The 288,358-nt window shown below is 41.7% G+C and overlaps 1 protein-coding gene across 8 annotated transcripts; it reads left to right on the top strand.

The window, feature by feature from the left end:
* The first annotated feature begins 57,923 nt into the window (after positions 1 to 57,923).
* Positions 57,924 to 268,342, top strand: ELFN2 (extracellular leucine rich repeat and fibronectin type III domain containing 2). Of its 8 annotated transcripts, none has more exons than XR_016281518.1 (5): positions 57,924 to 58,098; positions 122,208 to 122,387; positions 198,223 to 198,308; positions 200,394 to 200,471; positions 211,284 to 211,497. XR_016281518.1 is itself a non-coding variant. In XM_089528110.1 (5 exons), the coding sequence occupies exon 5, from the start codon at positions 262,838 to 262,840 to the stop codon at positions 265,250 to 265,252; it is 2,415 nt and encodes an 804-aa protein (XP_089384236.1). In that variant the 5' UTR covers positions 57,924 to 58,098; positions 122,208 to 122,387; positions 198,223 to 198,308; positions 200,394 to 200,471; positions 262,253 to 262,837; the 3' UTR covers positions 265,253 to 268,342. The 8 variants fall into 8 exon arrangements, 5 of the variants coding, with proteins under 5 accessions (XP_089384236.1, XP_089384239.1, XP_089384240.1 ...); XM_089528110.1 differs by lacking the exon at positions 211,284 to 211,497 and adding an exon at positions 262,253 to 268,342; XR_016281517.1 differs by lacking the exon at positions 211,284 to 211,497 and having other exon boundaries at positions 200,394 to 200,828.
* The last annotated feature ends 20,016 nt before the right edge of the window (positions 268,343 to 288,358 follow it).

The following is a 288,358-nucleotide window of genomic DNA, read 5'->3' as shown; positions in this document are numbered from 1 at the left end:
AACTGTGGGTTTTTAAAATCCATGTTAAGGTGGTATACCCTGAATTTGGTGTGGACAGGGCTGTACATCTGTGGCTTTATCGTGACAGAATTGAGGTGGGGTATGGGTTCTTTCTCTTGTGTAGATAAGCCCTTGGAGAGAGCTACAGCTGTGTCCTCAGCTGCAGTGCCTCATAACCCTTCTGTTTGGGTACTGACTGGCTTAAGAGGTGGTTTTTTTTGGAGGGGTGGCATTAGCAGAAGTAGCCTGTGATGGAGCCCCATTGTCATATCTGTCTAACAATGTAGGATCTTTTTACAAACCAGTACTGGAAAGCATGTATTAAGATCCACAAGCAAAAGAAGAAGAAGCAAATCTTCACGTGCTTATTGTTGGTTGTGTTTTATTCCTTTAAAAATTTGTATGATCATGTTTTGATACACAATAAAAAAGTAACAATTCAGTTATATGGAAAGATATTTTTAGCCAACTCCAGAAATTTCGACTGTTCAAAGAATGAATATATAGCCTCTGAAGAAGGCCATTCAGTATTATAAAAAGCCAAAATGCATCAGGCTCATTACAAAACAAGATAGTCATAAAACTTTTTAAAGGAATAAAATGTCATCATCAGTAAGCACAGGAAGACTTGCTTCCTCCTTTGCCTATGAATATAGGATCTTGGCCTATATTTATTATTTGTCATGCTGTGTGCATATGTGCACCAACATGTTGCACTTAGTAATTGGGCTTTTATTTTTTCAGCTCTTCCTGAATTCAGTGCAGTCAGCCCTTCATATCCATGGGTTCTTTATCCACAGATTTAACCATCCACATCTTGAAAATATTTTTTAAAAAAGATATAAACCCCCAAATGCAAACTTTGATTTTGCTATTTTATATAGGGGACACAATTTCACTATGCTGCCATATATAATGGGATTTGAGCAGCCATGAATTTTGGTATCCATGGAGGGTCCTGGAACCAAATCTCAGCAGATACCAAAGGCCCACTGTACATATATTTCAGGGTTTTGCTCTTTAAACTAGTTGTTGTTGTTGTTGTTGTTATTATTATTATTAACCTTTATTTATAAAGCACTGTAAATTTACACAGCACTGTACATACAATCTTTTTAATTAGGCGGTTCCCTGCCTTCAGGCTTACAATCTAAAGAGACACGACATAAAAGGAGAAGGGAAAGGTGGTGGGGCTAGTAGGCTAATACATATAAAGTACATAGCAATACAGGAAATGGTTCGATAAAACAGTTGTGTGTATGTTTCATCATCAGTAACTTTTGCCTAATTGGTTGTCTGGCTGCAGTGTTTTACCATATTCTGATGTTGCTTGGCTACACATACTTTGATTTTCGTCTTTGAAATGTTGGAGGATGAAACATCACGAGAATAGCAAGTTTGAAAAGTATTGCCACCATTTCACAGACTGAAAGACTGACAGCTCTCCCTCAGCACCAATGTTATACAATGCCCTTGGGAAGCGGAAGTCATTATCTGGCCTCAGTAAGCGACAACTGAAAAATTAGATCAAAAAAACTTACTGAACACGCCTCTCAGCTTCAACACTAATTAGGTTCTTTACTCTCCCAGCTGTTCTAGTAAGACTATTTCTCAGAACACTGTTATAAATAGAATAATAATTAGAATCCTTCTGCTCACAAATCTAAATTGGTTGACAGGCAACATATATCCATTTGTCTGTAGACTCAAATTCTGTTTGTTTATTTTTTTAAAATTCAAAATGTTTGCAGACTGCTTGTTCCAAACACTTTTGATGTGCTCGGGTGGTTTGTTGTTTTTCCCTCTTCTCTTCTTCTCTCTCTGTTTTTGAAGCATTTCTGAAATGATCTTCGTGGTTTTATTGATAAGTTGCTTATACTCTCTCTGCTGTGTGTTGTGCATTTTGAATTGCTACTTTTTAGTGTTTTCCTTTGTTTCTACTCTTTATTGTTCTTATCTGCTGTTTGCCGCTTTGAGCATTGTGGCAAGGCGGGATAAAAATGTTTGAAACAAACAATACCTTTAAAGCAATGAACCTCAAAAACAAGGATTTAGGAACCATTTAGAAGCAAAACAATAATTAAAAACTATTCAGAATAATAAATAATAGCAATGAAAAGTAAATTAAGCTCCAAAAAAGGATAACAGCTACAAAACAGATCAAAGCATTGGAACAGCCACAGATAAAGGGAAAAAAAGTATACCCTTGCTAGGATGGAGATTTTCTACAGCCATTGTTTATAGGTCTTGGTTTCCAGACTTTTTACCATTTTGGTTTCCCTTCTCTAGACATATCCTCACTTGTCAATATCCTTTTTGTCAGTCATAAAAGGAAGACCATCAAGGCCACATAATTATTTCCAACTATGTCACTGTGTGAAGCAAATCCTTAGCACTTACAAGAGTTGGTCATATGCTTCTCATGAGATGTACACACATATGCGGGTGGGTTTGGGATGAGGAGAAACACAATCTAAGGTCAGGGTCAACAGTGCAACTCTGCTTCTTCTTCTACTGTGTGAAGCCCTTTCACATGTGAAGGGGGCATTGGAACACCCTGTTGCTACTATAGATGACTTCTGATATGCAAACAGGTGATGACTAATTAAAATGTTGTGATCCTGAGCAGTTTTGTGCAATTGTTTTGAATTTTGCTGAACATTTTAGTGGAAGCATCATATTCCCATTGTCCTGCTCTGGCTGGTTTCTGGGTTTATGCCAACATATCCCATGAAATAGCTTCCAGATGTGTTGCATCAGGACACCCTCACCTTGTGCCAATATAATCAGCAGAATGACTGGAACTGTAGCCGAACACAATTGGAAGGCACTTGTCTTTGAGGCCCTGCTTTATGCCCTTTTGGAGCAAAGGAAATGGTAAAGGCAGCGCCATAGATGGAAAGGAGTCAAAATAGTGTGGGTTGCTTTGTTGAGTCTAGGCAGCAATAATTGCTTAAAGGGAAAGCATGTGCAAAAAATTACATGCATGCTGATTGTATCTCTCTCTCTTCAAGGATTCCCTTTTGCCTTTGCTCTGTGGATATGTTGGCTGATTTCTGTGCCACTGATTAGCTCATCTGCGTAGGTGATCAAGCAGCAGGCTGAAAAACATGGGTGAAGAGATACTCAGATGGATGCTTTTGAAAAGATGCTGCAGATAAGTGATACCTATATTCTTCTCCATGGGTGATGAGATAGGATAGGAAACATGATCAAAGGATCTGAACATCAAGGCAGAGACAGTAGAGGGCAGTCCTACATCACCACTCACCCCCAGGTCCCCTTGCAAGCCCTGAATACCTTCTATCTTGTTTGAAACTTGGTGTGTTTCATTTGCACTATTGGGGTTGATGGTTAGAAGTTATGTTATCTGACATAAATATACCTATTCGTTAAGATCTAAATGTATCCTAGTTTCAGGGTAAGTGCCTACGTTTTAATGAAGTGTTACAGTCTTGCCCAAGCTAGCTTCTCCTGAATGTGTTGGACTCTAACTCCCATCATGAAAATACAGTTCAGCCAATGACTAAGTTGGCTAGGAATGGTGGGAGCTGTAGTCTATCACACCTGGAGGGAATGAATTCAAGTCAAGTTTCCTTTTTTATTTTAAAAATTTATATAAATTACACTGCAATCATGCATAGATTCATGGAATGATTATGACAGACAGATAGATAGTGTGACAGAGCAATGATGGATGGATAGATAGATAGATAGATAGATTATCAAAGACACTGGGGCCTAATTGGGAGCAATGGGAGCATTGAAATGTTTAAAGGTATTTCCAGGTACTTGAGAAATTTGGAACTTGTATAATCAAAAATATCTTGGTATGTTTAGAGACAAATATGAAAATTGAATTTTGTACTTTATTCCTGACAGCCAAACCCTCCCAAAGCAACCGAGAGAGGCAAAAATCTAAAGAAATGTCCTGCTCCAACCACTGTAAGACTGGCCTATTTAAAATATATGTTATTTTTTTATTTACTTATTGGATTTATACCACACCTTTCTCTTGGGGTGGATTCCAAGGAGGCTTTCCATCACTTCTGCAAAACAGCACTTGTTTTATTTTATTTTAAGTATATAAAATTATGTGTTAGTCTGATCCGTGATGACTTTAAGTGTGTGTGTGTGTGTGTGTGTGTGTGTGTGTGAGAGAGAGAGAGAGAGAGAGAGAGAGAGAGAGAGAGAGAGAGAGAGAGCGCATGTGTGTCTTCAACTTTCCTGTCAATTTGTAGCAATCTCCTGAATTTCATAAGGTTTTTTTGGGCAAGGAATACTCAAAGATGGTTAAGTATGATTAAGGGCCAAATCACATTGCGGAAATAATCCAATTTGAGATTGCTTTAACTGTCCTGGCTCGATGTTGGGAAGTTCTGGGAACTGTAGTTTTCTGAGACATTTAGCCTTCTCTGCCAGAGAGCTCTGTTGCCACAGTAGACCGCAGTTCCAAGGGTTCCCAAGCACTGAACCAGGGCAGTTGAAGCGGTTTCAGGCTGGATTGTTTCTGCAGTGTATTTTGGCCCTAGATTCAAATTTAATTCAAAATGTATATTTTTTGTGTTAACTGAAGTTTAATGAAGCCAGCATGTTAAGTTTTTCATTTCACACTGATTGTAAGCCTGAGGGCAGGGAAATGTCTAATTTAAAAAAAAATGTAAGCTGCTCTGATGGCCTTTTGGCTGAAGAGCGGGGTATAAATACTATAAATATAATAAATAATACAAATTTCCATTGCTATATGTATATTTATATCTGAATGAGTTTGTGTCTGCCTGTGTATATGTGTTGTCTTTGTGTGTTGATAATAATGTTATTTGTTAATTTACAAGTCACGTTTTACTAATGCATTTCTACTAATTTTACTTAAAGCCTTTAAAAATGCCCACACCCACAGGGTGCTTTTAAAAATGTTTTAGGAGTAATGAGTAAATGGCATTCATTTCTGCCCCTGCAATGTACCTGTTAATGTTAATGTTAAAATATGGGAAGGGGTGCTGTTATTCCCCTCATAACACATCGAAACTTACATGTTACCAGTAAAGTCATTGCCTGCGTGGTAATATTACTATGGACCTTATCGCACAGGGAAAATCTGGGGTTTAAACAGCGATTATCATGTGCAAAACATGATATTGCAATTTAGATTTTCACATGACATCGTTATTAAACAAGGCAATAAACAGCAACAAATCATTTTTGGGACTTCCTTGTGAATTATTTGTTGCTGTTTATTGCCTATTTATTTCCTGTTTAATAGCGACGTTGTGTGAAAATCTCAATTGCAATAACATGTTTTGCATGGGATAATTGCTGTTTAAACTCCCAATTTTGCCCAATTTACCCAGTGTGATAAGGTGTTACATTGGCATGAATTCAATTGCTAATCCCAGTTTGAGTCAACTACTAGAATCAACTGCTGAATACTGAATCAACACTTAGATAAATGGCTTTATTTTAGTTGGGACCATCTATTACATTTAGGCCATTCCTTCCTAGGTCTGGTTCAAAATCTCTTCTTTCTGAATATCCCAACTCAGTAGCACTAAAGACTAAGTTCTGATGCATCTTATTTTTGAATTTTATATTTGGAGACCTTGTAGAAATGGTGATGGGATGAGAAACTCCGGTATGATGGAGTGACAATAAGTGGGAAAGAATTGTGAGACATCTGTAAGCGAAGTTGGGTAGATGCTCAGCTATGCTCAGTTTGTCAGATTTCTTGTAAATATTCACCAGCACTTCACTGGCAGAAAAAGTCAAGCTGTGGCTGTCCCATATTTCTACACACACACACACACACACACACACACACACACGTTCATACTCAGAAATATATTACATATGCTTTCATGACAAAGACAGCAAATATGAATCTTGGGAACACAATAGACAGCCTTTCCCTTCTCAGTTACAAGATTAAATCTGACACAAGATTGGGGAATTGAATAGTTCAGGCGGATTATGGAATGTGATGCAGCATTTCCCTTCATTACCAGGTCACTGTACTAAAGCTTCATTTTTTCCTTCTGGAAACCATATTTGGGATTTTAACTCTAGATTAGTTTACATGGGTCAAATGCTTGTTGACTAATTGTAACCACCCTTTGTACATTTGTCTATAGTTAACTAGTGGTAAAAAGATAGTTCCCCTCTTTAAATAGAAGGTTCCCGGCACCCCCTGAGTATCTGATTCATTTTAGCGACAATACTTTAGCAACAATGCCAAATCCTAGAGCAGGGGTAGGCAATCTTTTTGAGCCGGGGGCCGGGTTGCTGTCCCTCAGACAACTGGGGGGCCGAAGCCAAAAAATAAATAATTAAATAATTTTTTTAAAAAATAAATATATACATAAACCAGGACAAATGTAGGACAAATTTTTCAAATGGAAGACACGTTTAAAAAAAAAAAAAATGGAGGACACGCAAAAAAAATTGCTAGTTTTTTAAAAAATGTTAATATAAATGCATGTTTCTGAGGCTTCTATAGACAATTGCCCCCCAAAGGCCCCGGCTGCAATTGGCGGCAGGACCGGGCTGGGGCCGGTCCCAAGGTCTCGCCGGGCCGCATCCGGCCCGCGGGCCGCAGGTTGCCTACCCCTGTCCTAGAGACTATATTTCAGAGAAAGGACTGGCAAAACCATAACTGAGTTTTGCTTGCCTGTGAAATTCATGGGGTCACCATAAATCAATGGGAGACTTGAAGGTGCATGCGCACACACACAATACAGAAAGATGGCATGTTTAATTCTTCATATCTATATTGTACTATTCCCATCTTTCACTTAGCTACAGGGCCAACCCATCATGAAGCAGTTGCCTCTGGTGGCATTTGGTGAAAGATGGCACAGGTGTGTTGGAGGGGAGTTGTGGGCTAAGTGGCCCCAATTTACTCTGCTGCCTTCAGCTTGTCCTGCTAAGGACTTCTGTTTCACTACAAACACTGAAGAAAAATTCAGTAGTGAGTCCCATTGGCTTTTGTATATGGAATGGGTATGTGGAAGCAGCAAGATGTTCTGGTATAACCCTACCGAGCTACTCACTGAACTTTATCGCACTGTGTTCCTTCCACGCGTTCTGAGAACGGAACGGAAGGAGTAGGGATGAGTGCGGAACGAGTGGGGGATGGATTTTACCACACGCATCCATCCCTCATTCGTTCTGTTCCCCCTCTCTTCCGTTCTTAATCCGTTCCAGAGGGGGAAATTTTTGAGAACTGTTCTGAACAGTTCTCAAAAAGCGTCCCCTCTGGAACGGAATGGGCAGGGAAGAGAGTGGGAACGGAATGAGTGAGGGATGGGTGTGTGCGGTAAAATCCGTCCCCCACTCATTTCCGTTTCCTGCCGGGCCGGGCCGAGAACCCGGTGCGATAAACTTCTTTCTATTCTTCACATGCTAATTTGAGAGTGCCTCTATGCTGTAGAAATGATGCAGTTTGACACCACTTTAACTGTTATGGCTTCATCCTACAGAATCATGGGATTTGTAGTTTTGTGAGGCACTAGCACTCTTTGGCAGAGAAGGCTAAAGACCTACAGCACTTAACGTGTCAAAGTGCATTACTTTTGGAGTGTAGTTGCACACATGACAGTTCCTTCCCCCACTGTTGTCTATAAACTGTCTACCATGCTTATTCTTATGCCTGCTGTAGCCATCAAAAATGCCTCTTCTCCCAGAATTCTACTTTAAATCCACTTCTTTTGCAGGAAAAAATAGTGGTAACTTTTCATTTTGTTTATACTTTTGCTAACCTTTCCAGTACCTTGACCCCACCACTTTTTTTCCCCAAATCTTGTGCTCAGTCTTCATCTTATCCTTCTCCATCTGACATAGACTGCAAATCTCTCTTGGCAGGAAATGTGTTATGTTTTATATGACATCTAGCACATGTTTGACTGTGAATAAATCTTGAACAGTAATAGCAAGTGATATTTACGATTACTATTTCTGTGTATAAGCAGTTATCTTTTGCTTTCTGGTGACAAGATTCTAAAACATCTTAAATCAGCCTTCCTCAACTTGGTGGCCTCTAGTTGTATTGGGCTGCAAATCCCACTATCCCCAGACAGCTAGGGATTATAGGAGTTGTAATGTGGAAGGTAACAAGTTCAGGAATGTATTTATTTATTGCATTTGTATCCCACCTTTCTCCCAAAATGGGATGCATTGCTGATTTACAGTAAGCAGTTTTGGAGTGTATCCATAGAAAGCAGCAGAAAACTACTTATACATTGGGCCCTTGATATCTGCTGGGGTTTGGTTCAAACACCCCCTGTGGATACCAAAATACATGGATGTTCAGGTCCCATTATATACAAAGGTATAGTAAAATGGTGTCTCTCATATAAAATGGTAAAATCAAGGTTTACTTTTTGTGTGTGTGTGTGTGTGTGTGTGTGTGTGTGTGTATATATATATAATTTTCAAGCTGTGGATAGTTAGCCTACTAGCCCCACCACCTTTCCCTTCTCCTTTTATGTCATGTCTTTTTAGATTGTAAGCCTGAGGGCAGGGAACCGTCTAATTAAAAGATTGTATGTACAGCGCTGTGTACATTTGAGAGGGACATTTACAGTGCTTTATAAATAAAGGTTAATAATAATAATAATAATAGTTGAATGCATGGATACAGAATCTGTGGATATGGAGGGGCGTCTGTACACAACAATAATAAATTGTTTGAGTGATCTGATTCTTAATGCACAAAGAATAATTTAAAATCCAACAGTGTCTTGAACTGCAACAAGTGAGAGTTTTCATTTGTTGCATTGTCGTTATGAGCCTTGGGAACTGAAATTCTGTGATTTGTGATGGCCCACCTTTTTTTAGCCCAAGTATAACATTAGGTTTGGCAAATTTTGGAACACAAACCTGTGTGTGTGTGTTTGTGTGGAATTTTAAGCATCTGTACCTGTTCTCTCCACTCAATGAAGCAGTGAAAGCCACTGGCTTCCATGTCAGCTAGATGGTTAATCAGCTCTGGGTTTTCACCTGAATTTTAAAGAAGCCATGCAAGGTACTGAAACATCTTTCCAAAATAAGTTCAGCATTTGAAATAGCTCCTCTGAAGTTGAGACTAGAATACAAAGTGAATTCACTGCCCCACTTTTATGGGAATCTCCACACACACATCCGTTGGTGTGTGATTCAGCTCTAATGTAAACAGCTTTGATCAAACATGGCTAGTTTTTCTGTTAACTCAGAGTACCTAAGCCAATGTTAGCTATACCAACACAGGCCCATTTTGACATCAGAACAGATAAGCCAGTGGCACCAAGGGAGGTTATTCATATGAAAGATGTTGGAGAAGACAAAAAGCAAAAAAAGAAAAAAAGAAAAAAAGAAAAAAAAGGCTGTTTGGGGGGTAGACTAAAAAGAGGAAAGTTCAACAACCAATCTCATTCAATCTAGTATTGTATCAATAAAAATATGGAGTAACATACTGGCTAGAATCCTATTGGTGACATACACAGGCATTAATTGTACTATGCATGGGGAATGATGTTTTGAGACTATGCAAAATGGAGATATCCATCTGGTGATGGTAAGAGTGAGGTTCCACACACTTGTGGAATGAGAATAGCAGGTGATTATGCATTATTTACCTCTGTACATTGAGCACTGTGCAATGAGGTGGCAGCTGTGTGCATTCACTGCTTCTCCTATGTTGTACAGTTGGTGATATTCAGTATAGGGATTGCATTGTGCTTGCATAGTATACTGTAATTCCACTGATGAATATTTACACTATGCTAAAATGATGAAGGATTTCAGCTCTGGTGAGTTTGTTTTTGTAGGTGTATGCATATCATGGGGTTGGTGAACTTTAAAACTTCTGAGCTAAAGACTCAAGTTCACTAATGTTTGTGTGATAACTCCTGGAGGTACTCAGCAGACACAAAAAAAAATATAGAAAGAAAGAAATCTGGGTTATGGGAAATCAAGCAGTTCAGCTCTGCCAACATATTTTTCTCTTGTTTTAATCTACATAGTGTTCAATTTCTTTGTTAACCACCTAGGGAATGTCATGTGAAGTGTATAAATATGGCTGATAAACAAAGTAGAAACCAGGTAGGAAATGCAAACAACTCCCTTTGGTTAGGTTGTGTGTAGTGCAATGCCACCTGCTGTACAGCAGGCTGGATCATACACTATCCCTGGGTGACCCATGCTGGTTCAAATGATTCTCTTATGACAGTCAGTTTATTGGGATGTATGGGAGGGACAACTATAATACCAGCTCCCAGCTGAGCAGAAATATGACGTGTGGCATTCAGACCAATTGCTTGCAGTGCTGCCTGTTGCCCAAGAGGAGAATATGAATTTGTGACTACGGAGCCATGACTGATGGCATGAAACCATTACTGAAACACATAAGCTGTTGTGAAAAATAAAACACCCAGGGAACCAGAAAAGGCCTCCATCTAGCTGTCAACCATCCACCTGCTCTAAGACAGGATATCTCTCACCAAAAACCCTCCAGGAAGCTGTCTATGTTTTTCTTCTTCTTGAGAATATCTCAGGGAGGAGGTTCCAGCACCCTCTTACTGGGTTGCTCATCTCACCAAACCAGAAATGCTATTGTAATTAGGAAAAGTTTCGCCATGTTTTTCAACTATGTCTGCAGTTCTTTAAGTTGAGGTTATAGATTCTTGGCCTAGTCTTGGTGGGCAGGGGAAATAATCGTCCCCAGTATTCTTTTAAATTCAATTTTTTCTTCACCCTCCACCTCCCTTGGTCTTCTTTTCTCTGGAGTAGTGATTCCCAAAGTAGGTGGTACTAGAACGTTCTAGCTGAGAATTTTAATTAGCTCTCTCTAAACTGCAGATGTCAGGATATTGCCATAACAAAGTGGAACCATACCACTACAAATATGCAATATGAAAGTTCAGTCCTGTCATACAGGGGAAGAAAAAGAGTTGTTTTCTGTTGCTTTGGATGGCAGGACTAGATCTAATTGGTTTAAGTTTCACGATGATAGATTCTGGTTGAATAGTACAGGAAACATCTTGACAGTATGAGGTGTTCCATCAAAAATTCTCCCCTGACCTGAGAGGGGCAAGGTAGTGGTGAAAATGCCTCCCCACAACTGCAGAGGACATTTGGGGGTAAACATTGCTTATCCTCCTCATTTTAGGATGTCTTGGGGACTCTGGGCTACTCAAAAACAGCTCTGGAGGGACTGCATGTGACTCATGGGCCTCACTTACCATCCTTGATCTAAAACACTTTCTAGTAGTCTACATCTCTAACAGGAACAGGTAAAGAGACTCTCAAATACTTTGGACCACGACAAGGATAGCTCATACTACTATCAGGGTTGGGAAAATCCACTGAACTCCATTTACTGTGGGGTATCTTTGCAGTAGAATTCAGCAGATATAGGGGAGCCCATGGGGAAGGGCTTTGACGAACGATGACCCTGCTTAACCAAGAGGCCCCAGGTTTTTGCTCCCATAAACCCTGGCTCCACTACACCACTGATAGCAAAATGACACTTTTTTTTTCATCTTCCCAAGCTATTTCTGACTGTTTTGGTGAAAAAGTAGAGAACTCCCCCTCCAAAAAAAGGAAAAGAAAAAGAGAAAAGTAAGAGAACAAGCTCTCATATATAGGCCCTTGACTCCCAAAGGCCTAGCCCATGACATGATCCTTTGCTTATGGATCATGCCACTGAGACCAGAAAGAAAGTGGTTCCATTGGGAGTGACAGCACAACGAAGCAACACTGGTTTAAGCTTGGAGTCAAATGTACGCATTTGAATCTCTGGGTACATTCACCTGGGGAAAAAAGGATGGGAGATGATGGGTACAATAGCAATGCAGGATGATAGTTGAACAGAGTAGTGTTGCAAAAACCAGTGGTCTCACCTTGCAAGAGTCACCCCGGAGGGCTCTTTCCCAGTCAGAAATGAAGCAAACTGAATGAGTGGGAGACTCTATAAAGTAGTCCCAATCCAATTCCCAGCTCCTTTGTGGTGCTCTTGCCCAACCCCCAAAGTTGGTTGTTTGGTCTTGGGTAAAGGGAAGTAAACATTTCACCAATATCTGTATTTTGTGATTGCTTGCAAAAGATTCATTTTTTCATGTAGAGTACTTTTGAGTCATGTAAAAGGACATCTGTGCCACTCCAGATCATGGTATCAATATGGTACAGTCCAAATGCAAACCTCTTCTGAATACAGCTTGCCAAGAAAATCTTAGGATAGGGTTGCCATAACTTTCAGTAAGTCTGCTACCTTGAAATCAAATAACAACAAATAACAAGATCATGGTGTTTTGAGGGAATCTCTCTGGCTTTGCTTCTCGAACGAAGATTCAGGAAGGACTCATCCCGCACTTTGTACAGCGCATTGGTGACTAAAAAGGCCAATCTGGGACAAACAAGTCCGGTTGCAGAAAGCACAGCGGAAAGTCTCCTTGGGTGATGTTTCTGGGTTGTGGTTCTTTCTGCGTTGTCGTTTCTCTTCGAGACTCGTTCGCCGTGAGCTTTCAAAAAAGGCTGTAGCATCGTGGATAGTGCGTCTCCATGCCTCCTGATGTTAGGCCAGGGCAGACCATTGTTGGTGATCAATTTGGCCAAGCCTGAGATGTTGTTTCAGGGAGTCCTTGTATCTCTTCTTTGCGGCACCCCTCTTACGCTGACCCATGGCGAGTTCTCCGTAGAATACTATTTTTGGGAGGCGATAGTCCTTCATCCTAGAAATGTGTCCTGCCCAGCGCAGCTGCGTCCTCAATAGCATGGCCTCAATGCTGGTGATCCCTGCTTGCTCAAGGACAGCAACATTCGTCACATAGTCAGTCCAGTGTATATTTAGAATTGTGCGTAAACAGCGCTGATGAAAGCGTTCAAGGAGTTGTAGGTGCTGGCGATAGGTGACCCATGTTTCAGACCCATAGAGGAGAATAGACAGTACAATGGTTCTATACACACTGATTTTTGTGCTTTGCCTCAAGTGTTTGTTACTCCAGACTCTTTTGTGAAGCCTCCCGAATGCACTATATGCCCTTGCCAGTCTGTGATCGATCTCTTTATCAATCTTGCTGTCTGAGGAGATGATGCTTCCCAGGTAGGTGAATTGCTGGACGGACTTAAGCACAGATGTGCCCACAGTAATGTGGGGATGGTAGTGTTCTTCCTGAGGTGCCGGCTGGTAGAGAACTTCCGTTTTCTTCAGACTGACTTCCAGTCCAAAGTGCTCTGCAGCTGTTGCAAAACAAGATGTTAGGCGCTGCAGAGCTGCTTCCATATGGGCAACAAGGGCAGCATCGTCAGCAAAAAGCAGCTCACCGACTAGATAGTTTAGAGTCTTAGTGTGGGCCCTCAGGTGGCTTAAGTTAAACAGGCTACCATCAGTACGGTAGTGTATATAAATGCCGTTTTCTTCTTTGAGATCTGCCGTAGCCCTTTGGAGCATCATGCTGAAGAAGACTGTAAATAGAGTTGGAGCGAGAACACAACCTTCTTTCACACCATTAGTTATTAGAAAAGGTGGTGGAGGGGGGGTCACTGGAGCCAGGATTCAGATGCAGGAACAGGCAGGGGATGATGGGATGGGTGGCAGGGGGGTCACTGGAGCCAGGATTCGGATGCAGGAGCAGGCAGGGGATGATGGGATGGGTGGCAGGGGGGTCACTAGGGCCAGGATTCGGATGCAGGATCAGGCAGGGGATGATGGGATGGGTCACAGGGGGTCACTGGGGCCAGTATTTGGTTTCAGGGGCAGGCAGGAGATGATGGGATAGGTCGCAGGGAGTCACTGGAGCCAGCGATCGGACTGAAGGATCAGTCAGGGGATGATGGGATGGGTAGCAGGGTGGCAGAGAGGATGAGATGGCATGAAGGAGGAAGAGGGGGATGAAGGAGCTCGATGCAGGGGGCCAAGGGGGGCCACATTGGGGTGATCCTCCACACCAGACCAATTCGAAGTGAAATAGAAGTGAGCTTGAAAGCGAATTCTGTGAATTCACTTTTTTCCTGATTTTACCAAAATGAAGGGTCACTTTGGAATCACTGCAGAAGCGCTATGGAAGGAGCACCCATAGAAAGGAATCTCATTTGATAACACATTCACATTACGACGTGAATTCGCATTGTGGACCTGCAGTCACCCCGGATCTGAGCTCAAAAAATCCCCAAAAACTTCAGTGTGATAAACACCTTAGAATACGCCAGGCGGTATGGTCACTGACAAAGCCGTCTTGGAATTATAATCTGAATAGTAAATTTCCCAAGCCCTTCTACAGATCCATATTACCCCATATAGTCATTTCAGTTGTCAGAGTGGGTATGACAGGCAAAATAACAACATTATGCATTATGTTTTCTCAAAGCAATTTACCCCAATTATTTTATTTAAAAAAAAAGTTGCTTTTGGACTCTGCCGCCTCCAGCAGCTTATTTTCTTGAACACACTTTTTGGAAATTGAAGACAGAACTGATTGAAGATGTTTTTTTAGAGGTTTAATTTTTGCCTTCTACAGAAAACATGGACAAATGTCATCCATAATAAATGCCCTACTTATAATGGACAGGGCACCCGGACTATGAATGATCCATAAAGATTATGAACGTGTGGCTACGCTACATGCATTTCAGATAAGCTGCAAAGTTTTGGATGCCCTCTAGTGGTATCACTAATTGGTATAATTAGTATAGAAAATTGCTTCTGGGATGACACTACCCAGCATCCATAGCAACAAATTGGGTAGACAGTTTAGAGAAAATAAAGAAACAATCTCTGTGTTATGCTGCCTCCCTAATAAATAGCTATTAGTCTTCTCTATAGCTTGTTGCATACCAAACATTAACACTATAGAGTGGGTCCTTGTTATCCGATGGGGTTTGTTTACAGCTCTCCCCCCCCCCCCCCCCGGATACCCAAATCTGTGAATGCTTAAGTCCCATTATATAGAATGGCATGGTAAAATGGCATCCCTTATATAAAATGGCAAAATCTTGATTTGCCTTTTGGAATGGTGTGTGTGTACGCGCACGCACACAATATTTTCAAGCTGTGGATTGTGGATGGTGAATCCGTGGATATGGAGGACCAACTGTATAAAGAAAAGCAACACTTCCACCACTGTTACTGCTATTCATATACATACAACTCTGTGGTGATTGGTGGCTCCCAAATCAGCAGGGCAAGGAAAGCTAAGTATTCACTAACCTCAAAGGAGTAACTGGAGTGGGTTTCCTGACATAGAAGGCACCCACTGCCACTGTATAGGCCTTAATTAGGGACTGGGAATCATGCAGATTTCCATCTGCTGGATAGCAAAGCCCAGTACTCCTCACCACTGGCAATGCTGAAGAGGGTTGATGGGAGTTGCAGCCCAACAACATCTGGAAGACCGCATGACTCCTACCTCTAGTCTAAATCCAACTGCTGTTGCCAATAGAGTGGACCCATAAACCTCACATAGGTGTGGTTTTACCATTCAATAGTTGATTCAGTGTGTCTGGCTGGGACTAGCAACTGCATATCGATCTATATCTTGAGGAATCATAATCATCATGCAGGTTACTTGTATACATTGATTGTTCTTTTTTTCTTGTTCAAAGAGTTTCAAATGTGTTACTTTCATAATTGTTACAACAGCTCTTTGAAATGCCCCGGTAGTTTCATCTTCATAATCCTGAGGGGGAACTAAGCCTGAAAAATAGGGCTTACCTGTGACTACCTGGGCAGTTTATTGGCAGGAGTAAGATTTGAATCAGGTACTACTGGGTTCATTTCTCACATTCTTAGCCATGATTATATACATCAGTTTAATGTACACATCTACAACAGAGGTGGTCAAAGTCTGGAACTAGGGCCTCATATACAGGAATGTTGTTGGGGTGTGTGGGGTGTGCGGACTGCACTGGGTGCTATATGCAGTGGGACTGGAACAGCTGCTGGGCAAGTGAAAAACAGCAGTGCCTCCCTTTCTAGTTAGCCCAACAGCTGTGGCAGAACCTGAACTAGATCTCTCACAGATATACTAGATTACTGCACAACACTCTTATAGCACTGCTATTCCACTTTAACTGCTCTGGAATCTGGGTCTGGAGGCCACAGCAGTCCCCAAGCAGCAGCTTCTAGCTCAAAACTACCCCCTTTAAAAGCTAAAAGTGGACACCTGAGGTTTGGGCTGGAGGGGTTATTTTTTACTCTGTATGGCCCCCAGAGATTCCAGGGGCAGAAAATTGGCTCCCAGGCTCCACTGATGTTGTCCACTCTCATTTCCAATAAGGTCTGAATCCAGATTTAGTCTTGTTTAGAGTAGGCACATTGCAGTGAATGCAAAAAGCTCATCCTTATTAACTTTGATCCACAGCTAGGAAAGTTACCTTTAAATGTTATTAGTTATGGTTATAGTTTCAAGCACAGGTGGCTCGTGGGTTGGGTAAATCTCCTAGGAGTTGCATACAGATTGGACATGAACAGCTCATGGGTCTTGGACACAACAAGAAGTTAGCTACCACTGTAGCTGGAAGTTTTAAAAAGGGTCTCTTTATTTTCTCCCTTTTAAAAGTGCTACATGCCAATGACATGTGGTACAAAACATAATCATTAAATGGTATAGGAGGAATACCACATGGTTCAAGTGCTGGCCCATGCAGTATCTTGTGCTGTTGCCTCATGCTTGATAGTAGGGTTTCTGATACTGTTTCCCACTTTTCCCCTGCAGGAGCGAGCTTTGTAAAAACCCATGTTAAATTGTTAAAGAAAATATTTTATTTCATTGTACTGCTTTGTATCATCAAAAATGTTGAGGAGGATGGTCCAGAGTCTCCAGAATGACAGATGTTTTTAGGGCTGTAGAAGTAACCATTTAAAACTAATTATTTTACTTTGTTGTGTTTTATTTATATCCTGCCTTTCTTCCTGCACAGAATTCAAGATGGTTCACAACCACTTAAATCATTCATATATGTATCCATTTTCTTGGATGATGATGATGCTATATCCTTTGCAATGGCTTTTGCAAGCAGTAAACTGGTACTACTACTGCTGCCTTATGTACTGTTGTAAGTGTTAAGGTGACAAGAAGATGGATGGGAATAAAGTGTTTTGTATCACAGTCCAGCAGTTTATAGCATTCAAACAAACAAACAAAAAGCTGTTGTATCTATTGTAGTTCTGATAAATAAGAAACAGATACTTTAAAAATATGTTAACTATAACAACAGCAAACAACCTTGAGCAGCATTGCTACTGTAATGGTAACTAATTGCTTTAAAAAGTAACTCCGGAAGATCTGATTCTGTCTACAGAAGCTGACACAGTTGGCATCATACTTCTGCTTTAAAGCTGGATGGCCTCCTTCACCATTCCTGAGGGCAAGAGGTTAGTTCAGGCATGGAGGACAGGTTGCCTGGAACATTCAGCTCTTTCCTCCAAAAGAGGAATGTGCGGAAAATTGCAGCTGCCTCTTCTACACCACACAGCACAGTATCTAGTGATGCCACTGGTTTCCAGCCTCCTCTTTCTGAGCTGAGTGGAAAAAACTAGCAGTGGCTTGGAAGCTCCAGGGTGTCATAAAACAAAACCAAAATTCCAAATTCGTAACAATTTGACTTCCAGCCAGACTTTGGGTACAAAACTATTTTGGTCATTCTGGTGGATATTCATGGCTTGGGAGAAATAAGGGAGTTCATTTTGGTTGACTCTTCCTGCAGCTTCAGTACTATAGCTCATGGCACCCTTCTGGATATTCTAAAGGTATAGGAAATCTGAGGCATTGCTTTGCTCTTGTTCTGCTCTTACATCACAGCCAGATTCCAGAAGGTGGTGCTGGGGGATTACTGTTTCACTCCTTGGCAAAATGTGTTGTGAAGTCTCACGGGGCTCCATTTTATCCTCTACAGTCTACAATATTTAATGTTTCTATGAAATCCCTGGAAAACATTGTCCAGTCCAGTGTTGAGAGGTTAATTGTCACTATGGATGGGAAAATTGGTCAGTTTTACTTTCCTCCAACATTCTCGAGCGGAACTGCAATTTCTTTCTTTCTTTCTTTCTTTTTTTTATTTAAAATTAAAATATGTATAGTCTGCCCTACATCCAATAATATCAGAGCGGCATACAATAAAATCAACTCAAACAGTTTAAATATTAAAACAGTAAAATATGATTTACAATCTAAAAATATGTGAAACTATATAACCATTTTAAACACTTTAAAACAGTTAAAACCATGGGCATATACACACTGGATAAAGCCATTGGACTTCAAAGACTATGATAAAAAGCATGTTTTAACTTGGCACCAAAGTGAATCAAAAGCTGGCATCAGTTGGGCCTCTGAAGGGAGGGTGCTCTGTAACTGGACTGCCACAACAGAGAAATCCCATTCCATCCTGCAAATGAAGGATTTTGTGAATTTTGATAAATTTTGTCCAAAACAAACTAAACATTCTCTCTCATGTGCATTGGCCAAATAAATTCAGATATTCCTGCACTGCAGAAAACCATGTTGTGTCTGCTTGATGTACAGGCACTAAAGTAGCATAATACACTTATAGTGGAGCTGCCCCTGAAGGCATCTTTGAAACTTCAGCTGGTTGAGAAATAAGGGGGCCTATTTCATTTTTCTGGGGCTACATATAGAAGAAACATCGTATGCCAATTCTGTAAGGTCTTGATCGATTTCCTGCATATTTCCAGGCCAAAATCAGTATGCTAGTTTGGCTTTTAAAGATTTTGGGGCCACAGGTACATGAGGTATGCTTTCAGACATTTTTTTTTAATGTTGTTTGTGCCTTCAAGTCTTTCTGACTTATAACCCTGTCCTGAACATGAGTAAGCAGATGCCCAAGGAAGCAGATAGTTGGTGTGCATGACTTGTTGGGTAGTCAGTGCGGTTCAGGTCAGCCATGGATTATTTGAGGAAAATGAAGGGAGAAGCATGAGGATGGTCATCAGTTGGTCCAGAAGTCACTACAGTGGATCAGAAGTTCAGATACAGGAACTTGCAAGGATTAAAGAGAGCAGTCCAAAACACCAGGGTCATGAAAATAGGAATGAGAGAGAGTACTACCAGTCAACCAGATAGACCGTTGTTAGCACTAAGGCTGAGAAAGAACTCCCATGTTTATGGCCAACTCCTTCAAGGCCAATGGTGTCTAATTAGTGCCTAACCAAGTCAGTGCCTATTACTTAACAGGCACTGAGATCAGTGTTTTTTTCTCTGTCGCTCAACAAAGGATAGGGACATGTCGTCTTCAGCGTCCAGCCTCGGCCAACTCCTGCTGGGAAGCAGGGTCCTCTACTGCTCCAGCCCCATCTCCTCACACTCAGAGACAGCTCCACTATCAGGAGCTGTCTCCTCCTCCTCTGAGTTGTCCAACGGATGAGTTATGACAAACCCCAAGGTGAACCTATCATGGGATTTTCCTGGCAAAATCTCTTCAGAGGAGGTTTGCCATTGCATTCTTTTGAGGCTGAGAGAGTGTGCTTTGCCCAAGGTCACACTGTGAATTTCCAAGGCCAAGCAGGGATTCAAACCCTGATCTTTACAACTGTAGTCCAACACTCAGACCACTACACTATACTGGCTTCTTTTCCCATTTTAGCCCTCCAAACTGAGTCATAGTACTGAAGTCCTGTTACAGACCTTAGACCTATTATAGACACTACGGCTGAGGATGGAAGGATGGTTATTTATCATGCATCAAGTGAGTTCAATGGTGGGATTCTGTGGGATTCTCTTCTGAGGGAAATATGAAGATACCTATGGTTCTTTTATAAGAATAATGTAAGCATAATTATAGCACTTTGACACTGCTTTAACTGCCATGGCTCCATCTGATGGAATCTTAGGGTATGTATTTCGTTGTGGTATTTAGCAATCCCTGATACAGAGCTCTTAATGTCTCACCAAACTACAATTCCCAAGATTCTATAGGATGCAGCCACACAGTTAAAGTGATATAATTGTGTAGTGTAACAGACAGCATAGTAAAGGATTGTAGAGGCCCAATTTCCTGGAATCAAATCCTAGCAGATAACAAGGTCCCACTGTAATTTGCTGGTGTTTTGCGATGCCCCAAATCTGCTGCCTGAGGCAGCTGCCTCATGGTGCCTAATTATAGGGCTATTGATGCCTACAAATACATGTTCCCCCACCCCAGTTGTACCTTGTAAGGAGATATGCTTTCTCCATATCATATTGTTCCATCCACACTGTACAGATACCCATTATAAAATATTTCCCCAGTTAGAACACTGAAAGATAGAACAGATTTCACTCTTGATGTAAAGCTTCTCTCAGAACATGTAGGGCACTTAACGTCTGGATAAATCTTTGAAAGTACCAGCAATTTTTTTTCTTCTGCTTGAAATCATAATATCAATATTTCTAGTTTTGTATAATATTAATATGTTGTTGGGCTTTTTCCTGTCCCCTAATGATTAATGGTTAGGATGACTATTCAAGACAAAAATAAATACTTTTTTTGTTTTCCTTCCTCTCCTAGGATGGCCTTTAGAATCCAGCCCTCCAGATGAGTACTTGAAAACCAATTCAGGAAAGACTGAAAGGTAACAACAGGCAAGATAGATGGTATTTAAATTTATGGTGGGGTTTTTTCCCCACTTTTGCAGTTTGGCTAATTTATAATCTATAAAAGTCTCTGCATAATTGTGTCTTGATTAAAATGGTATAATTAGGCGCTCTGGATCTCTCTCCCCTTTCCCCAAGATTATTTCTGTCTAATTGCTTTAATCTGTGTTTTCACGTACCCACTAGAAAATCAAAGCATGCTCCCGAGAGGATGGGAGTGTGAGTGAATATAGCTGACGACTCATTAAGTGCAGAGGAGAGAGAAAACTGCACCTAAATCACAAATAAGATAACGAGAGGGGAATAAATATAATGAAAAATAAATTTAAGAGCCCCCATCACAACATAGATTTTAATATTAGGGACACACTGAAAATCAAACAGTCCCTTGTTAAATCTGGTTTTATGTTCAGTAGATGCAGACACATTGGCTTTACTCCCAGAGATGTTGTTGCCCTGAAAGGACAGGTAAAGATTTCAGGGGAAGAGCTCTTTCACAGAAAAAGCTGCACATCAAAGACTTTGCTTACTTCCTTTGCTAAGCAGGCAACGACGAGGAAGAGAGAGTCGTTCTTTTACTTGCAGTTGCCAGATTATGGTTTGCAGAGCTAAATGCAGGAGGGTGAAATGCAGCAGTGTTCTGCCCAATATCAGGCTTATTTTGGGTAGGTGGTCCTCTTTCTCTTCTTCCTCCCCCCCCCCCACCTTTTGCAAGCTTTAATTTAGCCTGGTTTTCTTCTAGCATGTCAGTGTTGTCATCCCCCAGGTCCTTACTTCTGCTTTTCACTCTCATTCTTCTTTTTCTCTTTTCCTATCAAGCCTGATATTCAGAAACAGTGCATGAAGTTGCCAATCTGTATCTGGGCTCAGAATAAAGGGGAGTTCATGTGACTGAACACTTCTCCAAACAAACAAATAGCAATGGATCCTTTTACCTCTGAAAATGGCACGCTATGGAGAAGGGTGGCCATTATTGCTAAAAAAAAAAAAAAAAAAGGAGGAATGCATCACAAGGGGAAAAGATAGCAGAGACTTGCATTACAATTGTGTGTAATTATTTATATGTATAAATGCAGATGTTGATATAATCTCTATAAATTAAATAGAAAGCCAGTATATTTCACTAAAATAAGGAGGTCTGTGACCTGGTAACCTGTGCCAGCTTAGTCTGTTGTTCAGTCTTCAAGCATACCCTCCCATATTTCACAGATGAAAACTAGGACATATGTGGCCAAGAGTGTGGTCAATATGATAAAAGTTATTAATGAGAACAGACAAGCTAGGAGAGGCTGTGGCAGTTTGCTTTTGCCTTATTCTACTGGGGAAAAGGCAAGATTCTCTCCCTTGCTCCCTGCTGAGTTAACTGAGTGCAAACAGCTTTAGCACTTTCAATTCAGTTTGTAGCAAATGGTGTAATTGGAGGACAAAGAGGGAAACTGGGAAGAGGAGACAGAAACTGGGACATTTTACAAGCAGCTGAACAAGTGGAACAACAGAGCATTAATAAGGTCTGTTACTGCCAAATCAGACTACTTGGAAAATATGTTCAATGTCTCTGTAGGCTCTCTTTTCTGGTGGCTCTTTATCTATTAAATCAAACTGAGATGAAATTTCCCATCAAACATAGAATCAATCAAAAATTGCCCTTTAACAATCTTTCTGATATATGATTATGTTTTCTAAGGCAGGACACATGGGCCTGAATCCTGCTGGTAGTCTCAATTAGAGTAGGCCCATTGAATTAATGTATTTTACCTATGTATTCAACAATTGAGCCAATAGGTCTACTTTTGTTGGGACCACCAATAGGATTCAGACTCTATAGAGCAAAAAATTTAGGCTAGAACTTTCTTGACTTCTGGCTTCCATTTTGTAGGAAACTGTTTTGCATGGAGGAATACCATTCATATCACGCTCTCCTGAAAAGAAGAGAACTTCTGAGACTGTCCACTTTGTTCTGTCAGTGCTGGGGAAAATTACCTTTTGACTACAACTCCCAGAATCTCCTTCCTAGGCCCAGCTACCAGAGCTAGTGGCCTTGCTGGCATGGCAGTTTCAGGAACAGCAGTCCAAAAAAAAAGACAACATTCACAAGTTTTTCTCTGTGCTCAGCTACTCTCTGAAGTGGTATAGATCTGAAACAGTTTTGTCATCTCATCTGCTGTTTGTGAGAATCAGGGTTGTGCCAGATGGCTTAAGAGAAATAGGCAAATAGGTATTCTAGATTAAGTGTAACAGGTACCTGTGTTTAAACTAGGCCACATTGACTGGGGGGTGGCACATGACACCTTCTGTTCATGGGCTGGTCCCCCAAGGCCCAAGATGTGATTTTGCCATGGAAGCTCAAGGCATTTTGTTGCCTGAGGCAGAACAACAAAATGCAACCCTGACCACACTCTAACCCCATTCAAGATACACAAGATCCAATGCAGTCAAATTATTTTAGCAGAAGATCCCACCAGAGCAACTCCCCATCTCTGGCAGTAAAATAATAATATAGTAACATAGAAAATAACCAACATTTTACTTTTCTTTCATGACTTGCAAAATCTTCTGCCTGAGTAATGGCCTCACCCTGCCTCTTAGTAGGTCTGGCCCTGAATCTTACAGGATATGCTCTTGTGGAAGCCCCACTGGGTGTCCTTGAGATAAATTATTAAACTGGGAAAAGTACCCCCTGGTGGTTCTGTATATGCAATCATGAATGCAGATTAGACTCCCTTCTTCACTCATAAGTATCACACATCCAAATGGGTTAGACAGGGAACGGAGGAGCAGATCATTCCTTCCATTTGCAAAGTTCAGGCTGTGATTAATGTTGCTTGTGCAGCCAAAACACTGCCACCCAATCAGGAGAGGGAAGTCACATTTCTAAATCCTAAACTTTGCCAAAGAATGAAAAAATATTTTGGGGAAAAAAAACCTAAAAGGGTGTGTGTGCAAAATGTCCCAGTGGAGACTGACAATGGTCTGGAGTCCAGAGGCAAGGTCACACTACAGAATTATAGTGCTATTATTCCACTTTAATACCATGGCTCCATTGTATGGAATCCTGGGGTTGGCAGTTTAGGGAGCAGCATTTAGAATTCTAACCAGAGCCCTCCAGTACCTCACCAAACTACAAACCCCAGGATTCTATAGGATGGAACTATGGCTGTTAAAGTTGAACAATAACACTATAATTGTGTAGTGTGAATGGGCTAACTGACTGGTAGATCCCTTAACATGAAATGCTAACTGACGGTAGGGTGGGTGGATAACAGCAGAACACCTGAAAAGGAGAAATGAAATGGAGTAACAAGAATCTTGGGTCCTGTTCTTCTTGATGGGAAGACTGAACAATGCATGGACAAAACACCAGTTCTGGTGAGAACAGACTGGATGATGTGCAGCCTGTTCAGCATCAGAACTGGGGTATACCACACTTAAACATTAGTAAAATACCTCTCTGCTCTGGACCTTCCCAGATGATCTGGAGCCCTCCATTCTGATGCTGGGTGGCTGTTTAAAATGCATTCCACTGAGCCATCTCATGCTGCCACCGCTGCCACTGGTTGCTTGCTTTAAAGCCAGGACAAGGTGATTCATGTGATCATCATTGGACACTCTGACCTCAGAGTGAAGCGACCAAAGGCTGAGGTGGCTGCACAGGGCAGCTCAGTGGGGCGCACATGTGAACAGCCAGTGAGTGCTGGAACAGAGGGCCTTTGTAACGGGACAGTCAGGATACTCTGGGCTGCCCCAAAATACCCTCACCAGTGGAAACAGAACCTTGTACAGCTGCACTCCATTCTGCAACAATTCCCTATAGTTCTCACTTGTCCCTTGGTTATTATCTAATCACTATGATTTATTTCTTTTTATAGGTTCCACGTTGGGAGAAAGGCAAGGAATCAACTGAATGAGCAAATAAAATATCCTGCCTTTCTCTCAACATGCAACTCAAGGCAGCTTACAATAAATTAAAACAAAGTACTGCTGATTTTGTACTCTGTGTAGAGAGATTGTATAGTGTGGACCTGTGTTTAAAGAGTCAGTGATCTGGGGAGTGGTTGAAATGCTCAGTGGATATGAGGGATGCAGTTCTATGTTCACTGAGCAGTGAAGCCTGGAATGGGAGTCGTAGGTTTTTCAAGATGTTGAATTGAGAGTACTAGCAGACATTGTGAGTAGTGCTGGAAGTTATAGTTCAACAACACCCAGAGTGCTACATGATACCCCCCTCCATTTACCCATCTCCAAGCTTAACCTATCTCACAAGCTTCCTGTGAAGTTACATGAGATCGTCCCACATAAACCATGCTGGGCAGCTTTGAGAAAACATGGGACACAACTATAGTGATAAGCAAAGGTTCTTGGTTATATGGGCCAAATTTATTGGTGGACCTTACTTGCAGAAAGGAAGAACTAGGGGGAAAATTCTCTTCCCCATTGAAGGCCCTCCAGATTGGGTATGGAGAATGTGAAATCCTCTGGAGTTGGTTTGTGGATAGTGTGGAACACAGTAGATGAGCAGGGAGGGGAAGGGGGAAATCCACTCAACAGAATAGTGGATAAAGGGGCTTGATAGACTGGCAATTAAGGCTGGCCTGGGGGCAGAGTCAGGGCATGGTGTCCACATGACACACACCCTGACTCCGCTCCCAGTGGCATGATGCCACACCCCGCTTCACTCGACGCACAACATCATGGTGCTCCTCTGGTGCTGCGTCTACAGGGAAAATGGTGTGCTGGTGGCTATGGCACCCTTTCCACGGTGCAAAAAGGAGCTACTTTTGGTGACTCCTTTTTGAGCCGCAGAAAGCAGAGATCGGGGCCATGGCATGTAGTTGTCGCAGCCCCGATCCAGTGCTAAGAGGTGGTCTTAGAGGTGGTCTGTCAAGCCCCTTAGTCTTATATCTGACATCTTGGCTCATATGCAGGATTGTCAAATCTCAGGGTATAGACCCTTTTTTCCAGTCCTCAGGGCAAAGAGGAGGAATCCCAGTGTGAAAGTGCCAACTTGAAAACTGCAAAATGTAGGTGTAGCCAGTGCTATGCTCAGGGGTCAGGTTTTGGTGCTGAAATCTCAGTATCTGGTACCTAGTCTTGACCTACTCATATGCATTTCTGTGATGGTACAGAAGCCTTAGCACAAGGACTGCCCCACCTCTTTTTGACATGAGGAAATATCTATCTGATGAATCACAGCTTGACAATTTTGGAACATCATGCTGTTAGGTAGTGTACAAACTGACAGTTGTTATCCGGGGGTTATGTTAGACAAAAACAGTGACTACCTTGTGTATAGACTAGGCTACCACAGAAATGCACATTTGAATAATCCTGAGGGACATGTACCGAAAAGGAGGGCAAGAAAAGGATGTTGACGAGATGAAATGTGTCCAGAGGAGTGCAACCAAAATGGTGAAAGGTCTGGAACCCATGCCCTATGAGAAGTGGCTTAGGGAGCTGGGTACGTTGAGCCTGGAGAAGAGAAGGTGAAGTGGTGACATGATAGCCATGTTTAAATATTTGAAGGGATGCCATACTGAAGATGGAACATTTTGTTTTCTGCAACTTCAGAGAATAGTACATGAAACAATGGATTCAAACTACAGGAAAAGAGATTTCACCTCAACATTAGGAAGAACTTCCTGACAGTAAGAGCTGTGCAAGAGTGGAGTATTTTGCCTCAGAGTGTGGTAGAGTCTCCTTCTTTGGAGGTTTTTAAACAGGTGCTGGATGGCCATCTGTCAGGGGTGCTTTGATTGTTTATTCCTACGTCACAGAGGGTTGAATTTGATGGCCCTTGAGGTCTCTTCCAGCTCTATGATTCTCTGGGCAACAGAGCTAGTATACCACAACAGAGGAGGCAACCCTTTCCAATGGAGTTGGTATGCATCTTAAAATATCAGTCATTGGGTTAATTGGCTTAACTAGAGCTCTAACATCAGTGGGATTCATATAGGGTAACCCTCTTTGTAGAGAGTGAAGTAGATGCAGACATATGCTTATAATTCTCTCTCTCTCTCTTTCTTTTAGTATAGCAACAAAAGATCTCTACAGTTTTCAACAGGAGTCCTCTTATTATCCTATAAATCTAAATACATGGATGGTGATGGTTATTATTTGCTGCAGGGATATTACTATCTCTCTGGTGTGAGACAACCATTAGAAGGGCATCTACTTCTTAGAATTATTGTTATTATGTTTATTATATATGGTTAGTACATCCCATGTGGTAAGCATCTTTCAGACAGAGCGAGTAAAAAAAAACAACCAAAAAAGCAAAACAAAAATCAAAGCCTCCATCTGTTTCTAGTGTTTGTTCCCTCCAGTCCTCACTTACAAAAAAATGTATATAGCTGAGATTTGTAAGTACCATACAATTTTTCTTTGGGTTCTCCATTTCTTCTAATCAAACATATCTTATTTAATGCCTTCGCTTTCTTTCACTGAGCACAGACCACTCAATAGCTTCCAAAGAGTGCCAGAGAAATAAATTAAAGCTTGCTCTTGCTGCTTTTGAAATCAATAAGAATTTTGCTTTTGACTTCTGTGAATTGAAATTTTAACCCCATGTGTGGAAGAAAGATGACACTCATTCTGGCTTCCCCTCTTTTTCCAGGCTGCCCACCCTGCCTTCCCAGTTAATGTTGGCTCAGGCAACCTCTGCAGGATTATCCCATGTTGGCCTGCCATGACTCATTGTGGCCTCATCTATTATTCCCTGTGAAATTTCACCTCAAGGGATCTTTTCCTGAGGATTCTCCTTCTCTGATATGCCTCTATAAATGGTGACTGGCAAAGGTAAAGAGAAGCTCTGTAGGAAGCATTTCCATGAAGAATAGCAATAATACCTTAACACTTACATAAATCATTACAAACATTAGCTAATTAAGCCTTGCAACCACCCTCTGAGGTAAGTATTATTATTCACATAATTTGACAGATGAGGATGTGAAGAAGATGTGAAGCATCCTGCCCAGGGCTTTAGAGTGAGCCATGTTCCAAATTGGGAAACGGTGTGTGTGTGTGTGTGGGGGGGGGGGGGGGAGAGGATAAAACTGTAATGTCAGCTTTTGCTAGTACGATGAGTTCCTGAGGTATTTGGCTTGATCCAGAGCTCATTTTAACCTAGGACTCATTCCACAAATATCAGCATCAATGGAGACAGGGGAGGACCAAGACAATTTGCTTCCTCAAATGAAGGGGAAAAGCTTCGGTCTCCTCTGTTCTGTATCAAGAAGTCAACCAGGCTAAAAGTTGAATCTGATTTCAGCATTAATGTTGGGACTTTGTCCTCCAGCATAGTTGATGGCAATAGGTTTAGAAGTTGGAAAAACTCCTTTTTTGGATTACAGCTCCCAGAATCTCGCGGGTAGCATGACTATGCTGGCTGGCACACTAAGGCCAAGTTCCAGTGGTGAATTCCGTATTTGGTGCCAGTTTCTTTCCCTCCTCCTCTTTCTGCTGCTGAAGTTCTCCTCAGCACCCTGCTCCACTGGGGCCGTGTTCCCAGTGGCTTATAACACGGATCAGGACGCGAATCATGGGTGAATCATTTCCGTTTGAGCAGACATTCGATCCCCATTGCTCCGATATCATTCCCATTGGAATTCGAATCTGACTCGATTTATCCTGAAAAACCCGAATCAGTGGTTGATAAATCGGTTTAAAAAAAACAGCGGCTTTTCAGTGGGTTTTCCTGTGCCTCCCGAGTCTGATTCACGGCATACGAATGGGAATGAAAGGGTGTCTGATTTGGGAACTTGGAGATGGGAGGAGCAGTGCTCAAGGGGCTGGCCTGGGGGTGTCATCCGCTTGTTCTCTTTCCTGCATTACTGGCGCCATTTTCTTCCGTTCGCATAGCCTTTCCCCCAGTGGATTGGGAAGCAGGGTAAGGCGATTGCACTATATTGACCTCCAAACACAGTAAACACATTACGCCTCCTGCAACCTCCACCCTGCTCCACATTCATAGACCGATGTATGAGGAGACCTATTGAACACAATTTTTAACCATTATTTTTCTTTCTTCTTTTTTTCTTTTTTTGCCTCTGCCTGAGCACCGGAGCAGCAGATCGGTTTTGCATTACATGCCTGCTTGATCGCCCCCCAGACAGCCCAGGGAGCAATGGGGGAGGCAAAGGGATTGGGGTGGAATAGAGGCTCCTTCTCTCTTTCCCAGAGGGAGTCTGGGGAGACACAGAAGAGCCTGGATGAAAAGGGATTTGGGGCAAATAGAGGCGCCTCTTCTCTCTTTCCCTGAGGGAGTCTGGGGAGACACAGAAGAGCCTGGACACAAAGGGATTTGGGGCAAATAGAGGCTCCTCTTCTCTCTTTCCCAGAGGGAGTCTGGGGAGACACAGAAGAGCCTGGACGCAAAGGGGTTTAGGGCGAATAGAGGCTCCTTCTCTCTTTCCCAGGCGGACTATTCTTCCTTTCCCGGAGGGGAAAAGTGTCTAAGCGACTGATTGGCTGTGACGTCAAGCGTTTAGGCACTTGATTGACAGCTGCTTTAAAAAAAAAAAGAGGTTCCAGAAGGGCAATGGGAATGGGGAGCAAAACAACCCACTTCAAATTACCACAGGGATAATACCAATGGGAACGAAAACAGGGGTAAAAAACCCCGGGTCTGTTTGCACCCATTTTTAATGAGAACGATGGGTCAGATTCAAGTCAGAATCAGAGTCAGAATTGCAGCGAAATAAGCCACTTTTTTTGCCCAGTGGGAATGGGGTCTTCCAGCCCTCTGGAATATTTTTGAGTGGCTGTTGGGATTGGGGTGGTGATGGGCAGAATTGCTAATCTAGGTGAAACCACTGAAATCACGGGGAAGTACATCATTGGGTCCAGCCCTAAAAAGTAACTTTTCAAAGAGTCAGTTGGCTTTGGGGGTACAGGCAATACATATGACAACTCTGGCTTCTAAGCTTTCATGACTTGAACATTTCTTCCCTGAGGCAGCTGACTCACTCTGCCTAATATTAGGGCCAGCCCTATGGTACCAGAGGTAATTCTGGAGGAAAAAAAATGCCTCTGAGCATTAACAGTGTGCATTTACTGCACCAGTGAATCACCTATGATTAGCCCGCTTACACACTGTAACTACGAGCTTCCTAGGATTGTTGGCCTTTCTTTGCTCACTCTAGTGAGGAAAGAGAGAGTGACAATCTTCAGAAACTTCTTCAGATGATGAATGAACAATGGTACAAGCAGGGCACTTTTCAGACCTTATAATGAATGTGTGTGGGTTGAAGGAGACATCTGACACTAGCCCCCAGATGTGTTTGTTGAAAGCTGAAAGGATCTCTGAAAAGCCCTTATCTGCTATGACAGCTATGTTGCTTGTTATTAGAACTTAGTGGGCCTTCTTTACTTCTCACATTCCCAGTTTCAAGCACCATCAGTGATATAATGAACAGGTTTTTGTTCTGTTATTCCATTTGTTGTCTTTATTAAAAGCCTATTTTTTGTTACTTGTCAATTTAGATTTCATTTGTTACTCAGTGGTGTTTTCATTTTCCTCTCTTTTCTTTTGTTGTTATTGCTGCTGGTGGTGAGCGAGATGAATTGTCTGGTCTCTTTGTAGTAGCAACTATTTTATTTTTCCAGAATGACCCAGGGCCCTTTCACCCTACACATTTATAGCATTATACCACTTTAATTGCCACAGTTCCACCCTATGGAATTCTGGGATTTGTAGGTTATGGAGGGGCATTTAGAATTCTCATCCAGAGAGCTATTGTGCCTCCCCAAACCACAAACCCCAGCATTCCTCATTAATTCTTTCTGCCTTCTTGAATATATTCTGATGTTGCTTGGCCACATGTGTCCCAGATTTTTTCTGTGAAATGTTGCATATTATTGCCAGACTTGTTTATATACTATTTTCATATGAAATCTGTACAGTTTCACATGGCTATGTGGCAATGTTCTAGAATAGTTTATTCCTGACATTTCACCAGCATCTGTGGCTGGCATCTTCAGAAAATGGAAGAGAGCTGGGTATACACACACACACTGTGTTACCCTGTGTAGGGAAGAGTGATTTCTATGTTAATCTGTGTATTGTTGTCAGCAACAGAACAATACACAGATTTACATGAAAATCACTTCTCCCTACCCAGGATCACATTGGCGGGGTACAGAATGCCCCTTTAGGGTGGCCTGCACCTGCCCCTTTCCCCGACAGATCAGGGCCTCAGCTGCCACAGCAGCAGCCCCAGAGGCCCCGATCCACTGCTTTTCCTGACCTCGGGGAAGCGGCAAAATGCCGCTTCCCCGCAGCCTGGAAAGGGGTGTCCTTGGGGCTTCATGCCCCAAGGACACCCCGACAATGGCAGGGAAAGGGCCCTTTTCTTTTTGTATTGCTGGCGCAGCCAAAGAAGCTCTGAAACGGAGCTCCTTCTGGTGCCACTGAAAGGGTGCCACAAGCATCCTGCAGCAGTGCCAGGACGTCACGTCCATGCCATGCTGTTTGGCTGTGGTGCGGCCATGACGACGTAATGGCGGTGCCCATGTAGAAAGGGTGCCACCATTAAAACGTACTAGGCTTGCGGGTGTCTGGAAAGGACGCCCTGAGGCAACCCTAGTATGTATCCAGGCCAGTGCTTTGCGCCTGTCTGGATACCACCATAGTGTGTGTGTGTGTGTGTGTATACTGTATATAGCCAACTCTTTTCCATGCCAGCATTCTTTGATGATGCCAGCAAAACATCAGGAATCAACTCTTCCAGAACATGGACACATAGCCTGGAAAACCCACAAAAAACTATGGATGCCAGCCATGAAAGCTTTTGACTTCACATCCTTTTCAATCTTTGTTCTTCCTAGAACGTGGAAGTAACAGGTAGAGAAAGAAACATAATAAGTGGGAGCAGTATTATTTCTGGGGTTTGTGGGTAGATGTACCGGGAAACGTTTTCTAGTTTATACTTTCAAGTTACTTTTAAAGGGCATTTTTTGGAATCATTACAAGCACTTTGAGTGGAATATTTTATCCTATCTTCATATCAATTCTAAGATTTTTTTTCTCCAAAAAATGATAGTGAAAAAGTAATGAAAAGCAATGCATCAAAGAATGAGTCACTTTTTACCACTGTAATAATGATAGTGTAATGAGTAACACAACTAAATTACTTTGAGAGTAATGTTTCAAACTCAGATTCTTCTGTTTTCTTCTTTTAATTTCTCCTTTGTGCCAGTCTCCTTTAATCCCATAACAACACCTTTCACTCAGAGTTCCATATATGTTGAATATCTTTTGGATGCTTATCCTTTCTAAAGCTTTCAAATCCCAGCCAATAAAATATATGTGAATTTATCTAGAAACATATAATCATCCAGTATCCAACAAATATTGTCATCCTCTCAGAGGTTTGATTCCAAAAAGTATTGCAAACAAAATTCTTTCCTACAGAAGAAAGGGAGTGAAGTTTAAAGAGTGCATCCATGCAAAAGAGATATTATATAAATGCAGCCTATCAAATCTCAGGTGGTCAGCCTCCTACGTTGACTTTTTGGATTCAAAAGTTCTTTTGATCTTGGGAAATCAATGAAAGATGAGCATTGGTGTAGATGTATAGGCAGAATGTGGGCGGAAGAAATATCCAGAAAGAAATTATTTTCCAGATTTTTGATCCAGCAAGAGAAAGCAAATTCTATCACATCCCCTACACAGAATGACTAAATCACCTGTTCTGATATTTAACATTAAGAATTACCCTTCTCTCCAGATAAACATTGTTAGAGAAATTAAAAACACAAACATAAACTGATAGCATGAAAAAGAGATGTTTCCATTCTTTATATCTTGAAGATAAAGAGGTCAGTGTGAAGCTTTCCTTCATTAACTGAAACATCTATAATTGTAGCTTTACATAGTTTTTTTAGTTTGTATTTTTCTGTCTCTGTTTTAAAGGACTGGATAATCCATTGTGTTCCAGTCATCATGTGTCAGTGATTTGGATTTGCTGGATTTGAAGGCAAACAACAATAATAACAACAATAGTGGGAATTGCTGCAGGTGCTGCTTGTTACCTGGTGGTGTAGTTAATTCCCTTAACTACACAACTTTTAAAGACACAGGAGGCTTCTCCAGTTTTCAATCTGGCAACTCTACCACTCAACTCCCCCCTTGTGTAAAATCATGGCTAGCCACTGCATTATACCAATTATGCTGTTCACCCCACTGTGGCCTTATCAGTAGCCATACACAAGATGTACAGAGCTTTTCTAGGCTGTTGAGCTTGTGGAAAATCATTGCCAGCTACTGGCAAGTTTTTCAGGGAGAGGAGGTGGAGATCATATGCTGTTACTATCAGGAGTCATTCAACAAGAAGCTTCTTGAGTCTGTTCACCGATGTGCTTCAAAGAGCATGATAAGTCGAACTGCCAATGAGTTTCTCCTCAGTACCTACCTGTCATAACACCACTAGAGGAATTCTCATTGGAAGAATACCCAGAGGTCAGAGTTCTCAGAGCCTCCAAAATGCAGATACCCCTGAGGACCTACCAGAGTGCAGGGTCCAGGAAGAGATAGGACCCTTGATGGTGGTGACAGTAGCTGAAGATTCACCCTATAGAAAAGTCAGAAGCAAAGCTGACCCCAAATATCAGAAAGTGCCAATGCTTTCAGCACTAGATTAGAATGTCTCTGTCAACAAGGAATGCCAGGCTGCAGCAGGCAACATACTGAGAGTGAGGACAGCATGTGGAGAAGCCTTCAGATAAATAACCTCTGATTAGAAATGGCTGTGTTTTGGGTGGGGAGTGAGCAGGGATTAGAAAAAGAGCAGCTGGTGACAGCAGACTTTGTTGGAAACAACAAGTCCAAAGCTTGGTGTCAGACTGCTCCTGACATTCCTGAAGCACTTTGGGCTCTGCTGGCATCTGACCTTGGCTTGTTTTCTTACTCTGTCTTTGGCTTTTCCTCCTTTCATTTGAGAAATGGCTGGGTAGGAATTTATTGTCTCAGTTGTGCTTCTTAGACTTTGCTTTTGGGCATCTCTTATCTGTTTGATCATTAGCTTGCATGTGTGACCTACTTCATCTCTGTTGTCTGGGGTCTGCTTAACTGCTTGTGAACATTCCAGGTGCCCTCTTTCCAGACCCCTTTAGACCTGTTGCCACTGACACAGGCACTTGCTGCCTGGAAACAAGAAACTTCACCTCACTCCAATCTTTTTGACATCCTGACCAGGACTGTAAAGAAAATTAACACATCTTCTTGTTGAAAAAAAGTTCCAACTGTGATTTTTCAGCTGTGAGCATTTTGTTCTTCAGCACAAGAGATAACACCAATCACCCAGATCAGTTTTTCCATATCAAAAAAGGGCTTTTTTGCATCACAATAATAAAAATCATTTTAAAATACACAAAAACTCTTGTCATCTCAACCAGTAGGGAAATGACTGTTGAACTTTTTTCTTCTTGCATTCTTGTTTGCCTTGAGATTCCTGCATAAAAGAATAAAATATATAAAGATTTATATCCTTAGTCTTGACTCTCCTGAAATGCAACACACATGCAAACACTTTCATGTTGAGCCTTGACCACTTGGGATTGGGGATGAGATGGGCACCCAGGCCACCTGACATAATAAAATCAGTTTCTCCTTCTTCAGTGCTGCATACCCTGAGATGTGTCTTTCCACTTTGGGTAATACAAATCCTCAGAAGAAATGAGGTGGCATTAATAGTGAAGAGATATATAGCCAAAGCAGTCAAAGGCTATAATGCAAAGTCTGACCAAAAAATATCAATAAGACTTCAGGGTAAGCCCATCAATATAAGCATATACTAACTTGATGTTTCAACTTGATGTTTCAAGTACAGAGGCAGAAGTATAAACTGAAAGATTCTATGCAGGAATCCAGGAGGAAATTAATGTGATATATGTCATTCTCTGTCAATGTCTTTCAGTACTCTGCATTGGGCAAACAGACTAGTCTCTGCACCAGATCCCCAGATAGTAGACATAAATCATATCGTAGGAATAGCAATACACAAAAACCTGTTGCAGAACACTTTAGTCATCCTGGACATTTCATCTCTGACCTCAGGACAGTGGTCCTTGAACAAAAAACTGCAAAGGAAGATTGGAAAGAGAAACAGCTGGATTAGAATATTTTCACAAACGTCAACATATTATAACACACTAGATGCATTTAGCCAATTTAACATATCTCCTTTCTGGCTCCCAGTCTGCACACACTACATTCCCAAACTCTCTCCACCATTCATATGGTCATCCACCCATCCTGGCCTTAGTCAGTATCTTTACTCTTGCCTTTGTCTCTCAATGCCTGTAGTTAAAACTGAATGTCACCTTATCACCATACCGACAAAATTTTGCCTTTCCATGGGTATTCATGTAGTCTATGTAGTCTATAAAGCTCCTTCCTGGGGATCAGTTCACTCCATGTATCTGAGAAAGTAGACTGAGGGGCTGTGCAGACCACCCCTGAAGGGGCGGCCAGCAGCTGCCTCCGTCTTCGCCAGATCGAGGCCATGGCAGCTGCATGTCACAGCCCCAATTTGACCTTTCTGTGGCGCAAAAAGGAGCTGCAAAAGTGGCTCCTTTTTGCACCCTGGAAAGGGTGATGTAGCTGCTGGCATTGAAGTTTTATGGTGCTCCTTTGGCGCTGCATCATCTAGATGCAGTGCCAGAGAAGGGCCATGATGCTGTGCGCTGTGTGCTGTGGTGTGTGCATCATGCCGGCATGGGGGCGGACTCAAGGTGTGCGTCGTGTAGACACCACACCCTGACTCTGCCTCCAGGGCAGCCAAAGATGCTGCTCTGCACAGCCCCTGAGTCTATGAAAGCTTATGCTACAACTTCTTTTGCACAGTTAGTTTCAAAGGTGCTACAAGATCCTTTTGCAATATAATTCTAGTTAAAAGAAAGACTAGGCAAGACCAACACCAGTCCATCTATTCTGTGTCATGTTTCGAATCCATGCTACATTCTTGGAATTAAAAATCTAGCAAACATTACTTTTCTTGAAGTATGGAACTGTGATTGGCTACTGTAATATGAAAACTCCTGTGCAACATACAACTGTTGTACCGAGATAATCTAAGCTGTATACTTTGGCTTGAGGAAATTTCACTAATATTAAGCCCATACTGAGCCAGTTTATAGTGTTTGCTTTTTTATACATAATATATGTACATGGTATACATAATATATTGTATATGTTTCTAATTTTGCTCCTACATTTCTGTTTTCTTAATAAAGTACTGTATATAATTTGTATAAAATATTCCTAATAGCTTGGGGAAGAGATTTTAAATATTCCTGCTAGTCTTCTACTTCTTGATGGGATTTATAACATTTAAAGTAGGGCTGGGTAGCTGTAGCCCTCCAAATATTACTAGACAGCATCATCAGTCAAAGCCAGTGTAGCTAATGGTGAGAGATCATGAGAGTCTAACAACATCTAAAATGCCAACATTTAAAGATGACTCCAAGGGTGCATTGGCACTGTAGAAATAATGCAGCTTGACACTATTTTAACTGCCATGTCTCCATCCTACAGAACCTCAGGATTCATAGTTTTGTGAGGCCCTAGCACTGTTTGGCAGAGAAGATTAAAGACCTCGTAAAACTACAAATCACAGGATTCCATAGGATGGAGCTACAGTACTTAAAGTGGTGTTAAACTGCATTATTTGTACAGTGTTGTTGCACCCTGGAGGAAGATGAATTCTTTCTGAGCTCTAGAAAAGTTAGGAAAATACAAAGTTGACTTTTGTTAGGTTAAGCAGTCTACATAGTCTAGTATGGTTTACTCTGACTGGCAGTAGCTCTTTAAAGTCTATGGCAGAAGGTGTTTCCACTGCCTGATATAAGGGAACTCCTTGAAATGAACTTCCAACCAGAGTAGGAAAAAGTTACTTTTTTTGGACAACCCCCAGAATTATACAGCCAGCATGCTGGCTGGGGATTCTGGGAATTATAGACTCAAAGGTGACTTTCTCAAACTTTGCTCAGGACCTTCCACATTCAAGACTTTGAATCTACCAGATTAATGGGTACCCTCTATACATGGGTAACCTAAAGCACTTTATTATCAGAGGATGAACGGTAAATGACACCCTCTTCCCTCTGAGCTAAAGGGGAAAGTATTCAAAGTCAGCCAAATTATAAATAAAAATCCTACAAGCACTACCATTCTGGACATCAGTAGTCAATTAAATAGCTAACAGTTTACTGCCTTCACACCTAAGTTCTGCTGCCTGAGGCAACTGCCTGAATCTCTTATGGTAGGGCCAGCCCAATTCCACTTCATCTTGGAGATCCCCTGCAGGCTTAAAGCTAGAGGCTGAGGACAGTGACTTCTAACATCTTTTTTTTTATCGATTGCAAGGATAAAACCTTGTATGCAATGTCTATTGCAGATTAATTGCAGAGAGTGCAATCTTGGCCATTAGAATCTCTCAGCTGGAGTGTCTTGTGTCCTGTTCACAGCTAAAGGAAAACCTGGAGGGTTTAAGAGATGGTGGAGGTGGCTGCACTGCTGTTTTAAAATGAAGACATTTGATGCAGTTTGAAATGAAGCAGATTTTAAACCAGTTCCACTTTTTAGACTACAGACTGTGTCTGCATAGCTCAAATTACTATAACCTGCAGCATCTGCACCAATCATGGTTTGGTTTCTCTCATCTTATTTGCATGTTCAAATCCTGTTGGTTGGAAGAGTCCCTCTTGATGGCAACAAGATAATATACCATTAAGTGTGTGCTTCAGGCTTGCATCTCACCTTGCAGAGTTCCTAACTGTATGCAATCCACGTTTGCAGTTCAGTTGTGGTAGACGTGAAGATATATGCATAGGTTGCTCATGATTTTCTACACAGGAATACTTTCATGCACAAAATATTTTTGGGGTGGTGGTGAACTAATCTGTGGACAGCAGTCTCATTGTAATTAATCAGCAACAGTTCTTGGAATGGGCAGTATTAATTATGCAATTGTCAGGGCCCTAAATACCCTGAAGGCACCAGATCCTGTCTGATCCAGGAAGCTAAGCAGGGTTGATATTTGGTTAGTACTTGGAGGGGAGGCTGCCAAGGAAAACCTGGCACTGTAGGTTATATTTCAGAGGAAGGAACACATAGAATCACAGAATCACAGAGTTGGAAGAGACCTCAAAGGTCATCCAGTCCAAACCCCCTGCTATGCAGGAATACATAATCAAAGCAGCCCTGACAGGTGGCCATCCAGCCTCTGTTTAAAAACCTTCAAAGAAGAAAATTCTTCCAATCTCAGAGGCAGTGTATTCTACTGTCAAACAGCTCTTACTGTCAGGAAGTTCTGATGAGGTGGAATCTCTCTTCCTGTAGTTTGCATATATTGTTCTGTGTCCTAGTCTCTGGAGCAGCAAAAAACAACCTTGCTCCATCCTCAATGTGACACCATTTCAAATACATACACAGGGCTATCACATCACCTCTTAATCATTTCTTTTCCACACTAAAAATACCTAAGTTATTCCCCAGGGCAAACCATCCTTGAGTATTCCTTTCCTAAAACATCCCTATGGAATTCATAGGGCTGCCATATGTTGTCAGGTGGCTTGAAGGCAGGCACAAGCACACATACAGTTAGTACTTTCTGTGTTTAATGTCCCTGTGACCTCATTGTCACCATCTCACCTGCCAGCTGCTTGTGCTTTGTGTATATATCTCCAGTTCTGACTGAATCAGATCTTGGAAAAGTCATATTTTAGGAGGCACTGCAGCTCTCAGAATGCTCCTGTCAGCATGAGCTGTGGACATACTGGCTTGCAATCCTTGCAGTTGCCCTAGAAAGTAACTTCCAGTTCATGCATCTGATGAAATTGGATGTAGTTCAGAAAAACTCAAGCTAAATGTATTAGGGTGCTATCCTAACTCAAAGATGTTGTAGGTGGTCAGGAATAGAAAGCTCTTATGCTTACTGCAGTGGCCTTAGTCAGTGAAATGGCCTTATGCCAATATAACCCTCTTCTGTTGGCTGACCTCAGAGATCAGTTAGCAGGGGGCTCTCCTGGTACAATTACTCGGTTGACTAAGATTTGGTGGAGAAGAATCAGAAGAGGATGGAAGAGGGAAAGGGTAAGAGGAAAATGAGTTATACCAGATCCAAATCTCTTCCACCCAGAGACACAGCTACTATGCAAGCACAAAAATAGGTCAGGGTAGTCTGAAGTACTTCCCAATAACCCTAGCCTGGGTGAGGTTCTGATTCAGCACAATTTCAGACAACCTATGCATTTATTTATTTATTGAATTTATATCCTGACTTTCTCCCAAAATCAGATTCAAGGCAGCTATCATCAGCTCAGCTGGCTCTCAGACATTTGGTGAGTTAGGAATGCAGTTTTAGGGGTCCTCAGCAAGAAGACCCTAAGAAATTCATGGGCTCACAATAAATCTATAGGTGATTTGAAGGCATGCATGTGTACACATGCACACAGAGCAGGGCAAATGTGTTGGGAGTTTGCTGGAAGTTACAATATTTGTTGCTGTGGCTGAAGTTTGTTTTTTTTAAATCCATACAATATTTCTGTTGTCCTAAACTATTTTGAATTCTCAGCATCAGTTGAAACATTTTATTCCCACTCTGAAGTGGATTTGTTTTTAATTCTGAGACAAATCAGAAAAAACAACAACAAAGTCCTTCCCTGTTCTTCTCTTCCTTTCTCTTTAATGTTTTATTTTGCAGTAAGATGGCACTTTTTGCACTCTAAAACTATAACACAAAGCACATACTCTCTAACATTTCACAGATGAAAACTGGGATATTTATTAACAGTGTTGCCAACAAGCCTCGAAGATAATTCCCCAAACGTTTGGCCAAAACTCACCAAATCCCCCCCACATCTCACCAAATACTTATTTCAACTCTCAAAATTACCATTAAAACCAATCACCAAAATCACACCAAAGGCTCTGAAAAGTACCCATTTTGGTGTGAAAGTCACCAGATTGGCAACACATTAACAAGAAAGAGCACACAAGGGAGCAGCTGGGAAGGGCAAGTCTCCACCCCTCCTACTTTTGCACTTTGGACTCGGTTTGCAGCAACTGCAGTAAGCTGAGGACAAAGGAGGAAAGTGGCAGGAGGAGAGAAAAACTGGGACATTTAAAAGCAGCTGAAAAAGTGGGATAGATAATTAATAGGGACTGTCCCTGCCAAATCAGGACAGTTGGAGGGTATGTAAGCATTCCCCCCCCCCTTTTTTTTTTTGGAAAAAATTAGACTAAGGTAAATGTACAGCGCTGTGTATAATTACAGCGCTTTAGAAATAAAGTTTCATAATAATAATAACAATAATAATAATAATAATAATGTGCCCTTCAAAATATAGGAACACATCAGCAAATCACACTTCAGTGTTGTTTTTTTAAAAAAACACCACACTGGACGACACTAGTACAGATTGTGGAAATCACTACAAACAACACCACAAAAAGAATAGAACAAATGGATGCTGAGGTGACAACAACTGGCAAAACCTAAGTAGCTGCATCACAAGAACTTGCCTGTCTTTAGGCTAATTTGGAGCAGCACTTAGGGCCCTTTCATACTATACAGTCATAGCACTATGATTCTACTTCAACTGACAGAGGAATATCCTATGGGGTTCCTGAGGTATGTAGGTTGTTGAAGCACTAGAATTCTGAGGGGCCATTCCCACTTACCATTTAAATCAATTGGTGATTCGCTTTCACTTCAAATCATTGAATCGATTCACTAGAGGCATCATCCCCACTATGAAAATGAATCTTTTCATTAGCCCCATGTAATCGCTTCTTTTTCGGCATAGTTGTCATCACCATTAGTTGCACCGCTTCAAAATGCATGCCAATCATCTTTGTGTCATCTGTGATGTAAGTGACAGCCCAGGCAGCCCAGCTTGGGAACTTTTGGGGTGTTTCTTTTTGGGGGGGGTCAAGATTTCTCAGAGGAGGTTTGCCCTTCTCTTCCTCTGAGGCTGAGAGAGTTTGACCTGCCCAAGCTTATCCAATGGGTTTCCGTGGCCCAGCTGGGGATTTGGACCCTGGCCTCCCAGAGCACCCTGGACTGGTTCCCCTCAGGCTGCCCAAGCCTTACCCCCATCCCCTCAGGCATCCCCTGGCCTCCGCCTCCCTTTTCCCCAGCTGAATTGGAGGGTACCACTTTCATAGTGGGGATGATGCCTCTAGTGAATCAATTCAACGATTCGAAGTGAATGCAAATCACCAACTGATTTAAATGGTAAGTGGGAATGGCCCCTTTGAAACTACTCTCTGAAAAAAGCTTTTTTTTTTTTTGCATTTGCCTTGCTTTGTTGTGATTGCAGTCTATCACACCAGGATCAGAACCGGTTTCAAATGGGAACAAGGGTCATATAATTCGATTAGCAATTTGCTGTATTTCATAGTGAGAATGAGCCCTGACTCAATTGCTGAATGAGAAGTCAACACTTTAGTAAATCCAACTGATTCTGCTGTAGCTGGAAGTAAAAAACAAAACAGCCTTTGTTTTCTTTTTTTTTGGGGGGGGGGGGTTGCTGTAAAAGTAGACATAGCTCCTCCTTTGGATACAGAAACAAGTGAAATTGTAGAGGGCTTCCTTTCCTTTGGATTACAGTCTGATTTATTAGTGTAGCAACGGTGGCTAAATATAACTGTTTTATAGGATGCTTGTCATCTTCTCAACATATCTTGGATTCCTGGTTAATGATGGAAGATAGCCAAAGACTATCTGTGCATGGCAGTGATTGCTGAATAAGGTACAAGAGTAGCATCAATTAGAAGTTTCCTTATCTCTCTTTCCTTGCAAAAAGAAACATGGATCCAGGTTATGAGAGTGGGAACACATGTCAATAAACATCTTTATGCCAACTTCCTTATTTTCTTTTTCTGCTTTTCTATTTATTTGCCTATGAGGGAGGTTTATGGAGAATAATGAAATAAAGGCCAAAGCCCAAAGAAAGCTGATTCATCCCCAACTCAGGGCCAGCGGCCGGCTCCAAGTGGAGCTGTAAAATCAATCTGTCACTGCTCACCGCATTATAGATCAGTGGAGAGATTCTGACTGCAGTGAGAGAGGCTGCATCTTGCTGCCATATGGGTCTCTCCTTTTTTGCCAGATCTGGACTGGAAAGAAAGAAATGTGATGATGGTGATGATCAGAGTGGATTGATTTAAATCAAAGGAGTCCAAATAACTAAGAGGAGAGGCAGGTTTAAATCAAGTTTCTAACCATTTTATTGGTATGTTTCCAGAGCAATCATGCATATATACTGATTACAGTGACAAACTAAGTGGGGCATTTATATAGTACTGAGAAACATAGTTCAGAAGGTCTGGTCATGCTTTTTGCACTAGTGATAACCTGCTTAGGAGTACAATTTTGAAATTAAAGATTGCTCTTTGATTCTTCTACACATATGTAAGGACAGTAAGCAAGACCACTAACTTGAGGACTAAGAGCCTCAACAGCCTGGGGTTGGGGGGGCAGGGTGTCCATACAGCGTACGCCCCAATGCTGCCCTGATGCTGCCATCATGCTGTGTGCCCAACCACATGGTGGATGGCAGCACGGTTCTCCTCTGGCACTGTGTCCAGATGATGCAGCAACAAAGGAGTGCTGAAAAGCTATGGCGCTGGTGGCTATGCACCCTTTCTGCAGCGCAAAAAGGAGCTGCTTTTTGGGGTTCCTTTTTCCACGATGGAAAGGCCAGATCGGGGGCGTGGCACATAGTTGCCACGATCCTGATCCGGCAAAGAAAGAGGCAGTTGCAGGCCACCCGTTTAGGGGTGGCCTGTTTAGCCCCTAAGTGCCTAGAATTTTCCAGAAAAAGTGTCAGGGTTTAGCTTTAATTGTAGACTCAGCTATGTTTGTATTCTTAAACTTTAAGCAAGGAAGAATGATAAACTGTTGAGGTCTTGTGTGGTTATAAACAGCTTCTAAGGGATATGCCAGTCACAGTCCTTCACTTGTGCCCTCCTTGAAACATGAGACATTTGGGGTGGGTGGGTGGATTTTCCCAAGAAAAACAAGAGAGGGGGATTAGAGCTACACATCCCTCTGCCTTCAGCTCCATCTTCCTGTTTTCCCACCTTTTAGGTCATGGTGGAAGCAGTCTATGGTCTAAAACACACTGCAGAAATAATCTATTCGCTTTAACTGCTTTCTATTCGCTTTAACTGCCCTGGTATTGATTCCTGAATCAGAGGGGATTGAAATAATTGGCCCTTGCAACCCCTTCCAGTTCTTAAGATTCTATGATTCTATTCTATTCCACTATCATTGTAAACCAGGACATTTTAAGGGCACTTGGTGGAATTCCCTCTCCTATCTTAGGTATATTTTAAAAATAAGGTTTAATTTTTTTAACCATTTAAAAAAGCTGTCTCTCTTTTAAAATTTTAAAAATCCACCTTAATAGTGATGATGGGTAGAAGCTTGACACAAAATGGATGTAGGATGACCTTGTGTTGAATAAGTGGATATAAGTGGATAAAATGATAATGAAATAATAGTTTCTTATTTAGACGAGACCCCTCTTCTTTCCTGGACTTGCCAGTGAAGGCCTGCATAGCCAAACACTAAACTAATAATGTATCTGGGTCACACATTTGAGACCTAAAATGTGCCAGGACAAATATATATTAAGGCAAAAATGCAGTTGATAAAGTTAGCTTGGTGATGGATACTGGCAACTTCTCCCCATCCCTCCAAGGCCCAGGAAGAAGAGGAACAGGATGTTTAGAGCTTGCGCAAGGGTGAAAACCGCTGGGATCAACCCTGCTATTGTGAAGCTGGTGCAATGTTTAGTGATGCTGAGAGAGTTTGAAAATAATACCTTCATAATTCATATTTTCACTGTGGATGATATCTCTTTGAAATTACCCTGACATTCTCATGTGAGGGACTGAATCAGAAATAAGAACAAGTCAGGTTTTGTGCAGATGTCCTAGTTCCATACCTGACATATTCATTGGACCAGACCAGTGCTGGTATGTGCTCAGAACTTGAATGCTTTAAACCATGCCCTATGAGGAATGACTTAGGGAGCTGGGGATATTTAGCCTGGAGAAAAGAAGATTAAGAGGTGATATGATAACCCTGTTTAAATATTTGAAGGGATGTCATACTGAAGAGGGAGCAAGCTTGTTTTCTGCTGGTCCAGAGAACAGGACCCAGAACAATGGATGCAAGCTACAGGAAAAGAGATTCCACCTCAACATTAGGAGGAACTTCCTGACAGTAAGGGCTGTTCAACAGTGGAACAAACTCCCTCGGAGTGTAGTGGAGTCTGCTTCCTTGGAGGTCTTTAAGCAGAGGCTGGATGGCCATCTATTGGGGATGCTTTGATTTGGATTTCCTGCATGGCAGGGGGTTGGACTGGATGGCCCTTGTGGTCTCTTCCAACTCTATGATTCTATGAAAGGGTGGGCAGAAGACAGGTCAGCTTTGAGCAGTTGATCTCTGGGTGACTGACAATTGATCACCAAGGACTTCTGACTCCCACGGATTTAACAATAGTGAATATAAAAGGCTTCTCCCTTTCCTAAACTGGACTACTAAATCAAGAAAGCTTTTTTTGGGCGGGGGGTGGGGTAGGGTAGGGTAGATTTTTATGTTAAAGGATTTGTATATAATTGCCTCTCCTGATACTGAAAAGAAATTTCTGGGGCCTGGACTGAGTAGATCATATGCAGAAAGGCATCATGTTCACTCAGCTCTATGGCTACCCTCCTAAATGTCTTTTTTGGACCTGGGTAAAATTGTACTTACGAATGGAAAGTTTGCCTGCTCCTGATTTGGACTTCTTACTTATTATCAATTCCAGCTGTTTGGAAGTTTAGTTTATGTGTGTATACATAAAATGGTGCTGAATTCATATTCATTTGCATGTTTGAGCTGGCTTTAATAGCCTCATCACAGTCTAAAATTACGTTTGGCAATCAGACATAGCAAATCCATACAGACCATGCTGAATCAATATCATATATACTGCTTAGAGATCTGGTGTGAGGTTCTTTTCATTGCATGATTTATTTATGTGTTTATTTATTTAAGGTTTTCTTATACTACTCAGCTGACAAATGCTCTCAGCATGATTTATAAATATAAAAACACAAAACAGTCAATAAAAGGTGATTAGGCAGGTACATTTAGTACTCAAGGAGCCCTACTTTATTTTGCTTTATGTTAATATAGTGAACTAGAATTGGCTTTATGGATCTTGACCACTCAAACTACATAATTTACATTTTTCTACCCAAACTGCACATTTTTATCCATTTTCAACAGTGGCATTTAAGCCAGTGCTTGCATTTTATAGAGGGAAACAAAATAACAGCTAGTCATATATTATACATGGGCCTGATACCCTTTTCTACTTGTTGAGAAGGCTCAAACACTTAGGAAATTATTGCATGAGCTCCATTCTCACAGCAATTGCATCAGTTAAAAAGAAAAAGAAAACATACTAGTTACAGAGCAGCCATTATTGCACATTTTTGCAATTACATGACTGAGACTGCTGCCGCATTTGCACTATCTTCCTGACTCCCCCTTAAGCCCACCTCCCTGCCCTTACCCAGCATGCCTTTTTGTTATTTTATTTTATTTTAATTTATTTTTTTCACACAATTCTGGAGTTCTGCTACAGTGATTCGTGTTTTTAAAAAATGAACGAAAAATAGATTTTTTTAAAAAAGGAATCAGGTTGCTTGGGAGTATTAAGGGAGAGGGGGACAAGGGGAGAAGAGGAGACACAGGCACCATGTGAATGACAGTATTGCAACTGCCCTGGCAGTGATGTTTCACACCTGGGTACTTGAACTATGAGTTCATTGATGGAATTTCTCTATCAATGAAAAGGGACATCCTAACTTCACTTCGGGAACACAGCAACTATGGGTGGGAGGTGTCATCATGTTATAAGTATTGCCAAAGCTGCTTTCTTCCAGGCCTAATCATTGTTTAAAAGCCACGTGTAGAAATCTCCTTTTGCTTCTTCTGAAATCACTCTTGATTCAGATTTGGAAGACATGAATTCATGCTGTACCATAGCCATACAAGGTCTTAGCCATGTAAACAGCAAAGTGTTAGCCACAAAGTAATGAGCTGAACTGTGATGAAGATGAACAAATTAAGAACAGTGAAACTGTGTACAAGTAGAATTCAAAGACATAGTCGTGTTAGCCTGGAATATCAGTATACAACGGGATCTTATAGCACTTTTGACACTAACTGAGAGAAAGAAGGCATCACACTACATTCAATAACTCCCACTACCTTTTATATGGTTATCTACTCATCTTGGGTTTTGGCAACACCTTTCCTCTTGCCTTCACCCCCTGTCGGGACCCAGTGGCCCCTGCCAATGGTCATCATTAAAACTGAACTTGTCACCTTATCACCACATCCATATGTTTTGCTTTTCTATTGGCATTCACTCACAGAGCCTGCTCATAAAGGTCTCTTCCTAGGCATTATATTCCATCCATCTGAGGCAGTAGACTAAGATTTATGAAAACTTATGCTACTAACATCTTTCTTTCTTTCAGTTAGTTTCAAACGTGATACAAGATCCCTTTGTGTACAAGGAAATGATGTTTCAGAAAAGAAATGCTTCTTGATTCTAGAATTCCCTCCCAAGAAGTCCCACTGACTATAATAGAACTTCTTTGCATTGTATGGAGCCTTGGGTCCCATTTTGTGAGAAACACATGAAATAACAAAGGGGCTGTACAAACAGGCTGTAAGGGGCGGTTGTATGCCGCCCCTCGAAGTGCTGGGTTGGGGACATGGCAAGCGCACACCACATCCCCAACCCAGTACAAAAAGGAGCTGCAAAATGCGGCTCCTGTCTGCGCTAATACAGGGGTGCCATAAGCACTGCGGCACAGCCTCATGATGCCCCTTGTGTGCAGTGCTATTTGGGCGCTGCACATGAGTGACATCATCATGGCGCCCCCGTGTGGTTGGGCATGTGCCAAGATGGCACTCGGGTGCTGGCACAAGGCTTCAAGTGTGTAAACGCTCAGCCTTTGCTGAACCCTAGTTCGGGTCCAGGCCGGCACAAAGTGCAGGTCTGTATACCCTCTAAGATTCTTGGAGATATGTAGCCTGATTGTATATTCGGACTCAGTCCTCACAAAAGTCAATTTAACCTTCAGATAATCTTTTGCTTTCATCCATACAGTATTCAAATCTTTTAATTTCAAGGACATCTCGGGTCCTTTCCATCCCAAATGTAGAGATGCTTGGTAAATTCTTCAAAACCAAAATTCTTCTCTGCTTGCACTTCCAAATTCAGCTGGTATAGGTATACTCATATGGAGAAGACCAAGTTGCATCTGGTTTCTATATCATTCAAAGATGAGTCTCATTATAAAAAAAGAGGTGGCAATCTTAATTCAGTACCATGAACTTGATTGGATAATTCAGCCTTTAAGTGCTTTATCTTTGTGTTAAACACTCAAAGGTTGGCATCCTGTTGGTGTAATATGCAGTTGTAAGTTAACCTTATGCCTGCGTATGTCTATTTTTGATTCCTGCAGAGGCTGGTCTTCCCTCCCTCTACAAAGCTACCCCCATACCTGCACCACTGAAGGCCCCTCTTCATGGCTGTTCCATGCCTGGTATTGCTGATGCATCTGTCTTTGTCCTTGTAGCCAGATGTAAAATGCTCTTAGTGGCCTCAGCTACTGAGATCTTTGGTGAACTCTGGTAGACTTCAGCAGAAAATGTATTTGCAGCATACACTAAGATAAATTCATTTCATATGATTTATTTACAGCTATATTACATATACTGTATTTTATTATGTTCTCAGCCATGTTTTTCTGATGAACCTATCTTCATTAAAATGCCATGTTGGCTTGCAATATACTTACTTATAGGACTCTGAGCAAAACAAATGCTTAAAATTCTACTTTGTTGACAACAAACCCTTGACTGAATCTACGTTCAAATTATTACTTTCATTTGTAGTTTTCCCATTTGCTCTCTCATCTTTCATGCCTCTTCCTAAACCCAAATCACACACTCTCCCACTTCCCCTGGGTGCCACACATCTTCTTCAGCCACCCGATCCTCCTTTCCTTTCCACGCCTCCATCAGAAAAAAAAAAAACCAAAACCACCAGATCATTAGCAACAATAATCGCAACTAACAAACCCTTTGCAGCAGCCTGGACAGTAATGAATCTGTTCAGCTTGCCTGCTGGGATGACACAAGGAACAATTTTATGGCTCAAAATAGAAGGATTGTTGCAATTCCACCCAGATGTAAGGTTGAAATGTAGGACATATCTGGGAAAAGGCAGATCCCTGGACACCCTGGTCCAGCAGCTCTGACTGGCTGGAGCCAGGGAGATTTGCCCCTTCTCTTCACTGGACTAACTAAATACTGGAGCATAATGTGGGCATTGTTGGAAGGGGATGTCTCATTCCCCATTAGTAACCAGACACATGGCACATACAGTATATGTTCAAGAAGGACTGCCACTGTAGTGTCTGTATTACTGGCAAGTAATGCGATAGATGGTAGAGTCAGCTTAGGCAAAGCCAAGGGGTCACATGAAAGGGTATCAACCACATCTAGTTTGCTTGCTAACCTCCTGCCTCACAAGTAGACCTTGTGCTCCTGTGCTGTCAGGGATGATGGGAGTTGTAGCTCTTCACCTCTGGCTCGAACTCACCACCTTGTTACGCACCGACGCTGACTAGTTTTGGCCAGTGGTTAAAGCTTTGCTCTAAAGCTGCAGAATTACAGAGAATAGGTTGAAGACCCTGACAAACTCTCCAAGCCTTCGCACTCTTGCTTCCACAGAAGTCTTCACACTTCTTCAGGATTCAGCTGGCTCTTGTATCTTCACCCAAGACACCAGACAACTCAGTAGTCTTATATAAAAGATCTACTTTATTCTACTATATACAGCTCCAAAACTATCCAATACTACCCACTACTACCCACACAATACATTGGGATTCATAGCCATTATTATAGTCATTGGAAAACACCACCCACTCTTGTCAGTTTCCACCCAGTGGGCATGTACAACCATTTTCATTGGTTCTCTTGGTTTATCCCATAATTAATGATTTCATCATTTCACCTTGTCCACTTTAACAATTCTCAGGTGTGTTCAATTATTCACTTTGCATTTCTGTCCTTGGCATTTAGGACTTGCTAATCACATTACCTTTTACACCTGTGTGGCTTCTAATTGCTTTTTGCTGAGTCATCCTGACTCTCACATACATGTTTTATTTCTTTCACTGTATATCCCATGTTGCATTTTCCTTAACAGTTTGGATAGGGATTTGATGTTAAATGGGCATAGAAAGGTGAAGGTCTGGGAACTGGGGGGGGGGGGGGGGGAGAATGGACCTTATAGACTCAACTATATAGATTGAACTGTATAAGTTGAGGGCAGGTTTATGGATTTTGCTATGACCCATTGGATAAGTTGAAGATAAAACTTAGGGGCATGTAACAAAGGATGTAAAGGATGAAGCAAAGGAAAGTAATGCCAAAGAGGTTATACAATTCTGACAGGCATAACTATTTCTTCTCACCCTAAAGGCTGCATAGATGAGAGAGTAGAGGGAGTTAGTGCTTCTTTTAGGTGCTCTTCAGACAGACTAAGCTCTTGCCTTTCATCTCTCTATTCTGAGAATGGGATCATCCCTTTTATTTTTGATAAGAGTTAAAGTACAGTACTTTCATTGACCTGCAGATAAGTTGACTAAGGTTTTTTTGGGTCATTTTTTGGACTAAAATTTCTAGACTTATACACGAGTATATACTGTGAGCCTTTTCTTAGGAAAAATGGGAAAACAGATTTTGAATATTTTAAGAATGATGAACAAAATGTTTAAGCAAGGTTTTCACATATTTACTCTCTCAAACCTGTTTTTGAAAACCATTTTAACAGGAAGACATTTTATGTAAGGCAATGTACAATATCCAGTCATTGCAGTTCCTGATCTTGATATCGTTTTCTCAGTTCATTTTATGGGAATGGATGTCTTATGTCTTCTTGACACTATGGATGACTAAAGACAAAATAATTGTTGATGGTTTCTTGTCCCTAATAAAATGGCAGAGCTTCCCTTACTAGACCTTGTAGCTCTATTTCTAAATAAATAAATAAAATAAAAAAGGAACACAGTTTGTAACTATTGTCTAATGGAACTGTATTGTTTAATAAACCAAATGTGATAATTTTATGCCAAATGTAAATTGTATAATTGTATTATATCATATTGATACAATATTATATCGACATAATATTGATAAAGTAACACAGCGATTTTCAATCCATAAAGGATGGCAACAGAACTTTTTTTTATTTTTAAAAAACAGATCCTTTTTTTCAGCCACTGCCTGAACACTAACATATTCCTCCTCCCTCATTAATTAAGTCTCTACCTTACAACAGTAAAATTACAGTAATATCAAAAATCCACAAAATAGTGATAATTTTATTCAATCAGCCAAGATGCACAGAACACATGATGCAAGCTTTCGCGGCTGCAGTGGCTTCTTCATCAGGTAAAGGTGTTAAAAGTCATGCAGGAGAAAAAATAAATAAAAAGTATGACGATATTAGTCACAGGCACAGGGCAGTGCTTTTTGACCAAATTCATCATTTTGACATTTTTGTATCTTAATGAAAAAGCATGGAGGCTTCTCTTGAAAGATTTGGTGTTCTCTAACTAATAAAGGGGATTTTGACCTGACATAGAATGGAGACATCTTGGATGTCAGATGACTTACCTATTTGTATTGCTAATGGAATTCAAATTTTATCTCCTGGACTCTGGAATGCTTTGTCTCCCAGTGCCACATGGCCAGAAGGAGGAAGCGCTGGCCTCCATAGATAGCACTCCACAGCATCTCAGCTCAGATCAACACCAACAATATCTTGACAAAATGCAGGGCTGCGACTAACATCATCATAATTTTTAATCCACACCCCCCCCCCCCCCCCCGCTGTATGATTTTTAACACTTTTGCCTGATGAAGAAGCCAATGGATCTTCAAAAGTTTGCAACATGTATTTGGTGCATTTTGGTTGGCCAATAGAGGTGTTTTGTGGATTTTGGATGTTATTGTACTTTGCTATATGGCAGTGCAGCAATCCCTGAATCTATTTTATAACAGTAAAAATGTTACTGGAGTCAAAAAACATCCCTTATTATGTAACCATCATGATATAATGTAACTAAACCTTCATTATTTGCAAAAGGAATTAATTGTAAGTAGCTCAAAATAAGCCTCTTTGATATGCACATATTTTACAAGAGCTGTACATAGAATGTATATATGCTACACACACACACACACACACACACACACAATGTGTGTATGCTTGTCTGCGTCTGTAGGAGGTATAAACAAGTTTGAGGGGGAATACGTATTATCCATGGTCGTTTGGAGGAATTTTTCTGCTGCAGGAGACTACACACAAATATACGCCTACATTGTGTGAATACCTTTTCTGGTAAATCTGGTGACTGAGTGACAGTGAGGCATAAACATCAGGTCCACTAAAGTGGGTAGATGTTGTTGCATGTCTTCAAGTCATTTCTGACTTATGATGACCCTAAGAAAACCCTATTACAGGATTTTCTTGGCAAGATGTCTACAGAGAGGGGTTGCCATAGCCTTCTCTGAGGCTGAGACAGTATGACTTGCCCAAGGTCAAGTTTCCATGACCAAGTGGAGATTTGAACCCTGGCCTCCAGAACCCTCATCTAACACTCAAACCATTACTCTATGTTGGTTCTCTGGGTAAATTTAGCTTATGAAAAACTTGTATATTGTGTCTGTTCTTGTTTCTACATAATTAGGCCTGCTATCCACAAGTGAGTAGATGTCTTGAAACTTTCTGTTCTTTTCCTTGCTCGCTTCACCTCTTCCAGCCCTCAGTTAATTGCCCTGCTTGCTATAATCAGTTTCACAGTGATCCTCTTGTAGTTTGTTTTTAAAAAATTAAGGAAAAATATTTCATGCCACTAGACAGCAACACTGGACTTATTGTACACTACTGGAATCTCAGCAAATTGAACATGACTGGGATATGTTCAGCCTTGTCATCTGCAATACTGATACATTAAGGATTGCCAGAATAATTTTAAAAATAGAGATTTATAAATTCAGGGGGGAAAAACATACAGAGACAAGGGAGATGAAATAAATTCTTGGTTAAAAAGATAATGAATTCCTGAGTCTGATATTGTTGCTTTGGGCATTCCAGCCAATGGCACTGATAGCTACACTTAAATCCTGGATTACTGAATTTTTCTGTATAAAATGGGGGAACGGTAGGGAATGAAGGAATCCAACTGGTTTACATTGGAATAATAGTAATAATAATAATAATAATAATAATAATAGGATTTATTTATATGCTGCCCAATCACTGGGAATCCGGGTGGCTTACAACAGAGGGGGTTCCCTGTCCTCAGGGTTACAATCTAAAAGACACGACACAAAAGGAGAAGGGAATGGTGGTGGTGGGGGGGAGGGGATCAGGTCTAGCATTCTTCTCTCCCTCTGAGACCTGGACCAAGGCAGATGGACTGGAGGGAGGGCTCTTTTTCTTAATCAAGGCCGGGCCTGATGGCGTTGGGCCTGTCCTTTCACTCCCTCTAAGGCCAGAAGATGACAGTTGGAAGAGGGAAGGACAGGCTCATCCTCTTCAGGCCCGATGGCATTGGGCCTGTCCTTTCACTCCCTCTAAGGCCAGAAGATGACAGTTGGAAGAGGGAAGGGCGGGCTCATCCTCTTCAGGCCCGATGGCATTGGGCCTGTCCTTTCACTCCCTCTAAGGCCAGAAGATGACAGTTGGAAGAGGGAAGGGCAGGCTCATCCTCTTCAGGCCCGATGGCGTTGGGCCTGTCCTTTCACTCCCTCTAAGGCCAGAAGATGACAGTTGGAAGAGGGAAGGGCGGGCTCATCCTCTTCAGGCCTGATGGCATTGGGCCTGTCCTTTCGCTCGAATGAATTTTCTTGGCTATCAGTCCACTTTTTCAGGTGCACTGAATTGTTCTGCATGAGTCAGGAATGCATTCTCTATCATAGAAGAGGAAAAAGAGGCTGAGGAAGCACCCCCCAAAAAAAAAACAATGGATGTATCAACCATTTCTATGACTTTATACATTGGTTAAAAGCACTGAATGATAGGAGCAAGCTAATTTCTCAGAAAACAAATAGGTAGATAAAGCCAGAACATTTTACCCCCATCTCTGTTCAACAAGAGTAGAGTGGCCTTCTTTAATCTGGTATCTTCCAGAAGTGCTGGGCCACAGCCCACATTATACACAGCCAATGTGACAATGCATTATGCTGGATGGGAGTGATGGGAACTGTAATCAGAAACATCTAGATAACACTAGTTGGGCAAGGCTGTGATTTAAAAACTAAATACATCTGGGGACTTGGGGATTACGTTTCAGTTAGGGGACAGCAACTTCAATTTCTACTAATTATTTGCATGTAGCAGTTGCAAGGTAGGCAAAAAATTCAATTAGTGCAACTTTTTTCCATTACTGAACTTTCTGCCACACAAGAAGTAGCACCTGTTGTGTTTTTGCCTGTTAGATAAGTATTAATGACACAGAACATCCATCAGCAAAACGCACATGAAATATTAGTTGCTTCATATATGATGGTGATAATAATAATAATGATAATAACAATAATTATTTATTTATATTTCCCCACCTCTCCCAGGGGATTGAGATGGGATTAAACAAGATAAAATACAATAGAACAAGGATAAAATACAATAAAACAATAATAGCTAAATAAATCCCCTAACCCTCCCCATCTTAAATTAATAACAGTTGAAATCCTAATCTATTATGACCAGTGGGGTGGACCATTTAAATCGAATGGGGGATCCATCATAGGAATCAAGTTAGAAAGGCCCACCAGAAGAGATCCATTTTTACTGCCTTCTTAAAGACATCTAAGGTAGTAATAAGATGGATCTCTTCTGGAAGGTCGTTCCATGGTTTTGGGGAGGCAGCTCAGAAAGACTTCTGGGAGGTTGTTACCAATCTGATCTTTTGTGATTGCAACAGATTTGTCCCAGAAGTTCTGACAGTGCGAGGTGGATTATGTAGGGAGAGGTGTTCCCACAAGTATCCTGGGCCCAAGCCAGGTAGGGCTTTAAAGCTAGTAACATCTTCTACTGTGCCCAGAAGCTAATTGGCAGCCAGTGAAGATCTTTTAGAACAGGTGTAATATGGTCAAACCTCGATTTGCCGGCGACCAAGATGGATAGCCATCAGTGTGAATTTGAGGATAATTCTCCTGGTTAACTGGTGTAGTTGGTTTAAAGAGATACCTGCCCAGCCACTTTTGATTATGAGTATATTATGAATGTTTATTGCAAGTGTATAGCTCAGTATATTTTGGTGCTATGAATAGTTTGTTCTTGTAGGTGAGTAGTTTAAGACTCTAATTATGATAGCTAGAACACAACAGATTTTTCTTAGTAGCTGTTTGCATGTGTATAGAGCCAACCCTGTCATTAGGCAAAACAAAGAAATGGCTTTGTGTGTCTGATGCTTTTGAAGTACTAGGAGTTGCAGCAAAACAGGGTTCCTACTCTGACCATTTCTCTCCATTGGAGGGCATATCTGGATGCATCACAGCCTGTTCTGTTCACCAGGTGTGGTGAAGAAAGCTGATCCATTTTTAGTATTCAAGTAGTGGCCCACTCATCTTCTATATGTGGACTATGGCAATATTTTGTCCTTTGTCTCAGGCAGCAAAAGTACTGTATCTTGGGATAGCTCTGCATGCATGTATTTTTAAATATGTTTTAATACATTTTAAAATAATTTTTAAATATACAATATCCACAGGAGGGCGACCAAAATGGTGAAGAGTTTGGAAACCATGCCTCTTGAGGAGGGACTTGTGGAGCTGAGTGTGTTTAGCCTGGAGAAGAGATGGTTAAGATGTGATATGAATGCACTGTTTAAATACCTGAAGGGGTGTCATACTGAAGAGGGAGCAAGCTTGTTTTCTGCTGCCCCGGAGATTAGGACATGGAACAATGGATCCAAGCTACAGGAAAAGAGATTCCACCTAAACATTAGGAAGAACTTCCTGGCGGTAAGAGCTGTTTGACAGTGGAACACACTCTCTCAGTGTGTTGTGGAGCCTCCTCCTTTGGAGGTTTTTGAACAGAGGCTGGATGACCACTTGTCAGGGGCATTTTGATTCTGTGTTCCTGTATGGCAGAGGGTTGGACTGGATGGCCTTTGTAGTCTCTTCTAACCTTGTGATTCTATCATGTTTTGAAACATTCAGTTTCACATACCCACACCCACACATATTCAAAATTGAAGGCAAATCTTGTCATGAAAACCCCATGCCTTAAGGTCGCCATAAGTCGGAAACAATTGGAAGGCACACAACAGCAACAAAAAACACAGTCCTTTTCTAATGAGTACTTTTTTCTCATGATATGGCCAAAATATGACACTTTAGTTTAATTATTTTCACTTCAAGGAGAGTTTGGGCCTGATCAGTGTCCATGATGCATGGTTAATTCTCCAGCTGCTGTTGGCATTTGGGCCTCTGGTTCTTTCCCTCAGTTGCCCATGACCACTGCCTCAGGCAGCTGTGGCAAGTGCAGCTGTAGTTCCCTTTTGCCAGCTGCTGGGATGGGGAAAGTGTATGAGGGATATGGGCTCTTTGTCGTGTGTCAATCTATGGCTTCCCAGAGGACTTTTTCATTTGCTTCACTCAGACTGTGGAATGACCTGCCGGAGGAGATGTGACAGCTGAAAATGCTGACTGCTTTTAAAACAACATTAAAGAAATACCTCTTTGGTCAGCTTAACCTGTCAATTTTAAATCATGACTTTTTAAAGGTTATATTTTAAAGAATGTATTAGATGAATGTATTTTAATAGTTTTATAATATTGTATTTTAAGTGTGTGTGTGTTTAAATCGTGTTTTGTATTTTGCTTTTAAATTTATATTTTGTGTTTTGTATTTTTGTATTTTAAAGGACATGGTGGCTCAGCAGTTAAGAACCTGACTCTGACAGTTGCAAGATCGGCAGGTTGGCAGTTCAAGATCCAAGTGCCTCGTGACAAAGTGAGCTCCCATCACTAGTTCCAACTTCTGCCAACCTGGAAGTTTGAAAGCATGTAAAAGTGCAAACAGATAAATAGGTACCACTTCAGTGGGAAGATAACAGCGCTCCATGCATTCATGCTGGCCACATGACCACAGAGTCGTCTTTGACAATGCTGGCTCTTCAGCTTAGGAACAGAGATGAGTACCACCCATTACAGTCAGACACTAATTGACAATCTTGAGGAAAGGTGAGAAAGAAATAAGATAATTTATTATTATTATTATTATTATTATTATTGTGTGTACAGTGGCAGCACTGGGGGTGTGCAGTGTGTGGACTGCCCCAGGTGACACCCTAAAAGGGAGCGACACCTCTGCTCCTCAAGCATCTGCCTTTGGGCAGAAACAGGTGGCAGCATTGGCCTGATCCCCATTAAAATGTGGAAGAGACAGGGTGAGTGGGGCAAAGCTCAGTAGGAGGAGAAATGTGAAGCCCCAGTGTTTTTTAATTTTTTTTAATTATGAAAAAGTAATTTTTAATGTTGATGTTTTAAAATATTTATTACTAGTACTACTACTACTACTGTTACTGTGTTTCCCTGAAAACAAGACACTGACTCCTCAAGAAGACACACTATGGCTTATTTTCAGAGGATGTGTTATTTTTATTAAGTACGGTACAACAATCTATATTTATTCAAACATAGTTGTCTTCTTTTGAAACATTGCCATAACTCTCCAAACCCAGAATTCCGTCCTGAATTTCTTGCGACTCCATTTCCTTTGGAGCCACTGGCCCCAATCTTTCTGCTCCCTTCCATTCCGCGCAGGGCCTATCTCTATGCCTTATTTTCAGGGTATGGCTTATATTGTGCAAACACTTAGAAATCCTGTTATGGCTTATTTTACTAGTATGTCTACAGGGTGCTAGTATTATTAGTGTGGCATGTGTGTATGTGGTTGTTTTCCCAGTGGGAACAGCTGAGCTGAAGGGGGAAACTCCACGCCAAGCACACTTGCCCAGCCCCTGTTCTTTCAGGTGAGGGGAGGGTCCCTTGCCCCAGCACCAGCAGCTGTTGCTTAGGTCCAGCGCGCATGCGGAGTGGGGTGTGTGGGAAAGAAAGTCGTGCCCTGCAGCTGCTGGCGATGGTCCCCTTTACGCACGCGCCCTGGCTTCCTGCACCCTGCGCTCTCGCGCGCAACAGCTGGTTACTGTCACGCGCCTGCAAGGAAGGGCAGAGGCGCCTGCAAGCTGCACCCGCGGGGAACAGACGCCTCTGCCGTTCCTTGCAGGCGCGTGACAGCAACCAGCTGTTGCGCGCGAGAACGCGCAGGGGTGCAGGGATGCTAGCAAGGGAGCAGCGGTTGACTCCCCTTGTGTTCTTCCCCTTGGGTCTGGCCAAACTAGGGTTCTCCTTCCCAAACCCCAAGGCACACTCCCCAGAAACAAAGCGTGAGGAATAAATAGAGGCTGGCCTTCCTTGGCCTTTGCCTGGTAGGGCAGGGCTAACTAGCCCAAGTCCAGCTGCTGTGGTTTTGGCCTTCCCCGGCTGGCTGGCTGGCTGGCTGGAGCCTTGGCTCTCCACACATAAACACACACAACAGACACACTCTTCAGCTTTGTGTGATTTTTTTGCTCCCCCTCTGGTCTTTGCGTCTTGGGCAGCCCTCTCTCTCTGTCTGTGTGTGTGTGTGAGGAGTGTTTACACGAAGGCTGCTGAGGGCGTTTGGCAGTGGGCTGTGTGTGTGTGTGTGTGTAGGACTTGTCCACAAGAACACTTCTGAGGGCGTTTTGGGGTGGGCAGTGTTTCTGTGTGTGTGCCTCTCTGTGTGTAGAAAGTGTGCGTTTGGTGTGTGAATATGTGTGTGTGTAAGACATATCCACACGAAGACTGCTGAGGGCATTTGGGGCGGGCAGTGTGTGGTGTGTCTGTGTATGTAGAAAGTGTTTATGTGTAAGGCTCGTCCACAAGAAGACTGCTGAGGGCATTTGGGGGAAACAATGTTTCTCTCCCTCTCTCTGTAGAAAGTGTGTGTGTGTGTGTGTGTGTAAGATTTGTCCAGGCTCCTGGGGGCCTTTGGGAATGGGCAGCGTGCGTTTGTGTGGGTCGCGATTGGGGTACCCTTTCTGAAGGTAGACGGGCGCAAGGAAAAGCCAGAGAAGCAGCCAGGGGCGCGCGTGCCCCCCCCCACACACACATCCCTCCAGGCACGCGCGCGCGCGCAGCCTCCTCTTCCTCCTCCCTCCCTCCCTGTTCTCTCCCTCTTCGCTCTCTCCTCAGAGCCAGCCCTCCTGTCACCAATTGCTAGGAATTTGAATGAAGAGTGGTCCAGCGCTGCTGCTGCTGCCTCCGCCGTCATCACCTCGTCCTCCTCCTGCAGGATCCCTCGTTGGGATGCAAAACCTGAACTTGGAGAAGCATCTCAGGCAAAGAAGCAGGTATGTCTTTCTCCCCCCCGCCTCCTCCTTAATGCTTTCAACCCTTTTGTGGTTCATCTTCATCCCTCCTAGCAGCCTGCACGATGGTGCTGCTGCTGCTGGGTGTCGATTCCATTACAGATCTGTCGAGCTCGTCCCTTTCTCTGGCGCGTTGCCTTGTCTAGAGGGGCAGAGGAATCAGCTCTCTTCCCTTCTCTTCTCCCTCCACCTTCCTCACTGCCCCTTTCTCCCCCCCCCCGCCCATCCTTGGTCGCTGCTGCTTTGATGCCGCCGAGGCTCAAGCCAGGGAAAGGTAAATGAGGTGTGTATGTTATGTGAGAGAGAAAAGGTAGAGGAGCCTTCAGGAAGGCGATACAGGTGAGGTGAACGCATGTCAAGGAGGAATGGCTTTGCTTCAATCTGTTCAGGCTTGTCCCTGGTTTTTCGCCCAGTTCTTAAGCCTGGTGTGTGTGTGTGTGTGTGTGTGTGCAGCTGTGTTTGACTGGATTTCTTTTTTCAGGCTTTGCGCGAATATTAGCAGAGAGAGGGAAGGAGGGAGGGCTCAGTGCTCCCCCTCTCCATTTGCAGCCATGGTAGTGATGGTGGAGCATGGTGGTGGCAACAGGAGGGGAGAATTCCAGCCCTGCATCCTCCTCCTTCCTCTGCCTCTGTGTCATCACAGCAAACTTTGGCAGGGGCTCTTTGCAGAGAGATTGTGTGTGTGTGTGTGTGTGAGAGAGAGAGAGAGATGGACAGTGTCTGTGCGTGGGCTTTGTGCTTTGGGTGATGGGGAGAAGTCCTGGAGGCTGTCGCTGGATCCTTTTTGGCTGCATGCAGAGAGATGTTTCTTCCTCCCTGCATGAGAACATGTGGATATAGGATATTAAGGCTGATACAACTGTGTATGATTGATAAGATTTGGCCCTTTGTACCCAAGGAGATGTGCCATAGGTACTGCCTGGCATGCCTCTGCAAGTTGTGAGTGGGCTGCCCATGCATACGTTTTAGAGTTTTATCTGGAGGGGGGTTGTTTCTGTGGAAACAGGTGGGTATATATATTTTCTAATATGGCAGCTCCCTGCTTTGGGGCACAAAGCTCAGAGAGGGGAGCCTTAAAAAATTGGATCGAGGGAAGAAGGCAAACCATTGCATCACACCCTCGCCTCAGAGTATGTAGAGAGCAAAGCTGCTGCTCGGTAATATTATAGAGCCTTGGTCTAGCCAGAGAGTGGCATAAATCTTAACACTGTTGCAGCCTGATGTGCTCAGGAGCTGCTGGGCACACATTCCTAGGTGTCTGGCCACACATGTGTGCTTGCATCCATGTATGGACGCAAATGTGCCGATGCAGGCGTAGTATCAACAGTTCTTCAAATGGGCTGTGGATGCAAGTGAGCGGTATGCCTCACGGATCCCAGTAGATTTGGATGGTACCTGTTATGTACAGGAACACAGGTTTTATGCTCCATGAAATCTGTTAATAAACCCACGTCCAACCTTTGTAGACAAATAATAATAATAATGCAATTTCTCCACCTAATGGGTTTTAAATTAGGCAGATAGGCTTTGAGCAGAAGGATCATAGTGCAGGATATAAAGGGGATTTATGTGTATAACACTGCCCCCTCCACCACAGCATAATTATGTAGATCAGAGAGGATGGGTTCAGGAGTTGGTAAGCAATGGGGTATGTTAGCCAAAGAATTTGGTATGATGTGTGCTTAGAAAACAGCAGGAGGAGATGGGAACTGGGGTACCCTGGATATTATTCTCCCATTACAGCACCATATTGTGGCATTTGTAGTGGTGAGTGAACAGCCTCCTCCTGGTGGCTCCAGGAAAAGTGCACGTTGATGAGGTTGCTAACATTTTTCAAGCAAAGCCTATTATTTGAACAACTCCTCCCTGCTTCTCTCCATGCTTTCTCCCCATCACAGTTCACCTAGTGGGAAGGCCAGGTGATGAAACTGCAGGTGGTAGAGGCTGTGATGGTGATATGATAGAAACCAGAGGAAGGAGGGAAGGGGAGAGAAGATCATGGCCATCCTTCCTTACTTTGGCTTGTTCTATGTGCATCCTTAGCATCAGAGACATGGACACTCTCATTTTTTAGAAGAGCAGAAGTGAGAGCATAAATGGAAAGGATCCACTAATAGCACAGATATTTAGGAAACAATCCCATAGACTCTATGGGTGCTTTCTTGTTTTAACTACTTTTCCTGAGAGTAGTTACTTGAATCTAGGTGACATAAATATTCTGAAATTTGAAATCTATTAACATTTTCATAGTAGTGCACCAGAAAGATTAATGGCTTTGTCACAACGAACACCTCAGGTTTAGTAAATATAGACATGTAAATACTGATAATCCTGGGTATATTTTAAAAATCTAAATCTCTAAACTCAGCAATTTACTGCCGAATACAGTCATCTAATTGTGAATACTGGTGATAACTATCTGAAAAGTGGGGACATGGATGGATTTATTTTGAGGCATTCGTAAAATTGGTATGCACATGTGAATGTTTATATTGGCCAAAATTTGGACATTTATTAAAAGTTTCCTCCATTAATCTCAATTCTAAACATGTTTCTTTTGGAAGTAAGTCTTCCTGATCCTTCCAGCCCTTGGGATATGCTTTCACATAAGCATCCATAATATTTTAGCTTTAATGGAAATTTCCTGGGGGTGGGAGGGGGAAGCAAGAGAGTACAGTCCTATGCATGTTTGCTTAGATGTATCTTTCACGGAAATGGGTACAGCCCTGGAGTCTAATAGGGCCACTAGAAGCAATTGGATAAGACTGTCTTTAGTGACTAGAATCAAAGATGTCAGGAGCAAGCAATAGATATGAGTCTAAAACAAAGAGATCACCAGATGTTTGTTGGATCACAGCCCCTAGAATCCCTCACATTGTCAAAATTGGCTGTTGCTTCAGGTTACCAAAGTCTCACAACATCTGAAGAGCTAAGATCGGGAGCCACTGGATTAGAAGAAGTTGATCCAAGCATCTGTTCTGTTATGGGCTGTTCAGAAAACTCTAAGCACATCTTCTTTCTGTTTCTGATCCCCTACTGGAAAATGGGAACCAATAACGATTGTTATTACAGTATTGATTAAATGAGAAGAAGAACACTTATAATATGGGTGGATGAATAATGAAAGCAGATGAAGCTTAGTAGCAGCAACCATAATAACAGCATGAAAGAGTTGCCGTACTACTGTCACTGAGTCCGATATTCAGCCAGACATGTTAGTACAAGAACGGTGAGTACCTGGCCCTTTGGGCATTGCTGGACTGCAAATTCATGATTGGGGGTTGTAGTTCAAGGACAGCTGGGCAGTCTACATTTTTCCATTTCTACTTCAGTATATTATGAATTCATGCTTAAACATGAAAGGCTTATATGTCCACCAAAACAGAAGTTATGGTAGCCTTTTTGGGGAGAAAGAACTTGCAACTTGTAGATACCTCATAACATGAAGGCAGAAAACACATCTTGCCATTTTTTCCTGACTTGATTTGAAATTTCTATTGAAGCAGAGCTTGTGGGATCTACAACAGCATCTCCCAGACATCATGGCCCAAGTTGTATGTACTTGTAGGTGGTCTTAAAGCTGTAGACCAAATAAGGAATGTTTCCACTATTTGGAAATGCCCATTGGAATCATGGGCAGCATACCCGAGGATGCTTGTGAGGAAAGTTCTTTAACTTGATGCATAGATCATAGCTCAGTGATAGAGTCTATACTTTGTATAGTCATAGTTTCACTCCCTGGTATCTCCAGTTAAAAAGATCAGCTAGCAGGTGGTGGTAAAGACCCTTGACTGAGATATGGGAAAGATTAGTCAGTGCTGAAGCCTTTTCTCTTCCTTGCCTCAGTAGGTGACAGAAATATCAGTAGTAAACCAGAGTTGTGTGTCTCTAGTACAGTGGGCCCTTGGTACCAGGACCACTTCAAAATCCACGGATGCTGAAGTCCTATTATATACAATGACATAGTAAAATACAGTATAAAATGGCAAAATCAAGGTTTGCTTTTTGGAATGTATATTTCTGGGGATATTTTCAAGCTGTGGGTGGTTAAATCCATGGATAAAAAATCTGTGGATATGGAAGGCCAACCAAACAGTCTTCTCCATCCTTGTCCCTGCCCCCAATGTCAAAGACCAGAACTGACATTACCCCAGCTCATTAGCTTTGTGGGCTGGGGCTGACAGAAGTTCTAGTTCAAAATATGTGGAGACTATCAGTTTAGCAAAGGCTCTTCTGTGGATTTTTTTTTTTTTACAGAAAATGCACATATCTTCCCAGCTGATAAGAATTTTGATATCTCTAAAGATACATATATTGAGAAATAAGGTGCAAAAAAGGCCAATGCAATTTTAGGCTGCATCAATAAAAGTATAGTGCCTAGATCAAGAGAAGTAATAGTGCCACTGTATTCTGCTCTGGTCAGGCCCCACCTGGAATATTGTGTCCAGTTCTGGGCACCACAATTCAAAAAGGACATTGAGAAACTGGAGCGTGTCCAGAGGAGGGCAACTAAAATGGTGAAAGGTCTGGAAACCTTGCCCTATGAGGAACGACTCAGGGAGCTGGGGATGTTTAGCCTGGAGAAGAGAAGGTTAAGAGGTGATATGATAGCCCTGTTTAAATATTTGAAAGGATGTCATATTGAGGAGGGAGCAAGCTTGTTTTCTGCTGCTCCAGAGAACAGGACCCGGAACAATGGATGCAAGCTACAGGAAAAGAGATTCCACCTCAACATTAGGAAGAACTTCCTGACAGTAAGGGCTGTTCAACAGTGGAACACACTCCCTCGGAGTGTAGTGGAGTCTCCTTCCTTGGAGGTCTTTAAGCAGAGGCTGGATGGCCATCTGTTGGGGATGCTTTGATTTGGATTTCCTGCATGGCAGGGGGTTGGACTGGATGGCCCTTGTGGTCTCTTCCAACTCTATGATTCTATGATTCTATGATTTGCATTGTAGAAATAATGCAGTTTGACACTACTTTAAGTGCTGTAGTTCCATTCTGTAGAATCCTGGGATTTGTAGTTTTACAAGGTCTTTAGGTCTTCTTTGCAAAGAGTGCAAATGCCAGGATTCTGTAGGATGGAGCCATGACAGTTAAAGTGGTGTCAAACAACATTATTTATACCATGTAGATGCAACCTTAGTTAGCTATAAGGATAACTATATATATAAAATATGGTAAAGTATGTAGTTCATTATGATTGTCTCCTGGTTTACTTCTGGGAACAGGGAATCATTTTATCATTACAGCATGTTCATTATGTAGGTTAGCTGAAAGACAGAGACTTGCCCAAGGCCACCCAGAAAGCTTCTCAGCAAAGCAAAGATTTGAATTCAATTCCAATTTGGGGGTTTCATTTGCCTCTTATTTGTCTTTAAGACTTAAAAGCCCTGAAGGATTGTATTTGCTGGTGGTATTCAAGTTTTCTCCCTCAAGCCATGGCAGTTAAAGTGGAATTATTGCATATGAATGGTATAATGTGAAAGGATTCTTAAATCAAATAATATTCTTGCATTTGGAGGGCAGGTGTGACACCAGAACAATCCTTTAGCACATTGCTGGGCCCACAGTTTCTAGGAGGGTCCACCACTCACATCTGCCAAGGCCCCAATATGTCTGGCTCTGAGAGCCACCATTTTAAATACTCACAATGACCCTTAAAATTAGCAACATTCTGGGGCTGTGTGTTAAATTAAAATAGCTGCCTCCAGTGAAGTGGGCTCTAGGAGGAAGTTGTTAAACTTCACATTCCAGGACATTGTGTAAAATGGCTACTGTAAGTAAAGGTCTGGGAGCCACTCTTTTGATTTCTCATAATTCTCAGAATAATGTTAAATGGGCACATTGTAGGAAATTAAAATGGTGCCATCATCAGACTCTGCTGCTGTCACCCTGCAAACTTGCCAAGGGCCAACAGAGAGAGTTTTGTGAAGGTCACCTCAAACCTGAAGCCAGGCAATGGTCAGACCTGTTTTGGGGCCTCATTCCTGTCTCCATGTTGTTGAGAGGACAAGCAAGAACATCTTCCTCAACCTGATGTCTTTCTTGTCTGTTGGATTATACCTCCATCATCCCCAAATCACCATGGGCCCCTGGTAACTGGGGACATGGGGAGTTGTAGTCTGACACATCTGGAATGTTCCAAGATATGAAAAGGTCCACCTATACACACATAATATTCTATTATGGCTAAATTCTTTGGCTGAGGATCAAGAATGCCTTTCAGGAACGTTTATCCCCAATAACAGATCTGTTGTTATTGTTGAAGATTCCCTGATAAATGTTCCACAGAGAGAGAGAAAGAGAGAGAGAGGGAGGGAAGGAGAATTCGAATGAAAAACAATATTTTTATGGTTCTCTACCTCCAGTGGAAAGAAGTCTTGAGACATGCGAATATTGCCAGAGAGTAGATAGAAATTATATGCTTAGGGCTGCCATATCCCGCCTGGGGGCGGGACTTTCCTGGTTTGGGGCGGGTCTGCACGGTCCCGTCCCGGTTTGGCGCCGCCCCTGGGATTCCCCCCCCAGAGAGGCCCTGGAGGCGGCTCCGCGATTGCGGAGTCCTCCAAGGCCTCACCGGGGCCTGGGAGATGCTCCCTCCCAGGCCCCAGCGAGGCCCTGGGGGTGGCTCCACGATCGTGGAGTCCTCCAAGGCCTCGCCGGGGCCTGGGAGGAGGAGGAGGCCACTTGCCACCGCAGCGATGGCCGCGATGACGGGCGGCCCCCGCGCCCCTTCCTGGCCTGAGAGGAGGCCGAGGCTTCCTCCCAAGCCGGGAAGGAGGACAAGGTTTAAAAATATAGGACTTTTTTTTTAATTTCCTGGCCAGGAATTTTTTTTAAAAAAGGTCCTACATTTTTAAACCTTGTCCTACATTTCCCCCGGTTTGGAGGTCCTCAGGGATGGCAACCCTATATATGCTATATATCAAGTGGAGGTATCTGACTATAAGCTAAAAGACTATCTTTTTTGACTCACAGCATCCAGTGAAGTAGCTGTTTTAGATTCTGTTGCAGTGAAAACAACACACACCACACAGCCATGTTTACCAGCATCCATCCATCCTTCAGGGTGAGCACAAACAGTTATGCCTGCTGGAATTTTCTTTGGCACCATTTTCCTTTGCCTTGCTCTTTACATTCTTTGTTACATCTCCTTAGGTTTTACCCTTGACCTATCTACAGGTCATATCAAAATCAATCATTTTGGCTCCAAAACCTGCCCTTGGCTTATACCTGGGGTCAAATTACAGTTGGCCCTCCATTTTTGTGGAGGATCTGTTCCGGGCCCCCCATGAAAACAGAGCCTCGCACATATTCAAGCCCCATAGGCTTGAATAGGGCACATTCCTGTGCTCGTGCGCAGGGGCGCACCCCATTAAAAATAGTGGACGTCAGCCCTCTGTGGATTCTCAAGGTCATGGATCCGAGATCCGTGAGTTAGGAGGGGTGACTGTATAGTTGAATATCTATAACACACTAGCTTTTGAAAGTTATCATTAGGCAAAGGTGGTAGGGAAAAAATCATGCAGGGGAAACAAAACTGATGTTGTTGAAGTCATGCATCTGCATCTATTGATTTTGGTTGTTACAATAAGAATAGGTTCATGCAGGCAGAAAGTTCAATTCCCCTAGCACACCACCAAAAGGTGGAGGAAGAACAGGAACAACACATGAATTGTTGTTAGGAATCAAGCATTATTATACTAAGGATTGGAATGTTTTGTTCTGCAATCATTAGGTTTAAACACAAAAATTAATAAGCAACTTATTTGAATATATTTATATTTATATTTATATATATACGAGGACATTGGTGGGGAATCCCAGTTATAGAACACCCTCCCCTTGGAGGCCTGATTGGCACCAATGTTGCTGCTGCCTAGATGACAAGTAAAAACATAGTTGTTCTTGAAAACTTTTGGGGCCTAACTGGTTTTACAAAATCCCTCCCATTATCATGGTTTTAAACTCTTTTAACTTGTATTTTAATTTAATTGTTTAAAGCTTTTTTAGCCTTTAAAATATTTTAATTATTTATACTGCTTTAAATCTGTTAGATTTTTTTTAATGTGACAAGTTCTTTGGATAAAGGGTGGGATATAAATATTTTGATCAACAAGCAATAAAATACATTTTTAAAAAATCTGTGAACTCAATCTAAGTTCAGTAAGTGGTATTTAAATAAGCTTGACTTGACTTGGTGTGCTTCTGTAGAGAAGACATTGAATTTATATCTGGCCCCCACCCCAAAAAAACAAAGTTCAGACTTCTCCCCTTAGCATGGGCCAACTTTTAGATGCCCTTCTCCTCTGTCAATCAAACTGGAATGCAAGCAATCTACCATGCATGGTAATTGTGAAGCTAAGCAAGGTAAAGATCATGTAGCAGTTGGTACATTAAAATTCCTCCACAAATGAATAATGATTCTAATGGGTAGGAGGTTAAGCTTTAAGAAATACTTCTGTCCTTATTTTCTCAGTGGAGAACTAAACTGGTGAGAATGTTTTCACAAAAACTTTCCCTCCCTTTTCTAAAGAATGCAAGGTTGATAAATTAGTGTTCACAAAGATGGTTGACAATTTTCTTTCAGCCTGTTTCTACAGCCATCTCATCCCCATTGTAATTGCAGAGCTTGTGAAAGATTATTTTTCAACTACACCTTCCAGAAATCTCAACTTTCATGGGATAAATTCATTACTTGGCAAATTCATGCCTCGTGAACATCCTGGTTGTGGAATTGTGGGGGCTGTAGTATAAAATAATAATAATAATAATAATAATAATAATAATAATAATCCTTTACTTATAAAGTGTTGTAAATTTACACAGTGCTTTATAAATAATAATAATAATAATAATAATAATAATATTTTTATCCCACCTCTTCCAAGGATCAAGGCAGTGTACAATAGTTGACATACTACATAATAAAATGCATCCCATTACCCTCCTGTGAAATTTTGCAATTGCATTAGCCTGCATTATGGTCACTGATTTAGGATTCACCAGTGAGTACACTATTTGGTCGATCAACCAAATTCTCCACAACCAATGCTCGCCATTGTGTGCCATCACTCAAATCTTTGCTGAGTTCAGTGTGTACAATACATTGGTAGACTAAACCTTTGCCTCACCATAGGCTTTGTGATGCTTAGCTGTTTCCCCCACTCTTTCTCCTTCTACCCTACCAAAGGCAGAGCTGGTTGTGTGAAAAGGTCATAATTTGGCTGTCAACAGCATAACATAAATAATGAATTTGCCAGCATGAACATCTGAGATGAAGGATGGCCTTAGAGTTAATATAGGCTGCCTCCCTTGTTACAGTCAAATGAGGGGTTGTCCCATTCAGGGTTCTGTTAACAACAGAGAACAGAAGGAGTGCAGAAGGATCCTTCTTTTAATGGCCCTGTGGCACACTAAAATGCAGAGGGGCCCTTGAGGACAGGTTACTGATGGGATAAGAAACTTTCAAATCTGGAGAGCGGATAAATTTTCTGACATCTTCAGCTATAGATTAACTGCTAACTGTTAAACAAGCAAACTACCAGTGATGAAGAGAGACAGATGACAGGCTATCTCTTTTATTGTAGAACAGTTTTAGGGATTAGGAGAGAGCTGTGTTCATTTTAGGACACAAAGGTTGCAGATCCGTAATTAAATTCCTTAGTGCTTCTTCCTTCATTTCACCAGCTCTCACCAAAGATTCTCCCATAACCTTCTAACAACAGCCACTAAAGGGACCTTCAGGAAAATCACAGAAATCAAACCCACCCTGCTCTTCCTTCTAGCTCCAGAGGAGTGGATTATTAAAAACATACACACAGATTACACTGCCTGCATCATCTCCCCACATACCTACTTCTCTATCAAGCACAAAAGTGACCCAAGGTATCCTGATGCTCAAAGCAGGAAGCAAAGCATTTCCCTAATAACTACTTGCCCATGTTGTGGCAGAATTGCAACTAGCCAACTGCCATACAGGAAAAATACCCTCCTAGTATAGGAAGAAGAGTCAGTAGTGGTAATGTCTCTGCACCCTCCCATGTTCTTATAAAAAATGGAGGAGAGAGCCAACACTTGGCGCTGTTATTGTGAGTACAGTAGTAGAAGCACCCACACATAATGCTGGGTGGGGAGAGGAAAGAAGAGGCAGCTGTATGTCCTCTGCAGAAGAGCAAAAATCTTTTAGGGCTTCCCTCCCATAGTGCCTTGGCTATGAGAACTCCTTGGAACTAGACACCCAAGATACAGCTCTAGGTGGAGCTGGTCTCTGGAGAGGGACATGCAGCATGCTACTGCCTCCTCCTCAGCCTGCTTCCAATGCACCCACTACTATCCTCAGAATCATCATCACCACCACCACCATCATCATCTCCTCCTCCATCATTTCCTCCTCTATGTGCAGGGAGGGTGTAGGTGAGGAAGTGGTTGATGGTGACAGCCAGCCAGCCAGCCAGCCAGCCAGCCAGCCAGCCAGCCAGCCAGCCAGCCATCATGGGCATGTAGGGATTCTGTTGCTGCCACAGCAGCTACCACTGTGCATAGCTTCTTTTCTTCATGAATGAGTCAGCTCTTGAAAACAGCCTGCAGTGGCATCTTTGTGAAATGCGTTAATCTGTTTCAGATTGCCCAGAAATCTATCAGGAGATCACTAGAACCTGATCTGCCTTCTGCACATATCTGCAGTAGAGTGCATCTGCTTTGCATATTGGAAGAAGGAAGCATGAAAGTTAGACCTTGATGGCTAGTTTGAGAGAGAGAGAGAGAGAGAGAATATTGCTATGAAGTCCCACCAAAATGTTGTGGGGGCATTGGGAATGTGTTTCACAGTGAAGAATGTAAGAGCACCTCTTTGCTGAGCCTCCTGGCAATTAGAATCATAGAATCATAGAGTTGGAAGGAAGAGATCACAAGGGCCAGCCAGTCCAACCCCCTGCTATGCAGGAAATCTAAATCAAAGCATCCCCGACAGATGGCCTTCCAGCCTCTGTTTGAAGACCCCTAAGGAAGGAGACTCCACCTCACTCTGAGGGAGTTTGTTCCACTGTTGAACAGCTTTTACTGTCAGGAATTCCTCCTAATGTTGAGGTGGAATCTCTTTTCCTGCAGTTTGCATCCACTGTTCCACGTTCTAGTCTCTGGAGCAGCAGAAAACAAGCTTGCTCCCTCCTCCATATGACATCCCTTCAAATATTTAAACAGGGTTATCATATCATTATTATGTGTTTCTGTTCTGACAAGCTTTCGAGAGAACTTGGAGGCCAGTGTGCAACTTTATTGCTGCTGCCCTGCATTGCTATCGGGAGTTGTTTTGTATGACTGTGGTGGCTATATTTGGTTTTGTTTGTTTGTCCTGAAAACTGCTCTGTATTCTTTAAAAATATAAAATATTTAAATGAATACATTGGATTGGAGACTCAGGAGGCTTGTTATGGATTCCTAGTTCTTTTGCATGCATTCTTTGTGCTTCCAGAGTATAACCAGCTATTTACTGTCAGTGTACCCACCACGTCTGTCTGTAAAATTGGGAATAATCATTCTTCTCCATCACAGGCATCTTTCCCCATGCAAAGATGCCTTAATGTTTTCACTGTGCAGCACGTACTATGCAGATGAGGGCTACCTTGAGCACTGAAGTAGCACATACAGATAAGTGAATTTTCCGTTGCTGATGTCAGCACTCTGTGGCATTTTCATGTTTCTGGATATCATGAGTCACATATGGCTAGGATTGCTGAGCTGCTTGTCTTATAATGACTCAGACCATTAGTTCATCAATTACTCTAATATCTCCTCTGATTGACAACAGCTTTTCAAGTTTCAAGCCAAGTTCTTACCTTGGAGATACCAGATATTAAATTCAAGAATGTGCACAGTGCTTCTTTACCATTCAGGTGTGAATCCTTTCATAATAATTTGACAGTATGTTTTTTAAAGGAAAAATACTAGACAAGGTGTAAGATCACTAACCTCTGGGATAGAGCTTGGAAAGTTGCTTTACAGTTTTCATGTAACGTTACAGCAGTGTTTCCCTCAAAGAGTTGAGGAAGCCTGAGAATCTTCCGAAAGCAAAGCAAGACCATTTGGTTTGTGAGAAAATCAGCTCAGGTGGTAGGGTAACATTATATTTCTTGTGCTTTCTTTCATTCTGTTTTGCCAGGGTTTTTTGAGGTTTTTCCTTTCTTTCCCAGTCCCAAGCCATGGGGCTGGAACATGTGTATTTCTAAATATATAAGGAACCAAGACTCACCTAGACATCTGGTCACCAGGCAGGTGGCTAATTGCACCCATAGTCTCCAGTGAGAGATGTCAGATCTCCAAAATCAGATGTTGCCTCTCATTTGCAATTGCACTGTAGGTGGGTTGTAAGTTGTGTTTTTCAGGGCACACAGGAAAACATGGGCAAAGGAGATGGCATGAATAAATAGACTTCTGACTGAAAAAGAAAATGGAATGGCAGTGAAAGAAGTAAGAAATTCATTGATTTCAGAACAAAACCACTAATGACCAAACCAGCTCCGATAGTAAGATGACTTAATTTTATAATGCATTCTGTACAGACTGTTACACTTTCTGTGGTGGCTGGTGGGGAGGTGAATCTGGTTTGGATTGTAGTCTAAACTTTATATGAACTATCCAAGGTATGGGGAAGGGATTTAGCACCTTGGATAGCAACTACATAGTTTGAATTAAAACATAGAGTGGATTCACTGGCGCACTAATGTGGAACTAACAGTCACTACTGATTTTTTTCTGATTTTTTTTTCTGATTATCTGTATATTGGGGGAACACCCAGGGAAAAAGAATGAGGATTTTTCAGCATGGGTATAATAAGGGTTTATTTTTTTCCTGACACACATGGACAGTTATAGGGCTACAAGTAAAGTAAAGATGGGCTGGTAAGGTAAAGGTATTCTGTTGCTGGAGAAGACTTCCAGAGATACCATGGACTGCTTAAAATACAAATGAATGGGTCTAAGAGTAAACTACTCTTGGACTCTCACTAGAACCCAAGATAACTAAGTTGAGGCTGTTGTACTTTGAAGATATAATAAAATGATATGACTCACTGGACAAAAACTGATGATGTTTAGTAAAGAGGAAAGCAATAGGAAAAGAGGGAGGCCACATTACAGATTTATAGACTTAATCAGGAAAGCTGTGAGCCTGAATTTGCAAGACCTGAGCAGGGTATTTATTGACCAGGAATCTTGGAAGTCTCTCATTCACCAGGTTGCCATAAGCTGAAGTTGATTTGACAGCAAATAACAAGAATTAGATTCAGGAGCTAAAGCCTGGAAAATGTACTTTTGGAGGGGCTAAACTTTCCAAAAGACTCAAATTCTGGGTGTTGTAGATAAGAACTAGCATTTCTCTGTCTGATGGTCAGTATGTTATCTTTTTGCCTTTCCTTAGATAAATTACATCATGCTTGTTATTTCATTGGGGCAATCAAGTGTCACAACTGTTTCAGCAATGTAAAGGAAAAAGGTAAAGGTATTCCCCATTGACAAGATTGTCAAGTCATGTCCGACTGTAGGGGGTGGTGCTAATCTCCGTTAACTAAGCCAAAGAGCCAGCGTTATCAGAGACTACTCTGTGATCATGTGGCCAGCATGATGGTACAGAAAACTGTTTACCTTCCCACCGGAGTGGTACCTATCTACTTGCATTTAGATGCTTTCAGAGTGCTAGGTTGGCAGAAGCTGGGACTAGTGATGGGAGCTCACCCCATCATGTGACACCTGGGCCTTCCACTGCCAACTTGCCGATCTTGCAAACAACAGAGTCAGTGTCTTAGCCACTTGAGCCACTGCATCACATTCAGCAATGTGCTCCTCTATTAATGGTGGCTCCTACTATATAGCAGTGGTGAACATCTGTGACCTTTTCATGTTTATTTTTATTATACAGTTTTTCTCAGACCTAGCAAAAATAGCCAATGGTTAGGGATTATGACAGCTGCATTCCCCAAAAATTTGGAGGGCCACACTTGCTCACTCATGTTATACAATGTCATCCCTTCACATCATGCTTTACAAAGTAAAATTTGGGGAACTGCTGGGAAGACTGACCATGTCTTCAAGCAGGTTGAGGTGTCTGCTTCAGGCAGCAGATTTTGAATGCCATGAGAGGATGGCAAATTAAGACCCGTTAACTGAGCAATTGTTGTATTTTATACTTCCAGAGATAGGGAAAGGTGCTTATGTGATTTTTTGCCTCATGTACCAAACTAATTTGGCTGGCTTTGAGTATTATGCAAAGTATTACCTTGACTTGGGTGAGTGAGTGGGGGCTGCCATTTATTGCTCTTGCTTTAGGCAGCAAAATGTCTTGAGTCAGACGTGTTGTTAGGAAATTCTTTAATGAAAGAAGCTGCAGAAAAAGTTATGTCATACAGACACATGAAAAAGTAAAAGGAAAGAAAGAAGAAAGAAAGAAAGAAAGAAAGAGAGCTCAACATTGAGTGGATTTTGTGCCATTTTTAATGAGTAAAGAAAATGGAAAAATACATGAAAAAGGTGGTTGACAGCTGGTGGGTTGCATGGAATGTTGTATTACAAAATTCATTGGGGTATATTCACACTGTACAGTTAATGACAGTTTCATGTCAATTTAATTGCCATAGCTCCATCTTGTGGAATCTTAGGATTTGTGGTTTGGTGAGGTAGTGCATTCTCTTGAAATAAAGTGTAGAATGCTTCAGCAGAGAATTCTAAGTATCTCATGAAACTACACATCCCAGGATTTCATACTACTTGGGCACGTCAGTTAAAATGGTATCATAATGATGTGACTGTGTGATGTGGAAACATTGCTTGTATTTAAAGTCTTGTGCTCACCACTTTTTTTAAAATAAAAAATAGAACTTGCCCTTGGCATTCATAATACATATCATGTAAACATAGTATCACTGGCCAGGGCCAGCCTATCCATTGGGAAAATGGTCCATTTGTTCTCATTATTAGAATTGTTTTAAGAATATTTTTCCATAGAAAACTTGTAGCTAAAATGACATAGAGCAGTATAAAAAAATATTAATATAGTTGGGGGAAACATAGTAAAGCACTACAGAGATAAATGATAAAGCTACACAGTGGAGGCAATAAATCAACATTCAGATCAACTAACCATTGTGAAATTTTACATGCACACGAACACAAACAAAATATGGATATATTGGTCCTGTAAGCATTGTCAGTGCTGTGAAATGTCCTAGACATTTTCCCAGTTCTATGAAATGGTAGGCTCAGATCTGTCAAAAGGATCATTCTGGGATTTTTATGAGGCAGGACAATAAGTGTGCAGGGTGGGAGGTAGGTCTAGAAAGTCCAAAGGATATTTTTTCAAAGCTCTACTTCATTTTATCCAGCTTCTTTCTGGCTTGAGAAGGGGAAGTGTTAGGGAATGTGGGTGACAAACCACAGACAGTCAAGGGGTGCCCTCTGGTTGGGCTATGATAAAGCTTTGCAAGAGAACTGAATGTGGTATGATACAATGCATCAGCATAATTTCCAGTGTTAAAAAAGAAGATACCCCCCATCAAGTTCTGTTCCCCAGAGTCAAATGCATGTAATGAGGTATCTCTATATGACAATATCCATAGATATTCTGTCAGGTGCCTGGAGGTAATGATTCCTCTCTATACTGCTCTAGTGAGACCAGGCTTAGAAATCGCCTTTGATTCTGAGTGTCCTGGTAGTACAGAGATGTTGACAAATTGGAGGGAATTCAGGAAAGAGTAACAGGAATGATTAAGGGGCTGGAGAGATTGATTTATGAGGGAAGATTAAAAGGACTAAATATGTATAGCTTGTTTAAACAATGACACGACAGACAACAGCCTACAAGTATTTGGAAGCTGTAAACAGCAAGGAGGGGGAGATGAGCAAGTGTTATTTCTAGGGTTGCTTGATGGCCTATATTTCTGAAGAATAAGTCTATACCAAGATTTCAGCTGGCATTTCATGGGGGGCCTTTCCAAACTCCATGGGATCCCAAGGCTGTGGAATGTGTGGGATGGTGATGAAACAAGTGTTGGGTTTATGTGGAAGGAGAACCATGTGTGACCTAAGGAAGTCTTTCAGTTGTACAAATATTGAACCAGAATCACAATCCCTTTAGTGGTCATGCTTTCTGGCGATTTTGGGAATTGTAGTCCCATTGTTAAGTTTTCTGGGCTCAGTAATTCTCTAAACTGGAGAGAGCCCTGGTGGCGCAGTGGTTAAATGCCTGTACTGCAGCCATTTACTCAAAACCACAAGGTTGCGAGTTTAAGACCAGCAAAAGGGCCCAAGCTCGACTCAGGCTTGCATCCTTCCGAGGTCACTAAAATGAGTACCCAGACTGTTGGGGGCAAATTAGCTTACTTGCTGTTCACCGCTATGATCTTTGGAATAGCGGTATATAAATAAAACAAATTATTATTAATTATTAAACATTTTTACATTTGCATAGCAAATTTTCGTGCCTCTGGGTCTGTGTTTCCAGTGCTTTCAACTGAACATTCACACAAATTAAAGTGGTCATGTGTCCTGTTTTTCAGAGGCCAGTCCTCTCTTGGAAGGTATCCAAGTGTAGTACTGTATTAGAACCATATTAAAAGGGGACAACAGACAGTGGCCTCTCTATGTCTCTCTCTTTTGGAAAAGGGGATTGTACTCCTCCTCCTCCTCCTCCTCCTCTTTTTTCAGTGTGTGTGTGTCCACCCCAAGACAGACAGATGAAAGAAAAATCTAAAAAAGTACACAGTGACCTACATCTTCTGTATGTACAGGGGTAGGTCAATCTTGACTGAATGTTCTGTTTGGACTGAAAAGATGAGATCTATATTGGAGGACTCTTTCTGAGTTTCACTCTGGTAGCTGGCGGTGGTGGAAATTATAGTATAACTCTGTTGGAATCACTGTTTGGGTAACACTGTTATACCTAACATATCTGTCATAAGTAAGGTGTCTGGTAAGAGCTGTTAGACTCAAGTTACTGAGAGCAGCAAGCTCTGGTAGAATCTTCATAAGTTGGGTTGCAATTCCCCTAATGAAATCCACAGTCCCAGATTTAGCTCAGTCAACTCTAGTTCTAAAATGGGGATTTTGTGGGGTCATCATGAAAGGTAAGATGGGAAGTCTCATTCTGCATCCCCTCCCCCCAATAATCTAAGTACTGCTCTGAACTCCAAAAACAAATGAATTCATTTATCCAGGGCAGCAATTTTAACCTTTTCTTTACCACAGACCATCTTTAAATATTTTCTGTTGCTGTGGACCACCAAGACTTAATTTAAGATTTAAAACTCTAAAGTGCATCAAATATTTATTTAAAGTTGCACATCAAGGGTCTTCAGATTTGGAGAGAAGGGAGAAATAAATAAATACACACACTCCTATTATACTATTTTTTTGGTGTGATTCAATACAAATTTGAAATAATAATAATAATAATAATAATAATAATAATAATAATAGCTGAACACTGAGCCATGACCTAATATTACTTGTTAATTTTAATGAATGAATGAGTGAATGAAAAGGCTGGTGCTGCATTTCACTTACAAATCTTGTTATATTGAGCTTAATAGCTGAAACTTGTATTCTGAGTTCTCATCACATATTTCAAATGGTTTTTATGGTTATTTTTAAGACAAATGAATGATTTTTCACACAAGTATGTCATTATAGAAGGCATCAATACTTTCATAGCCCTCTTCAGTAGTTTCAGAAAATCTGCTTGTAAGTGAGCCCAGAACGGTTTGAGATATTGTAATGAAACTTTGTACAAAAATGCCTATCACCAGCAAAAGACTCTTGCTCATTGAGATCAATGTATGATCATCCATCTGTCCATCTTTCCATCTGCCTACCCCAATCCTTCCTTCTCTAACTGTAAAAACACATAACATTTCTTCAAGCTTTTGAGGAACCCCTGTGAGGACACCCCAGGAGTCCGTGGACCACAGGTGAAGAACTGCTGATCTAAAGCTTGGTTATGTACCATGTAACCCTGGCATATGTGAAAGGGCAAGACCTCTTGAGAAGGATTACAGTATTCACAGCCCCAGAGCTTGGAATAGTTGGTTTTGGTCTATAATTCCAAGAATAGCCTAAACAATGGAGTTATAATGCAAAAAGTAACTTTTTCAAATTCTGGAAAGACCTACAGTTCTGTGAATAGTTAAGTCATTAGTCACTGACATTTCAAGTGTATAGAGAGCTGGAGAGTAGGTATGAATATGTGAGTATTGCAAATCTCTTAAGGCTTTGTAATATATTGGCAATGTTCCTACTCACACTGGAAGGGAAGGAAAATGATAAATTCCCTAGCAGTGCTGCGTGTCCCTTCTGTCTGTGAAATAGATGTTGATATCTTGCAGTCTGAGAAGTCCTTTCCTTTTTTCTTTATCTTTTCAAAAATAAAGAGTATAGTTCTAGCCACTAGGGTTACAACAGAAAAAAAATGTTAGTTAAAAATGTGGAGGATTGATTGACTTATGTTAGATTGGATTATGTTTTAGGACTTTTTCACACTGGGACCTATGTGCTGCCATCCTGAAAATGGTTAAAGGGCTGGCATCCCAGAAAAGCAAGCCAATGTGCTAATGGTTATCACACACAGAACACAGCAAGGGGTTAAAAGCACATTAAAGTGGATCCAATGTGAATTTGGGTATCAAGCAGAAGAGGACAAATCCCTGTTGCTAGCTTGGAAAATGTATTTTATGGGCATGCTCCAAATTGTCATTTCCACAAGTACATACACCCACATGCTCTGGAGAGGGAGGGGAAACAGAGAGGAAAATCCTCTTTGCCCCAGAAGAGGAAGGCAGGCTGAGGCTTCTATTTGCAAACTCCTGTAAAACTATAAACACACACACACACGCACACACACACACACACACTAGAGAAAGAAAGAGGAGGGGGCTACTCCATAAACCTGCCGAATTCTAGGGATGGCTGATACTCCCAGATGGCTTCCTTTTCCAGGATATGTCCTCCATTTCTCTCTCCTGTCCAGCAGGAATGCCATATTGTCCTCTCTCTGCCTTCTCCCACCAGCTGATCCCTTAATTAGAGGCTGCAAGAGGAGGAGGAGAACAGCCGGGCGATGAAAGTGTGTGTGTATCCCTTTACAAATAAGGCTTTCTCCCTCTCCCTGTCACAGCAAGGGACCCTGGGAAATCTGGGAACAGGAGGCATCTGGAGCTTGGTTTTCAGACGGCTGCCATTATGGGAAGGGAGTGAATTCTCAAGCAAAATGGAAATGCAAATATGGTAGTTTTGCAAAATTGCTTATTTCCCGATTCACTCCACTTTCTGTCTGGAGTCTGTCCTGTTTGCGTGCAGCGTCATGTGAAGAGCAACTGCAAACATATCCCTAATGCCCTGGATGACCCTGCATTGGCACCAGTATGACCTTCCAATTTTTCCCATGTGAAATAATCCTTAGTGTGTTTGGAACTACATGAGCTGAAGGATTGGGACCGTCAAGTACTGATACCTTGGTAGGTTTTGATAATGACAAGAGATTAGCCCTGACATGCTAATAGTCTTGATATCAAGACTGTAAATTCAGGAAGCCAGGGTTAGAGTAAGAATAGCTTTGCCATAGGCAATCTTATACTGGAACAGCAGGTTGAATGGTTAGCAATATGGAATTAATAGGAATAAACTCTTAGACCCTGGATGCTACCATATTTTTCTGTTTTGGTGTGTGTGTGTGTGTGTGTGTGAGAGAGAGAGAGAGAGAGAGAGAGAGCACCATGCTAATCTGTTGTAGCAAAAATATCGAGTCTTGTGGCAACATAAAAGATTAAAATGAGGAACTTCATAAAGAAATTCATCCAAATGTCCAATAAAACTAGCCAAGTTTTAAGGTGATGTAAGAGTTATTGCTGCTTTGCTATCCTCCACTCCTACCCTCATTCTGGAAACTGTTACAATGGAGGATACCAAGTTTAGCCATATAGAGTGAAAATCCATTAACTTCCTGAAGAAACTCAGTGCTGAATAAAACTTATGAGGCCTAAACCCAATTGCTAGTGCCAGGTAGAACAGACCTGTCAAATTATAGGCTGAATAGTAAATAGAAAGTCAGTTGATTCATTGGATCTTCTCTTGTTGGGGCTAGTAATTTGATTTCTACATTAGTCTGTAAGGTGCCATAAGCTTGGTTTTCGGATTATATAGGGAATGCTGAAACAAAGGTCTGGGCAGAGTTTGGAAAAGTTTATGATCTTCTGCTTTTTGTAAGCCATCTTAAGTTCCAATCCAGGAGAAAGGAGGGATATAAATAAAGTGGGTGGTGGTGATAATGATGTTAATTTTCTGGACTATTACAGTCTGCCAAAAGTGGCCATGCAAGTTTGGGATTTTTAGTGTTGTAATCAGAAAAGTTAATGTTTCCCAAGTTCTGGGTCTGAGGGGAGTGTTTGCTCTATGGTGGTGTGGTAGCAGAGGATGCTTTAGATGAAAAAGAAGGGTGGAAGTGTTCATTGTAGGGCAGCTCGGTTGGTGAGGACTTCCTCTTATGATACTTCCAGTCTTCATATTGCCACCACTGCTTTATCTATCTGAGCTTACTTGCTAATTAGCTTACTTGCTGTTTACCGCTATGATCTTTGGAATAGCGGTATATAAATAAAACAAATTATTATTATTATTATTATTATTATTATTATTACATCACCATTCATTCATTCATTTTAATTGTTGGTCACTCTTTCTGACACAAGGTAGTTAAAACAATGTAAATAGAGGTAGCAATCCCAATTCAGAACTAACATGGTGGAATAGACAAGGATTCAACTCCAGTGTGGATGAATCTGTCAGTGAGACTTTCTCCCACATTCTCTCTTTCCATCCCATCTTGAATTATTTCCTTCCTGAATGCATTTCATGGCATCTAGAAGGATTATGGAACCTCCAGATGTTTTGGACAACAGTCTGTTACCAGTGACTAACTTGGCTGCTGTTTCTTGTAGTTGAAGTTCAGAACATCTGGGGATACAGAGGTTCCTCACTCTGGCATACAGTTTCTCTGTTACAGAGTTCACTCCAGTCATGTTAAATTTTGAGTCAATAGTGATTCCCTGTTGCTCTTCTCAGTTTCTAGTGCCTTGCATCGGGATAAGAGAGAGATGTGTGTTGACAGGTCTTGTATTTTTAGTGTCCAGATATATCCCAGTTCAGCTGAACTGCAGCGAACCATGCTTTTGTGTGTGAAAGAAGCAAACAATCCTGCACCAAAATATGTGGGAAGATTGTCACTGTACTCATCATTAGTCTACAAACATATATATGAGATCATACAGGCTCCTGGGTAGACTGACAACTTTACTTGCTATAGCAAGCAGGGCTCACCTATCTCTGCCACCTCCTCAGCAGGAGCACAACTGTATCTTTGATGGGATTTTTCTCATTCCCTGCTTCTCCTCTGATATGTTTCCAGTTTTATGTCAACATGACTCTGAAAAGCCAATATGTTTCTGCTACTTCAGCTTGGCTCTCTTTTTTCATGTTAAATTTTACACCCAGAGTTGTGAGATCAAATGTTTGAAGATAGTGTTAAACTGACCTTTGTCTACTGTGGTGCTGCAATATATAGAGAGATGGGGGTGGGGTGGGGGGAGAGGGAGAGTTTCTGGATGGGGGGATTTAGGAAGTATTGTATTTTTGATGAAATAAAAAACTAGGCAACAGAACTCTGATTTTCTTATCTTCGAATCTCCCTTCCCCCCAAAACAGGCCTTGGTTTGGGGGGATTTTAGAAAGAGGGAGAGGCTCTGTCTTAAATTCTCACTAAGCAGATTATTACTTATTGTATCACAGCAGAAAGTTCATCAGTTCTGGACAGGCATCCATCAGTCCTGTGCCAATAAAATGCAAGGGCTGTAAAATATCTAAATTACTCAGTGTTCCATGTTACAAATCCCATGAGTTAAAGCCCAGCTGTCATGTTTTTCCTGATTGTGATACTTACATAAATGTAAGCTTAAGTGAGAATAGTGTCAGTGTTTTGAGTGATTCTATGTAAGAAGGTGCAGCATAGATGCATATCTCATCCACCTGGTGGCAAGAAAGAAGAACAGAGAGAGCCTTCGTGGTGGCAGTTCCCAGGCTTTGGAACTCTTTCTCTTGGGAGGTCAGGAGGGTTACCTCCTCACAGTACTTCAGCCAGAAAGTAAAATCTTTTAGGAAATGACCACAATGATTTTAAACCATGTGTTATTTTGCTTGTTTTATTTTTTCTTTAAATGTATATGTTTCAAAAGTTTTAACAATGATTTGTTTTAATTTTGTGAGCCACCTTACGTATTAGTATTAGGGACGAGGTGGGATATAGTTGAATAAATAGCAGCTACAGCAACAACAACAACAGTGTCACAGAGTACTGAAGATCTGAAGACTGCTGTCGCAGCCCATGTGAAGTTTATATCAAAGACAAGTGTTACAGAAAATCCAATAGCGGAGAGGGATGTGATGGCAGGGGAAGTCTTTCTGGTTTGGGAAAAACATGTCTGCCTTTGAAACTCCTGAGATGCAGGACGCTAATACAGAACTACATGGGTATTAGCTCAGTGCAGAAAAGGGTGAAGCAGGGCTTGCTTGAAATGGCAAAAGTAATGTGAAGCTTTGTTATCAGTGAGTGTGAAAGCCATAGCTGTTGCCTGGGATTCTCCAGGCTTGCAGAGGGGGTTAGACACACATTTCCTATTGAAATGAATAGTTAGCTAGTCAGTTTTGAAAGCTGCAAGCAAGAGCTTAGAAAAGATTCGAGGCCTCAGTTTGGTTGCATGTGACATTACCTCAGCACATCTTCTCAATTTTCCGGCTTCCATTTTTCATTTGGCATCCAAGACATAAACTTCTTCCTTTCCTCCATGGCTTCTCTTGGCCCTCTCTTTTATGCTTGTGTCTTCTCAAGAGCATTGCTTTCTCAATTGTTGTTATTCTTTCTCTGTAGTTTCATGATTTCCTGCTTGACTGTACCAGTCCTTCTGGCCAGATACGCATCTATAAACACTTGCATTCTTCTACTCCAGCCCTTCCAGGATCTACTTATGTGAAGGGTTTCTTTTAAAATTCTTAATACTATTTCTGCAATTAACACTATAGCTAGGCCAAGATGAAAGTATGCACACAAGAGTTCACTTGGTACCTGTAGACGTAGAGTAGTAATCGAATACTTCAAGTACTTACTTTGAGAACAAGATCCTGAAGAGGTTGTCACGAGAAGCTTAGAGACAGGGCTCCTAGTACTACTTATCATTGTCCATCTGTTGTAATTTAAAACCAGAATTGCAATAGGTGGCTGTCCATAAATCAGAGGTAGTGCTTTTGCAGAGGTGGTGAGACAATGCTTCCAATCTCAGTAGAATTGTGAACGAAAAGGTTTTTCTTAAAGAACTGTAAATGATCTATCCAAGGTGCTGAACCTAGTTCAACGATAGGGCTTAGCACCAGGCTAAAACGCAGAGGGGATTCACTACCTGTTGACATCAAAGCCATCAGTTGAGTTGCCTTTGGAGTGTTTCTATGTATCTCACTATGTTCTGTACATCTGGCAAGTGTAGAATAGATAGTAGGCAAGCAATACTGTGTCTTCTCATTTTCTCTTTCTTCATTGGTCACCACAGACATACACATCTCCTGACATTTTTAGCAGTTGCTTCTCTAGGCTATTTTAGTACTGTGTTTATATATGCACAGTTGTAGTTTTTGAAGCAGTACAGTTGCACAAATGTAAAGAAAGCTTTTTGTTTAAGAGTACTTGCACTACAAAGGAAATAGGGCTGTGGCAGGACTTAATACTGAGTAAAGGGGGTTACAAATTGGGATGTAAATCCCATCTATTTTATTTGAGAATGCCTCATGTCTAGTCTAGTCAAGTCAATTTCTCAAAGAGACCTAATTAACCTGATCTAGTTAGTTTAATAACCCATTCCAGTCAGTTTCAAACTCAGCTAGAAATCTTCCTGGCTTGATTTTCCCTGATTCCTAATTGCCTCTGAAAATAGAAAGGTACAGCAAGTGCTGGAGAAATGGGGAGGGGAAATTTCTTACATGTCACTCACTTTTTCCAGGCTAGCTCTTTCCACTGTGCCCCAGTCTATTGTTTTCCTGACCATGCCTGTAAAAAGAGTTTATATAGCTGTTCTTCTCTTTCCTTCATTAATGCATTTTCTAGGATAACAACAACAACAATAACAACACTGCAGTTCAGTGGAAATATGAGAGGATTATCTCTGGATGGTGGAGTCATCTGAAGCATATACAAATGAGGCATGGCAATTGACTTTAAAAAAAACATATCTGGAAGCACCCTTGGTATCTGTGAAAGAAAACCTCTGGGTAGTGTTTGAAGATTTTTCTTAAAAGCTGGTGGATGGTGGGGCAGACTTGGACACATTTTGTCATCATGCCTACTAGGACCATTCTTCTCTCTGGCTGCTGGCTGCCATCTTGAATCCGTTTAATGTTATTTACTATTGGGTGTGTTCGTCAATGGAAAAGGGTTTATTACTATCCTTTAAAAACATTTTTTAAATCTGTGTGTAATTTCTATGCCTTGTAACTCCCCCCGCCCCCGGCAATATTCAAATGTCCTCTGTTTACCTCTCCTGGTAAATTCTTATGAGCACAGGACTTTTAACAGAGGGATGTCCTGGGCTACATTTATACCCCAACTAAGCAAACTGCATTGCTTATTATCAGATCATGATAGGCCTCTACAAAAACAAATTAAAATGAGAGACTAAAATAAATACTGTTCTTGAAATGGGATCAGACTTCTTAAAATTGACATACTCTATTGTTTCAGTATGTCTTAATCTGGCACTGAGAGGTACTTAGAAAGTGTTAAACAAAGCAGGCCACAAAAATCAGGTTCACGTGTGTCTTCCAATTTCACCAGAAGGGTCCAATATTTTATTTATTTATTTATTTATTTATTTATTTATTTATTTATTTATTTAATTTATATCCCACTTTTCTCCCATAAGAAACATAAAGCAGCTCAGACCCTGCATTATAACAATACAGCTAAAACATTCTGAAATACAAAACCCAACAAAAACCCATTAAATTCAAATCATTTAAAAACATTAGTTTAAAATAATTATAAGCACATGAAAACCTCCCATTGCATTACCTCAGTCAGTATTTATACATGCTTAAGTTAACAGTTATGACTAGCTAGGGCTCAGAATGGATTGCAGTCCAACTATGGATTTTGATCTAGTCCTCAGATAACCATTTCTTAGAGGTTTTCATTTGTATATTCTTGTGAATTCCTCACTTCCCAAGTGGAGAGAATTAACAATGGCAAAGGTATCTGGTCTGACTTCTTTGGGATGAAAAGTGATGTATAGACTTACAGTATTTTTTCTGCTATATTTACAGATATAGAAGTAGAGTATTGGGACAGGATACCACCATAACCTCTCTAAGGAAGATTGACAGTGTTATTATATGAGAACCTTATGTACTTTCAGCCAGTTTACAGATTGCTTGCTGTCTGCTTGACTTTTCCTAGGCCTGGCCCTACCATTACATAGAGAGCCCATTGTTCAGGCAACAGATATCAAGGGACAGCTGTTGGAAGGCAGAAATTTGTGTGCCACTTGGCCTATCAACAAAATTTACTTAGAGGAATCCTGTAAGACTTTTCCACTCTTAGGCAAGTTATACTGTATATATAGTGAATTTGGAGTGCCATGTTGTCTTTTTGCTTGAGGCAGAAAATGTCTTGGGTTTGTCTGACATTTGCAAACTGTAAATCTATTGTGTTTTTCTCTTATTCATTTTCTTTACTTCCATCCACTCCTCAGCTGGAGGGGCATTTCGCCCCAGAAACTGCAGTATTTATGCTCTTCAAAAGCATATAAGGGTTACCATTTATCTCCTCTTGCTCCTATTGAGGAAACCTCCCAACCAGCCGCCCTGAGTTATTAACTAGCAATCTAAGGAATGAGTGGTCAATTGGCAGAAGAGAAATATAAAGGCATAACCAGGGTCTGTCTTGGATAAGCATTAGTCCCATCTGAAGAATCTTGATACTGGAAGGCTTCAACATTGTTTGGGGAATTCCTTTTCATTATGAGAGATTTGTACTGTCTTTTTTTTTTTTTTTTGGTCACATGAATAGAAATTACTATTTTTTTCCTTTAGTTTCACATTTTATGACGGTTCTTCTAACATCTGTCTCCCATTACTTTTACATAAGTGATGGGAAAACACATTTTCTTGTATGAGTAATAAATATGGTATTGATTCTTAGACCAGACATTATTGTTTATTAAGGCTACTTAGTGGGTAGTTGTGACAGGGATTTTTCTGTAGCAGCACCTCAGTCATTGAAATTCTCCCTTTCAAAGGAGGTTAGGCTAGTTCAGTCCCTATTGAGCTTTCTGCAGCAGCCAAAACTATAGTGTTTCGCATACTCTTCAGTATTTAAAGCTGATTATAAAGCTGTATTTTTAAAATTGTTTTTGAACTTTTTTCAAAGAATTTTATTTTTAAAATTTGGTTCTTAAAATTGTTGTTATAAACAATTTAAAATTGCATTGGCTGCCAATATATTTCCATTATGATTTCAAGATGCTGGCAATAACATTTAAAGCCCTAAATGACTTGAGACCTTAATACTTGAGGGAGCACCTCTCTGTGTACATATATGGCTGCCCAAGATCTATTGGAGGGGCCCTCCTTTACATCCCATCAATAGCGGAAATATATTGTGGGAGGACATGGGAGAGGACCTTTCTGTGGTGGCACATTTGGTGTGGAATTCCCTCTCTCTGGAGTCTTGATTAGTGCCAACATTAGAATAATTTTGGTGCCAAGTAAAACCTGGCTTCTTATTAAAGCCTTTGAGCCAAACTGATTTTATTCAAGTTGCCCCTGGCGGGCTACAGACTGCCCGTTACAGCCCCTGGCGGGTTACAGACCGCTTCAAGCCCCAAGGACACCCGATGGCGGCAGGGAGGAGGAGAAAGGGGCCACTTGGCCCCTTTCTCCTTTGCACCGCTGGGCGCAGCCGTGTGAAGGCTGCACCCAGCGGCGCAAACCAGGAAGGAGCTCCGAAACAGAGCTCCTTCCTGCTCCGCGCTAAGGGCGCATTAAGCGCCCTGGCGCGGAGTGACGATGTCATGTCTGCGCTGCCCCGTATAGAGGTGGCGCGGTCGTGACATCGTCATGGCGGCGGCCGCGTGGAACGGCCGCCGCCATTGTGCACGCGGAGCACGCACTAGGGTTAGGGGTGTGTGGAAGCACCGCCTCTTCCTAACCCTAGTACGCGCTCTGCGTGTACTATATGGCCTGTCTGTAACGGGCCCCTGTTTTATGGTTATACAAATCATGTTTGTTTAAAATTTTCTGGGTTTAAGTTGAAAACTATTTAAGATATTCTTAATCTTTTAAACTTTTGTAATTATTTTTTTAAAAGTAGATTTTATTGTAAGCTGCCTTGGGATGTTTGGATAAAGGGATGGATATAAATATTTTAATAAATAAGTAAATTACTTTTAACGATTTAGCACACTGCACACTTCCAGTGATGATTTTCACCATCATCTAAGCTTATTGTCTCAAAAGCAAAGCCTGATGTATTCTAGAATGTAAGAAGGAAAAATGAAGTACAAAAACCTGGGTCTTTACTCTAGACCATTGTCCTTTTGGCCTCACAACTGCCAAGTCACCCAAATGATGTCTGTGGTATTTGATTTTTCAGAATGATCTGTTATAGTTGTTGCTTCATTTGTACTGGTTGGTTCTAAAGAGTGGAGGAACTGAGTAGGGGAGCTGTGTCTTCCTTTTTTTATGGTCTGTCTCTTAGTTTGTTGGAGTGGATTTCTCTGGTCTCTGAAGTCTATTTGACTTTTACTTGATGTCAGATATAATGATTAGATACCATTCATTTCTGGGAGAGGTCCTTTTCTTGGTTCTGACACACTCAGAGGAGCATTTGGTACATAAGTTCCAACATGTGACAAATGAAAACTGAGACCTTTCCTTTCCTCTCCGTTCTCACTCAGTGGTGTCACTTGAGTTGGCATCACCTGGTATTGTAACTCATGCTGTCACACCCCCCATTGACCTCCTCCCATATCCCACTATACAGAATCTTTAGTAATATTTTTGTACTAATGTTACTCATAAGTGGTAATTCCCATATATCATGAAATGTAATGGCAATAGTTGTGACATAAACAATTAGCAAAATTAAAATTATTTTTCCTGGAAGGAGATTAACCATCCATTATGAAGCCAAGCCCTCCCTCCAGTCCATCTGCCTTGGTCCAAGCCTTGGAGGTAGAGAGGAACTGCTGGACCTCATCCCCTTTCCCTCCACCACTCCCTTCTCCTTTAGTGTCATGTCTTTTTAGACTGTAAGCCCAAGGGCAGGGAACCATCTAATTAAAAATATTGTATGTACAGCGCTGTGTAAATTTACAGCGCTTCATAAATAAAGGTTAATAATAATAATAATAATAATAATAATAATAATAATATCATACACACAGCCTAAATGTATTTATATGTACATAGTTTAATGTGGTTAAAATGAAAATTGGGTAAGATGTGATGTTTTTTAAAGATAATTTAAAGATATAAATATATTCTTTTCTTTTTTTTTTAAATTGGAGCCTCTCCTTTCTTGTCCCATTGAGCCTCACCCCACTCACGGCATTTTAAAGGGATGAAGGTGAATATAACAGTTCATTTCTGCCAAAAGGCAAATGTTTAGGGAGCAGTGGTGTCACCCTCCTCCCACCCTTAGGATGTCTCCTGGTGTGGCCCAGAACCCCTTGAGATGCCTCTGTCTTACACAACCCTAGTCCAACTCTCAAACTACTGCACTGCATTCGCTGTCAAGGTATTGACTTCTACTCCCAAAATGGATTTAGCACACTGAACAACTGCTTAAAACTTATTATTATTATTAAGCATTATTTATAGAGCACTGTAAATTTACACAGCGCTGTACATACAATCAATAAAAAATAAAATAAAATAAACCTGCCTAAGGTGTACATTCTACTAAAATAATTTAACAAAATGCATATTAATACATATTAACATTAAACAATAAAATATAGCAAGCAACAAATAAAAATAAACCTACGATAACAAGTGGTGTCTGGGAACACTTCCCTGAACAGTATTGTCTTTAACTCAGCTTTAAAGCTGGTAAAGAGGTGATGAACCATGCTCAGGAGAGATGGAGGTTCCAGGAATGAGGAGTGGCCAGTGAAAAGGTGCAGATTTGGGCTAGAGAACTTCAGACTAAAACCCAGAAAAGGTACACCATCTCTCTAATTATCCTTAAGCTCCTTAGGGCATCATCAGGTGTGGTCTGCACCCCCCCTCCAGTGACACACTTGCTCCCACTGAATTAATTGAGTGAAAAATACTTTTGCACTTTGAATCCATTTTGTAGCAATTGAAGCATGCTGATGACAAAGGTGGAAAGTAGGAGGATGGGAGAGAAACTGGGACATTTTAAAAGCATCTTAAAAAGTGGGATGAAATATACCAATAAAGAATATTTTTTTTTAAAAAGTGGGATGAGAGAAGATTACTCAGGACTGTCCTTGCCAAACTGGGACAGTTGGAGGTTGTCTTTGTTAGGGACATGTGAGAGGATTTGCTCCATATGGTTCCAGGATCTGGACATTTATGCCAAGGAAAGGGAATCTGTCCTCCTCCCTCTTATCTTTCCCTTGGCAGGGAAAGACCTTTTTATTTAGGCCGTCCTTTGCCCTGTAGGCTGGTTTGCAGTTGGGAGGATGGGGGGAGGGGGGTCTGACTGGTTGGGAATTATCTGTGTTTTGTCTGCTGTGTTTTAAATTTGTTTTCGGGATAATTTCTTTTAGATCGTTTTTAATTCCATTTCTTTTGGTAGAAAGGTGGGTGTAAATGGGGGAGGGGATACATATACATGCATACACACATATACGGTGCACACACATGTACCATACACACATACGTACTAAAGGGGAACAACATGCTTATCACCTCTCTCCTGACACTCACATGTGGCCTTAGTGCCAGCTGGCCTTTGTGTCTGTTTGGCTTGCCTTTACCCGTATTATGGACAAGCAATGAGGATGGGCTCTCCTTGTAATTTTTGAAATCACAGACCTTTATCTTGAGCTGCACAAGGTCACGAAAGGTACCTTAAGGCACCAGCAGCTTGTTCTTCTTTGCCTTGAAATGACTTAAAAATGGCTCAACAGGATTAGTTAAAAGGGGGATGGAGAAAGAGAGGCAGATTGGAAAAATGGATTTGTTGGGGCTCTAGGAGTCATTCTCAGCATGGCTGCTTACGATCGCCCTCCCAAGAATCATGGACAGCTGGACATTCCTTGATGGACAGGCTAGATAACTAAAAAACAGTAGTAGACAGAAAAGCTGTAGTTAAAATAGGAAAGGTACTGCATTTAAGTTGTAAATTAAGTGAGGAATGATGTAGCGGGGCAATTAACTTAAGAGGTCTCTGTAACTCCCATGGTGATTTTCAAATATTGCCTAGCTTATTGCCTCTAAAGCAGGAATAGGAAATGTGTAGCCCTCCAACAAATGAGACTGTTGTTATTGTGTGCCTTCAAGTCATTTCTGACTTACAACAGCTCTAAAGAGAGGTTTATTAAGAGGTTTTGTAGGCAAGATTTGTTTGAGGTTTTTTTTTGTCTTTGCCACCTTCTGAGGCTGAGTGACTGACTTGCCTAAGATCACTTATTACATGGCTGCAGTCAGGCTTTGAACTTTGGTCTCCAGAGTCATAGTCCAACACTCAAACCACTACACCATGCTGGCTGTTATTGACTATAACACCCATTATCTTTAGTCTTGATCATCTACAATGAGGATTGATGGGTATTACTATTCAGCAACATCCAGAGGGCTAAATATTTCCTATTCATGCTCTGCATGTGCTAAAAGGGATGTTGAGATTTGTTTGGGTGTAAGAAATGATCATTCATGCATCTTCAGAATCTGACGTGTTAAAGAGATATATTATTACAGGATAGTCCCATCATTCAAGATCTTCTTTTTCTACTTTAATGGCTTTCCAGTCCAAGTCCAATTAAAAGAGAAAGGACTGTAAGGGAATGGGCCAGGGGATTTGAAGTTGCCCACAAGCAGTTACCACCCAGACTGTAGACTGAACAGGCACACAGTCTTCCCCAAGCTCCATTGCATTGCTGTTTAAATGGTAGGATTCAAAGACATAGCTGTGTTAGTCTGAAAAATCAGTATGCAAAGAGATCTTTGGGACTACGGACCTTATCACAGTAATAAAAATAAATAAATAATTTTTTTTATTTGTATCCCGCTTTTCTGTAACTAGACAATCAAAGCGGCTCACAACATATTAAAATCCACATTTACAACATTGTGTCCCAAATTCCCCCCTTAAAACGGATTAAACATGTTACAATTAAAATATCTATTAAAACAGAATAAAAAAAGAATGAATCCTGGTCAGAAATGGGATTTTAGAAGTAAAAAACCAAAACCCTGAAAATGCGGGATGATTTTCAGATGCGTTTCTCCCAAACAGAAATAACGCGAAAATAAAGCGAATGGAAAGGGGACAAAACCAACACTTTTTACTTTTGGGAACATCCTGAAAGTAAAAAGGTGTCACTTTTGTCCACTTTCTGTTCGCTTTATTTTTGCATTATTTCTATTTGGGAGAAATGTCGTCTGAAAAAACTCCCGCAGTTGCGGGTTTTTTCTACTTTTAAATTCCGTTCCTGATCAGGATTCATCTAGTGTGATAAGGTCCTAAGTGAAAAAAAGAAGTTGATAGCATGAGCCTTTGTAAACTTGGGTCTACAGTACAACCTCACATCTGAGTACGGTAAATCAGCTCTAGTCTACAAAAGCTTCTTTCTTTCAGTTAGTCTCAAATGTGTTACAAAATCCCTTTGCATACTATTTAAGTGGTAGTAATGGTTTCTAAAAATAGAGATATACATATAAATCAGCATGTGCAAATTTTATACAAATCTGGACCATTGTCTGTTCCTTTTACATGTGTCCACTCTAATGGGGAAGGGAGGAACAGTAGGTAGAAACAGAAGGTTCTTCACCCTCAGAAGAACATCTGATAAATAATAATAAATAATAAAACTTTTATTTCTACCTCGCTTTTTGTAAAAGCAATCAAAGCGGCTCACAATATTAAAATAATACAATATATATACAAAATATCCCCCCCCTTAAAGAATTAAACAGTTTAAGGTTAAAATTACATGAACAATTAAAACAATAATGGTAGGCAGAGTCACCAGATATATGTGGGGGTCACTACATAGCCGAGTAATTTATTTTCGGAAGGCCTGCTGGAAGAGATCTGTCTTAACAGCTTTCTTAAAGCTATCTAGATTGGTGATTTGATGGATCTCATCTGGCAGGCCATTCCACAGGCTGGGAGCGGTTGCGGAAAAAGCCCTCTGGGAGGTTCTGGTCTTTATAGGCTGCAGTAAGTTCCTCCCAGAGGACCTGAGAGCATGGGGTGGATTATATGGAAGTAGGCGATCCTTTAAATAAGTTGGGCCCAAGCCATGTAGGGCTTTAAAGGTGATGACCAACACCTGATATGGCACATGGGAGAGGGCTGTCTTGGTGGCTGCTTTCTTCTTAGAGAAAAAGAATTATTATTATTATTATTATTATTATTATTATTATTATGTTGATATTTGAGAAAAACCACCTGAGAACTGAGAAGGAAAGTTAGAGTTTCATTAGCCTCTCTCCTCAGACGTAAGACATTTTAAAAGTCATGTTTCCACATACTACCTGTTTACATGTGCAACTTGGTATTCTAACAGTACTTTGGAGGAACTAGGAGGCTGGGTTTGGTCTGGTCTGGTTATCAGCAGCTTCTGATAAAAGTCTTCTTTTTTAAATCAATCTTTTTTTGTTTTTTTATGGATCATTTTTAAAAATGTTTAAATGGGGTGGGTTGTCTTTTAAAATACCACTCTCCATATTCTCCCATAAAATCTGCTAGAAAAGAATTACACATTATGGCTTGCATTTTCCCTCTGGATTCTACTTCTGTTCACTTCTATTTTTAGTTTAGAGTTTTTGATTAGCATGTCCTTTAGTATGCTGTACATCTATTGGTACTGGATGCCCACTTCAATGGCTCTTCTCCCTCCTGGGTAAATGTTTCTGTATCCCCTCCCCCCAAAATACATCTTTTGTTGGGAAGCAGTGATGAAGAGAACGGAGGTGTCAAGGAAAATAACAGTTTTGTCAACCCACAAGTCAGGAATCTGATTGGGGTTTTTTGTTTGGGTTGGTGGGCAATAAGGATTGTATACTCTTGAGTTTTCTCTTGATGTTAACTCATTGTAAAACAAGCAGGTTGCACTGTGGACCTTAACTCTAGTTCCTTGAAGCCAAATGATTTTTTTTTTTTTTTTTTGGTGTATGCTCATATGAAAAAGCTTCAGTTCAGGTTGCTGATCTCCTTACTGCTGATTGAGCAGCCCTGGGCATTCTGAGGATAGGAGAAGAGGCTGGGTGGGGAGATTATTGCTCTTGCAGACAGAATGATTATAGTGTAGTTGGGGTGGAATTTGTCAGACTCAATATAATGCTTTGGTCATCACAGATGAGCCAAGCAGCATCATACTAATTCCTGCTTGGTCCTGTGTGTCTTGGCACTTTAATAAGCAAGCTTCTTCATGTGTTCCTGTGAGTGACAAAACTGTGCTGGCACATGCCAAGGTGTGAGGCAACACTCCAGAGGTGCCAGAGACACACTTTCATTTCCATATGCTGCACAGATAATGCAGCATTTGGGGTTTTTCCCCTCTGGTGTGTGTTCATTTCCATTTATTAGGAGCAAAGGTCTGTGGCATAGATCAAAATGCCGAGATCACTGCTCTGGAAACAGGTACAAAATGTGCAGGCATCACATGTGATGCTGTGATGCTGTACTGATGCTCTTGTTTCCATCCTTCTCCACCAGACCTTTGGCCGTTTCAGCATAGATATGGATGGACATAAAGATCCAGCAGGCTGATAAGAAAGGTAATCGGGCAGTTCAGCTCATTTCACTTGTCACTGTGAGGATCAAAACAGATGAGATTAGAAAAATCTATGATCTGCTTTCCTGATTTCACCAGGGCTTGGAAGAGATCCTTTTGGGCTACAAATCTCAAAGTCAGCATGGCCATTTGCCATGCTGCCTGAAGCATCCAGGGAGTTATAGTACAAGAGGTTTTCTCTTTCAAGCTCTGAATTTTCTTTTACTTTGAAGTGTGTGTTGCATATGTGTGTTTTATTTCCCTTGTTTAAACCAACACTCCATCTTCATTCTCCTTGGAATAAACAAAATATTCTGGGATAACATCTTTCTCTTCATTTGGTTGCTTTAGCAAAATGGAGAGAAAGAACTCTTGCCACTGTGATATGGAATGGCAGGGCTGGCCCTACCATTTGGCAGAGTGGTAAATGCTGTAGATGTCAGCTTGACTGGCTGTTCACAATGCCCTGTTCACACACAGCTTCCTTTTTTTCTACCCTCCACCCCCCATTCCACTAAGACAGACTGTTGTGCATCTCCCAAGCTAGTCTATTGCATCAAAGGGTGGGAGGGTTTTGTCTTGTTGTCTGTATTGTAGCAAGATTGAACAGCCAGTCAAGCTGACCTCTGTACATGGGTGGAATGGGGCACTAGATGCAATTCTATTTTTTGTGTCAATGAAAAAAAATGAATGAACAAACAAACGAACCAACCAACCAACCAACCAACCAACCAACCAACCAACCAACCAACCAACCAACATATACTGGACTGGAGCAACAACAATGGGAGTCATAGTCATGGAACTGCATCTTATCTGTTGTATGCAGCAGATACTAATGACTCTAATATCAATGGGGTAGTAAAGCAGCTCCATACTTTAGTCCAGACTTCAAGATCCTAGTCCTAGTCATGGAACTGCATCTTGTCCTCATGCATCTAGAGTACCAAGTTGCTAGCCATGCACAAAATAGGGGCCTTTCTTCCCATCTCTCTTCTTGGGCACCACACCTTCTACAGCAGTGGTTACTAAACTTTGGTCCTTCAGGTGTTTTCGACTTCAACTTCCAGAAGCTCCTGTCAGCAATTCTGGGAACTGAAATCCCAAACATCCAGAGAACCAATGTTCACTGTTCGAGAGCATCTTTCTGTGTTTGAGAGGTGAACCCTTTTCCCTCTTCTTAGCTTAAGTAATGGTGTCTGCCTCATCACCTGGATAACTGTCATAATAAAGCTTCGACCTTCATAAGCCAGGGCAAGACATTTTGTTTCCCTAAGGCCATGTTTTGTTACAGAATCCTCAGACTAATAATATAAGTGTGTTGCAAAATGAAGCTGTGAATAATTTCCCCAAATTTCAGCCACCTGCCACTTACAACGTTTGTTTTGTTTTTCACAAATAAACAAATGAAACCAGCTGGGACAAATAAATGTCCCAACAAATATTTCACTATTTGGTGTTGTTGTTGTTGTTGTTGTTGCTGCTGCTGCTGTTCCAAAAAATGGTGGGACAAAAAAGTGTTGCATGCCATGATGAACCTTGATGCAGTAAATGCCATCCTTTGATCATTAATAGGTTGACCCCAGTAAGTGTAGACAATATGCTGACCCTAACCCTAGTCCTCAATAGATTTGTCAGAACATATCACACAACTAACTTAGTGTAAGTGTGTTTTCTTTTTTAATCCTAATTAATTGGCTTACTAAAGCAGGAGAAAAAGGTATTGTGACCCAACCAGTTTCTTAATAGCCAGGATGTGTACTTGCTAAAGGTCATTGCTGGAGAGCTGCTTGGCCCAATACATGAGGTGGGGTAGACGGCAAATGGCAGGACCATGGTCAAGATACAGATCTAGAACCAGACTTGAGGTTGCTGTTGTCACTGAGTCCTCTAGTCAGTGAGCTTTCCATGGTGGCAGGCATCTCCTCTTTCTTCTGCTTATTTCTGCCCAGATGTAGAAGTCAGTGGATTTACTGGCTAAGGAAAAGGTGGATGAAAGTAGTGATACACCACTGAATACTGTGTGACTGTTACTGTTGTTGCTACAAAGCTGCAGTGTGAATAGGGCATTGTGAACAGTTACAGTGGTGAACCACTAGTTTTCTTTCAGGTACTGAAAGCCTACAAAAGCTATGGATAGAGTTAATATGCTGGGAAGAGAAGCCCACACTTCTTCATATACGTTTCATTATATATTGCAGTCTTCTCCAATCTGGTGCCCTCCAGATATGCTGGATCACAACTCCCATAATTCCCTAACCAGTATGGCCAGTTTGCAGCCCATCATATCTAGAAGGTAGTTGGGAGGGATGACCAGTTGTTTATCAAGGGAAAGCATCGTGTTTATGAAAGAGTTCCTTCATGAACTCATTGCCTGAGTTAAAATCTAAAGGTTCGTAGTAGGAAGCAGCTCCATCTAAAGAGGAAAGAGGGTGAGGAAATAGAACACCACAGAAAGCATCATGGAGTATTTGTTCCAGATTCCACATCCCTATGAGAGATGCCCTTGATTATTAGTAATGTTATCTGAAATTCCCAAAGGCATGAAGATGTTTCATTTATGATGGTGAAGTCTGATTGGTTGAGGTGGTGTGATTATTTGCAATGCTCAATTACTCAGGGAACAAAGAAGTCGTAGTTGGAGGAGTCTAGCACATGTATCCAAATCAGTCAGGCTGATGTCTGGAAAGAGGCTAGGATGTACAAAAGCTGAAGGGAAAGGAACACAAAGACAACAAGCCTGAAAGAAGTGTCCAGTGTGGGCCGTGTCCTCAAAAGAGAGACTGGAAGGAAGGACAAATGGAGAATGAGGCTTGAGGTAACACAAGCTTAGGCTTGTGAAACTTGCCTGAAATGGGAGAGGTGAACATTAAAAGCCTGCTATGTTTGCTTCAGCTTAGATTAAAATCTGTGATGGAGTAATTCAGACACTGTGACATAGTGGTTTGACTGTTGGACTACAACTCTGGAGACTAGAGTTTGATTCCCAGCTTGGGTGACCCTCAGTCTCAGGGGAAGGCAGTTGCAAACCTTGTCTGAAGAAATCTTGCCAAGAAAAACCCATGATAGGTTTTCTATAGAAAAGACATGAAGGCACACAACAACAAAACCCCATTTTTCACCTCTTTGGTGTCCCCAGGAAATCTGAAGCAGTGAAATGAAAACTTTTACTAAACAGAGACAGTTGTACAAGATGGCCTGATTCTTAATGTGTTTTCAAGACCTTTTTGCAAAAGGAGATTCCATAATTTAAAAGATCTGTATCCTAAATACCCTAAAGGCACCAGATTTTGTCTGATCTTGGTAGCTAAGCAGGGGCAGCCCTGATTAGTAGTTGAATAACATATGCTATAGGCTACAGTTCAGAGGAAGGAACTGGTAAAACCACCTCTGAGAATTCCTTGCTCAAGAAAACCCACATGAAATTCATGGGGTTGCCATAAGTTGACAGGTGATTCGAAGGCACATACATACCTTTATAAAGTAGACCCATGACAGAAAATCTTAGTCCATTGCTTCCATGTAAACACTGTCCTTTTGACCTCAGCCCCAGCTTTCTCAGTGATGTTTCTCTGTTGTGTTGTAAGATAATTCCTTTGAAGTGCTATGCCTGGAAAAAACTGAGGTCTTGAGAGTAAAAGTCCACCCATTGGTTACCACTGGGGAAACAGGTTCTTTGATAAGCAACAACATACAGCTTTTGAAAACAGGAATGTGTTTTAGGGAAGGCAAATGTCTGACAGATAAGGTACAAATATATCATGAGCCTTGGGAAGGGCTCAGAAAATAAATTATTCCTGTTTGTTTTTGAAGATTTGGATTATTTCTGATTCTATCTGAGGTGACTGGGGGTAAACTGTCCAATCCCTGCTAATCAAAGAGGACTAACCATGGTAGGGAGAAGCCAAAAGGCCAATGTGTCTCAGTGGATGAGTTGTCCAAATCAACTCGTGACAGTGCTGTCCCTAACATTAGTGAACATTCATCCTCAGGCAGCAGGTGCTGAGTGCATTAGCAGCTCTTCCTACCTGTTCCTCATGGACTCATTGCTATTCTGTCCTATCATATCCTATCCTACCTCTGTTGTATCCTCCTCATCTATTCCCTTCTTTTTGAGGACTGAACTGGGTATACCACATAGGTGGATCACCCTAACTTAATTCACTGTCTTACATAGGTTGAAAAATGCTATTATGTTTCAACTGCTAGTCCAGTTAGCTTCTATATGTGGCAGATGGATGAAGGATGCCATCTTGCCTTCGTCCATAGGCAATAAAATGTCCTTGGTTGTTAATCTAATTAGAACAATAAATAAATAAAATCGGGATTTCTGAGTATAGAGCATTCTCTACCAACCTGATGCCATTCAGATATGTTGGACAACAAGTTCCATCATTTTCAGCATGAGGGATGTAGTCCATTTCACCTGGAAAACATCAGGTTGGGGATGGCTTCTGTAGAGTTTAGCTCTTGAGAAAGTGATTTGAAAAGTTACAGCTTCTACTATCCCTATAACATTGTGAGCCAGCTACTCTAGGGGAGAAATAGAGGCTAAAAATCTGTGGGGTGTTTTTCTGGCTCCTTGGAAGTGTAACTCCCCCCTTCCCCAGAATTTACCTGCCAGAATAGCCACTGGTCATGTTGGCTTAGAGATTCTGGGTGTTGCAACCTCCAAAAATAACCTTTTCATGGTTTGTGTGTGTGCTAGTGTATGGGTAGGCATGCACACTAAATTTGATGTACTTTTTGAGTAGTTGTTGTTGTGTGCTTTCAAGTCATTTCTGACTTATGGCAACCCTAAAACTCTATCATGGGGTTTGCTGGGGCTGGGTGTGTGACTTGCTTAAGGTCACCCAGCTGGTTTGTAAGGCTGAGTGGGGAACTGAACCTGATCTCCAGAGTCATAGTCCAACACTCAAAACGCTATACCACACTGGCTTGAATTACCTAACCAATACTATGGTTGCAGCCTTGTGGGATGCTTTTAATGCACAAATTCACAAAAAATTGTGAATCCTGGGAGTTTAAAGGGATGAAGAAAGCTCTTGAAGTGCTTCTGTCTTTAATGAAATCAAAGCAAATGCTGATACCCGTGGATGTACCGCCCTCCCCCGGGTGGGCGTGACTCCACAAGGATCCATGATTCCGTCTTAAACAAACGCACGTGCATGTGAGAATGCTTTAACAAGTTTACTTTAAGCCAAACTTAAGTGCAACTAAATAAATAATTCTTCCCTCAGACAAAAGTGAAACAAATCTTCTAATTAACACTTACTGCCTCCCTCCTTGCACAGGTTAATGGCTGCTTGGAAACACTTCTCCGCCATCTCCAAATAGGCTTTCTCCAAAATAGTTGGTCCTGGTCCGTGTTCCCACTTCTGTTCTCTTACATACCACCCAGTTCCTTCCAAGATACCTCCAGTAGAAGAGTCCTGGTCTGCTTGGGTCTCTGCAGGCCAATAGCCCTTTCCAGTGAGGGTCCCTCAACAGCACCTCAGTATATGGTCCCACTCGGGGTCTTCCACACCCTCTCTGTAAGGCAACCGGCCACACCGCCCTTCCTGGACTCCTTGTTATCCTAGCTCCCCTTCCACGTCCGCCTCTCTTCACTCCTTCTTCTGCATCTCTTCCTTGCATCCACCTGTCCTTCCACTTTTATACCTTCCCCTTCTGGCTGGCCTTCTTCAACCCTCCGTTCTTCCAACTGGCCTTCCACTGCTTCCCAGGATGTTGCCTCGCCCTCCGGATGCAGCAGCTCACCACTTCCCTTGGCGTCATCCTCCTGTGACATCCAACCAACCTGAAGTCCATCCTCCACCCAGTCACAATACCTCAACATGTCAAACTCATTGTCATTTTTTTCTGGGGCCTGCAAGATATAAGAAAGTGGTGTGATAGAGGGAGGGAGCCAAGAAGCCTTCGCCTTTTAACCTGCTTGTTGCACAAGAAAACTAGATTTGCAGAAGGGGGTCCAGGAGATGTTTAGGACTCCCCTGGTAGCAATGTGTATTTTTCTGAGACAGTTGCATTCTGCATGTTAACAACAGTGTGTGAAGTTTGTTATGTATTTTGGACAGAGTCTGGAGAAGTTTATTTTATTTTGGATTACAAGTCTCAGAATAAAGGCCACTTCTCCACTTTTGCAGATTTCTTTCCCTCTTGTAAAGGTGGTGCAGGGATAATCCTGATAACTGATGTGTGTGTGCATTTGTGTGTTCATGTTAATATAATTTACATATAATTTCAAAAGTGGTACTGCTGGCATTTGGGCAAGCTCAGCACCAAGTTGCCTGATGCTTTAAGTGCTCCTGCGTGAGAATGTGAGAAAGAGCTAGTGGAGTGCTTACTTTTCAATATTTTACAGATGAAAACCAGGAAATATTTGTCCAAGCAACATGAGAATGTGGTCAAGATGGCAAAAGTTATTAATGAGGAAGAACAGCTAGGAAAGGCTGCAGAAGTTTGCTTTTGCCTAAGTCCAAAAGGCAAGATTCTGTTTCTCTTCTCTTCTCTCCTTCAAATTCAGTTTGTAGCAAGTGATGTGGGGGGAGGGATATTTAAAAAGTGGAACATTTTAAAAGCAGCTGAAAAAGTGGAATGGCAGAGGATTAATTTGGACTGTCCCTGCGGAGGTCCACAGTTGGAAGATATGGGGCTGAAATGGTTAGGGTGCTAGACAGGGAATTGAGGTATCCAGGTTCAGCTCTACATTGAACCTTGCAACTCAGTGGTTGTTCTTGGGATTTTCATTCCTCTCAGAGTGACTAACTTCACAGGGATTTTATGAGAAGAAAGTGAGGAGGAAGGGAGCCATGAGCCTTATACCCACCTTGAGATCCTTTGAGGGAGAACGGGAGATACATGTCACTAATAAGTAATCTTTTCCTCCTTCCTCTCCAGAATTATTTTCTGTGTGCTCATAATTTTTTTTCTTATTTATTTATTTATTGTGTGGGGTAGCAAACATGCCAAAAATCTTTGATTGAGAATGTTCTATGCAGTCCTACCGCTGTGGGTGATGCTAGGCACTATAACAACAAAGCAGTTGCCCATATCATTTAGTAATTTAGCCACATAGCTGCTTGCACTTTCTTTGCCCAAAGTACCCCCTCTTCTCAGTTTGTGCTGCCCTTTGAAACTTCTCTCTCTCTGAAGGGGATTTGCATGTGTGATGCAGGAAGGGCACAGCTTGATTATTTTTAACATTGTGCATTATTATCTCCTTTATTAAGGCAACCTCTGACACACATGCTAATTAAGATTCAAGGATGTTAATTTAATCGGGAATTCAGGCCGAGACCACACAGAATCAGCTGAATTAAGTTAACCTCGTGGACTATTTAATGTGTCTCCTAGAGGGACACTTTGGAGTAATGAGAATCCATCTTGAATGGCAATCAGGGACTTGCTCTTGTTTAAGAAGAGGCCTGAAATAGCCATGCAGGTCATTAGAAATAAACAGGCAGAGAAGTGTGGATAGAAACAGTGGATGGAAGGGTTACAAAAGGCTCAAAGCATGAATGGGAGAGCTGGGTTGGGGATCGGATTAATTAAAGAAGAGAGGGCTCTTGGTGAGAGGTGAAATGTGTTCAAAAGCTCTTTCAGGCTCATGCTTTTGAACACAATGCAGTTTTCTCTGGAAGAGAAGATAAAGAAGGCAGGTTGTATCATATGTGATCTGAAATGCATTCAGAAGTAGCATATGGAAGTGTTACTATTTCTTTGTGGCCCCAGTGACTCATACATGACCACCCATTGGATCACAGATGACTCCCTGAAGAACTACAGTTACAGGTAAGTGACCTGTTCTTTTGTGGATTACAGCTCCTCAAACTGGAATTGATTTGGGGAGTTGCAGTCCAAACAGTAACATTTTAAAGCTATGGTCAAAGGCATAATAAAACACTACTAAATTGGAACATAGGCTTGGTTGCCAAACTCTTCAACTCCCACCCACTCCAAGATATACTTGTTCCCCTTTACTTAGATATTCTGTCTCATACGTGGTGACTACATATTTCAAGATTAGTCTGGATTCCCATATTAGACACATTTTTATATTCATCTTATATGCACCCTAAATCAGTGAGTGGATTCAGTTTCCAGGTATTACAGAGCTACCTGGATTTGGTTGGGTTTCCTTTAGGATGAGGTCTTTGGAGGCTTATGGTGTGATAGTTGTAATAATTTACAGGTAGAGCATAGATAAATGCTCCACAGCTTAAACCCCCTTAGTCAAGTTCTGCTCCTGATATCTAAGGGAGCTGGCAGCACCTTCAGATCCTTTCTGAGGGGGATTCAGCTGTCTTTGGAGTTTATCATGCCACCTCCATTCTGGGTGTGATTACATTAACGAAGGGAAATGCATACATACCAGTTTGGTAGCACTCCCTACCGCACTTTTCTCCATTAGCATGACCAGACCCCTCATGCTCTCTTCTACACTCATCCTTAATCCTGCCTCCCTGTCCTATGCCTTACTCTGCATGTCTTGCATTGTTTGTGCAATTCCGGAGTTAGGCAAATGTAGTTAAAAAGGAAAAAGAAGAAGACAGGGGGAAAAAAAAACCACACCAAAAATGGCAGTTCAGGAATAGTGAAAGGAAGCGGGGGGGGGGGGGGGGGGGGAGACAAGGGGATACTAACACCATGGGATTGTGTGATTCCAGAAATGCTGCTGGAGTAACTTACTGCACTCGAGAACTATCACTATACCAATGCTATTGGGATCTTATTGATGACTTTTTCCATCAGTGGTAGGGTGCAGGCTAACTACGTTTCAATTAAGAAACAATGAGAGGGAAATGGCAGTGTGTGATAGTTGTGGCCAAAAGAGCTATTATCCAACTTGTATAGCTGTGTAAAAGCTGAGTGTGATAAAGTCCCTACTCAATTTCTGTCTCATCTCCAAATCACTTGAACTCAGAGCTTGAAAAATTTACTGCTTGTTTATTTATTTAAAGCAGTCATCTATCAACTCTCAGCACACAGAGCTTCTGAACTGTGGTACAGCAGATAAAAACATCTAAGACGTTAAACACAAAAATGAAAACATTTAAAAACAGACTAAAACAATTCTTTGAAAACTACAACAGCTCCTTTTTCAGACTGCATCTCTCTCAGAATTTGGGTTGTAGTTTAAAATGAGTTAACTTTTTAATGCTCTGCTTCAGTTTGCATCTTGCCTTTCCATGGTCACTGGGTTATCACATTCCTAAGAGGAGGGACAGAAAGAGGGGCAAGTTTTCAAAAATATGTGCTATGATTATTTTATTTTATATGTTCTATTTGTGCACCACTTGATATTGTGTAATCTCCAAGCAGTGCACATTAAAAATATGTATATGATATGATTTAAGAACAGTATCAAAAGATTAAAAGACTTAATAATAACACATAATTAATACAGGCTAGTCAACATAGAGAAAGAGAGCAGTAGGACTAATTAACCAGTCAGGAAATGTCTATGGAAACAGATAGCACTTTCAGCAGTAGTCTGAAGCTGAAGACCATTTTTGCTTTTCAATGCATTCCCTTTCCAGAGTTTCTGCTTCTTACATTTCAAAATATGGGTGCCATCTCTGAAAAGATCATCCCATCTTTCCAGAAGACTCACTAGCTGCCATTAAAGACAGTTGTTGATTAGTTCCCTCCCTCCCTTCCTTCCTTCCTTCCTAAAAAAAAATAATTGTATTAACTCTTCCTTCTTCCCACTCGCAGATTCTCCTCCTCTATTACCACTGGAAAATAAAAATTTCTATTACTGAACACAATATTAAATACCATTAAAACAAAATGTAGAGACAATAAACAGAACTGTTCAGCCAGCTAACAGTGCATACAATCTAAAATGCCTAGACAAATCAAGAACATTTTGATCTGATCCCCCCTGAATATTATGGCCTAAATCCAGTTACTGCACCCAACTAGAGTAGATTAAAATGAATCAGTAGAATTTACATAAATCTTAATTTGCCACTCAGCACTGCATGTTCCTCAATGTATCTTTTTAAACTGGAACTAGCTATTAGATTTAGGTTAATGTTTGCATTGATTTTACCTCCCACTCTGGAGAAGGCATTCTAGATGTGAAGCCTCACCCCAAATAGATCTTTGCTCTATGTGGAAGCACAGTGGACCTCTTTTTTTTGATGGAAGATGGATAACGGTGAGTTTGAGAATTTGAGTCAAGGGTGGGGATTCCCTCTATATTGCAGCTCCCAGCAGCCTTAGCCAGTGTAGCCAATTGTGAAGGATGCTGAGGATTACAATCTAATAACACATGGAGGGCCATGCAATTCCCACTCCTGATCTAAGTGCCCAGGCAGGTTGGTAAAATTGTTCTGCGGCTATGACTGTTTTGGCAGTCTTTTCTGGATTTATGGAAATACAGGATTGGAAAAGACCCTGCTAACTACTTTAGACTAACTTTTATCTAGTAACAATTCTGTGAGCTTTTTTTGGCTCACAGATCCATATATTTTGCTGGAGTTATATTTCAAATATTTGTATGCTGGTGTGTTTTTTTAAATCAAAAATGGTACACAAAATAGAATAACATCAAATTGTTAAAACGATAAAACCAGAAAACATGGTATCTGTAAACCAGGAGTGTGAATATATTGATAATTTGCAAGCCTGCTTCAATCCCATTATTGGAAAAAAATAACTGATGATGATGATGATGATGATGATGATGATGATGATGATGTTTAAAATGTTGAACTATCGTTTCCAGCATTCCTGACCATTGGCTAAGCTGGCTAGGGCTGATGAGACTTCCACTCCAACAACTGCTGAAGGGCTATATACTGTAGTTCCCAGTCTTGCGGTAAAGAAACAATTGTTTAACATTAAAACTTTGTGAATACGTTAATAATAAACAACATTTAAACAGTTCTGAGTAGTTCAAGCAAATACCACCTCCAGCACTAACAGCTGTTTTTCTTTAGGGCTGTTGCAGTAATATTCATACAAAATCAAATTTCCTACAAATGAATTGTAGGCAAATTCATACAAAATCAGAATTGATTTGATTTCAATCATTGTGAAATCTGATCCAGATATGAATGAGGTTATATTTATATGTTTAAATGTGGCTTTTTTGCTGCAGTTTTTCAATGTAGTCTTCTATATTTGCCCCATCAAAACTCTGATAAAGTTCTGTATTATACAACATTGGCTTGCCCAAAGCCTCTAAATAAGGTGTAGGTGTGGATTTGAATGTAATATTTATTCATAAATTAACAATATTTATATACTGCCCAAGAACTGACATCCCCTTATTTGGTAACATATATAACTTAATCATCCTAAGGTGAGACTGGCGACTACTCATCAAAGGGCCTTTTCAGCAGTAGTGCCTTCTCTCTGGAATGCTCTACCAGAAAAGATTCGCCTTAGTGGAACAGTGGAAGCCTTTAAAAAGGCATTAAAAACCTACCTCTTCCTACAAGCTTACCTTCCCAACTCCTTGTAATAAGCCTTCCCCTATTCACTATGATGTATATACACCGTTGATTTTAATATTTTTGAATTGTATGTTTCTAGATAATAATATTGGATTGTAAACCGTATTAATGTGTGTTAATTAGTTGTAATGTGCTATCTTTACCTTTTATTGTATTCGTTTTACCGATTGTACACCGCTTTGATCTATAGGAAAAGTGGTCTATAAATAAACAATTTATTATTATTATATTATTATATAAAACCATAAAAAATGGGAACAAGTAAAATATTAGAATGTCAAGAAAAATAGTAGAAGTTGCAGTAAATAAAACCACAAGGAGCAAAATATTAACGTGGGGAGAGAGAGAGAGAGAGAGGTTTAAGATTAAAACACCTTGGAAAATAAAAAAGGCCTTCCCTTGTCACGGAAGGATATCACATCCAAACACACAGGTTTCCCATATTCAGACCCACAGTGCTACTTCCTGCAACACCATAGCTTTTTATAATCAATTGCATTACTGGCTTTTTAATGCCTTAATATTTTAGTTTTGAATTTGACTGTATTCTAATTTTTGCATTGGCATTTGTCTTGTTTTTATATGACGTAATCTGCTGTGAAAGTATTTATTGTGGACACCTAGTTCGTGTTCACGTTGGAGCATAGAAAATTTACTTGTTTGGACTACAGCTTTCAGAATCCATGGGCACTGATTGTGGCTGAGGTATTTGTGAGATGCCCAACCCAGAGGGAATCAGAAGCAATGAGAGTCTGTTGTTTATAAATGGATATCCTTGTTTGGCCACCTTTTCATCACAGTTTCAGTTTGAGAGGGTTGTAGTTTAAACAGCCCTAAAGGAAAACAGCTGGTAGTGCTGGAGGTCAGCCTTGAGAAAATCAATTGAACCATGTGTTTAAATATTAACCTAAAGAGGTTGCTTTTTTTGAGGCTGGCCTGTCAAATGTGTAAAATGTTCATAGTGCTATCGTGCTGAAAGTGTGAAAGAAGCATTTTGAAAGGGATCAAAAGAAATTTAAGCCAGATGAAATGGATTCTGCAGGCAGACACTTTGAAAAATAGCAGAAATGGGAATATAGGGGCTCCTTTATTTGATACTCTGGTTTGGTTAGGACAGAACACCAAACCAAATATTTATGCTATGGGAATACTTACAAGTTCTCTGTTGTATTAAACAGTCCACTTCAGTTAGCTTTGCTACTGCAAACCACTGTTTAGTATTACATCTGAACCAGCAAACTATAGTTTGGACTTGCACTCTAAACCAGGATTTCAAAGCATGGTTAGAATTTGGTTTATCATCCCCATTTAGACAAAAGAAAAACATAATATCCTAGTTAAGATTTAATGATAAACATGTGGTTAGCATGAAAGAAAAAAAAGCCAGAGAAACGTATGAAGATTAGAAGAACAAGGAGTGCACAAACCTAGTTTCTATTCATAGTCATTCACATGCATTTAATATTCATGCATTTATACTACACTGACAAGGGTATCATAGGGTATCATACACAGTCCCACAATATGGAGGTTTTGCGAGGGGGGCATGGGCCACCACAAATGTGGCTTCTGGGGTCTACACGCAACCCACAGGATGTATGCTATCCACCCCTGTGTTACAAAGAGGAGAAGAGATGTCAAGTTCCTTACAATGGGGTCTAGGTAAAGACTGTGAAAAGCAGGGAAAATCCAGAACTCTGGTTTGTACACCTAATGTTCTCAGTGAACAAAATTTCCACAAATAACAGAATAAATCATCGTTGAATAAAATCTGTATAATCCCATTAAGAGTTTGAGGTCAGAGGAGGATTCCTAAACCTTCCAGCATCTGTATGTCTACAGAAGAAGCCTTATTCTGAGCCTCTTGTACAATCTGTTCTGCCACTTTAAGCAGTGGCTTTAAACTCAGGGGAAAAAAACAAACTCTTGGATTGCGTCAGTGCTGGAATTGGCAAGATCACAGGCTTGCTTAATTCCTTTCCCCCCTTCTCAGTCCCCCCTTCATTTCACAGAGATGGGGAGGGGAAGGCTGGCTGCGCACAGAAAGATTTGTCCTTCTGACATCCTACTGTTGACCTTCTTCAAAGGCGGTGCTGGTTAAGGCCATCGTCCACTTGGAAAGGTTAATTAAATGCAGTCCAAATTTAACACTGGCAATGGAGCACCACTGTAGCTGAGTTAAAAATAATAATTAAGAACAAGGAAACAGGCAACTAGACTTCCCCATTAACTGGCTTATGTGGCCTCTGGGGCTGAATTCTTCACAGGGAAGCATGCAGGCATAGCTGCTGTCTACAGGGATAACATGTAAGATGGGCAAAGGGAAGCAATTTCAGGAGAGTCACTAATGTTGATGGTGCCTCTATCCCTGCCTGCAGACTTTGACTATCCTATAGCTGAACTATATGCCGTTTTACAGTGGAATGGAGGTATTAATGCCATACTGTCTAACCAGCTGACTTCTTATTAGCAGAAAGTATGAAAGGAAGATCAAAACTTGTTACACAGTTTGGTTGTTGCTCGCCATGAACACAGCTCCCAGCTAGTCAGAATTTTATGGGCTTATGCCAGAATGGTATCCTCTCAGTACATCTGGGGGAGAAGCATGTGCAACTTGGCATTTTTGCTATTTGTGTACATGCATGCTTTTTAAAGTTTCTTTTTTTGGACTCCAAGGGGAATGAAGTTCATGTGCAACATGCTACCTATGTGGCTATCATCGTTTTATAACAAGGATGGGAATCATGTTGACCTCCAGAGCTTATTGGACTGCATGTCATAACATGCATAGGCAATGGCGTGGGATATTGGGAGCTGCAGTCCCAGAACATCTGGAGAACTACATGAGTAGCACCTCTGCTTTTCAAAAAGCAGCCTGGTCCTTCTAATGTGTCATATAGAAAACCAAGCTGGTAAGAACCACAACCTCAAGACTTTATCTTGATCTCTCAGCTGAACCAATGCCAGTTCCTTCTTGGAACAAGAAAACATTAAAGTAGAAGTTATGGTGGTCACATATCATATTTGTAGGCAGTCCTACTTTTCAAACAGTCCTCTGTTGGAAGCTGCCCCTTCTTATTGGAAGCACTGCCCATTCCATGTCTAGTTTAATGGTTAAGGAACTCTAATGAGGGAGAGTTTGGGACTCATCCACCAACAATTAAGACCTGGGATAGGTGTCTGAGTAGATGCATAGGATACCTGGTCATAGATCCCCCCATCGGGGTGAAATATATTGCATTTCTATTTCAGATGTAGCAATTACTTCTAAATAGGTGCTTATACATGTAGACTAGCAAACTAGCCTTCCCCAATGTGGTAACCTCCATTTGTGTTGGACTACAAGTCCCATCATCCCAGACAGGATGGAGTCCAATACATCTGGGGGTTATCAGCTAGCACACACATTTCATTCCAATATGTCTCCTTTTGGGGTGTAGAGTTGGACTTAATGCATACATGTGTTCCATGTACAGACATACCCGAATTAACAAAGTCACTGACAAAGAACCCCACTTTTTACAAAGTCTTTTTATGTCTGTCCAGCCCTCTTTTCTTCTTCATTCTCTGTCTAACTGGAGTTTTTAAAGCAGCATTAGCATTGGGAGGATGGTGAAGGAAGGCTAGAGAAACATAGAATTTTTGTACTAGATTGTATCAGCATGTCTGCAGTAAACAATGTAATAAATCTGAGAGGGGAAAGAACAGGATTCTACTGTAGTCAATCCTACTATAGCTGTGTATCCCTGCCTATAGAGGCAAGGTAAATAGCAACTGTGTCTAGAATCCCTTACTGAGCATGTTTGAACAGAAAAAGGGGAAAGCAGATAATCCTGTCTCACTAGCTAACCTCAGCAAGTTAAAAAAAAGCATAGATCTGTAAGTTTAGCCACCAAATAGTAATAATAATAATAATAATAATAATAATATTATTAAAAATTGGAGCTGGTGAAAGGAAAAATCATCCCTGGAAGAAACCTTCAAAATTGTCTCCAGAAGGTTCAAAATGTTTTCATCTTCTTATTGTCTACAATTAACTGTTTCATTTCACACGTGCACATTGGTAATTTTGAATTTTTTTTTTTTGGTGAAATAAATTGAACTGCTCTTCTTTTTTGTGGTGCAGGAACCAGTCTGTATACAGTGCGCCCATGTCATATGTGGGGCGCATTATACGCTGCTTTCAGCATACACTGAAAGCAGTGCTGCTTCTTCTGGTGCTGTGTGCTGGAAGAAAGAATGGTGTGTGTGCCAGTGGTGTGTGCCGCCGCATGCCGCCATGATTACAAGCCCAATTACTTGCAATGGGGCTTGAGCATACACATTTTTTGTTTTATGCGGGGGGGGGGGGGGTCCGGAACGGATTCCCACGCGTAAAACAAGGGTGCACTGTACTTTCCATGTTATTTTTGTCTTTATTATCAAATTTTCTGTTAAAGAAGTAATGCCCAGGAACACTAGTTCATTAACTGAGGTATAACCATATTAGGTTCTTCTCTTACATAACATCTTTCTAAAAAAAAAGGAGGGGTGAGGAAGAAACTTTCATGCCCCCACTACATCTTGCATACTTTTTTTTCTCATAAAAGGTGCCATCACCTCTATTAGGTTATCACTGAAAGCTTTACCAAACCTATTGTGTGAATTCAACCATTGCCTGTTCTGCACTGACACCCAGAGCATGTGTGTCAATAAAAATGATCTCATTTAAAAATAATATACTCTGTTTTTTCAAATATATTTCAAACATTTTAGATTTTTTAATGGAGTGCTTAATTAATTTCAGGATGATAGTGGTTGCTCTTAGCAATCAAACACATTTAGTAAAGTTTCTGACAGGTAGGTTCAGAGTAATGGTGGAATGAAAGTTAGCGCATAAACAGCAAGTTTTCATATGTATGTCCTAGGCTGCATCCACACAGCAGAAATAACCCAGTTTGATGCCACTTTAACTGCCATGACTCAGTGCTGTGGAATTCTGAGAATTGTAGTTTGTTTTGGCACCAGAACTCTCTGACACAGAAGACTAATTGTATCACAAAACTAAAAGTCCCAGAATTCTATAGCACTGAGCCTTGGCAGTTAAAGTGGTGTGAAAGTGTGGATACAGCTCCAGATCTCTTCCAAAGCAAAAACAGACACTGATTTGCTGAGAACCAGGAAATAGTGATGGCCTCTGGAGGTTAAAGGGTATGATCAAAGCAAATATGCTTATGGTTATTAAAGACACTGGATGTCTCTTTTCTCACTGCATAGCAAAACACAGAAAGAAAGAAAAACACCTTTTGGACTAAAACTCACAGAATTCCCCAGCCATGATCATGGGAGTTTTAATCCCGGAAAGAAACTGTTCCATGTTCTGTACATCACAGAGTTAGGATAGACAGATCATGAACTACGGATAGATCTCTGGGTGATTTACAACTGATGGGCAATACCTCCTGACTCTCTCCCAGTTGTTCAACAACAGGAATAATGTAATGAATCCCATCTCACACCCAGCAAATAAAGAAATATTGAGACAGCCAGGAATGAATTGTTCTGTGGAATGAATGTGAGCTCAGTTCTGGTGTTCAAAAAAAGGAGTAAATTTGCTGCAAAATTTGGTCCAGATATAATGAGTGCAAGTGATCCCCTGGAATTTATCCAATTAGTGCAAAAGGCAGCTATTCTGCATATAACAAATAAATTGCTGTATGAGGTTATTTCAAAATCCTCAGTTCTTAATTTAGATTCTTTTAGGGACAGATGGAACATTAAACTGAAAATCAAACTAAAACCTCTACATTGGAAAGTTGCTTTGCAGTCACATTATCTGCACTGGATAGCTAACTGAAGCTTATAGAACCCAAAGTTTGCTTTAGGGTATATTGGACACCACTTTATTTTTAATTATTGAGGTTCACCCTGCATGCTTAGAGCTGGACATGTGAGCTATTGGAAGCCAATCATGTATATCTTTTATGGTTATTTCAAGCTGTTACCTCTTTTTGAATAAATGTCAAAACAAGAATTAATGTATTTAACAAATTATTGTCAAATGGAAGTTGCACATGTTTTATTGGGTCATATATCTAAATGAGAGAGCCAACGTGGTGTAGTGGTTTCAAGACAGGACTATGACTTTGGGAGATCAAGGTTCAAATCCCAGCTCAGCAATGGAAACCCACTGAGTGACCTTGGCACATCACACTCACTAAGCTTCAGAGTATGGCAAAGGCAAACTCTCTCTGAATAAAATTGCCAAGAAAACCTCATGATAGGCTCCTTAGGGTCACCAGAAGCTGGAAACAACTTGAAGGCACACAACAACAACAGTACCTAATTGGGTCACATACCTAAGTTGTACATATTTTATTGGGTCAAATACCTAGGGTTTGGACAGGGAAATGGCTTGCCAGACCCCTACTGATGGCTAAATGTACAATTTTATAACACTGGAAACCTCAGATTACCCTGAATATTAATATCTGGATTCAAGGTCTTTTAAGACTGGCCTTCCAAGAAAGACTAATTTATGAGAGATCAAGTTGCAAACTCAATGTGGAATGCATGTTGATGTTGTAACATACTACAATATACTTTCTAACTATTTCTCTCCCCCCCCCCCCCCCCACACACACTTTTTGAAAACAAATGTTTGGAGCAAATACAATTATATTAAATCATAGGGCCCATCCACACTGTACAATTATAGCACTGCCATGGTTCCATTCTATGGAATCCTGGATTTGTAGTTTGGTGAGATTATAAAACTCTCTGACTGAGAATTCTGAATGCCCCTCCTTAAGCTGAACCATCCACAAAAAAGGATACACAAAAGACTGCAGCAATTATAGAAACACAGCATTAATTTCCCACTCAAGCAAAATTACGCTTAAAATTCTTCAGCCCAGACTCCAGTCATATATGGAGAGAGAACTGCCAGATGTCCAAGTGGGGTTCAGGAAAGTCAGAGGCACCGGGGACCACATAGCAAACATATGATGGCTAACGGAGTGCACCAAGGAATTCCAAAAGAAAATCAGCATGTGCTTTATAGACTATAGCAAAGCCTTTAACTGGATGGATCATGAAAAACTATGGAATGCTCTTAAAGATATGGGACTACCAATACATCTGATAGTTCTGATGGGAAATCTGTACTTAGGACATTAGGACAAGAGGCTGCTGTTACAACAGAATATGGAGAAACAGAATGGTTCAATTGGCAAGGCTGCATTTCATCACTCTACTTATTCAACTTGTATGCAGAAAATATCATAAGAGCAAGTGTGGACTCAGAAGGAGGAGTAAAGATAGGAGGAAGGAACATCAACATTTTAAGATCTGTGGATAACTCTATACTACAAATAGAAAGCATCATGGACTTGGAACTATTACTAAGAAAGGTCAAGGAAGAAAGTATAAAGGCAAGCTTGTTGCTGAACATAAAAAGAAAACAAATAATGACCATGGAGGATCTACGTAACTTCAATCTAGACAATGAGGAAATTGAAATAGTTAAAGGTTTCCTATGCCTTGGATCAAACAATGATCAGAATGGAGACTGCAGTCAAGAAATAAGGAAACTAGATATGGGAAGGGCAGTAATGAAAGAACTAAACACAATCCTAAAGAGTAAAGATATACAACTGAGCACTGAAGTTAGAGCTGTCGAATTCTTTTTATTCCTCATCACCATGTACGGATATGAAAGCTGGACAGTGAAGAAAGTGGATAAGAGAAAAATAAACTGTTTTGAGATGTGGTGCTGAGGAAGAGTGTTGAAGGTTAGTGTGGACAGCCAAAAAGGCACAAATGGGTCCTTGAGGAGATAAAGACAGAAATTTCCCCAGAAGCCAAGATGATTAAATTAAGCCTGTAGCGTTTTGGCCACATCATGAGAAGGCATGAATTGTTGGAAATGACAATAATGCTAGGAAAGGTAGAAGGTAGTAGAAAGACAGAAAGGGCACACACCAGATGGATAGACTCAATTAGGGACATTGCGGGCCTGAATCTATAAGATCTAAGCAGAACAGTGGAGGATAGCAGGGTCACCATGAGTTGAGGTCAACTCAAGGGCAACTAACAACAACAGTCTTTGAAAACTCAGAAAGTTAATTTGCAAAAGGCAGTAATGAAGTCAGGTAATTTTAAAGAATCTGGACCTGGTGGTATTTTGGCTTAATTCTATAATAAAATAGAATTTTTGCCTCCAGCCCCAAGCTAAAACTAAATCAAAAGGTGACATTATTTCTTGTTGTGCTGGACACATCCCCTTAGGGCCTCCGAGGAAAAATCCCTCCATCCCTTCTGTAGTTGCCCATTTCTGCTTTAATTGGTAGATCCAACATTTGACATCCCTTCCACTCACTGGCTGTGCTGACTGGGGTCTTCTGGGAGTTGTAGTACAAAAGGTAAGTTTTCCGGGCCCTGAAGAAATATTTAGATTTGGCTAGAATAAAAAGTATCCAGAGTAAATGGTTAGCTTATGTTGCACATGTGGGAGCAGGGATGATTTTCTCTACTGACCGACTGTTGTTTTGGCCACAGCAGGACAACCTGCTGGAGATGTTTAGGAGATTCCACCTAAACACAAGCAAGAATTTCCTGATGGTAAGAGCTGTTCGACAGTGGAACACCCCCCCTCAGAGAATGATGGAGTCTCCTTCTTTGGAGGTTTTTTAAACAGAGGCTTGGTGGCCATTTGTTAGGGGTACTTTGATTCTGTGTTTCTGCATGACAGGGGGTTGGACTGGATGGCCCTTGAGGTTTCTTCTAACTCTATGATTCTCTATTCATGATGTCAGTGGCCTAATCAGGAACTTAACAATTACGTATTCATTGAATCCATCTGTTTACACATTCTAAATGTATCACAAAAGAGACCTTCAAGCAGATGGATTATTAAGAAAAAGAAATTAAGGTCTAGATACATCTTCAGAGGGTGCATCTACACAGTAGAAATAATGCACTTTGACATCACTGCTGTGGCTCCATCTTGGGATTTGTAGTTTTACATAGTCTTTAGCCTTCTCTGCCAAAGTGTACTGATGCCTCACAAAACTACAATTCACAAGATACTGTAGAATGGAGCCATGGCAGTTAAAGCGGTGTCTAACTGCATTATTTCTATAGGTTAGATGTACCGAAAGACAAAGATCAGGTATGTTCTTATTCAAGCTACCAAAGCTCCAAATTACCAGATGCTCTAGGGGGCACTCTTGAGCTATGCCAGCATACAGGGGTGGTTATTATTTCAGTTTTATTAGGCATATTTTCCAAAAACAAATTGTCTTACAATATTAAATATATAGATGTTACAAATGAGAATAAAAACAATGTGTCTATACTGGGAAAACCCTGCTCTCTTTAGGAAGAGCAAGATAAATGGACAATCAATTGGCATAATGGCCATCCTTTTTTAAATCAGCCAGTTGTATCCCATGTGAAACCTGACGTTGAAAGGAAAGTAACACTTGGATGAGGCTGTCCTCTTTATGAAGAATGTTCTGTAGCTGAGGAGTCAAAACTGAAGAGTTCTTTTCCATGCCATTGCCATTGACCCAATGCTTTGGTCATAGATATTGCACCAAGAGGAATAAGGCAAGTGTTATTGCTGAAGATGGCCACTGCCTTTAATTTTACAGAAGATGATGACACAGATGTAAGGATAAAACATAAGGAAGCATTCACTAGACAAAATCCTGCTTGACAATTTGTTTGTTTATATTTCCTCAGTAAATCAAATGGAAAATCTGCACTGGCATGATTAGAACTAAAAATAGTTCTCTTCTGCATTTTGTCTTGCATTAACAACATTTACAAGCAAATTGATTTCAGGCTTAAAAGATGCTGGCACTGGTTTTAACCCCCACCCCCTAGTGAGAGAGGTACAGAAAAGGCTCTGCGGAAGAAATGGGGGATTTAAACTGAGGATGGATGTAAAAGAGGTGAGCAGCGTGGAGCAGTGTGGGAGACTCTACACAGGCAAAAGAGATTGGCTAAAAAACCCGGAAGTCGAGGAGGCATAGTAAAATGCTCAACTATTTCTGGCACCTGTACTCTTGACAGCAACTGAACATATAGATGTTTAAGCACCTAGAGGCTTTGTTGGCATTGTGTGCTGGGGGAGGCTGTTTAGGGTGGGTGGGTGGAGTGATAGCCCTAGAGTTGGGGTGCTTCCATGAAGTGTTAGGAGAACTATGCTGGAAGGTAAACAGGAGGTGCACCAGAAAGAAACTCCTTGTGAAGTTTCTCATTAGGCGTTACATCTACTGACATGGCTTTACCACGATGCTGCACATTCCCTTATGCCAGTCCCAGCACTTAGAGATGTTACTCCCAGAAACTTTCTATGTGTTATTCCTGTATGCCATACTGGCAGAGGGAATTTGGAGAGTAAACAAGCAACTGTCTGCTGGATTAACAACATTTGGAATGGGGCCCTTTTTGTGCCAGAGATGAGCAGAGTATGGCCCTCCAGAGGTAGTTGGTATGTAGCTCCCATGAGCCCTAGCCAGCATAGCCAAGGGTGACGAATGCAGGGTGTTGACAGTACAACTTTGGGGGGGGGGTGCTTTTTGTCCACCCCTGCTTTATGCTGTGAACAGTTTGTAATTTGTTGAGAGAGCTTGACAATGCAAAGTCAGCTCTGTGAATGAGTGAAGCTCCATGAAACCCTAAGGTAGCTGGAAAAGTCCATCCATTACCATTAGCAGAAGACTAGTTGGCTCATTTCAGTGCCTTTCATAGTAGTTTGGTACACAGCGATCAGCAACAAGCACTGCAGAGAGAGAGAAATATTAGCAAAGGATCAAATGCTAATTTAGAATCAAACTAAATTATGATCAGGATAATATTGAAAGCAATAGAGGAGTCAAGGATAACCATTGGTAACTTTGTAGTTATTGATAGCAAGATAACTACTGTTGCATGGAAAAGGCTGAAGTCTTGAGTTAATGTACAGTTATAGAACAGGAGTGAGGAACATTTGGTCAACTGGATAGCAGAGCAGAGCAGTGGAGCATAGGGAGTCTTGGGGATTTCTCATCTACAGGATTGCCATGGGTCAAGATCAACTTGAGGGTGGATAAGAACAACAAAGGGTAAATTTATGAAGGAACATAAGTGAAATTACAGCAGATCAGGAGGAGTCTGATCCTTCCTTCCATCCCTAACTTGAAAGTGTTAACCAAAGAAGAAATTAAAGCCATTACAATAGGAAACTGTTACAGCATGACAAAGCATCCTTTCTTGTTTTCCTAACAAATATTACATATTTTGTGGATACAATTAACAATAGTCCTTTCATTGTTTGTTCATGAAAATGGGAAGGATGTTTGCTTCCTGTTTTGCAGGCAGCTTGTTTTTCTTGATTTGTTTATTTTTTGATGGTAGTAGGGAGGGTTTAGCTCAAGGAAGATGCTTCGTGAGCTTGTTATTCTGCTGAGCTGTTGCAACAGCCATGTAATTAACACATATTATGTAATCAAGCTACTTTTCATACCTTTTCTCTCATTTATTTGCATCTGGGGCACATCTATAAACACCTGTATATTATTGTTTCCAATTTATGAAAGGCATGTATTGTTAAATGCCTCTTGGGATTCCCCGTGTTGATATATGAGCTATTGTCAGAGTCCTTTGAAACGTTACACCGTTTCCCCTGCTTGATAGGAAACTGTTCGTAAGAACTTAAGAAGAGCCCTGTTGGGTCAGACTGAGGGCCTATCTAGGCCAACACATTTTTCATAGCAGCCAATCAATAGCCCATGGGAAACCTGCAGCTGGACCTTCTGCCTCACACTCACCAGTACCTGATACACTAGCCAAAATGGTATAAAGCCATCCAAACTATAGTTAGCTAGTTATGGCCTTGATGTCTGTGAATTATCTGACTTCATTTGAAAGCAGTCCAATTTGGCAGCTATCACTATGTCTTGTAGCAATGAATTGCAAAGTTTATCTGTTATGAATTTCCCACCATTCACTTCTATGAATGATCTCAGGCTCTAATATTATGAGAGAAGGAACCACTCCCAGGTATATTTCTAACATGCAGCACTCCAGATGTTGCTGGGTGGCAAATCTCATCAGCCCTTGCCAACTTAGACCACAGTGAAGGATGACAGGAGCAATAGTCCAACAACATCTAAGGAACTGCTCTTGACTCAAAACAGTAATTTTACATTTTTCTGCAGTACCTCTACCCACCTGTGTTGTGAATTGCCTACTTGTGATTTGTATGTGTGTATGTGTTTTCAGGTCGCCTGTCAACTTATGGTGATCCCATGAATGTCATAGGGTTTTCTTAGGCAAGGGAAACTCAGAGGTGGTTTTGTCAGTTCCTTCCTCTGAAATATAGCCTACATGGTAAAACACATGCCTTTAAGGTATTTAGGCACCTGTGATTTAGGCAGTGATAAATAAGGCTTCTCCTACTGCACCTCTGTCCATAATAGTCTCAGGTGCCTCTGTCCAGGTCCAGTAACAGATAGAGAAAAGATGTGTGTGGATGGATGCATATTTCAGTTCCTTTGCTAGCCTCAGGTTTCATTCCAAGATCAGTGTGGCCTCCACTTGAGAACGGGCTTCTGTTCCATATTGCAGGAAGTGCTAAGTACAGAGCTCTATTAAAGTGCCCTCTGCCTGACACAGCACTCTCAACCAGAGTAGCTGTCAGTGTCAACAATGTCAGGGTTCAGTGACAAGCCAATGAACGTGGCTGTGTGTGTTGGCTACATTTTGGGTGGGTCTGTGTACCATTCTGGATCTCTGATGCATTCCTTTTTATTTTCCTCCTTCCCCCTCCAGTCTGCATTATTTAAGGAGCATAATGCAAAAGAAATGTTATGGAAGAACATATGGAAGAACATGAAGAAGAGGAGCTAATGTAGGTGAAGCAGGGTTTGGGAATGAGGGGAGGCTACCGGTTTAAAAGACTTCATTTCTCATCCAGAAAAGTACAACTGGTAATTCCTCTTGAAGTTAATGCAGTGGCACTGGGGGAGAATCTTGCAAGCTTAATTAAAGGGAAAGGGAGTTGATCTGGATGTTGGTACCGCTGGAAATTTGGGAGGTTTCTTTACCTGCGCTCGCCATGTTTCTCCTTTTGATCAGGTGAAGACACAGCTTCCCAGAAGCAAAGGATAGAAGCCACATAAATTTGCATAGTGTTGCATGTGCTGGTTTATGGTGTTTGGATGCAAGTTTAGAAATGGTTACAGTCATTTAAATTAAGGCTGGGCAACTTCAGTAATTCAGTTTTGAGAGCCTGGGTTTAGTGTGGACTGCACCCCTGCTGAAAATGTTTTTTCGGTTCCTCCCTCCAACTCAAAATAGACATTAAAAAGGGCCCTGGAAAAGGCAGCTGTTCATTGAAGCAAAGTCCTGCATCTTACTTTAAAGGAGAACTGCCATTCTTGGAAGCTTATAGTGATTCTCTTTAGATTTTATCCATTTCCTCCCTTGGCAGCAGTATTTAGTGTCCCCTGAATGTGAAAGTCTGTGACCGGCTGAGTTTGCTGTCTAGCTTTTAATTATTGGTGGGTGACTTCAAGGCCTCTGCTGCTCTACATTCTTAATATACTTATTTATCATTAAACTGAGAACCAGCATGGTATTGTGGTTTGAGCATTTGACTTGGAGACTCAGGTTCAAATCCCTACTCGAAACAGCCCTTCAATCTGAAAATGATGCTTACAGGAAGATTCTAAAGTCCCTATCTGGATATACTTTTCTTAGAAAACCAAAAAGGCATAGATATTATGTGTAAGCTTTTAATATAATACATTCCTTCCTCAGATGATACATTTATTAAAAAAAATCATGCATGGGAAAGGAACAAGGAAATGATGATGCCACAGTAATGTTGTCTGCATAGTTTTGGAGATAGTATGGAGGAATAATATAAAAATTATCAAATTGGGCTCATCATGCCACAACTTCAATGACCCTGAGCTCACTGGGAAAAATGAAGGCAATAGAAGAAGAGAAATAACACGTGATCCTCCATTTGAGAATTTTTGTGTCCACCATGGAACTATAATTTCAGGGTCATGGGATTGAATGCCACAGGCTGGTTCACACACATACATTGCTTCGTTTCTGTATGTGCAATTATAGTAACCATCATGATTGGCCACTAAATGTGTGTGAACTGGCTTAATCAAAAAGCATTGTGTTTGGGATGGTTTGAAATTCTGCCAGTCTCTGAGTTGTGGGGGAGTGTCCTATAGTCTTCACATGAATTCATGTGTATACCAACCTCAAATGTGTGTCCTGGATTCAGGTGAAAGTAGCCATCAACATCCCACAAGCTCAGTACCTCAACTGGAGAGGTTTGCATGTACATGCTGAATGCACTATTTTCTTTCCCAAAATCTGAAACTAGGAAACCTGCACATGCCTATGTTTTCTAACTATGGTCCTTGCCTGCTGGTTGAATTCAAGTGTGTCTTCAAGAACAGTGATGGCTAGATGTTTTTTTTTAAAGCATGTACGTGATACTACAAATCTCTTGAAGCAATCCAAGATTCCACACTAAATTGCATTTATGGACAGTTTTAGATGGTAAATCCTCCAGTGTATAAGATAACTAGACAGAAAAACAGCCTTGTGCAGGAGCTGAATTTTGTTATTTGTATATAAATGTTTTCTTAAGCAAACAGGTAAGATGTAAATGATAGGTATGCATTCACAGCAAAAAAGTGCAGTCCAGTTAATGTCCCCAGGCAGATGGGCACCTAAGGGCACATAGCATTTACTGCAGGAAGCATGAACCTAAATCCTATTGGTTTGTCCCACTTAGAGTAGACCCTTTGAATTAGTGTTCATTTACCAGACTAACAACTGGCTTTAGGCCATTGCAGCAAACATAGCTTCTGTGGGAAATAGCAGCCTATCTTTCCGTAATCTTACACAGAGTAGGTGCCTCTGCCTTATATGTCTGCCCCACACCTTTTTGGTGTGCTGATGTTGTTGCTGTGTGCCTTCAGGTTCCTAGCTGGTGATCCCAAGGCAACCCTATCATAGGGGTTTCTTTGCAAGATTTATTTGAGGGGAGGGATTGTCTTTGCATTCTCTGAGGTGGAGAGAGTGTGACTTGCCCATGGCCACCCAGTGGGTTTTCATAGCTGAGTGGAGATTCAAACTCTGGTCTCTTGGAATCGTACTCAAAAACATTATACCACACTGGCTCCAGTACAGTGATATGAAGGCTTAATTTTGACGAGATCTGTTAAAGTAGTTTCAAGTAAGAGCCTGAACAGACAGGCCTAAATAAAGCTGCTTCAGGTCAGTTTGGAGGTATGCAGTTTAATTGATGCATTTGTCCTAAGAGGCTGGAAGCCACACCAAAGCCAGGCTCCAATCCTAAGGACTAGAACACAGCTTTGGTGCAGCTTCCAGACTCTTAGGATGCACGCATCATTTAAACAGCATACCTTCAAAGTGACCCAAAGCTGCTTTATTTTGGCCTGTCTGTTCGGGCCCTAAGATTAGCAGTATGAACCAATGTGGTGTAGTGGTTTGAGCATTGGACAACAAATCTGGAGGTCAAAGGTTCAATTCTCTGCTCAGTCATAGAAACACTCTTTCAGCCCCAGAAAACCCAGTGATATGTTTGCCCTAGGGCCATCATAAGTTGGAAATAATTTATATAGGCACACAACAACAACAACCATAAAATACACAGCTGTATACTAACATCTTACTGTTTCTAATGCAAAACCTAAGTGGTATTTGAGTTTAAGAGTTGTTTGGTAATACTGATGTCATGAGTAAATAAGTAATTTAGCCTCCTCTTTTCTACCATGTCTTTCAGAGTGTCTTCAATGCACAAAAAATACAACATAGAAAAAAAAAACCCACCCATCTCTCATCTTCCCATATTGTTAAAGAAGCCTTCTGTAATGCTACCCGTGACATTAATCAAATTTAGCCTCTGTCTCCCTCTGCCACCCATCACATCCCTAGGTCTTCCATCCCTCCTTTGACCTGGACACATCTGCTTGTTCTTCTTTCAAGCTGTCTGCTTACCATTTGAGTTTATACCTTACTTTGCTGTATTTAGGATTTGCAATCATGTCCCCTGATGTGCCACTATCACCCAATTTCACAGCACTCTGGGCTGGTGGGACCTCAAAGAATTGCATGCAAATTAGGACTCTCTTTTGCCAAAAGAAAAGGAAAACAAGAAGGAGAAGAGGAGGATTTACATCTGTGGAGGATGTTGCTTCTTTGGACCAGCAGAACCTAAAGTTTATTGGATATTGTGAATAGGAAGTGATGGGTAGGAAAGGGAGAGACAAAGATGAAGAACTGATTTATAGGTCACTGACCAATACAAGGGGTAGGCAAAGTGTGCTCCCTGAAACCCTGAATTCTGAAAAATATTGCATAGCAATTTGTGCCCTCAGAGACTTCTGGGAGGCCCAACTTTCTATTTGAATGTAACCCATTTGAATGTAACCTGGGGGCACAGGTTGCCATTTGAATGTAACCCACTCTAGCTATTTTGAAATAGCATTTTTTATAAACTGGATATGATTGTCTATGGCCAATCAAAAGGAACAAATGGTAAAGATTAATTGGGTATCATACTTTCTTGTGAGGTGAGACATTGTGGGAAAGTAGAGCAGTTTCTAAGCAATTTGAAGGCAACCACAATTCAATACAGGATCTAGGAGGATGTGTGGGTGGGTATTTTTATGCCAGTGTGTTCAGTATTTGCTGATGCATATCTCTGTATATTAGAGACTATTTTGTTCTGGTTGTACTTGTGATATTCTGAAACTTGTCATAATGCTATCTTAGCCTATGAATTTTATTAGTACATGTTATTAGTATATTTGCAACACACACACACATACATGCACACACACATTTTCCATGTGCACCCTTCCTATTTTCTTATGGAGTTCAAAGCAATAGTCTAAACTTTGCAACAGCCCTACAGGGTAGGTCATATGAAGGGTTTGCAACTTTTCCAAGATAAACTAGTGTATTTTGTGTGAGCTGAGTTGGGATTTGGAGCTACATTTTCCCCTTTTGTGCTCTTTCGGACACTGCACCCACTGACTATTACCCCAGTCTTGGCTTTATAACACATAATATATATAGTGTGTCTGTATTGTGTACATATCAATTTACACAAATATATGTTCCTATCACATAAATGTTTTGGAGTTACATCTGTGAAGTTTTATTTTTGCATGAAATGCAACCAGCATAAAGCTTTCCATGTCTTGTGCAGGACTGTATAGCCTGCACTGAATGAAAAAAATGTATTTTTAAGTGGGGTGCTTGATATGAGGTCTGTAATAGGTGTGAGTCTTTTGATGTGTTTATGTGAAATTTGTAGTGTCGATGTATAGGAAGGAGACAGGAAGTATTTTGCGCACATGTGCATGTGTGTGTATGTATGTCAGAGGGAAAACCTTAAATTTTGCCTCATATATAGTATGAAAAGAAATTAGGCACTTACATTTCTTTATTCATCTTGGGTCTTGCCATCATTTTAAAGTGTATGTTACCAGCACAAACAGAACTTTTCCCCATACTATGTCTCCACCCTTGACCTAGGAAGAGGCAGATGCTACATTCACCATGATGTAGTTGCAAGCCCACTTCAAAGGGCCTTTGTCCCTCTCCCCGTTCTGATTAGGAGCTTGGGAGCAATTGCAGGCTGGCTCTTTTCTATGCCACATATTTACTCTGGGCATCTGTGGTCATGTTGGCAGCATTCCTGTTGTAACTCCTGCCAGCATTATTCCAGTTGTCAGAAGAAACTTTTTACTATGGGAAAGAGTTGTAGAATAATGTTACCAAATAGTATAGGAAGTAAGTGCTGGGCCACATGTTTCATGCCAATGTTAACACAGGTCCTAGGATGATCTTTATATTGATACAAGTGGGATGTACACTCTCTAGTTTCAACACAAATGGTGTCTTATTGTGAGACAGCTCACAATATACTCATAACAATTGCCCTTATGGTTGTCTGCCTCTGTGCTGTTTTGTGATGCTTCTTGCAGTTTGCATGTGGGCCTAATAATCTGGCCTCAATCCAACCAGTGTCTCCAAAGTGTTGCCTCTGAAGCCTGTGAAGTGGCTGGGAACAATTTTGCCAAAGCTTGGGCAGGAATGTGTTTAAAAATGAGAGTAGGTATCCACACAGTGAGTGTCCCACTCAAATGTGGATACCTGGGCACATTTTGAGGACTCCATTTGTACTGCACCTTATGCCAGGTGTTGAGCTGTCAGATGATACCAACTTCACTCTGGCTCATGCACCGGCTTCTGTAGGCCTGTCTGTCTCCTTTCCTCTTTACATTCACTTGTCTCTTTCCATGATTACTGATGTGCCCTGCTGAGTTACACCCCACATTGACTGTGGACTAAGCAGCTGTGCACCCTCCCTCTCTCATTTTCTCATTCTCTCACATACATACACTCAAATGTGTTCACTATTCATTTATGGCATATCCTGTTGCCATTGGAAACCTAAGAAAGAAGTGAATATACCCTCCAACTCTCTTGCTTTTTCTTTCCCCTCCCTTCCCCCACCCCCATTCCCTTGCAGACGAAGAGCTTAGCAATGAATCCATTGAAGCTCCAATCCATCAAAGAGCCCAATCGACAAGGCACAGACCGTTCCTAAATGTGATTAAATATCTCTTTCTTCCAAAGCTCAGAGGATACACGGATTTACCTATCCTGGCTTCTTCACAATTTGTGTTCAAACCACAGCCATCTGGAGGAGGTAAGAGAACCTTTTTGCCTAGTGACATGCTCCCTGTCCCTTCTCCTTTCTCCCACATTTGTTCTGTATGCAGAGGTGCATATAAGGCAAGGGAGGGGGACTGTGCTCACTGCACTCTCTCTGCTGAACTCATGCTTTTGCATGCTACAAATTGCCCAACCTCCCTTGGCAGCTCAGCATGCAGCTGCTCTTTGGAAATCAGTATGTGGGAGGGAGTCTGGTGCAGTTTTGCTGTGTGCAACCTAGAGCTTTTTTCTCTTTCCTTGTTTTCTCTTTGTCTCACCATCTATCTCTTTCTTGCCTTCCGTCTCATTCCTCCACTCCTCACCCCTGCAGTGCATGCCTCTTTCCTTCTCCCTTTATGAAACAAGCATTGATTGTCTGAGTTTGATAAGTGAAGAGATGGCAATGTAAATGCCCACCTTCCACACTTGGCTAATACTGTGCATACCTGCTTGCACTGGAGTGCCTTCATGGGATGCAGCAGGCCACAGATGTTACACTTCAGACAGCACTTGTTTTGCAGGCCTTGATGATGGAAGAGATGCCATTCATGGCACCTGCCAGTGTTGTTTGTCATGAGCTAAACTTGTGCTTGGGAATCTCTGATGGAGATTTTTTTTTTAAAAAATGTCCTTTCTGCCCACCATGAACTTGAGCTGGACATGTAGGTCTTTGCTGTTCAATCACATTGTGCAGTTTAGCATGTTTTAAAAATTGTGTGTTCAGAGTTGTTTGTCCTACAGCTTGACTGGAGAATGCAAACCCTGATTGTAGGATATGCTTTACCTCTCAAATTAATAATGGGAGTGGGTATTGCTAAGGTAGGAGAAGGGAAGCCCTCACCCTCCAGATGTTTTGGAATTTATCTCTTAGAAGTTGTTTCCAACATGACCAATGGTAAAAGATTATAGAAGCAGTAGTCCAAAGTATCTGGAGGAGCACAGTTTCCCACCCTTGTGCTGGGGGCATGCTTGGACATAGATAAATGACACAAGATCAAGGAAAGAGTGGTAAGCTGAATGAAGCAGCTTCCAAAATGCTGAAGAACTGTTGAAACAAAATCACTCTACTGTTGGTGCAACTATATGTGTATCTTTCATTGTGAAAGTTGATTTGTATGCAGTTTACATAAATAAAATTCTAAGGTACAATGCCATTGATAGCATGCAAACTCCTGAAACTGAAATGTATTCATAAAGTGTTAAAACACAAAAAGCTCTTCTAAATGTCAAAATAGGTATGGTATATTTATTTAAAGCTTTAACGCATTAATGAAAGCAACAATAATACATAAGTGAAACTAAAGCAAGAAAAACATGATTAGCAAAAGCCAAACACATCAGTTACTGACTCCCAGTAATATCCCATTTTGTTGAGCTTTTTTTTGAGATGCTGCTATTAGATAACTAACATTCTCTGTTCCAATGCTACAGAAACAGTGAATACATATACGCCATACAGGGGTTCAAACAATTGATGCCTAACCCTTCTTTTTAAAATGGATGCACTTTTACTGAACCATTTTGTTGAGTGCTTCCACATATAATAATGATTTTTAAAATTTTATTTCTTATCAAAAAAGGCAGAAAACAATAACAAATACAAACAAAAACAAGCTAAAATACAGATCCTTAAAAACCAACTTCAAAGATTCAAGGTCACATGGGATATAAAAGGGCAACATTACATAAAAACAGGGGTGGAGTCAGAACACAGAGATACTGTACCTTCTTTGCACCAGTTCAATCATCGAAAGGGAATCATATTACAAAGAAAGACCCACTTCTGCTCCAGTGTTGTTGAGATAAGATATAAGTGGGGAACATCGTTCTTCAAAAGGCAGAGGAAGATTCCACCCCCTCAACCTTCTAGATTGATCAGTGAGCTTTTCCATAAACCAAAAATTCCAAAATCAAGACCATCAATCAGTCATATTGACCTTTCCAGTTTTCCAAGCCCTGGCAATTTCAATCCTGGCCAGTGCCAACGAAAATGCAATAATATCTTTATTGTGTAAAGTCTTGTTTTCATTAATAAACAATGAAAGCAATAAAAGTTCTGTATAAGGGACAATTTTTTGATCAGTGATTTCTGAAACTAAGGCGCTTTCCAGACCGCCAAAAAGGGTGGTCTGTAAAGCGCCCTCATTTGCTGCACGGAAGAGCCTCAGCGGCCAAACCACATGACTCCTCCAAACAACAAAAAGAAGCCACAAAAAGGGGCTTCTTTTTGCGGTGTGGTAATGACGCCACAAGGTGCCAATGGCGTACTTGCGGCATCATTACCGTGCCATGACATGCGGATGCTAAGCGTCCGCTACGTCAAGATGGCGGTGCCCATGTAGAATGGGCACCGCCATTTTGTACGTGCTTGGCACATACTAGGGTTGGGGGCGTCCAGAAAGGACACCCTCTTCTAACCCTAATACATGCCGTGCACTTACTTTTGGCCCGTGCGGAACGGGCCATAGTTAACTACTGAATGGCAATGTGCAAATACACTTGGACAATTATACCACATGTACAAGAAGGTATGTCTATTACTACACTTTCTCCAACAGCACGAGGTGAGGTTCTTAGTAATGAGTGCAAGTTGTAGTGGTGTGAGGTACCATCTATGCACAACTTTAAGAGTGGTTTTTTTCAGGGCTATAGAATTAGATTTATATGGGGGAGTGTTCCAGATTTTAAGCCACTCTGAATATGTTATTTGATTGTTTAAATCCATCTCCCATCCCACTTTATGAATCAGCCCACAACCGAACGTCTCGTGAAGCATCCACGTATATATTTTTGCCACTCTGCCTTTAATGCAAGTATCTTCACTTATAGACATGCATTCAAACAGAGTAAATGAGCGAGGGAGTTCTTTCCTCCTAATGAGCTGAACTAAAAAGGATGCAATTTGATTCAGTTGCATCCAAGAGGGCTCAAAGGGGGAAAGGGCCTTAATCAGACACTCTCTGGACCTGGGTCTACCATGTACAAATAGGTCTCTCACCATACTCCCCCCTCCCCCCCCCCCCCACTGTACCATGGATGGAAACAAGTCAACCTATCAGGCTCCACAAACAGGGGATGAGAAATGAATGCTTGTATTGGTGAAGGGCTTGGAGCTAGAATGTGCCTCCACTTTTTCCAGGCCATGAGAGTATGATACAAATACGGATTATTAATTCTATGAATTACCTCCATCAATGAGGGTGGAAAAAATGCACTGACCTCTGCAAGGGAGGCCAGATCTAGCTCCAGGGCAGCTCAGGAAGGTCTGTCTCTTTGGTGGATAAATTGTCCCTGTTCTTTCCATGTTATTTCTACTTCTGGTACCAAAGTTTCTATTAAGGGCATAAAGACCAGGAACACATCTACTTTGTTATCTGAGGTATATCTGTATTCTCTGATAGATGACAGCAAACATCACAATTGTTCCCTGGGTTTGTTCATACTAGGTTTTCTGGACTGTGTGGGTTGCCTTTCTGATGGTTATCTGTTCTTAATCAGTATCTCTGGCTGAGAAACAATTGGACTCATAATCTCAACTAGAGTCCTGTTTGGAGAGAGTTTCAGCCCACATCAACCAGGTTTCAGCCACTTCATGCAGGTCAGTCTTTGGTGAGACACTGTTTTTGCTCCACAATGAATTTAATCTGGAGTGTGTTTTGGCATATTGATTGCAAACACTTGAAAAAACTTCCACTTGAGATCATGCTCCAAAACCCAGACCAGGCACCCACACGCTGCAGAACAGAATGACAGAGGGAAGAGAGGAGAGGTATCAAGCATCCTTACAGCAGAGGGGAGCAGGATCCAAAGGAACAGGAGGATTGTCAGTACCAAACTGATTGACAGTAGCAAACCTGTAAAAGAGGCATTTAAACCTTTCAGAATGGGAATGAACACATTGTTATTTTTGTGTGCCTTCAAGTTGTTCCCGACTTGTGGGGACCCCAAGGCAAACCTTTCATGGTTTTCTTGGCATATTTTGTCAGAGGTGTTTTGCCATAGCCTTACCTTGTGGTTGAGAGAGTGTGACTTGCCCAGTGGGTTTCATGGCCAAGTGGGGATTCAAACCCTGGTCTCCAGAGTCATCATCCAATACTATGCTACACCAGCTCTCCCAAAAGCTGAAAAGCCACCCAGTGGTGATGATGTCAATGATTATGACATTGAGATGGAGGCATGACTCCCCTCACCAATGAAGCACATGATTTAGAAATTATGCCCCTCTATTTGTTGTCCCATCCCCCAACCCCACGCCTGCCTTCTTACTCCTGGAGTCTTGCTCATGACAGCAGGCATAGCAGGGGAGGCAAGATAGGGAAGGAAAACTGAGAGGTCATAACTGCTACATCAAGAAACTGAGCATCAGTCTGAGTTGCAGTCTGACAGTCTTGAGTGGGATTCTTCCAATGGGTGGGATGGGGGAGAGGGAACAGGACCTAAAGGGAGTTACGTGGACTTTCCTAACATTCCCATGGAGGGGTTGTTTCTGAAGAAGCCTCTCATTCAGGTTAATTAGTGGGCCAGGCCAGCTTTACCTTCAGCAGTAAAGCTGTGTAGTATGCCTTAGAAGTCTGTTTTATGTGCAGTTCTCTGTTGCCTGCCTGCCTGCCTGCAAGGTGGAGGTTCACACCTCTGAGCTTTTTATTTTGCAGTTCCTCCCTACTTCTTTGCACATTTAGGTGAATATGCAGGAGTAGACACCTTTAACTGTAGTTATGCAAAAGGTTTAATCTCCCTGCCTCTGAAGCTCTACATTCACTTTTTCACCAGAGCCAGTGCTGCGGTTGCAGGGCATTGTCTGGCAGATAATGTTGGCTCAGTAATGGTTCTTTGCTGAAGGGACTTTTCCTCGAATTAGGAGTTGTACAGCTTGGCACAGGTTGCTGCTCTTTCATACTTCAAAAACATAGTTTGCCTCCCTGTTGCTAGTAAATGAGCCTTGAGTCACCACACACTCAGCTTCTTCTGTTTATAACTCTGTTCCTCTTACCCAGTTCTATCTTTCACTTCACTTCTTAGTCATAGGCACACATCCACAGACACATCCTAGGCCTGCAATTCTCATTTTTCAATGTTTATATAATGCAGAGGAGGAAATGTTAGATAGGTTTCCTTCCTGTTATATCTAGAAGACTTTCCCCCCTCCATTGCTATACTCCCAACATATTAAAATGCTCTTTAAAAACTCCAGCCTAAAACAAATTTTAAAAGCAGTACAAATAATTCTGCTAAACTTTATTACCTTCCTGGAAGGTAATAAATTTTAGCAGAATTGTTTGCACTGCTTTTAAAATTTGTTTTAGGCTGGAGTTTTTAAAGAGCATTTTAATGTGTTTTAAAATGTTTTACATCGGTTTTTATTTGTTCATCACCTGGGGAGCATTTGGGGGCTGGTAGGTGATACAGAAAAACTTTAAATAAATTAATAAATATATATATATATAAACAGACAAACAAATCAGTACTATAGCAGCCCTTACCATTGCTTTGCTGTCTTGAATGAGTCTTTACTGAGTGATTGCATTTGAGGTTCTTTTGTTCTTTTTATTCTTTTTTTTAAAGGTGGACCTTCTGCATTCTGCTTCTGCAGCACATTTGTCTTCCGGATCTGGCCTATTATGGTTCAGGCTTGAAAATAATTCATTAGATATTAACTCGTTTATCTCTAATTCATTAAAAAAATTCAGTTCCTTTAGAATTAAAACTCAACAACTAACAAATATTGGGGTTTTTTGAGTAACAGCGGTTGTGTTAATTTAATGACTTAACACGTAGTATTTTTGAATCAATGAGATTCAAATGTGGAATAAAGTAACACGGGGAGTTTTTCTTTAGTTCTAGAACCAAGTCATCTGGTTCCCATGTTGATGACAATGGAACACTCCATCTCACTCACAGACCCTAGAAATATTTGCTTTTTGGGCTGTAACTCCAGTCAGCATAACCACTGTCTATGTTGACTGGATGATTCAGGGAGCTGTAGTCTAGAAAGGATTTTGATCTCTTCTTGTGTTCATGGGGTAAGCATTAGGAAAGGAGTGAGGCATAGCTTTTGTATAGTTGAATGCAGAAAGCCTGTGAAAGCAGGATGGTCAATTATGTGAACACATGACTCGGGAGATTACAGATTTTGGGTATTGCTTGGAAAATTGCATTTAAAAAGTAATTAGTTTCATCAGAATGGCTGATGAGAACTGTAGTCCAGCAACATTTGGAGAGCCACATGTTTTTTACACCCCTTTAAGAATCATCCGGTCATTTATTAATAAATTGATAACCTTCATTTGCCGCTTCAGGAGATTGCGTGTCAAAACCTACAATTAAAGATTGTTTTTCTGTATTTTTGAACAATGTATATGTGTGGGTTGGGAGGATTGAACAACATATGTCTTAATTTATAATATATTGTACTGAGGATGTGATTTTTGCAGGGAGAAAGGGCTGTTCATCTAGCAGGAAAGAATGAGAAGAAAAGGAAAGAAGTCAAAGATACAGTGGGCCCTTCCCTTATGTGGGGGATCAATTTCAGATGCCCCTGCATAAGTCTGTGTATCCTTGCATCCCATTGCAAACAATGGGGTGTGTGCTCATGGCGCAGCATAGTGTGTGCCATTTTATTCATTGCCATGTGGTTTCAGGTTACGCTTGAAGCCATGTATGGTGCGCTGGTGTATGGCAAGCTGTACACTGTACACTTTAGCTCTGGATCCTCATTTGTGAACATTTATTATTTATCATTTATTGCTATCTTGAAGACATAACTTTCTGTTTCATTAAAAACTATCAACTGAACAATGCAGTTTTTGTCCTAACTTCTGAATACTTCTGGATGCTTCCAGTAATACTTCTTTGTCTTTTAACAATATTCTAAAAATGTAGAGATAATACAAACCTAAAAATATAAGCATACTGTTAGAATGTCTTCCGTAGGTAAGAAAGTGATTTATTCTATCTAGTAAAGGACTTTGATTAGTTGTAAATCTATACATGTAAATTGTGAGGGTGAATACTGAAGAAAAAAGTCAAGAAGGAGATAACCACAGCAACAATAGAGGAGCAGATGAACAGTGATGATTTAAATGGAGAGTTGCTAGCTGGTGATTTAAATCAAGATTTCAATTACAGTCATACTTGCAAGTCTGTTACTATTGTGACTAAGTGTTTCAGCTAAAGCAGAGCTTTAATACCCTTAGAGTTCTTAAAATGGCAGAATGGATTGAAAAATTCTGAGGAATCATGATCTCTGGAAATTTCCATGAACAGCAGCAATGAAGATTTTTCTAGAGAGTGTGTGTGGGGGCGGGAAGAGAGGCTTAAAAAAAAAAGAGTAAAAAGATTACTGGTACCAATATCTATGGCCTGAAATATCATTGATATAAAACCTGCAATGTAAATTTTGGGTATACTGTCATTAGGTCATCAAAAATGTTGTGTTCTATCAACTGAGAAGACTAACCTAGACCAGGGTTTTGTTTCCACAATGGCCAGTCGAGCAGGATATGAGCATGTAATAGAACCTTCCCACTTGTGTTCTTCAGCATTTGGAACTGAGAGACACTTTCCCTCTGACAGGTGAGGATACTGACTAGGTAGTACTTAGCCTTGAGAGCCAGCAAGGTGTAGTATTTTGATTTCCACAAATCCACAAAAAACTATGGATGCCAGCCATGAAAGCCTTCGACTTTACATTGGAAATCTCTAAGGGGAGAAATTGTTCCAAGACACTCGGAGACTGGAAAAACTCCGGACCAGGAAAGCACATCTACTCTGCTCACTAACTTTCCTGCTACACTGCAGAGACACAGACACCATACCACAATTTCTCACAGCAAAAAGGACCTTCAAATCACCACAGGCCAACCGCTTCTACAACAGGATGGAACAGGCTCTGTTACACACCACCCACAAAGAACTGGACAACATAGAATCCTCTTTTGCATTAGCCTCCCAGCCTGAGGCCAGCCATCAGCACAGAACAATACACACGCAAATCACTCCTGCATTCCCAGGTTCACACAGTATATATACACCCAACATTTTCCAGGCAAAGCATTCTCTGAAGATGCCAGCCACAGATGCTGGCAAAACATCAGGAAGAAACTTTTCTGGAACATGGCCACATGGCCCGAAAACCCCACAAAAAAGATGGTATCTTATTCCATCCAATCTTATGAAAATCTATAAATTAACAGAGAAGAAATGTTGGCGCTGTAATAAAGATTCATTATTCCATATGCGGTGGACCTGCAACAAGATAAGAATTTTTTGGACAAAAATATACCGCAGTAGTCAAGGAATATTCAAAAGACAATACACAATGTCACCAGAACTCTACTTATTGAACATAACATCGTTTCTTAAAAAAGAAGATGAAAGAGAGTACCGGGGGGGGGGGGGGGGTTATACCTTGTAACAGCAGCAAGAATAGTAGTAGCAAAGAACTGGATAAAGGAGGAACGGCCAACTACTGAAGAATGGGCATTAAAACTACAGGAATTAAGAGAAATGGATAGATTAATGTGTATGATTAATAATAAATTGAATGATAAAATAACAGAGGATTGGTCCCCAGTATTGCAATACTGGGACGACACATGGGGAATTGAGAAAAACTTAATGATTTAGATCCTGAAAAGGAATAAAATGTAAGAAATGTAAGGCAATGGATCTGTAAAAGAAAAAGTAAGACTTTACAGTTAGAAGGGCATAAGGGGACAAATAGCTAAGAAAGAATTTAATTATGTTAGAGTTATAATATGATTTCAAATTATCTATAAGAATGATTAAGTAAACAATAGAAGTTACAAATAATGAGGAAAGAATGAGAAACATTGATCTAAATTCAATAGGAAAGTAAATATAACAGAAGTAGTTTGTTTGAAATGATATAGAACAGATATTTTACTCTGTAAAAATAGATGTTTTGCATAAAGTGGGATCAAGCAAATTAACGGGAAAACTAGATTTATTCAGAAAATTTGTATGGTATATTATACACGATAGGAAGTCAACTAATCTGATGTATCAAGCAAAGTGATTGTTTTTCAACATTAATGTATTGTTTTAATGTAAATAATTTTTTTGAAAAAAAAAGAAAGAAAAGAAAATAGCTGTGTAGAATGGAAACTCCTTACAACCCAAGTCAGTATATGTTAATTTTGAAATTAGGCCTCCTACGCTCAGTGGATCTCACTCTTGTATAACCTCATAGGACTGTCCTCTAAATCTTGACAAAACCTTTGTCCATTCCTCCTTGATCTGGAGATGAAATTTGTAATGGCTTTGGTTGTTCACTTTTTGATTATAGGTTGTTTGATCATTCAAACTGCGATCTTGTCTTTATGACTAGGAATACAAAAGGAGCAGCTGCTCTTACTGGTGAACATGAGCAACTGTGAGGTTTATGGGGAGGGGAGGGGAAGAGAATATGGGAGGATGATACTAACCAAGACTATAGCAAACCCAAACACATACAGAAAATCCATAGAAGGGCTTAAAAACAGAACATGGAAGTAATGAGGCACAAATAATGTATTTGTATCCACTGGGGTTTGGTTCCAGGACCCCCACACGGATATCAAAATCCATGGATGCTTAAGTCCCATTATATACATTGAGGTGAAAAATGGTATCCCTTACATAAAATGACAAAATCAAGGTTTGCTTTTTGAAATTTTGGGGGGAATATTTTCAGCCCATGGATGACTGAATTCATTAATGCATAATCCATGGATATGGAGGGCTGACTGTACCTTTAACAAGTTTCTTTTTTTAGATAGCTAAAGAGCCAATGTTGTATACTGATTTGAGCATTTGAACCTACTAGGTGACCTTGGGCTAGTCATACTCTCTGAGCCTCAGAGGAAGGCAAAAATAACCCCCCTCTGAACAAATCTTGCCAAGACAACCATGCGTGTAGTTTGCCTTCCTGACACATTATACACATATCAACACTAACTAACCCCATGCTCATGAGGGCATCCTACACTCATCTGTTTTTTTCACCTACAGGCTAGTTTACAATGCCAAACTGGATTTGCCATTTCATTTCCATACACAAAGGCAGGTTTCCAATGCCTTTGTTTACAAACAATCATAGTTAAAATTGCAGTTGCCACTTCATTTCCATACATAACGGATTTTGAATTTGAATTGTCATTCTGACACACCAATGGCATATTAGGTCTGCCCCTGGCTTTCCACTCCACCAACTGCATCTGAGGAAGTAGATTTAAGGCCCTGTACTGGCAGGCAGGAAGGGGCGGCAAGACGGCACCCCTTTCTGCCCCGGATCATTGCCATGGGAACCGCATGGGCGCAGCAATGATCCGCTCCAAAAAGGAGCTGTGAAAAGCAGCTCCTTTCTGTGCCACTGCCAAGGTGCCATTAGCAACCTGGAGTAGTGCAGTGATGTCTCTTGTATGCCACATCATGTGGACGCGGTGCACAAGGCACGTCATCAGTGTGCATGTTGTCTGAACGTGCATGTGCCCAAATGGAGCCGGAAGAGCATGGAGCATGCAAAAGCTCCGCTCTCGCGAGCCCTAATTTTGTCCTCAGGCCACTGCAAAGCGACAGTCTGTACCAGAGCTTAAGCCTACAAATGCTCACACTGCCAATTTCTTTCTTTCGGTTAGTCTCAAGGGTCCTACAACATCTCTCTACACACTGATTCTACCGACTAACACGGCTATATCTATGGCAGGGAGAGGGGTTGGAAGTACCAGAAAGTTTGGGTACTTTTGCCTTTGAAAAAATTACAAATAATTTTGAAAACTTAACAGTATAGGTGAGTTCTGCCAATTACTTAAACTGAAATACCACAGCTAGTGTGCTTCCAGGAGAGGCAATTCATCCTGTGTTTTTTTTAAAGGCTATCTCGGGAGTCTGGGTGGGTCATGGTCTACATGTTGCCTGCCCTGCTTTAGCATATCCGTGGTCTGCAATAATGTGTTTCCCATATTCTCAGGTGGAGGGAATTCAACTTTTGAAGGGATGTTTGACTACAGATCTTGACAGAGGATCAACTTTTTACCTCTTCCAGTCTGATGTCTCTCCTATCAGTAACTAGCACACTCACAATCATTTGGCTAGAGTTAAAACACCTTTTATCTTGGGATATAACACGCAGGCAACACACATGTATATTTAGAAAGCTCCACTGAATGTAGTGGGTTGTTGTTTAATTGTTAACTGCTGTCAAGTTGATCCTGATTCATGGCTGCGAGATGTAGGAAACATCTCCAAGCTCTCTTGTCCTCCACTGCTCTGCTTGGGTCCTGTATATTCAAGCCCATGAGCGCCCTAATTGAGTTTATCCATCTGGTGTGTGGTCTTCCTCTCTTCCTATGACATTCTACATTTCTCGACATTATTGTCTTTTCTAATGAGTCCTGCCCTCTCATGATGTGGCCAAAGTACAATAGCCTCACTTTGATCATCTTGGCTTCCAGGGCGAGTTCAGGCTTGATCTTTTCAAGGACCAATTTGTTTGTGGCTGTCCACACTATTCTCAGCACTCTCCTCCAGCACCACATCACAAATGAGTTGATTTTCTTCTTACCCACTTTCTTCACTGCCAGGCTCTCACATCCATACATGGTGATAGGGAATACAATGGGTTGGACTTCAGTGCTCAGTTGTATATCTTTCCTCTTTAGGACGTTATCTAGGTCTTTTATAGCTGAGCTTCTCATTCCTAGTTGCCTTCTTATTTCTTGATTGCAGTTTCCATTCTGATCAGTGTTTTATCCAATCCTTAACTATTGTTAAACTATTTAACTTTAACTATCTTTAACTATTTAATGGGAAATTTTTATTTCAGTTTCTTCATTGTCTAGGTTAAATGTATGTATATCCTCTGTGGTCATTTTTAAATTATTTTATGTTCAGTAGCATGCCTGTCTTTGTACTTTCTTCTTTGACCTTCCTTAGTAATTGTTCTAAGTCTATAATGTTTTCTCCTAGTAGTATAGTGTCATTCACATATCTTAGATTGTTGGTTTTTCCTTCCTCCTATCTTTACTGCTTCTTCTTCTGAGTGTAAACTTGGTCTTTACATTTTCTGCATTCAAGTTCAACAAGTAACTGATAAAAGTGTAGCCTTGCCTGATCCCTTGTCAACTGGGAACCATTCTTATTCTCCATATTCTGTTCTCAATGTTTAGTTAATGCAAGTCATACCAAGCAATATCACTATCCCCATGTGACCAAAGGGGCTGAAATAACTTAGTGAATCATCTGGGAATGTCTTTAGAGTATGGCACTGAGGAGCTAAGTTTTCACAAACCACAGTAGCAACCTAATGGGAGATTGCCAAGAATCTCTGCTAAAACTCTCTGAGCTTTCTAAGCAGGCTAAGGTATAAATGTATTGAATATTATTATTTTTTTGCTTCTAAGGAAATAACTCATTTCTTAATTCTTTAGCTAGTTTCTTAATTGTTGAAAATATTAGTGGTCATGGTGGGTAAACACACAACCTCCACAGTAGGGAGGTGAGGAAGGAAAGGAAAACGTTCTGAAGATGATTAAAAAGGCATGGTACTTCTTTGACTTAACCCAGAAGGTTATTAGGACTAGGCAGATGGGTAGCCTGCCACTGACCCCTCTAAGAACCTATACATGGGATGGTGGTGATGGTTGTAGACCAGGGTCAGGCAGGGGCCAGTTGTACACAGCACCTAAGGAAGAGGTTAATCCTAGAAGGAAGAGGCCCACATTAAATTGGTCTAGTTGTTGCCCCATCCAAAAAAGGTAGTGCTGGATTAAACTTTATTTTATAATGAAAGACATTAGCTGTCTTTTCACTGGCTTGGGAGGGCTATGTTTTGCTGTTTTTTTTCTTTTGAAAAATCAGTGGGGTATAGAGACCAATTAAAGATTTTTATTGTTTGTCTACTTCACCAATAGCATGGAAAATTGCTCCCTTCCCCACCTGACCTGCCTCACAGTGAGTTAAAGCTGCTGAATATATTAGCAGATAACAACAGGTATATTCTCATTTCTTTTTAATTTCTTGCAGCTTGTTTGTTTCTTTGCCCTTCTTCCTGCCTCCCATTCAAAGACTCACTTGCTCTGATTTTTTAATCTCTTGGTATCAGCTTTCCTTTCCTGCACATCCTCCTACAAAAACTAGTTCTCTTGGTTTTCTCACTTGGTTTCTCCAATACCTGCATTGTGCACACATGACGTTCCTTGTCCCCCTTCCTGCAGTGGCTAGAAGTTATTGCTGCCAACCACAATTCCTGCAGTGGCTAAAGTGTCACATCATTCTAGTCTCTTCTGAATGATGTGGAAAAGAAAAGACATGGTCCTGTGTAGCTCTGAGCAGTGCAGGGCTCATCATCATCATCATCATCATCATCATCATCATCATCATAGTGGAAAGCGTTTCAAACCACCTCCTATAATTACGGTAGGTGTTTACACTTTCTCCTGCCCATTCCTCCAAATTAGTGATGACATATAAGTATCACTTGTAACATAAAAAGGAGGAGTCATTATGTTACATTGCAAAAGAACTAACTTTGTATCTTCCTGATACCCACAAAAGTAACTTATTGAAAGTATTGTTACTTCTGTTGTTATTTGTAACCTGTTAATTTGAAGAAATTAGAAGAACTAATTTACTGTAAGAGCTGTTCAACAGTGGAGTGAAAGCTCCATCTTCAGGGGTCTGTAAACAGAGACTGGGTGGGCATCTTTTGGGAGTATGTTAGTTGTGTATTCCTGCATGGGAGCAAGTTGGATCAGATGGCTCTTGTGGTCCTTTCCAGCCCCAGGATTCTATAATTCTATGATTTTGTGATGCTCCTCTCCTTCTTCTCACATCAGCAACAGCTGTCCAGCTCACCTCAGTCCCTGGAACAATAGCCACTCATCAAGGAAACATTCTGGAAAGTTTTTGAATTTTCATGATAAATGGTTTCATGGAGCTCTGAAATTCAATGGTGTGTGTGTGTGTGTGTGTGTATAAATCACATTTGTATTTTGTTCTTCCAACAAGGTGTTCAGGACAGCATTGAATCATGGATCTCAAACAAGTTGCCTCTTGGGACTACAGCCCCTAGAACCCCCTGACCACATTGAGTGGGGGATTCTGGGAGACATAGTCCCAAAGACTGATTTTTCCAGCCGTAGAATCTTGCTCACATCCTCTGTCCCATTGGCCTTCAGCTGATGAGCACACTTTAAAACCAGATTTCAAGACTATCTGAGAAAGTGTACATCAGGGCTGTCATTGTCTTTTGGGAGTCTAATGGCTATTTGTTTTAAGGAACTGGTAAGAGAAAGAATTAAGCAAAACAGTGGAGTAGGGGAGTGGGATGGAGAGAAAAGGGGGAAATGAACAAAGTGAGAAGGATGTGGAGGCAAAAAGAAAGGTGATTTATAATAAGATTTATAATAAGAAAGAAGAAAAGGGGGTTACTTATATGCTGAGATGAATGACAGGTTCCAGCTATGGCTTTCTAGTAACTCTGGTAAAGAAGCTTTGTCCCTGAATTTGAAAGATTTGAGTAGGGTTAATAACAGGATCTTTTAGAGGTCTCTTATTTTCAGGGGCACTATAGATCAAAGCCAGCTTGATGGCATATGACCAACAGCTCTTTACATGTTATTGGACTGAAACTTCCATCGGCAAGTGTAGTCACTGGTAAAGGATGAAGGCAGTTGTCATCCAGAAACATTGAGAGGGCTAAACACCTCCTTTCTCTTCTCTCTCCTAAATAACAGGCTGTCTTTCTGACAAGCCCTCAGTATGGAGGGATGTAGGATTGCTTTACCAGGTACCCAGCTTGTAACATCATTCTTACTGCTCTTTCAAAATCATGTGGCAGCGGCTTGAATCTCAGTCTAGGTGTTCTGTGAAACAGTTGTATAAATACATAAAACACAGATTAAAGACATAAGCACTATATGCCTGCTCTCCCATTTTTCCCATGTGCAAAATGTCACAAGTTTACAGAAATAAATCTTTCAAATGGAAAATGTTCACTTACTGCCAATTGAGACAGGAACAACAGCTTCTGCAGTTCTTTAGCAATTCTACTGTACATTGCATATCTTGTTGTACGCTAAGGACTGTTTGTCCTTTGTAACTGAAAAACCAGTGAAAAGCAAACTCCACAACAGGAAAAATGGCATTTTATTTCTGGTATATATTATGCAAATGTATGCATATCTCTTTGATTTGCATAGATTTCTTCTGTTTAGTTAATGGAGAGGATAAGAAACTGTAAAGCAGGGATGGATTTTTGTTTGTATGTCCCATCAGCATGTTACAGTGCTGCTTTCATGGTGACCCAGAAGTGACATGATGTCACTTCCAATTTCATGTTTGGCTGATATTCTTGTAGGGGTATGTGTGTGTTAGGGGCAAAATCAACAAAACCACCACATTCGTGTGTATTTGTATGTTGATTTAAGCCAGGGGTAGGCAACCTTTTTGAGCCAGGGGCCGGGTTGTTGTCCCTCAGACAACCGGGAGGCCGAAGCCAAAAAATAAATAATTAAATAATTTTTTTAAAAAATTAAATAAATAAATAAACCGGGATAAATGTAGGACAACATTTTCAAATGGTGGACACTTTTTTTAAAAAAGTGGAGGACACGCAAAAAAATTGCTGATTTTTTTTAAAAATGTTAATATAAATGCATGTTTCTGAGGAGTCTATAGACAATTGCCCCCCTTGCCCCTGTGCGCAAGAGGCCAAAGGCCCCGGCGGCAATCGGCGGCAGGACCGGGCTGGGGCCGGCCCAAGGCCTCGCCGGGCCGCATCCTGCCCGCTGGCCGCAGATTGCCTACCCCTGATTTAAGCTATTTGCTTTTAGCTGTTGCCAAATTTTTAAAATGGGGGTTGTAGGGGGCCAAGTGGTCGGAGGTCACATGTGGCCTGGAGGCTTCATTTTCTCCACTATACTTTTAGGATAGTAGTGGGTGTCTGTGGCCTTCCAGGTGTTTTTTGTCTACAGGTCCCATCAGATATATCTGGAATAGTCAGTGGTAAAAGATTATGGCACTTGAATTTCAAAAACCTCTAGAGTGCCTTCTGGGCACTTACCTAAGCCCTTTCTTCTAGCCATTTTATCCTCTTTTTTGATGGTGTGGAGGAGAGGAAGGGATGATAAGGTTCTCAGGTTGTTAACTTCTGTATTCCTGTCCATAGTACCAGACTGTGCTCCCCACCCACCCACCCCACAAAACACTACAATACACAAGGCTTTTCATTGTAAATTGGGTTACTTATTTTAGTCAGAGGTGGAGTCATTTAGAATTGGCTGGTTTCATATTTGTAGATTGGGTGGTGGCAGCGATGTAGTGGGGCTCATTAATAACATAGATGGCAAGAGGAGGAGGAGGACAATGGCTAACAGTAAGTCTTCTGCGTGCCAGGGCAGAGGCAACTGTTCTCTCTCAAGACACTGTTTGTTTGCAAATAGAAAGGGAGTTTGTAGCACTGCGTTCTGGAAACAGAGTGAGGATTCAGTGAGAAGGAATGGGTGGGATTCTTTGCTGTTGCTAAATACAGCAGCCATGCCAGGAGCTCAAAGGGAAGCCTGGCACCGATAGCCCCCCCCCCCCTTCCCAATGTGCCTGTTGATGGAAATTAGTTGAGTTTATAGTAAAGAAGATGGACAGGGGAGGCACAGGCCTATCAGCAGAGCTGGTTGCAGGAGGAAAAAAAAGCACCCAGGGGAGATAGTAATGGACCCACCTAATGAGTGTGACATGACGGACAAGATAAGAAATGGGAGACTGAAAAAAAAGAGATAAATGGCAAAGCTGATGGGAGTGAGATGCCCAGTTTGGAAGGGAGGGCAGGCCAAAAAAAGGGACTGGGAGGCTGTTTTGAGAAGAATGAGATGCAGAGGAGATGAAACTAAAATGTAAATGATGGGTGGGGGCATGAACCACCCTATGTTTTATTTATGTTTGTTTATTTTTAATGTATATGTCTGCCTGTCTGCCTGTCTGTCTGTGTCTTTGTCTTTCTCTCTGTGTGAGAGAGTGACAGTCCAGGGGGTTGGTTGGAAAAGGAAATACTGGGTAAGAGCAGGCTCTCTGAGGATGTGGACTGAGGAGATGCACAGTGTGAGGTTATGATAAAATGGGAGAGAATAGGTAATGGGCAGAGAGAAAGGGGGACAGGAGGAAGAGAGAGGTGAGTTATCAAATAACTTGGGTGAGCTGGAGAGAGTGTAAGCATCTCAGTAAAGGGCTTCTTTTTTTGCTTTTTTTATCTGTACAGTACATTGATGACTAGCAGCACCAGAAATCATAATATTAAATACATATAAATATAAATAAGGATAATTATAAATAGGAAAAAATGGATGTGTTAGATATTCTAGGCATCCTATTTTTGTTTAGTTGCCTTTTAATTGACTGTAACATTTTTTAAACTAGCCTTCTAATACATTATATGTGTGCCTGTATGTGCACACACTGGAGAACTATCCCACAATTAATGAGAGAAGCAACCATACACTTTTGGGAACCAGTTTATACACAGTTGTAATCCTCCTCCCTGTGGTTACTCATAGCTGTCCCCAGAGGATGCACTGGCATAGAGAATATCACATATAGCCAGGCAATCCATGGATTCAGCCTACAGTGATTTTCTCTGAGCCACTGCAAAAGGTGCTTCTGTGATCACAGAAATGGCTGCTGAGAAGCTTTGGCTGTATTCATGAAGGTCTTGTGACACTGCATGTCATACCATCCATGGAAATGGCTGAGGATGCAGGATATAGAGGAAGAGTTTTGGCAGTGTGAAGTGGTCCCTAATCTCTCAATAGTAACAATACTGCCAGCAGAAGAAAAGCTGGAGACAGATGATAGGATTTTTCTTTCCTAGGGGGTGAAGGTGATATGAATTGGAGGCATCACTGCTTGTGCTGCACTCATTTGCTTATTGTGTCTCACTGCCATCTCTAGCCAAAGAGGTTTTGAGGACATTTTCAGTATTTCAGAAACAGCCGAATACAAAATCCTTTTCCCGCGAAGATCAGGGAACAAAAGAGAGGTCTGTTTCTATAAGTGGCAACAATGCCTTTATTCTATGAGTTTCAAATCTGGTAGGGTGCTGGGATGGTGCGGGGGGAGGGGGATCTGTCACACATTTAGCTTTGAGAACAGATTCCTCTTCACTTGTCAGAAGTTCTCTGCTGAAATGAATTCTAAGCCATGTTGCCTGTGAGATTGTGGGAGCTGCATTCTAGAAAAGTAACGTTTACAAGTTTAGGGCCAGAGGCATCATAAAACCTGTATAATGGAACCTAAATTGCAAACCAACAACTGCTGTGGAAGTCTGACTTGCTGCTTGGCAGCACCTGTCAAGTCTTTAGTGGATACGAATTTTTCACAGTAATCCTACACAGATGTTGTAGGATTACAGATGCCTCCAGATAGCGGCACTAATACACAAGGCTGTATTAATATACACCATAATAGCCTAAACTGAATGAATGATAATAATGATAATAATTGATGATAACATGTAGCACCATGCCTATGAAATCCTAGCTTCATTATACACTTACAAAAAGGCAGCATTAAACCTAGATGAGTCAAGTTAGAGGCTGGTTGCCTATGTGTTTTAGATGTATGAGCAGGGACAATGGACGATAGGCAGAATCTCTTTTGATCATGTATGCACAAATGTGCTTGTAAGTATAAGACCTATAAACTGATCCTAGTTGGCTGTTGTATGTGTACTCATGTATCTATATGTCTGTATATGAATCTTGAAAAATCTCAGATTTTACTGTTGTTAACTGATATGTATTCTAAAGATGTGGGCTTATCCAAACTGGCCAAATATGTTGGAACATGGCCGTTTTCAATTTTTGCTTCCCATGGAATTTTATGGGTGTAATCTTTTCTTTTTGTTCTTCTTTTCCATTACTACCATAAAGTCTTCTTTTTTTCAAATGAATATTGTCCAGTATTGATCAATTAATGTGGTTCATAATGCAGCACATTTCAGATGATTTGTGGGTATCTTACTTGTGATATTGAGTGAGATTTCATGTGAGTGTGTTCCCTCCCCTAATTTCCAGATGTGCTTTGCGTGGTCTCTTTCTGATTCTGCCCCCCAAATGCCTCCTGCTGCATTCGTTATTATTTAAAAAACCTCTCTACAGCAATGCTATCATATTGGAAGACCTGCAGAGATAGGGACCAATATCTTTGTGCCCATTGGGCATTTTCTGGAAGTTCTCCCCAGACTGACAGCCAAAGTCCTGTGAACTGGCACTGGTTCAGAGATCACCACTTTGAGTAGCACTAGTGTAAATGAAAGCCAGGTTAATTAAATCCGGAGCACTTGTGAAGTGTTCCAGAAAGGTCTCTGCAAACTGGGTGAGTGAGCAGTAAACTGAGATTACTATGGGAATTGGGAATCCAAGGCTCTAACTCCCCCTCAGCTATGATTTCCCCCCTCTTTCCCCCTCTTTCCTTCTTTAATCTGAAACAGCCCCCAGTTTGTCAGTTTATGTGACAAAAATTCTATTCAGGGAGTTCCTGGAATGATTCTTGGATGCAACCGTTAAGAGATAACTCTGGAAAGCAAAAGCAGTGAAAACACAAACACAAAGTGAGTTTACAAACTCACTTGAGGCCAGTCACTGGCCATATCTGCACTGCAGAATTAATTCAGCTTAACAGTGCTTTAAGTGCTATGGCTCATTGCTATGGAATTCTGGGATTTGTAGTTTCATGAGATTTTTAGCCTTCTCTGTCAGAGAGCTCTGGTGCCACAACAAAATGCAAATCCCAGGATTCCATATTATGAAGCCATGGCATTTAAAGTGGTGTCGAACTGCATTATTTCTGCAGTGTAGATGATAATAATAATAATAATAATAATAACAATAATTTATTTATAGCCCGCCCAATCACAAGGAATCTGGGCAGGTTACAACAATAAAAATATAGAGGATATTATAAAATAAAATACAAAAAATAAATACAATAAAATAAAATAAAAGAGAGCGACGTTAGTTACAGTAATTCACAGTTAGGCCTGATGGAAATTGGGCCTGTCTTTTTCACGCCCTCCCAGGTCTGATGATGACAGTTGGGATGGAGGGAGGGCTCTTCTTCTTGAGGCAAGAATATAATTTTTATTAATTTTTATTTAATTCTTCTCATTAATTTAAGAGAAGAATTGGTGGACAGAGTGACATAAGTCACAGTAAATGGGGAGAGGAATTAGGTAGGGAAGGTCTGCCAGAAGAGATCCATCTTAAGAGGCTTCTTAAAGGCTGTAAGAGTAGAAATGTTGTGGATCTCCTTCGGCAGGTCATTTCATAGCTTCAGAGCAGTGATGAAAAGGCCCTCTGGGTGACTGAAGTTAGCCTAGATTTTATTGGCTAGATTCTTCCCCGAGGACCTTAGAGTGCAGGACGGACAGTATGGAAGAAGGCGTTCCCTTAAGTATTCTGGCCCCAAGCCATTAGGGCTTTAAAGGTAATCACCAACACCTTGTACCTTGCCCGGAAACTAATTGGCAGCCAGTGAAGGGATTTCAAAACCGGTGATATGTGATCATTACGGCGAGAACCTGTAATTAACCTGGCTGCCATATTTCGTACAAGTTGAAGTTTCTGAATTTGGCACAATGGTAGCCCCATGTAGAGCACATTACAGAAGTCCAATCGAGAGGTGACCAGTGCATGTACTACCGTTTCAAAGTCTCCCTGCTCCAGGAAGGGGCGCAGCTACTGTCTGCCTAACTCAACCTCTCAACCCCCTCATCCCCACCCTCCCAAACAGCTTCTTGTTGGAAAAGAACTTTCTTGCTGGCAGAAGAAGAAATAAAAGAGGTGGAGTATCTGTGATGGTATTGCTCACTGTGTCTTTTTTATTTTAGAGAAGGAAGTATCTGGGTAAGCGACGTGACAGATGCTGTGTATGACAGTTGACAAGTTAGATCTGGGACTCCAAATTGCTAGTTACGTTATGTGTTAGCTCTCAGTTAATGAAGTTACTTTGTTGTTATTTTAAACATCAGGTTGTCACCTTGATACATAGATGCAGTATTACAGGTTCAGAGAAGACGTTGAAAGAGAAGTAGGTTTTAATTAAACCTTTGAAGATGGTGAGGGAGCGGCTTGAAAGAGAGGGAAGAATTTCAACACACCAGGAGTGCTATGGTGAGAAGGCATGAAGGCAGTTGAGGAGAAGAAGACACACACTCAAAAACTAGTAGAGAGGCTGCTTTATTTGATAAAAAAATTCCACTAAACCCTATTATGCAATAATACAAAATAGAAAGGCCTCTGCCAGAACAACTTACAGTCTAGTAGATGCTGAGGGCCAAAAAATACATAGGAAAGTAAAAAAAGTGAGATTCAGGTACATTAATGTTATATAATGGCCAAGTAGTATGGCAGTTGATGAAACACTGAGCATGTTTTAAATATCCACATGCATTTTAAAGTTGCAATAAGATACATTGTTTTTTTTTAAAAAAAATGGGATGGGGGTCAATCATATTTCTGCATGACTAGTTCCAGTTACGTGGATAGAACATTTCTGTTTTCTCATTTGTTTCAAGCCTAATTTTTTTTTGGGGGGGGGTGGAATTTTTGTCTGAGACAACCCCCATCATGAAGCAGAGTAAAGCAACTGATGGCCAATCCTGGAGAAGGGAGATGGTAAGGGACTTTTCCCACCTTGGCGCTACTTTTCTGTGGTGGTAGGAATGTGTGCTACTGTGAGGCAAGAGACTATGCTCATGGTAATATTGTTTAGGCTACTGAACTCTGGCTATACCATGAAAATACATGACTCATTAGAAAAGACAATGATGCTTGGTAAAATGAAAGGCAGTAGGGAAAGAGGAAGACTCCATTACATTGCAAGACCTGAGCAGGGCTATTGATAACAGGGTAACTTGGATGTCTCTCATTCATAGGGTCACCATAGATTGTTGTTGTTGTTGTTGTTGTTATTATTATTATTAAAGTTTATTTATATATAAACCTAGTGCCATAGGTTTTACATGGTGCTTTACAAAGTCATACCAAAATACAGATAAAAACCTACTTACGGTATACAATCTAAAATCAAAAGCAGCAAAATATAATCTAACAGTTTATCATTAAAGTAACTTTAAAAACAGACTATAAAACAATATACGTACACTAATACACATTATCTAAATATCAGAAATCAGGTTGTAAGCAGGAAAGTTTCCCTAAACAAAATCATCTTTAGCTTTAGCTAAAGAGGTAATAGCCCATAAATGTTTGGGAAGGAGTTTCCAAGAGTAGGAGGCAACAAGGGAGGAGGGGCAGATCTGAGCTGAGGAGGAGGAGACTCTTGGTTGGGTCAACAGCCCTGAGTCCCTAGAATGTAAAGTACGAGTAGGATGGTAGGGCAGAACTGACAAATAAGGGGGAGCCAAACCATGCAGGGCTTAAAAGGTTAGCAGAAGGAGGTTATAACAAATTCTGAAAGGAATAGGGAGCCAGTGAAAGCAGACAGCATCTGGGTAATGTGATCATAACGGCAAGCTGAAAAAATAATCCTGGTAGCAGAATGTTGCACAGAGATCAAGGGGCCGAGGTGGGATAGAGGAAGCCCCATCAACAGAAGGTGGCAATAGTCCAGGTGAGAAACAACCAGGTATGAACCAAAGTCTTTGCAGATGATTATGAAAGGAAAGGTCTGATTTTAGCTAGATTGTAAAGAAAAAATTGACACCACTAGGCTGTAGCCTAGATCTGAGGAATAAACAACAAAGAAGAATAAAAAATGTAGCCAAGTCTATGCACTTCCTTTACAGGTTGGATATGAATGTCATTGACTGTAATTGAAAATGAATACTGCAAAGTTAGCTTTGGTAGAAAAATAAGTAATTCGGTTTTGGCCATATTAAGTTTCAAACGCTGATGAAGCATCCAAGCAGAAACAGCCAAGAGACATAATGAAACTCACTGAGGAAAGTTTCAGAGCTGAGAAGTACAATTGAGTGCATAAATGATACTGGAAACCATAGGAGCTAATAAGGTTACCTAGGGACAGAGTATAGAGGGAGAACAACAATGGACCAGGATGGAGGTCTGGGGGACTCCAACAGATAACAAAATGGGAGTAGAGACCTGGCCTCCAGTGAGCACTCCAAATGACCTGTCCAAAAGGTATGATTTAAACCAGTTAAAGGCTGAATCAGTAAATCCTAGGTCATGGAGTAGCTCCACCAAATACTATGATGAACAGTATCAAAAGCAGTGGAAAGATTTAGAAGAACAAGAATAGAATAAAGGCCTTCTGATTTGGCCAAAAGAAGATAATCCATTATCTTCATGGGAGCCATTTCTGTAGAGTGCAGAGAACTGAAACCAGACTTAAAGGATCCATAATGGAATTAGTAGAAAGAAACTCAAGACAATGAGACTCAACAGCACGTTCCCAAAACTTGGAGAGGAAAGGGAAAAATGGGTCAAGTGAGGACTTCTTCAAAATAGAAAAAACCGGAGCATGTTTAAAGGCAGAGGGAAAAAAACCAGTAGACAGAGAAAGATTAACAGTGTACAGAAGAGAATGCAGGATGGAAGGAGCAACAGAAATGAGAAAGTGAGAAGGAATTGGGTCAAGGGAACAGGTAAAGGTCAACTAGACAGTAGTTAACAACAGCAGCCACAATGGCTCTCCACCTCCATCTACTCCCTGCCCCCCCACGATTCTCCCAGGACCTTGGTGATTTCCATCTCTAGAGGAATGTACATGTCACAGAGTCTATCCAGACCCCCAAGAATGGTGGAGAATCTCCAGTTGTTAGTCTCAACATAAGACTCAGCTGTCAATCAAGGTCAGCTTGGAAGAGAGGGAGAACCAGACTGTCTTGTAACAGCTCTGAATTTTATTTTTGCATGCTTAACACACATAATACAGAGTTTGAAAACATTTATTTTCTTGTCTACAAGAAAGTCAAGTGGACTATGCTAGCTAATGGATTTGAGGCGTTCTAGTACAGAAAGCAACTTTTCTAAACTACTGCAGTACCTGGTGATGTCACAAACAGCAGGGAAGCCCCTTGTGTAACTAGTGATATAGAGAGGAATGTTTGTCTAATGCAGCTACTTGTTTGAGTTTCCTAGAGTTTCCTTGCTCTTTACCTCTGCCACTGATTCAAGGCTGAAAGGCAATCAATGGAGCTAATGGCTCTGCATTGTTCACCTCAAAAGCTCTGAATTACTCCCTTTCATTCTTGGCCAGATCTCTCTTTTCTCCTTGAGGCTGAACAGCCTGAAAAATTTAGGCATATACTGTAAAGTATATATAAGCAGTTATCCCCATTCCCAGCAAGGACCTGGGGTAAAATACAGTAATTGTTCATCAGAAGCCAACTTGGTCTAAAGAAGACGAGAGAAGCAGTTTAATCTAGGAGCATGTTTCTGGAAACTTTTATCATTACAGGACTGTTCTGGCATCCTGATGTTTTGATCAAAAGGTCACATCAGAAGGGAGCAACTTGGGCAAATCCAAGGGCAAATTTTCAGCTTCTGTGGGCTACTTGGAATAAGAACAAAGTGACTGGATTTCCACTTCTGGCTTTGGAAAAATCAGGTTTTTAAAATGTTAAACATCATGTCCATGACCCAAGTAAATAGTGTATTGGTGAACTGCTGCTTTTTTAGGATTTCAAAAGGTAGTATTCACTTGTTTGTTGACAAAAACAAAAAAGGAACAATCTAGAGCAATCTTGAGACCACAGAAACAGCCTTAGAGGGCCAAATGCAGTGCTGGGCCATGTGTAGCACATTCTTGGGTTAGTTGATAAGCTTATTACATGATTTTCTTGCTGTGGATTTTAAAACCTGGCAAAGACTTCGAGCACCCATCCAAAACCTGGAGCTTTTCTGAATGAGCTGGAACCTTATCACATGAGAAAAGAAAGCCCAAGCAGAATGGGAGAGTAGTGAGTGGCTCTCTCCATGCCTCTCTGCATGCCATCATAGATGATTATAAAAATGTGTCATGCTGGAAAAATCTGTTCAACAAAAGGCATGCTTTTATGACTTTCTCCCTTGGTAAGAGAACGGAAGTGCTACAATGGCATGTCGAGAGGCATGGAGAAAGTTGCTACTCTCTCCCTCTCTTTTGGCTTTCCTTTCTCATGCAATAAGGTTATTGCTCTACAGTGTCCATCATCTACAGCATACTAGTGGAAAATGTAGACTAACAGATCCAGAGGGAGCAAGATTGGGGTGATATGACATGCCACAAATCCCATATTTGAGAGTTGACAACAGACATGTTTCTATCAGACTAATCCTCAAGTTTTTAGTATGTACATAGCAACCAAACCTTATAAACCAAATGCCAAAGTTCTGTTTGCTGTGATTGTGGGTGGCATGGCACTGTCTTTTTTCTTTCTCATCTGTCAGTGCTGATGCTAAGCAGTGGAGTTTTCTTCTTATGATGGCTGGTGTGCCATGATAAGATTTGCATGGGTTTTTGGGTTCCTATGAGATTTGAAATCTCATGTGTGCCCTATGATCTTGTGAGAAGCCCTTCTGCCATGAGACATGGGGTGGCCCTATAGAGGTCTGCCTCATGCATTCCATATTGATCTCTTGAAAACCTAGATTTCCAGTGACCTTAGTGAAGGCAGACGTAGGGTATATGCCGACATGTCAGAAAAAAAAAAGAGCAATTGCAGCCTTTTCTGCTGGGAATGAAATTTGCCTCCCCCCACATTTTTTTTCGAGCATGAAAACATTACTCTTTTTTTTGGGGGGGAGGGGGGGCTATAGCTCCCACAATACCTCATCTGGGGAACTGCCTTTTGTGTTTTTAGCTTCTGTCCAGATGGTTCAGACAGGTTGCTTTTTGGGGGATTTTCAGCATCCTCAGTGTGACCTGATAATATTTTTATTTTATTAAAAAAGGTCTTACACTTCCAAAACTGCTGTGGAAAGTATTCAAAGACATAGCCATGTTAAGCTGGAAAACCAGAATCCAATGGGATTTTGTAGCAACTTTGAGACTAACTGAAAGAAAGGAACTAGTAGCATGAGCTTTCATAGATTTGCATTTAGTTCCTCAGAAGCATGGGACATTCCACTCCACCCCACATATCTGAAGAAGTAGACTCAAGTCTACAAAAGTTCATGTTACTAGCTTCTTTCTTTCAGTTAGACCCTGTGCAGACTGGCCATTAAGGCTGGCTTGGGGGTGGAGTCAGGGTGTCATGTCCACATGATGCACGCCCTGACTCTGTCCCCAGGGCACCATGATGCTGCATGCCGTTCCACATGGCACGTGGCATTATGGCACTCCTCTGGTGCTACATCCACATGTTGCAGCATGAAAGGTGCACCTTCCAGCCATGGTGCTGTGGCTATTGCGCCCTTTCCAGGGTGGAAAAAGGGGCCTCTTTTTGCGGCTCCTTTTTGAGCCCTGGAAAGGCCACATCGGGGCTGTGGTGTTTGGTTGCCGTGACCACAATCCATTGCACCTGAAGCTGGCTGCAGGCCTCCCCTTGGGGCGTTCTGCACAGCCGCATAGTCTCCAAAGTTGTTGTGGAAAGGTAGAGGAGGTCAGTTTTGTGATGTACCTAATAGCCAGCCAATCAGTATCATTCACAGCCCTACTCTGGAAAAGGGACGAGATAGTTCCATGTTTGATCCTAGCAGGATTCCACCAGTGCTGTGACTGACTGACACATATAGGCGGGGTACAGACCGTCAGAAAGGCATGTCCCCGGCGCCTCTCTTTGCTCCGCAGGAGTGCCGCAGCAACCAAATTGCGCAGCACTCCTGCGTCGCAAAAAAGGAGTGGTGGGAAGTGGCTCCTTTTTGTGGAGCACTTCCGCCGCCCCAAAGCACCAGCAACGGTGTGGTGATGTTGAAGCTGCGCTGCCCCCATTTAGAGGTGGCGCAGCTACGACATCACCAGTACACTCCGCATCTGGTGGCGCGTTGCAGCTGTAGTGCCTTCGTCATGTGTGAGGGCTGCTGGGCGTGTGGGCGCTCCGCCCACTAGGCAGCCCTCGCACATGACGAGGGTGCCGCAAAGGCCCGTCTGTTCCAGACCATACACACCAACCAATTGGTACAGGGCAAATTATATTTTCTGCTGAAAACCACAAGTTTTTCCATGAGCTAAGTCTAGGAAATAACCTAGGTTATTTCTGCAGCATGGATGCAGCCTTGTTGAGTCAAAGCTAAAATAGTGTGTGGCTGCCTATGTGTAGAGTCTTAAAATGCTTGAGACCTTTCTAGCCACTCTTAAGTGTCTTCCTCCTCCCTTTCATGAGAAAGCAACATTGACTTCCCTCTTTCTTCCACTTTTTCTCTTCCCCAATCCACAGGGTATTTCTGTGTTTGCCTTTGGCCATTGCTCCTTTGAGGCATAGCTGGGAAACAAGCTAGTTCTGTCATTCAGCATCAGCATTGGATGCTGAAGAGTTTTCAACTGTGGCCTTTGGTGAAATACTGATGGAGAGTATTTTATAGGCAGGCTCAGCGTTTTCATTTGTGGGCAAAAGACTAAAATTTCTTTGGCCTTTGAAAATATGCACCTTTGGGCCATTCATTTCCCTAACTCAGTGCACTCTAGATGTGTTGGAGTACATCTCCTCTATTCCCCACCCAGCAAGAATATTGTGCAGGAGCATAGGAGGCACAATACTAAGTATCTTCAGACCTTTTCAGTGGTGATGGATCTGTTTCTGAGTACAGTTCAAAATTCTGGTTGTGACCCTGTATGGCTCAGATCCATGCTATCTGAAAAGCCTGTATCTCCCATACCAGCCTGCATGAGTTTTAGAATCTTTGAGGAAGGATTTTACCACATGAGGTCAAGAAAGCACAATTTTAACAGGATAAAAGCATATTCAGTTGGTACTTTTCACAGGATACTGTATCCATCTTGCTGCTGCCTTGCATTCCATTCGTTACTGTAGTGGATCTTTCATTGATGGGTGAAACACATCAACAGGCTCTCAGTCTTGTTGCTATTTCATGACTAACTTTGTGCAATAGGTCCCTTCTGCTGCAGTTCCTGCATTTCTCAGGTAGTCATGTGGTGTGAGTGGATGTGCATTGCTTCTCTTTCCCCCTTCCCTCCCCCTCACAGCAGTCAGCCGCCAACAACTTCCCAAAGGTGACTGCTGTGTGCACATTCACATGGCAGCCAGCTTTGGAGGCAGTTGGCAGTTGGGATCACTTGTTCCCTCTTCCTCCCAAAGTATGGGGCTGCTGTATGAATATGCACACAGCAACTCTGTGATTTGGGAATGGGGATGAATAGCACATCCACACAGCAGACAGCTTTGGGAGATGGTTGGCAACTGCAACCACAACTGCTCATTCCCTCCTTGTTCCTCAAATCAGTGTTTGGTGGGGCAGAAAACAGATCACACAGCCATGGATCACTAAAGTGCTATCATGGGGGAAAGTATGGTAAGAAGTGAACTACTATGCTTCCATTCTTTAACTAGTGGATTGTGACGAGACAGCAGGCTGGTGTGACATTAAAAGCCATCTGTCTCACCAGCCTCACTTGTTTGGTGAGGACATAGAGAGAACCTTCTGAGTAGCTGCTCCAGGGCTATGGAACACCCTTCCAAAGGAGACTTCATCATCTCCCTCCCTGTTCTCTTTTAGTCAACAGGGAAAGACATTTTTACTCAGACCTTCAGCTTTTAACTGAGTGGGGTAAAAGAGGATGCAATGGATGTGGGTTTTTTTACATGTAATATACTTATAAAGTGTTTTAATTATTTTTATATTAATGTTTTAATTGGATTGATTTAAAAAACCTTTTCATACCACCTACTGTTTTAGCTGCTCTGTATTAAATTACATTTGTAAGCCACTTTGGGCACCATATTGAGAGAAATCTTAACAAAAGATATCCAATAAAGTAATACAATGAGATGATGATGATGATGATGATGATGATGATGATGATGATGATGATGATGATGATGATGATGATGATGATTTTATAAAGTGGGGAGGGGTAGGGTTTGGCAAGTTACCTTTTTGAGAATAAAACTTCTTAAATTCCATGCCAGCAGGTTGGGAAAGGCTGCTTTTGGATGGTATCTGCTCTATTCATATTTAACCATATCTAAAGGTGCTGGTGGGAGTCTTTTTTTTATGTTGTTGTGAATGAAGGTAGCTTAATCTGTCCCTTTGCCTTGTCCTTGGAAAAGTTACCTTTTTGAGATTGCAATTTCTGGAATCCCCAGCCTGCTGGCATGGTTTTTTGCAGAGCTGTAGGTTTTGTTTTTTGTTTTTAGACAACTTTTCAAAGCTCTGTCATATCTCACCCTCCACCTCCCGCAAAATCCTTGCTTGGGATGTGGCTGATGAGAAACCTGCCTGAAGTAATAGATTCTGAGAGCAATGAAGAAATCAACTCCAATCCGTTACACATTATCCTTGGTGTAAAAACCAGAACCCCCCTCCAACTCCTATTTCTCAGATGTCAGTGGAATAAACATCAGTGTACACATGTGGCTGCTGCCGGAACATCTCATGTAGTCCCTTATTCTTCCCATTTTACATATGTGAGAAAAGAGGCTGAGTGGTAGTGAAGCTCTCCTCGACTGCTTATCACTCTGACTTTCTTCTCCTTTGCATTAAAGCAGGGGGAAGATAGAGCATAATAAAAGTGAGAACTATGGCCCGGTACATACCGCCAATAAGCGGTGTACAAGGGCCGATTCTAGGGTTAGGGTCCATGTGGCAACTGCACGGTCCCTAACCTTAGAACGTAATGGCAGCGTAACAGTGGCGGCGCCCTGTAGACATGGGTGTTGCCATTGTTACATAAGTGCCGCACGGCATCCACACATTGCCGTGCAGTGCTTATGTAACAATGGCAGCACCCATGTATACAGGGCGCTGCCATTGTTATGCCTCCATCACGTTCTAGGGTTAGGGACTGTGCACTCGTTACGCCACCCCTGTGGCTTTAAAAGAACCCGCTTTTCGTGGGTTCTTTTTCCACCGGAGGGAAGCCGCACGATTTTGCTGCTGCGGCTTCCCTCCGGAGGAAAAACAGGTGCTGGCAAGCTGCCATTTTTCAATGGTCTGTACTGCGCCTATAATCAAGGAAGCATTACAAATGAATACTAATAAGAACTGCCAAGCTAGGTCAAGCTAAATGCTAGTTTAATCCAGCAGTGCCCAAGCAATACATCTGCAGAGTGTAAGAGAGAAAACAAGACCCTGCATGAAATCCACAGTTAGTTCTATGTAGAATAGAGCCCTGGAGATGGATGAGATTTGTTACTAAAGTCTGATTTCAATGAGCCTGTTCTAGGTAGAACTAGCACTGGATATACTAACCTATTCCTTGCTTCTACCATCTGCTATCTTGCTCTTAAATGTGGATGTTTCATTATCAGCTCACATTATAAGTAACCATTGATGAAAAAAAAATCTCCATTGATATATTTGATCATCTGTATAGAAATATCCCTTCTCAATACTTATGCAGATTGCGCTTGAGAATCAGAAAACATTTTACTGCTTTCAATTTAGGCTGGCCACATGAAAAAAAGAACAGGACTCCCACATCTTTAACAGTTGTGTTGGAGAGGGAATTTCAGCAGGTGTAGACAAATTACCTCTGCTGAAATTTCTTCTTCCACACAGCTATTAAAAATAAAGGAGCCCCTGTTCTCTTTCATGTGGACACCTTACTTCATCTTGAATCCTTGAAGTGGGTCTTATTATCCCTGTTTCACAGATCTAGGAACTGTTCAATGGATAATACATTGCAGAAGGAATTAGTTCACCCAACCATCCTCCTTTTTTTATTCTTTTTCAATAAAAGGCAGAGTTTGAAAATGCTACTTTTTTAGGAGGACAAAAATGTGATTCTGGCTGAGGAATTCTAGGAGCTGTAGTCCAAAAAGTAACCTTTACAAAATCTGAGAAAAATTACATAAGTGAAAACAAACAATATATACTTGAACATAACAGGCCATGATGCTAATATGTGTATTATCATCTGGCACTTAATCCCATGGAACAAGGAGCCCTTGTTGCATAGTGGTTAAATGCCAGTACTGTAGCCACTCACTCACAAACCACGAGGTTCAATCCTAGCCAGAGGCTCAGGTTCAACTCAGCCTGGCATTCTTCCAAGGTTGCTAAAATGAGTACCCAGCTTGTTGGGGGCAACTAGCTTACAGTTGTAAACCACTTAGAGACTGCTTAGTGTGTGGTATGAAGTGGTATATAAATGAAGCTACTATTGCTGGAATGATCAGAAAAGGAAGAGGCTCTGTTTTCATTTTAAAGAAGATCAAGCTTCTAAACCTAATGGTAAGAAAGTCTGATAATCTCACACTACTGTTTTGTTACATGTTTTTATTTCCAAATAGGAAACACTTAAGAACTTAAAGCTATTAGTTTCTAAAATCCAGTCATTTAGTGAGTAAGGTGGGGGGAACCTTGCAAGGTTTCTAATAACCAGGGGTGCAAACCACTTAAAACTAACACCTCTGCTTCTCCTTCTCTGTGTGCTTTGTTGTTTTTAGTCCAAATATATATTGTTTCCTCCACTGCTTCCCTAAGATTCTAAAGACTATGAAAGCGCAAATTTTAAAGGTAAAGAAATTGGTGTGCAACATAAAATATATGTGTACAGTGGGTCCTTGGTATCTGCTGAGGTTTGGTTCCCAGACCCTGCCACCCCCCCCCCCCCATGGATACAAAAATCTGTAGACACTGAAGTCCCGTTATATACGGGGGGGGGGGGTGTGTAGTAAAATGGTGTCCCTAATATAAAATGGGAAAACCAAGTTTTTTGTGGGTTTTTCAGGCTATGTGGCCATGTTCTAGCAGAGTTTCTTTCTGACGTTTCGCCAGCATCTGTGGCTGGCATCTTCATTCTCTGAAAATGCCAGCCACAGATGCTGGCAAAACATCAGAAAGAAACTCTGCTGGAACATGGCCACATAGCCCGATAAACTCACAAAAAACTATGGATGCTGGCCATGATAGCCTTCAACTTTACATTGGCAAAACCAAGGTTTGCTCTTTGGATTTTTGAAAAAAATATTTCCAAGCCATGGATGTAGAATCTATGGATACAAAGGGCTGGCTCCATTAATTTGATGGAGAATTTTTGGTTTTCAGCTTGGAGGTTTGGACAATTTTAGTACAGAGGTCTCCCTTCCCCTTTCATTGTTAGTCACCAAATGGCAAAAAATGTTGAGGAGCACATTTTCAGCTGGTGGAGGCCAGTGCTCATTTTATACCTGCTGAGGTTTAAGGCCTGCAAATTCAATTAAAATGATTATTGAAAATAAATTGGATTTTCCATGTGAATTTTCTACCCTGCAAGAACTGACACCTGCGCTGGAGATCAGAGTCAAAAAGGTTATTGGTTAACTTTTTTTAAAAAATGGCTTTTAATGGCTCTCCTGAGGAGGTGGATTTGCACTTTGCCCACACTGAAGAGCCACTATATGTGAAGATGTATATCCCAGCATTATTACTTCATGTGCTAGAGAAAATCTGGAAAGGGAAGAGAGAATGAGCAAGAGAGAGAAAGAACTTGTAAGGGTGGGAAACTAAAATGGGAGAAAATAAAGGTGTGGCTATATTCAGTCCTTCATATATATTTTTCTTGGGTGGGTTGGGTCTGGGAAGCCCATGTTGCATATGCCATGTTATTCCTATTCCTGTTGGGAAGGGCAACTTGTTCCCTGGCAGAGTTCATTTGGTTTAATCTAAGTGGTAAATTCTGAAATTCTGATTTGCATCAGGATGGTCTGCACAATCATGCCTCCACTATGAAGAATCCAGAAATGGAGGCAGCTTTGCTAATCTCTCTGTGTGTGCCCCTCCCCAAAGCATCACTACACAGCATAAAAACCAATCTAGAACCTTGCCCATCTTGGTTGACTGCCCAGGGAGGAGATGCAATAAAAACTTCACTATGGCGGGATACACACCGCCATATAGTACGTATTGTATACGTACTAGGGTTAGGAAGGGGCGGTGCTTCCGCACCCCCCTAACCCTAGTACGTATACAATACGTACAAGATGGCGGCGCCCCTTCCACATGGGCGCCGCCATCTTTACGTACTGGATGCATAGCGTCCAGACGTGTTGCAGCGCCTATGACGTCGCGAATGCGCCAGCGGCGCTTCGCGACGTCATCAGTGCGCCGCAAGAAGAAGCTCTGAAATGGAGCTTCTTTTTTGCTCCGCGCGGGAGCCGCGCGGTTTGGCTGCTGCAGCTCCCGCGTGGAGCAAATGGCGCCGGCGGGGAAGCGCCGCAAAGCGGCGGTTTGTATCCCGCCTACACCTTATAATTAATGCATCCCTTCAGGAGGGTATATTTCCATCTGCCTTAAAACAGGCAATAGTGAATCCACTCTTGAAGAAACCCGCCCTAGATCCCCTGCTGAGGAGTAACTATAGACCAGTCTCCTTACTACCATTCTTGGGCAAGGTGATCGAGAGGGCAGTCACCTTCCAACTCCATGCCGTCTTGGATGAAACCGATTATCTGGACCCATTTCAAACTGGCTTCAGAGCGGGATATGGAGTCAAGACTGCCATGGTCACCTTAGTCGATAATCTCCGTCTGGGCATCGACTGGGGAAGTGTGACCCTGTTGGTGCTCTTGGACATCTCAGCGGCCTTTGATACCATCGACCATGGTATCCTTCTGGAATGCCTGAAAGAGTTGGGTATTGGGGGCACTGCACTCCAGTGGCTCCGGTCCTACCTCTCGGGAAGGTTCTAGATGGTGAGGCTGGGGGACTGTTGCTCTCGGAAAAGAGAGCTGACATCTGGCGTCCCTCAGGGCGCCATTCTGTCCCCCATGCTGTTTAACATTTACATGAAGCCGCTGGGAGAGATCATCCGGAAACATGGAGCACAGTGTTATCATTACACTGATGACACCCAGATCTATCTCTCCATGTCTCCGACTGACACAGTGACTAAGGAAGGCATCTCTCCTCTGGATGCCTGCCTGGGGTCAGTAATGGGCTGGATGAGGGAAAACAAACTCGAGCTGAATCCAGAGAAAACAGGTACTCGTGATAGGCACCCCAAGTCCAGACAGGGAAATTTGCCATCCAGTCCTGAACGGGGTCACACTTCCCCTAAAGGAGAAAGTTTGCAGTTTGGAAGTACTCCTGGACTCATCTCTACAGTTATCATCTCAAGTGGATGCGATGGCCAGGAGTGCTTGGTACCAGCTTCGGCTGATACGCCAACTGCATCCCTGCCTGGACTGAAAGGACCTTGAAACTGTAGTACACGCACTGGTAACCTCTCACTTAGATTTCTGTAATGTGCTCTACATGGGGCTACCTTTGTACCAAGTTCGGAAGCTTCAGCTAGTCCAAAATGCTGCAGCCAGATTGGTCGCTGGAACCTCAAGGTCAGACCACAAAACACCTGTATTAAAATCTCTTCACTGGCTGCCAATTCGCATCTGGGCCCAATACAAAGTGTTGGTTATTACCTTTAAAGCTCTACATGGCTTGGGCCCGAGTTACTTGAGGGAACGCCTCTCCCGACATAATCCACCCCACACTCTCAAAACAACTGGGAAGTATCTACTCGAGCATCCCATGGTGAGACTAACAACTACTCACCAAAGAGCATATACAGCCATGGTCCCTTTGCACTGGAACTATCTTCCGGAAGAGATCCGACTTATATCTACCCTAGATGCCTTCAAGAAGGTGCTGAAAACTCATCTCTTCCAATTAGCATACCCCCCTGACTCTCTATAATAGAATAGCATTCCCAAACAGGATCCTACCTCAAGATGCTAATTAGGATTGCATATTGCATGTTTTTAGACAGATGATTATTTTTATACTTTGTTTTCAATAATTGATATTGACACAGGAAGAATTGGAGGGACATGGTATAGCCTCAAAGAGTGTTAGGACACCGACTCAATATTTTCTGGGAGTTTCATTTCCCAGAATTAAGATAAAACATTCTTATCTCAAACTCAAGAAACCACTTCTTGCAGTTTTTCCAGCAGGTCTTTTGTAAAGTGAATGGATCTCAGTTGTTCACAGTAACATATTTGAATGCTGCACCACAGTAGTGGTTGTTTGCAACAATATATTGTTGCTAGGACAATCCTTTCCCTCCATCATCCCCAGCTGCTGTGAGAAATGCAATTATGGTCAGAGTGAACAAGGACACTTGAACAATGTGGCTGAAGATAAATAATGGTTGTCAGAGGCAAGGAGTCTGTGAGAGCAAAGTCTGGAAATTTTTATCATTTTAGACATATACTTTTTATGAAATATAGTGCTGGATATGGGATTCTAGGAGCTGTAGATGAGAAAAGTAACTATTCTAAGCTCTGTGCAGGAACATAGGTCAATGTTGTTCTCCCTGAAATTTGATTCCGTCACAACATGAAATAGCAAGGACAGCTTACCTTACATTCACCACAAAGTCCTGTCCCTTTCAGATTCCCATTTGCTTAGTACTGTCTCTCTCCCAGTTTCTTTGGGGTGTCTTCAGTATACTCACAGATTTCCTAATGTCTTGACATATTAAGATTGAAAAAAACAAACAGATTTTTTTTTGCATTTCATACTTTCCCCCCAAAAAAATGTTTGTATTAAAAACTTGATTTTGCAATAAACCAATTTTTTTGCAAAGACAAATGTGTGTTTTTGCACAAAACTAATTTACCACAACTGATTTTTATGCAGAAAAGTTCAAAATGCAGAAGACAGTTTGAATAAATGACAAAAACTTTCATGATCTCATCTAGCAGACAAAAAACTTTTGAAATCCTTTTTTCTTTACATAATTTCTTTCTTCTCTGTGTGTGTACATGTGTGTATGTGTGCTCTTTCTGTATATCTATGGCACTTTGCAGAGTAAGGCAAGTTTCTCCTGTGCCCTTGCTACCTTAAAAGAAATGTGTCATCCTGAGAAGCTGACAACCTAATATACATAATTAAATTCTGGTGGCCATACTTTTTCCAGGAAAAGCTCCATACTGGGAATTCCAAGGGTGGTGGATGAGAAGGAAGCATTTGTGGCAGGTGATTCAAAGGAAGCTGGGAAAAAAGCTAAGAATGTGTCTTCACTGTGTTCCTAATCACAGCTTTTCTCAAAGCTTATTTCTTACCTGAAGGACATATCCCAAGAGCCCACCTAGATTTGGCTGCACATGGTGTTGTGTACAAATGCTGACAGTACTGGAGGGGGAAACAAATATTGGATGTGGCTAAAGGTAGTCAGTTCCCAGTAATTTCAGAAGAGGGATTTACAAATAAACAACTAAAGAGAGAAATGGTTAAATCCACCCTTTTATACCTGTACTGATTAATTAGCAGCCTCCTTCCCTCCTGCTGCTGCTGATACAGTTTGCATGTTAAAATCCTGTAAAAAGAAAGTGCAGAGGCAGGCTTATTGTTGAACATAAAGAAAACAAAAATAATGATCACGGAGAATCTACACAAATTCAACCTAGATAATAAAGAAATAGAAACAGTAAAAGAGTTCTCATACCTGGGATCAAACATTGATCACAACAGGGATTGCAGCCAGGAAATTAGAAGAAGATTAAGAAAGGGGAGAGGGGCTATGAAAGAACGTGAAAAGATCCTAAAATACAAAGATAACAACTGAGCACAAAAGTTAGAACCATACAAGCCATTATATTCCCTATTACCATGTATGGATGTGAAAGGTGGGCAATTCAGGTGTGGTACACACTGCGCTAAAGCACCATGTCCATGCCGTGCTGCGGTTACAGGACCATGCAGCAACCGCACAGTCCCTAACCCTAGCACGTAATGATGGTGCGATAATGGGGGCGCCCTGTGCACACTGGCGCGCCATTATGATGTCACGGCCGTGCTGTGTCCAAATGGCGCAGCGTGGGCATGAAGTCTTCATGCCACCCCAGGTCGAAATGGAGTTCCTTCTGTGGGCACGTCTCATTCCCACAGGCACCAAACGGCTGCGGGAAAGACGCCAGGAAGAAAGGGGCCGAGTGGCCCCTTTCTTCCCTGGCTCTGGCTCCTGGGGTTTCCTGGGGCATGAAGCCCCAAGGACATCCCTTTTCCAGGCCACGGGGAAGCAGCATTTTGCCGCTTCTCTGTGACCTGGAGAAGCACCGGATTGGGGCCTCTGGGCTGCCGGTATGGTTGCCCTGGCCCCAATCCTCCAGGGAAAGGGGCAGATGCAGGCCGCCCCAAAGGAGCAGTGTGTACCATGCCTCAGAAACAAGATAGGAAGAAAAGCAATTCATTTGAAATGTGTTACTGGGGAAAAGTGATGAGGATTCTGTGGACAGCCAAAAAGACAAACAAATGAGTCCTCTATCAGATCAAGCCAGAAATCTCCCTGGAAGCCAAGATGACAAAACTGAAGCTGTCACACTTTGGACACATCATGAGAAGGCATGATTCATTGGAAAACACAATAATGCCAGGAGAGGTGGAGTGAAGTATAAAGAGAGGAAGGCTGCATGCTAGATGGATGGATTCTATTAGGGAGGTCATGGGCATAAGTTTGCAGGAACTAAGCAGAACAGTGGAGGACAGGGAGTCTTGGAGATGTGTCACCCACAGGGTTGCCATGGGTCGGGATCAACTCAAGGGGACAAAAACAAAAACAAAGATGGATTTGATATTGTTGCATAGTTTGGCCCTAAGATGCTAAGTCATAAACCTCATGGCATAAGATTTTGAGAAAGGGTGTTAATGAAAAGAGAGAAGTACTACAGTGTAGGACATGGGTTGGTATTATGAGGCCTGTAGTCTGCATGCAGCCGACTAAGGCAATGTTTTCTTGTTCAACAGTGCCCTGCCACTGTCATTAACATGGCACCATCAAGAAATTATGCATTGTAAGTTTGCCTCTATCAAGCCTTGTTCCTACTGTTTCCTGCTCTGTTCTTTTCTTTTGTTTCCTCCATCCTGCAATGTGAAGAGACACTTCCTGTGTTAACGGAGATGTTTCTTGTACCACAGAAAGCCAACATAGTAGCTGCTATTGAGATTCAGTGGTAGCAACTGCTTTGTCATGGCTGCCCTACTGAGACATTATTCCAGTTCTGGGAAGCATATTGAAGCTCATACAAGACCAAGAGCAAGTTGGTGTTGTTGTCTTAGGCCTCACTTGCATTTAACCGGTATTTGGGTCGAATAGATTCAGAATCACAGAATCAATTCAAACTGAAATGAAGTTCACACTACATTTTCCATTACCAAATGCCTCTGTGTCTATTTAACATGGTTCATGTTCACAATTACTTTTACACTGCAACATAATTGATTCTCAAAATCAGATGTGTCCTTTTTTTTTTACTGTCAATCTTATGATGTGCACGTATGTGTTTCTGGTTATGCAAGTGCTTGGAGGTGTGGCCACATGCATCAGCTGTTCCCCATGGATGTGCCCTTGCCAGGGCTGAATCTCCCATGGCACCCCTGGATGCACCCATCCCTGGGCTTAAACCCCCAAGGCACCCATTGATGCACCCAATCACTGTTTTTGCTTGGCAAGATCTGTCCAGAGGGGTGGGAGGTGGTCTTTGCCTTCTTCTGGGACTGAGAGTGTGTGACCTGCCCAAGGTAACCCATTGGATTTCCATGGCTAATCAGGATTCAAACTGTGGTCTCCTGGTGTTCTAGTCCAGCACTCAAGCACCTACATCACACTGCCTATCTTATGTGGGGACTAACACTTTTTTGCCTAATTAGCCAAGGATTGGTATTATATTTATTTTGCTTGGGTACAACTGTTTTTTTCTTTCATAAAAACTCTCCATGGACTGGCAGCCAATGTCTCAAAGACCAGCAGTGGTCCACAGACCACTGTTTTGAGTAGCATGGCTCTATTTCATTTGGTGCCATTTTCACTATATGGACAGATCCTACACACACACACACGTGTCTGTCTGTCTGTCTGTTTGCATGTCAGATAAATTTTAAGCTATCCTCTGGGACAGATTATCCTTCCAAGGCACTTTACAGTAGTCGATAAAACAACATAATAAGATTATACAAGAGCCAACATAAAAATATTATAACGTAATAAGATTGTACAACAAATGTACAACAATAGCACATAAGTCAATAGATCAGATACAGCAATCAGATAAAAATAACAGCAGTAGCTACAGAAGCATGATTATTCAAAAACTGACAGTATTAAAAAAAATCTTTAGTGCCTGCCTGAAGGCTTACAAGTAAGGGACCAAACTTGTTTCCCTGGAAGAGAATTTGAAGTGTGGGTCAGGAAAGCCCCTCTCCTTGGTGCTTACTAGCCTCATAGTTCTTATGATGGTTGAGAGAGCAGAATCTCCATATGCTGCTTTGAAAGTTTGGCCAGCTACATATGAGTGCTAGAGTTCCATTAAATAGTTTGGTTTTAAACTGTTTGTAGAGTTTTACTACCAACATATTAAACTGGGCTTGGAAACAAACAGGCAACAGTGTTTGTGCCAAATAGAGATAAAATGATCTAGTTCAGATAAGCATTTTTGCTTCTGCATTATGTACTAATAGACTTCTGAACAGTGACATTAAGCATTTGGAGAATTTCTTTTAAAATGTAAATAATGTCCTTTTACTGCAGCTTCCAACATTCTTTACCATTTGTATGCTGCCTAGGTTTAGTAGGAGTTGCAATCCAACAACACATGGAGAGCCATGCCTAATGATATTTAAGTTCCAAAATAGTTAATTACTGTTGTGTACGAAAATTTTAAAGGCAACCGCTACATAAATTATTTTTCAAGCAACAGTATCTTAATTCTACAAGCTTGTGGCCTTTGGTACAGTACTGAGTCCCTCCAGTCCACCTTGTGTGATCACCTCAGAACCCATGACAGAGCACAAGATGGCAGCACAAGGCAGAACATATGTCTGCACTTGAACCATGTGCTATTCTTTCTCTACCATTTAGTGAAGCCATGCACTTACAACTATAAAACCAGGAAATAATTGCACTTACACTGCAAATAACAACAACAACAACAACAACACTTACCTGAAAAACATTATCCCTAGTTACTACTACTGTGTGATATAAATAATCATAATCCTCACAGAATTGTATTGGCTTTTTTGGGAGCTGCATCACACTGTTAAATCATGTTTAGCTTGTGGTCTACTAAACCCCCTAGATCATTTCCACATATACTGCTTTCAAGCTAGCTGTCACTTGTCCTATATTTGTGCATTTGTCTGCCTAGATCTAGTACATTTATCCCTTTTGAAGTTCATTTTGTTAGTTTTGGCCCAACTTTCCAATCTGTCATGATCATTTTGAATTATGTTCCTCTCCTTTGGGGTATTAGCTACTACCCCCACCCCAACCCATTTGGTGTTATCTGCAAATTTGATAAGCATGCCTTCTATTCCATCATCTAAGTCATTGATAAAGATATTAAACAACACTAGGATCAAGACAAAACCCTGAGGCACCCCACTAGTCACTTCTATCCAGGATAAAGAACAACCATTAGTAAACACAGTAGTTTTGTGCATATGTTTTAAAGCCAAAGCAAGCTTAGGGCAACACCTTAATTAGTCCAGCTAGAACTTTGTAAAAATATGCAAGATATCAGCATTTCCAGATCTGTTCATCAAGGAAGAGGTCAACAAACAGCAAAGAGGGTGAGGAAGTGTTTATGAGGGAGTTTGACTTTGCAGGGTTCATGTGTGCTTGTTTTTAATTAAAGGGGAAGGGAAGAAATTGAGATTGGGGCTACAGTACTGGAGGAAAAGTTAACCCTTGCATTCCTACTTTGCCTTTCTGACTGAAATAACAGCCAGATGCATCCACAACCCCCTACTGTTTACCTGATGGGAGAGGCATACAGATACTACAGCATGCCTATTTTGTGGGAGAAACAGGCATTGGGACAGTAGAAACTGAGGAAATGGCAAAGCAGGGGAAAGATTAAAACTTAGTACCATCTTCCTGATCTAACCTTCCTCCCGTGCTACTGCTTTGCTCATTTATCTAAAATCAGAAAGACAAATAATGTAGGAAATTTATTCCACCCTAGAGTAGTGATTCTGAATGGTGTGTGTGTGTGTGTGTGTGTGTGTGTGTGTACTGTTTTTCCTCTCTCTTCAAAAGACAACATTTGCTTTGCTTTGGATACAGTGTGATTTTCCTAGCTTACCCCTTTGAAATAAATAGTATAATTGGAAAAGAAAACCCTGATATTTACACAGAGAATAGTAACACTAGCAAATATCAGTGATCCCATTTTTAAGACAGCATAAAGGCTGTTGTACTGCAATTGTTTGTTAAAACACAACAGACACAATCCAGATCTAGCAAAGGTTAGCAGTGGGTAAGCCATTGGAAATCGATGGAACTTAATGAGTCGTGACTGAGTCTCATTCTATTATTTTCAATGGAACTTAGTCACAATTAACTTTTGTTGGATGTTGCCCAAGGCTTAAAGGTCAGTTGCCCTACTTGTTTTAACCACAGGTCTTCTTCAGCATTACCTTTTTGACAAAAGTCACTGTGGGGTTTTTTAAAATGTTTTTTATTTTTACTATAAATTTCTCGTCAGTCAAGGAAAGTGCTATGGAAAATCCATCCAGCATTCCTCCCACACCTGACATAGCTGTTGAGGATAAATTTAATTTTCTTATAATATATTCAAACTATGGTATTTGTTGCTGAAGATGCATTTATTTATCACTATTGGTCCATCTCTTACTTCTACCCCTACTGTGTGTGCTGTGACTTTGCAGATGTCATGGTCAACTGACTGAAGCTTGTATACGTTACAGAATCTCACAGCCAGCATGGCTGGGGGATTCTGGCAGTTGTAGTCCAACAAAGCAGTTTTAGAAAATCTTCTGTAATGATATATGGAGCTAGAATAACTTCAAGTTTCAGGAAACAAACCTTTAAAATCCCAGCTTGGAGAACTATCAGGTATTTCAGCAGCATATATAAGCACTGAAGCTGACCTTACCTTCATTAAGTTGCATATCTGTGCATCATCCTTAATGTTGCGTGCTAAATTGGTTTACTGCTGCTTTCCTGATGCACATTTGCATGGTAATAGGCACCATTTCCAATAAGTTGCTGAAAAGGATATTATTTTTGAAGCAAAAAGAGTAAAATGAGTATCTGAATGGGCATTCATGGTGTAGTGGTTTCAGTGTTGGACTACGATTCTGGAGACCAAAGTTCAGTCCTGCAGTTGGCCATGAAACCCACTGGGTGACCTTGGGCAAGTCACATGCTCTCAGCCTCAGGGGAAGGCTGAAAACCATGATAGGTTTACCTTAGGGTCCCCATAAGTTGAAAACAACTTGAAGCACACAACAACCATCCCCACCACATATATATACAAACAAGAGAAAGGTATTGCCAAAAACTGTAGTTACATGTTGTACTAGGACTCTGGGAGACCAGGATTTGAATCCCTACTTGGCCATTGGGCAAGTCACATTTTCCCAGCCTCAGAGAAGGGCAATGGCAAACCTCCTGTGAACAAATCTTGCCAAGAACACCCTGTGGTAGTTTTGCCTTTTGGTTGCCATATGTCAGAAGTGATTTGAAGGCACATAAGAGCAAGAATTCGAAAAAGTATCTATACTCTGCTTGTGACTGTTAGCACAAGGAGCCTTGTGCCCGGAAAACCTCCCTCTGCTTGTTCTTGGTCATGAGTGTCCCTTTAAATCGCCATGTGGAATGAGAGAAGAAATTGGCTTGGGTTTTTGCTCTGTCTTTCCTATTTTAGAACTTTTGATGTGTCCAGGCAGGCAGGCAGGTGGGGCAAGTAGACCACAGGGCTGGCTAACAAATAGGTGGAATGACAACAAGCTTCCTTATTTCTCACTGCATCAATCCCTGTAAATACATATCATAGATCACTAAGCAGTGGACTTTATCACACGTGAGGAATATCTCTTAATTTTGAATGAAAAGAAAGTGGGGCCAGAACGTATTCATGTGAACTCGCTAGTTCAGCGAATTTACATGAATGCAAATTGCGTCCGAATTTACGTGTGGAAGTCTATCACGCAACAACGTGAAACCCCATGATTACACTCAGACTGACTTCCCATTGCCTGAATTTGCATGTGGTAGTCTATCACGCAATAAAGTGAAACTCCATGATTGCATTCAGATTGCCATTGGATTATACTTCCAATTTCCCTTGTCTGATAAAGTCCCGTGATTCTGGTAGTCTAGGCATTTAAACCTGGATAATAACCAGTTTTGCTTTACTGCTCTTCTACTCAGTAGAGGTCTGTTGACCACTTCAAGCCACCAAGCCTCAGCCCTTTCCATACTTACAAGGTAATCCAACTAAATATTAGGAAGAGTTTTTTGACCATAAGAGATGTTTGACTGTGAAATATATCCCCACAGAAGGTGAGGAGAGATTAGATGCTTAGGGTGCTTTAGTAGTGGCAGAAGGTTAGACTAAGTAGCATTTGGAATTCCTTCTATGGTTCTGTGATTATTATGGTGCTAGTTACATTTAAGAGGAAGACTAAATGAGGAGTTGGAGGATGATTTTTAGTACTGAGGAAGCTGGATGTTAAATCCTGGGTCTTTTTAGAATGATAGTTTCTGTAACTTTGGCGGGATACAGACCATTCCTTTGGGCTGGCCTGCACCCGCCCCTTTCCCCGACGGATTGGGGCCTCAGCTGCCACAGTGGCAGCCCTGGAGGCCCCGATCCGCCGCTTCTCCTGGCCTTGGGGAAGCGGCAAAAGGCCGCTTCACTGTGGTCTGGAAAGGGATGTCTTTGGGGTTTCATGCCCCAAGGACAGCCCGACAGCGGTGGGGAGACAGAGAAAGGGGCCGCTCAGCCCCTTTCTCTTCAGTATCATTGGCACGGCTGTGTAAAGGCCGTGCCAACGATATGCGATACAAAAGGAGCTCTGTTTTGGAGCTCCTTTCGGTGCCGCTGAAAGGGCGCCAGGACGTAATGGCCGCGCCACGCTGTTTGGACACGACATGGCTGTTATGTCAAAATGGCGGCACCTGTGTGTACAGGGTGCCGCTATTTTGACGCCACCATCACGTGCTAGGGGTGAAGCCAGTATGGATGCTGCATCCTCAGCCAACCCCTAGCATGTGATGGAGGCGCCACATACGCCGGTATGTATAGCGCCTCTCTCCTTATATGGCTCTAAGGTAGTGTTAGTCATCTCAACCTGCACTGATTATTTTGGCTTGTAAGTCCAAATCAGTCCTTGCCAACATAGTCAGTATTGAAGCATTATGGGAGTTTCAACCCAAAAACATCTGAAAGGTACCGTTTCCTACACTCATCTAAAGGACAGCCCTTGTGATAAGTCTTATAGCTGTGGAAGCACATAGCTCTTTGTTTAGGCATCCAAAATTGATATGAAAAAGCATTAGAAAAGTATGAGGGGTCAGGTGAATAATACACCTGTGTAGCATCAGTGGGATGCAAAAAGATTGCTAAACAGTTATTTCCAGGAATAGCACTCAGATTGCTTGATGCATCAAACCCCAGTGTTTTTGGTTGTGCAAGACTGAAACTTTGCCAACTGTAGTTTCTCTGACTGCTTAGTGGTGTAACAGGAAGTGTATTGTATGCTGATGATTAGAAACATAATGGTGCTGCTATTTTGAATCTCGGTCTTCCTGCTTCCACTCTTTCCTACTCTCTGGATGGGTCCTTGAACCTTTCAGCAACTTTCTTGAATGTTCTGTTAATTTCAGTGGGGCTGCTTGGGAGCCAGCAGTTCGCTGATAATTACATCCTTAGCTGTGATCCACAAATCACTTATTGCTAAAGAGCTTCATTGAAAAGCTACAGGACTGCCTCCATAATTTGTAGATTGCAGCCTTTGGTAATTTACATTGCAGCACTTGGTAGCAGCTGGAGCAGAGATGCAGCCGCATTGCTTCCTGTAGGTTACAGCTTTGGCTCTTGCAGGGCCAAGCTACATCTGCATCATTTTCTGTATTAATACACCAGTAATCCCAGGAATCAGCCTCCCATTTTCTTCTTCTTGTTCCTTTCTCCTTGGCTATATCCCATACTGTCCAGGAATCTCCTTGAATAAGGAAGTCTAGCCAGGTAGTCTCTCCACTGTTTGAATATCTGAAAATCTGCAACACCAGGATGAATCTGCATCATTCTCCCTCTTGATTTATGTCTGACATACTCAAACGTTGTGATGAAATCATGTTGCCCCATCTGCTTTCTGCAAGAAGCAAGTCAATGAAAAATTGAAATGGTAAGTGCATCATTTCCTCTCCATTACAGCAATTGGGAATCTCCAGCCCTAAAATATGATGGCATTGTGCCTACTGTCCTATACTGCAGCCTCAGCAAACTTTTATCACTGAGGTTTGGCAGCTGAATCTCAATGTAGTACCTGAGGACACAATGCCTGTCCAGACCCCTCTGCAGATCAGCGGCTGGAGCTTACAGTTAGAATGGGGAAATGTCACAGCCATCCCATTGTGATCCTGGCATTTAGGATGTACAAATTAATTTTCACAAGCTCCCAAGACTGGAGTTTGTCATGTTACTAACCTGACTTTGTAGATTCAGGGGAAAATCCTAAAAGCTTTTGGTAATAGAGGTTTAGTGCATTTAATGCCGAAGGAATTAAAAGTCCCTAGGCACTCGCTGCAAATGGATTTACATCATAGAGATTAGAAACAGGGAGAGAGAAAAATTGGTGTCCAGGAGACTCGGGGGAGCAGCTGTCATCGAGTTTCTCTGGAAGATTCTATAGTATACCAGCTAAATGGTGTGCCCATGGTTTCCGCAGTCACGTCTTCACATGCACTTGCATCCAGACACATACATTTCAGTTAATTAACCTATACATCAGATGAACTGGATATAGCAAAAAGACAAGGTATGGAGACCCACTGCAGATGTAACTTTCCTGTTACTATAACCCCATCCCTCTCTCACAAGAGACCTACCAGCTGTAACTGTGGTTTTGTGTTACATTAGGTAAAGTTTAAGAGGTTCTGTTTTAAGACCAAGCAGCCACAGATCCTGGCTTAAAATCATGCTTAAGAGGATACCCCAGCAGGAAAAATATGAGGCAGAGGAAGGGAAAAGGAGGCAGTGCCTCCATTCCTTCCAGTCTTTGAGTTTGAAAATTGCTGCTTTAGTTTCATTTTCTTTATAGGCAGTGTTGCCAATTTCCAGGGAATTCCCCAGAATCCGGGGAATTTAATCACTTTCTGTTTAATTTCTGTGTTTGCAAAATTTCTGGGGAATTTCCAGGGAATTCAACCTTCCCACCCAAACAGTGGCCATTCTCTCTACGTGCAGCCAATAGAAAGTGATCAGGAAATCCAGATGAAAGAACTACCTTCCCCTTCCCAGAAGTCCCGCCCGCTTTAGGACTTCCCATACTGCCTTGCGACCCCCGTCCCAGAAGTCCCGCCCCCTTCTGGGTAATTTGGGGGAATTCCAGGAAACCAATCTGGGGAATTCTTTGAGGCTTGCTGGCAGCATTGTTTATAGGTTGTGTTTTTCTCTTATTTTATGCTGTATTAGCTGTGGGCAAGTTATCCTTGTGTACTTTTTTGCAGAAAGATGTTTTTGTAGCAGTGATAGTGGTGGTGGTGATGGTGATGATGACTAGAAGTCAAAACTCATGGAAGTTGGGGGTTTTTTGATATTTTTTTTTCTTCTCCTTGTTGGATCCCCATGAACTTTTCTTAGCAAGTACATGCAATACCATGCATATTATATTTCCCCAGGATGGCAAGCACTGCTTAGACAGATGTTCATGCTGCATACATTTTATGAATAGGATCTAGTGGTGATGTCAAACAGAGGTTTTTGAGATTTGAGGGAGACTTGTCATTTACTGGCAATGCAGCCGTGATCAAAGGTGTTGCTGGTCATTTATAATCCAGATGGAAAACTGGAGACTAGCAGACCTGGGGTGGGTGCAGGTAGTACTATACAAATGGCAATTCTGGCATAATAGCATTCTACTCACTTGTGCTTTTCCTTGAGGTAGTTTTTCTCCTCATGTCTGTGATGCTAAATCTACTATGAGAAAAACCTGCTTTCTGGATGGAGCCAGGGATGGAGCCAGGTGTGGTCAGGGATTCTGTGACTTGAAGTCCAAAACATCTGGAAGCCCAAAGACTGAGAACCATTGACTAGAGCAGGTTATAGACCGCCATTAAAGTATGCGCGGAGCACGTACTAGGGTTAGGAAGGGGGGTGCTTCCGCACCCCCCCTAACCCTAGCACGCTCTCCGCGTGCACAAAATGGCAGTGGCCGTTCCACACGGCTGCCACCATAATGGCATCACGAACACACCGCCTCCAAATGAGGTGGCGCGGATGTGATGCCATCACTCCGCGCGAGGGTGCTTAATGCGCCCTTTTGGCGGAGCAGGAAGGAGCTCCGAAACGGAGCTCCTTCCTGGTTTGCGTCGCTGGTGCAGCCGTGTGAAGGCTGCACCAGCGACGCAAATCAGAAAGGGGCCGAGCGGCCGCTTTCTGGGAGTCCCCGCTGCCGTTGGGGTGTCCTTGGGGCTTGAAGCCCCAAGGACACCCCTTTCCAGGCTGTGGGGAGGTGGCCTTTTGCCACTTCCCCACGGCCCAGAAAGCAGCAGATCGGGGCCTCAGCGACTGCCGTTCTTTCCGCTGAGACCCCGATACACCGGGGATAGGCGCGCCTACAGGCCGCCCCAAAGGGGCAGTCTGTAACACGCCTAAGATAATTGCTAGGGCAGAGATTGATAAATCTCACCTTGTCTCATCTTTCAAGTTCATCTTCTATAGCTCCTTTATTATGTGCATCTTCGCGCCAATACAGCCAGGCCAAAATGAAGCTGCTTCGGGTCACTTTGGAGGTATGCTGTTTAAATGATGCATGCGTCCTAAGAGGCCAGAAGCTGCACCAAAGCCATGTTCCAGTCCTTAGGAATGGAGCATGGCTTTGGCATGGCTTCCAGACTCTTAGGATGCATGCATCATTTAAACAGCATACCTCCAAAGTGACCCGAAGCAGCTTCATTTTGGCCTGGCTGTATGGGGCCTTTACTTGGTAAGAAATCTATGTCATTCCCAGTTCTCAGCTGAGGTTGCAGTAATTTAACCTTCTTTAGTTTTAAACATTTTTATGGTAGAGATGGAAGAAATCTTTTCTGTTTGTTTAGTTCAGAGCTCTTTGCATAGTTTATTTTGAGGTCAAAACAGATTATATGTTTAACAGTTTTTTAAATACTGTACAGGGGTTCTTCCCCCAGTGATAATAAATGTCTGTTTATCATGGCATCTGGTTTTCCTCACCTGTGTATTTGGATATTTGTGAGAATATTTTGTTTTGTGACTGGTCATTGTAAACACAATCACATTTTGCAAGTCAGAGTCATGAATGTATCTCTGAAGAAATCCTGTTGTAGAAGGGAAACTTGTGAATATGCATTCTCTTTGGTATTTAATTTGGCTCTTGGTAATTTTTCAAGGGCGGGATACAAACCGCCGCTTTGCGGCGGTCTGCCGCCACCGCCGGTTAGTCCGCGGGGGAGCCGGAGCCTCCATACGGTGCGACTCCCGCGCAGAGCGAAAAAGAAGCTCCAAAATGGAGCTTCTTCTTGAGTCGCGTTTGCGACGTAGCGAGGCACTAGGGGCGCACTCGCTACGTCACAACCCCCGCGACACGTCTGGACGCTATGCGTCCAATACGTCAAGATGGCGGCGCCCATGTGGAAGGGGCCCCGCCATGTGGAAGGGGCACCGCCCCTTCCTAACACTAGTACGTATAGAAGACGTACTATATGGCGGTTTGTATCCCGCCAAAGAATCCTATAAAGTAGGTTATTGTTCCCATTTTACAAATAAGAACACTGATACTGAGAGAAGGCACTTTCTCTATGGATGAACTGAGGTCTAAACTGCAGAGTTCTATCTCAGACCATCTGCTGTAAAAACTATATATTTCATTATCATGCCAATGACCATAATGCAACATAATGTGTGTGAGTGAATATTTATAAATTTGGGCAAAGTGAGTTTTGCCAAAGCCAGCATCTATGCATGCAACTTGATGGCATGCATGATATATCTGTGTGATATATTTCCACTCTTGGTACCTTTCTGAACAGCACTGGAGCTACTCTTGTGGTACAGTGTGGTTTCTGAGCTACGGGGCTTGCAATTGGATCATCCTGCACTATGGCAAGAGGTTGATTCTTGAAGTTAGAACTAAATCTGTGTGGATTAGGGATGTGGAGAATACACAAGAAAGGGTATTGATACACACTGAGGATGTGGCCAACCTGTGAAGATTCTTTTTTTTTTTAAGAATTGGAACTTATTGGAACAAAATATTTGTTTGTGCAAAACAAGAATTGGTTTAACCCCCCCCCCCCAAATTTTTTTGGCACAAAGCACAACATTTTGCACAGGAAGCAGTGTCTTATGGACAAATATATACACATGCATTACAGAAAAACAAGGATGTTTTCTTTTTGTTGAAAATTTCTTTTTTTATAGAAAAGTTCTGAAATGCAAAAATTTGTTGAAAATGTGCTAAAACTTTGATAATGTCACCCAGTGAGGAGATAGCTTTCAAAATTTTTCATTCTTGCATATGAGCATGAAATAAGCCAACATTTGCTTCCTTAATGTAAATATGGAAGATGGTACATTGTTTTGTTTTAATGTTATGTTTGTCTATATTCTTAATATTGCTATATTACCTTTTTATCACCAAAAAATAATTCCCACCACAGCACAATTTACAAGTCAAAAACAACAATATTGTTAAAGCATTAAAAACATAATTAAAAGCATTAAAATACATCCACAATTGATTTTAAAGGCCTAGTTAAAGAGATGTGTCTCGATACTTTTTCTGAAAGCAGAGGAGGGGAGAGATAAGGACTATGAAAGGAATGGATGCTTCAGGAGTGACACAGAATAAAGCCCCCTCATGTATGTTCATCAGGGTAAGTAGTAGCATCTTCAAAATAATCTCTCCTGTATGAAATAATATATAATATGAAAGTTTCATAATGACATAGGTACTCCCTTTGCTGTTGCTCAGTGCCTTCAAGTCCTTCCTGACTTATGGTGACTCTAAGGCAAACCTATCATGGGGATTTCTGGGGCTGAGAGTATGTGGGACTCACTCAAGGTCACTGTGGGTTTTCACAGCTGAGCAAGGAATCCTACTTTCCAGAGTCACTGGAAAATCTAGCACTCAAATCCATGTACCATGATGGCTTTCATTATTCCCTTTACTGTTACTAAAATCAAAACTGGAGAGGGCTTCTGTCTCTTTAATTGTTGTGTAGAAGTGGGAATTTCAGCAGGCATAGCATGACAAGCCACAACTGTTGAAATTGTGCCATCTGCACATCTATTAGAGTTCAAACTCATAGCTGTGTTAGTCTTTAAAATCAGTATGCAAAGGGATCTTTTAGCACCTTTAAGAGTAACTGAAAGAGAGAAGTTGGTAGCATGGGTTTTCATAGACCTGACCCTACTTTCTCAGATGCATCTGGTAGAGTGGAAATCCAGGGACAAGTTTGTGTGTCAGAATGTCCATAGGAATGCAACAACTATTAGAGGTATAGCAACCCTCTTCACTTTTCATTATGGCAACGCTAACTCCCATAGGTAGACAGGCCCCATGCTGTTTAGGGCTTTAAAGATTAAAACTAGGCTGAGCAACTGTGGAAGGGCCAGGAAGATCACTCTGGTCCATCCTTTAAGCCCTCTTGGATACCCCCAGGCTGCAAGCACTTAGTTTGTTTCAAAACCAGAAGTGATTGGACAGCCATCTGTATAAAAGAGCTATTTAGGGACCCCCAAAGTCCCTTTCTTTGATGCTTAAAATAGGGAGGATTCTAGAGTACAATTTCCCTATGGGGATAATGTTTTTGTTTTTTTGTTTTTGTTTTGTTTTTTGCAATCAAAGAGGCTTGAGTAGCCCTTCAGGCTTCATATAGCCCATAGGAATTCTTTAGACAGCTTAAATTAAGCTTGAAAAAAAAAGACATTCTGGTAAACATATGTATAAAACATGTGTCTTCACACCTTCCTATATTCTGATGCATGCTGATCAACATGTTCACTGCCCTGGATATATAAATATTCTAAATTTTGCTTAGTATTCTTCCACATGTGCTAATGAAATATCTTCTGCTAATATGCATGCATTAGCCTTTATGCCTATGCTCAACAGCACCTATTACCAATCTGTGTACCTACAGCCATCCCCATGTGCTGCTGCTGTTCACATTTCCTCCTGAATCTGCCAGATCACTTGACTTCCCCTAGAAGAGCAGAGATTATCTGCGTGCAGTAGGAATATGAAATAACCATGATTGTCCAAGAAATCATGCATATAAGCAGCCTTCAGTTTTGAAAGGTTTTTGCATATGTGCTCAGTCAGCATCCTTTCTATAATAATACCCCTTAGCTGTCCAATGTAGATTGAAAGTACTTGCACATTTAAAAGAAGGGTTTTTGGAGGCAGCTTTGAAGGCGTCACTCAGGTTGGCTTGGATTTCCTTTATTGAGCTGGGAGGTCAGAGCAGCAGCATCTAGTAAAGGCATTAGTGTTATCAGAAGCTTTTGAATTGGAGGAAAAGGGGAGGGGAGCCTTTTCCTGTGAAGGAAAGAATGTAGACTTCCTGTACTAGATGCTCAGGGTGTGTGTGTGTGTAGGGGGATGTGTGTGTGTATTACCTGTCATGCAAGCAGAGGGATTATTACCATGGCCCCCTGCCTTCGGTTCTCATTTCTCCCCATGTCCTTGGATCCTGTTGCTGTTGCTTTGTATTGTGCAGAGATGCCTCAGCATAATAAACTCAAGCTTTGCTTTTAAGTGGGATGACCTCAAGTGGAGGAGTAATTCAAATCCCTTTTCAACAGTTTTTATCCCCTCTTCAGGGGAGGAAAGATTCAGCCTGGAAAAAAGGAGGGAGGATTTTCTGGTGCCGAGTACTGCATTCACTCAATACAGATGCCAGCTTAAATGCGGCTCCCTTTCCTTCTCTATTAAAATGGCCCAGTTGTGAGGGTTGTTTCCAAATCCCTCTGAAAGAAACAGGGAAAGAAGGTACTGTTCTCTTCTCAAAGTGAGGCAAGTCCCTGGCATAATTTTGGTATATTTCAGAAGCTCTGCCACCTTGTGCTCTGTAATTTAAGATCTAGAACACAGCAAATTATCATCTATGAATATTTGCTAGCAAGTAGTACAATACACATGATCTTAGCTAAAAGGTTGAGAAGTGATGGAAGTAAGTATAGTCGACCCTCCCTGTTCGTGGATTTGGGATCTGCAATCTTGATTACTCACAGACAGCAAGCGGGGAGGGAACAAAATGGGAGCATGCGGCCATTGAAATGAATGGGACCCAAATATTGGCAATTTTTCTGGTTCACGTGCAGGGGGGGTGGGTGGGTCTGGAATGGATCCCCCATGAATTGGAAAGGACGCCTGTAGTAAGTAGCATTCCACATCAAATAATAAATTTTATCAGTCCACATTTTAACATTAGTAAATCTCTGGCTGATTTGCAGCTGACCAGCAAGTGTCTCTGATTAACAATGGTTTGTTGTTAGTTTTAACTGTGTTCAAGTTGCCTTGACTGCCTTCAAGTTGATTTGACATTAACGTATGGCAACCCCATGAATGAGACATCTTCAAGACTCTCTCTTCAACCAGCTCAGGTCCTGCAGGCTCAAGGCTGTGAATCCTTGATTGAGTCTATCCGTTTGTAATGTGGTCTTCCTCTTTTGCCACTGTCCTCCACTTTTCCTAGCATAATTGCCTTTCATGGCCCCATTCCCACTGGGCAAAAAAGTAGCTTATATTGCAGCGATTCTGACTTGGATTTTTTCCCCGAGTCGTATTTGAATCTGCAGCCTCGTTCCCATTACGAAAGGGTTCAAATGGAATCGGGTTTTTTGGACCCATGTTCTCGTTCCCATTGAAATTATCTCGGTTGTAATTTGAAGCGGACTTTTTTGCTTCCCATTCCCATTGCACTTCCGGAACCTCTTTTTTTAAAAAGCAGCTGTCAATCAAGCGCCTAAGCACTTGACGTCACAGCCAATCAATCGCTTAGGTGTTTTTCCCCTCTGGGAAAAGGAAAAGGGAGCCTCTATTTCCTCACATCCCTTTGCCTCCCGGGCTCTCCTGTGTCTGCCCAGGGTCCCTCTAGGAAAGGGAAAAGGGAACCTCTATTCCCTCCAAGTTCCTTTGCCTCCCGGGCTCTCCTGTGTCTTCCCAGACTTCCTCTGGGAAAGGGAAAAGGGAGCCTCTATTCCCCCCATGTCCCTTTGCCTCCTGGGCTCTCCTGTGTCTTCCCAGACTTCCTCTGGGAAAGGGAAAAGGGAGCCTCTATTCCCCCCATGTCCCTTTGCCTCCCGGGCTTTCCTGTGTCTTCCCCGACTTCCTTTGGGAAAGGGAATAGGGAGCCTCTATTCCCCCCATGTCCCTTTGCCTCCCGGGCTCTCCTGTGTCTTCCCAGACTCTCTCTGGGAAAGGGAGCCTCCATCCCCCCAAGTCCCTTTTCCTCCCCCCCCCCCATTGCTCCCTGGGATGTTTGGGGGCAATCGAGCAGGCATGTAAAAAAAAAGAAAAACTAATAGTTAAAAATGGTGTTCAATGGGTCTCCTCACACACTGATCTATGCATGTGGAGCAGGGGGGGAGGTTGCAGGGGGGTATAATGTGTTTACTGTATTTGGAGATCAATGTAGCAATTTGCTATGTTTGGATACCTGACAGAGCGCCTAAGCCAGGGGTAGGCAACCTTTTTGAGCTGGGGGCCGGGTTGCTGTCCCTCAGACAACTGGGGGACCAAAGCTGGGGGGTGGAGCTTCCACCCTCCAGGGGCGGGGCCGCATGCTCCGCTCCCGGAGTGATGATGATAATAATAATAATAATAATAATAATAATAATAGTTCCAAGCATGGAAACTACTACAAAGCAATTCCAAAAAAAGGAAGAAAGCATGCACACTGTCTCAACCCAGAAAGGCACAAGGTGCTGAGAGGGGATTTTGCACAGAGAACACCAAGGGCAAGTAAATAATAATAATAATAATAATAATAATAATAATAGTTACAAGCATGGAAACTACTAAAATGCAATTCAAAATAAAAGGCAGAAAGCATGCACTGTGTCAACCCAGAAAGGCACAAGGTGCTGAGAGGGGATTTTGCACAAAGAACACCAAGGGCAAGTAAATAATAATAATAATAATAATAATAATAATAATAATAATAGTTACAAGCATGGAAACTACTAAAATGCAATTCAAAATAAAAGGCAGAAAGCATGCACACTGTCTCAACCCAGAAAGGCACAAGGTGCTGAGAGGGGATTTTGCACAGAGAACACCCAGGAGGCGGCGGCGTCCTGCGGGCCAAGAGTTGCCAACCCTTGGCCTAAGCAATCGAAAGCTTAATAAAAATAAAAATAAATAAATAAATTTGTCTACACATGCAGTCGCCTTACCCTGCTTCCCACTCCACTGTGGGCTATGCGAACGGGAGAAAATGGTGCCGGTAATGCAGGAAGGAGAACAAGCGGGTGACACCCCCAGGCCAGCCCCTTTAGCACTGCTCCTCCCATCCCCAAGTTCCTGAATCAGACACCCTTGTTGTTCCCATTCATTTGCCCTGAATCGGACTCAGGAGGCGCAGGAAAACACTCTAAAAATGTGCACCCTTTTCAAACCGGTTTATCCACCACTGATTTGGGTTTTCCAAGGAAAAACTGAATACATGTGGATCAGATCCGAATTCCAGTGTGAACGAAATTGGTACAGTGGGGTACAGTGCACGCTCAAATAGGAACGATGCCCCATAATACACATCTTGAACCGCTTTATAAGCCAGTGGGAATGGGGTCTTAGTGAGTCTTACCTTCTCATGATGTGGTCAGAGTATGAAAGCTTCAATTTAGCTCAGGCTTGATCAGTTTTCAGACCTATTTGCTCTATTCTAGCCAGTAGCATCACTACAGTTGGTGTCACATGGAGTCACTTATGGTTTCACTTATGGTTTCACCCCCTCCCCTTGACCTCCTACCAAACCATACCATACAGAAACCTTAGTAATGTTTTTGTACTAATGTTACTCATAAATCGTATTTCCCATATATCACTGAACAACCATCAAAATTTAAATTATACCTTTAAATTACAGTATAAGAAGCACAATCTAAATGTATTTTACAGATACATAATTTCATGTGGGTAAAGTGAAAATTTAGAAAAATATTATATTTTAAAAGAAATTTTTAAAGGAATATATATTGAATGTAACATTTTAAAGGCTAATTTTATTATTTATTTATTTAAAAATTGAGTACTCTCCTTTCTTGTCCTATAGAGCCTTGTCTCCCTCACACCATCTCTTCCACTGAGCTCCAGTGTTTTAAATGGACACAAGTGAATGCCACAGTCTGTTTCTGCCAAAAGGCATTTATTTGGCAAGCAGTGACGTCACTACCCTTAGGGTTTCACCTAGTTTGTCCTGTACTCCCCACACCTTCTAGTGACACGCCTGTCTAGGACATAGTTAAACAACTCTGATATGAAAAAGACTCATTTATCTCCTGAATTAAGTTGCTAAAACAAGAAAGTTGGAGGGGAAAATAAGAGAACTTTCCATGTGTTATGTTTCAGGTGTGAGTGTCCATTCTGCTGTGGTGCTGAGAATGAACTTGTGGGCTGGGTATACACTCAGAGGATCCTGGTCCTACGGTTCTGTGTCTAGTTTGGTTGGTGTGTGTGTCTTTGTCTGTGTCTGTGCTTGTGTATCAGTTTTTTTACTTGGCTTTGGTTTCTGTACTGCTGCTTAAGGTGATGTCAGTCCTTGAACCGTTGGCTGCTGGTCCCTGGCAAATCTCCAGAAAAGAAACAAACAATTGTACCCAATGTACACAAATTTAATGTTGGTTTTGGCACCTTGGTGAAAAAATTGCTGGCCCCTAACATCAGCCTGAAAAGCACTGGGTTAGTAGACTGCAGGGTTCTAGTTACTATGCATTTGCTGTACCTTCAATTAATTACTTTTCAACACCCCAGGCTTTTGAATCCAAATAACAGGAATATGAGAAAGCTTGGGAGAGTATATGAGGCAAAGAGTTAGTAATGTAAAAGAAATTCTGTTTGACTTGGTTTTTTTCCTTGTCCAAAGGGAGATCTGTACTTTTACAGAGGCCACACTGGGAAAGGAGGGTGGAGAAAGCAATGCTCCAAATATAATCCTCCTCCTGACATGGTAATATAAGGGGATTTCTGTTCCCTGGTCTCCCTGACAAGTTCAGGCTCATTAGCTGAGAGATTTAGTGTGAAAATAATATGGTGGTTGTTTAATAAAGCTAAAGAATTTAATTTTGGAATATTAAAATGGAAATCGAGGAGGATAGCAGGGGCAGCTTCAAGCTTGTAGCCAAACTGAAGTATCAAATACTCTAGTCTGATGCTGCAAGTTACTGTCCTGCATCCAGAGTGCCCAGGCCTTGCATCTACAGTACACCAGGCTTTGGAACAATCTGATACATTCAGAAATTGTCAGGTTGTGCAGCAGGTAGAATCGGAGTTTGAAAGTGTTCTTGGTTCTGGACTATACTTCCCAGAATCCCCTGTTCTCTCACCCTGAAGGGAATGTCTCCAGAGTTTAGTTGACTTTATCTAACATTACACTGTTCCCTTTCTCTTTCTCTGTCTCTTTGTATTATATTTATATATTATCTATCATCAGATTTGTTTCCAGAGTGTTTTGCAAAATTAAACCAATCAGAGCATTGCAGATTTTTTTTATTCACAGTTATAGTTCCAAGGCCCCACAAATTAAAAACTACTGCGGAGTTATGTTTGAACAAGTAACTCTTTGTAGTTGCTGAAAAGGAAATGATATAGTTACTTTTTAACTCTTTTAAAAACATGTTTGAATGCTACAAGCTGTTGGCTACACAAAACACACTCTGCTCCCATCCATCTAATCTTTCTTTCAACACTCACAACAGATCATGAGGCACAGGCCACACCAGCCTTTGATTTATATATTCCTCCACCATTTAGTGAGGCTGCAACACTTTTAAGTATAAAAGTAACTAAAATATTGCAATTATTGTTGGCTCACCATGTCCACAGATTCTTTATCCACAGATTCAATCATCCACTGGTTGAAAATATTTTTAAAAATTAGAAATTCCAAAAAGCAACCCTTAATTTTTCCATTTTATATAAGGAATACCATTTGACTATGCCATTGTATTTAATGGGACTTCAGCATTCATGGATTTTGTTATCCATGGGGGATGCTAGAACCAAACCCCAGTGGATAGCAAGGGCCCATTGTATATCACAAGCAGTAATATCCCTTTTTAATTACTGTTGTGATGAAATGTAGTTACAGTTTTGTTACTGGCAAAAGAAAATAATTATTTGCAACTATTTACCGTATATAATCATGTATAAGTCTAGAAATTATAGTAAAAAAGCAACAACACAAAAAACCTGAATTGTTTTATTCATGGGTCAATGTAAGTTGTTATTGTTGTTTTGTGCCTTCAAGTCATTTCTGACTTATGGCTACCCTGCTGCAGACTTATCGTGGGGTTTTCTTGGCAAGATTTGTTCAGAGGAGGCTTGTCATTGCCTTCCTGAAAGGTTGAGAGAATGTTGCTTGCCCAAGGTCATCCAGTGGGTTTTATGTCTTAGCTGGGAATGAAGCCCTGGTGCCCAGAGTCCTAATCCAACACTCAAACCACTGCTCCATGCTGGTTCTCTGTAAGTACCATACCTTAACTCTTATTAAAAAGGGAATCTCCCTATTCTCTGAGTAGAGCAGTGAAAGATAAGAGCTTAGTCCATCCTGGAAGGAACACCCTAATTTGTACTTTCTGAGCCATTTTGCAGTTGCAGTTGTTCTTTAGCTTCTGTTTACCTGCAGACTGTCCCAATTTGCCAATGACAGCCCTGCTGAATCCTCCATTGTCCCACTTTTTCAGCTGCTTTTAAATTGTCCCAGTTTCTTTCTCCTCCCCCCAATTTCCTCTTTTGCTGTCAGTTTACTTCAGTTGGTGTAGGTGAATTCAAAATGCAAAAGCAATTATTCTGGTTACTCAGGGCTATACAGACTGTCCCTTTCCTTGCCGGATCAAGGCTGTGGCAACCTCACACCGTGGCCCCAATCCGGCCTTTGGCGGGTACAAAAAGGAGCCACAAAAAGCAGCTCCTTTTTACGCCTTCCAAAGGGCTACCTTGATTACCAACAGTTTGGAAGTACCATCACAGTGTAATCTTCGCAAGGTGACTTATCTTGGTCCTCAGGGACACTGCCAGCATTGCCGGGCTTCTTATTGAATTAAAATTACTGGGATATTCCCCCTGTATTGACTGTCATGAAGTCACTTGAGTAAACAGAAGAATTGGTCATCTCAGCTCCTGATATCATTGCAAGGTGTTTTTTGGTTGAACTCTTTATTTGCATTTGTTATTCTCCTATTTCATCATCATTTCATGTTGTTTAGAATCGTTCAATGTGTGTGTGCAGATGATGCAGCGGAGTTGCGCCATGATGCGCATGCCATCTGGAGTGGTGCGCAGCATCATGACACCCTGGGAGTGGAGTCAGGGAGTCCAGCATCAGGATGCTGCATCCTGACTCTGTCCACAGGCTGGCACAAAGTCCCCGTCTGTACAGGGCCCCAGTGATGGGGTGGAGAGAGCAGAATCTTACCATTCCTGTAGATGCAAGCAAAAGCAAACTGCCGCAGCATCTAGCTTGTCTGTTCTTCCTCAATAATAACTTTTGCTACCTTGACCAGACTGCGATGTTTCTTAGTCACATGTGTCTCAGTTTTCATCTGTGAAATGTTGGAATGGTGTGCTTTCGAGTTTTGCATTATAGGTTTGCAAGTAACATAATTTGCACCAAAATATGAATTTAAGGGAAAATTTAAGGAAATATGCATATGTTAGCATAAAATAGTGCATAAAAAGAGTTATATTAGAGTTGTTTGCTTGCAAAGATTCCTGCAAAAATGTATATAAATTTTTGTATGTGTACACATGCACACAGTCTTATGTGGATTTCAAATAACAGTGTTTGCAAAATGATAGTGACACTGGAATGGACCTGTGCTTGAAAACTGCTAATGATACTGAAAGCAAAGCAGACATGTTTTAATATTGCCCTACTGCCCAGTAACTACTATGGCACAAACACTCTTGTGACATGAATTTATTCCTGTGAATGACCCATAGTAGGCTCTAATAAATATTTCATCATGCCTTGGGACACAGCAAAATCCTCATCTTGTTCCACAGAGACACATTCCACATGAAAGGAATATATATATATATATATATATATATATATATATATATATATTATTCCTGGAAGATATGTCACTTTATGATGGTAGGTTGTGTCACTTTACAACTTTACTTTCATGGCTTTTCCCTCAGCAAAACAAATGCATTATTTAAGTGGCAGCCTCTTTTTTCTGGAGTCCTGTGGACCTTTCTGCCCATTTTTCATCCTTTGGCTGAGCCCTTCCAAACACTCATTATTTACCGGTGTATGTGCAAGCCAGCGGGTATCAAAGAAAATGTCTGTAAATCCCAGAAGAGTCACAAACTTTTCACACCACTGAAAATTCATCCTTGAGCATGTGTTATTTGACATTTACTGTCTTTTGCCTACTCTGAAATCTTTCAACACCATCCAGCCAGAGAACTTAAAAAGAAGCATATGATCTCTGTTGCTTCTTCTGTGACAAACTACTTAGTGCATGTTAGTACAAAGGGCCATGATATGATAGCATAACTTCAAACAAACCTCTGTGTGGAAGGCAAGCCAGGTGGTTATTTAAGAAGGTAAAATTTGTGGAGAAGATTTCATTCACCTCAGTCTTTGCATAATTTCCCCTCTCCTCCCAGATCAGTCAGGGTGGCAGAAGGATTGTCTAAGTTAATACGTGAATGCCAGCAACGTTAAACTAGTTGCACTAAATTCTAGATTTCAAGAAGCTATGTGTTCCAATAATATAAACCAAGGCATTTCGTGTTAGTCATAGAATTTTAAATTTGGAGTAGATCTTGGAAATCATCTGATCTACTCTCTATTCCAGTGATGGTAAATGTTTTAGAGGCCGAGTGCCCAAACTGCAACCCAAAACACACTTATTTATCGCAAAGTGCCACATCCTTCTGGCTTTCTAGTTACAAACTCTGGCAAACTCTGTGCTGGGGTGATGGCATGTGTGCCCACAGAGAGGGCTCTGAGTGCAACCTCTGGCACTCGTGCCATAGGTTCACCACTACTGCTTGACAGATGGCTGTCCATCTTCTTGTTCAGATACCTCAAGTAAAGGACAACACACCACTTTTGAATACAATTTTGCCTCAGTGTTGAACAACTTCTACTTTTTGAAGTTTTGTACATTGTTGTTGTGTGCCTTCACTTGGTTTCCAACTTATGGTGACTCTAAGGCAAACGTATCATGGGGTTTTCTTGTTAAGTTTCTTCAGAGGAGGTTTGCCATTGCCATCCTCTGAAGCTGAGGGTGTGTGACTTGCTGAAAGTCATGCAGTGGATTTTGAATCCTGGCCTCCAGAGTCATAGTTCAATGCTCAAACGACTACACCATGCTGGGTCACTAATCAAGTGAATTACTCTGAAGTTCTGACTCATGATTTTTGGTTCTACCCTGTGAAGTAATGAAAATGAGCCTGCTCTATCTTCTGTGTGAGAGACCTTCAGATATTGGTGAATTCTGTATGATCTTAAGCCTGAACATTTCTCCTTCTAATGGCTAAATATATTCAACATATGTGTGTGGAGAGTCAGCATGATGTAGTGGTTTGAGCACTGGATTACAACTCTGGAGATCAGGGTTGGATTCCTCACTCAGTCATAGAAACTCACTGGGTGACATTGAGCAAGTCACAAACTCTCAGTCCCAGAAAACCCTGTAACAGGTTTGATTTGGGGTCACCATAAACCAGAAATGACGTGGAAGCACACAACAACAGCATGTGAGTGGTTTTCTCTTGGCAGGGCACCTGGTGGGTTTCCAGAAACTAAGATGAAGGAACAAGCCTCCTACCTCCTCTTGAGATTTTGACCATAAGACAGTCTGGATCTGAATAACATCTGGTCCTTCAAATGTTGTCAGAATCCATCTCCCATCAATCCTAATCAGCCATAGACTGTGAGAGCTGCCATCCAACATTTATTAGGCCTTACTTGATGCAAGAAGATGATGACGAAGCACCTCTGGATTCTTTTTCAAGTCTGTTTTTCACTGGATAGGGCACATCTTCTTTTGTAGGAAGACATTTTTAAAAAAATTATTACAGTTTCATCTGCATTGTTGTTTTTGTAGCTCTCCCAACTAGGTTATTACACACTAATTTACCTTTTATTCTTGTTAATAGATTTTACCTCTGGAGTGGTTTGCTGTTCAACTTGTTCTGGTTTATTTTTTTAAAACGTCAAAAGATCCAGCAATAACTACATGCTGCAAATAAATTTTAAAACACATGTGCATGCACATGAAGACACACACACAAACTGTTGTGCCCTATGATTTGCAGACTCGCTAGATGCATGCAGAAGGCCCACAGAGGAGAGATCAGTTTGAGAAAGCCAGAATGAGGAGCTGAGTTTTAAACAAGAAACTAAGGCCTGTTACAGACAGCCAAAATAAAGCTGCTTCGAGTCACAGTGGAGGTATGGTATTTCAATGATGCATGTGTCCTAAGAGTCCAGGAGCCACACCAAAGCCACGCTCCAGTCCTTAGGGCTGGAGCGTGGCTTTGGTGTGACTTCTGGACTCTTAGGACGCATGCATCATTGAATCACCATACCCCCACTGTGACTCGAAGCAGCTTTATTTTGGCTGTCTGTAACAGGCCTTCTTTAGGACTATCTGATTTCCTTGCAAGTATATGTCCATGTGTATGGTTGTGTGTGTGTGTGTGTGAGAGAGAGAGAGAGAGAGAGAGAGAGAGAGAGCATTAGAGGGACAAAGAGGGAAGGAGACCAAGAACAAACTAACTCTAAACAATCTCCTGGCTTTACCCACCAATGACTGGAGATGAATTATTCTTTCTCTTCCTTGAACAACTCTCATTGCCAAAATACTTAAGTTGGGCTTTCAATCAGAGATTTTGTGTGTAACTGCAATATTATGATGGAAAGCCATAACCAGGTTTACTGGGCTTCAGGCTGGATGATGAGGGAGGTTTAATCACACTCTGGCACACTATGTACACAGTGTTCTTCTTCCAAATGAGTGCTCCAAAAGCAAGGACTTGCACCCTGGAGGAAGAACAAAGTGATGAAAAGTCTTTAGGGACTTAACGGCAAGAACCTTCTGTCTATGCTGCTGTTTTTTATACTCTGTAGAAACTAAGGCTTGGTCATACGTAGGGACATCCTTTTTTTTTGGAAATTTTGTTCTTGCAAGCAATGAATAATTTTACCCTTTTTCCTCCTTGCTGCTAGGAAGTCATTGAAAATTGTAGTTTGTGAAGACTTGCCATTTAGGAACTATTCTATGCAAAAACATTCCTTTGGGATTTTCTGTACATAAAATAAAATTTATTGGCCTGCATAGAAAATAGATTTTTTTAAATGGAGAAGTTCTGTTCTCCATGCAGCAGAAAACAGCAATTTTTTGCCTGGGAGGCCGCCACGAAAGAATACAGGAGGCAAAGCTGGAAGAAAGGCCACAACTTTATTTAGCAAACAGAAACATAGGCAGGGGTGGCCCAAAGCATAGGTCAGGATCTGTAATATCGAACAACCCCCTGGTTGTTTGATAATCCGCTTGCCTGGTGACCACCTGGCATTGGGATGACCTAGGGTCTAAGGAATGCCTATTGCAGCCAAGCCACCAGCCACTTGCATGTTCTCTAAGCCCCTAGTCACCAGAAGGCGCTCCCGGGTTGTGGTCCCTGCAATGACCACAACACAGGCCCTTAGCACCTCCCCGGGTCCTGAAAGACTCCTGTACCAGTGCTCCATAGCACTGGTACCACACCCGCTAGATCCATGGCCTATGCTACGCCACAAAGGCCGTTCTCAAGGAACGCCTACGCCAACCCTAACCAAAAGAACTAGTGTTCAAGGCAAGAGTCCAAGTGCGGCCGCACGTAGCTGGCGAAGGCCTGTGACTTCCACCTGCCAATTCTCTTAATGGAGTCGGTCACGAGACCAGCCTGAGATGTCGCTGTGGCAGCCCCGATCCAGAAGGAATGTCCGCCAAAGTCTGCAGAAGGAAGTCCCAAACGCCGGACGACCAATCTCAGCACCAACACAAATTGGTATGGTGTCAATGGGGCTCCATCCAGATGAACACCCTTCAGTGTAGGGTGCTGGGCCCAGAATCTACGAAGGGCCCGGACTGGGCATATATTGGAACCCCTCAACCGCCTAAGCACAATGGTCTTGCCATGGCCCAGCTGGTCGCACTTGGACCTGCGAATGGTTAATGTGACAGCACATTTAGCAAATAACAAATCAGCAGCCTGCAACGTCCTGAGAGACAAATCGTTCTTAGAGGAAGAGACCACTTCACTCAACCTAAAGGCACCCAAAAACGCAATGAAAAAGGCAGCAAAAAACAAACATTGCTCATAATCGAAGGAACAAACGAATGGGAGTTGGTCACAGTTTTTTGACAATAGTTGAAAACAAATCGGGCGTCTAGAATCTTTGGCAACTATGTACATTCTTTTCCAACCTTCAAGTGCCTTCCGAATGAGGAAGGAGGAGCATGGATCGATAAACCCCCCAGTTTTGGAGAAAAATGAAATGCCCGCCAAATGAATGGCCATGGTTTGGGGGGCAATATTAGCATGCTTCAACCAAACTAAGAATTGGAGAACTGTACTGGAGTCAATAGGCCAGCGAGATTGTAGGCCAGAGGCCTCAAAGAATTCCCGAAGCTTAGAAATGTTGCGCTTGTAAGTCTTTAGCGTAGACGAAGCAAGAGACGCCATGATTCCTTGAATCACTTCTGGCAGCCAACCTCCCACAGTGCTGCGGGGAAGGGAGTGGGCTCTGGGTCGGCCTCGGGTGCCAACTGGTGAAACCTGGACTCCTGAAAGCGAGAAAGCTCATCTGCGACATTATTTTGTAAACCTGGTAAAAAACGAGCTGTAAAAGAAATGTTATTATGTAAACAACACAGCACAAATCGTCGCACAAGAAACATAATATTTTCGGATTTAGAAGACTGTCTATTAACTACGTTGACAACCACTTGGTTGTCACACCAAAAGCAGACCCTCTTATTTGAAAAATCGAGTTGCCAAATGTGAACGGCTGCAACAATTGGGAAGAGCTCAAGGAATGTAAGATCCCTCAAAATGTCACCCGCTGCCCAAGTGGCGGGCCACCTCTGGGCGCACCAGTAGCCCACGAAATAATCACCAAAACCGATGCTGCCTGCAGCATCCACGTGAACCTGAAGACTGTCACCCATTTGCCAAGGTTGTTGCCAAATGGCAACCCCATTAAAGTCCCTGAGAAATTCTGTCCATACACCGAGGTCCTCTTTAATAGCTCGTGTAAGGCGAATGTGATGGTGGGGCTGCCGGAGGCCTGACAAGAACCTGGCCAGTCTGGCACAGAAAGCCCGGCTGGGCGTTACCACTTTACAGGCGAAATTGAGGTGACCTAAGAGAGATTGGACCTGTTTCATGGTGGCTTTGTGAGCCTGGATGGTGTCATGGAGCAAGGACCACAGCACGTCCAACTTATCCTGAGGCAAGCAGGATAAGCCAGACACTGAATCTAACCTAATGCCAAGGTAGGTGAGTGACGTGGTCGGCCCTTCTGTCTTTTCAGAAGCCAGGGGAACGCCAATCTCACTGGTAAGGTCAGAAAATATGGAGAGCAGCCTAGCGCAACCATTGGAAGAGGCCCTATCAACAAACAAAAAATCATCAAGGTAGTAGGTGACGAGAGGGGAGATGGCCCTACGCTTAACCTCCCACTCTAGGAAGGAGCTGAACTTCTCAAAGGCCACACAGCTGATGGAGCAGCCCATGGGCAAGGCCTTGTCGAAAAACCACTGTCCCTCAAACTTAAATCCCAGGAGATGAAAATCATTGGGATGAACTGGCAGCAGGCAAAAAGCAGACTGTATGTCGCACTTGGACATAAGGGCACCAATGCTGCAAGCTCTCACCAGGCAGACTGTGTAGTCGAAGGACGCATATCGGACGGAGCAAAACTTGGCAGGAATAGCATCATTCACCGAGGCCCCAGGAGAATGGGAGGTGTTGAATTAGCCGAAACTCGCCTGGAGCCTTTTTGGGGACCACCCCCAGAGGGGAAATGTGGAGCTTGGGGAAAGGCGGGACGCTGAAGGGACCTTCCATGTGGCCTGCATCAATCTCTTTGGAGATCTTAGCGTGGAGAATGTCAGGCCTGTCTCTGGCAGATTTAAGGTTGCGAGAGTTAGAAGGCGGGAGAGGACCTGCAACCGGGATGCGGAAGCCAGTGGAAAAGCCCTCCGCTAGGAAGGCAGCAGCTTCCCGAAGGGGGTAAGCTGAGAGGAGGGGGAGGAGGGCAGCAATGCGAATGGGGAATAGGGCCAGGGGGAAAGCTGGAGATGACAATGCAGCAAGCTTATTTTTGCCCCCCTGAACCCCCGGCATCAGAGGAGGAGGGGCCTTCTTTTCTGCCGGCAGCTGCTTGGGCAGGGTGCCCGGGGCGAAAGGACTGGGATGGCGGCAGGGGGTGGGAGCAGGATAATTTAGGATGAGAGCCCCTGCAAACATCACAGCTGTGCTCATATTTGCATTGTTAGTGTAAACATTTGCCTGCATTATAGTCCCAACAAGTAAAATGGCGAGTGTCTTTCTTGGTAGACCCTCGTTGAGTGCCCTTAAACTTGGCTTGGGTGCCCACTTCAAGCAGCCAAATCTCGTTATGGAGCAGGTCCCACCACTCCCTGGAATTTTGAGATGCATGTTGTCTAAAGGCTGCATCACAGGCTATGGCCGCCACCTCGCCTGCAAAGGACTTGGCATGAAGGACATTGAGCATGGGGCTGTCCAGGTGCCAAGCGTGCTCGGGAAAAGCCATGGACACAACCGCCCTCAAGATGGTGAAGCCTTTGAGCCAGTTGGAAAAAGTATGTTCAATTGCAGGCAGCTTAGGCTGCTTGGAAGCTTTTTTCGTGGATGTGACAGCAACCGCTTCTTGACCCTTAGGCTGGAGGAGGGAAAAAACATCTACATAGCATTCCCTCAGGATGAGCTTGTGGACACTTTTTTGAAAGGTGAGAGCCAAGAGGGCGCTCGCCAGGGGCACAAATGGCAAAATCTGACGCCTGGGGGTCCACCCAAACGCCCTGAAGGCGTTTGGCACTAAAGCGTGGCCAACCCAGAAACCATCCCTCCCGCAGGAACTGCAGGGTGAATGCCACCTGGGACAGCCAGCTGGGCGGCCTGCTCAGAGCAAGCTCTCAGGCGCCTTTTTTTGGCCTTATTCCTCTTCCTGTGACTCTTGCGTCGTTTGGCAGAGGTAGCGCCATCACCAGGGTTGTCGTCATCCGATGAGGACGAGGAGGAAGAGCTCGAGCTACTGCTGCTGGAACTGCTGGAAGATGACGGCTTTCCAGGCTGAGCTGCGGCCGCCACGAGAGAGCCGACCTGGGCAGGCGGCTGGCAGGAAGATGTTGCCTTTTGGATCAAGTTGACATTCGAGCGCGACAGATCAGCTGCCACTGCTAGAGACAACAAAGAAGGAGCCGACTGCAAAGCTGAAGGTGAGCAGCCGGGGATGTAGGAGCCAGAGTGCTTGAAACATGAGAGGCTCTTGCTGAAGAAGATGCCCTAGGCCCTGGAGCTAGGTTGGTCCAAGATCTGCGTGAAAGGCTGGCCTGGCCCCTGGTGGATGGGCGGGAGAAGGACAAGGGAGGTGGAGGCTTAGGAGGCATGGTGAAACCAGTGTAAATGTCTTAGGAGCACTTCACAATGCGGAGAAATCAGATAGGGAGAGAGCAGGAGCCAGTAACCAAAAGAGAAAACTGGAAGGCAGGGTGTCCACCGAGTAGGCAAAACAAACTGTCCCGAATGTTCCTGACCAGGGAACCCTGCAGAAATATCCATGGCAATCGCTGGAGCTACTGGTCCTACCAGCCCCCCAGAATGGTGGCCGCTGGGGGGCGACAAGTGCGGGTTCCCAGAGCGCTGAGAGCATGTGTGCCAGAGGGGAGGAGGGCCGAGGCCCAGAGCACCAGCCTCCCAAGATTCGACTCTGCACACGAGCAGAGCTGAGCAAGCAGGGCCCCAAAATGGCGGCTGCAAGATCCCATGGTCCCAGATGAGGTGGGGGAGGGAGCGCAGAGAGTGCGGGTCCCCCGAGCGCCAAGGATGCGCAGGACAAATGCGGAGGGGAGAGGCCAAAGCCCTGAGCACCGGCCTCCAAAGGTTCAGCTCTGCACACCAGCAGAGCTGAGCAAACAATGCGCTGGGGCCCACGTGCGCGGCCTATAAATAGGCCTAGCCCCGGCTGCTGAAAGGCAGTTGGCTCCTCCTCTGGAGCTGCCCCAGCCAATGGGCCTCTCTGGAGGACCGGAAGCCACCGAGAGGTCCTCCAGCCTCCCATAGAGGCGGCGGAGGCGGAGGACCTCTCTGCATGGCACTAGCCGGCCAATGGGAAGGAAGCTCGCTCCCGCAAGGCATGCTGGGGCGAGCGGAGCTCCCAGAGGTCCCCGGCGGCAAAGCTGCCTGCCCGGGGATGCGGGCGGCCGCTCCTTTTTGTGATGAGAAGATTCTTGCTTGTCTAGTCTACTCAGAGAGGGTTTCCTGACACTTGAGAAATCTGGGTTTTGACCATTTTTGAATGTTTTTGAATATTTCCACTCCTGTTCATACTCAGAAGACCATGTTGATCTGTTTCAGTCCACTGGGGAATCATGTCACCTGTGATGTGGTCACACAATTCAGAGTTTAGTGATTGGTACCTCTGGTTCCTTTGCAAATTGGCTGTTACTAGGACTAAAGTGGGTCACTTATCCTGAGTGTAAATGCACCCTATGTAATGCTGCAGACTGTATGGCTTTTGAGCCATATTGGAAATTACCTCTTATCCATGTCCAGCATTACCATTGGGCAGTATATTTGTGGGTATCTGCCAGAATTTTTTGTTTGTTGGGGGGGGGGGACATTGCCCTTTCATAGGACATTAAAGGGGTGGACCATCTGTTTCACTTCCCTATTCCATTTTTTAAAATACCATCACACTCCCAAAAGCAGGGCATTTTTAGCAAAACAACGACACCTCTCTTTGTATGTGGAGCTGGGGTTAGGAAGCCTTGGAGGCCTTGAATATTGTCCACCCCTGAGGTAGAGTGAGGCAGCTGCCTCACATTCAAGATGGGGAATGGGCACAGAGTGATGACAGGGTGTTGCGGGACAGAGCTGTATGTGACATACAGCCTGTCTTGTGCCCATTAACCTATCTTGTATCTTAACCTATCCAGTCAACTTCTGTATGTGGAATTATGAGTGCATGGGAGAGAGGGAAGATTTTCTCCTTTACCTCAGCAGAATTTCCAGAGACAGGTTTGCTGGTCTGCTCACAGAAACACATCTAAACTAGTCAGGTTAGGTTGATTTATATACCCCTTTCTAGGATTATTATATCCAAGGATGAACAGAGTAGTATTCCATAACAACCAGGTTAATAATTCATTTTTGTAACCAAACCTCACAGAGCAGCTGTAATTGCACTTACATTTCAGATCCAATGTTGAACAGGGGCTACATGGATTAGATATTCTTCATTTCCTCCCAGAACATGGAAAAATGGTCTTTATTAGACTACAGTTCCCTGAATATCAGCCACATTGGCTGGGGGTTTCTAGAGCCGTAGTTTCTCCAAATCACTTTTTGTGGGAGGGGGAGCCCCTAAGACATCTTTGATTTCACCAGGGACCCTGGAATTATTTTTAAGATGGGGGGCTCAAGACTGGCATGCAGAACATTATAAATTTTGTGGACTTGCATGCATATTTTTACAAAGAGGTAAAAAGACAGAATACATTGAATAATACTGATACTAATATGAATAATACTGTCAGCTGAAAGCAGTTAACAGGCTACCATGAAGACTATGACAAAATCATAAATGAAACATTATAAAATTGTTCAAAGCATAACATTAATATATCAAGGAAAGAGGAATATATAAGATTTAATTAAATGTCTGGAAAGATGACAATATACCCAAGGCGCTTCTGACTGGTAGTTCCTTAGGGAGCTCAATGGCACTGGAATCTTGGTGCTCCTGCTCCATGGTTCCTGATCATTTCAAGAGAGATTCAATCCCCCAGCCTAGCCTTTGGGAGGTGAGAGTAAAACCCTGCTCCTTTTCCCATTCTGGGATCCTTGCAATTAACTTTCCTTCTTCAGCTCCTCAACAGACCCCCCCCCCGCCCCACGTAATCTTGCCACATCCTTTTCCACATTTTCTGTTGTCCTTCTGTTGTCCCTACAAGCACAAACAGGCCTTCTCTATTCACTTCCTGGCATGAGATGCCTCCTACTCATCCCTGCCTTACTTGCTGAGCTGCTGGAGGGAGGGGAGGACCTGCCAGAGTATCACCAGATGCCTGTGACTTGTTTGATACCATGCTGAAGTTGCTATGGGAGACCCAGGGTGGCAAGGGGGAAAAGGAAGAGAAAGAAAGAACCTTCACAGCTATGATGGGGACAGGAGCCAAAACTCCTCCGTTGAACAGAGAACCTTCCCTTTTGTCTTCCTCTCCCCCACCCGCCCACTCCACAGACCTCTCTTTATGAAGGCGCACTGCAGAATGCTGCCTTTGAAGACCCCTAATTAATGTCCTGTGTGTCCTGAACGGAGCCCTTCATTATGACACCGGAATGCTCAGGAGGCAACACATTAGCGTGTGTTTCAGTGTGGGATCACTGCCAGTACCCATCCCCTTCATGGAATAGATGGAGGGGGGAGGGTTCCTGCCAAGCAGAGACACATTTCTCCTCAATTCCATTCTTTTAGCCTTGAGAAGGAAGCAACAAAAGCCTCGAGAAAACTTGAGAAAGTAAAATGGGGAAGAGAAAAAATTAAAATAAAATAAAATAAAATAAAGCCAAGCAAAATAAATAGCAAATCTGTCTCCATCCTTTGGCCTTCTCAGTGGTAGGGTTTGTATTGGGACAGTTTTCCCCTCCACCTCTTGCAACATATGTGCACACAGGTTGGGGGTCATTACCGTCCTCACCAATACCTCCGGAAGCCTCTGTGTGCTCTCAGAGGTGTTAATTAGCGAGAGGAGAACTGATTAGATTAGGCCTTAAATGTTTGTTTTCCCTTCTTCTGGTATTCATAATTGAGCAGATGGAGACTTTGGAGTCACGGGATGACAAGCGGCCAAGAAGCCTAATCGAGAATGGAAAAGGCTTTTCTAGCCTTTACTTCCGTGCATGTTGGGGAAAAAACGTGGAGGCTGACACTCTCCAACATCTGCATACTTACTATTAGACAGCTGACACTCCCTGTGCTGTATGCATATAGAAGAGTAGGTTGGTTCTCTCAGGGGTGGGTAGTTTCCTTTCAGGTATGTCTAGTGTACTGCCTATGGAGCAGAATGTGAACTGTGCTATATTGGACTGCAAGTGGAGTAACCCATAGCTGAATGCTTTCCTCAGTACAATTAGAAAACCACCAGGGAAGGCCAATAGGTATAATTGAATGTTTCCTTATGCTCTAGTAGTTCTTTATGACAAGTCACTACTACATAGGCTCTGTTTCCAGTCACTGCTCACTTGCCTTCAGAAAGAGGGAATCTCAGAGGAAGGCCACTGAGACAGATTTGTGGAAGCCCCTTAAATAACGTGGGGGTGGGGTAATGCAGGCATTGTTTTTTTCTCACTCACACATTTAAGGTTTCTTGTTCACACTATGAAACTGCATTGATTCGCATTTCTGCAAGTTCGGTTGCTCACATATGCAAGCATTTGTACAAAGATGGAGTTGATGATGCAAATGCATTTGGAACATGTTCAAAGCATGCAGTGTTTTATGCCAAGTCTATTCAGATCTATTCACATCGTTTAGTAACATTACCAACAATGCAAATCTTTTTAAAAACGTGGCAGGAAAGCTTGATATTGATTATCCTGAATTAAGTGAGTGTTTTTGCCCCCCCCCCCCAACTTAATTTGGTACATTTGGGATGCGTGTGAACAATGGAGATTCATCCCAGATTCATTCTGTATTATTTTCACAGTGTGAATAACTCCTGGATGTGTGTTCATGTTGTGTGCCTTCAAGTTGTTTCTGATTTATGGCAACCCTAAGGTGAACATATCATGAAGTTTTCTTGGCAAGTTTCTTTGGAGTTTGCTATTTCCTTCTCCTGAGGCTGAGAGCCTATGACAAGCCCCTTAAATAACTGGCTTACTGGAACACTGAAAACTTCCTTATACTACCCCATACTATTTGTTTGTTTGGTCCAGTATAGTCTACATCATAAGTAGGCAGCTGCAAAGGGGCTGGAGGCTGCACCTCACATTTTTTCTCTCCTCAGTGAATTGTGCTGGCTCATTATATCAAAAACAGAAATTGAGACTCTTCCCCAATGGAGATCTCTGGGGGTATGATTCTCCATATAGAAGTAACATTAGGGGTTGCAGCGTAAGCTCTTACTGGGCTGCACTTAGCCTATGAGTGACATATTTCCCATTCCTGGGCTATATTAATTGACAAGGAGCTTTCCAGGATGCCAGGAAGACAGAGGTTATCTTTCTTATCAATTGCTATGTGATTCTTTTAATAGAAAATACCAACTTTGCAGTTTCTCCATGCAAAGCTGCCCTCAACCACTGAGCTGCAGTCCTTCCCCAAAATTTTGAGAAAAGCATGATGCAGAAATGGGGAGTTAAGTAAATTGAAACTTACTGTTATCAATTTAAAATGTAATCAGTGAGAGTTTTAGATCAGCAGCTTTCCAGATGTTGTTGAAGTACAAGTCCCAGAAACTGCAAGCCACTCTGATAGCCTTGGCTGAACAGCAGAGTGTAAATAAATAAATAAATAAATAAATAAATAAATAAATAAATATTAACTCAAGCAAGCATAACTAATCATTAAGAATGCTAGAATTAGCAGTCAAACACTATCTGGAGGATACGTCTCCCTTAACAGTGTGAACTGATTTTCACATTTTAGAATTTGAAAGTGTGAAATTTCATTTCAAAGTTTGTTTCATAACATTGTTTTATTCTGGCATAAAAACAATTTAAATCGCAGGTCAACATTTTGGGTCAGTTTCTTAAAATCACTTAATACAGATTATTTATTTCCAGTGAAAATCATTACTTTTGCTGTTCTGTGAGGGAGCCAAAAATGATTCTCCCATCTCATTTGACCTTTCATTGTATGTTCATGGGAGCTTTCTCACAACTATTTTTGTTTATCAACGCCTTTATTTGCAAGTTAATTAACTCAAGAGTTTTTATTTCAAAATCACTACTGCAAATACAGCAGATTAAAGTTCAAGACTAATTATGGGAAAGCCAATAGCTATAGCAATAAAAATATAGAGGAATACAAATAAAACATTGCAGTCAGAATACAGAAAATTCTGTGTATAGAATATGTTCTCTATCTGAACAGCTGAGAAGTAATTTACATTATTTTTGCACTATAAGAATCATCACCCAGCATTTAAATGCTCTTTGGAAGAGTCATTAAAAATCTCCTTTTAAACTCTGTATTTAACCAGTCTGCTTGTGTAACACAGCAGTGATATCAAAGGTCACTCATCTACATTTAGTGTTCTTGTTAAGTCTCTCTGAAGTCACTTCTAGGATGGCTCAGAGTTTCTCTTTACTCATCCATGCTGGGCATCTTGGGAAAAGACCTGTCACTCACAGAAGCCAGCTTAATATTTGCAGATCTTGAAAGACCCGCTGTGGTACCATCTGCCTAATAAAAGAGGATGTAGGGTTGAGCTGGCATGTTCCTTCTTTCCTATGAGAGTCAATATCAAGAGTTTGTGTGTGAATTAGTGTGAGGCATTCCTGTTCTGGCATACATTGGACTTGACAGATCTTTCTGGCATGACAATTGGGGATGCCCCTCTGGACAAGCTACATGGCAGGAAGCTGCATTTGAACCTGGCATGGAACATGTTCAGGAAAAGGAATGATAACACAGAAGGCAAGAATACAAGTCCTGGAAGGAAGAAATTCACAGATGTACAGACTGCATGGATGTATATTTGTGTACAGTACTCTCTGCTTCAAGGGTGAAGAATTTTGTTTCAGTTCATTTTTGATGAGAATTTTTAAATTACTAAAGTTCATCACATTCAGGTTGGAAACTCCCTAGATTTATGAGGAGCCTGTTTGCAGCCTGCAGAGGGAGTCAACTGAGGTTGATGGCTGCCACTTTCCTTGTGGGCTCCATCTTCTTGATTGCCTAGCAGTTATCCTGGTGGGGCTGCACAGGCACACACACGTTTCTTAGTCTAACACACAAGACAATCCTTGCCCCTTCAGGTTTACAATCCATTCTGAAAAGACATGACACAAAAGGGAAAAAGGGCAGGTCGAAAAAGAAACTAGTTCCTTTATATTAAATAATAATAATAATAATAATAATAATAATAATAATAAAATTTTCCAACACATAATCAGGACAAAAAACGTTAAAAAGATGTAAAATCTATAGATAAACACTGTGTACACAGCAAATACATACCTGTGCAAACAGACAAAACAATCAGATGGAGTGGTAGACTCAGAGGCAGGAGGAGTGAAGACTAGAGGAAGAAACACCATACTACTAGCAGAAAACAATAAAAACCTGGAACAATTATTAAAGAAAATCAAAGAAGAAAGTGTTAAGGTAGGGTTAAAGCTGAATATCAATAAAACAACAATAATGGCCACAGACATGAATTAATTCTTGATAACAATAAAATAGAAATAATCAAAGAATTCCCATGCCTGGGATCAAACACTGACCAGAGAGGAGAAATCAGAAGAAGGCTAGAACTGGGAAGAGCAGGTATGAAAGTATAGGCAAGATCCTAAAAAAATAAAATTAGGAATGTCCAAGCTATTGTATTCTCTATCATCATCTACTGGACAGTGAAGAAGGCAGACAGAAAGAGAATCAACTAATTTGAGAGGTAGTGCTGGAGAAGAGTACTGAGGATCTTGTGGATGGCCCAAAAGACAAACAAATGGGTCCAAACTCTCCCTAGAAGCCAGGATGAGTAAATGACTAATCTGAACACACCAGGAGAAGGAAAGACTCGTTAGAAAAGACAACAATGCTAAGAAAGGTGGAAGCAAATAGAAAGAGAGAAAGACTGAATGCCAGATGGATAGACTCAATCAGGGAGGCTATGGGCCTGAATTTACAGGATTTAAGCAGAGCAGGGGAGCGGGGGTGGGGGGGTGGGGGGGTGGTCTTGGAGTTGTCTTATCCACATGGTGACCATGAGTCAGGAACGACTCGAAGGTAGCTAACAACAACAAGAGACATACAGACATACTTATTTACAACACCCCTTTTGTTTCCCTCTTTAAAACAGACTTCCCCCTTTTCTCAGACTTTCTTTTACATTCCTAAATACCCCTCACATTTTCCTTTTGGTGTGAACAATGTACGATTGCTTTACTATATATACTATAAACTCTATATTCATATACCTGGGACTAGACATAACTAGACATTATGCTTCATTACCTTCATGAATCTACATTACTTCCTAAAAAAATTATAAAATGCTTGTTCATCCATATGTACTTCAAACCCATAAGTAGATACTTCTCTTTAAAAGTCTTTCATAAAATCTATAAAAAGTCCCCATGTTTGTTAAAAAATCTCTCGAAACCAGTTCCTTTGAGGGATTAGAAGAACATTCCTGTGTTCAGCTTATACAAAAGGGGCAGGGAAGAAGTCAAGAGATAATGAATATAACTTTTCAAAAAACCAAGGCATATTTCATTATTAATTCTGAGGTGGAAAAATAATTTTGCATGTCAAGAATCTTCATCAGAAAGAATATTACAGTGATTTTTTTTTGCACAATTTTCTCCTCTTATCCAATGTCCTGAATTTTTGTTGAAGAAATTATTTTGTAGACATAAAAATGGGTGTAGGGGGGTTGCACACAAAATGTGTTTTCTGTGCAGAAAACAGAAGGTTTTTTTGTTTTGTTTTTTGGTACGCCACTCCTAATTTTCTCTGCAAAACAACATTTCTGGACATTTGAAAATGGTGAAAATATTGTGGAGGAATATTTATTTTCTCCTGCAGTGAAGGAGAAACTACTTTAATTATTCATCATCGCAAACAAGGACAAAACAGTCAAAGATTTGCACACCTAGTATGAACATGATGTATGGTGTGTGAGAGAAAGATTGCTTGTTCAAGGCATTCTCAAAAGATATATCTGTGAGTGTGAGATTCGCTCAGTTGCTTTCCATTTAGTTGTCACAAATGTAAGATTTGGGGGAATAGAGTGGAGTGGTATTTTTTATTTTTTAATTTATTTATTTGCTAATACAGAGTATTTCTATCCTGCCCTTCAGCCAAAAGTGCTCCCAGAACAGCTTATGAATTACTGTCATTACATTTCCCTGCCCTCAGGCTTACAATTTTCCTCTTGATTGGTTGGTCCAATCAAGTGTTATGAGAGGAAGAGAAAGAAATATCTCTCTGATTCGCTTTCACCACTTCTGTGTAAAATGGATACCCTGCACACTGCTTTGAGTGAAGATGCAAAGTATCTGATGTGAGAAAACTACACATGTGAATCTGCATTTGAATTTCTTATTGTGAATGTCTGTCCATCTGTCTCTACATAGGAAATACATGTAGATCCAGTTATGAGTTAGAGGTCTCTTGATGGATTTTTTTGCTGGTCTCCTTCCATGCCCCCATCCCCAAGCAAGTAAGTACTTCTTGTTTGCACCACACCAGAGTTGGGTTCCTGATTTGAATTCATTGTTCATGTTGCCAAGGCAATCTAAGAGCCAGCAAGTAAACGAAAATATCCTTCCCAGCACTCAACACCCCCGAGCAGCAATACAATCATGACAGTCAAAACTGAGCTCACTCCACCCTCTTCAATTACACTTGATACCCCTCCCCCCTCCAAAAAAGCAATAAAATAGCTGGCAGTCCCATCCCAATGGAAAGAAGACAATTAGGTTAAGTGTAGAAGTATTCTTTGGGTTTTTAGTTGATTAACGGAGCTGCTGTTCTTTTTTTGCTTTGACTGCACACAGATGGGCAATCTGCTCTATCTCTCCAAAATGTGTTGTTAAATCTTACGCATCAGGTCAGTCACAGAGCACCATCACATGACTGTGGTTGCAGATAGACTCTTGTGGCTTACAACATTTGCCTGAACAGGACATGTAGACCTTGATCCTGTAATTTAGCTTGTACAGCTTTCCCAATTTCCTTTTGTCTTTTCTAACACAAAAGGCTGCTATCTAGATTCTGTTAAGGAACATAGCTTAAAAAATTACTTTTTGGAACAACAGTTCCTGGACTCCACCATCAATACTGTCCCCTGATATTATCTCTGGATCATTGTTGGTTGCTAATCTTAGAGCAAGGATGGGAATTCTGTGGCCTTACCACCTGGGTAGTTTAACTGAAGGTCCCAGCAGTCATAGCTGATGGTGAGGAATGCTGGGAGTTTCAGTTCACTAATATATATCTGGATTTCTTCCCCTGGTTTACAGGAGTGCTGAAAGCCAAAAAGCAGGTGTGTCTCTGTGTGTGTGTGTGTGTGTGTGTGTGTGTGTGAGAGAGAGAGAGAGAGAGAGATGGAAAGACCTTAGAAAAGTGGAATACAGCTTTTAGAATCCTCTGGAGGGATTCTGTGAATGGTCATCTAAAAAGTAAACTTTCCAAGCTCTGGATGAGATCATGTATTTAATATAAATTGTTGTTATTTCACAATTTGTATATCAATTTGCTCATCATCACAGTCCTTATGATGGGTTCCATAAAATTCTGAGTTCTAGCATGTCTCTTGATAAAGTAAGCATCGCTTTCACCCCTCTGTGCAACTCAGCCATCTGCTTCTTAGTCCAGAATGTTCATGTTCATGACTGATCATAACACTTTGTGCTGTTGCTAAATCCTGTACTGTTTCTTTCTACATGGTCACTTTCATACACACTGTCACCAAGCCCTTTCCATAGTTGGAGCACTGGGTCAGAAAAGATGACAGCCTCCCAAAGGCAACTGCGTGGAATTATATATGGTGCAGGGATTTCATTCCATTTCAGCCCTGGCTTCACATTTCACTCCAAAATTTAAGGAAATAATCCAATGCGCTAGATCTATTTGGGCAAAGTTAATACTGAGATCCAGAGCAGATTGCTACCATATGAAACAGAGGCTATTACCCACGCAAGGATCTCAGCCTGCCACATTCTAATGCATACCCTCTATTTTTTAGACTTTACAGGCAACTAGGAGTGATTATAATGACCAGGATGTGAAGAATTATTGTATATACTCATGTATAAGTCTAGAAATTTTAGTCAAAAATTGACTCAAAAAACCTGAGTCAACTTAACCATGGGTCAATGTACGTACTGTACCTTAACTCTTATAAAAAAGGAACTATCCCCTGGCGAAAGAATTTAATTTATCCTGGAAGCACTGACCTTTCTCTACTCTCTCATCCATCCAGCCTTTAGGGTGAGCACAAACATTTATGCCTGTTGGAATTTTGTAAGTTCTTTGACATTGTTTTCCTTTGCTCCATCCTTTACATCCTTTGTTACATGCCCTTAAGTTTTGCTTTCGACTTATCGATGGGTTATATAAAAATCCATAATTTTGGCCCCAAAACCTACCCTCGACTTACACATGAAGTCGATTTATAGTTGAGTATATACGGTAATCTTTCCACCTGCTGTTAAGTTGCTGTAGCCCAACTGCTGTGTTCTTTTTGTCCTTCTCCAGCCATTCATAACTATGCTCAGTTTACTTTTGCTTGGTTTCTCCCCAGGAATCCAATTCAAGGCTCCCCAGTGACTGCTTATGTGTAAACAGTGTATCTCAGCGTGACAATGTGACAACATGAGTGGTTTGTAGATGTTAGCGCTTTATCTTTCTGATGTAATGTTAAAACCAAGGTATCTTGGCCTCTCTGTCGTATTCCCCCCAGTTGCTCATGCATTGCTGAAATTCAGGCAGATTGAATGGCAGGATTGTACCTCATGACTTCATCCTCATTTGTATGGGTATTCTGTATGCATAGGGTGTGGAGCTGGGCAATGGTAGGAACTGTCTGATGAGTTAGAACCAGAATGCAGCAACCCTATTACACATATCATAAGTGTTAATTAACACAAATGAAGGGGGAACACTTGTTTGCAAAGATTTCACAGAGACTATAAAACAGTGGCAGTGAAAAAGCAAATATATGCAAATTAATGGCATAAATTTGGGGTTTACTTCACAAATGTTAATATGCTCAGTAAAAATGGTTCTTTCTGCTATTGCCATATGATTCTTTTTTAACCATAATTGCATTTTCAGTGTTTTCATTCTTAAATTAATTTTCATTTGGTCTTTCATGAACATTTCCCCCCTCCTTTATTTCCTCCCAGAGAAATTTAACTCATACTGCTGTGTATTTTGGGAATAGGGTTGTTGTTTCTTCCTTAAGCTTTCCTGAAAACTCAAAGGAATGCATATTTACATTTGGAAAGATGTTTCAGAAGGGATCTTTGCTGCACGTAGATCAGGAGTGAACATTTTTTTCAGCACCAAGGACTAAGTTATCATAAGCACATGAGGCCTAGAAACTTGATTTGAAGAAAAACAAACATTCTGAAGATTCTTCAAAAACCAACAACCCTGAGCTTTCGGCAAGGCTTGGGATGACCAAAACACAGTATATCACTGTGATTCAAGCTTCCAGTCCAAATAACAATTTTAAACACTGAGCCACATGTTGCCCAACTCTGATATATAGCTTATCACTAGATAATCTGATCACTAGATCTGTAAATCTGCAAGGACCTCAATGATAATCTAAACCTTTTGTTTTCCATTTATCTTAGCCAATTTAGCCAACAGTCTGGGACTATGGGAGAAGAAGTCCAAAACATGTGGGGGAATCACTGTGCTTCTAAATCTATCTGATTCGATGGACCAGTGATTTCTCCCTTTGTGTATCAGAGATCAGTACTATATTTGTGTCATGTTATATTTGCATGGTCTTCTGAAAACTTGTCACAATGCAAGCAGCCAATGGCTTGTGAACTGGCACTGATCCATGGACTTCCACTTTGAATAGCACTGATCTAGTTCTTTGTTGTTGCATTTGCACAGCATCCAGCATGTATGTATGTATTGCAGGGGTTAACTACTGATTGATTTGGAAAAGAGGATCTACTTGCTCTCTCAGAACAAATGGACAGTGAAGGCTCCACTATCTGTGGGGTGATGAATCTGTTCTGAGTTTTAATCTGAAATTTCAAGGATTTGTCCAGCTTTAAATGAGGTTTGCTAATTTCCCCAATAGGTTCAGTACCTTGAATAAAATCTTTAAACTTCACACTAAAACCCAGAACAGATTTCTCACCCTACTGGCATCTGAACCACCAGCTGCTATTGTAGTCTTGGAGGAAACCTCTTTAGCCAAATTACCAAGGTAACATACATTGAAAAATACAGCAACATGACATCAAAATAAATATCACGGTGGAGACTGTTCCCGTTTGCCTCCTAGACTGGGTGTGAGGAGCATTGATTACACCACTGGATATGAGTGCTTGTACCCAGACAAAAAAGACAAAAGCATTCCATTGGTAAGGAAATCACCTTAGGCAGGGGGAGTGCCTGGATTTGCTGGTCGCATAGCAGGGCTTATTTTTGATTTGCTCCTCATGTTTTTTCCTGGCACCTGGTACAGTGGTATCTGATTATGGGAGCTGTCACTCACAATAAAGTCAAGAAAGGCAGATGAACCTCATGAAGCTTTCCTCCCTCCCCCCCTTTGATTCCCCTCACTTTTTTTTTTCTTTCCTCCAGATTCTTAAAAACAGTGCTTGATTTCAGAGTTTATTCTTCTGGTACTGCTGATCCAACCTAAAATGTTGTTGCTTTTTTAAAAAACTGAGGTGGAGCTTGAAGCTTTTCCTAGCTCTATTTAAGTTGAAATCCCCATGTCTGAGCACCAGGATCTGGGATTCTAGCCAGATAATCTCATCAACCTATTCTTTAGGAATGTCCAACAGGACCTCAGGTAAAAATAAGCTTGGCAAACCTTGGTTTATCTTTGAGAATTATTTCCTCTACAAATCAGCATCCTCTGCTACTCCCACAGCTCATGACAGTATCCCTCTGTCAGTGCAGGAGATCTTGACAACATTCCAGACAGATCTATTACAATTGATTTGGAAAGTTTAAAGTGAGGTAACCAATCGTTTTTGTCTCTGGTAGACCCAAAGCATAGTAGGGTCTCTGTGCCCACCTAGAGAAATTCCACTTGTAACTCATTAAATTTGACCCATAGTTAAGCTTCACAACTGATTCTAATTAGTGAAGAAAATATCAAATTAGATAATTTATTAGTCTGTCAGTATAAGGCATGATCTTTATAACTAGGACTGAATCTGATCAATCATTACATCATCAATAAAAAATGTAATTTTATGATCCCGTGAAATTATTGAGGACAATGACTTCTCAGATGCCATTTAATAAAATGTGGTGATCTCTTGACTTTTTAATATTTAGGATAGGCCCTAATCAAAGATAATTGGATAGCATTGTGGTCATATTTCTATAGGTGATGAAGCAGTTTTGCTATGACGATTGAAGCCTTTGGTTATCAGCAAAGCAAGGATTTTATTATGCTACCCTAAACAAGCCTAATTTGATCTGATTTAGATGCTTAGCAAGGTTGGGATTGCTTGAATGAATGACCCCAAGAAAATACTAGAGATTTCTAGGTAAGGCTAGAAAAGAATCCTGCCTGAAACCACAAAGGACCACTTCCAGTCAGAATTGACTGCACTGGGCTACACAGACCAATAGTCTGAGTGGTCATGATCAGTTTCTCCACATTCTGTAGCATCTGGCCCAGAAAACCATGTACAATCAACCCCCTGTATCCATGGATTTTTTATCCATCAATGGCTTGAAAATATTTAAAATATATATAAATTCCAAAACATAAACCTGTATTTTCCCCATTTTATATAAGGGAACCATTTTACTATGCCATTGTATTTAATAGGACTTGAGCATCCACAGATTTTGCTGTGGCCTGGGGTGGGTAGGTCTTGGAACTGGTCATATTAATAATAATAATAATAAACTGGTCATGTTAATAATAATAACAAAAATACACTCTTTGCTTGTACTGTGTGTACTTGTAGAGAGACATGAATACCAGCGAAACCCAGAATGTAATTCTTCACTAATTGCCTCTTCAAGAAAGCAACAAGACATTTTATTCCCTGCTGCAAGATAGACTTTGAAAAATTGCAGTCTTAGAGCCTATTTGCAATTTGGGACTTTTCTGCACAAAATTTACAAATGTTTGCTTTTCATGGAAGATAGCATTTCCTGTGCAGGAAGCAACATTTTCTGCACCTGGGCAACAGTGGCTATGATGCTGAAATAGAACAATGATAATGGGAAGATTACTAGTGTCCAGAAAATGCTGTTTTCTGTGAAAATCAACCAAATGTGACTTTTGGCAGAATGAGCCCCTAATTACAATTAAATCTACCTAAATATTCACACATTTCCTTCCCCTTTAGATCCATTCAATTGGTACTAGTTTGGTACCCCCTCTCCCCATATGTGACATGGATGTATGATCCAAACTCTCATATATTTTCTATTTTCTGCTTCTTGTGCCCTCTCTTTCATTTTATAGCAGCTCTTCTTTCTCCCTGGCTCCATAAAAGTCTCCAAACCACCAGCCTGTTAATGGCGTGCACAACACTGCCAATTTTCAAACATGTATTTTCCCTACTTCAGGTAGCCTAGTGAGGCAAGGAACAAATTAAGTGGTCTTCAAGTGAACAGCTAGACTTTTTTACTCACCATTTAGATTGCTTTTTGTTAGCAGAGAGAAGGAAGGGAAGGAAGATGAGTGTGAAGAAGACTGACAGAAAGAATGAGGAAAACATTAAGATAGCTGTCGCAGGAGATGAGGATAAATGCATTTGCCCAATGAATGCTTTTTTTAAAAAAAAATAATGCTTTCCCCCATTTTTCATATGGCATTTTCTCTCTTGCATATACACTTTGACTTCTTGCCCATGCTGAGCTAATGATAAAGACAAAATTCTCTCCCTTCTTGCTGAGTCCAAGCTGTCCAACCAGGTCACTGAATGTTTGCCCCGTCTGTTCCTTTTCTCCTCCTGGTCTTTTGAATGCCACCTGCCTGGTTTACATTTAAGATCAAAACTCTTTAAAAGACCCCCCCCCCTTTCCTGGTCCTTCTCTGAGCCCTGCCTAAACAAGCTCACAGCAAAAGAGCAAATACATACCCCTCAGTTATGCCTTTTTTCAAAAACAGCAGGACCACCCTCAATCTGTATTGTTGCTGGTGATGTGTAAATTTCAGTTTTCAGGTTGCTGTGCTGGCAGCTGGGAGGGAAAATAGAATCTCATTTTGACTTGTAAAACAGAGTTGATTGTAGAAGTGACTGCTAGGGGAATAAACATGGAATGGGGAGCTGTCATTTTTTAATGGTAATTCATGTTTCTGGTCATTACTGTTCACACATTACACCCCTGGAGACCTGGACACTGGTAGACTTCACATCATTGCTGCTCCATTTTGACACCATAGGAGTTGTTGCCTTGTCTTCCTTCTTGAAAGAACATTCAGCATTTTCAGTGTCACTCAGGAAATAAAAGATCAGTGATTTATTGATCACAGGACTCTAAGAGAAAAAGGTGAAATTATTGACCAGGTGAAATTATTGGCCAGAGAAGGAGGCACTAGTGATATTCTGCAAATATAAGTGAATAAGTAGCAATGAATATTCAAGATGGCGATGAGAAGAGTCCCTTCACCTATACACACAAAAAGCAAAGAGTGTAGCTTGGCAGGTAGACTTTGGCCCTGTGCAGACCAGCCATTAAAGCTGGCCTGGGGGCGGAGTCAGTGTGTCGCATCCACATGACGCATGCCCCGAATCCGTCCCCAGGGCACCATGATGCCACATGCTGCTCCACATGGCACATGGCTTATAGGTGCTCCTCTGGCGCTGCATCCACACAATGCAGCATCAAAGGAGCGCCTTCAAGCTGTGCCACCATGGCTATTGCACCCTTTTCAGGGTGCAAAAAAGAGCTGCTTTTTGTGCCCTGCAAAGACCAGATTTGGGCTGTGGTGTGTGGTCGCCACAGCCCTGATCCAGTATACTTGAGGCTGGCTGCAGGCCTCCCCTTAGGGACAGTCTGCACAGTCCCTTTGTCAAGAGAAGGACAAACAACCTGCAATTTCACTGTTAAGCATACTGATCTTATAATAGAAAGTAAAACTTGTTCCTATATACCATGGCTGGGCAAAGTACAGGCCTCAAGGAGTCGTTATTCTACTGCAGGGCTGCATTTTGGTCATCTCAGCTTGATACTGTGGACTTCATCTGGCAGAAGGTCCAGAAGTCAGAGATTCTGGGAGCTAAAATCCAAAACTTATCGAAGAGCAAAGGCTGAGAATCACTGCTCTAAGCAATAGTATGGACTAGGGATGGGCTGATGTCATCCACCAGCATCCCTTACATTTGATTCCTAGTTACCCTTACAATTGCTGATAGGAGTAGCAATCCAACAACATTTAGAATGCCACAATGTCCCCCTCCTGGTTTAGACCTTAAAAGCTGTTGCAAATAAAAGGAATCCAATGTGCACATGGGACTTTGCCACCTATAAGGTAGCCCCATGACATCAGTTCAATGTTTCCAGGAAGAAAAGTATAAAGCATTCCCCTCTTGGTGTGAGTTTTGTGGCCCTTTCATGCAGAATCTTGGGGGTAAGCTACAGTGTAGAAACTATGGGTTGTATGTCTATTGAAGACACAAAAGGCATTGGCTGCTTTTATGAAATGTCTTGAAGTGGAAGAATTTTCCTGTTATAATAAAAAGCTATAGAAAGATGGAGTCACCTTGGCTAGAAGAGAAATAGTTTTAAAGTGAGGCCTGAAAACCAGAGCAAAGGGGTAGAGAGTGCATTTTGACCTGAGAGAAAGCTGGCACCAGCGAGCACCAGCGAGTAGACATAACTCAAGATAAGGAGAAGCATCTGGTGAAGGCTACTGGATGCCTAAAGGGGAGGGGTAAGGAGTAAGGAATGCAGTTTTAATGTATGCATATATCTTTGTCCTGACTGTAAGAATTCTGTATGTTTAAACTGTAATTAGCCAATAAGATGTGATGAAGAAGCTCCTTTGTGTAATTGATTATAAAATTAGGCCATTTTGTCCTGTTCGGGGTCTCAGGGTTTTTGGAACAAGGATTCCACTGAGATCATGTTTCCTTTGTCGACAACTGGACAATAAACTTATGAATTTTCAGATTACTGGGTCCTTTGCTAGTTTTCTGCTCTGCCAAACCTAAAAACTTTATGTCTCCTGAGATTTCTGTTACAGTCTAACAGTTGAAAGACAACTATTTCTTAAGACCATACTTATCCCTTCCTCCTTGTCTGAACTTTAGCTTTTGTCCTGTGTGCCATTGCACCTGCTGTCCTTCCGTTTTCAGTGAGTCATCTCTTGTCAGCATCCACCCTTTGGCAAAAATCCAGACTCTTCCAAAAATGTAATCTCTTGCAACCAGAATGAATTCTGCAAATAAAGGAAGTTAATACAACTCTGCATAATATATATAGCTGCAGTCTTATTGTTTTCTTCTTTACATATAATTTTTTAAATACAAGGATTCTAGACCTTTTACAAAATAGAATCTAAAAGAACCACTTATAGCTGCTCATATGTGCCATTTTGTAGAATCTCTCTTTTGCTTAAACAGTGGCCTGATTTATATATAACTATAGGCCTAAAAATAAAATAACCTTTGTAAGATACCTGACCTGTAAGATTCCAGGTAGCTTGTTTTAGTGCCTGCTACATAGATAAGGAGAGAGAAACCTTTGGGTCTTCAAGACACTTTGGTATCCAACTTGCACCCCCTCATACTTGGCATGCTCACTGGTATGGGATTCTGGGAATTGTAGTTCTGTACCCGAACATCTATGGTAATAGCACACAGTGCAAGCTTATCACAAGTCAGGCTACAGAGCCCTCTTGTTCTGACTCTGCAATACATATAAGGTGAGGAAAGGATGGTCTTATAGTGATCAGACCTCTGTTGGAAGGGCTGTCAGAAAATGGTCTTTTGCTTCAAGATGCCCTTCTGTCTCTGCTTAAAGTGTCTGTGGGATGATTTAAAGATAAAGAAGCATATTGTCAGAGTGTGGGACCAGAATCCTGGACAATCAACCAGTCAGCTTGTTTAATGAAACAACAGAACTTTATTGAAGGTTCCCGAATCAGCCATTCCTCATCATGCAGCTTCTAAGCTGAGACTGACCCCTCCCAACCAAAGCCATGTATAAATCCCCCCTAAGCCAAAGTACTCCACCCCCAGCAAAAGCCCGCGCAGCAGGACCCCTCCTACCTATCAATAGTTCCCATCCTCCATCCCTATTCCCTGAGCTGCTCTTCCCACAGAAACAAAACTACATTCCAAGTCTCTGCAAGCCAGCCTCTCAAGGACACTAGATAACTCACACCTGGCCCAGCCTAGCACTACATATCACCATCTCTACAAGCTATGCTAAGCGCCTGCCATAATTGTCCACTTTTACCAGGGACAAAATGTAGGACAAATTCAAGACCAAACTGTAGGGCAACTGCAGGACAAAACTCAGCTCAAAATGTAGGACATTTAAGGTCCACCATTTTTCTTCAATGTCCTACATTTTGGGCTGAGTTTTGTCCTGCAGTTGTCCTACAGTTTGGTCTTGAATTTGTTCCACATTTTGTCCCTGGTAAAAGTGGACAATTATGGCAACCCTAAGGCGCAACCCATCCCCCAGCATCCACAGCTTGAATACATCTGGTAGAATACTTCAGGATTCTAACACATATTTTAGAATGCTGAGTAGGAGCATAAAGAATTTTCAAAACTACTCAAATGAGTGATGATACATGGGTTTCCAAGTGTCAGGAAAGTCTGACAAAGAGGATGTGTTTGTGGGCCAGATTTGGCTTGAAGCCTCGGGGTTCCTCACTCAGCACATAGATTTTAATGTGACCATAGGCTTGCTAGATATCAGGCCCTGAATCCTTCTCTTTGACTCTCAGGGGAAGAGAAAGATGACTCTCAAGGCATGCATGTTTTCTTGAAAAGGTGTGCTCAGTTGTAGTGCTATCATTCTACCTTATTTGCCATGTCTGCATCTAAAGAAAACCTAAGTTTGTAAACTGGTGAGGCACTGGAGTCTCTGGCTGACATGCCCCCCTTAAACTGCAAATCCCAGAATGTCATAGGCTGGAACCATGGCAGTTAATGTAAAAGCACAGCACTTTAACTATGTAGTGGGAAAGGGTCTATAGTGTTTTTATAAAAAAATAAAAATTGGAATGACTTAATTCATGCAGCTGACGTTGCTGCTTAATGTAATGTATTCACATGGGAGTCAGGGGCTGTCTCTTCTAACATCACCAGAGCCCACCTCCTGTGATATCATAAGGGTCTTGGCACTCAGGCTTTGGCTCTGAAATCTCAGAGCTTGGAATAGGCCTGACCTAGCAACTGAAGATGTGAGTCATGTCTGTCTTGCTAATAACATTTGGTTGAAATAAATCAAATAAGATCAGGCTGCCTTGGTGCTTCATATGCCTGACCCTTGAGTACATTCAAAGAGCTTTCATTTTCTCCCTGACCTCAGAGATACTTAACGTCCATCTCCATTTCCTTCCATTTATCGCTGCATTACAAATGGTTTTAAGATGCCATTTCCATTCTGGGTTCTTGTTTGTATTCTCTGAGAAATGGCAGCCTGCTATAAATTAATAACCTGGCAGAGATAACCTCAGGAACTAGGTTGAAGTCACTGCCAGCATAGTAGCAACACCACTACAAAAATGCAGTAGCTGTAACAACTCTTCTCACAGGTCTTAAAATGCCCTTTAAAAAAACACTTCCAAATATGTTAAACAGCTACAGACGTCACATTATAAGACATACAGCCAGCAGCTTTTAGTCAGCCTCCCTTAAACTGGTGATCACTCCAGGTGTGGACTACAAGTCCCATTATCCCCACACAGTGCAGCCTTTCTGGGTACCAGGTTGGAGTAGATTGCAAACAAGGAAGGTCTGTCTGGTGCCACCCTTGTTATCTTTCAGGCAAGCAAAGACCTTTTTATTCACCTAACACAGGGGTAGGCAACCTACGGCCTGCAGGCCGAATCCGGCCTGGCAAGGCCTTGGGACCGGCCCCAGCCCGGTCCTGCCACCTCCGGGGCCTTTGGCCTCTCGCGCGAGAGGGCAAGGGGGGGCAATTGTCTATAGAAACCTCAGAAACATGCATTTATATTAACATTTTTTAAAAAATCAACAATTTTTTTTGCATGTCCTCCATTTTTTTAAAAGTGCCCTCCACTTGAAAAATTTGTCCTACATTTGTCCCAGTCTATTTTATTTATTTATTTAATTTTTTAAAAATTATTTAATTATTTATTTTTTGCCTCCGGCCCCCCAGTTGTCTGAGGGACAGCAACCCGGCCCCTGGCTCAAAAAGGTTGCCTACCCCTGACCTAACAAGATAAGAGTGGAAATTGTTCAGCACTTTGAAGAACTCCTTTAATTCCTTTATTAACATCTGGAATGGATTCACTGCTCCACTGACATGGGAGCTACTAACTGCCACTGACAGGTGGGTTTTCTATTGGAACAGTGCTGTATTTTCTTTATTGAGATGGCAGGCTTTGTGGTTCAGTACCACTGGAGAGTTCTGGCTTAGGGAAGGTTGCTATAGATTTTTAAGAATTTAGAACTAACGTACATTGCTTGAAGAAAAATAATCATACTACAATCCATTGCAGTTAAACCCCCAAAAAGTAACATTTCAAAGCTCTGCTAATATATTACCATTGTGGGGGAGCTCCTTCCTTTATTTTCTTCCCATGCCACTTTATAGCAGCTTATAGCAATAGCAGCTTCATTTATATACTACTTCATACCACTCTAAGCAGTCTGTAAGCGGTTTACAACTGTCAGCCAATTGCCCCCATCAAGCTGGGTTCTCATTTTAGTGACCTTGGAAGGATGCAAGCCTGAGCCCTGGCTGGAATGGAACTTACCACCTTGTGGTTTGTGAGTGAGTGGCTGCAGTACACTGCACCATCAATGACATGAATGAGAGAGGACCGGTATATGGCAGTGAGGGTGGGTGGGTGGGGGTAGAGTGGAGATAGTGTGTTACTTGATTCCTTCCTGTGTGAATGTCATCCATGTGCGGAGTCAGAAGGAACTGCCCCTAATTGTTTTCATACCTTACATTTCTATGTCAACATGGGAAGAAGCCAAATGAAAGTGGTTTCCACCCTATTGAAATCAGATATTCACTGGCCATCAAAAGGCAGGAGTAAAGATGCTGGTTTTGGCCAGGGTGGGTGGATGACCATCTGAACAGTGGAGGGAGTTTTGGCATGTGGTGTGTGCAGGCTGGAAACCAGAAAGGGGATGTCTTAACTGGCTAAGAGCATCCAGTGTTATAATATGTGGTGTGTGCCAGAAATACATTGTCTTTGTTCAACTCTCTGTTGATGGATTAGACTTTGTGAATAAATTGTACTGTAATTCAACTGTTTGTCTTTCCAGTCTTCCTTAGTAATTTTTGTTTTGTTTTGTTCAAGGACTGCTGTCCTGAGTTCAGAGATGGACTGTCCAGAAAGACTGAAGTGTTATGCAAGAGGCTTTTGTGTATTCCTATTTGTAATGTCTGATTTATGGGCATTTATTCTCTGGTGCAGATAATGGTTTGTTTGCCCAATTTAGAGTATTGAAGGGCATTGTTGGCTGAGGATGGCATATATCACATTAGTGGATAAACAAGTGAAAATACCTCTAATATTGTGGGTTATGTGATTATGTCCTGTGATGATATTTCTTGAGCAGATGTGTGGGCAAAATTGGCACCTGAGTTTGTGCAAGGTCTTGTGCCTATCTCTTCATCTGTATTGTCCATCCTGTGTACATAGAGTAGGAATGGGCATATTCATACCTCAAATGGCTCCACTATCCTATTTTCAGCTCTCCTAGAGAGCAACAGAATATCATCATGGATGGCATTTTGGGTGACTGGAATGAGTCACTGAGTGACTGCATCACTCCTGGTAACATTTTAAAAGCTTTTTTGTTTTTGTTTTGGGCTACCCTCCAAACAGCATTTGAATATCTTCAAAGTATTTTTTAACAATAACATTTTTAACTGAAAGAAATAAAACTTAACAGAACTGAATAGGAAAAATTAAATGTACAGATTCTCAGCATTCCATAACAAACTGTATAATAAATTCATATACTCTCTATACATTGCTTTTTGTAGCCTTCAAATTAAGGTGCCATTCAAAAGAGTGACATGAGAACCTCTCTTTTAATAAAAGAAATAAATGAAAACTAATCTGTATTAGAGAAGCAATTGTGGAGTTCATTTCTTGAACTGTGAACCTCTGGTGCTTGTTTTTCCACACCTTCTCATACTACCTGTCCAAAGTGAAATTGTTTTGTCCTTTCCAACTTTGAGCAATCATCATATGGGATGCTAGACCAAAAAAAAAAAAAAAAAAGGCTAGTAGCTTTTTTACAAATAAGATTTTTGTTTTCTTCCATACGCAAAGAGAGTAAACCCAGTGCTGCTGAATGTAAATTTTGTGGGTTTTTTGGTTTGTTTTCATTTCACTGAAAAATCTTGCGGCTTTTGGACACCACCAAAAAATATGAAAGAAAGTACCTGTATCACTACAATTTCTTCAACATTTGACAGATATTTGCTTATTTGTATAACTGAGTTTCAGGAGAGTGATGAACCATCACTTAATAATTTAAAAGCATTGTTCATATATTTTAGCTGAAATATTTTAACACAGACTTTCCATGATGAGGACCATAAATTATCTTGTATTATCAAACCTCGATTCCACCCCCTCCCCCGGATCAATTTTAAACCCATTACATTAACATAAGTACACTAGTCCCTTCCCTTACACGGGGGATCCGTTCCGGACCTTCCCCCTGCATAAGGGAAATTCCGCGTAAGCTCAAGCCCCATTAAAGCCAATGGGGCTCATGCTTGCAGTGGTGTGGCGGTGCATCAGCACCATGGGCATGCACGCCATTACGCTTTCCAGTGGGCAGTGTCCTTCTAGTGCGGCTTCCAGCATATGCTGAAAACTGCATAAGGCGCACCCACATATAACAAAGGCTCACTGTATTGTCAATCAAGACAGAGTAAATTTTTAATGTTAATCCACCAGATGAATAATTGTTTTGAAATACTATTGATTCAAATTTAGTATTATAAGCTAACTTCAAGATGGCATATAAACCTGGTGAATTGGATGCCATGAATCAAAGACAGTACCCAGCTGTTGTTTTTATCTGAGCTCCTGTCTTTTGTTGTTGACCTATAAATAAATCTTGGAAATGATACAGGTTTTTAAATTCCCAGCTTTTAAATCAGGAAAATTTGTCTGTATCACAAATAGAGGGTAGCATAAAAATGCTTTCAGAGATAATAATGGTGGAATTAAACATTTTTTGCCACCATTTCCATATCTGACATACATTTTTCAAAAAAGGATTGTTTAAAATGATTTTGTACCAAGGTATGTTTAATTTGCAGTGAGTTGGGGGTGGGGGTGGCGGCGGTTGGCTGAAAAATATTTTGCACGGCTGACATTTTGGGGGGAAACAATGCTGGGGACCACAGTGAAGCTGTCAAAAGGCCGCATCACACAGTGATCACACAGTGCCCATAAGAGTATGTAGTCCTGGGGGGCCAATTTATTGAATTGTAATGGAAGACAATGTGGCTCCGTGTCTAGATAAACACGTCTAGATAAAGAAGGGTAATAACTGTGTGTGTCAATGAATAAAAGAGACTTTCACATATAGGAGAACAGAGAGGAGGTATGAATCACTGATTTGGAAGCTTATGAGGAAGCAGGATAGCACAAAGCCCTGAGTTGAGGATATTACTGAATTAACGAACTATGTGTAACAGGAAAGGAAAAATCTGTCAGTTTCAGTTTCTCCTGCATTCAGATTGGTAAAGCTCAACTTCTTTTCATCCTAAATCTAAAGCAAATGGTAAATTTTGATAAAGTCTTCAAAAATGATCTGAAACAACATTCTTTTCCATTTGCAATGGCTAAATTCTATAGGTGCAGCTGTTCCCACCATGGGAAAGATTAGGGCTGCATCAACGCTGCAGAATTAATGCAGTTTGACACTACTTTAACTACCATTGCTCAATGCTATGGAATTCTGAAATGTGTAGTTTTGTGAGATATGTTGCTTTCTCTGTCAGAGATCCCTGGTGCCAAACTACAAATCCTAAGATTCCAAAGGATGGAACCATGACACTTAAAGCAGTGTCAAACTGCATTAATTCTGCAGTGTGGCAGCAGCCTATGTCATACTTTCCTGCCATATTTTAAAGATGAGGAGGAGCACAAAAGGGGGAGGTAGTGGCATTAGTTCTGATTCAGCTGAAGCTGCTATTTCCTGATGCCTTTTTGGGACTATTTTTCCTCCATAGGGACCAGTATGTTATTTTACGGTTTGTTTTCATGTGCCTTTAAGTCGACTCAAACTGATGAAGATTTTCTTGGAAAGATTTATTCAGAGGAACTATGCCATCACCTTCCTCTAAGTCTGAGACTTGACTCAGCAGGTTTCTATGGCTGAGCAGTATTCAAACCGTATTCTCCTGGAACCCCGTTCCAACACTTAAATATCTATACTATTCTGGCTTCCTAGTTCATAGTAATAAACTTCAGCTTTTAGGTGTGACTATAAACGTTTTGCTCATTATGTGCTATCACCAGACAAGATCTATTTCTGTTTGCTGGATTAAGGATATTAACATTACTATGACTACAGTAGTCATATTAGTGTTAATGTCCTTAAAGAAATTAATATCTTGTGACTACTGCCCAGAAGGTTTGTTCTCTACTGTAACTGAGTTTGCGTTCAGCCTCTGCAGGGAACCATGCTTGGTACCTGCACAAATCTAATTATTTTTAAATACCATTTGGTTTTTTGCTGGAGCTATATTCAGTTGTTTACCCCTTTCTGTATTAGATGGCTGATTTAAAAGTATTCCTGTGAGCTACTTTGTCCTTGTGGTGAAGGGGTTGTAGAATCTTTGACTGATGTGCTTTTTATTTGTCATCTTTATAAAGATGGCTGAATTGGGCTGGCAATATCTATTCTTTCAACATTTCCAAGTAGGTCTTTGGAATGGTATTGGCCTATTCACTGGCAGGTATAAACAAATTGACAACAGTGGTGATAACTGAGAGATTTCTTTTTCTAATTGCAGAGACATGGAAGGAAATTTTCCTCACTTAAATTCACTTTGCCTTGCTGTTGTTTTTATGCACCATAATTCTTAGCCTGCATAATCAATTTGGTCATGGTATTCACTTTAAAAATTTATGTTGTACATCTCTTTTTAGATAGTCTTAGCTATTTTAAATTGTATGTTTTATAACCTGTTTTAATATAACTTGTATGTGATGCAGGGTGGCTTTTTTTTAAAATGTTTGTTTAGTTTTATTTGAGGAAGAGTCTATGGCTGTATCATAAAGATTGACTGATGATTGATTTAGCATTAATGTGATTGAATCCAGAGGGATTCAGACTGTATATGAAAAAGTTAAGCACTCAAAGCCATGGGACTGAATGGACAAATTTGCTGGTTTTGTTTTCTCCCTCATTTCAGTTGTTTAATCTGAAGCAGCTTTCATCACAAATATGGGAAAATTTGAAAAGCTTGGTAAATACTGATTTAAAAAAAATGAATGGAAATTAAATTCTCACTCATCCCTAGTGTATAATGAGAGACAAAAAAAGTACCTGAAAGAACAAAAGGAAAATGTAAATACAGTAGCACAGTGGCATGGCAATGCTTCTGGCAAATCCAGAGGATGGACTTGCCATGGGATGATGCTCCTCAGAGTCCAAACAGGCAGAGTCCAAACAGACCTGCATCTGCCAGCACACAGAGAGATGTACAGGTAGTCACTTGTTAAGCCAGCACATGAATGGATCATGATAGGAACATGCCAGCAGAAAGCCTGGCTCGGTGTTGTGTCAGTGGGTACTATTACCAGTGCTGTAACAATGTTACATTGGCATCAATATTTTTCCCATCTCCAGCTATATCTCCTGACCATACACAGTGGCATCACTAAGGGGTATGGTGGATGCAGACCATACCAGGTGACATCTCGGGATGTCACCCGGTGGGCCAGTACACCCAGAGGTAATGTCACGGCTACTAGGTAAGCGAAAAAGGGCTATAGGTTGTAAATAGACCCACTGGCGGCAGTAGCAAACAGTGGTGGCTGCTGTGGGAGTTGTGCCTTTAGAGTCTGATGTAGCTGCAGCTGTGCCAGACTCTGAAAGCATTTGGGGGGGACTGCCTTTAGTGTCTGGTGTGGCTGTAGCCATGCCTGACCCTGAAGGCCTTGGGGAGGGGGAGTGTCTTTAAGGTCTGGTGTGGCTGCAGCTGTTCCAGACCCTATAGGCCTGCGAGAGGCTGCCTTTAGGGTGCGGTGTGGCTGCAGCCATGTTGGACCCTGAAGGCCTTGGGAGGTGGCAGCTGTCTCAGCAGTTGTCTGGACAGGTGGGTGGGAGGAGGGCAAGGCAGTTTGCTTCCCCTCCCCAGACTAGTTGTCAGTAACCATGGCAAAGCCACTGCCTATTCATTAGATCCTTTCATTTGAGACCTAAATATTTGACACATATTTAGTTCTTGAATGAAAGGATCTAATATGGGCAAGATATATAGTTGGGGTTGGGGAAAAAATTCAAAATATTGCTCAAAATGTGTTTTTCACATGTTGGGAAACAATGATGAGAAGAATTCTGACATGATCAAACTCTTCACAATTTTGGATTTGTTCTTTGCAAAATGTGAATGTATGGTGTGTGGTTTTTTTAAATAGAAAACAGCAATTTCTGCAGGAAAAAGTAATATTTTCTTCACAGTTTCCGGTACAGCAAACCGGTTGCAACTTTTGCACAAAATAACTATGCATTTTCCACGTAGGAAAACGCATTTTTGTAGTTCTTGAAAATTTCAAGGACTCTCTCATAATGGAAGAAAAATTGCTAAAATTAAACATAGCTTATTGGAGGGAGGGAGTTGAGAATTTAAAAAATGTATTTATATTATTTGAGAATAAAATTAGTAAAGAGCTTAATGCATAGATAATAGAATCATAGAGTTGGAAGAGACCACAAGGGCCATCCAGTCGAACCGCCTCCCATGCAGGAACTCTCAATCAAAGCATCCCCGACAGGTGGCCATCCAGCCTCTGCTTAAACACCTCCAAGGAGAGAGACTTCACCACTCTCCGAGGGAGTATGTTCCACTGTTGAACAGCCCTTAGTGTCAGGAAGTTCCTCCTAATGTTGAGGTGGAATCTCATTTCCTGTAGCTTGCATCCATTGTTCTGGGTCCTGTTCTCTGGAGCAGCAGAAAACAAGCTTGCTCCCTCCTCAGTATGACATCCTTTCAAATATTTAAACAGGGCTATCATATCTCCTTTTAAACTTGTTTTCTCCAGGCGAAACATCCCCAGCTCCCTAAGTTGTTCCTCACAGGACATGGTTTTCAGACCCTTCACCATTTTAGTCGCCCTCCTTTGGACACGCTCCAGTTTTTCAATGTCCTTTTTGAATTGTGGTGCACAGAACTGGACACAATATTCCAGGTGGGGCCTGACCAAAACAGAATACAGTGGCACTATTACTTCTCTTGATCTAAACACTGAACTTCTATTGATGCAGCCTAAAATCGCATTGGCCTTGTTAGCTGCCGCATCGCACTGTTGACTCATGTTCAACTTGTGGTCTACTTGGACTCCCAGATCCCTTTCACATGTAGTCTCATTCAGCCAGGTGTCCCCCATCCTATACCTGTGCATTTCATTTTTCCACCCTAAGTGCAGTCCTTAACATATCTCCGTATTGGATTTCATTTTGTTAGCTTTGGCCCAGCTTTCTAGTCTATTCAGGTCATTTTGAATTTTGATCCTGTCCTCTGGGGTATTAGCTACTCCTCCTAATTTGGTGTCATCTGCAAATTTGCCCCCAATTCTGTCATCCAAGTCATTGATAAAGATGTTGAATAGCATTGGACCCAGGACAGAACCCTGTGGGACCCCACTGGTCACTTCTCTCCAGGATGAAAAAGAGCCATTGTTGAGCACCCTTTGGGTTCGGCCGGTCAACCAATTACAAATCCATGTAACAGTTACCTTGTCTAGTCCACATTTTACAAGCTTGTTTGCATGAATGTCATGGGGAACCTTGTCAAAGGCCTTACTGAAATCAAGATATACTATATCCACAGCATTCCTTTCATCTACCAAGCTGGTAATTTTATCAAAGAAAGAGATCAGATTTGTCTGGCATGACTTCTTTCTCTGAAACCCGTGTTGACTTTTTGTAATTATGGAATTGCCATCTAGATGTTCACAGACTTTCTGTTTAATGATCTGCTCTAGAACCTTTCCTGGTACTGATCTGATGTCAGACTAACTGGATGATGATTGTTGGGATCCTCTTTTCCCCCCTTTTTGAAGATGGGGACAACGTTTGCCCTCCTGCAGTCTGTTGGGACTTCTCCTGTTCTCCAGTAGTTCTCAAAGATTATTGTCAATGGCTCCGATGTTACATTTGCCAGTTCTTTTAATAACCTTGGATGTAGTTCATCTGGTCCTGGAGACTTAAATTCATTTAGATTAGCAAGATATTCCTTTACTATCTCTTTACTTATTCTGTGCTGAAATTCCCCTATTCTGTCCTCTGCTCCTTTATCCTCAGGTTGAGCACCCTTTTCCTTTTCTGAGAACACTGAGGCAAAGAAAGTGTTGAGTAATTCTGCCTTTTCTCTGTCCTCTGTTAGCATTTTGCCATCTTCTCTACATGGTGGCCCTACCATTTCCTTCTTTCTTTTGCTAGGGACATACCCCAAAAAGCCCTTTTTGTTTTTTCTTAACCTCTCTAGCAAGCCTGAGTTCATTCTGCACTTTAGCTTTTCTGACTTTTCCCCTACACATGCCTGCTATTTGTTCGAATTCCTTTTTCGTGATTTTCCCATTTTTACATTTCTTATACATTTTCCATTTAAAATGTAGCTCAATTGAAAGTTCCTTAGTCATCCATCCTGGTTTCTTGAGACACCTCCCATTTTTTCTTCCTCACTGGAACTGTTTTATATTGTGCCTTCAGTATCTCCCTTTTGAGAAAGTCCCATCTGTCCTGAACTCCCTTCTCTTTTAGTATTTATGACCACGGGATCACCCTCAATACTTCTCTGAGTTTGCTGAAATCTGCTCTCCTAAAGTCTAGAATGTGTGTTTGACTATGCCTGGCTTTTCCTTTCCATTGTATAACAAACTCCAGGAGAACATGGTCACTTCCACCTAATGATCCCACCACTTGTACCCCATTAACCAAGTTGTCCTTGTTGGTTAGGATCAGATCTAAAATAGCTGACCCCCTTGTTGCCTCTTCCACCTTTTGGACCATGAAATTGTCTTCAAGGCAAGTGAGGAATTTACTAGACCTTGAGGATTTTGCTGAGTTTGACTTCCAGCAAATATCAGGATAGTTGAAGTCACCCATCACTACTACATCTCTCCTTTCTGAGTCATCTGTTCTAGAAAGGCATCATCCAATTCCTCCATCTGACTTGGGGGTCTGTAGTAGACTCCCACAATAACATCCTTGTTGTTTCCCTCACTTTAATTTTTATCCAGATGCCCTCCACCTGGCTGCCAGTATTGATGTCCTGGATCTCTTCACTGGTGTAAATATCTCTGACATACAGTGCCATTCCTCCTCCTTTCTTGTTTGGCCTATTTCTCTTAAAAAGGTTATATCCCTCTATTCCTACATTCCAATTATGACTCTCATCCCACCAGGTTTCAGTAATTCCTATTATATCATATTGGCTTAGTTGTACTAGGAGTTCAAGTTCAACTTGCTTATTTCCCATACTCTGTTTGCATAGATATAGAATTATTTGTGGTGGAGTGATGGAAGCAGGTGTATAATAGTAAGTATTTCAATTATTTGGAATGTGTAGTATTATAGAAACTAATGGGATGAAAAGCTGTTTTGTAAAACTGTTGCTATATGCAGCCCAGTGACTTGCTTTAAGATTTGGCCCATAATGTCCTCATAATTCTGTAAACAGTCACTTTCAGCCATAACTTGATAAATTTTCTTCTTCTTTTTTTCCCTTTTTTGGACTCCCAGAATTCCACAGTTAGCATAGTCAAAATTCTAGTCCATAAAGCAAAAGTAGGGAATCAAATTATGTGATGGGATGAGCCACTAGGGACCCTCTTGGCTTCATATAAAGCTGTCTCTAGGCTTGTTCCTTGAACTAATCAATTTTTATGATTTATTCTAGGCTATGTTCTTATGTGTCGCCTAGAAATACTTCCTGATATTGATAATATGCTGGCCTAGTTCCCAGTCTTCAACTCTGACATCCTTCTCTTGTTGTCTGTCTTCTCCACATAGCTGAATCTGATTGGCTACATGGTACCACAAGACCATTTCATTCACTATGATCTCTGATTGCCTGGGATTATCTGCAGAATTAACCCAGAAAGCAATGCTACATATGGGGAAGTGAAAGCAAAAGAAAAGCAGAAACCATGACAGTGATCAAGATGAGGCAGGGAAGGAATATAAACATTCTTATATCAAATGCCAAACTATTTTCGCGATCCACTTTTAATGCTAGCTCAAAAATGAAAATGCAAAAAGAAAGCTTCAGTAGATTTCCTGTGGAGACTACCTGTTTACAGCTCTACGTACACAATCTTAGACCAGTGCTGGCATTCATAGATTTCTACTGAAGATATGATGTCCCTGGTTCAAGCCTCAGGATCTCTGACAGTGCTATAGATAGAATTCAAAGATACAGAGTGTTAGCCTGTAGAATCAGTATGTAGAGAGATCTTGTAGCACCTTGAGACTAACTGAAGAAAGAAGTTGGTAGCATGAGCTTTTTTAGACTTCAGTCTACTTCCTCAAATGGATTTTAGTGATTTCTATCCATTGTATAGGAGGGAGCCATAGCTCAATGGTAAAAGATATGCTTTGAATGCATAAGGTCCTGGATTAAACTTCTGGCATTTTATTAAAATAATTAAAGCTATCGGAAAGATCCCTACTTGATATTTTGAAAAGCTGTAACCTATTAGAAATTGACTAGGTAGATCTGAGGTTGGAAGATTAGCTTTAAAAACTGAAATTGTTATAGTGAATTTGTTACGCTTGACATTTGTAGCAAACATCTTCAGACATTGTGTTAATCATTATGTTATGCAGGACTGCTTCATTTTCAAAGAAATCATAAGCAGGTTGGCAGTTCGAGGCCCGGGTGCTGCACGATGGAGTGAGCTTCCATCACTAGTCCCAGTTTCTGCCAATTATTATTATTATTATTATTATTATTATTATTATTATTATTATTATTCTTTATTTATGAAGCGCTGTAAATTTACACAGCGCTGTACATACAATCTTTTTAGTTAGACGATTCCCTGCCCTCAGGCTTACAATCTAAAAAGACATGACACAGAAGGAGAAGGGAGTGGTGGAGGGAAAGGGTAAGAGGTCCAGCAGTTCCTCTCTACCTCCAAGGCTTGGACCAAGGTAGATGGACTGGAGGGAGGGCTTGGCTTCATAATGGATGGTTAATCTTCTTCCAGGGAAAATACATACTCTCAAGTAGGATAATACATATACAGTACATAGCAATACAGGAAATGGTTTGATAAACAGGCACCAAAAGAACATCAAATAGTAAGCAACAATTATGCAATGCCTGGGAAGGCGTCTCTGAACAGGATGGTTTTCAACTCCGTTTTGAAGCTGGTTAAAGAAGTGATGGCTCTTTCTCAATCTAGCAGTTCGAAAGCATGCAAATGCAAGTAGATAAATGGGTACCACTCAAGTGGGACGATAAACAGCATTCTGTGCAATCATGCTGGCCACATGATGAGAGAGTAGTCTCTGACAATGCTGGCACTTCAGCTTAGTAATGGAGATGAGCACCGCCCCCTATGGTCGGACACCACTTGACAACCTTGTCAACGGGGAATACCTTTACCTTTTAAATTCCTATAACAATTCAGCAACTGCATTGTAGAAGAGGAATACACACTTTGCTACACATCAGCAACATTTCTAAGTAATTTTTATAGTCATGGGTGTGTGGCCTCACATAATGGAGAAAGACAATCACCTGGTTCCAGTCTGACTCATACTTTGGCTTGTGCAGTTTCCTTCTGCTCTTTTGTGGGTGTTGAAATAACATGGTGGGTAGGAGGAGCTTGTGCTTTGTACCAAAGGTCAGTGGTCCGTAGTGTTCAGGTTTAAAAAAAAGGACCTGAAAAGATAACTATTTGAAACTTTTGGGAAATAGAGAAAAGTTATTTAAAACAACAGCAGCAGCAACAAAAACACCGAACTGTAATGATAACTGGCTAGTTCTGGAGGGCCTTACAATTATAGCAGTAACTAATTGCAATATATTTTATAAGTTGCTTGCTTAGCTGCTCATATATTACCCAGCACCACACCATCACACAACATTTCAGGAGATTAGAAATTAGTCTGAATATTTAGGATGTGTGTGTGTGTGTGCGTGTGTGTGCATGTGCACATGCACATAAAATGTCAGTTGTTCAGCTGAGAATTATGGAACTGATCTTCACCCAAAGGCCTCTTACTTCGTTAAATAACTTCATTGTATAAATTTGTTCTAACTGAAGGACCATATTCAAGGACTCCTCACTAAAGCTCACTTATCTCTAAGTGATCACAGTGGAAGTTGTTCTGGTGAATAAGGAAACATGTCAGAGAATTCCTGTTTGCATTGACTTGAGGCAAGAATGTACAGGACAGAGCTGTCTTTTTAGTTTAGGAGTGGAGTAGTAGTAGATTAAGGGCATGTTTGATGGCGAAAGAGTTGATGAGAGATGGGGATAATCACCTGGATGAGTATTCATGGCAGAACTGTTTGATAGCTGGTTGGTTGGTTTTTCGCAAGCAGAGGGTATGAGCCGTACAGGGATATCAGGCATACCATTGGTCCTTTGGTCATGAAAAATGATTTCTCAATCTTTACAAATAAAAAGGGCTCACTTAAGGATGATCTGTGAAAGCTGGTCATTCTGGTTTACCCCCATGTTGTGGATGGAAGACAAGGAAGCAGATGGATTGTCTTGAGTGTTGTTGGTGAAGGCCAAAGAAAAAGAGGAGTGAGTTTTGGACCATGGTGTTAACTTTTTTTTTTTTTTTGGGGGGGGGGGATAGATACTCTTTTACAGAGTATCCATGCTCTCTTCTGTTCAACTGGTAAATTTTGAAATAAACAGATATATTAAAAAATGTGTTAATTATCCAGGACTCTTCTGTTACAGCAAAACTAGTCCTTCAAAAGGTTGCCCTGGGACTTCTTATCCCTCAGGGAAACAGAGAACACAAAACAGAAGAAGGTCAGAGAGGTTTGATGGAACAAGAGATGAAGCAAGAAGTGGATAATCACTGAGAATATTAAGTGGCTGATCTATTATTTTAACAAGCAGAGGGCACTGGATCTGACGGTGTCAGGAATATTCAGCGGGACTCATACCTGAGCAAAAATGGCAGCTAGTAACTAAGTGATGTTTCTGTTTATGGGGGATCGAGGTCAGGTATCAATGTCTCTCTGCTGGGTAAACAGTATCATATTTCCAAGTGGCAAGTGGATTTCAGCCTAGGACCTGAGCCACCTTGTCATTTTGCTGAAACTATCACAAAGTGCTTTTTCTCCAGCGCAGGGCTTACTCAGAGACAACCGTTATCACCCAGGCTCCATTTGTGCTTATGTTAACTGCTGCATTGACATTCCTGTTAGCAACCACCATTCTCTTGCATAATGAAAGAAAACAAGTTTTTTTTTAAAAAAAAGAGAACAGAGTGAAAGATGCCTGCAAAGAGGGAAAGCATCCACAATGCACCTCTTGCTGCAAAGAAATAACTGACAGGAAGGGTGCAAAAAAGAGAAAAAGAAAAGATAGAAAAGGGGGATGGAAAAAACACAGAGAGAGAGAGAATGCTAGTGAGTGAAAAATTCTAGAGATGAAAAGAAATCACCATACGCCAGGATCCTGTTATTCAACCTAATTTTCAAAGGACTGCAGCTGTCGCACTGAGATAATCTGTTAATTATAACCATCATTGTGTTTTGGCAATGGAAGAAGTGGGGGGACTGGCTATAAAGCAGGCTGAGGTGTGTGTGTGGGGAGGCATGACTGTGTCAAAGCATGTGTCAGGTGCTAGCTTCCTGGTGTGTGGTGGGAGTGTGCGTGAAATTTGTTTGAGCTCTCCCCATCCAGGTGTTGGTGAGGTAAAGGAACCGGAGATATGGCATGTCTGTACACATTAATAACATTTGTTTGGTTAGGTACCAAAAGAAAATTTTAATAGATAGCATATGTGTATCAGCTAGATGAGGCTGATCAACACAGCCACCTATGAATCCTTCTGATTAACACTCATGAACTGCAATCTTTTGCATATTTAGGAAAAAGCGCTATTAAACTCAGTAGGACTTCTAGATAATAATAGAATCAGGCTTACATAGGATCCCAGACATAAAGGAACGAGATGAGAACACCGTACATTCGCACCACTCAAAGTGAGGCAGGACTATTTATCCAAATATGCTATAATGGGAATTTAGGTCAGAAAATAGTGTTTCTCTGTCATGCCTTGATACAGATCTAAAAGTGTTGCCTTTGATGAATCTACTTACAGTACATGAATCTGTACCTAAGTTGGAGGTCCATTCAAGCATCGATACAATTCTTACAGTTTTGGAACAGGGGTCACACACAGTTTCTTCCAGTATTTGAACATCCCAAAGCATTCAAGAAGACTAAGCCCTACAAATCCTCTTTCCGCCAAACTAGAAGGCCACTTCTCTGTTTTAAACAGTTCTATCCCCATTCAAATTGTAGGGAAGACAAAATAGCATTAAATGGGAGAATCTGCCAGCCTGGGAGGCTTCTGACGACACAGTGGTTTGAAGGCTCTAAATAATTTGGCAGAGAAGGAGTGGCTTTGGAGAGGGTCTAAGGAGTTTAGCACATGGGAGGAATTTCTCTTAATTTCGAATGAAAAGAAAGTGGGGCCAGGACGCATTCACGTGAATTCACTAGTTTAGCGAATTTACGTGAATTCAAATTGCATTCAAATGTACTTCCTATTGCCCGAAAATAGCTTGCCATTGCCCGAAATTGCGTGTGGTAGTCTCTCACGCAATAACGTTAAACCCCATGATTGCGTTCGGATTGCCATTGGATTATACTTCCAATTTCCCTTGTCTGATAACATCCTAAGACTTTGGTGGGCTTCCTGCAGCCATGTGCAACACAGTTCCCATCTCTTTGTGAAAACATGAGAAGGCATCATCCAAGGCATCATTAGCCCAATTTATGAATGGCTTCAGCATGTCATTGTGCCTATTCTTCTTTAAAGCAACTTGGCAAAGTATGAATTGTGTATATCCTCCAATGTGTATGGGACCTCTGCTTTTTTCTGGACCCATTTCAAACCGGCTTCCGGGCGGGCTATGGAGTTGAGACTGCCATGGTCGCCTTAGTTGATGATCTCCGTCTGGGCATGGACAGGGGTAGCGTGTCCCTGTTGGTGCTTTTGGACATCTCAGCGGCTTTCGATACCATCGACCATGGTATCCTTCTGGAACGCCTGAGAGAGTTGGGTATCGGGGGCACTGCTTTGCAGTGGTTCCGGTCCTATCTCTCGGGCAGATTCCAGATGGTGGAGCTGGGGGACTGTCACTCCGATAAGAGGGCCCTTACATCTGGTGTCCCTCAGGGAGCGATTTTGTCCCCTATGCTATTCAACATTTACATGAAACCGCTGGGAGAGATCATCCGGAGACACGGGGCGCGGTGTTATCAGTACGCTGATGACACCCAAATAGTCTTCTCTGTGTCTCCGACTAATGCAGTAACTAAGGACGGCATCTCTCCTCTAGATGCCTGCTTGGCGTTGGTAATGGGCTGGATGAGGGAGAACAAACTCAGTGTGAATCCAGGGAAAACGGAAGTACTGGTGATAGGTTCCCCGGTTTCGGGTGGTGAGATCTGTCACCCGGTCCTGAATGGGGTCACGCTCCCCTTGAAGGACTCGGTGCGCAGCTTGGGAGTGTTTCTTGATTCGTCGCTCCAGCTAACATCTCAGGTGGATGCGACGGTCAAGAGTGCTTGTTATCAGCTTCGGCTGATACGCCAGCTGCGTCCCTACCTGAACCACGGGGACCTTGAAACTGTTGTACATGCTTTGGTAACCTCTCGATTGGATTTCTGCAATGCGCTCTACATGGGGCAACTCTTGTACCAAACCCGGAAGCTACAGATGGTGCAGAATATGGCAGCTAGATTGGTCGCTGGCAATTCCAGGTCGGACCACATAACACCTATTTTAAAAGATCTTCACTGGCTGCCCATTTGCTTCCGAGCTCAATACAAGGTGTCCCGCACTCTTCTTACATCCGGGACAAATCTGTTGGAGGTCCCTAGGTCACACTTTGTGAGGACCTCACAGAGGGCTTTTGCCATCGCTGCCCCTTCCCTTTGGAATAAGCTCCCTGTAGAGCTCTGCTCCGCCGCTTCATTGGCTTCTTTTAAGAAAAATCTAAAAACCCATTTATTTCGGTTGGCTTTCCCACCTTAGTTAATTGTTTTCTCTGCCCCTGTCCCCTTCCTTTTTTGACCCTGGATCATTGTAAATTGATTTTTCCCTATCTTGCCTTGATATATGTAATTTATTGATTCCTGTTCTTATCTCTTGTAGCTATGTTTTTAACTTCATATTGTCTTGTTTTATCTTGTATTGTAATGTTTTTAACTTTTGTAAGCCGCCTTGATCATTTTTTATGGAAAGGCGGGGTAGAAATAAAAATTATTATTATTATTATTATTATTATTATTATTATTTATTCAAGCCCTTGGAAATGGAGAGGTTCCATGTGCCATTGAAACTCTACCTACAAAGGCTTGTAGGATCCAAGAAGCCTGTCTTCTTGCAGAGAAGGCTTTGCATACTGTGGTTACTGGGTCATAGTGGGATACCAGGAAATGGAGTAGCTTCCCCATTGGGGAGTGGATGAGAATTTTGTTTTAGTTACCAACATTTACAAAATTATTATTTGGGAATTGGAAGTATTTGAGATTTTAAAAATTCAGATATAAGGAAAATAGAATCAGAGATTTGTCTATCCAGCCCCAGAGTGTTGAATGCTTAGTTCATCAGAATCAGGTTTTAATTCCTTGTGTATCCAACCCAATCCTAAATGAGGATTACCAACTCTTTTTCTCCAGTGATGTTTCGTATCCTTTACATCTGCATCACAGGCCAGGACAATATGGTCTTCTTCATGCTGGTACCATTTCAATAGGCTGCTGCCACACTGCAGAAATAAAGCAGTTTAACACCACTTTTATTTTGTTTGCTCAATGTTACAGAATTCTGGGGATAGTAGTTTTGTGAGATATTTAGCTTTCCTTGTCAGAGAGCTTGGGTGCCCCACAAAACTGCAAAGTGCAGATTTCCATAGCACTGAGTTGGAGAACTTAAAAGTAGTGTCAAAATTTATTTCTGCAGTGTGACAACAGCCAGTGCAGAGCTTTATTTCAGTTTGTTTTTGAAAAAATGATTCCAGATTTATAAACTGCAGATTCAAGACAGAGAGAACTTGAGGTTTTAAACTTTCAAATATGGGAAAGGAAAAAAAAGTAACAGATCTTTCACTCTTTCTGGGGGATGGAGGGTTGGAAGCTAGAACTACAACTTCAGCAATGCCCCAGCCAGTGTGGCATGCTAAATGAGGGCTGTAGAGAATGGGAGAAGAAAATAAAACTAATAGAGGCCCGATCTAAATGGGCCTATAGTGCGTCTTCGTCACGTGCTAGGGGTTGACCAAGGGCGCACCGCCCATATGTGCCTCACCCCTTGCACAGGACGAGGGCGTCAAAATGGCGGCGCCCTGTAGACACGGGTGCCACCATTTTGACGTGATGGACGCTTAGCGTCCACACATCACACACCCCTTGTGACATTGCGAGTGCCCCATTGGCGCACTGTGGCATCACATGGGTGCTGCAGAAAGAACCCACTTTTTGCGGGTTCTTTTTGCCACGTGAGGAAGCCATGCGGTTTGTCCACTGCGACTTCCTCGTGCAGCAAAACAAGGCTCCGACAGACCACCATTTTGGGGCGGTCTGTACCCCGCTATATTTTCCATCTCTAGCTTCACTCTGTCCCCAGAGCTTTGAAATCCAGCGTTGTGGACAACTCCCAGAATGCCATGCTGCCTGGGGATTTGGCGAGTTATATTCCAAAAAATGGAAAATGTGAGAGAATACACTTCTAACAGATTTTCTTTTCCTAGTTTTCATTTCCTGCAAAAGTTGGCTGGGGAATTCTGAGCACTGTAGTTTCAAAAGTTGCTTTCCCAAAGCAACTTCCCTGCAGTGAGCACACCATACTTAGGGTACATCTATACTGTAGCAATAATGCAGTTTGACACCACTTTAAGATCTGCAAGTTCATCCTATGGAATCCTTTTTTAAAAAAAATATAAATTTTATTAATTAAAAAGACAATATATAAACATATAAACTGAACATTCCAAAATTCATATTACACATGTTTTATCTGAATTCCTTTCTTCTTCTTGATCTTCTTCACTCTTCACTCTTCTTCTCCTCCTCTTCTTAAATTTGTCTATGTAACTTCCCTTTCCCATTCTCTCACTCACTTTCTTTCTCTTTAATTTTCCTTCTAACCCTTCTCTCACTACCTTTCCTAGCCTCCTTTCATTCTCCTCCCTTACTCTACCTTCCTTCTCTATCATCCTATATTTCATTACAACCATACATCCTATGGAATCCTGGGATTTGTAGTTGTACATGGTCTTTAGCCTTCTCTGCCAAAGACTGCTGGTGCCTCCCCAAATGACAAATCCCAAGGGTCTGTAGGATGGAGCCCATGGCTGTTAAAGTGATATCAACTTGCATTATTTCTACAGTGTAGATTGAGTCTAGCAAACTCTCTTTGCAATCTGTTCTCCTTCTTCATGGATGGGGCTGCACTGGAGGACAGAGCTACTTGCTGACTGACTGCTGAGTACCCTGCTCCCTTAAGGGAGAGAATGACGCACTCTGATTTATTAGTGATAACTGTTTGGATGGATTCTGTAATCCCCCGCTGATCTGTCCATCCCACCCCTTCTCTTGCCTGGCCATACCACTCCCCTGCTGTCAGCAGATGCATGCCCTCCAACAGGATCAGGGAAGATGCAAATCCTTTTTAATCTTTAATAATGATATTAATATGCATGCTGAAATTTGTTGTTTTGTAAAACCAAAAGGTTCCTTCTTTTACCCTGACTGGGACATGAAAGACACTTCTGTCTCCTTGTCCTCCCTCTGCATTATCCCCCCTCCAGTGCTCATATTGGACACAAATGAGATTTTCCTTTCTAAAGCTTTAACCTCCATTTCAAGGCTTCTGAATGACCACAGTGATCTCCTTTGGATTTCTCTTTTCCTTGTGGTCTAACGAATTAGGGTTCAAATAACTGCAGGGGGCTTATTTTCATGATTGTGTTTTTTGATGTGCAATTACCTTTGACCTTGAAAAGTTTATTTTAGCAAAGATTCCCTATTAAGCTCACATGCAGGATGGATATAGTTTATTATACGGGCAAAGTGTATTTGTTGGAGAAAGGGAAAATACAGTTTGCAGAGTAAAGTCGAAGGCTTTCATGGCCGGAATCCTTAGGTATTTTGTGGGTTTTTGGGGCTATGTGGCCATGCTTTAGCAGTGTTTCTTTCTCACGTTTTGCCAGCATCTTCTCTGAAGATGCCAACCACAGATGCTGGCAAAACGTTAGAAAGAAACTCTGCTAGAACATGGCCACATAGCCCCAAAAACCCACAAAAAGCTACAGTTTGCAGAGTTATTTAAAAGCCAGCAGGTACTGTTACAATAAACCTCAAGTAAGTACAGTGGGACCACCAAACTCACTTGAGTCAGGGGCTCAGGGCCCCTGTGAAAGTAGGAAAAAAGCAAATAAAAACTACTATTTTTTTTTACCTGAAATAACACCTCTCTAGGAATCTGTAGGTCCTCTACAGATTCTGCCGTCTGCCATTAAGTTGACCATAGAATTGTGCTGGAGCACTTACAAATGCCTAAAGAAGTGTTTTTTCTTGGAATCTCTAGATCTTTCACCATGACTTCTGATGGACATTGACCTTAGAGTTGTGCTGGAGGATCTAGAGATTCCTAGAGAGAACATATTAATCAAATTCATGATTGCAAAAGTCAAAGCCACATGCGTGTGTGTGTGTGTGTGTGTGTGTTGGGGGGGCGGCAACTGTAGTTATCATCCTGTGTGTATTTGTCTTCAGATTGACTTCAATTTATAAAGACCTAGTCCTAGGATTTTTATGGCAAGATTTATTCTGAAGAGGTTTGCTACTGCCTTCCTATAGGACTGAAGGTGTGTGACTTGCCCAAGGTTACCCAGTATATTACCATGGCTAAGCAGGGACTTGAATCCTGGTTTCCCAGAGTCCTAGTCCAGATGACACCAAATTAGGAGGAATAGCTAATACCCCAGAGGACAGGATCAAGATTCAAAATGACCTGAATAGACTAGAAAGCTGGGCCAAAGCTAACAAAATGAAATTCAACACAGAGAAATGTAAGGTATTGCACTTAGAGCGGAAAAATAAAATGCACAGATATAGGATGGGTGACACCTGGCTGAATGAAACTACGTGTGAAAGGGATCTAGGAGTCCAAGTAGACCACAAGTTGAACATGAGTGAACAGTGTGATGCGGCAGCTAAAAAGGCCAATGCTATTTTAGGCTGCATCAATAGAAGTATAGTGTCTAGATCAAGAGAAGTAATAGTGCCACTGTATTCTGCTCTGGTCAGGCCCCACCTAGAATATTGTGTCCAGTTCTGGGCACCACAATTCAGAAAGGACATTGAGAAACTGGAGCGTGTCCAAAGGAGGGCGACAAAAATGGTGAAGGGTCTGGAAACCATGCCCTATGAGGAACGACTTAGGGAGCTGGGGATGTTTAGCCTGGAGAAAAGAAGGTTAAGAGGTGATTTGATAGCCCTGTTTAAATATTTGAAAGGATGTCATATTGAAGAGGGAGCAAGCTTGTTCTCTGCTGCTCCAGAGAACAGGACCCGGAACAATGGATGCAAGCTACAGGAAAAGAGATTCCACCTGAACATTAGGAGGAACTTCCTGACAGTAAGGGCTGTTCGACAGTGGAATGCACTCCCTCGGAGGGTGATAGAGTCTCCTTCCTTGGAGGTCTTTAAACAGAGGCTGGATGGCCATCTGTCAGGGATGCTTTGAATTGGATTTCCTGCATGGCAGGGGGTTGGACTGGATGGCCCTAGTGGTCTCTTCCAACTCTATGATTCTATGATTCTATGATTCTATGATTCTAACACACTGGCTCTCAGGTACTATTTTAGTTGCATATTTTAAAATAACTTTTTACTTTCCTGTTTTCAGAAGTAGCTAAAATAGGTAGGCATCCTGTTAGTGATATATACAAGATTGTTGTTATTGTTATTGCTCTTGATATTATTATTATTATTATAGTTATTTATGTCCTGCCAAACTTGGGACTCAAAGCTGCTCACAGTTTTAAAAAAACTTGCACAATAAAAAATACAAAAAGTGAACATTAAAATAGAATCAAACTATTACGGTATTGTTTTTTGTGAATTTTTCATGTTGTGTGGTTATGTACTAGAAGAGTTTATTCCTGGCATTTCACCAGCATCTGTGGCTGGCATCTTCAGAGAATGCTGGCATGGAAGAATGTGGGGTATATATATTTACTGTGTGACCCTGGGTAGGGAGGAATGATAGGAGAAACAGCAAGGATATTGCACAAGGCAAAACCACCTCCCAGCAACATAACCAAAAAAGAAAGAAAAGCCATCAAGGACCTCAGTTAGGACCCAGAGATCATCATTCTCCCAGCAGACAAAGGCAATTGCACAGTAATCATGGAAACAGAACAATACAAACAAAAAATCAAGGAACTCCTTGATCCTGCAATATACAAAAAACTGAAACAAGATCCAACCAACAAAATCACCAGGAAAACGAACTCCCTGATTAAAAAAAAAAACTCCTCAGTTCAGCCAACCACAGGCCAAAGTTTGTGCAAATCTGAGGTTCTCCCACCAAGACTCTATGGACTTCCCAAGATCCACAGGGATTCTATTCCACTGCGACCCATAGTGAGTACCATTGGATTCCCCACATATGACTTGGCCAAGTTTCTGACCACACAATTACAAACCCATATAGGGCAACCCCCTCACTACATCAAGGACTCAGCTCACTTCATAGGAAAAACCAATAACCTTGAACTTAAACCCGGAGACATACTAATCAGCTTTGATGTGGTCTCATTCACGAAAGTCCCCATAATGGACACCATGGCACTCATCTGACAGATTTTTCTTGAAGACATCACAGCCCTGTTCAAACATTGCCTCACCACAAGCTACTTCCAGTGGTACAATAGATTCTATGAGCAGAAAGATGGGTAGCCATGGGAAGCCCTCTGAGCCCTGTAATAGCAAACATTTACATGGAACACTATGAAAAGCAAGCCCTGGAAACAGCACCAAAAAAGCCCACAACATGATTCCGATATGTGGATGACACATATTATCTGTGTCAGCCAGAAAAATGTGCAGTAGCAGAACATGTTATAAACCATCCTGGGCATGAAATACTATTTGAAAACAATGAAATTCTGGACTGTGCCCACAGCTATCAGGTCAGAATGCACAGAGAAGCCACAAACATCAAGACAACTTCAACAGGAAAGAATAAATCCTTAAAGTTAGCAAAGGCGTGGGACAGACTATCCAAAAAGGACGGTCTACCAGTGCCTAGATTTGGTCTGTGGGGAAGCCACAGCCTCCAGACCACAGCACTTCCCCACGGACCAAAAAGAACCCGCAAAAAGTCGGTCCTTCTTGCGACGCAATTATGACGCCACAGTGTGCCAATGGCACCGCGACATGCAGACGCTAGGCGTCCGTCACATAATGATGGCGGCACCCATCTGTACAGGGTGCCACCATTTTGATGGTCCTATTGCGCCCGTCTGGACCAGGCCAAAGTTTGTCTACCAGTCCCGAAAAACACTAAAATCAAAACCCAGCAAAATGAGAATCACCCAGGGTCAGGGATTTTCCCAGCAGATAATGATCACTGATTAAACAGACACTAATCCTCTGTGCATATCCTCCCACCCCGAGGCCTAGCCATTCAACAATAGAACAACACACAGATAAACATGGAAATCACTCTTCCCAACCCAGGGTCACACAGTACATACCCACACACACACACACACACACACAACTCTCTTCCATGCCAGCATTACACTGCAAAAGAAGCAAAGGTATCTTCAGAAAGTTACAACTGTAATGTAATTTGGTTATATATTTGTTACTTGCAAAAGTAATTGATTACATACAAATAGATATTTCCAATAGGGCCTAAGTACCCTAAAGGCACCAGATCTTATGTGACCTTGAAAGATAAATAGGGTCAGCAGGTGCTGTAGGCTGTATTCAGAGCAAGGAACAGGCAAAACCACCCTTGAATATTCTTTGCCTATGAAATTTGTGTGGTAACCAAAGCTAATGGATACACACTGAAGCTGCGCAAGAGCGCCTGCATGCGCACACACATATTTCCATACTCCAGAAAGAAGGAAATGAGATGTAAAGAAAAGAGAGGAAAATCACCCTGGATGGCCAGCTAAAGAGAGGTTTTTTTAGTAGGAACATCACAGGTCCTGGTAGCAACTCAGCAGACTTAACCCCTTATCTGTCACAATGTACTTGTAAATCCTGTTGTCATGATAGCTATTTTCACTTCCCTTGAGCTGATTTGTGAGGGATGGGAACAGAGATGCGAAAGGTTATTTCTTCTGAGTATAACCCTCATCTAGAATTTCCCAGCCATTAGTCCAAATTAAGTAACTTTCCCAGCTACTTACTTTGGGTGAGAGTGATGGTTATTCCTGAGTTTTGGTTCTTTGGCTTTGAGTTGATGATAATTAAGAATGAAGTATTAATTTTCTGAAATTAAAATCCATCCTAATTAAAATGTAAACAATTGCCATATTTGCAAGTCTCATATCTACCATGCTGTTTATTTAAAATGTTTTTCTTGTTTTGTTTTGAAATTAAGTCTGCACATCTTTTGCTTTGTTTTTCCTCGCAACAGTTCAGGGAAGTCACTGTTCGTGTAATGGCAAACACAATCAAAGATGAACAAAACCCTGTGCAGTTGAAACACACACACACACACACACACACACACACACACAGTAGAAATGATGCTTATACATTTGGCAAAAAAGCTGCATTTTTAATTAGGGTGAATGTTCATTTCAGAACTAAAAATAATTCACCCTTAATTAGCAATCAGCAACTGGAGGCCAAAAGGAATCCCATAGCAGAGATGGTCTGACTCTACATCTTCCTGACCTCATTCAGCTCTCAAGGCAATGAATTTGGGGTTTCTGAATAGGTGTGGTGCAGATTTGATGTTAAGTCCAGGGACAAAACTTCTTACCCCCCCAAGGTAAAAGATGGATTTTGCTATCCATCCAAATGCTAGCAGAATTAGAACTTTGTGTCCAGTGATGTAATTCAGATTCAGCGGGTGTAGGATAAATTCTGAATTTCATTATAATGTTTGCATTATATCATGCAAATTTCCTGATTTGAATCCTGTTTTATTTTTATTTCATTTCCTCCACGCCAACTCATTTCTGCTCTGAAGATTATCCTTGCAGCAAGGTGACAGTGCTATGAGAGTCTTTTCAGAAGTGCCCTGCTCATGCTATATGAATTCTAATGATATGAGTTTCCTCACAATCATGTACGCTGCTGTGTCCCTCTAGGTGTTACTGCAGTTCCCTGACCCCTGACTCTTGTCTATGCTGGCTGGGGCTAATGGGAGTTGCATTCCAACAACATTCAGAGAGTGACTAACCATGCTGATTCCATGCATGCTAACCAGGAGACTGTCTCACCAAACATGGCATACAGGGACAAGTCCACACTGGGGCCTTTCTCTTTTTTGATTTGTCCAGAACTGATAATAATAATAATAAAATTTTATTTCTATACCACTGTTCCAAAGATCACAGCGGTGTACAAGGAACTGGCCCTGTGGAGTCAGTGGATAAGCATATTTAATTTGGTAAAGAGTGACATTATCTTCTGAAGAAATGCAGCGAGGGGTACGGGTGTTGTCTACACCAAATAAAACAGCATCCCTTCCATCCTCTTGACGAGGATTCCAGATGATGTATGGCCCAAACCACATTTTTCATGCAAACAGACTGAATGATAGCCAGCTCACTCACCACCAAAACTGGGGTATAACACCCTTAAGACACATTAAAATAACTTATTTGCTCTGGATCTTCAAAGATCATTCTGACTCCAAGCAGGTGTTTGCCACTCATTCTGAGGTCAGAACAAGATGCCCAGCCTCATTATGATCTCAGAGCAAAGTGACTTAGAGTGGTGGCAGATGTGCCAGCTGGCTGAGCAGGACATGTCTATGATCAGCTGCCTGGCATTGGAATGGAGGGCATTTACAATGGGGGAGGGTCAGGGCAGCTCTGGAGCCAGGATACTTCAAGCTCCCTGCACCAGTGCAGACAAAATCATGTTTTTATAGGGCCCTTGGACTGCCTGCTGCTGATGAGCCAGTACCTACTAGCCATCCTTGAAGGTGAAGTCCATGGGAAAAGGGAATGTCAATTTTATAATCAGCATTGGAAAACACAGAGTGGCCATCCACTTCTCTAGAGATATGACCCTGGATTCTCTTGTTAGCTGCAAAGATAGTAGACTCATAAAATCAGTGAGATTTTCTGATGTGTTGACTCACCATGCAACAGCTGATTAATGGGAATACTCTAGTTGAGATTAATAGGATTCAGGCCATAATTTATCTTGTTTTTTGTATTTCCTTTCCTTTTTTTCTATTAGAGTACTGGAGGAATCCTACTCTTTATGGTGGTTCTTAATCTTTGGGTTCTTAGATGTTATGAATTACAATGCTGAGAAGCCTTAGTTAGTATGGCTGATGGTAAGGAACTGCAGTAGTTGAAGCCCATCAACATCTGAAGGCCCAGATGGTTAGAACCAGTACACTAAATGGTTTGTGCTAAATGGTCTTTGTTTAAATCAGTGTCTTGAAGCTGTGGTCAGATGGGTGAGGCAGTTTACAAAAGCTGTCATGTCTTCCTGGTGGAAATCACAAAATGGCATCCAGTAGTCAAACTAGAGGCCTAAATTCCCTAAAAACACCAGATCCTGTTTAATTTTGGAAGCTAAACAGGATCAGCCCCAGTTAGATTTCGGTTGGGAGCCCACCAACAAATACCAGGTGCCATAGACTATATTTCACAGGAACAGGCAAAATCATGTTTAAATAGTCCTTTTCTAAGAAAACTCTATGTAATTCATGAGGTCACATAAGTTGACAGGCGACTTGAAGGCACATAACTATTTTATTTTATTTTATTTATATTCTGCCTTTCTCCTCATGTGGGACTTCAAAAACTTTAAAAACATAATTTTTTTTTATTATTTACTAATTAAATTATTTTAAAAAACCGAATACAATTAAAAAACCTCTTACTATAACAATTAATATACAATTAAACCAACTAATTTAGAAACACAAGTTAAAACAATATTAAAACAGACTTAAAACATGATACAATAAAAAAACACTTCAGCCCCTCCCCATTAAAAGCTTTATCTGCTCTCACCAAGTGCCACCTTAAATAAAAATGCCTTTACCTACCAGTGGAAATAGAACAGGGAGGGGGCCAATGAGACCTCCTGTGGGAGGGAGCAGCCACAGAGAAGACTCTCTTGACTTCTCAACAACTGCATCTGCAAAGATGGAGAGACAGTACAGCTGCCCCTTTGACAACCAGATCGGGGCCACAGCTGCTCCTTTTTGCACCCTAGAAAGGGCATGATAGCTGCAGCCTGCAGCAGTGCTTTGGCACTGTGTTGTTCAGATACAGCACCAGAGGAGCACCATAATGTCACATGCCATGTGATGCGGTACGTGGCATCACACCACCTATGGTGCGGAGCCGAGACATACGTCATATGAACGCTACTCCCTGACTCTGCCTCCAACCCATCATTTAAGATCGGTCTGCACAGGGCCTGAGAAAAGTTTTCAAATAATTAAAGCCATGTAGGGCTTTAAAATTCAAAACCAGCACTTTAAATTCTGCTTGGAAGCAGACTGGTAGCCAGTGTAGCTTTTCTAACAGGTCATATGATCCCTGTACCCAGCCCTGGCCAACAGCCCAGCTGCAGCATTTTTGACCTACTGAAGTTTTTGAACAGTTATGAAAGGCAGCCCCACATATAGCCTATTTTAGTAGTCCAAATGGGATGTAAACAAGGAATGTGTCACCATAGCCGGATCTCATGGAATGGGTGTAGTTGGTGTACTAGTTTTAATTGTGTAAATGTACTCTTAGACACAGCTAAAACCTGAGTCCAGGAGCACACCCAAGCTGCGAACCTGGGATTTAAGAGGGAGCATAACCCTTCATCCAACACAGGCTGAATCTCTATTCCCTGATCTGTTTTCCAATTGAGCAAGAGCACTTCTGCCATGTCTGGATTAACTTTCAGTTTGTTCCCCCTCATCCAGTCCATTACTGACATCAGGCACTGGTTTAGTAAAAAACAGCTTCCTTCAAACTGGATGGAAAGGAAAGCTAGAGTAAAACTTCAAATGACCCCTCCAAACAGTTTTACATAGAAAAACCAGAGACTTATCACCATGTGAATCATCTAGGTGCTGCAAGTTTGCATATTAATCCAGTTAAGTGAAGTCAAAGGCTTTCATCGCTGGCATCTATAGTTTTTTGTGGGTTTTTCGGGCTATGTGGCCATGTTCAAGAATCCAGTTAAGGCCTGCAAGTGCTAAGATAGTATTCTTGGTTCCTTTTTTGGAATGACCTGAACTCAGGTGGATGGAATGTTAGGCAGAAATATGGCAGGGTGTTGCTAAAGCCAAAAAGAACAGGCCCTCAGCTCCTATTTTGAAACATTCAATTTCTTATTCTTTATTCCAGAGAAAATCCTTGGGATTGTGGCTGCCATTCATTCCATCTTTGTTTTATTCAGCTTGAGAGGATTGGCTTGATCTCAGTTCAAATCTGTACACAACTAGTCTGTTTCAACAGTTTTCTAATGTGTAGTCCCACTTAGCTGCACAATGGAAAATGTGCAACTAAGTAAGTTGCACAATGGAAAATGCACATATACAGCCATTAACAAAACTGTTAGCAGAAATGTACATTCTGTGGCAGGGAGCATAAGGAGCATGGAAAAGGTATAATGAATCATGAAGCAGAATCTTGCTGATTCTCCAGCATGACTGTGGTGCTCCCTTGGCTAGTTTTTCTCCAGGCCATACTGCTATTTGGCCTTATTCCCCTCTCCTGAAATTAGGGTTGCTAGAATAAAACCTAAAGAAATCTCCTGGACTTTTAATGGTTGTACAGAAGAGGGGATTTTCACAGGTGTTGCTTTTTACCTACTTGCTTGACAAGCAACACATGCTGAAATTCCCTTCTCTACTAGTGTTGCCAGGTTTTCAAGCAATAAGGGGAAGCCGAAATTCATGACATATAGGGTTGACAGTCAGGTAGTACCTATTAATAAGTTTGTGCTTTACCTAAATACCAAATTAAAGTATAGATTTCAATTAATTAGCCATGCGTTTCCCTGTAAAATTAACATTTTGTCCATTATATGATGCATACATTTATTTCTTTATGGAGGATCCATGCCCCAAAATATAGGTTGTTCCCCCCTCCACCATCTCATTCAGTCTGTATAAAAAGATAAGCTTTCCAGAACATAAGAAAGGGAGCCAAATGAGTTAGATAAACTGTTTTGGGAAATAGATAAAGGCAAGATATCAAAAATCTACAAGTTACTTCTAAATAGAGAATATGAACAAGAAATAATTACTAACAATATGAACAAATGGCCCCAAGAATTGGGGCGCACTATTTCTATAGAAGATTGGGAGAACGCGTGGGAGAAGACTAATAAGTTTACGGCATCACAGGATTTGAAAGAAAATTACCAAAGGTTGCAAACCATTGGTATTATACTCCGTATAAGATTGCAAAAATTTGAGCAATAATACTTGTTGGAAATGCCAGAAAAGAATAGGAAACTATTTGCATATGTGGTGGGCCTGCCCAAAAGTTAAGAAGTACTGGCAGAAAGTGCACAGTAAAATGCAGGAGATATTTAAGGTCAATTTTCCGTGCAGGCCAGAACTATTTCTATTAAACATGACTTCTTTCTTAGGGGGGTCTTTGGAACATAGACTTTGGAGAATCTTTTTATACCTAATTACAGCAGCCAGAATATTTCTGGCAAAAAATAGGAAGAATAAAAATTTACCTAAAACAGAGGATTGGTTATATAAAGCAATAGAAATGAAAGAATTAGATAAATTAACGATGTTGATTAAGGATAATAAAAACAAAGGAAAAAAACTAAAAAACTGGGAACCAATAGAAAAGTATTGGTTTAAGAAATGTAACTTAAAGGGAAAATGGATATAGAAGCAGAGAACTGACGTGAAGTCGGATAATCATGCAGGGAAAGTATGGAGCCAAACCAAATGTTTCTTTTGATTAAATAATATGTATAGATATTATAATCTGGAAAAAAAGACAATGAGTGTTTTGTATGTATACTCTTACTTATTGTTTAGTAGATGATGAAAGATGTATAGAGGAAAATTCAATAAAGATATTCATAAAAAAAAGATAAGCTTTCCAATCCTCAAACAATCCCTTATAATAAGGGGTACTTGGTAATCCCATGTTCTTCACAACAGGAGCCTTATCTAGTTTTCAGTTTGGCACCCTATTTGAAACCAATAGCAAACCTCTATACATGGGCGTACCATACACAGCTTCCTGTTTACGTGTAAGCCGCATCGCCATTAAATGAATGGTGCATGTGGCCATTGCATGCACATGCTGTGTCACTGTGAGCACACGCCCCATTATACTGAATGTGGCTCGAGCTTATGTGGGATTTGCCTTGCACTCATGGGGGGTGGGTCTGGAACAGATCCCCCACGTAAGACAAGGCTCCACTGCATCTAAATCTGAGGTAGATAAGGAATTTTTGAAGTTTCATGGGAGGAATGAGGGTTGCACTTAGTAGATTTGAACCTGCCCATGGAAAGCTCCATTTTGGGGTGTAAGTGGGTATCAGTAGTTTTATGTCTGCAGTGCTTTTCATGGTCATAAAAGGAACTGCTGTTGTGGACATTCACACAAGTACTCTTGGCAGAGCTCCTCTGCTGGGAGAGATCATATCTTGTAAACAAAAGATACTTTTTTAGACTGCATCTCCCATAATTCCCCAGGTAGCATGGCCAGTGGACATACTAGTTGAAGAATTATTGGAGTTAAAGTCCAAAGAGCATGCTTTCTATGCTTTGGGAGGAAGATGCCCCTTCTCTGTCATAATCCACTTTGTCCAGGCATGCGTATCTATTTATCTATCTACCCATCCACATAAATAGTGCCCCTTCTGCATCATTTCCTTCATTTAGAGTGCTCTGAATAACTAATCATGGGCCTATAGCCAACTACAAGTCCAAACTTGAGTAGATCTACTGAGTCAATTGCTGGATGGTAAGGTAAATTCTATTGTGTAATAGGAGTCAATGTTACATAGTTGTTTAGGTGTTGGACTAGCACTCTGGAGACCAGGATTCAAATATCCAGTTGGTCATGGAAACCCACTGGGTGATCTAGGGCATGCCATACTCTCTCAGCCTCCAAGGAAGGCAGTGACAAACCCCCTCTGAACAAATCTTGGCAAGAAAACCCAGTGATATATTTATCTTAGAGTAGCCATAAGTCAGAAATGACTTAATAATAATAATACTGTTTATTTATAGCCCGCTTTTCCAAAAAGATCAAAGCGGGTTACAACAAGGGTACTAAACAATGTACAATTTACAACAGTATCTACATTATAAAATCACATAACATTACATCAGATTTTAAAAACAAGATAAAAAATTACAAACATTAAAAAACCACAACAATAACTAGCTTAAAAAGTGCTAATGTGAAGGGGGGAGAGCAGATGTCACAACGCCTGGTGGAAAGCCTGTTGGAAGAGGTAAGTCTTCAGCTTCTTCCTGAACAGGTCAAGGGAGGTAACCAAGCGGAGCTCGCCGGGAAGAGAGTTCCAAAGCTGCGGGGCCGAGTTGGAAAACACCCTCTGTGCAGTCACGATGTACTTTGTATTAGGAACCCTCAACAATTGCTTCCCGGCCGATCTGAGAGTGTGGGGCGGATTATATGGGGAGAGTCGGTCCTCCAAGTACCCTGGGCCCAAGCCATTTAGGGCTTTATAGGTAATAACCAACACCTTGTATTGGGCTCGGAAGTGAATGGGCAGCCAATGAAGATCTTGCAAAATAGGTGTTATGTGGTTAGTCCTGGGGCATCCAGTGACTAACCTAGCTGCCATATTCTGCACTAATTGAAGCTTCCGAGTTTAGTACAAGGGTTGCCCCATGTAGAGCGTGTTACAGAAATCCAACTGAGAGGTTACCAGAGCATGTACCACCGTTTCAAGTTCCCCCCAGCCCAGGAAGGGTCGCAGCTGGCGTATCAGCCGAAGCTGATAACAAATGCTCCTGACTGTCACATCCACCTGAGATGTAAGGTGGAGTGACGAGTCCAGAAGCAACCCCAGACTGCGAACTGAGTCCTTCAGGGGAAGCGTGACCCCATTCAGGACAGGTGGACAAATCTCCATCCCCGAGCCAGGGGAACCTATCACGAGTACTTCCATTTTCTCTGGATTCAAGCTGAGTCTGTTTTCCCTCATCCAGCCCATTACTGACTCCAGACAGGCGTCTAGAGGAGAGATGTCATCCCTGGTCACTGCATCAGTCGGAGACATAGAGAAACATATTTGGGTGTCATCAGCGTACTGATAACACCACGCCCCGTGTCTCCGGATGATCCCTCCCAGCGGTTTCATGTAAATGTTAAATAGCATGGGGGACAGAATGGCTCCTTGAGGGACACCAGATGTAAGTGCCCTCTTATTGGAGCACACGTCCCCCAGCTGCACCATCTGGAATCTACCCGAGAGGTAGGAACGGAACCACTGGAGCACAGTGCCCCCGATACCCAACTCCCTCAGGCGTTCCAGAAGGATACCATGGTCAATGGTATCGAAAGCCGCTGAGATGTCTAAGAGCACTAACGGGGACACGCTACCCCTGTCCATGCCCAGACGGAGATCATTGACCAGGGCGACCATGGCAGTCTCAACTCCATAGCCCGCCCGGAATCCAGTTTGAAATGGGTCTAGAAAATCCGTATCATCCAAGACCGATTGAAGTTGGAAGGCAACTTACTTGAAGGTAAACAACAATTGTTAGAATAGATATACTCCAGTTGGGATAAGGAGTTGGATTTAGACTGATAACTGACACCAGAATTGTATCCAAAAGGGTTATTAAGATTAGGCTTATACACATTAAGGGCAGGAATAAAGATGTGAAGTGAATTAACAAAGAAGGGCAGACAAAATTGCCCATGGACAGATCGTGCATCACCAGTGCCATATACTCAGTGAAGAACAATGAGTACAAATTACACATTAATGAATTGACTGATCATTGGTAACAAATGGAGAATGGGTGAAAAATAAATGGAAAGGTGAATGGCAATGAATACCTGATAGCATATTAGGAACTCGCAAATAACAAATTGTGAGTGGAGAATCTTGAACTGTAGAACAGTCAGGTTAAACTGTGCACAAAGAAATAAAACAAAAATAAAGAACAGAGGAAGCCTTTCTTCACATTTTAATAAATTATTCCACTTTACATTTATAGAGGTTTCTGCTTCTCTCATACCACTAAAATCCTTCAGTATACCCGTTTTGGGACAAAATCCACCCTCAAAGCCATTCCATCTAGTTTCCAGCAAACTAGTTCCTTGGGTGGGGTGGGGGGTGGGTGGGTACTGTTTTTTAGATTACAGCTTCCCAAATTTCCTAACCAGTGTGGCCAGTTACTATACTGGCTGTTGGAATCTGGGAGTTTTGGTCCAACAATGGAAACATTTACAATAATACCCTGATCCCAAAGACCCTTCAGACCTCTCCCTCTCTTACACATGCAGTATGCAAACTCAGCTACTGCCCACCATCTGCCAAACTGAAATTCACAAAAAGGCCTTCCCAGTAACTTTTCCCTTGATGAGACTAATGGAGTTTCTGTAAGAATTCTGCCTTGAGGGTTCTTCAACTGCTTACTCCTCTTTGCAACCCAGGATTTGGGCAAAGGATAGCTAAAAACAATTCCTGTAGTCCAAACTTACTTCCTGTGGTTTGCACTGGAATGAGTCAGATGGCAGAGCCAATGCAGTTGGTCCTCTGGCTTGCCAAGGACTGGGCAGACTTAAAATTTAAGGCTTGCAGTATTTGTTTCTATTTTCCATAGGTAGTTTTCAACCTTTCCCTTGGTACTTCCAGAGTATTAGATTTAGCTAATCTGGGATATTTTATTTATCTTTTAAAACTTGTGTCTTTAAAATGATTTTATAATGTTTTATGTGGTGACTAATAGTTTTTAAATTATATTGTGAAGGTTATTTAACTGACTCTCTCTGGGAGCTGCCTTTAGTCCCACTCTGGGACAAAGTTGGCATGTAACTGAAACAAAATTAAAGGAAAGAAAAGGAAGGTAAAGAAACAAATGAATAAATAGATCCCAGAGGCAGCAGCCAGCACAGCCAGTGTTCAGGGATTCTGTGAGCTGAAGTCCAAAACATCTGGACTTCAGCTCACTTAAAATTAAGTTAAGAAACAGTGCACTAGAACCCATGCAGTAATGCTGTAAATCCTAGCTTATATCTTTCTTGAATTTCAAAAGATTTCACCTTATGGAGAAGGATTACAAGAATTTTTGTGGATTTAGGGACTTTTAAAAATTTATTTCAGTGTTTTTGTGGGGGAGAATTTATAATTTGTGTGTGCAACCCCCCCTTGTTATTGTACAGTGCTTTTTGTGCAGAAAGATTGTATTTTGTATAAAATCTAATCCAAGTGGAGTGTATGTGGGGAAAGCACACTGGTATTTTTGCTGTTATACAGGGCAACAATGTGGTGATGGTGGCTGTCAATTTTTTTCAACAGTCTGTCAAGAATTTCTTTTCTCATTAAGTCTGAGAATATTTCCGAATATGCTTTATATCCATATCCTGAGGTCCATTGGCTAGAGCCAGGTGCAAAATGTTGGCTCAGGATCACAACTGCAAAACTGAGAAACACATTCCCTCTGCTCTGCCCTGGAACAATTGTTTCTAGTAGCAGAACAGGATCTCCAATACAGATTCATTCACATGCAGATGTTTTTCTTGATTTCACCAGTTTAACTTAGAAAGGAGAATCTTTATGTTGTCATTGTAGCTAATCCTTGTGGTGGCTGCTGGTTCCCATGTAAATGGAATGGTGTTTATGGGTTTTATTCTAAGGCTGCATCCACACTACAGAAATAATCCAAGTCCACACCACTTTAACTGCCATGTCTCAGTGCTGTGGAACTGTGGGAACTGTAGCTTTGTGACACATTTAGCCGTCTCTGTCAGAGAGCTCTGGTGCCACAACAAATTACATTTTCCAGAATTCAACAGCATTGAGGCATGGCAGTTAAACTGGTGTCAACTTGGATTATTTCCGCAGTGTGTATGTGGCCTAAACTTTAAAGAAGTTGTCCAAGAAGCTGGGTCTATTTTAAGGAAGGATTCAGCCCCACTGATTTGGAAGCAACTGGTCATAATGGTAAATCTATAGTGAGCAAGGTACTCTTGTTGACTTATTTGGAATCACCTAGTAATCTATCAGTAAATTCTGATTATGTATTGGAGTCCTGCACCCTCTTCCCTGTGTCTTTTTCATCCACCCCACTCCTCTTTTGCTTCACTTCTCAGTACAGCTCCAATTCCTACTGTGCTATTTATCTCCATGCATGCTTGCATGCCATGCTTACGCCACATTTCAGGAGAAGAGGCCCTTGCAAGGCAGCTTTACAAGACATATAAAATCATGTTTTCTGCATTTTAATGCAGTTTTAAAATAGAATACAAATATTGTCATTTTTTTAAAAGAAAGAGTCACAAGATTGCCAATAAAACTGGACCAAATAAAGTTCAAGCTGGCATAAAGGTAAAATAAGCCAGATAATAAAATCCTCTCAGTTAAAGGTCAACTGAAACAAGTAAGTCTCCAGACCCCTTTTAAAAGGCTATAATGCAGATGTGCAGAAAATAGGGCCTGTGGGACCTATATGTCCCCGAGTATCATTTTTGTGGCATCCCACTCTCCCAGGGACACCTTCAGGACCACCAGACCTCCTCCCACAATTTTCCATTTTCCCCCAAAGCGTTTGCCCCCCAAGTTGCAAATAACACATTAAAACCGAATGAAAATACAGTGCACCCTTTGTTTACGCAGGGGATCCATTCTGGACTCCCCCATGTAAAAGAAAAAAACGCCTATGCTTGAGCTCCATTTAAATGAATGGAGTTTGTGCATGCGGCGGTGTGGTGGTGCACGCACACCATTCATCCCTATGGGATGTGCCACCCCTTCCACCCCACATGGCTTTCAGTGTATGCTGAAAGCTACGTAAAGTGTGCCCGCGTATGATGCGGGCGCACTGTATAATGGTTCAATTCTTCTTTCCCTCTGTGGTCTCCAGCTCCACAAAAAAGGCTGAAGATTTCCCAGCACAACACTGTCAGCAATGCTCTGGTGCGCCTGCTGGAAGTGCAAGGTAGTGAAAACTGGCCCTGATGAAGATACTCACCCTTGCTACAGTGGATACAGCTATGTGTACTTTCACTGAGAAATTTGGGTCCATCACTCAAAAGGCCTTGTCACTAGTGCCCACCAATCTAACTTTTCTTAATGTCAGATTAATAAGAAGAGCCTCTGATTCTGGTTGCAGTGCACAGGGAGTTGATATGGATGCAGCTGGTCTTTTCCTCTGTGGCACCTACATTCTACCTGCTGACAGTGTTTCTGGATTTCCAGTCCGTAGTGCTCAGAGACCTGAAACTCCTTTAATCCAGCCATTATTCCAAGGCATTACCCCACCCCCATTTTGGGATACAATGCCTATGATGGCTGTGGGATTCTGAGACTTGTACAGTGGTACCCCGGGATACGAATGCGCCGCCTTACGAAATTTCCGGGTTACGAAAAAAATCCTTTTAAAAACATTTTTCCGGGTTACGAAGGTTATTTCGGGTTACGAAGAAAAATTTGGTGCTTTTCGGCGCGATTTCACACGGAATCGCGGCTTTCGCTATTAGCGCCTATGGGCATTTCGGCTAGCGAAAGTTTCCGGGTTACGAAAGCGGCGGCGGAACGAATTAATTTCGTAACCCGGGGTACCACTGGATGTTTCCAAATTCCAAATCCTGTTGAAATCAAGAAGACTTAAATCACAATAGATTGCATGTCTATTGAGAAAGATGTTCAGTAAAGCTTAGTCCCAGGTACGTGTAGATAAAATTGAAGTTCAAGGGCAGTGAGGCTAATGAAACTTCAAATGCCCTTGTTAGCAAATGATAGCAAATCTGTGAAAAACAGGCGTTCAATGAGTTGCAAATTCTACAGCAGTGAAGAAAGACAAATGCACTAATGAATAGAATGAAACTATACATACATAAACAATCAAACTTTGCTTTATACAGCAGTGATGTACTTAAAAAAATAAATAATAAGGCAACGCCACTTCTAGAGTTTCCAGGATTCATGATCAACAGAATAGTCCCACTAGCAATTCTGGGAAAGGTGTTAAAACTCTGTGAGAAATAGCATCAAGTGATATGCCTATGGCAGAGGGCTTAAAGCAGGGAGAGCTGGAGAAAACTGAACATAACAGTCACACAGAGGAGCCAGATGACATATTTTATGATAGCCAGAAAAGCCTTGGTTCTTTTTAGCATTGGGGGCAGGTGTGTTGTTTGAACATGAGATGAGAGCAAAGGCCAAATAGTGCCTTACAATTTCTCTGCTTGCTCTGACATCCCTATGGCCTTCATTTGAGCACTGGACCAATTTTGGCAAACATAAATGTCTAATAGGGAGGCTCTTAGCACCATTTATGTGATGGTAGAATAAGTCTACTTCCTAATGCCTTCATTCCCTGGGGTGCCATCACAGAAAGCTGCATGCAAATAGTGCATTCCCAAATGTGTAGGTCTTTGATAAACCAGTTCACTCTCCATTAGGTTCCTTGTGACTTGAGCCATTGGGCTTGAAATGCAGATATACTGAAGGGCACCTCTCAGTAGGAGCTTCCCACTGGTTCAGGTTTTGTGCACCAGTGCTGGGAAGCATTTAATTACAAATAACTACTAAATTGCCATTAATTCATTTCCCAGCAACAAAGATAGAACTATGCTAGATTATAATTCGAATTTAACAAGGGATAAATGATGTGCTGTAACTTTTTAGTTACTTTTGTAACTGCAGGCATGTTGCCTCACTAAATAGTGGAGGACGATTATCACATAGTTAATTTACCAGCTCATACGGTTACCTCTCATTCTGTTGTGGATTCTGAGCAGAGCTTGGAAAATTACTTTTAAAAAGTAATTTACTATGTAACGCAAGGCAAAAAATGGTTAGCATTGAAACTTCTCACAATACACATTCATTTTTGGCTACTTTTTTGGGAGAGACCTCTTTAGAATTGATAATAGGATGGGGGAAAACATTGAAAATTATACTCAAAGTGCCTCTAAAATCTCCTTTAAAAGTAATTTTAACATGTTAATCATTGTACCCACAAGTAATATTCCTACTTGTTATCTTACCTTTTCAAATGTAATTTTATCACATTGTTACCAGCAAAAGCAACTCATTAAGCTAACTCTTTTGCTTATACAGGTTGAGTCTCCCTTATTCGAAATTCCAAAATCTGAAATACTGAAAAATCCAAAATTATCCACATGGGTGGCTGAGATGGTGATACTTTTGCTTTCTGATGGTTCAGTATACACAAACTATGCTTCTTGTGCAAAACTATTAAAAATATTATGTGTAAAATTACCTCCAGGCTATGTTTGTAAGGTTTATGTATACAAAACATATATGAATTTACATGCATATAAATACATGAATTTCATGTTGAGATTTGAGTCCCACTTTCAAGATATCTCAGTATGTATATGGAAATATTCCAAAATCTGAAAAAAAATCTGAAATCCCAAACACTTCTGGTCCCAAGCATTTCAGATAAGGGAGACTCAACCTGTACCTTGTTATTTCCAAGGACTAATATTTAAAGGGGAAAGGAGAGTCTGTTCTGCCACAAGCTTTTAGCTGATAGCATTCAGATCTGTTTTTGTTAAGCAACCTTCAATACTTATTTAGTGGAGTTCACATAGATCAGCACTGATGTCTGCCCATGTTGTGATCTCTGGGTGCATGCTCTTCACCCATAAGCATGTGCTGAAAGCAAAAATTCCTCCCACCAAGCTTCAACCTGCAACATGCCTGTCTGTGATTTCCTGCATGGCAGGGGGTTGGACTGGATGGCCCTTGTGGTCTCTTCTAATTCTATTATTCTATGATTCTATGTTTCTTTGATTTTGATCAAGATGAATGTTTAGTTGGACCATAATGGGAGGAAAGCAACCCTCGAAGGGAATTGTTGCTAAGCCAAGATTCCTCCATCATCCACCCAAGAGATCACATCATGGCCAGCTGTCAGAGTTAATAGTTGGCATCTTCTGTGTTAGTAGGGAGAGTAAATTTGCTTCAGGTTTTCATCAGTACTTTAAAGGAGCTAGCCAAGAAGCCAAACCTTATCCTCAAAATAGGTTCATCACTTTGGATAGCCCCTTAAAAATGAGACTGAAATCTGGAGCAGATTTACTGTCCCCCTCCCCAACATGGCAGCCACTGCCCTGTCACCTATCCAGTCCTCTTAGACTTGGTCTCCTGTTTCTCTACAGTTCTCCACAATTATCACATTCACTGGAATAGAGAAGTATGTGCTGTTTTAACTGTTCCCACCCTGCCTATCAGTACCTGCCAGTTCTTGATTTCTAAGAAATGAGGGAGAAGGAAGGAGAGTATAGTCAAACGCAGGAGTCAGCAACTTTCTTAGAACCAAGGGCACATGGCTCTTTCTCTCTTCAGCTGGCTGGTGATTTATAGCCAGGGCTTGGTTGTCTTGATCAGTAGAGAATGGTGGCACTGTCCCTGCTCCTCCCTCTCCTTCCCTCAAGTGATGGATGGTCTCTAAGACTGGGTGATGGCAACAGGTTGTTCCTGCAGGTCTCAGTGCTGAGGTGACCAGACAGCATGGAGGCTGAAAATGGTCCAGGTTAACAGAGAAAAGGAAAGGAGTTAATGAGTTTGGCCTGCTAGATTTGCTGACTCACACATTTTGCTAGGGTTAAGAAATCTCTGGTAGTGAGATGAAAAAGGTGAAACTGGAGATGTTCTTTTGTTTATTCAAGCACTTTCTTCCCTTGCCTGAAGGATCAAGGTGCAATTCTTTAGATCTGGGTTCATGTTCTGCCTCCACAACATATTCAGTCACTTTAGGCACAAGCCAGAATGTGGTTACTCTGTGAAATCCAGAGCTTGGAAAAATTAGTTTTTTGAATTAAAACTCCCAGATCCTTCTAGGTGATGCATAAATTTAAAGTCCCTGGCCTCCTAGCTGTTTATATTTCCCCAGCTTTAAACTGGAGTGGCACACTGGACAGTCCTTGAAAAAAAAGGATGGGGCCAGAGGAATGCCTGGCCACCCTGTGGCTCAGTTTGCGGTGCCAAAGAGCAGCAAATTGGTAATAATGCAAAGTGTTATTCTAGGATTTTTATTTTCAGGGAAGGAAAGAGGCACCAGATCCACTTCTCCATATAGTCTAATTTAGACAGACAAGAGAGTGGTAAGATAGAAAAAGTGAGAGATGGCAAGAGAAAAAGAGGTAAATCAAGTCTGGATTGATTAAAGGTGTGGTACAGAGCACCAAAAAACAGTGCCCTGTCAGTGCCTGTTTTCTTTGTAATAAAGTTTATTTGGTCATTGACCAGCAAATACAATAGCAATCACAAAAACCAATATTAAGCTCTAATTGTAAAAACTTGCCTGTTTTCTCTCTGCAGGGAAGCCACAGTCGCCAAACTGCACGGCTTTCCTGTGGAGTAATAAATGCGCCACTGGCGCACTTGTTATGCAAGCACCGTGCGGGGATGTGTGGATGCTGTGTGGTGCTTGTGTAACAATGGTGGTGCCCATGTGTACGGGGCGCTGCCATTTTGATGCCCTCATCATGTACTAGGGTTGAGGGGCGTCTGGAAGCACCACCCTGAGGCAACCCTAGCACGTGATGAGGGCATTGGAAAGGGCTTCAATGACTCTGAAAAGGAATATGACAAGTTGTGAATGGTCTGTAGAATGAAAGACCAAGGAGAAGATATACTTAGTACATAAAGATGGGAGGTTTAAACCTGAGCAATAACACTTGGGAAATGACAAACCTCCTCTGAACAAATCTTGACAAGAAAAAAACATTATAGGATCTCCATAAGTCAGAAATGGCTTGAAGGCACACAACAATAATAATAGTACTTGAGATCTGATGTAGAGCAACACACAAAAACAGTACTCGTGTTTCTTGGCCTCAGTTTCCATTGTTTGAAATGGGAATATTAACAAGCTGTCCCCATGACTAGATTGTTATAGGGGGAACAAGCATACATTCAGCACACTTACAGTGCCACAGAAGGCATTGACAGAAGTTGACAATATTTTGCCCATCAACCCTCAACACGTTTCCTTAGTACTCTTCAATCCATCAAGTTTGAGATCAGAAAAAATATCAAACCAAACATCTCTGAGATGCATATATTTATGAATGATGTGCTGAAATTTCTGTGTGGAACTTTTTTTAGCACCTCTCCTCTCACTTTACAGCAGCAGCAGCAACTGCTTTCATTGCCATAGGAGAGTGATAGAAGTATTCCAAGCATAGAATCATAGAGTTGGAAAAGACCACAAGGGCCATTCAGTTCAACCCCCTGCCATGCAAGAACTCTCAATCAAAGCATATCTGACAGATGGCCATCCAGCCTCTGTTTAAAAAATCCAAAGAAGGAGACTCCGCCACACTTTGAGGGAGTATGTTCCACTGTTGAACAGCTCTCACTGTCAGGAGGTTCTTCCTAATGTTGAAGTGTCATCTCTTTTCCTTTAATTTGAATCCATTGCTCTGTGTCCTATTCTCTGAAGCAGCAGAAAACAAGCTTGTTCCAGCAACAATCTGACACCACTTCAAATGTTTAAACAGGGGTATCGTATAATCTCTTCTCCAGGCTAAACATACCCAGCTCCCTAAGTCACTCTTCATAGGGCATGATTTCCAGACCCTTCACCATTTTGGTCGCCCTCCTCTGTACATGCTCCAGCTTGTCCACATCCTTTTTGAATTGTGATGCCCAGAACTGGACCAAGTATTCCAAGTGGGGCCTGACCAAAGCAGAATAGAGTGGCACTATTACTTCACCTGATCTAGACACTATACTTCAGTTGATGCAACCTAGAATTGCATTGGCTTTTTTAATTGCCACTTCACACTGTTGACTCATTAAATCCTTAAATTTCTCTGCATGTTTCTGTTATGCCCCCAAATGACTTCAAAAGACCTTTAAAGAAGCCTTCCTTAACATGGTGTCCTTGAGATGTGCTATGTTACAACTGCCATAATCCCCCAGTCTTTTATGCTTGCAAGGATTCCAGAAGTTATCATCCATCACATCTGGAGAACATCTGGTTGGAGATAGCTGATATAAAGGAAGCTGGATTGGAGATTATGGGAGTTGTAGTTCAACACATCTGGAGGGTGCCAAGTGTGAAGGAAGTAGTGAATGCCAAAACTGCCACAGGAATAGAGAGAGAAAAAATAGGAGAAATGGAACTAAATGGAGGGGAGAGAGAGAGAGAGAGAGAGAGAGAGAGAGAGAGAGAGAGAATGAATGAAGAAATGTCTAGGTTGGACTCTTTTCTGAAGAGTCCAAAGTTTTAAAGGGCTATAACATGGGGAAGAGATGTGATGAGCTAGAAAGAGCCAGTAATGGTAGAAAAGGGGGAGGCGGGGAGAGAAAGAAAGGAGGAAGAAACAGAACTAGAGTGGAGTGTAAGTGAATCTCTCTAACAGTGGCCAGCATGATTATAAAACTGGAAGGGCAATCCTAAAACAACAACAACAACAACAACAAAAAACCCTATCCTACTTCAGTATTACCTATTTAACACATACTCTATTTCTTTTTTCATTGCTTTGATTTAAACTTCCATTCCAATACGGGCTAAGGACTTCATATCATGGGAGTGGTAAATCTGCTTTGAAGGAGTTGCTTTAACTGCTGAACCTGATTCCCCCAAGTTGGATCAGCATTTGAGAGGATTCCTTTCAAGAGTGGGGCTAAACATAAAGCAGATTCACTCCCAGGAACACTAGAGTTACCAATTGCCTATTCCTCTGAGGAATGATTGACCTAGGCAGGCTCCTGTCTAGGCACTGTGTAGGTCCAGCTCCTCCCTGCCTCTGTTCTTGGTGGCATAATGGTTAAATGCCTATACTGCAGCCACTTACTCACAAACCGCAAGGTTGCAAGTTCAGTACCAAGCAAGGGCTCAAGCTTGACTCAGGCTTGCATCCTTCCAAGGTTGCTAAAGTGATTACTTAACTTGTTGAAGGCAATTAGCTTACACACTGTAAACCGCTTAGGTAGAGCTTAAGTGCACTGATAAGCGGAATAGAAACGTGCTTGCTATTGCTATTGCTCCTAGGCTCCACTGTTAAATTTCATCATCTGATTTCCAATCATTTTGCAAGCTTGGGCCACATAGAGTACCTGCTTTCTGGAGGACACTCCTTGGTGAGAGAGTGGTCAGTATATTACTGGTTTGAAGTAACAGAATAGGAGGAAGAGAAACAAGAGAATGAAATTATCCATCATTGACAATACTGACCCTGGGAGTCAGGTATTCAGCTCACTTGACCCCATTCTTGTCCATCATATCATTATTGCACACCTGCTTTAATTGAATCAATTTGATTTCACTTTGCATCTATGCATTTTAAAAAAATGGTAAATGCAAATTTGATGTAAATATGCATCTTATTTAAACACTTTCCCTCATTTCTACACCTGTGTTCAAGTGTCCATTAAGAATGATGCTGTTTGACATCACAGGTGAACTGATTTTGCCATTCCTAGGGATCACAAACTTTCTTGCCCCCCCCCCCCCATGCTTGTTTTGTCATACCAGTCCCTCCTAGTTCACCTTCTCTGTTTTCTGCTTTCCACTCCCTCCTTCTCATCTTGGCTCTTGGTTTTGGATTACTGAATATTCAATGGCCTCTTTCTCCATCTTGATCTGTGATCCTCTAATCCAGCTGTCCCAGTAATTCCGCAGGCCCAGATCAGTGCAGATCTCGTCCTGTGCAGATTAAGTTCCTTAAGGGTCTGCATTTTTCTCTCCCCATCCTTTCCTTACTTCATTTTATTTTCTGCCCTTTGCATCTTTAAATTGAAAATTGGACTTTGTTCTAGCAGTGAAAGATTTAGTGATTGTCTTAGTAAAGATCATTCAGAAAATAAAAGAAAGCAAAGGTGTGCCCTGAGAACATAATTAAATTTATGTTATAATAACTAAAAATGCTTTACTTCCTTTCTTTCCCTTAACTTGCCCTAGATTAGGTTGATAATACCTTCCTATGACCAGTTAGGCTTGCCTTTCAGGAAGGGCTGTTCTGGAACTGGAGTGGAAACATAGCAGGCAGTGGTTGAAATCTCTGAGGACAATGAGGTGTGTGAGGCCTCCAGGACCGTATTTGCAGCCCCTATCCTTTTGCAGTCCTCTAATCTGCAACCTACTTTTCACAGCATTCCTAGGCGTGGTGGGGGGGGGGGGGGAGGGGATACAGTGGGCTTTGATATCTGGTATCTTCTTGGTATCTGCTCCAGATACCAAAATCTGTGGGTGCTGAAATCCCACTGTATACAATGGTGTAGTAAAATGGATTCCCTTATATAAAATAGCAAAATCAAGGTTTGCTTTTTGGAAGTTAAACAGTTTTGGAATATTTTCAAGCCTTGGATAGTTGAATCTGTGGATATGGAGGGCCAACTGTATATGAAAAAAGCTCCCCTCCAACTTATTAAAGCCATAAGCTAGTGGCAGCTGGGGTGATTAATTAGTTCCAGATGTTATTCCTAGCCTCAAAGGGCAGCTTTAGAGTAGCTAAACAAGGTGATGAATACATTGGGGACAGCTTTAGCACTTTGGGTAGCTCCTTTAAAGCTATCTAAAACGCATCAGAGTGGATTCACTGCTCTCTTGATTTGGGAGCAGCTAGCCACAACTGCCTTCAGGAGTCCAGATTTTTGCTTGAACCAAAGATCAGGGGCTTCTACACTTCATTTATTCCCTCACCCTCCATGTGCCATGAGTGCTTTTACAAAACTAGAAGTGAACCTTTTGCCATTTCCAGTTTTGATTTTGAGGGTTTTGGTATGGCACATGGAAGACTGTATGGGTTGAAGATTGGATCCAAGAACTTGGAAGTTTGTTGGCCCATAATTTAGCCTACACTTTTATCTGTGCCAGCTACTATGTTAGGGGGTATTTTGGAATCCTTTTGTTTTCTTGATTGACAGATGTTACACCTTCTTCTTGACTATACTTTACTTATTGACCCCTCTCTCTTTCCTTTTGTTTTTTAAGATTAGGAGTCTCTGTGTGTATGTGTATGTGTGTGTGTGCACACACTCATGTACACGCATGTGCGTCAAAGCTTCTAAAACAAGACTTTTACAAACATCATGCCTGGACTTTGTGAGTCAAGTAAGGGGAAATAAAATTTGGTACAAAAAGATTGCATAACCTTGTCAAAAATTAAAATGATATTTTATGGAACACTGGGAGTAGAGAAACAAAGCACTACTACATTTGAAAGCAGGGTTTCCTGGAAATCTGGGCTACAACGAGAGATGGCTAGGGGTTCAATGAGAGGTTGTGATTACCCCACCACCACCTTTTTAAAAAATTGTAGATGTGATAGTTTTAACATGGGGGTCCCTGATGCCTGAACATTCTTTCAAGGGTTCCCCCAGGATAAAAACTTTGAGAAAGGCTGGTTCAAAATATCTCTGTGCCTAAATACCTAAAAGGCACCAGATCCTGTCTGATCTTGGAAGCTAAGCAGAGTCATCCCTGGTTCATCCTTGTATGAGAGACCTCCAATAAATACCAGGTGCTGTAGGCTATATTTTCAAGGAATGAAAACCACTTCTGAGTATTCATTGCCTAAGAATATCCTGTGAAACCCATAGGGTCACCATAAGTCAGCAGGTGATTTGAAGGGGTGCGCGCGCACACACACACACACAACTCTTTAATGCTTCAGAGATTTACAGTGCTGCACTGCATTTAGTGTGTTATCTAATGGGAAGAGGGTAAACTGATCTGGCAACTATTTTAAGTGCCTCTCAAACATGTCAGGTTTCTGCATTTATTGTTCTAGAATGCACATTTATAAAGCAGCTTTTAGCAAACATGATGTTTAGAGTTAGGCTGACATCCCCAACATGTTTGTTCACATTTGGGACCAGCTGCAAGCCAGCATTTTCGACAGGGTTTTGATCCATTTTCCATGGCTGTGAAGTAAAATAAATTGGAGTAAATTTTTAAGGATTATGGCTGCTACTTATAGCACCTATGCCAAAGTTTTGCTTCAAATAATAAATGCCTTAAACAATTTGCCCCCAAATAATAAATGCTTTAAACAAATCACCAGGTAGATATTCTATCTAGCTTCTAGCCACTCTCACTGATCTGTGTGTGTGTGTGTTCTTTCCTAGGAAGATTTCCATGTTTCCTCCTTTACTGCTGTTTGCAGCATCTCTGGATTTTTTTGACCATGTTTTAAATATTGTAATCTCTAAGGAACATTCAAGTTGCTCCCTAGAAAGCTGGCTGCTGTCATTTGGTCCTACTCTACCCATCAGGTATAAAAGCCTATTGGAGATACTTTAAGGAGCAACTTTGAAGCCTCCCATGGACATCTTCACTTTCTAGATTCTGCTGCTGACAAATGGCTTCTGATGCAAACATTGTTTTCTGTGTATAGAAAGCTGCTTGACTCAGCAGTGGCAAAAGGGGTGTCCACAAAGGAATGGAAACCCAGGGGAGCATTCAGGTTGCTCTCTTGGGTTTTGACTTGCTCCCAAGGGCAACCTTATTGTTCATATCTCCATGTCTGATTGGGTGCCTAAACTGATGTGATATGAAAGCTGAGAAAACCCTTAGAAGAAATATTCAAAATGCAAATGGCATAATGCAGATGGTTTCCTCAAATAGTATTTCTCCCTATTGTTTTGCCCATTCTTCATCAAAGGCTCACCCACCTGCTGGCTGAATTAACAACATGTATCCAGAGGTCAAATAGAGAGAATACTTGGTTCACTTTAAGCTATAAATCCCTTAAAAGAGAAGTGGACAAAGTGGCCTGCATCCACACCAGGGCTATTTTTATGGCCCCTGATCCCTCCCCCAAGGCTAAATATTTTGTGCCCCCAAATGCCCCTAAGGGACCTGGGGTTATTTTCACCATATTTTTGGCCTCTGGGCCATTAAAAAAACAACAGAGCATTGAAGGGCAAAAATTAGTTTTTTTGTGTGATGGGCAATGTAGGTTGTGTGTGTGTGTGTGGGGGGGGGGGGGCTCCAAGATTTCCTGGGGTGCTAATGTGGCTCCCTAGCCTCCCACAGTTGCCTACATCTGCCTTAAGAGTTTGTTGTTGTTGTGCTTTCAAGTCATTTCCAACATGGCAGCCCTGAGGTTATCTTGATAGGTTTCTTCAGAGGGGTTTTGCCATTGCTACCTTTTGAGGCTGAGAGAGTGTGACTTGCCCAAAATTACCTAGTGGGTATACATGACCAAGCCAGAATTTGAAATCACTACACCACACTGGCTCACCTTAAGAGTGCACATGTAAAATTAGAGTGAGACTTTGCTTTATAGTCTGCCAATAAAGACAGATAGTACAGTCCAGTGCATGTCTATTCTGAAGTTAGTCCCATTGAACTTGGTGGGATCTAGGCTGCATCCACACTACAAAAATAATTTACTTTGAGAGCACTTTAACTGCCTTGTCTCCATGCTGTGGAATTCTGGGAACTGTACTTTTGGGAGACATGTGGCTTTTTCTGTTAGAGAGCTCTGGTGTCATAGCAAACTACAAACCTCAGAATTCTAAGGCATTGAGCCATTGGAATTAGAGTGATGTCAAACTGGATTATTTCTGCAGTATGGATGCAGCCACAGCCCTAAAAGTTCTCTCACACAATACAGTTACAGTACCATGAATTCATTTTAATAATAATAATAATAATATATTTATATGGTGCCCCTCCCAAAGGATCAAAGCAGCTTACGATATCCCATAAAATACAATGTAAAATACAGTATATATTAAAATACATTCTATTAATACCCTCCCCCAACTATACTATAATAAAAATATAACAATTAAACCAATTAAAATAATCAAACAATCAAGCCAATCAGAGACAAGGGGATGGGCAATTTGGGTGTTCTTTGTAATAGTCTGTATCCATGGCAGATACAGTCATGTCTGCTTGCTATAGAAATCTGTGCTTTGTAGTCTGGCAAAGCACTACAGCAGGCTGAGAATTTTAATACCCCCACCGTAACATATAAATCCCAGGACATTGTCATGGCAATTAAAGTGGCTATTGTGTGAAAGTGCTCTCATGTAAGCACACATAGAGTTGAAGTCTGAATGACACACTCTTCATTAAAGTCCTTTGGGCATGTATGAAAAATAATGGCTGGCATTCTGTTTAGTATTTATGAAGTCTTAAAACAGATTTACTGCCTCGTAAATACATGCTATTCAAATTTACAATCCTGGCTCCATTTCCATGGCTGACAATGCCCTAAACCCATTTTAGGGATGTGGTGGCTCAAGTGTTAGGACACTGACTTTGTTGATTGCAAGATCGGCAGGTTGGCAGTTTGAGGCCCAGGTGTCGCATGATGGGGTTAGCTCCTGTCACTAGTCCCAGCTTCTGTCAGTCTAGCAGTTTGAAAGCATGCAAATGCAACTAGATAAATACCTACCACTCCAGTGGGTAAGTAAACAGCATTCTGTGCAATCATGCTGGCCATATGATCACAGAGTGGTCTCTGACAATGCTGGCTCTTCGGCTTATCAACGGAGATGAGCACCACCCCATATGGTTGGACGTGACTTGACAACCTTGTCAATGGGGAATACCTTTACCTTTACCGTACCATCTTAAAAGCCAAGCAGCCACACCAACTGAAGGAGTTTTGCAGTGCTGGTGAGCAGGGCAATGAAGGATGGCATATCTAGCCCCCTCTCACCAGTGGACTGCAGTGTGACAAATAATTTTAACAGGATCCCTGTTGAGACATCCCATGCAGAATCCGAGCCGACATCAACTTACAAACAAACCCATGTACAGCGAGCTCTTGTTTTCCACTGGGGTTTGGTTCCAAGACTCCCATGGATACTAAAATTTGAGTATGTTCAAATTCCATTAAATACAATGCATAGTAAAATGGTGTCCCTTAGATAAAATGGCAAAAATCTAGGTTTGCCTTTTGGAATGTATATATTTTTGAATATTTTCAAGCTGTGAATGCTTGAATCTGTGGATAAAGAATCCGTGGATACTGAGAGTCAACTATATAGTCATGGCGATCACTTCCCTTCTGAAATACCATAGATGAATTTACTTCATGGTGAGCTTGATCTTTTTTTGAGAATTTCTAAGAGGTTCGGCTAATCTTTCTGTTCCTTGGCTTCTCCTGGGACAGAGGGTTTGGGTGGAATGGGCATATGTCAAGGGTAATCCTCTCCTTCCATCAGTGGTGGCTAGTGACTCCCATGTCAGTGGGTAGTGAATCCACATTGGATATTATTCTGAACTTCAAAGGAGCAATCGAAGATGATGAATCATATTTCCCACACTGGGTCAAAACTATGGATAACTCCTTTTAGATTTAGACTAAAACTCAAAAGCAGATTCACAACTCTTTTGCATTAAAGCCACCAAATGCCACTTTCCTCTGTATGCCCTTGCCTTGGAGTCTCATGCCTCATCTATAGATTGTAGGGAGTCTAACCACAGAATAATTACAGGCAAGGTCTCAAAATTGCCACGTGAACAACAACAACAATACTTTGTCGCCAGAGTGATAGCCCATAGCCATGTTGGATCTTCCTCTTCAGCCTCAGATGAAGGCAAAAGCAAATCCCCTCTGAACAAATCTTGCCAAGCCCCCATGATAGATTTACCTCAGGGGTGCCATAAGACAGAAACAACTTGAAAGCACACAACAGAAATAATGGGAAAGATTATTTATTTAGAACTGTTTGCCATCTCCATATTCCTCAAACTGAAATGTATTTAGAATCAAGGTATAGACTATAGAAGAAAATATAAAGAGAGAGACAACCCTCCCTCACTTCCCATAACAGTAGAGCTAACTTGACAGCAAGTTCTCATTAGACAGAAAAGGTAGTCAGTCACAATTAATTTACAGAAAAGGTAGTCATTCACAATTAATTTACAGATCTTGGAAAAAATGAGCAATGACTGCCAGCCTCCCAAAGAATTCTGGGAATTATCACCCAAAATGTACCTTTATTTATGGGGTTAACTGACACAGGATTTGAAGATGGACACTTTTTAAAAGGCAGATTCATGGTGAATATGGAGAGTTATATAGGCCCTCCCTAACAGATGCAGTAAACCATTCATTAGCAAGGAGGTTGTTGCCCTGATGCCTTTCTTTTGAGCCTTGTGGCAATATCCTTTTGGCTCTGATGGGACACAATGATATTATCTAGATGGACCTTTAGTCTCATCCAGTAGGCCTCTCTTTAAAAATGTTTACTGGAATCCTATATGACCTACAGTCTGCCCTCCGTATCCACCGATTTTTTTATCCATGGATTCAGTTTGAAAATATTTTAAAAATGTATAAATTCCAAAAAGCTTCATTTTGCCAGTTTATGTAAGGGACACCATTTTATGATGCAATTGTCTATAATGAGACTTGAGCATCCACAGATTTTGTTATTCATGGCAGGTTCTGGAACCAAACCCCAGTGTATAGCAAGGTCCCATTGTGTTACACATATCTAGCTATGTAGCAGAGGCAATAAGAAACCCCTTTACTGAACTGTAAAGTTGTGTAATGGGACACCTGCAAGACTGCATGAGTGCATTGCATGCTAGTAATATAGCAACAGCCCTCTACTGCATAGAAATGGTACACAATGGCTCAATTCTAACTACTGCAGACATAGGTCTGCTTATGAAGAGGTAAGATCCCAACAGGATTCTGATGGTTGTTATCATTTTGTCTCCCAGGGTGCTAATAACATGCAACCTGTCTCTTGGATTGATATATAATATATAGACAGTTTTTAAAAAGCTGGTTTATGTATAATAATTTGCATATCAGGAAAAAAAGCTGTAGGAAGATACACTCAATTCTTTTCTATGAAAAGTGAGCTTCTGCAACCTGTTTCAGTTATGCACTTTAGGAAATTTCTGTAATACATTCTTACTTATGCTAGGTCATTGAAGTTTCACTCCCTAACCACTCTGAAAACCCTTGTATTCCCTTCAACCTCTCCTTTCATCTTATGTTTCTCAGGGTATTGCCTATACATTTCCAAAGTTCTATTTGGATCCTTAAGGAAGTAATTTGTAGCATGTCTTTGTTGGAAAAAGGAAAAAAGCCTTGAGTTCCTCAGCATGCTGAATGCTGCATCCAGTATCAGATTCCACACTGCTATGGCCTGATCACCATTAGATGGGACAAATATACACTGTTGTGTTCGAATTCCCTACCAGCCTTCTTATATACTAATGCTAGTACTAGAAGCTAATGTGAAGCCAATGGCTTGGACCATTCATCCCTCCAAATTTCCACAAGTCTATAGGCATTGGGATCAGACAGGCATTTGCTTCTGGGGCCAGTTGCCTGGAGCACTCCATCTGTTGGTGTGAAAGAGTGTCAGCTATCCCATTGTCCACACTAGCCACATGGAGGACTGTAAACAAAATATTATAGCGAAGACACTGCAGGATAAATGCCCTGACTAAATGCATGACCTGCGAGGACATGGAGGACATATAATCGATATGCTGAACTGTAGCTTATCACACCAGGAATTGACAGAGGAGTTAGCTAACTTCTCTACCCAAATTAGAACAGCTACCACGAGCAGAAAAAATTCTAAAAAGGTCAAATCTGTCAACAAAGGATGGTAAGGTCTTAACCTCATTCCCTATCCCCCTTATGCACTGTGTTATGGTGCCTTGTGCCAGTCATCATTATCTCTGGCCTCCTAACCATAAAGGCCATTAAAACTGATCCTTCCACCATAGCACCATTCACTGTGCAGGTCTGGGATTGTATTCTAAAATGGAGAGTCAGTCCAAGCCATATCTAGCAGTGTTGTTGACACATTTTCCCTATGTCTCAGCATGCATCCAGGCCAGCTGTGACCATCACAGCTGTGCCATTCTCTCCACCAATTAAAAGTCTCCCCATCTGTACTTGCCAAGACCATATTGACCCCCGTCCCCCAATCTCTGCTAAGGTGAGAGAATTATTTTCGGAACAGGAGCGGTTATACAACAAATGACTTATTTATCTTTTTTGCATCAAGGAAAAGAAAAGCATTTAGTTAGAAGCCTGGTTTATTTATCTTCTCTGTGTTTGTGTGTATGTGCATGCACATATACACACACAACAGAGTCTGAGGGGAAAAGATCTTTATAGGAACAGCTGAAAATCCCCATTAAAGGGGGAATACACTAAGCCGACCAAACAACAGCTGTATGCCGTTCTCTTCCTCTCTCCCATTTTCTGAATTCTCCCCCCCCCCCCCACACACACACAAGACTGTGACTTTGTTACATAACACAGCCCAAGTACCCTTCTGGCTATCAATGATACACAAGATTATGTTACAAGGGCTTCATTCGCCAAAGCTTATCAGCATACAGGCAATACTAATCCAACGCCCCCCTCTTTCCCCAGTGCTCTGTGCTCAGTTTCTCCCTGTCCCTGTGAAACTAACAAACCTAGCTGTCTTTTTTCATATTTCAAAGCCCCCCCTAATTGATGCTTCTCCTTGTCTTTTGTGTGTTTCTTTTCCAGATTTCAGCGACAGATGGATCCCCCTCTCTCTCTTTCTCCCTCCTTTTCTCTCTCTCCCTTTCTTCCCTCCCCACTTTCTGCTCCACTCCCTATATACCTATATATTTTTGTTTTCAACATGCTTGATCTGAAGTTCTGAAGCCTTTTTGGAGGGGACCAGCAAAACAAGAAGGAGGAAGCAACAGAGCACTAGCAAGACACAAAGGCAGTTCTGCCTTGTTCTTCCAGCTGCATCATGGTGTCGTTGAGGGCAGGGTGTGAAGGAGTCACACAAAGACAATTTATTGTTGAATGTTTTGTTTTCATTGAGCTTTGTTGAGAAGAAGCACAATATATATATATATATATATATATATATATATATATGTTTTTTCATACAGCCCAGTTGACCACACAAGAACCAGACATTTTTGTCCTCATCTTGGTGTGGAAAAAAGGTGCATATGATGATGGCATCAAATAGAACTGGGGTCCTCAGGCCTTTCAGTTGCTAAGCTGCAAGGGTGTCTAAAGGTTAACCCCCTTCTCTCTTTCTTTGGCTGTGTTTTTGCCTCTTTTGGCCAAAAGGGGGCAGCATAGCCCATCATGCTCCGTGTGGGATTCTGGGTGGCTACCCTGCTCTGGTTTTTTGCTCCTGGCTTGGTCCATGGTGACTGCTGGCTGATTGAAGGAGACAAAGGTTATGTGTGGCTCGCAATCTGCAGCCAGAACCAGCCTCCATATGAAACCATCCCCCAGCACATCAACAGCACTGTGCATGATTTGCGGCTGAATGAGAACAAACTCAAAGTTGTCCTGTATTCTTCTCTCAACCGCTTTGGGAACTTGACAGACCTCAATCTAACCAAGAATGAAATCTCCTACATTGAGGATGGAGCCTTCATGGGACAGTCTAACCTGCAGGTCCTGCAGCTGGGCTATAACAAGCTCACCAACCTGACCGAGGGCATGCTGCGTGGCATGGGCCGCCTCCAGTTTCTCTTCGTGCAGCACAACCTGATTGAGGTGGTAACCCCTAATGCCTTTGTGGAATGTCCCAGCCTGATCAGCATTGACCTGTCCTCCAATCGCCTCAGTCGGCTTGAGGGAAGCACCTTTACCAGCCTTAGCAACCTGATGGTGTGTGAACTAGCTGGGAATCCCTTCAACTGTGACTGCAACCTCTATGGTTTCCTCATGTGGTTGGTGGCCTTCAACAATGTTACAAAAAACTATGACCGTCTGCAGTGTGAGACTCCACGGGAGTTCGCTGGGTATCCGCTTCTCATGCCCCGACCACACCATAGCCGCAATGCCATCACCATCTTCAAGTCGATGTGCGGTGATGGCACCTTTCCACCCATCTCCAGGATCAAACCCACCCAATTCATAACAGATCCACAGCGAGACCTAGATGACATTCCTGAGAACTCAGGAATAAGCCCAGGGGAAATCCTCTCAGCTGAACCCCCGGCATCTTCCACCACAGATTCCTCTGTCAACCCCAGCATCAAGCTGCAGCATGTGACTATCACATCAGCTGCCTTGGTGGTGACAATCCCCTCCCCCTTCAGCAAGATGTATGTGCTGGTTCAATACAACAACAGCTATATCTCTGATGTAATGACTCTGAAGAAGAAGAAGGAAGTTGTTACTCTCACTCATCTAAAGGCTCATACAGATTATACATTTTGTGTGGCTTCTATACGCAACTCCAAACGCTTCAACCATACTTGCCTCTCGTTTGCCACCCGCAGCAAAGGGAGAGAGGAGCCAGTGCCCAACACTTCCACTACAACCCATTACATTATGACCATCTTAGGCTGTCTTTTTGGGATGGTTATTATTCTTGGCATTGTCTATTATTGTTTGAGGAAGCGTAGAATACAAGAGGAGAAACAAAAATCCCTCAATGTCAAGAAAACCATTCTGGAGATGCGTTATGGATCGGACATCGACACCAGTTCAATGGTACATCCATCACAGAAGTTAGGAGAACCACCTGTTATCCCAGTATCACGGATGTCTTCACTTCCCTCCATGATTGGTGAGAAGATGCCCTCATCCAAATCGATGGAATCTGGCATGGAAACTCCAAAGGTCACCACCAAGGGCAATTACATTGAAGTTCGGACAGGTGGTGGTGATGGGCTAGACAGGTCACAGAGGGATGATGACCTGCATGAACTGGACAATGGGCAAGGTTCAGCAGCTGAGATCTCAACCATTGCCAAGGAAGTGGACAAGGTGAACCAGATAATCAATAACTGCATTGATGCCCTCAAGCTGGACACAGCTTCTTTCTTGGGGGGTGGAGGAGGGGTTGACTCTGACATGGCTTTTGAATGCCAGTCCATACCAGCCGGTTCTTCTGGTGGGTTGGAGAGGCCAAGTTTTCTCTCACCACCCTATAAGGAGAGTTCCCACCACCCCCTGCAGCGCCAACTCAGTGCGGATGCTGCTGTGACTAGGAAAACATGCAGTGTCTCCTCCAGTGGCTCCATTAAGAGTGCCAAGGTCTTCAGTCTTGATGTCCCTGACCACCCACCATTGAGCAAGGCAGATTCCAAGTACATTGAGAAAGGAAGTCCACTCAACAGCCCCTTGGATCGTCTTCCCCTTGTGTCTCCAGGTGCCATCCATCACCTAGAGGTGAAACCTTCTTATCACTGCAGTGAGCATCGACATTCCTTCCCAGCTCTGTACTATGAGGAGAGTGGGGACACCTTAAGCCAACGGGTGTCCTTCCTGAAACCACTCTCTCGTTCTAAGCGGGACTCCACATACTCTCAGCTCTCACCTAGACATTACTTCTCGGGCTATTCCTCCAGCCCAGAGTACTCCTCAGAGAGCACCCATAAGATCTGGGAGCGTTTCCGGCCTTACAAGAAGCACCACCGGGAGGAGGTTTACATGGCAGCTGGCCATGCCCTGCGGAAGAAAGTCCAGTTTGCCAAGGATGAAGATCTCCATGATATCTTGGATTACTGGAAAGGAGTCTCTGCTCAGCAAAAGTTGTGACTTTCTCACTGAAAAGAAAGAAACCCCCCCCCCTCCACATACACATACACAAGTTACCCACCTGACTTCGAAACAAACCAATCAACTGGCAAAAGAAACTGAAAACCATCAAAGTTTACAAAACAAACAAAAAGAGCAGGAAAAAAAACACAAGTGAAATGAATGTCTCTACTGTGTTATAGGGACCATTATTACTCTTTCAAAGGAGACATTTGCTTTTATATTGTGGTGACAAGAGGGTGAATGACAGTAAAAGGGGTGCTGGACAAAGGTGAGAGGACAAGGATGCCAATCAGGCATAGACTTAAGATACTAACCATCACTTTTCTTTTCCTGTTCTTTTCTTCCAAGAAGGGGAGAGGTTTTTCTCATTCTCCTAATGTGAGAGGCAGAGATACTGCCTTCATATCCTTCCCTTCCCATCCCATCCCATGTTTTAAAGGGACCCTTTAAACAGTACATGGGCACATAAGAGATGCTTTTTCAAAATGGACAAGTCATAGCCAGAGTCATGTTTACACAGCTCAGACTAGTAGCAAGAGGTCAGTTGTGCAGGAGCCAAATATGGCGTTAGCACTCTGCTGGGACCATAGTTGCTAAATCCATGGGAGAGACCAGATGACCCACTGTTGGTGTGGTTGGTTCATTTGAAACATTATCTCAGCTACATCAGAACTACTCATAGAAAAATGGATGGATCTAGGCTTAGTCATAAATAGGGTAGATTCATTCAAATGAATGGGACCTCAATGAGTCATGGCTGATTTCAGACTAATTGACTTCACTGAGTCTACTTTATATGTGACTAAGGTTGGATCTGAGCTGCTGCCTCCCACACACCAAACGGTGACATTTAAAGGACTCTTAAAGTGAAGACAAAGATATGGTGTCACACAAATGAATATCCTCTCCATGTACCAGGTTTTCTGGGCCTATTCCCATGCTTCCACATCCTCCATATCTTGTTGAGATGTGTGCAAGCAAAAACAAGGGCAAAATATGTGAGTGGGGTGGAGGGTTGCTTCTTTGGCATATCCTTGCTTGCCCTGAACCATGACTGATGTGAGCAACTGGTTGAAGGATGTACTGATTTCTTTTTTAGCTGTGGAAGGGCCTGGGAAATGCAGTGTCGTTATAAGAGGTTCTTCTGTCTTTTTGTATCCCCTCCCCAATTGTTAAGGAAAGTAATAGAAGTGAGAGTAGACTCACTTTCAAAGAATCCCCTGAACCTCGTTATAAGATTTAGTTGTCTTCCAAGAAGAGAGGAACAAGGGTGCTATCCAACACAGGGAAAGAGGGGCCAGCATCATAAGTGAAAAGAAAGGAGGACAGTACAGTGCCCCTGCGTCATATGCAGGTGCATTACTGCTCTGCATGCATGAGCCCCATTGTTTTCAATGGGGCTCGAGCATATGTGGAATTTGCCTTACTTGGGGGGATCCATTTTGGACCCACCCACCTCCGCATAAGGCAAGGGCACACTGTACCTAGAACCCCTCTACATTCTGAAGGAGTCTTGACCTCAGCACCATGATTTAGGCAACAGCACACAGCTCCCTCCCAGGATCCATTGCACATCCTTGTGGAACAGAGTTTCATGACAGGCTAGGTGACAAGCTCCAGTCCTTGTCTCCTTATTGAAAAAGACTGGAGAATTACATATTGAGATCTCCAAAATTAGAACCTCAATTTCATTTACACATCACTGCCAGAATTTGACCAAAGTGGGGATAAAAGGAAGGAGAGCAATCCAATCTTAGACTGGGAAGAAAGCGAGTATAAAGAATACTGTGGAATGGTCTTGGAGAAAAGTAAAAAGTGTTAAGGAGGCCTTCAGCCATGAGCATTGACTTGGGCAATGCTTTGTATAGTGGAATATCATAAAAGGTACTTAATAAAAGTACCAAAATTGGAACTGGAGATAGGCTGGAGGCATAGGCATCATCTGGTGACATTGCTAGGCTAGTCAGCTTCACCTATTAACCAGCCACCTTGCCGTTGTCTCCTGCTTCTCCATGCCCATGTCTTCATTGCAGCTGCTGATGGCTTCCATATACACCTGGGGAAGGTATATCACTCAACAAGTACCAAATGACTGAAAAAGAGTGGGAAAGTTACAAAAGGAAGCAGAGGTATGGTGGGATACTGAGTGTTACCCAGCAGCACTGATGCACAGCTTGGAAAAGTTACACCTCTATAGAAGACAACTTCCAGAAAGCTCTATCCAGCTTGTACAGTGGCCACGATATCTAGGGAGTTGTGAAAACTAGTCTAAAACAGTCACATTTCCAAAATTTAGTCTGATGTGGCCACCAGAAGCCACGGGGGTAGAAATGATTCAATCAAGGAACTAATAATAAGTGATAAAAATGGAAAAACATAGGTAGTCTCTTGGCATAGTGCTACACTATAGGTTATTTGCTCATCTATGTAACAGAACCAGTCTGTGATGGCTCTGTTTTGTAGAGACAATAATAGGAAGCAGACTAGTTAGTTTGCTGGAAAGACATGAAAGCAGTGGGGCTTAAGAGGCCACAGCTAACATGTTCTATTGATTTCAGTGAAATCTAAGCATGAGTAACTTGCCTAGATGCAACCCAATTCTTGTGTCAAGCAAAAAGCACTTCTCTTGCTTTCCTTCCCAACCGCTCTGCCATTTGATACACCTTATCATACCATTTGATACCTTCTTTTAGCTCATGACCATGTTACTTCTTAACATCCCTGCCTTGAAACAAAGATCCATGACTAGTAGCTTACCCTGCTTCTATGGTCTGGAGCACACCAATAAAGCACAAGCTTTATTGCAGCCACAGAATGCATTAGTGATTTCTTTTCAAGTTTTAACTTTGCCAAGCAAGGGGAAAGCCCTGCTTCCCATGATTATTTTTAAACCTTGGTTGTATTATCCCAAGGGCAGAGATAGGGTAGAGGAGATCCTAGTTCCAAGATCCAAAACTAGATCCCATTTCCATAGCAAGACAATAATCTTTCCTCTCTCAAGAGAGGCCACAAATGTCTACACTCAAGATGAAGAAGGAAGAAGGGGATGCCTTGCAATCAAGCCTTATCTGCTGCATTCCCCCCCCCACCCCCTAGTTGTTGCCCTGCAGGAAGAATAGCAACAAAAAGGAATAAGAATGTGGAGCTGGATTTTTAAAAATTTGATGTAGCATATCCAACAGCTTTGTTCATCTGTGCAGTGTTACTGGGGCTAGGCAGCTGGGATCCATGCTCTTCTAGGAATGATCCTTCCTGTGAAAAATCAAATATTTACTGTTCAATGCTTAGTGACAGATTAGGCAACCTAGTGCCCACTAGCTGTTTTTGACTATAACTCCTATAATCCCTGACCATACTGACTGAAGATGAGGAAAGTAGTAGTCAAAAACATATGGGTGGGGGTTGCCTCCCCCAGTTTGCTGCAAGAACACTTTCCTCCTACACCAACTTCTTTGCTTCTCACAGCACCCAGTCTAGACAAGAAGGACCTTTCTCTTCCTTCATCAAAGATGTGAACAGCAAAAGTATGTTCACAAATGGTACTCGCAATTTCCAGATGGGGTGTTAATTCTCAAGGATTTTGCCAAGATGAGAAACAAGTAGAGATGCGGATCCCAGAGAAGCATTCCTGTTGGAAACTGCATGGAAATGTTAGGGAGATGTTTTCTGTAAGGAACCTTCCCAAAGTGCGTTCTTTAGGTTACATAGGGACCAGAGCTTGAAGATGTTACTTGTTGTGATACTTGTTGAATACCAGGAGCTGTAGGCCAAAAGAAATACTATTCCAAAGTTCTGGTAGGGTGGAACATAAATACCAGAGGCAATTGTTTGTTTGGGCTCTGGAGATCATCTCCATGAGTGAGTCACATGCAAAGGGCCTTTCCTATTAAGATTTTCAGGAGTATATTCTCTTTGAGATCTAGCCAGGCACCCTCAGGAGTGTTTTTCTTTGGCAGAAATGGTGATTGAATATTGGGTGGGTGGAAGGCATGTTCACTGTGAAAATCATTCCCAATGAGAAAAGTTTTTAAAAGATATATTCTGGAAGGTAAAGTGCGTATGCTATCAGGATCCAGTTTAATGGAATCCAAAACCAATTCCCTGTTGGAAAGATTCTGAAACTAGAGTTTCACTGGAATTCTGAATGAAATGTCAGATATCTTGCATTGTCTCCTTTGCATGCCAGCATGTTTCTCCATGCAGTGATCCTAGAAAATTATAAAGCAGAACCAAACAAAGTTTAGGATTCCCATGTAGAATGCTTAAGATATCTTTGTTATCATGCCCTTGTGATGAGAGCATGGGAAAGGGGAGTTTATCAGCAAGACGAACCTTTTTAATATTTCTTGGCTGTGGTGAGGGACATGTATCCTGCACTTCCTAAATTATGGAGAAACTAAATATAAAGAGCTTCTAACAATTATGGAAGGATAGGGCTGCTGATGCTGTAGAATTGCCTGGATCCAGCTGGGACTATTTGAGAATTTCCCCCCACAGTAGGGTTGCTGCATTAGAAGAGGAGCTCACCCAGCAACAACATCAACAACAGAAAAAGTCCTATTTTATGTAACTGTTTAAAAATATGTACCAACGCCACCCCCATATAGATCATCATGGCCCTAGGGAAATGAGATAACTTGCCTTTTGACTCGGAATCAGGGTAAAGAGCAGTGAGGTTGGAAGGAAGGTGCACTTAAACCTTGTTTCCCATCTCTACTGTGTCACCCCAGCCTCTCCTTGCCACCCCATAATTTCTACTGAGAAACAAGGTGGGGCATGAGTAGTGTGTTGCTCTTGATTTTGGCTCCCTCCTTCTACCTGTCTGCACAATACAGAGACAGGGATTTAGAACATAAGTGGTGATGGTTCAGGAGGCGGAGGATGTAGCAAGCGGAGCATCTTCTGGATGTGATGAATAGGGGTGGGCATTTATAGGCTACAAGTAATCTGCACCCTTCTTGTGTCCTGCAGTGCAAACTTTAGGCTGTGGGGAGAATATTGCATATGGTGAGACTGTTCCAACAGGGAGGAATGGCAAGGTGATGTAATAGGGAAAGGAGGCCTGCTCCAGAGACTCCCTTATCAACTCCCTTCCTTGCAGCTAGTTTAAGACTCGGAACAACTGCAAAGTACACACACAACCAGTCTGGGGAAAAAAGAGAAGATTTAAGCGTTATATTTGCATGATGATATTACTGTATTTTTCTGAGCAAAAACATCTTTTGTGTATGTGCTGGTTTGTTGGGACTAAATCTGACCATGCTCTTTTGCTTTTTCCTCCCATCTTGCCCCACCCCACAAATTCTCCCGTACTTCCTTAACCACCATTGTGAATTGAAATCTTTGGGAGGAAGCGGACTCCAAAGAGAACCCAAACCTGGTGCCACCAGCAAAATAGCACTCTTCCCTTCCAGTCCAGTCCACACTGTCCTTACCCCTTTGCAAACATCTGTGTGCTGGTTTTGGCTTGGGTGACTTTCAGAAGCCTAAGTGATAGTCCCAGTCCTTTAACTTATGCTTATCCTGCAGCAGTTATTCATCCTCATGAATCCTGGTTTTGTAGAAATGCTTGCCAAGCAAGGGCTGTTAGGCCAAGAGGACTCCCAGTTCTTGGCCAAAACATCTACGTCTAGGCCACCAATGCCAAGTAGAACTGCTGTTCAGGGATATAATAAAAAGTTTAATTTTAAGGGAATGACAGAAAATTTTGAAAGCCTCATCCAGACAATTTGGTTTTAATGAAGAAGAAAAAAGCACCCTCTTCCCTCTATTGTTGTAGCCTCTGGTGATTGTGCTTCTCCATCCATTTGCAGGTGACTAGGTAAAATAAGCCACAATAGTTGATAAAGTGGTCTTGACAGAGGTCTTTCTTTTCCAAAATGAGCCTCCCCAAATTTAATCTGTCCTCTTTCACACTCCTGTAGTTCTTTCCATGGGGACCAGAACATCATTGGGGAAAAATTTCCTTGGGGCAAATGCACAAAGAAATCTGATACTTATTCTGGAGGAGTTCTTGTTTCCTTTCTTTGCTGCACTTGATCCTAGCAGTTACTGGACAACAGAGGCATCATGTCATCCAGTTGAGACAGAAGACCAGAGTTGATTTCCTGCTCCATTCTGATAAAGCCTCTGGTTATTTCATTGAAAGAGAAGACCTAAGCTTGAATTGTCTCCTTTGAATGCAGTATTTTGGAAGTATGGACACCTGTCCCACATGGAATGGATTCTGGATATAACCCATCCCCCTGTGGGCTGTCTCAAGAAGAATATGATCAGAATATCAGGTGTCCTCTGGAGCTGACTGGGAGATGGCCCAGCAGAGTCAGGAGAACATGGACGAAGTGAGCTTTCATACTGAACCTACAACCTGTGGAAAAAAACACTGTGTTGATCCCAGTGCAAGATCATCATAGACACAGCTACAGCAAATACTGCAGTGCTGTTCCTGCCTCATTCTCTGCTATCTTCCATCCTATGCCAGATAATTCCTCCTGAGGTGGGCGTGAAATATTCATGAACGACAAATGAAAATTTATGTCAAGGAATCTTGGCTGCAGCGGTGTCGATGTGTTTGCAATGCTAATCAGGCTGGGTTTTTGCTGGAGGCTCTCAGAGGCAGTGATGTGGGGTGGGAAAGAGGTAATATAGCCAGGACCCTACAAAAAACAAGATACAGCATATAGTGGGAGAGAAGGAGAAATGTGGTAGCAGAAGAAGTGAATGGCCATAAAGAGGAAGAGAGGTATATAAATGCAAAGAGAGGGATTGTGAGATAGCACTAGAGAAAGCAGAGGGTGTATATTGGTTGAATGAACAAGAAAAGGAAAAGATGTGTGGCTGTTACACCTTTTCTTGTTCCAGTTACTTCTCTAAACCACCATATGGTAAATTTTAGATGCCCTCTACTGGGCATCTTTGCTCTCCCACACTGAAACTCTGAGTTGCCTATGATAGTTAACCAAAAGGATGGAGATATGGATGGAGACAGGTGGATAGGATGGGGATTATAAACCAGCTGCATGGCAAACTGAACACATTAAAACTGCACTCTTTTAAAACTGTGTTATGGTTACTAGCCAGTATACCAATTTATTGGGAGGGTGGAGTCTATCTTTTAATATACAGGTGCCAGCTTCAGAATGTGTTCTAGAGAGAGAGGTGGCATGGAGCTGGCCTGAATCCTCAGCTACCCCAAGGTTTGTGCACATAGTCTTTATCTTTCCATCAGTCTCTCTTTTCATCAAACCACTTGGCTCCCACTCCATTGCTGCCAGGCCAAATACAAACACAGGATGAAGTTCAGATAGCTTTCCCCTAACCTACCCATTTGAACTAAGGTCAAATTTGAAGAAACCAGCTGAGAAGCTGGTAAGAATTTCAAATGACATAACATTTTAAAGGTGACAGGAAAATGTAAAGGATATTTGGAGGGTACAGCAGAGAAAAACAAAACATAGAAATGGGTGTTAGTAGATTTTGTAATATGATAAAGTAATCTGATGCTTTAGACTGCATGTCCCATAAACTCCAGCCTACATGGACAATGGTCAGGGATTATGGGAGTTGTAGTCCACAGCTCCCCTGCCATTACTAAGAGGTTACTAAAACCATTTAACATTTCCTCACAGAGCAGGGATAGGGAGTGTGTTCCCCCTGGACATTGTTGAACTGCAGTTCTTTTCCCCATCTATGCTGATGGAGGCAGTATTCCACCAACATCTAGATGGACACCCATTTCCCTCTTAGACATCATAAGATCAGTTCCAGGAGGGGAAAGAACATAATAGAATAAGAGATCATCAAATATAAAGGGAAGAAACTGTAAAGAAACTGTATAGTAATGAGAATGAATAGGAAAAATACAACTGGGATGACAGAGGATAGAAAATTTCTGGGGAGATTAACAGTTCAATGGCATGTCTACACAGGAGTTTTAGAATGACATGGATGTACTAGTTCAGAGTATCTGATGTTCACAAATGCTGGTACAATATGATATATGGAGAAATAATCTTAATTGACAGGGGTCCCACAGGGCAGGCTGGAGGCACATGTGGCCATCCAGATGTTAGACAGTTCCTGTTATCCTTCACCATTGGTTATGTTGGGTAGGGCTGATAAAGAATTGCAGCCCATCACTACTATCTTGTGGACCAATTGATGGGAGACATTTTCTCCAAATGGTGGAGGAACACCCCCCTGACTTCAGTCCATGAGTCCACACATCTGGGGGCCCAGCCTTTCCTCAGCCCTGAAATGAGATGGTGTTGTAGAGCACATTGGTCCTTTCAATTCTTTCCATTGATAAGGTGTCAAAAGTGGCAAGTCCCCATTTAATAAATGCTCCACAGAAAAATTGACAACAATGTTAGGAGGTGAGATGATGATAAAAGAGACTGAGAAGGAGACACAGGATTAGGAAACTGATGAGACAAGAGTTTGAGAGGGCAGAAGAACTAATCAGAGAAGACATTATGTTATTTTTGGAGGCCAACAAACAGTCAATTCTGGACATTTTCCTTAAGCACCATCTCATCTTTTGACATACAAGTGAGAATCAACTGTCGCAGTATGAGGCAGCACAGGGCATAGTGTGCAAGGTACTAATGCAAGATTAATGTTCTATCAGATGAGCATGCCAGTGTCCAGCTCAGCCAAAGCTCCTTGAGAAGAAGCAGCCACAGAAGGAAGCCAAGAACGGAAAGAGTGAACAGAATATGCAGGTAGTCCATTTTTGTGTGGCAGCCACCACTCCATTACTCAGCAGCCATGACAACTGCACATAGATGAAAGTGCAACTCTTCCAGGATCAGGGAAAACAGCCTCCCTAGAGTCACAGTGTACAAACTACAACACTGGGAAGTTGTTCTTTAATGGATCTCACTGTGAAATGTTTTGTACTGAGCTCTTTTTTTTTCCTGGGTGGGAGGGGGATTTTTGTGGGCTTTGAGGAAACTTTCACCCTACACCATCATGCTCCTTGACCTTCAAATATCTGATTTTATGGTACTTTGTGGAGTTTTGCTCTATGGAGCAGATCTACACACTTGGAAGTCTCTTAGGGACATTCCTTTCTGCTGTAAACTGGAAGAAAGGACAAGATCCATCTATTTTCCACCACCATGACCTCTTTTCCCCCTTGATCTATTGTATCTCATTCAGGAAGACGACTCTATATACTTCAGGGCAGCAAACTTACCTGAAAGTGGACTGCAAATGGAAGGTTCTTCCTAAACTTACACACACACATACACACGTGAATCTTTTTCATCTTCCCGAGGTATGACTTTCCTTAGATCCTCGCCTCTCTCACCCTCTACTTCCTCCATTCTTGGCCTTTGTTTCAATTATGAGGCCTTGCTTTCAGGTGACTCCTACACTCCCAATAGCATATGATGACATGAGGAGAAGGAGCCAGTAGTAAGAGGGGTGGAATCCTAGCTTTAGCCCTGCCACCCACAAGCACAGAATTGGGGTACAAGAGTAGGGGGTAGTGCCCCTTCCCCTCCAGGTCTCCTTCTCAAGTCCCACTTCTGCTCCCCTTGAATGTAATACACAATTGGAGGCAGCTGCCGGTTTGGGTCCTCACCAGCCGCTTGGGTTCCCTCCTCCTGTAATGATCCTGTGAACTTTGGTTGTGTATGGAGATTTATTTTTTGAAGTTTGGTTTTATTTTAGGTTTGAGTTTGATTTGATTTTTCTTTATTACCCTGCCCCCTTTCACATTTTAAACTGAATGGCACGAAATTGTTTTCCTTGAATCGGAGATTCCTGTATGGAAAAAATCAATTTCTATATTTGCAATAAATTTCTTATTAAAAAAAAAGAGAGAAACCATTAAGCATGTCTCTGAGCTTTTCTATCTGTTATCTCTAGTACCAGAGGCAGTATACCTTCAGAACCAATTTCTGGGGAATACAAACAGAAGATGCTACTGCACTCATGTACTGCTTGTAGTCTTCCTATAGGCCTCATGTTGCCTACTGTGTGAATGGAGTGATGGACTAGATAGACCTTTGGTCTGATCCAGCCACGCTCTTCCTGTGTTTGTATGATTTCTGTTAGTGGAACAAAACTGCTCTCTGGCAGTCCTGGCAGGGACAAAAAGATTACTGTCCTGAGAAGATGAAAGGGAAACATGGCTGCATTGTTATGTGTGCTGTCTCATTGTTATGAAGGTACCTCAGGACATGTCAACCACTTGCTTTGCTCTTTTACATAGTGCTACAAGGGAACAGTGGTTCCTTTGGCCACAGTTTGACACAGACCTATGTATCCCTTGGTAAATTCAAACAGATGGACTCAGCCATGTTAGTGTTGACTAGTGGCTTTATTATCATAGAGAAACATTGCATCAAGGCTTGCATTATGGCGCCTGAAGTTGAAAGCAGTTGAACCAATCTCTCTGTCTCTCTCTTACACACACACACACACACAGAGAGAGAGAGAGAGAGAGAGACTGTAATGGGCTTCAGTTATAGAGGAGAAGATTTCTTGTATACATTAGGAGAAATGTTTTAATAGAGGATTTCAACAGTGAAATCAATCACCTTTGGAAGGGTCAGGCTTCCTGTTAGGTAGAGTGAAGTATCTGTCTTCCAGACTTGGACACATCTACATTGGCCAGAATACTTCAGGCTGCTCCTGGAGTATCTTGGCCCTAAAACTGCCCCAAATTCCCCCTGTTACCTCTGCACTCCAGAGCAACACTGGATGGCTGTCTACACATGTGTTCCACTGGGTCACCCAGTGCCACTAGTGTGAGTCCCTCCCTCAGAGGTCAGAAATGAGACACCCAGCATTGAACACATCATTGTGACTTTAGAGGGAACAATACACAACAGTGGTGGTGGCACTGGATGGCACAGCGGGATGCATCTCTAGATAGCCACCCAGCAGCACTCCAGAGTGTTCTGGGTTTTCCTGGAAAATCTGGAGTAAAAGGTAAGTCTTTTCAATCAATTTTAAGTCAGTGGTGGGGTGAATTTGGTGCAGCCTGTCATGAAGACAGTACAGTAACATCCAAGCAGTGATACCTTTATTGAACCAACCAAAATGCACAAAATACATGATGCCATCTTTCAAACCTCCAGTGGCTTCTTCATCAGGCAAAGGTGTCAAAATCATACAGGAGAAAGGAATGATAAAATGACAGTGTTAGTCATAGGCCTGCTTTTTGTCAAGTTGTGTTGCTCTTTGGAGGAATAGCTATGTGAGCAGGCCCCTCCTTCTTCTGGCCATGTGGCAGTGGGAACAAACCATTACAAAGTCCAGGATATAAAATTTTAATTCCATTTTGTCATGAAAACGCTGCCATGGAGGGACTGGTTTAAATGGCCTGGGTAGACATGCCCCTGGAGTGTTGATAAAAAGGAACCAAATAATCATTTATTTTTTCTTGTTAGTGTTACTCCCAAAGGAGGCTCATGTGTGGTTTCCCCCCCCCCACCCGAAAGAATTAGGAGATTTAGCCAGTCTTTGATACTATGCATCTCAAGAGTTGTGAGGGTGGTTGGGATTTTTTTTATTCTACCAGAGACAATAAGATAGCTTGGGCCAACCCTAACAATGGCAGACTTACGATCTTTGCATTTCCTCCTTGCCAGCTCACCTTACTTCCATAGAGAGTAGTTGGCAGGCCTGCAATTTCAAACACTGGGCAGGTGGCATGAACAATGGCATCAGCCCCATCAGTCTGGGCCAGGGATGGGAAAAACAACAACAGTCAAAACAGCTTTGAGGGAAAGTAGTATGTTCACACTTCCTGATATTTGTTGTGAGAGAACACACATCTCATCTCAAGCATTTACACATTTTCAAGGTTTATGGGATGTTTCAAAGAAACAGTGTGCATAAAAAAATGTGCATATTTTAAAATGGAAATGGAAAAGTTAACCCTCAAGACTGCACATCAATGTGCAAATTAGGAAAAATGCATAATAATGGGAGTCATTTCAGTGCAGGAAGAAAACACAAGTCTCACAACCTACAGCAAAAGAAGGATGGGAGGAAAATGCAGCAGGTGGCATTTGGAGAAACCCTACAATAATGTGATCCTGATCTGGACAGCTACGTAAGTTTAAAATTGATCCAAGTCACTAAGGAGGACTCAAAACATACGAAGCCTGTAGCCTGGGAATAACCTGCCCTCATTTGAGGATAATTTTTCAGGGCCTGAAGAGTCTTTTGATTCTAGGTAGGAATGGCAGAATTTCAAAACTATGTCAGAAGTGTCTGTTAGAAGAAAAACTGAACAGAGGATTTTTTAAAAAGAAAAGAAAAAAAGAATAGATTATTAACAGGCTTCCAGTGGAGGAAGATGTGTGAGTAACAGTATAGTGCCTATCCTATGCCAACCAGATATCCAGAAACTATATTGTGTTGCCAGAGCTTTTCTCCATGAATGATAATTTATTTCCTCTTATTTGCAAACATGTAAGTGCCTACCGTATATGCTACCCAGTCAAATGCCTGAAGCACAATTTGATTTTTTTAAATATTGTTATCGGCCCACTGATCTTAGAACTGAGGCTGCATCTGCACTGCAGAATTAATGCAGTTTGACACCGCTTTAACAGTCATGGCTCAATGCTATGGAATTCTGAGATCTGTAGTTTTGTGAGATATTTAGACTCCTCTGTGAAACAGCTCTGTTGCCACAACAAACTACAAATCCCAGGATTCCATAGCATGGAGCCCTGGCAGTTAAAGTGGTGTCAAACTGCATTAATTCTGCAGTGTGGCAGCAGCCTGAGAGTGCATCTGCCCCACAGAGTTATAGCACTTTGATACCATTTTAACTGTCACAGCGATTCCTGGGATTTTTAGTTTGGTAAGATATTTAGCAGTCTCTGCTGTAATGCTGTACTTCAGGGGGTGGACTAAACTTTCTAGCAGAGTAAAATTCTAAATACCTCACTAAACTACTGATCCCACAACTGCATAGGATGTCAGAGTCAAAATAGTTAAATGGTATCAAACTGCTGTAATTCTGGACTATAGCTACACTGCCAGACAAGGAGCGCTATTTATCATTAGGTTGCCTTTATTAGGTAAGTGGATTGACTGTCTGAGAGCTGTTGACTGGTTCTGCTTCAGCATCTTCAGCAATTATTTCTCAACTTCCTGAAGACCGGCAGAAACGTACAGTTTATCCCATTTTCTCATGAGCTAGCCAGCATGGTACAATCAGTGGTAAGCATTTCCTTTGACAGGAGGTCAAAGATGAGATGGCATGTAACGAGAAAAAAGACCATCAGTTTAGGGTTTTGCTGCATCAGTGGAGCAGACAAAATTCTACTCACCCTGGAGATGAAAGATACTGACTTCTGACCCAAAGAAGCCTATCACACCTTTAGCAACTGCAAGGTAAGGGTAAACATGGCAGCGGCAGCAATTTTGGCTGCATTAACAGGACAAACTGTATTGAAAATAAACTCTTACAATCCCAAGGTTGGCAACATAATAGGGGGACATAGAGGGGAAAGCAATGTGGGGCAGGGGTTAAGATTAGCACTCTTACCTTATTAACCAACTAGGCTGGTTCCTATTTTGACAAATTTCTTGACAAAGAGTCCCAGGTAAGAGCTTGGAAAAGTTATTTTCGGACTACAGTTCCCACAGTCCTTCTACCAGCATGGAGGCAGAGTTTTTGAACCTATATTCCCCAATGGACCTTTGCTCTATCTCTATCTCTACCTTTGGCTGTCCTCCCACTGTATCAATGGGCCCCTGGAGGCTTATGTGGCAGCATCAAAGAAGAATTGCAGCAACAGCACTATGTCAATATGCAGAAGACACCCAACTCCACTATACCCCAATCCAAGGAGGTTGTTCTGGTCAGTAATGGACTGGGTCAGAGGAAACAAACTGAAAATTAATCCAGACAAGACAGAGGTGCTTCTGGACAGTTGGAAGACTTATCAGGGAATAGGGATCCAGCCTGTATTAGATGGAGTTACATTCCCCATGAAGACAAAGATTTTCAGTTTGGATGCACTCCTGGGCTCAGCTTTGAACCTGAAGGTCTAGCTTTTTGTGCTGGCCAGGAATGCTTTTGCACATTTAAAGTTTGTGTGCCACCTCCTTGAGACAACAGATCTGGCCATGGTGATATGTGCCTTAGTTACATTCCATTTGGACTACTGTAGCATGCTCTATTAGGGTTGCCATTGAAGAGTGTTCAGAAATTTCAGCTGGTCCAAAGAGTTGTAGCCAGACTGTTAATGGGCAGGTTACAGAGACCATGCTACAGCCTGTTGAAATAGCTTCACTGGCTGCCAGTTTGTTTCTGGACACAATTCAAAATGCTGGTGATGATCTATAAAACCATATATGGCTTAGGTCCAGGCTATTTGGCAGACAGTATATCCCTGTAGGAGCCAGCCTGGACTCTGAGAACATCAGGAGAGGCCCTTCTCCCAGTCTCACTGCCATCACAAGCACAGTTGGTGGGGGATGTGAGAGGGAACCTTCTCAGTGGCTGCTCCTAGAACTCCCTTTCCAGGAGGCCAGGATAGTCTCCTCCTTGTTGTTCTTCCATTGGCAAGCTAAAGCCTATTTATTCAGACTGACTTTAAGTCAGTATTTTTTTTTAAAGAACAGGCCAGGGTCTGTTGTACTTTAACTGAACTGCTTTTAAGAGTTTGTTTATCTTTTTAAATGGATTTTATTTTTTTAACCCAAGGATGAATTGTTTTAATACTGTAAGTAGTTTAATTCTGTTTTAATACTTACTTTTCATATGTTTTAATTGTATTGTTCTTTTAAATTGTGAGTCCCTTTGAGTTCCAATTTTAGGGGGGAAAGTGGGATATAAATAAATACAATGGAAGAGGAGGAGGAGGAGGAGGAGGAGGAGGAGGTAGTGACACTGGGATAAGCCAACCATTTTAATTTCCACAGTGTTTCCCAGGTACGATTGCTCTGAGAGAGTGTCATATCTACCAGTATTTCATAGATGAACTCTAGGACACATGAGGCCAAGCAACATCTGAGAATTTTCAAGATTTCAAAAGTTATTAATGAAGAAACTCAAGTTAGGAGAGGCTGTAGCCATTCCTTTCTGGGAAGGGCAAGATTCCACACCCTGAATCAATTCACTCCAAATGACTTTTGCAGTTGAAACTTGGTTTTCATTAGTTGAAAAAAGCTGAGGAGAAAGAAAATGTGGGAAGAAAAGAAAGAAACTGGGACATTTTCAAAGCAGCTGAAAAGTGTAAGGGCAGACTGGGACAGATGGAGAGTGTTCGTTTTGGGAAATAAACATGGTGCTGCTGTTAGTTCCCGGTCGCTAGGTACTGAGATCCCAGGGCAGGTGTCAATGCAGCACAGAGTCTTGCTGTTCCCTTCGAAGCCTACTCAAAAAGTTGAATGCTTACACCTGGCAAGACTAACCTTTGGCTTCACCACTCACTGCTCCTTTTTAAAGGGGCCAGTCATGGCACTGCTACCAGGTATCATCCACCCCACAGTGGTTTGCTAATCCCTCTGCTTACCATGTGGACATTAATGAAGCACACAGGCAATTTGCTTAATTGCCTGATCTCAGAGGAAGACTGACTAGCTGATGTACAGCAGTACCCTTAAAAAAAGAAAGAGGAAAACCTGATCCTGTCCGTATGATTTGGCTCAACTGTTAGACCAATTAATGAAGCAAACCCCCAAAGAAACACCCATATACATCTCAAGGTTAAAGGATTTAAGGATCAGAGGCACATGCAAAACTAATTACACCAAGACTTCTTTTGTAAAGATGCAGAAATATATCCTTTTCTTTTTAAATGTTTTGAGTTTGACTTTTTGTAAAAAAGATGCTTTGGTTGGGTGTTGTTTTTTTTCATTTTAGAAATACCCCACATTTTGTTGGCTCTCTTTGCAGGTTACTATTGCTAAAATGTGTTGGCAAGTATCACAAAGATGTTCCAATTTGTGGAGAAATAGAAGATGCAAAAAGATTTCCTTTGAGGTTCATGCAATATGAAAATACAGCATCAATAAATTCTTTCATTTTAGCCTTTTTAACTTTGGGAAATGAAAATGACAACAACTGTAAGGTGGGAATTAGATGAGATGATACAAGAGGAAGGGAGGCCCAGTTTTCAAGTCAGAAAACTGGTTAATTGCCTCTGCCTGGAAACAGTACTTTTTGGACTATAGTTCCCAAACGCCATCAGCTGACATGGCTATGCTGGCTGGAAGAGTCTATCAACTTTATTTCAAAAAGTAACATTTCTGGTAATTTCCAAGGATTTTTGTTTAACTCTGGCTACTTCAGCAGCAACTAGAAGGAAAGCATGCCCAGTGATAGCACAGCTGATCTCAGAACCATATCCTATGAGGAGCATCTTAGAGAGCTGGATATGTTTAACCTCATGAAGAAAAGGTTAAGAGGTGACATGCTAGCTATGTTTAAATATTTGAAAAGATGTCATATGGACAAAGGAGCAAGTTTGTTTTCTTTTGCTCCAGAGACTAGGATACAGAGTAATGGATTCAAACTACAGGAAAAGAGATTTCCCCTGAACATTAAGATGAAATTCTTGATGGCAAGAGCTGTTCAACCATTGAATATACTACCTTGGAATGTGGAGTCTCCTTCTTTGGATGGTTTTAAGCAGAGCTGCATGGTCATCTCATGGGAGTGCTTCAATTGTGTATTTCTGCCTGGCAGAGGGTTGGATTGGATGGCCCTTGTGGTCTCTTACAATTCTGTGATTCTGATTCTCTGACTATTTTGCTTCTTGAGGCAGAATAGCAAATGATAAGCTTCCCCACAGAGCCATGGTCCATAGTGCCCATATCAACAAAGTTAGTTTGGCATCTGTGTAGAAAATCCAACACATGTACCTTTTCATGACGCTGACAATATGCTACCTATGATGGTCACCCTCTCTGCCTAATGGAAAGGTTGGCCTTGATCATAAGGCACATCGTATAAAAAGAACTCTGTGACACAGAAATAATTTGCAGTGATAATTCCACCATTCTGTATGCCGAAATTCAGTTGGGACCAGTTTTCATTCTTTAAAGTGGGACAGGCTCAAAGACACAATGCCCTGGGGATTTTGTTGGTTTTATCTTGGGCTTCTAGAGTACAGCACTGTAGAAAACAGAAGGTAGTAACTGGCAGATTCCTCTCTTCACACATTTAATCAGAATAATTAAAGGTCTGAATAATCAAGTTATGTTCTGGGTTTGATTCATATTAAATTCTCTTCCACTTATAATGCAAACTTTATGATGGAGATTTTGTAACTGTGGGCCCCATTAGGAGTGCTGACATTTCACTAGCTGCCTAGGAGGTTATTCTTCATTTTCTTAACCTCTGTGCCCACCCCTTAAAAATGATAATTCAGACTGCTGCCTCATATGCTATAGGGAATAAGATTCATTGGACTCCATGTGACTCACATCTCTGAACAGGCTTGTATAGGATTATACTGCCAGATGCCCTGTCTGTGCCGACATGCAAACTGTTGCAGTCAGTCATTATACTTAAGGATCTTGGCTTTACAGAGGTTGTTTTTTGTGGGTTTTTCGGGCTATGCGGCCATGTTCTAGCAGAGTTTCTTTCTGACGTTTCGCCAGCATCTGTGGCTGGCATCTCTGAAGATGCCAGCCAGAGATGCTGGCGAAATGTCAGAAAGAAACTCTGCTAGAACATGGCCACATAGCCCGAAAAACCCACAAAAAACTATGGATGCCGGCCATGAAAGCCTTCGACTTTACATTTACAGAGGTTTCTAATATGGAGTGACGAATCTTTTCTGGAGTAATCATGGGGAAATTCTTCCTCTGTTTTGTCCTTTGGGGTTTTCCATTTGAATTGGGATTCTGATTTTCTGAGGTTTCAATTCAAGAGGAGAGCTTCCATGGAGAGTGGAAACTCTCCACATTGGATGCAATGCTGTTCATTAGTAGAAGAAGAGAAAGTGGTGATAGAGGGACCAAGTCTAATAGGCTCCCCTCTTGTGTGTTGCATACATATTTCAGAAATCACTGAATCAGGATTTTATTTGCCTCCACTTCCATTTGTATTATGACCACAGTAATGCTGTCTATTTAGATTAGTGGCAGACAACTAATTTAGCAGGAGGTGGGAGCTCCACTCTTCAAATATCTTAGCTCTGGCCCCACATCCCATGTCTAATATGATATAGATATTGCATTCGTTAAGAAGCATAAACCAAAAGACGTGATGGATATACAAATCCCAGGATATAAAAAACATATGCCTAATATCTACATGTTTACATCTGCCTATGAAACATGATTATTTGGGCAAACCACATCATCAAATATTTCAGGAGGCAGAAGCTATATAACATAAGCTAGACATGCTGACCTAATCTCCCTAATGATAACAGTTTTCACAGTCATACTGGACATACAATACTGGACTTACAAGTGGCAGTTTTTGAACAAAAAAATTGAAATGAAGACTGGAAGGAAAAACAACTGAACTGACTTATAGGCACAAAATCCAATCTACTTGCAGAGGTATGAACAAAGATAATGGTTTCATGGCACACACACTATATATACATAGAAATACACGAGTCTTCACAATTGCACATATAACATCAATGTCTTCAGAGAAAGTTTAGACCCCAAGATAACTGATTTTTTGTAAGCAGATTTATTGCTTTTCAACATCAGTGTTAAAAAGACCCTTTTCAAAGATTACTACCAGTCATTTGAGAGACCTGTATCACTTCACACAATTCTTTGAAGATGTATAGCTGGAGTCACAGTTTGTGTTTTTCTGTATTATTACATTCTATCCCACTGACAACTGTGAACTATCCTAAAAAACTGCAGCTTTAATATTTCTCTACCAATGTATCTGAGGAAATGGATCAATATCCCTGAAAGCTCATGTTACAATATACATAAGTTAAGTCTTAAAGATGCTGCTGGATTTTTTCCTTCCTCTCATTTTTTTCTGATTCTCTTTAGTGATAAGTCACTAAAGTTGAGCAAAGACTGGAAAAGTTGCCTTTTGGACTACCACCAGCCATGTAGGCTGAAGGATTTGGGGAATAGTATAAATGTAATTTTTCTGAGCCCTGGGTAGTAGCTCCAATATAGTGATGATTGACCAACTTGATAAGGAAGAGATGATGCTTCATGTAAAATGCAAATATGTTTCTGAAAGTTATGATCATTGCAATGTCTTAATCTCAGTTGCAATTGTAATTGTAATTGCAATTAAGAACACTGAAAAAATGAAAAAGCTTGGGATCAGAGGATACTTGGCCAATTCATTAATATCTTAAGTTTTCCTATCATATACAGCTCACGTTTCTTTGAAATTCAAATACCAATATTGTTTTCCCCATCATTGCCCCCTTTGAAGTGTGCTGATGTATAAATTCTTTTTAAATGAGCACCCAATTTGAAAATGACCTACCAGACACCTTCCTCAGTTATCTGGTTCTCTCCATGACCTATTTATATTTGCATAAAGATTTCATCCTCCCTCTCTCCAGCTGTTACAAAGGCAGAAAATGAAAAGCCTACCAGGAAAAAACTAAACACTCTGGTCTGAAGAAAATAATGCAAAGTCTGTCCATTGCAACATCCTGCTTCCAGAAGGTCTGTATAATATTAACATACCCTCCCAACTGTTGCAAGCTTCAAGGCACCACAACAATGTAGTGGTTTGTTATCTGACCCATAAGACTATTGCTCCTTTCCACAGGCATGCTCCTCTGTCAAAACTTCTTTGTCAGTTGAATGCTGGAAATCATGGTAAGCTGCTGATAGAAGCTTCTTGACTGTTCCAAATTTAGAATGTGCTACCTTCTGCTTGGCATTTGGAGGTTGTTGGGAAGTCATCTAGTCCACCCCTTCTTAATGCATATCTATAAGGAGAGTGCTACTACAGTGTTGCTGACAGGAATGGAGGAAGGAAGGAAACTTCACCATCTTTGTTAGGGATAGCTCTGGGGTCTGGTGGGCATTTTTCCATTTCCAGGACTTTCTGAGGCCTGTGCCAACACCTCCATTTTGAATAAATGAATAAAATATATCTAACGGGGAGGGGAGAAATGATACTTACACCTACACCTGCCCCTACATAGTTTGTTCTCAGTAGCATCACTAGGACTGGTGTCATCCCAATGTGGTAACCCATGCTATTATCTGTCCAGCCTGCCTGGGGGGCACACACCCTAGCCATCCTCCTGAACCAGCCAGGCTGCCTCTGTTGTTGGCAGAGGCTCTTGCCTCCTGACAGTCCGTTCTGTCCAGGTCTGGCATGGCTGCTCACCCAGAGCCATGCCAGGCCTGGAAGGCATTGCACCCCCTATCAGTAGCCATTGATGGAGATGTGGTGCAGCTGCTTCCTGGCAGCCCATTCTAGGTCTGGTGTGGCTGCTGGGTGAGTGAGAAAGGAAGGTGATATTACTTGTTCAGCAGTTGTACTAGTCACAGAAGAGGCTGCTGCTGTGCAGCAGCACCCTATCCCCACCAGTGGCCGCAGATTATAGGTGACAGAGGTACCCTGGCTGGCAAATGTGGGTAGTGGCTGGGTGTGCATGTGTGTGTCTTCAGATGAACAGGAGCAACTACCCCACTAAATGTTCACCCTCTTCTAAGATCCCACCTGGTGTGGCCTGCAGCTCCTAGTGATGCCCTATTTGTTCTTGAGAAGTCCTGCTCTGGATGTTTCTAGGAACAAGCAATTTTCATTTTTGAGCCCCTTTCAAGGAAGGAGGGTCATCAGAGTGAAAACTGGAAAGGGTTCTGGTCTCTTTAATAGCTGTGTACATAAGGGAATTTCAGCAGGTGTTTCTTGTTACCTGGTTGTAACAAGAAACACCTGCTGAAATTGATAACCATTAAAGGTCCAGGAGATCTCTCCAGGTCTCAGTTTGGCAATCCCAGGTAGGTGGTACTAGGGAAGATTGGGATCACCCCCGACAGGCTTTGAGGTATCACCTGCAGCCTACACATTTACTATTCCCTTCCCTACACAATGCTCTCTTTCTCAGAGGACATCTTGGTCTAGCCTTCCATACTGGAGGGAGTAGTCAGAGGGAGTTGCCATTTGGACTGAGTGACTTCCTGCATCTATAATTAAAATCTAGGCACTCAAGATCTGCCACATTGCAGCATGACATCATGTGGCCTCCTACTTGGAGGCAAGGCCCATTTTAATATAATAGAATTGCCTTTGGGTAAACTTTGAAAGGTTAGGTTGCCAAAGAGTGGTCATAACCCAGATCATCTGGAAAACAGTCCCAAGAAAAGGGCAAAATTTGCTCTCAGAAAAAAACAACAACTGGTGCTACCTCTCTCATTAAATAATGCTGGGGGAAAATTAAATATGTGTACACATAAATAGAAAGAGCAGGTGTGTGTACTGTTGTTTCCCCTTTCACATATATTTATATCATTGTTCCTGTTGGACAGTGTATCCCCACCTGAGTACAACTTTAAAAGATGATACACAAGTAATATCATATTCTTCTAGTCCAGAATGGGGAACAACATTCAAATGACAGAAATGGAACTTGATTTTGGGGTGAGGGGAAAACAGAGGGGATATTAGTGGATGTGACCATGCCACTGACATCAGAATGGCTTTCTCATCCAGTGTTTGGGTTGGGAAATAGTTTATTCCTCCTTTAATTTCTCTGTGTGGCAGCTAGCCTTGCGCTTTCATTTACCTTCTTCACTCAGGGAAGAGAAAAGACAGAAAGTAGACTTATGTTGAGTCAGACCATTGGTTCATATGGCCAGTGTCTGTTTTAAATTGCAGCAGCTCTCTGGGGTTTCAGACACAGAATTTCTTCCTAGTCTCACTCTGAGATGCTTGGTATTCTCTGGTGGCTTTCCATCCATTCCAAAATTAGGTAAGATTAGATATACAGTTGGTCCTTCTTATACACTGATTTTTTATACATGGATCCAAACATACACGGTTTGAAAATGTTCAAATAAAAGTATAAATTTCAAATATCAAACCTTTATTTTCCATTTTTTTTATAAGGGACACCATTTTGCTATTTCATTATATTTAATGTGACTTGAGCATACATGAATTTTGTTATACACGGGGGATCTTGGAACCAAACCCCAGTGTATAACAAGGGTCCACTGTATTCAAGGTTCAAGTTCCCCACCCCATACTTTGGGCAGAGAGAGCATATTTCTACAAGTTTATGCAAAGAGGGAAAATATACAAAACATACCCCCAAAGAGTGAACACTGTTCTTAACTGTGGCTGCCAACACAAAAGCCTGGAGGCACTCATGGGCTAGGAGTATGACGCAGCCTGGTCTGCGATGCCTCGGGAAATGAATCAAAAGCATCAGCATATATATATATATATATATATATATATATATGAAGAAAACTGTACCAAACAACAAAATATGTCTAGCCAGAAAAGATGACATTAAGAATTCATTGCTGCTTCTGTACCCAATTTTCCAGCCCAGTGCTCTGTCCTGCTCGTTTCACTCTAGCTCAGGCTTCTGGCTGACGATGCAAGAGGGAAGAGACAGGGATGTTGCCCAGAATGCCAGGTATGGTCAGCATCTGACTAATCTCAGAAACACAGATGCCAGTCTAGCAGGCAGTGGAGAGTTTCAGGGGTGGGGGTGGAGAAATATGTCTGATCATTGTGCCGCGTTTTGCCATCGAGAATATCATCATCACCAGTCATTCATATTTTTTGAACTCTGCAGTCTTTTATTTTTTTCTCTACTATAGGCCCCATTGTTTCCAGCCAAGCTTGGAGAAGCAGGAAGAAGAAAGCCAGGTAAGTGGGAAAGAGCTCTCTCCTGTCATTTTTCTACATGGGTGCTTGTTTCAACTTGCACATGATCAATAGTGCCAACTGGCACATACCTTCATCAGAATGGTTACCAAGAAATTCTAAGATGAGGAATTATTTTCTTATAATCATGAGCCTGAGGTGGAAATGTATCTTGCCCAATATTATTAGCTGCCTTGTAGCAGAATTCTCTGCCCAGTGGTAATCCATATGGATTGTCCCAAATGGACAGCAGGAATGGGGAAGGCACATGCCATGATAGAGGCTGCTGCAAGTGAAGAAAATATATTTGAGTAAAGATAGTCCAGATGGCT

The sequence above is a fragment of the Sceloporus occidentalis genome, unplaced genomic scaffold (assembly GCF_023333645.1).
Source record: "Sceloporus occidentalis isolate IW3139 unplaced genomic scaffold, rSceOcc1.0.p SCAF_5, whole genome shotgun sequence".
Classification (NCBI taxonomy): domain Eukaryota; kingdom Metazoa; phylum Chordata; class Lepidosauria; order Squamata; family Phrynosomatidae; genus Sceloporus; species Sceloporus occidentalis.
This window is presented reverse-complemented; position numbering and strand designations above follow the sequence as displayed.

Excerpts from the sequence above, each read along its gene's own strand:
- ELFN2 (XM_089528112.1), top strand. The coding sequence starts at position 262,838 with ATGCTCCGTGTGGGATTCTGGGTGGCTACCCTGCTCTGGTTTTTTGCT.